The 243,793-nt window shown below is 40.1% G+C and overlaps 11 protein-coding genes and 1 long non-coding RNA gene across 19 annotated transcripts; 4 read left to right on the top strand and 8 right to left on the bottom strand.

Moving 5' to 3' along the window:
* Window positions 1-4,984: 4,984 nt before the first annotated feature.
* On the bottom strand, window positions 4,985-11,132 carry LOC309692734 (uncharacterized protein). Its single transcript, XM_082511517.1, has 7 exons — window positions 10,933-11,132; window positions 10,235-10,298; window positions 9,972-10,134; window positions 9,793-9,894; window positions 8,096-8,221; window positions 5,373-5,414; window positions 4,985-5,263 (listed from the first exon to the last, which is right to left on the bottom strand). Exons 2-7 carry the CDS (start codon window positions 10,261-10,263, stop codon window positions 5,165-5,167), a joined length of 561 nt encoding a protein of 186 aa, XP_082367643.1. The 5' UTR covers window positions 10,264-10,298; window positions 10,933-11,132; the 3' UTR covers window positions 4,985-5,164.
* A 450-nt stretch (window positions 11,133-11,582) lies between these two features.
* LOC309692733 (interferon-induced very large GTPase 1-like) lies at window positions 11,583-29,782 on the bottom strand. Its single transcript, XM_082511516.1, has 10 exons — window positions 29,643-29,782; window positions 27,443-27,601; window positions 25,991-26,022; window positions 25,338-25,443; window positions 24,564-24,604; window positions 24,275-24,386; window positions 23,461-23,495; window positions 21,961-22,066; window positions 17,084-17,121; window positions 11,583-16,993 (listed from the first exon to the last, which is right to left on the bottom strand). Exons 2-10 carry the CDS (start codon window positions 27,558-27,560, stop codon window positions 12,260-12,262), a joined length of 5,322 nt encoding a protein of 1,773 aa, XP_082367642.1. The 5' UTR covers window positions 27,561-27,601; window positions 29,643-29,782; the 3' UTR covers window positions 11,583-12,259.
* Window positions 29,783-32,469: 2,687 nt separating this feature from the next.
* Window positions 32,470-46,730, top strand: LOC309691799 (bestrophin-3-like). Its single transcript, XM_082509745.1, has 15 exons — window positions 32,470-32,756; window positions 33,278-33,419; window positions 33,494-33,722; window positions 35,001-35,095; window positions 37,674-37,761; window positions 38,048-38,193; window positions 38,529-38,683; window positions 40,084-40,161; window positions 40,330-40,482; window positions 41,552-41,632; window positions 43,099-43,250; window positions 43,457-43,547; window positions 45,261-45,379; window positions 45,536-45,793; window positions 45,959-46,730. Exons 3-15 carry the CDS (start codon window positions 33,571-33,573, stop codon window positions 46,332-46,334), a joined length of 1,944 nt encoding a protein of 647 aa, XP_082365871.1. The 5' UTR covers window positions 32,470-32,756; window positions 33,278-33,419; window positions 33,494-33,570; the 3' UTR covers window positions 46,335-46,730.
* A 54-nt stretch (window positions 46,731-46,784) lies between these two features.
* nots (nothepsin) lies at window positions 46,785-52,359 on the bottom strand. Its single transcript, XM_082510447.1, has 9 exons — window positions 51,989-52,359; window positions 51,577-51,757; window positions 50,872-50,989; window positions 50,507-50,625; window positions 50,150-50,349; window positions 49,188-49,313; window positions 48,903-49,047; window positions 48,598-48,696; window positions 46,785-48,129 (listed from the first exon to the last, which is right to left on the bottom strand). The coding sequence occupies exons 1-9, from the start codon at window positions 52,042-52,044 to the stop codon at window positions 47,953-47,955; spliced, it is 1,221 nt and encodes a 406-aa protein (XP_082366573.1). The 5' UTR covers window positions 52,045-52,359; the 3' UTR covers window positions 46,785-47,952.
* A 2,163-nt stretch (window positions 52,360-54,522) lies between these two features.
* cct2 (chaperonin containing TCP1, subunit 2 (beta)) lies at window positions 54,523-64,621 on the bottom strand. Its single transcript, XM_082510440.1, has 16 exons — window positions 64,514-64,621; window positions 63,658-63,732; window positions 63,498-63,563; window positions 63,290-63,401; window positions 60,366-60,442; window positions 60,141-60,253; window positions 59,852-60,054; window positions 59,671-59,771; window positions 59,416-59,543; window positions 58,461-58,564; window positions 58,212-58,331; window positions 58,008-58,136; window positions 57,395-57,498; window positions 56,297-56,396; window positions 54,963-55,104; window positions 54,523-54,883 (listed from the first exon to the last, which is right to left on the bottom strand). Exons 1-16 carry the CDS (start codon window positions 64,514-64,516, stop codon window positions 54,853-54,855), a joined length of 1,608 nt encoding a protein of 535 aa, XP_082366566.1. The 5' UTR covers window positions 64,517-64,621; the 3' UTR covers window positions 54,523-54,852.
* A 695-nt stretch (window positions 64,622-65,316) lies between these two features.
* On the bottom strand, window positions 65,317-74,194 carry LOC309692304 (uncharacterized protein; the record flags this gene model as incomplete). Its single annotated transcript, XM_082510658.1, has 6 exons — window positions 74,172-74,194; window positions 74,018-74,054; window positions 73,838-73,899; window positions 71,979-72,144; window positions 66,674-66,858; window positions 65,317-65,425 (listed from the first exon to the last, which is right to left on the bottom strand). The coding sequence occupies exons 2-6, from the start codon at window positions 74,033-74,035 to the stop codon at window positions 65,317-65,319; spliced, it is 540 nt and encodes a 179-aa protein (XP_082366784.1). The 5' UTR covers window positions 74,036-74,054; window positions 74,172-74,194.
* A 4,508-nt stretch (window positions 74,195-78,702) lies between these two features.
* Window positions 78,703-107,621, bottom strand: myrfl (myelin regulatory factor like). Its single transcript, XM_082511736.1, has 24 exons — window positions 107,392-107,621; window positions 105,646-105,787; window positions 104,515-104,608; window positions 103,863-103,924; window positions 102,872-103,322; window positions 102,077-102,289; window positions 101,795-101,990; window positions 90,724-90,800; window positions 90,208-90,318; window positions 90,035-90,125; window positions 89,731-89,931; window positions 89,292-89,400; window positions 88,686-88,795; window positions 88,157-88,302; window positions 85,621-85,782; window positions 85,467-85,538; window positions 84,497-84,543; window positions 84,124-84,279; window positions 83,981-84,028; window positions 82,522-82,606; window positions 81,353-81,427; window positions 81,007-81,118; window positions 79,227-79,298; window positions 78,703-78,924 (listed from the first exon to the last, which is right to left on the bottom strand). The coding sequence occupies exons 2-24, from the start codon at window positions 105,716-105,718 to the stop codon at window positions 78,832-78,834; spliced, it is 2,856 nt and encodes a 951-aa protein (XP_082367862.1). The 5' UTR covers window positions 105,719-105,787; window positions 107,392-107,621; the 3' UTR covers window positions 78,703-78,831.
* Window positions 107,622-112,823: 5,202 nt separating this feature from the next.
* On the bottom strand, window positions 112,824-166,728 carry LOC309692890 (leucine-rich repeat-containing G-protein coupled receptor 5-like). 3 transcript variants are annotated; one of them, XM_082511739.1, is made up of 21 exons: window positions 165,921-165,995; window positions 165,187-165,326; window positions 151,777-151,848; window positions 149,784-149,855; window positions 147,640-147,711; window positions 140,232-140,447; window positions 138,793-138,864; window positions 133,569-133,637; window positions 133,173-133,244; window positions 132,616-132,687; window positions 130,450-130,518; window positions 127,858-127,929; window positions 127,534-127,599; window positions 125,163-125,234; window positions 124,224-124,295; window positions 123,682-123,807; window positions 123,146-123,288; window positions 121,679-121,762; window positions 118,784-119,027; window positions 118,043-118,197; window positions 112,824-116,920 (listed from the first exon to the last, which is right to left on the bottom strand). In XM_082511739.1, exons 2-21 carry the CDS (start codon window positions 165,288-165,290, stop codon window positions 116,199-116,201), a joined length of 2,646 nt encoding a protein of 881 aa, XP_082367865.1. In that variant the 5' UTR covers window positions 165,291-165,326; window positions 165,921-165,995; the 3' UTR covers window positions 112,824-116,198. The 3 variants fall into 3 exon arrangements, with proteins under 3 accessions (XP_082367865.1, XP_082367863.1, XP_082367864.1); XM_082511737.1 differs by lacking the exon at window positions 165,187-165,326 and having other exon boundaries at window positions 165,921-166,728; XM_082511738.1 differs by lacking the exon at window positions 165,187-165,326 and having other exon boundaries at window positions 121,679-121,759; window positions 165,921-166,728.
* Window positions 166,729-173,164: 6,436 nt separating this feature from the next.
* rab21 (RAB21, member RAS oncogene family) lies at window positions 173,165-188,403 on the top strand. Its single transcript, XM_082511760.1, has 7 exons — window positions 173,165-173,723; window positions 178,982-179,041; window positions 179,124-179,231; window positions 179,871-179,934; window positions 185,010-185,064; window positions 185,246-185,334; window positions 185,827-188,403. Exons 1-7 carry the CDS (start codon window positions 173,589-173,591, stop codon window positions 185,964-185,966), a joined length of 651 nt encoding a protein of 216 aa, XP_082367886.1. The 5' UTR covers window positions 173,165-173,588; the 3' UTR covers window positions 185,967-188,403.
* Window positions 188,404-198,249: 9,846 nt separating this feature from the next.
* LOC309692904 (uncharacterized protein) lies at window positions 198,250-202,260 on the top strand. 2 transcript variants are annotated; one of them, XM_082511783.1, is made up of 6 exons: window positions 198,250-199,673; window positions 199,802-199,836; window positions 199,948-199,980; window positions 201,334-201,542; window positions 201,704-201,864; window positions 202,132-202,260. In XM_082511783.1, the coding sequence occupies exons 2-5, from the start codon at window positions 199,803-199,805 to the stop codon at window positions 201,833-201,835; spliced, it is 408 nt and encodes a 135-aa protein (XP_082367909.1). In that variant the 5' UTR covers window positions 198,250-199,673; window position 199,802; the 3' UTR covers window positions 201,836-201,864; window positions 202,132-202,260. The 2 variants fall into 2 exon arrangements, with proteins under 2 accessions (XP_082367909.1, XP_082367908.1); XM_082511782.1 differs by having other exon boundaries at window positions 198,250-199,836.
* A 2,058-nt stretch (window positions 202,261-204,318) lies between these two features.
* Window positions 204,319-225,290, top strand: LOC309692895 (tetraspanin-6-like). Of its 5 annotated transcripts, none has more exons than XM_082511751.1 (9): window positions 204,319-204,682; window positions 209,922-209,972; window positions 212,296-212,421; window positions 212,529-212,603; window positions 213,154-213,240; window positions 213,581-213,715; window positions 222,936-222,968; window positions 223,058-223,141; window positions 223,627-225,290. In XM_082511751.1, exons 1-9 carry the CDS (start codon window positions 204,623-204,625, stop codon window positions 223,711-223,713), a joined length of 738 nt encoding a protein of 245 aa, XP_082367877.1. In that variant the 5' UTR covers window positions 204,319-204,622; the 3' UTR covers window positions 223,714-225,290. The 5 variants fall into 5 exon arrangements, with proteins under 5 accessions (XP_082367877.1, XP_082367880.1, XP_082367878.1 ...); XM_082511754.1 differs by having other exon boundaries at window positions 209,894-209,972; XM_082511755.1 differs by lacking the exon at window positions 204,319-204,682 and adding an exon at window positions 209,196-209,661.
* Window positions 225,291-225,392: 102 nt separating this feature from the next.
* Window positions 225,393-227,829, bottom strand: LOC309692907. Its single transcript, XR_014272516.1, has 2 exons — window positions 227,153-227,829; window positions 225,393-226,142 (listed from the first exon to the last, which is right to left on the bottom strand). It is a non-coding gene; the product is annotated as an uncharacterized lncRNA (long non-coding RNA).
* Between the last annotated feature and the right edge of the window lie 15,964 nt (window positions 227,830-243,793).

Below are 243,793 nucleotides of genomic sequence, written 5' to 3'. Positions count from 1 at the left end.
CACTCAGCCATACTATATGCATGCACCACTCGCAGAGCGCCACCCTGAGGAGTTTAACACGTCACCACAGACCTCCTCTGAAAGCTAAATCTGGGCGTAAACGATTGACCCGGACAAAAATGTTTTGAAGTGTTCCATGTTTGGGTGAAAAACCCGAATAAATCTCTTTATATGCACTTTCCAATCATTTAACATGGAGACATGTTGGTTTCAGTGTTATAGACAGACGTGCTACCTAAAGTTAAGGGCAGGGAGCGGCAGAAGACATCAGCTGTGATAAACAAACAATAAACAGTTGTTTTGACCAGTGTTAAGGTTCAAATATTGAGGAAGGAGAGTACAAACAGGTGGATCCAAGGCACACCTACAACGGTGTGTTCACAGTAACTGGCAGAAGAAAATCTGAAGTATTTCAAAATCAGAAAACATGAACAGATAAGTTTAAATACTGTTTGTACATTTAAGAGCCAAAAGAAATAATTATGCTCTTGTTTTAGACTTGTATTCTTTGTAATGGCCACCAGGGGGCCACACTTGTGGCTGCAAAAGGTCTTGTGGTCCTATAGAAATGTGCGGTAAAACCTCTCTAAATACCTTCCTGATGAGTTTGTGAGCCCATTCAAAGAAAGGAAAGGACTAATACCAAACAATCAAGATGGTGACGTTGAAAACACTCAAGGCTTCAGAAGAGGACTTCACAAATCAACAGGTGACATCATGTTCATATTGTCCATGTTTTACACTGACTGTGGTGCTTCTTCTTGTTTCTTGGGCCACTAACTTCAGGGGCTGCCTCAGTGTATCATCCCATCCTGAGCATCTGCCGCACTGTCACACCAACCTTCTCCATCCTGACCTTCCCCTTTCCCCCCTGTTGTCCGTGGTTATACTGCAGAACTGTGTGCAGAACTTGTTCTTTATCTTCCAATCACACAGAGAAAAAGTTGCTATTGGTGCGTCACAGTGCCCTTCTAATGCAAAGGGAAGTGATTATACAGAAATTCACGCCAACTTCTGGTTAAATAAAGTTGTATTGTCCGTTAATCTGTGCTAGTCCTTGATGCTCTTTGTGGGTCATTCTTCAGTACCACAAAACTAACTCCAGTTTCCCACTAAAACGTCTTTAATATCGCTTTGAGAAAAGTTTGCAGGCTTGAAGAAAACCTCTTAAACTGCAGGGCCGCAGGCCACTGAGCCTGTTAAAGAACCACAGCGCTCTCTGGTGGACTGCAGCATGTTTGGCTCCAAGGTAAAACTGCACAGAGCAGAAAACAAAACCTTCATTTCCTGTTGTCTAACTAAAGGAAATACACGCAGGTTAAAGGTTGATATGTGATCTGAGTTATAAGGCCTGTGGCAGATTAAAAACCTCCTGAAATTCCTGATTCTTCTTCCTCCTCACCTTTCAGGAGATTTTCCAGCCAAGCTGGATTTAAAGGAAGAAAGAGGAAAAAAATAGTTTCCCACAGAGCTGAATATCTGTGTTTTGGGGATTTACATTTAAATAAGAGGCAGATCGGCTCGCTACCATGGCAACAGCACATGGACGGGAGATTAAGCACCTTGTTAACATGTGCTATACGAGGTGTTTCCAGGTGTACTGCAATTGAGGGTAAAGCTTTAAAGTGAGCACTTAAAAGGTTTTTTCAACTCAGTTTTGATTAAAATAAAATAAAAATGAGCAGCAGCCATAAAACAGTGTCATCTACTGAGGAAGAAACCTACACCATGTATCACAGTGAAATCCACCTTATACTGTTTGGCCATGGTTTCATCATTGGCATCAATGTGAATACTTGGAACTGTTCTTTTTCGATGGTCGAATGACTGTGCAGCATGCATCAATAATGACTATAAAAAACAAGACCTGAGTGCACAAGTTTGAATTTATTTTGAATGATCTCTCATCCACATAGGTTCAAATATATACATACACTCAAAAAAAAATTTCTAAGTGATATTGAGGGTTTTGCAATGTCTTTTAACTTGATGGGTCCAAGGACTATTAACTTCTGATCAGTGATCAGGATTAACTGCAAATGGTAGGTTCTCTTTACAGCATAAAAAGGACTTGTTTGACAGCACTCGGTGGACTGATCAATACTCAGATCAATTAAAAAGTTCAAGGAACTCATCATCTAAAAACAAGAATTCTAGATTTACTTAAGTTGGAAGATCTCTTGGAGCCATTTCTGAACAGCAGCAGATTCTAAGATCATCCGTTCAAACAGCTGAATGCAAGTACAAATTATTAAAATGTATAACTTTACCAAGGTCTAGAAGAAGACCCAAACTCTCACCCTCAGATAAGAGGAAACTGGTTAGGATGTTCAGGAACAACCCAGGAAACACCAAGGATCAAGCCTGTTATAAACTGGAAAGTGCTGGAACACCAGCAGCACGGTCCATAATGAAGCCAGTTTTACACCACCATGGACTGAGATGGTGCGTACCAAGAAAGAAGTCTCTGCTCTACAATCAACACCGTTGAGACTCACTGAAACTTGCACAGTATAGAACACTGTACCAACTGTGGTGGTAGCATCATGCTATGGGCTGGTACATTGCACAAAGTGTGTGGAATAATGGAGGACTAAATTAAATTAAATTAAAATTAAGAACTAGATGCTTGAAACTTGGACACAGTCGGGTGTTCTAGCAGGACAAATACATATCAAAACTGGTTCTGAATTGGATAAAGCTGGCTAACATTAAGCTTCTAGAATGGGCTTCCCAAAACCTTGTTGAAAATATGCTGAATTCAACTTAATTTTATTTATCTAGCATCAAATCACAACTGCCTCACGGTGCATTTTTATTATAAAGTAAAGACCTTACAATAACAAAGACTATAGTCAACTATACTTAAAAGCCAGGAGAATGCGAGGAAACTAGCCAATGTAAATTAACTACCAGTTCTGCCTGGGTGGTCAAATATATAGTCTGAATTATTCCAGAAGCTTGTTGATGTTACCCGAAGTGTCTAGTCAAGGGACATTTAACTAAATATTAATGAGAGCATTTGTATATACAGGGAGTGCAGAATTATTAGGCAAGTTGTATTTTTGAGGAATAATTTTTATTATTGAACAACAACCATGTTCTCAATGAACCCAAAAAACTCATTAATATCAAAGCTGAATGTTTTTGGAAGTAGTTTTTAGTTTGTATATAGTTTTAGCTATTTTAGGGGGATATCTGTGTGTGCAGGTGACTATTACTGTGCATAATTATTAGGCAACTTAACAAAAAACTAATATATACCCATTTCAATCATTTATTTTTATCAGTGAAACCAATATAACATCTCCACATTCACAAATATACATTTCTGACATTCAAAAACAAAACAAAAACAAATCAGCGACCAATATAGCCACCTTTCTTTGCAAGGACACTCAAAAGCCTGCCATCCATGGATCCTGTCAGTGTTTTGATCTGTTCACCATCAACATTGCGTGCAGCAGCAACCACAGCTCCCAGACACTGTTCAGAGAGGTGTACTGTTTTCCCTCCTTGTAAATCTCACATTTGATGATGGACCACAGGTTCTCAATGGGGTTCAAATCAGGTGAACAAGGAGGCCATGTCATTAGTTTTTCTTCTTTTATACCCTTTCTTGCCAGCCACGCTGTGGAGTACTTGGACGCGTGTGATGGAGCATTGTCCTGCATGAAAATCATGTTTTTCTTGAAGGATGCAGACTTCTTCCTGTACCACTGCTTGAAGAAGGTGTCTTCCAGAAACTGGCAGTAGGACTGGGAGTTGAGCTTGACTCCATCCTCAACCCGAAAAGGCCCCACAAGCTCATCTTTGATGATACCAGCCCAAACCAGTACTCCACCTCCACCTTGCTGGCGTCTGAGTCGGACTGGAGCTCTCTGCCCTTTACCAATCCAGCCACGGGCCCATCCATCTGGCCCATCAAGACTCACTCTCATTTCATCAGTCCATAAAACCTTAGAAAAATCAGTCTTGGGATATTTCTTGGCCCAGTCTTGACGTTTCAGCTTGTGTGTCTTGTTCAGTGGTGGTCGTCTTTCAGCCTTTCTTACCTTGGCCATGTCTCTGAGTATTGCACACCTTGTGCTTTTGGGCACTCCAGTGATGTTGCAGCTCTGAAATATGGCCAAACTGGTGGCAAGTGGCATCTTGGCAGCTGCACGCTTGACTTTTCTCAGTTCATGGGCAGTTATTTTGCGCCTTGGTTTTTCCACACGCTTCTTGTGACCCTGTTGACTATGTTGAATGAAACGCTTGATTGTTCGATGATCACACTTCAGAAGCTTTGCAATTTTGAGACTGCTGCATCCCTCTGCAAGATATCTCACTATTTTTGACTTTTCTGAGCCTGTCAAGTCCTTCTTTTGACCCATTTTGCCAAAGGAAAGGAAGTTGCCTAATAATTATGCACACCTGATATAGGGTGTTGATGTCATTAGACCACACCCCTTCTCATTACAGAGATGCACATCACCTAATATGCTTAATTGGTAGTAGGCTTTCGAGCCTATACAGCTTGGAGTAAGACAACATGCATGAAGAGGATGATGTGGACAAAATACTCATTTGCCTAATAATTCTGCACTCCCTGTATTTGAGCCTTTGTGGATTGAAGAAAATCTTGTTTTTAAAGTCATTAAAGATGTATGCTCTACAATCATTCCCCCATAGAAAAAGTTCAAAGAAATCATTAAAAAAAACCAAATTCTCCTGACATTCACACCCATGACTGGATGTAAATTTCTGACCACTCTTGTATATTTTTCTCCAACACAAAAGCCAAATTTGATTATTATATACAGATTTTTTTTTAGCATTTACTTTCCATAATAATCTCAATATACAGAACTATGAGTAACTAAAGCTTTAAGCTAAATGTAAAATGGTAAACAGACTGGTTTGTATATAGCGTTTTTTTGTTGTTGTTTTTTTTTTACTCTGAGCACTTTGTACAATTCACTAGTTCACACCCATTCATACATTAACCAGCTCTGTTTGAACAGGAGCCCATTTATTTAGAAAACAAAAACATAAATCATAGTTTAAAAAAGGATTTCATACAAAAACATTATGAATTTTAATGAATCATTTCACGGAAACTAACAGATCACAGTCTACCACAATCACACCACTGCAGCTGAAACTCAGGTGTGTGTTTGTTTTATATCTCTTTGTGTTCCTTCAGCAGCAGGTCCATGTAAGCTCCGGTCACCAGACTCTCCTTAGAAACTCCAAGCTTCTCCATCAGATCCTCAGCAACCTAAAATTAAATAAATATTTAAATAAAGGGAGACAAAAATGTGTCTTTTCCAAAGACAGTGTGAGACTGTGGGCTGCATCTGTTGGTAGATAAACCGTTTAAACCCCACCTGCTGTCCCTCTGCCACAGTCTGCTCTGGTCGCATCACCACCTGAACAAACACACAACAGATTATTCAGTGGGCAGGTTTTCACTTACAGAGCTCTGGATCCATTTCAGCACAGAACTCACCATCAACTCACTGAGGACTTCCTGTCCTCTCAGAGCCCTTCAGATTGAGATCTGACAGCTATTAAAAAAAATAAAAAATAAATCTAACACGATGTCAGAAATGCTGACGATCATGAACTCTGTCCCCCTGAAGCAAAGATGGGTTTAAAATATGTTCAGACACCGCTGGAAATGGTCTGATCCAGCCAGTGCTCCTCAGTTCTCCTGCCTAACCAAATCTCACCAGCTTAAACTTATCAAACGAACTGTTTGCATCAGTGTTCAGATTTTTGTATAAATTCAACTAAAGCTGGGCGATAGAACGATAAACGATATGTACTGCGAAATAACTTTTTCTCGATAGAAAAGTTAAACTATTGCGATAGACCTCATCTCGCTTGTCCTCTTAAAAAGAAAAAAAAAAAAGAAAAAAGAAAAGAAGAACAGCCAATCCAAATTAACCCTTTAAGACCTACCATAGAACCAAGTTCGCCAGAGCTTATATTATTTTTTTACATGCTGTGGAGCCATTTTTGGGAGCATTTCAAGTTGCTATACATCAATACAACCATTATAGCCCAGATTTTAATAATATGTATTCATTAAGTGCATAGTAATTACATAAATTGCAAAAAAGTGCAATAAACTACAAAAAAATTGAAAATCGTTTTTGCTTTTTTAACATATATTTGTAGTTAGAGAAATTTAAGAGGCTTATCCCTCAAAACTGTAAATACAAAAAAGTTGCACAAAATAGTTTCCCACCACATGAAATTTATTTTGAGTGTCTTCATAGTTTTATTTTTGAAATACACCAATTTTTATACACTGCAGGAAAAACGAAAATAAATATTATACTGCAAATTTGCAAAAAAGCAGCATATGCATCAAAATAAACTATTTCCAGCAGTGCAAATTGAGACCTAAGCATCCCAGAAACGACACAGAAAGTCATAAAGTCAAAGATAACTTTTAAAAAGACGAGTATAGGCCCTGAGGCCCTGATAGTAAAAAAGACTACATTTCCGCGAAAATGACGTCACTTCCGGTTTCGGGCAGGTAATGGCGGAAATGCAAAAGTTCGCGCTGACGTCTATTCCAACGTAGGAAGTGTTATGACCAGCTGATCGGATCGGTAAAGCGTGTTTCTGGAATATTATGTTTTTGTTCCTGCAAGCGCTTTTTATGCAGTTTTTGCAAAGCTTTATGTGGAAGGAAACCGTGACCTAGGACAAGTTGATGGCATAAGATGTAAGTACAACTCCTCCGGTTTCATATGCAAAAAAAATTTTGGCGCTAGCTTACGAGGTTGCAGTGCTACTGGGATTTAAAAATAGTTACGCAAAACAGAGCGTGCCCGCTCCGATCGGCTGTAAAGGGTTAAGTAGCGCAGAGCCGAACCAATCACAGCCGCAGCGTCACGTCACGTGACTTGTTACGTACAGCACAAGTGCCAAGCCGCACATGTGTATTTGTTTGGGAAGCAGCCAGCCGCCGTGCCGCCTGGGTAATGGAGGAAATGAGTGTGCCGACTAGAGAAAAATCAACCGAGAGCGTGACTGAAGGTTACCGAAGAGAAAACCGATGATGGTTCCAATGCCGGAGAGATTGTCGAACGGAAGAGCCATAGAAGTTCCGTAGTGTGAAGGTATTTCGGCTATTTCAAGTCTAACAAAAAACAGAGTAGCGTGCACTGTAAATTGTGCCGAAAGCAAGTCTGGAAATACAATAAACCGGTGCATGCTCAATCTCTGACTGGAAGCGCTAATTCGTCATTCGGCTTTTGTCAGACTAAAGTAACTGTTAAAACTGTTTGAAAAGCTAAGCTATACAACAAGGAGAGATTGAGAATTTCCTTTTAGTTCTCAGTTTATTTGATATTGACAAAAGTTAGTCAGTTTTGTCTGTTCTTCTGTAAAACAAACTAAGATTTATTTTTAGAATTAATATTTTGTTTCTAAGTGGAATTGACAATTTAGTCTGTTTCGTTTGTTCTGTTTTGAAACTTAAACGCTTTAGCGGCTGCCTTTTGTGTAGTTTGCAATATTTGCCTTTATTTATCTGAAAAATTCTCATGTTCCTTAAGTACATCTACCCTGTTGAACTTATTATGGGAAATAAATATTTAAATAAAAACAAGCTGCTGATTATTTCACATTTTACTTGTGAGCAACGGCACATTTAAATCTTACAAATATAGTTATTTGGCTTATATCGTGATAGATATCGTTATCGCCTGAAATGAAAAAATCTTATATCGCCCAGCTCTAAATTCAACCCAAGTCCATGAAAAAAGCGACAGAGTTCTAAGTTTTAGCAGAATTTAGTTTTTGACTTTAATACATATAAAGTGTGCACACTTTACACTACCATCAGGTCTTTATTTCTTTTCATCTTCATTATGTGAGAGGGTAGCTGACGTGTTGACATTAACCAACAGGAACCGCATTTAAAGTCACAGCGTGTCATCTTTAAGCACATTTTGTTGGTGAAATCGAAGCTTTTTAAGCTTTTTGCACAACATTTCACACAGTTTAAGTTTCTGATATTAGCAGATATTCAGCCGGTTTTCTGATTATTCACTGATCAATAGCTCGAGGTAAAGGTGACAGGTTTGCTGACCTCCAGCTCCATGTAGTGACCCAGTCCTTCTACCGTGTCCAGGTGAACTCTGGTCTGACCAATCAGAAACAGCCGCCGCTCCTTCTTTACTTCACCTTTGACCCCGAGGGCTTCTGAAAGGACAACCTGCACAAACATATTTACTGTTATTAAGATTACTGCCACTGAGATATACTTAAAGATCCAAATACACAAGATGCTGAATTTTCAGCTCAGTGTCAAAAATAAATTAAAGATCTGAAAATTAAACTTTTTTTGTTTTTAAACATACTGATTATAAAGCTTCTCATATGCGGTACCTTCAAAGCCCACCAGGGGTTGCTACACACACTCTGTCCAGCTGATTTAAGGGGCTAAATTACCTCCCCAACATGTCTTGAAGAGGCCTGGTACTGAACTAATTGTTTGATTCAGGTGTGTTGACCCAGGGTGAAATCTAAAACCTGCAAGACATCTGCCTGGAGTTCCCACCACTGCTCTAAATAGCCTTCTTAACTACCTCAGTAGCTCTAGCTGTCTTTCAACAGCTTGTTATTGTCCCCGTCCCCAAACTCACTGTAAAACTCCAAACACAAACTTCATCCATGTTAGCTGCTCAAAGTACTCCTTTCATCTAAGCAACTCTTTTTTTAGTGGTTGTCATCTCTATCCTTAATCACTCTAGCCTGCTGCACATCCTTATCACCTTGATTTGTCTGCCTAGCCAATAATAAAAGTCCTTTACTTCTTCCTCAGTCTCAGTATGAGCCTTTGCCATCTCTTTCTTTGCTGTATGCCTAGCTTCATCTGTAGCCCCAACTTTAACCTCCCTCTACAGCTCTACACCCTCTCATTCTACACTTTGGCTGTACTATCAAAAACAATTATTACCGTAAATCCCGGACTACAGAGCGCACCTGATTAAAAGCCGCATGCTGTAATTTTAGAAAGAAAATCAATTTTGCACTTGTTCAGGCCACACTGGATTTTAAGCCGTATGCGTTTCACTCGTAATATGAGATATTTACACAGAAATATTACACGTGAGGATTTTTAACGTTTAATTTCATCCGTAAGGTAACATAAACGTGATGGTAACATACAAAAATACATACTGCAAATGCTTTTTTTCCTCGAACAGCGCCTTAAGTATACGTACGTATCAGTAACACACAAATTACGTTGCTTATGGTTTTTTTACAGAACAGTGCACAAACAACATTATGTCTCTTAACAACCGGTAAAAATATATACCATATATATACACTACTTATCAATTTTATTGGTCTACTGCAGGGGTCGGCAACCCTAGGCACGCGTGAAGGGTTAACTGATGGCACGACCATAGCTGGACTGGCAATCCGGCATACTGGGCATTTGCTCGGTGGCCTGGTGACTTTTTTTCTTCTTTGTAATGGTATAAACAATGAGAGGTGGTGGATTGGCCAGATGCTGGTCGGTGTGTAAAAATAACTCAGTTGTTTGGTGGTGGCTATGGCGGAGCTTCCTCAGATGGTGGTGGAGGCCAGCAGGTGGATGAGAGAAAGGGGAGGAAGGAGGAGGAGAGACCCCAGGCAGCCGCCGGTCCGAGTGTAAATTAAAAAAACAAAACAAAATCCACATTCACAGAGAAATCTTGATTTAAGTTATTTCTCTGGTTTGGGGGCATGGCCTACGCTACCTAATTTCATTAACAGTTACATATGTTGGTGCTTTACCTGGAGGCTCTGTGGGTCACTGGTGGGGGTGATGGAGTAACGAGACAGTTTGGGTCCATCGGTGTCCGGACGCTCGTAGAAGATCAGCTGACCTGACCCGTTCTAAGGAGCAAAAAAAACCAAAAATGTAATTTTTTGTATTTTAAACTTCTCTAAACCTCATCGGTTGTTCTCTGTACCATGAAGTCTCGCAGCTTCAGCCGTCCTTGGCTGCAGCTGAAGAAAGTGTCATGCTGCCTGATGATCGTCCCCTCCGATTGGCTGAGCTCAGCCGCCTTCTGGGCAAACTGTGTCAGGTCGCTCACTTTGGCTTTGATCTCCACATTGGATGGCATGGCTCTACTGAGTACATACAAAACATGCAATGTGTTTGTACCTGATTAAATAACACCAAAATTAACTTTACCTGCACAGAAACTTGTTATGAGTTTTATACTCTAACCTGTAACCTTTTAAAGATGTCCCAACCATCACCAAAGATATTCATGCAAAATTAGACCATAAGTCTGAAAAAGTAACAATAATAACAACAACAACAACAACAATAATAATAATAATAATAATAATAATAATAATAATAAGTAATGTGTTTCTTCAATCATATTTCGGTTCTTTATTTTCGTTATTTATTTATTCCTGAGTTTGGCCCTCCATACTAACAGGCTTCCACAGACTCACAGCATCCTCAGTCCCTCATCTAACCGTTTATTTTGAAATTCTATGCCATGTTTGAACAACTCAAAAAGACATATCCAAACACGTAGCAGCGTTTTTAATCCTCAAATACTCTTCTAACAATACGGGATAAAGTATATTCACAGAGACTATTTTTATTATTTTCACAAAACTACGCCACTGCTTCAGAACCAAAACAAAGATGGCGTCTTGAAAGAGGCGTATTAAAATCCGTACATGTACTTCAGATGCGGGCATATTTTTCTTCGGATGATTAGATGAGCCTGTACGCATGAGGATAACTTCTCCATGGACCTCGTGACAGGTCTTCAGGAGTTTCTAAGGCTTGGCGGTAAAGACACCGATTAGCTATGGAAGCCGGTGTTAATGCAAAGGTAGCAGAAAGTGCAACAGTCAGCTGCAGGAAAAAATAGATTTGCACAAATAAAGCTTTTTAAGTCTCACCTTTTCACGAGTCTCTGCTGCTGTCTAACTGCGTCAACGAGGCTTAATTTTGCCGCGATACCATGCCTCCGGGGAGGAGAGGCGGAGGTAACGGACCAATCTAACCGCAAGTCAGCGCTGACTGACGGGAGGAGCCGCAGCGCCGTCGGCGTCTTTCTTCTTCTTGTGCGTTTTATTGGTGGCTGGCAAACAGGGAAATGGTGGATTATCGCCACCAACTGGTATGGGGTGCTGCTGTTAGCCTCTGTTAGCTCCTTCCTTTGAAGTGGATCTAACCCTGTTGGGCTGTGTAACTTTACACTTAACTTTTTATCAGAGGCAAAATATGAATTTTAGGGTATTTTAGGCATAATATTAGCTGATTATGCAAGTTAGTTATGCTACTTCCTATGTGTAACACATAAACACTTTCACAAATTTTAAAACGTATTTTCATTGTTATCAGTTGGAAAATGTATTTTTTGCATAAACATACTTTATTAAGTACTACTCTTTTAATTAAACTTGGCTTGATAGGAGTTTTGAAATACTCACTTCTGTGCATATAAATTCACAAAGTTCAGACTGTACGTCAGAACAAAAACAAACAAAAAAAGACTTTTAGAAAATTTAGAGTGTTTATTTTTTAAGCATTTTTAGATAATGTACATGTCATTTATTCATATCACATTTAAAAAGTCTAAAACAATTTCAAATAAAAAAAATTATATGTATATGAAAACTGTCAGCATAAAACAAAAGTCTAACTAACTACATACAGTGAGGATATAGTAACTGTTTTATATGATTCTAGCATAAGCTAGACAACACCATCCTAAATCTTATATGGGACAATGTTCTTTAGCATAAACATAGAATCTAAAACTAAAAAATTAAAATAAAACAATGTTGTGGATCTGATATGGTTTTCAGTGGCAGTAGTTTCAAACTATTTGTGTAAAAAGTTTTACATCCTTTAAATGTTACATAATTTGTGACAACATATCTGATAAATCTGTACATATTAATCAAACTAAATGACTTGATTTGACACACACACACACACACACACACACACACACACACACACACACACACACACACACACACACACACACACACACACACACACAAGGTCTGTGTACAGTTATTAAATGCAGGTGATTTTCTTTATGTGGCTGCCAAACGTTTGTTTATGCTGCAAACCCCCTGACCAACTGTCACCGGTTAGTTGTAAGAATCTTGATTAATCCTAAAACAAAATTTTTCAGTGGTTAATTCAGATATTAGGTGGGTTTTTGAGGTGAAAAGAAAAGATAATTTAGCCCAGGGCTTCAGTTTGTTTGAGTTAGCAGTACATTTCATCAAGGCTTTTAATGGCTTCCTCTTTAGAGATTTTTTTCCAGTCATCAGGAATCTCTCCTCTGCCCTGGAATTTTAGATTATAGTGCTCTTCCAGTGTGTTTTGAAATCGGCACACAAACCATTTCCAGTACGATAGTCTCGACCCATCGGGAGTGATTCTCCATGTGGCATACTTTGAGCCAGCAGTTCTGTATTGTTTATAAGGAATGCTTTCCTCTGAATCATGATGAGGGTAAAACCTGCCTTCGCTCGAAACGTTTGTTGTGCAGAAAGTGATGCACAACTCCTCTGTGCCTTTGTAGTGCCATCCTTGGATCCCATTAGGTCGATGGAAAGGGACGCTGTGGTCATCGGGACTGTGATCTTCAATAGTGTTGATACAAACAGCGGAACAGAATGGACACTTTACCCAGCAACGCTTACACAGCTGATCTGTGAGGATTTCATCCGGCTTCAGTCTGGATTCCTTCAAGTTTTCCAGTGACATGGTGCTCATCTGCACAATGATGGCAGCAAATCCTTTCTCTATCTCTCCCTTCAGAAAGTTAAAATCATTTATGTCACTGAAGTTTTGAGAACAAATGGGATCCAGAGTAAGCTTATCATTTAGCGCACTGGAAAACTCCTTCAGCCACCTGTCTGCCTCTCCTCCCTGAGTTTGGACTTTATGTGTTGCAGTAAATAAAGCTTGACTAACAAGTGAGTTGATGTCAAGAACGTTTTTCTCAAGTAAATTCATGGCTTCATCCTTGTGATCTTTGAAGATGTATTTCTCTACTGCTGCTGTGATAAAAGCTTTTGTATGTTTCCTTGGGTTCTTGATGTAGGTGATGAAATCATCAAAGACTTCTTTCTCAGCGAGGGACTTCAGTATATGTTTTTCCAAGTCCAGAGTGTTGCCACTGAATGCTGGGAAATTGCACTTCATCTGGTCAGCCAGATCAATGGCAGTCCTGTTGTAGAGAGCCTCAACAGTGGAAGCTTTCAGCTTTTCACAGATCAGTTCTCCAAGGACAACAGCAGATGAGTTTCCTTTGCAAAAGCTTCTAAAAACTGTGGAAAACTGTGCTTCCTTGCTTTCTAAATATGTGAGTGGATCATTCCTCATTTTGAATTTTTTATGGGACTCGAGAAGCCAAGTCTCTGCTCTGTCGAACACATACAGCAAGAGATCAACTGTAAAATCCTTCTTCAAAGCAAATTTCCTTTCTGACACAAATTTCTCGACTTCATCTTTCACATGTTTGGCAAGTTCATGCAAGTAAGTTGGTGTGTAGCCTCTTGTTACTACAGGTTTACTTTTCAGTGCACCAAGGGACTCGTTTTCAGCTTTTTCAATGAGCGATCTGATTTGTTGTTGTTCTTTAAATGAGAAAGAACTGCTGAAAGCATATTTTTTGTAAAGATCTACCACAGTCCCCAGAAATTTTGGTCCACTTGTCTTCAGGTAGTCTGAATAATCACCAATCTCAGATATTTTCTTGTATCTCCCACGTCTTTTTGATTCATCTACAAAAGCCAGTTCAAAACCGAGTTCTTGAAGAATAGTACAATAATCTTCTTCCAAGTTGACGTCTACAACTGTTTTAGTATCTGCTGTTAATTCAGTAATCCAGCCGCTCCAAACAGAGTTGAACTGTTTGTTAAGCTCTTCTTCATCTCTGACTTTATCCTTCAGTTGCTGAGCGAGCTCTTTGCTCTTCTGTAGCAGCTTGTTCTCAAAGCCTGTCTTATCATCATCCAACTGTTTACATGCTTTCTTCTGGAGGATAACTCCATCAAGTTTTGTTTTTAATCTGCTCACCTGCTCATCATAAAACTCACTGATTTTGATTTCAAATCGTCCTCTCCACTGAGTCAACATTTCTTTATCCTTGTCACTCTCAAAGTATGTTTTTATCGCTTTCCTAATTTCTTTAAATGTTTTGCTTGTTTCCTCCAAAAGATACTTCTTCTCAACCTTGTCAAGATCACCATTTTCAATTCTGTTATGAAGCTGTTCTTCAGTGGTCAACATCTTGCTTCTAAGGGCCCAGGTCCAGTTCCCATACTGAACCTCAAGTTTTCTGTATACTGCGATTTCAAGTGTGTTTTTAAAACTGAAAACAAAGCTTTCATTCAGAAGGGCATTCCACAGGTCCTCAACTTTGGTCTTGAACTGAGAGAGTGTGATTCCAGCAGACTTTGAAGCTTTAGACAGGATGACGTCCTTTAGTTCTTGGATGCTCTCACTGTAACCTGGATTTGGAGGAGCCATGGGTGGACTGCCCTCCCATAGCTGGGCACAGTATTTCACATCTTTTTGCACATCAAATTCAATGACATCACTGAAGCACTCTGCATCGCAAACCTCCTCTTCAGCTGCTAGCTTGGTCATCTGGTCCAGTTTTTCCTGCAGGCGTCTCTTTCCATCCATGTTTTTCTCTGCTGCTGCCACATCTGTAACATTCTGGTGAACAAACACACAACTGGGAGAAAGATGAACTTTCTTCATCCTCATGAAAGCCTGAACAACAATCTGCAGAATGTCCTGCATCTCAGATGGATTCTCTCCAAAGATGTTGATCAATGTCAAGTTTCCCAGACCAACAACAAATGTTGCCAGTTCATTGTCATGGTGAGGAGTGGCATTACCTTCCAACTCAAGAGCACAGAGTCCTTCAGTGTCCACCACTAGAACATAGTCGGTCTGAAAGTCTTTCTGCATCTCCTCTGATACTTTGAGCAGTTGCATAAAGGCACCTTTGGTGCACCTGCCAGCACTTACTGCAAACTGCAAACCAAACATGGTGTTCAGCATTGTTGATTTTCCACTGCTTTGTAGGCCTAAAACTGACAACACAAAAACTCTCTGGTCACCCAGTTTCTTGATGACTTCCTCTAAAAGACTGGAGATCCACGTTAAAGGCACGTGACCTGCATCTCCATCCATCAGCTCCATTGGATATCCTGATATCATCAACTGTGCAGCCAGCTCAGGATATTTAGACCAGTCAGTGTTGTTTCTCTCCTGCTGTATTTCTCTATGGGCTTCATAGAGCTGTCCCATTTCCCTGAAGATGTGCTCCAAGCCAAAAGATGCAGACTGCAGTTTTTTGGAGATGCCTTCGAGCTCAGCCTGTTTTCTCAATAGCAAATCTGATTTGTCATGTTTGCTTTTCAAAACCAAGACCTCAGACCATGTTTTATTGTAACTTCTGAGAATCAAAGAAAGATAATTTGTGGAGAGCGCATCTATTAAGATCTGAGTCCATTTTAGGAAATATTCTTTGTCTATTGGTGGCAATGATGAGAGGCTTCCAATGAACAGCTCCATCAGTTTACTGCAGGAAGCAGCACATTGTTTCTGACGGATTCTCATCAGTTCTTGTTGCTTTTGACTTCTCTCCTTTTCAATTTCTCCTCTAAGATGAAACAGCTGTTTGTGTATTTTGCACCAGTCACACCAGAGCTGCCCTTGAACAGCAAGAAATTCATCTTTGATCTTCGAGACATCCATGTTGTCTTTTGTGAGCAGATTCATTATTTGCAAAGCAGCAGATTTCCCTCTTTGACAGGCTGGGTCACTTTCATCCACTCTGGTTCCAGAGAGCTCAGCCATGGTTTCAAGATGGAAAAATGGCTTCAAGTTGGAACCATCTGGAGAAGATAAAACTTCTCTAATTATCTTTTTCAGCTGTTCAGATACATCCGCTTGGTTTTTATCTTTGAGCCCGATAATGTATTTTCCATTTTTTGTCTTAACATCATAGCAGTCATCAACAGTGACACAAATGAGCGACTTCTTGGACTTAAAAAGAGTTGCTATGAAAGAACTACTTTCTTTGTTTTTCTGCAGAGTTTCAACAAGAAAAATATTGATGGAGGATTTTTCAATCAATATTTCACACTGTTCTTGAAGTGACAGCGCATCACCATGAAGATTACAAAAGGCAATGCAGTCATTGAAGGCATCATTGGGTTTTCCAGCAGGACAGTACCAGGCAATCTCTGCCACACCATCCATCAGATGGCGAGACTTGATGCTTCCTAAGCAGTTTCTGTGGAAGAAGGTGCTGTGACGATCGTTGAGCAAAGTGTTCATCAGCTGAGATTTAGACACTGACAAAGAACCCAGGCGGAAAAATGACACCAAGGGTGTCTGAGCTTTGTAGACTGGGATGTTCTTCATGGTGACAATTTGTGAGTCAGGTTCGATTTGAGTTACCTTCCAGCTTTTTGTTATTTGTCTGAATGTCCACAAAGGACACACAATCTCCTTTGATACTGGGTCAGGAACAAGCAAAGGTAAGGCATACTGACACTGAGCGAGCTTTGCAATTATGATCTGTTTAAGGAAGCTGTCTGAGCAGTGATATACTGCCATCTGAACATCCATTGGATGCAGAGGAGTCTGTTCTTTCTCATGTGTGTCTACGCTTGTTCTCAATAAAGCCTCTAAATCACCGTCATCCGTCTCAGTGATTTCAGACACCGTGGGATTTAAATAGGCCATCTCAAGACTGTCTGTTCTTACAAGAATACATCTGGCCCTGTAGTCTAACATCATCAGTCTGTAGAGAAACATCTGAGCTAGATCTTTCTCAGATGTGATGTGGTGCAGTTTTATAGGTGGGCGTATTTGAAAAAAATCTTCTACTGAAAACTTGAGTTGGAGTTTGTCTTGAAGATGAAGTCTGCTGAGCAGTGTCTCAAATTGTCGATGGCATGACTTCTTCTGTGAGAATGAAATTAAAATATCTTGTCACATTAAAGAACAAACCAAATATTCATTTCGATCATTTGATAGAAATGTTTATTCTCCTACCTCCTCTTCATTTTCACTCGCGTCATTATCTGACGTTCCTGCGGGATATCAATGAAGCAGAACCAAGCAAGTTGGAATCAGCACATTTCTGTATACACACACACACACACACACACACACACACACACATATATATATATATATATATATATATATATATATATATATATATATATATATATATATATATATTAGGGGTGCAACGATACACAAAATTCACGGTTCAGTTCGGTTCGATACTTTGGTGTCACGGTTCGATATTTTTTCGATACAAAAAAAATGTTCATGCCTTCTTAATTTGTCATTTATTAAAATTATAAATATATATTTTAACTCAAAAGTACAGTTTTTAAATTTAACCCTAACCCTTGTACGTGTTTTTTATTTTGACAGCGAATGCGCACCTGCGGACCACTTATGTGCAGCCCTGGTTATTTAGCTCGTCATATTGCAGCCACAGAAATTATTTTGTCCATGAAACCATAAAGCTGCACTTTCTTTTTGCCTTATAGTCTGATTTGTCATAACTTCTCTGTTTTGTGGTAAGCTTTTCTTTGGCTGTCACTTCTTCACCCTGACCTGTCTTATTTGGCTCAGCAGAACTGAAATGCTTTTACACACTCACTCACATAAGCTCAGCGATTCTCTGCGCGATCAACCTCTCACATGTTTAAGCTTGCTGCGGGAGATTTCACTTGTCATGTTTGCATAGTAAGCTAACGATTAATAAGACGATGTCAGAGGAATTGGTGCACAAATTATCATCACTCACAGATCAGTGCTGTCGCTCTCTATACACAGTTCGCACGATTGCAAAGTGAAAGCAAAAAAACAAGCGCAAATTCAAACGCGATTTCAATATGTCACATATTGACAGTGGCTCACCGATGCCAATGACATAATTACCCAGCTACATTTCCGAAAGAATGCAAAAGCATTGACATATATTTTTCTTCCTACAATAGCCCGACTGGAAAAATCGCTAGCTCCGGGACGTCGGGCTAGCGATATTGCAAGCCCTGTATCTGATTGAGGAATCACTCATCTTTGGAAAAGAGAGTTTATTACAGAGAAATGTCTCTTTCCAAAATAAAAGCTATACTATCCGCTTCTTCTGGGCTATATTCTCAGCAGCATAAGGAGAATCATGTGCTAACAGCTGTCTAAATGACTCGGCTAAAGTTAGTAGCATGCTTGTTGTTTTTGTCTTTGCACTAGGATGATGTCGGCGTAAATGTGCAGTCATATTCGTTGTGTTCCCACTAGTGCTTTCAGGTTAATCTCGTTGACGCCACAACATGGCAAATCTCCGTTAACGAGCTACCGCCGATCGCCCCGTGCATGGGGCTAGACGGCCAACACGTTAACGAGCTAACTGCGCTAACACACTAGTTCCCACCCATGTAATTGAGCATTGTGTGGCACATCCAACATACTGTTTTACTTTAGTCCATGACTCGCTTACCTTCAGGGTCATACGCCACATGAAAACCAAAATAATTCCAAACACCACATCTGAATGAGGGTGGGGGAGGTGCCCTGCGCTCTTCCTTCTGACGATGCTGTCTGTGTTGAGCGCTCAGTGGATCTGCGCTCGACAGTGCAGCCTAGGCGGAGTAGTCGAACGCAGATTCACTGAGCGCTCAACACAGACAGCATCGTCAGAAGGAAAGTTGATAAAATAAATTACAAATGTTGTATTGTTCGATACATATGCGTACCGAACCGAAAGCACTGTATCGAACGGTTCAATATCGATACGAATATCGTTGCACCCCTAATATATATATATATATATATAAAACAAAAACACCCAGCACGCCCCTGCGGGCGGTTTATCCTTCAAGCTCGGGTCCTCTACCAGAGGCCTAGGAGCTTGAGGGTCCTGCGCAGTATCTTAGCTGTTCCCAGGACTGCGCTCTTCTGGACAGAGATCTCCGATGTTATTCCCGGGATCTGCTGGAGCCACTCGCCTAGCTTGGGAGTCACCGCACCTAGTGCTCCGATTACCATGGGGACCACCGTTACCTTCACCTTCCACATCCTCTCGAGCTCTTCTCTGAGCCCTTGGTATTTCTCCAGCTTCTCGTGTTCCTTCTTCCTGATATTGCTGTCATTCGGAACCGCTACATCGATCACTACGGCCGTCTTCTTCTGTTTGTCTACCACCACTATGTCCGGTTGGTTAGCCACCACCATTTTGTCCGTCTGTATCTGGAAGTCCCACAGGATCTTAGCTCGGTCATTCTCCACCACCCTTGGGGGCATCTCCCATTTTGACCTCGGGACTTCCAGATTATACTCGGCACAGATGTTCCTGTACACTATGCCGGCCACTTAGTTATGGCGTTCCATGTATGCCTTGCCTGCTAGCATCTTGCACCCTGCTGTTATGTGCTGGATTGTCTCTGGGGCATCTTTACACAGCCTGCACCTGGGGTCTTGCCTGGTGTGATAGACCCCAGCCTCTATGGATCTTGTGCTCAGAGCTTGTTCTTGTGCTGCCATGATTAGTGCCTCTGTGCTGTCTTTCAGTCCAGCTTTGTCCAGCCACTGGTAGGATTTCTGGATATCAGCCACCTCCTCTATCTGCCGGTGGTACATACCGTGCAGGGGCCTGTCCTTCCATGATGGTTCCTCGTCTCCCTCCTCTTTCTTGGGTTTCTGCTGCCTGAGGTATTCACTGAGCACTCGGTCAGTTGGGGCCATCTTCCCAATGTATTCTTGGATGTTCGTTGTCTCATCCTGGACTGTGGTGCTGACACTCACCAGTCCCCGGCCCCCTTCCTTCCGCTTAGCGTACAGCCTCAGGGTGCTGGACTTGGGGTGAAACCCTCCATGCATGGTAAGGAGCTTTCTTGTCTTTATGTCAGTGGCTTCTATCTCCTCCTTTGGCCAGCCTATTACCCCAGCAGGGTACCTGATCACGGGCAGGGCGTACGTGTTGATGGCCCGGATCTTGTTCTTACCATTCAGCTGACTCCTCAGGACTTGCCTGACCCTCTGCAGGTACTTGGTGTTTGCAGCTTTTCTAGCGGCCTCTTCCTGGTTCCCATTCGCCTGTGGGATCCCCAAGTACTTGTAACTGTCCTCTATGTCTGCAATGTTGCCTTCTGGTAGTTCAATCCCCTCAGTTCTGACTACCTTCCCTCTCTTTGTTACCATCCGACTACACTTCTCCAGTCCGAACGACATTCCAATGTCATTGCTGTATAGCCTGGTAGTGTGGATCAGTGAATCAATGTCTCGTTCACTCTTGGCATACAGCTTGATGTCATCCATGTACAGGAGGTGGCTGACAACTGCTCCGTTCCGTAGTCGGTATCCAGTCTTGTTAATGATCTCACTGAGGGGGTTCAGGCCTATGCAGAACAGCAGTGGGGACAGAGCATCTCCTTGGTAGATCCCGCACTTGATGGTGACTTGTGCTATGGGCTTGGAGTTGGCCTCTAGTGTTGTACGCCACATCCCCATTGAGTTCCTGATGAAGGCTCTTAGGGTCCCATTGATCTTGTACAATTCTAGGCATTCCAGTATCCAGCTGTGGGGCATTGAGTCATAGGCCTTCTTGTAATCAATCCAGGCAGTGCACAGGTTGGTCAGTCTGGTCTTGCAGTCTCGGCTGATTGTTCTGTCTACCAGTAGCTGGTGTTTTGCGCCTCTGGTATTCTTGCCAATCCCTTTCTGTGTCCCGCTCATGTATTGACCCATGTGCCTGTTCATCTTAGCCGATATGATGCCTGACAGGAGCTTCCATGTAGTACTGAGGCAGGTTATTGGTCGGTAGTTGGAGGGGACCGGTCCCTTCTTGGGGTCCTTGGGGATCAGGACCGTCCGACCTTCGGTTAGCCATTCCGGGTGTCTCTCGTTAACTAGCAGCTGGTTCATTTGTGCTGCCAGACACTCGTGGAGTGCAGTCAGCTTCTTCAGCCAGTAAGCGTGAACCATGTCGGTGCTGTCCAACTCTTCATACTGGAGACCCTTTCTTGGATATCTGCCACTGTGATGGTTACTGGACCCTGTTCAGGGAGGTCGCTGTGGTCAGCCCTCAGATCCTCTAGCCACTGAGCATTGCCGTTATGGGTTGCATCCTTCTCCCATATGCTCTTCCAGTATTGCTCCGTCTCCAGTGGTGCTGTTCTCTTATTGTTCCCTTGCCACTGAGAGTACACCTTTGCTGGTTCTGTGGAGAACAGCTGGTCGCACCTTTCTGCAACTCCGTTAGTTGGCTAACCTCCCTCCGTGCTACTTTGATCTTGCCCTCTAGCCTCCTTCTCCATGGAGGGTACTGCCCCTTGTGGCTGTTCAACTTGTAGCCAAGCATCTCACTGATCACTGTTGCCGTATTGTAGATCAGCTTGTTAGTGTCGGTAATCGTGGTTGTAGGTATTGCCCGTAGTGCTGCATTAACATCATCTAGCAGACCTTCTGAGGGTTGATCCGGGCGACGTCCGAGCCGGCATGCCTTCATATTTACCTGTCTCGCTCATGTCTGCGGTAGGCTCGCTTAGCATAGGGGGTCTAGCCTTAGGACCCTTACTGGATACAGACGCCCCAGGCAGGAATCGAACTTGCGATCCTCTGTTCCAAAGGCGTGTAGTCTAACCACTACGCTATCCAGCTGCTTTGGTTCCCTGACCGGGAATCGAACCCGGGCCGCGGCGGTGAGAGCGCCGAATCCTAGCCACTAGACCACCAGGGAACACACACATATATATATATATATATATATATATATATATATATATGTGTGTGTGTGTGTGTGTGTGTGTGTGTGTGTGTGTGTGTGTGTGTGTGTGTGTGTGTGTGTGTGTGTGTGTGAGATATGTATATGTTTTGCTATTGTGTATGATCAAAGTTCAAATAGAAAATATTACCCTTCTTATTGGCTTCAGCTGTCGCTTGAATCTTGATTATAGAGTTTTCTGCTGGTGCTGCAGTGTCATTACTCTTTGACTGTATGTCTTCATTCATAGTGTAGCTCTAAAAAACAGATATTTTAACTTAGCGTGCAGGTAGAGCCACCGACCTTTATAACAAAATGATGACAAGCTCTTGATTTTTTGTGAAATCAAGGTCTTTCTCGCTCTCAAATGACAGTGTTAACCACTCGATAACTGAAAACTTAATTTATCTCATCAAATTCTTGTTATTTAACCTCAGCTGTTATGGCTAGAAATTACTTTCTTCACAAATAAAATTTTAAGCATTAGAGAATAAAACATATTGATAAACATCTCACACATGTATCGTAACTTGTTGCTCCCTGTCAGTATTCAACAAAGACTGAACCAAAATGAAGCAGTTTGTGAAAAACTACGTAAGATAAACCAGTCCACCCCAGGATTAAGTAAACTGCAGAACCACTTTTAGCAGCAATAACTTGAAGTGATCACTCTTTCACATCGTTGCTTCAATTCTTTGAGATTTGTGGTCGTTTATTTTTGCACAGCTCTCTTAAACTCCCACCACAGAATATCAGTTGGGTTGAGGTCTGGTATTTCACTGGACAATTTCAACACATTTGTTCTTTTCTTTTTCAGCCTTTCTGTTGTAGATTTGTTGTGTGACATTTAGTTCAAAATATCTTTTGACTTCTTTAGTATACAGACTTCCTGGATGACTCAGCGACTGTAAGGTTTTCTGTGGATGCAAAATCATCACGTCTCAACCACAGTGCAGACAGTTGGCTTGAGGTGTTTGCGGTGATATGCTGAGTTTGGTTTTATGCATTATGGGTACACATCTCCACTCTGTTCTCATCTGTCCGAAGTGCATTGTTCCAGATATATTTTGTGGTTTGTTCATATGAAGCTTTGCAAATCTAAACTTTTTTTTAGAGAGAGAATAGAGACTTTCTCCTGCAGACCTTCCAAAGAACCTGTATTTGTTCAGTCCTTTTCTACTGACATGACGGTTAACATTTAGTATGCTAACTGGGGCATGTAGAGTCAAGAGCTCTCATGCTTTTGCAGTTTCTCTGATCATTTCACGTCCGACATTTATGTCCACTCCTTGGAAGATTGTATTAACACACATTTCTCACACTGCTCCAGATCTGCACATTGCCAAAACTTGGTCACAGTTGATGACGATGGTGTACTTAGTTTTTAACACACTGCTACTGCAGTTTGGCTTTTTTTTCCTGTTAAATAAATGATGACATTGTGTAGTCTGTCATGTTTTGTTGTGCACCTGAGGTTGTGTTTCAGAACCTGGTAAGGAACAGATGATTGTATTATATTTGTAAAACAAAAAAATTGACAGTGTACTTTCTTTTCATCAGAGTAGACTGCTATAAGTAGACTTAGAGGAGCAGTTTGGTGTTCATTTTGCTATGACAGTGAACAGGGACGATACAAAGACTTCATCTTTACCTCTGTTTCAGCTGCGCTCTTCGCTGACTCCTCTCCTGCAGGGTAAGTTAACAACAGGCAGGTTAAAAGATCGAACATTGAAGAAATGCTTTATCAAGTGTCAAAATATGTTATTTTGAAGAAATGAATCTCCTTCAGTTAAATATAAAGAGTCTTAGTTGTATTTATACATTGATGTATTAATCGAGATGCTGCCCCTGTCAAAGGTGACCTCTTTACTTTCAATCCGTCCAACTGAAGGATTGGAGCCAAACGTTTTACACACTGCTAAACAGTAACAGAATGAGCAATAATCCATTAACAGAAGTTACGCTTCACAAACTACACTGTGCCTAAAATAAATAACGATACACATATAAAATAAGGTAATGTAAAATAATATGATGTATCAAAAGACTACTGTTGTTAAGATACAAAATAGCACATAAAGTTAGCAAACAAAATTATAACTGTGTGAACAAACTGATAAATTGCCTGTTTAAATGTCACATGATCTGATTTACATCTTCTGATTGGTGGTGCTGAGGACATGGTCACTTTTCAGGACAAAGGGAAGTGACATTTTTGGGTATTTGCTAATAAACCATGTTTTGGAAGAAGGTCAGTGTCTAGAAGTGAACCAGCTCAGTTATTGTGCACACTGACAGCTTTTACATGATATCGCTCATTTTGAATGACGTTTAGACACTTTTGGATCTGAACTGTTGAATCTGTTGGATTTGTAAGACTGTTTATTTCTTTGCAAATGAGCAAAGCATAAAATAGTTATTTCCCTCAATGCATGTTACTGTAGAAGTAAAGTTTTCATTGTTACCCTTCTCAATGTTTAAAGGTTGTGATGGAGTCCAGGTTTCAGATTCTCCTCCTCCTGTTGCGGTGTCTTCTCTTTTCTCTGACTGATCTTCATTTTCGTCTTGTGGCTCAGTCTGAGTAAAGAAGTCACTTGTATGACTTTATTTGCTGGCTGCGATGTCTGAGATTCAAACTGTACATGTGATTTGGCTCTATATAAATAAAACTGAATCGAATTGAACTTGTCATTATGTTCAGAACACAGACGTTGTCCTTTAATGATGAACAAACATTAAAGGGTAAAACATTACCTTTCCTCTGACTTCACGTGTGATCTCCACTTTTTCTTCTACTGCAAGAGGACATAGAAAAGATGATTGTGCAGTCAAGGCAACTGTTCTTTGTTCATGTTATTTGCATATTGTCCATGGTAAATGGGGTTGTACGCCGTCTTAGTGACTGGACATGGATCAATACTCAGTACTGAGTTTTATATTGGTTCAACAAACCGAGAAGATTTTCTGACCACACTGATAACAATGTGTGGAAGGCAGTAATTAGTATGCTGACTCTGAGGTAAATTATTTTGCTGCTTGCAAAAGATATTTGACTTTGTTGTTGCTGTTGCTTTAGTGTAAAGCATAGTGTAAAAACATCGGATTTCATACAGAAATATAACTTTAATTAATGTTTACACATATGTCTCTGTGCTGAGCTTCATGTCTCTTCATAATCATGACAGAGGAAGACATTTTTTCCATTTTTCTGCTGTATGTACGAGTTGTTTTGGGACATGCATTTTTAGAGATCAGAGCTTGAAATATGTACTGAGAATTGTCCAAGAGCAGCCAACAAAAACACTTAAAAGTACTGAAGGAACAGTAAGTAGAGATTACACATTTGATATCTGTAGAAACACAGATTGGACCAAGCTGGACTCCTGTCCTTCAGAGCTTCTCTCCTTTGCACACTTTTGTGTTTAATAAGATTAATAATTCTTCTTCATGTTTAAACTCCAATGTCCAACAAACAACTCCAAAAAATATATTTTAAAATGCTCGGTCAGGCTGTCGTGATTAGATTACCTCTATTATTGGTGGAAGATGGTACAGATGCATTTTCAGTTTCACTTCCTGTGCTTGTAACGTTCAGCTCTAGGTGCTGAGCTTCACCAGTTTTATTCAATAAAGGCTGAGAAAACAGGTAATAAATAACAGGTTAGATCTGAGATAAAATGTTGAAGTGTTTGACTGTAAGGATGTACACAGAAATGCAATTATTTGCAAATCCCATAAACTGATATTTTATTCCTAATAGACCACACAAAAAATAACTGATGTTTAAACTGAGGCATTTTAGTATTTCACTAAAAATACAGGCTCATTTTGAATTTGATAGCAGCAACATGTTTCAGAAAGTAAGTACTTTAGTAGGTACTAAAGACAAACAGCTGGAAGGACATTTACAGCTAATTTGGTTGACAGGTCAGCAACATGAGCAGAGCATTTTAGGGTTTGTGGCAAGTAAAGATAGGCAGAGGTTAATCAATCTGCAAAGGAACTGGGCATTGTGGGTAACAACTATTGCTTGTCATTGGTTTTTGTAGATTTAAGCAAAATGTATCTTATGGACATGTTTGTATTGTATATCTTGAAATGTAACTCTTAGAAAATGAATATGTGTGACAGCTGTACGATTAAATGTGAGAATTATATATATATATATATATATATATTACCTTTGTTGTCGTTTCACTTTCATCCAACTCATCTATGGAAAAAGAAAAAAAAACACAACTTATACATAATGTCAGGTTTGATTACTACATTTAAGTCCTGAATGTTTCAGTTTGTTACTTTTAAAGTAACAACAGTCGCCTCAAAGCACATTACACTATGCAGTCCCCTATGAGCAGCGCCTAGCGTCAGTGGGAAGGAAGAACACCCTTTTGAAACGAGTAGACCTCTGGCAGAAACAGACGGGCAGCAATCAATGCAACCAGCTAGAAAGGTGAGAAAGAAGAAAAAAGAAGTGCATAGGGAGAAAAGACAAAATGCAAGAGCTCAGACTGAAGTAAATGATCCGCATTGTGAAGAAGTGAACAAGCCCGCTCAACTGTGGGATAACATGGTACTATGAGGTATTTCAGATACGATGAAGTATTGTACATTCAAATCTGGATTTAATAGGAAGTCAGGGAAATAAGCTGATCCAGCAGACATGCCAGTGCAGGCCCACAGTGGGTAGATGTGGGTGTATTGTGGAACTGTAGGTGTGACAAATCCACATTTATCTCATGGAATATGGGGCCCAAGTGGTTGTGCAGACACAGGGTCCACAGCAGTTTTGCCCTGTTGGGTCCTCATGAGGGAAACCCATCATGGGCTCCATCAAGCAGATAAAATAAATGAAGTGAACGACTTTATATAAATGTAGGTCAGATGATTTATCACTTACTTGCGATTTAGTTATCAATGTTCAGTTTCTACGACTGTAAAGAGCAATTAAAACGTTAAGTGTGCTACATTAGCAGTTTGAGTTGTATCTAATAATTCATTAAAACAGATGAATGTTACAGTCAGTATTTAGCAATGCTGGCTCTTCACCATAAAATGTCTTTAACGGTGGCTGCTGGAGTCTCTAGTTTATGTTTGAGTTTTTTTCTCAGTGGGTTTATTCCAAAGTGGGAAAATCAATTTGAGAATAAGAATGAATTATGCTTCCTTATCATGGTCTCCAAGCCGGCATGGGTTCCTCGCTGCTTGGAAAGACTGGCTCAGGCATTGCTAACAAGGAGTAGGCTTCTTCGGCCTGCACTGACTAAAGAGCCCGGTTAGCTGACAGTTTATTTTGAACAATGTGGAACATTAAACCTGCCATCTACAACTACAAAACAGTCACATTTATTATATGCACCACTTAGCAGGGCTGTGGAGTGTTGGTGAAACAGCTGCAGAGCCAGAAGCACATAGTTAGTTTGCTAACGGTTAAGCTAGTTCACCTAAAAAAACACACTCATTACAGAAATGCTACAGGCACAGTCTGCAGTTAGTTATACGGGGTCCCTGCCTAATTTGTGTTTTACAAGCAGAACGAGTGTGCTATTTAAAAGATGAATTAATCAACTACAAAATCAGCTAGCAGCAGAACACCAGTGTGTACAGAGAGATCACAGTAAATGACACAGTACCGTCTGTGGCACAGCAACAGCAACACAAACGGAAGATTTTACACTTTCTTCTTTTTCTACAAAGTCTACGGTTTCTTTTTCCTCCTTTCTTTTCTGCTGTCTGCTCAAGCTCCTCCATCTCGGTGGATTTTCATCCAAGCAGAAGATCAGTAGTGTAATCTATCAGAGATGATTCAAAAAGACAGATTAAAACAGAAAATTACAGAAAACAGAAAATTAAATAACTGCATCTTGGTTTCATTTTGAATCAAGGAAAAAAACCACAACTTTATCATAGCAGCAGATTGCAGAAATGAACTTTAAACAACTAATGTGCTTTTCCCCAAAACAAATACAGAATAAACTGCGACCTTAGCAGGTCAGCAAACAGATTTCAGCGGAGAGCTACTGTTGCCCAGACTAACAAGAAGACATAGTGACACAAACTGAAAACCGGTTCTGAATTTAGTAAAATTAGAAGTACCACACTGTGAAAACACCTGATTATAAGAAAAGCTTCATAATATTAGCATTTCTGAAATCTAACACTTTGTTGTTGTATTAAAAACAACCCCAAAGTGAAACTGACCACACTTGAGTGAACATGCTGCTTTTGGTTTTCTTTTCCATCTACATGTGAACCAACCCCTTCACCCTGCCTGCTATCCTTCATTCACAAATCACCCCTGACACACTTGTTCCATTGAAAACATTAACTTCTATAATTACAAGGCTATACATGTCTTGTGATCCACAATGCTGGCACTGTGTCTGTGCACGTGTGATGTGATCTGTGTGCGTGATGATTTGTGTTTGTGATGTGTAATGAATGATTTTCAACTGCAAAGAATGTCACAAATATTTGCAGACCTTTGACTGCACATGAAGTTTTTGAGCTTTTTGAGATTTGTGAAGTTAAACAAAAAATGATCCGTGGTCAGAAGTCATCATAATGTGTTTTGGTAAATATGAACCATTTTCAGTGTTTCTTTACATCTGGCTTTGACTGCGTCCTCTCTAAGGTCACTAAGAATGAAAAGGTGGCTTTTTCCCTGTTTTTGTTTTTTTAACTTTTGTCTCTGACTTGAAGGTTTTTTTCTTCTTCCTTTATATATTAACTGTCTACTTTGTTACCTTTACAAATGTGCTGATTCCTGCATTGACTGCAGTCCTTCAGTTTGTGGACAGAAACAAATGAGTTCTCAGTCATTTTCCTATCATGTAAAAAAAAAACATCTGCATCTGAACAGGGACTCAGACCAAACTACCTAGTTATCTGTCAGCTGCTCTAACGACTGTCTTTTGCCTTAGAACTGCTCCTGATTATATTGTATGTATAAAAATGTTAAACTAATATTTTTGAAAGCCCACATAAGAATGGAGGAATATGGCAGCAGGGACTTTACCGATGAGCAAAGAGTGGAGAGTACCAAACTTGTCAACTAGACAAAACTGACAGTAAAAGGAAGCTCAACCACATCAAATGTGAAAGCAGCAAATATGAAAGTTCATTCAAAAGTTCAAAGTTTGGTAACAGTTTTTCACAAGAAAACTAAGTAAAAACAATGTGTATAAGATGGATAAATTAAAGGAAAGCCCAACATAAAGCATCTTAGACCACATGCTGGATGATCATGTGCTGCAAGAACAGGTTTAGTGCTTGTTGGCATTTATTCTCCAAGTATTTCTGGAGGGATGAGCACAGTTCTTAAGAAAATAAATTCCCAGATTTGGTGTTTTAACCACAATATGGGAATATGTGCATATCTTTGTGGTCAGACGTTTACATCCACTCATCATGGGCATGAATGTCAGGGCAGTTTTGGGCTTTTCACAGTTTCCTCGAACTGTTCTTGATTACACAGCATACCTCCTTGATGACTTAATCCACACACAGTCCAAAATATACAGACAAGCTCAAATACAGACATACGCTCGCATTAATATAGGGTTTAACTTTTTGCCTTCAACAAATTTCTGGCCTAAATACAGTTGGATATTTGACCAGAATTAGCAGAATGTATTTAAATTCATGCCATGAATCCATGATTAGTGTTTGTAACTCTCTGATCACAGCTGCACGATTCACTGTCATCCTTATTAAACCTTTTAACCCTGGTAGAGCTAACTCGGCTTTGCAGTGAATGAAAGTAACCGACACACACACACACACATGCGTGTACTCACACACAAAAATGTTCCACAGTTAATACGTACTCACCTTTCCTTTGTGTTTCTGAGCTCGGTCCAGTTTGTGTAGATGCAGCTGCGTCTCAGTGAATCTTATCAGCACTGTTTTATAGAGTTCAGCGACCTTTGACTGGAGATCTGCCCCTGACAAAGCCTTCCCACAGGCTTTGAGCCAATGTCATGTAGTGTGAGAGGTGAATGAAAGTAAAAGTAAAAGTATGATATCATTGCTGCATTATAACATTTACCAGAAATGTTGTGGCTTAGAAGAAACTGTGGGCTCTTCATAACTGAGCATCCACATCAACATTTGTCTTTTTCTCTTCATGCAATTGGCTCAAGATCTATCAGATCATTACAGTGTTCAGTTCTTTAGAGACTTTAAAGCTCTTAAAGAGGATACATTTCTCCAGACACTGCAGGTGGTTATTTACACATGCAGTTGATTATTGTGCTGATAGGGTGTGGTCTGTGGTTCAGAACAAAGAAACAATGTGTGCAGGTGCATGTGGGGGATTCCCGTAGTGCCACTATGCTACAGCCACACTGTAATGTTTTACACAAAACCAATAATTAAGATGAATGTACTCTGAATGGTATTTGCAAACTGTGTTAAATAAACCGTTGAACCCCACCAGCTTTTAAACTCACACGACTGGAACATCTTACTTTGACAGTCATCGGTTCATTTCAGTCTCCACTTTTTAAAAGAGTCAAGTGTCTCATCAGATTTAAAATTAAAAGCATTTCCATAATATTATATTAAACCCTCTGGAATAAATGCACGAATAAATCACCACATAAACAGTACATATAACTACATGCAAGGTCTTATACAGGAGCATAACTGCTTCTAAATTTAAAACTTAAAATTCAGTTATGTTAGCTTGTGACAAATGTTAAGAGATATCTTTTTTTAATTTCATATATTGAAAAAAGCTCTTGCTGTGGATAAAAGTTAGCTCATTCCTCTTAAACAAGTATCCACCCATTCACAATGTTTTAAAAAAGATGTTTTTGTTTAGAAAGATGAAGACAGAAAGCTTAAGTACTGTTTCTAATGTCTATCTGAGTGGCAAGCCTACAGCCAGTATTGGTATTATCAGAGTCATTTTATGTTTCTAAGATGTTGAATTAGTTATTTAATTGCATTTCTGAACAGAAAATTTTGTTTCCGTATTTGAATGTTCTGCTTGATTAATTTCTTAGAGAAGTTCGGTGTGATGAAGGAAGATTTGATACATATAGCACTAAACATCATAGAAGACATTTGAGATAGTGGACCATATAGCATAACATCAACATAATGGCTGAAGTGAACATGGTTGTAGAGTATATGACCCAAACAGCATAGAAAATAAAATAAGGCCAAGATTTGACTCCTGGGATATTCCACTATATAGAACAAAACCTCCTGCTGTATCCTTTACAATGATACCATGGTCAACTCAGATCCAAGAGAAAGGTCTTTAGGTCAGTCTAAGCGAATTAACTTTGGTTAGATTTTTGAGTAGAACAAGCAGTGCAGAGGTTTCTACAAGACTGGGATCTGAACTAAATCTAAACAAATATCCCAACATTACACTGAATATAAACTCAAAGCTTACTCTGAAACTAACGAAAACAAAACTAAAAGTAAATATACTAATAAAAAGTTAACTGAATAAAAAAAAAACCCTCGTAAAAATAATAACTAATGAAAAATACTGAAAATACTGTTGATGAGTATCTGTTCAAAACATACAACATGCAAACATGCAAAATTATTTTTTAAATATTGACCTTTTTACTTTATTAAATGGGTGTAGACATCAATCTATGAGTAATTTCTTTCATCAGAGGTCCAAAGGAAAGGCTTAAGGTCTAGGTAGGGTGGCACATACCTCTTCAGTGACAAAAATATGTCAAAATATATGTAAATGGAGTCAACAAAATATCCACAAAAGCACTTTAAAACCATTTATTTATCATTATGTCTTCTAAGAAAACAGACATTTTAGGGACAGTGCGACTGTACAGTTATTGGATAAGGTTTGATAAGGCGTGACCAGCAGCAGTGGCAGAGCCTCACACTGGTAATATTTCTGCTGTAAAATTCCTGCAGTCGAGTTTTTTAATGTCACATGATCTCTGTGATGTTTTTCCTGACATGAACTCATAACACGTTGAACAAACAGTGCTGTTTGTCTCTACCGAAGGCCTTCTCTGTGTCTAAAGATGTGCAACTGCTTTCTGAAATATGTTTTGGAGCAGAGGTGTTTTTTTCAGGAACGGCAGTGCTAAGTTTTATGTGTTTGCCTCCCATCCAAGTAGACTGGGAGGCAGAGCCTTCAGCTTTCAGGCCCCTCGTCTGTGGAACCAGCTCCCAGCTTGGATTCTGAGAAGAAGAGGAACAATATTTGTCTTAAGGAGTAGCTGTCCTGCTGTGCTTTGCTTCATCAGTGATTGTTGATCAACCACTGACCTCCAAGCCCTTTGTTCCTTCAGTGGTGCTAGTTTCAGTCATTATGCAAATGTACTGTTTATAAGATTGGGAAAACCTGCAGTCACCTAGACCGAAGAAGTCACTTGGATGAGTGATGAAACGTTTCTCCCAATAAAAACGTTACGTCCAGAAGAAAAGAAACTTTTTGGGATTTCCTTCCTCGGATGATTGAACATGCACCAAGACATTTGTCTCACATGATATAAACACGAAAAAAATGAAGAGCAGATCAGGCCTGGATCCCGCTGCTGTACTGAACCCCATCAACAAGACTGGCTACAGATACTGACTACGTTTCATGAGTCATCCAACTGACTTCTTCAATCTGAAACTGTGGCTTGACAAACCTGGACTGAAAGCCAGCACAGGGACACTGACCATGACCTCACAGTAACACGCTCTGAGCACAAAAGCAAAAAAGGTTGGGGTTTACCACACCAGGAAAGACCCCAAGGGTAGGCTGTGCAGCGATGCTCCTGAGACAATGTAGGGCATAAGGAGCACAAGAGCTCGAGAAGATGTGGAGGGTGAAGGCAACAGTGGTCCCAGTTGTAATCTGAGTACTCGATGCAGTGGCCCCCAAGCTAGGCGAGTAACTCCAGCAGACCCCGGGAACAACATCTGAGATCTCTGTCCAGAAGAGTGCAGTCCTAGGAATAGGTAAGATACTGCGAAGGACCCTATTTTTTTATTTTTTATTTAATTTGTTATTTTGGCACCATGAGCCCTCCATATTTCTCAACATGAATTAGTTGAGTTGCTCTAGTGTCCACTAGATGCCACTAAACAAATTTCATCTGACTCGAGGCAAATGGAAAACCTCTTTAGAAATATAAAGTTAGTGCTGTTTGGTATTTAAATGTTTTATAATCAAATTTTAAAAAAGATTTAAAATGAATCTTTCTTTATTATTTTATAGTCATATTAAAACATTTATGTTTATTTGATTGTTCACTGTCACTCTGTGTTATGACCTCATGTTGCCTCTTATAGTGTTTCTGTTTATACATGTTTACCTCGAATGTTATGTATGCTGGCCCACACACAGCTGAAACATGACTACATTTAGCCTTCTGGCTCATCAATATAGCTCTGAATAGTGTGTGTGTGTGTGTGTGTGTGTGTGTGTGTGTGTGTGTGTGTGTGTGCGTGCTGCATGACATTACTGGGCAACTGGACAGCTTCATGGTGAAGAGAAAAGAGGGAGAGAGAGAACGGAAGAGATAGAGAAAGAGTGTGTGTTTGGTTGGCATTTGGCAAAAAGAAATCAGGAAAGAAGCCTGATGAAGAGCACTGCTGAGGAGGAAGCAACGGCATTTTTCTGTGAGTAAAATACAGCAATAATGACAAAAGTGATCATTTATGTTCATAATGTTAAGGTGGTGTTAATTATCCAGGCTGTAACCAGAAAACCAGTGGGACTATCCACTAGCTCCCATTGGATGAAGGTCTTAGTCTGCTCCTCAGTCTCAGGATGACGGTTACTTATTCCAGTAAAGTCGCCAACGCCACCTTCTTCGGTTTTCACCAGCTGCTGCTGCGCTGGAAGGGGAGCATCTACAAGCTGCTGTACCGAGAGTTCATCCTGTTTGCTCTGCTGTACACCGTCCTCAGCGTCGTATACAGGTCAAACACACACACACACAGTCACAGGAAGGGAAGCGACAGTGTCGTATTACAGCTGTGCATCATGCAAGTGTTTCTTTTAAATTCTTGTAAATTTCAACATAGTTACTAATAAATATTGCTACACTGTTCAGAGTGGCTGATACAACTCAAAACTCGATGTAATGTCGGATGAGTCCCAAGAAGTGAAGCCAAAATATATCCTCACTCTAGTGGTTATAAGCTCCGCCCCTTTTTGGTTAGCAACATGAGCCAACCAAAAACATTTTTTTCATCTTGTAAATGATTAATGTTCATATTCTGTGTGCAAAAGTTTGATCTTAGAGTGTTTCAGAAGGGGAAGAAGCTAAATGAGCTTTGTTCTGTCTGAATCTTTCAGCTCTTTCTGAAGTTTTTATTTTCCAAAACTTTTATTTTGGTTTTTAGTTTTTAGTTTTAGCTCTCTGTCATAACCTTAGTATCAAGATCCAGTATACAATGAACTGGGATTATTTTAAAGCGTAAATCATACAAAACAAACCACTAAATCAGTTGCCCTAAATTGTTCAACTTTTTTTTTTGACAGATCCATGGGACCACTGCATTTTTCCCCCTGCTATCCAATCAGTGAGAACAAAATATTAGTAGAATCTGATACAACAACAGCTAAGCTCAGACTTGGGTAAAACAGGAGGTGGGACCTAGTAACACAATCTCCTCTTTCTAAAACTATGTCTCAGCGGCTCTTGTTTTTGATACTATCTTCATATATATTTAAGAAAAGATCTATTTCACAGCCCCAAACCTGCCAAATTCCTTTATTGCAGCAGGGAAAACAATGAACACATTATTTAGCAAAATATCTTAAATAAAGTATAACAGCTCACTACAATAAATATAATATGACAGAATAAATTAACTTGATGAGACTGTTGTACAAAACAAACAACATGACTGAGTTATCATTTATATATGCTACAAATGAAAGTTGACTATTTAGCTTTCATCAAGTTGTAACCACATATCTGACTCCAGGCAAACAGGATGTGAGCCTTCTATGCAATTTCATTAAAGGTTTTATATTAAATAACTAATACAGTATATCAGAAAATGTCTGTGTAGAAAAAGATTTATCTGACTTTGTATTTCTGAATAGAAGCACATATTGGGCAACAGACCTGCAGCTTATTGTAGTTCATTCAGAAACTTTCTGATCGGCTGAAGAGTAACTTCAGAAGAATTTCTCATATGTTAAATTCTTAGTTGCTGGCAGTGACGACGGTTTCCTCTGTCCTCTAGGATTGTGCTCTCCGAGGATCAGAAGAGACTGTTTGAGAAACTTTCCATGTACTGTGACAAATATGCTGAACAGATCCCCGTCACCTTCGTCTTGGGTATGTTAGCTGACAAACCATAGCTTTACTTTTATTTCAATAGTCTTCTAGTATTTTTCTTTTAAAAGAAACATACAGGCTAATTCCATTTTTAACCTCACGGTTAGACCTTTCTGTCTGACTTCATAGAACTGTAAAGCCACTGTGAGTGTGTTAGTGCTGTGGTTGTAGTGGATTTTTCGAGTGTACCATGTCCTACAGTCACCATTGTCTGCACAAGGTCCTAACCTTAAAGCTTACTACTATCTGAACTGATGACATGTAAAACACATGAATCATCACATGGACGATTGTTCTGAAAGAAACACTTCCAGACTAAAGTAGACGTCACGGTGGTGAATGGTTGAGTTACATATCTGATATTCATCTTGTCCATTCATGAAAAAGTCTTAATTATACAGTAAGCATATTTAGTTGCTATATTTTACTTAATATATTTATATTTTAAAAACAAGCTTTATGATCATTTAACCAGTGATTCTCAGATACTGGAAGAGATTACATAACATTTTATTATCTTCCTAGATTTCATTCCTAATGCCTTTCAGACTTGAGAGATTCTCAGGGGATTGAAGAACGTAGCCGACCTGTGTTATTATTATACTAAAGTAAAAATTAAGTCTAATAAAAAAAGAGCGACATGAAAACTCAAATATAACTGTAAGTGTGTTTCCTGCTTGAGCGGAGAGCTGAACAGAGGGGGTGTTTGGTTGCCTCATTAGCAGCCTGCTAATGGAATCGGATCATTAAAGAGGAGAAAAGGCTAAAAGCAGGATGAATGTTTGTGTAGCTGATCTCCACCCACCATCACCACCACCATCCCAGGATGCATATTCACTATGTTTGTCAACTGAAAAAAAGATTAAAACCTGACAGTTCCTAAAATGTGGTTTTTCCAGAAAATAAAAGACAAATAGTGTCAGTAACTAAAGTAAATGCCAAAAACAGGAGATGCATGTGCATGAGTTGACAATTTATCAAAGTATCCAGACAAAAATGACCCATGGTCCTAAATGACTGTGATGACATCAACAACACAATGTAAGAAAATAGGTGTCGTGTCCTGCAGCGAGTGCTCTTTAGTTTTGTTTAAATTAAACTCAGATGTGAAAATATTAATCACACTTGGAGCCATATGCAGAGTACAGTTTTGCTCAAAACATTTCCCAGATAAATATGAATTTTAGAATTATCCAAAAAATAGTCCTGTTTTTGTTTCTGTCACTCCCGCTCCGCACACATGGCCAATAAGAGGACTTCACACTACCATGTGGTTTGAGTGACATATTTTAGTTTGTGTGGTGTTTACTTGAATTTTCTACGTGTGAAATCAGACAATAGAGGAAACTAACAAGTTTAAAAACTCATCAACTGATTTGGACCAGAGTAAATGAACTGTAAAAATGCCCTTGCAGTAAGTGAATTGACCTTAGAGTCTCTAATATACAACGTGGACTCACGAGAAAATCAGGTTCAGTAATCAGTAATATTGCACTGAAAACAGTCACTTCACATAGTTTGGGCATCCTGGGCTTTATTCTGGAGGTTTTCCCAGCAGGAAAAATTGTGTGGGAACCCCTGGATAGACCAGGAAACATCATATATCCAACCAGTCCTTAGAGGACACATACACTCTTTAGAAGAGATAATCAAGGTAATGCCATCCATTGATTCTCTGCTTATTTTCAAGTTTCAATAGATTTTCGTTTTTCTGTGTGGGTGCATTACTCACAGATAGCTGATGATTAGTGCTAAGTAGCATCCAGGTAAATCTCACTCACCAAAACTAAACCTCACAGCCAGCCATGTTATTTGTCAGATAATTGTATTAAAAGTGCTCCAAACACAGTCCAGAATTAAAGAATTTCATTTGGCTGAGGTAAAGCCTAGCAGACATTTAGATCATACATCCACCTGTCTGATATCACCTGTTGATAGCTGAGAAGACCTCAGAGGAGGTCTGGATATATCTGGACTATGTTGGACGGAGGTCTGGATATGTGGCAGAAAAAGAAATAAATGCACTTCTGGTATTTTGCAAACTGCAACATGAAGTTTTCAAGCTACAACTGTGAACTGTGTGTGAGACTCAAGTCCACTGACAGTATTTAGTACCACTGTGTGTCCTTTATACACACCTGTAAATGTGTGCACACTGGGTCATTGCCATATATTTCAGGTGGTTAAGATTTAAGATTTTAACAAACACCTGGCTGTCACTTTACAGTTTGTTGGATTTACAGGGGATCAAAGAACCAGAGTGTTATTATAATAATCTCAGGATACGCCAAGCTAATATTACCCACTGAGAACAGGGCTTAGTGCTGACTGACAGACATGTGTTGTGTTTGAATACTAAAGTATATCATAAGAGTTTGATAAGATCTCTATCAAACTCTTAGGGTTAGGGCCTCTCACAATGTGTCCTTCATGTTAAATGTGCTTGCAGCAACATCATTGTAAGTCAGCATGACATGATTATTTATTTACTGCTGTAAAAGAGCTCAATTGTTTGGATAGGTTGCATTATCACAACAGTTACAAATTATTATGTGTTAACTGAATATAAATGTTTTAGGTTTTTATGTGACTCTGGTGGTGAATCGGTGGTGGAATCAGTTTGTTAACCTGCCCTGGCCGGACAGACTCATGTTCCACATCTCCAGGTACAGTCTACATCTCTAATGTGCCCTCTACAGGCCACAAGTACCCACTACAAAAACACTGCCCTCTACAGGCACAGACAGGAACTCACAGACTTTACATCAAAGATAGACAAATGTAGCCACTAAGAATCCATAATTAACTTATTTAGAAGCTACCTTGTCTTGTTTAGTGATTTGGGAACACTTCAGTGCCCCGTGCAAAACGAGCCTGAATACACAAGAAGAATAAGGTGTGGTTAGCTGACGATAATCACGAACTCCATTTTTGTTTTCTATCTTTCTACAGCTGTGTTCAGGGTAAAGACGAATATGGCCGCCTGCTGCGCCGGACATTGGTACGTTACGTTAACCTCACATCGCTCCTCATCTTCCGCTCCGTCAGCACGGCTGTCTGCAAACGATTCCCGACCATGGATCATGTGGTCGAGGCAGGTTAGAGCCTGAGTATTTTAGTGTGTATCAGCTGTATTTCAAAATTAGCACACTGTGATCTTAATGTGTCTTAACTAGAAATATAAAAGTCAGAGTTCGGCTCCTCGCCACTTAAATTTCTTCCTGATATCACTCCAGGGACTACCTTGTTATTGGCCAATTAAAGAAGTACTTTGGGCTGATACTCTGTCAACAAAACCTAAACGTCTGTCTGCATGGAAGCGTTATGTCTGAAACTGCTTTGGAACAATATGATCCATCATTTTATTTAAATAGTCTATCAACATGAATCCAACACTGACTTATTTTAAACAATGTTTTTTCCCCATCTGTAGGTTTCATGACACCTGAGGAGAGGAAGGTGTTTGAGAACGTTCGTTCTCCTCACCTGAAGTACTGGATCCCTGTTGTCTGGTTCTCCAACCTGGCGTCTAAAGCTCGGCAGGAAGGACGCATCCAAGACAGCATCGACCTGCAGAACATTCTCAACGTGACTATAAAAATGCACTTTTATGGCGAGAGAACGCTGCAGGGATAATGTGTCACTGTTGTTGGCCGACAGGGCAGTTAGCGTCGCCGTGGTTCGCTTCATAGAAATTGCTTAGCAACATAATCTCCATAAACTCACAACACTTTTATGATTTTGTAAGCATAAATTCAAACACAAGAAATAAATTGCATAGATGAACGACGCCGCAGTGACTTTACCACCACCACAGGTTCTTGTTTTTGCCATGAAGACGTTTATTATCATTAGTATAATTTAGTCACTTATTAGCAAATCCCTTCCCTGGGGCACACTAAAGCTTAAAGTATTAGCCTGGGTATTTTATTTATTTTATCTTTTTCATGTTTGGAAATGGGCAATATTGACTAAGGGTGGACATAGCTTCTATGACAACATCCTATCTTTGGAAGCCCTATTTTGAAGCCTCGAGACTGACATCAACCAGATTTGGTGAAAGAAAGTTGAGATGTAAGGCGTGTATCTTCATTAATATTTTGGCACTTATTAGCTGTTATGCGTTCAGCGCGTTATCCACAAGCTCAGCTGTGGATAATTTCTCTGCTCCATGATTGCCAAGAAAATTCTGGACATGCTACATGAATGCTTCACGTGGTGATGATCCATTAGGCTTCGGTTTCGTTTTGAACACGTCATCAAACATCAGTTCACGTATTTCACGACCAACAAAAACACCTTCCTTAATGTTGACTTCACTTTTCTGGAAAATAAACATATTTCTTAAATGCTGAAATGCATCGGTGTTTCTGCCCAGTCATTGAAGTTGTCCAATACTTCATAACTAAAAAACACAACAAGCTAAACAAAAACAGTTTTTACATTTGGCATCAGCAAGTAAAATCTGCTACAGCACAGGTGAAAAACTGCCAGTACCAAAATGCTTGTTGACCGGTGTCAGACCCAGAAGCTATGTCCATCTTTTATACTGTTTACAGCTGCAAAAAGATTTTTGTGGCTCAGCCACTTACGTCTCATAATGTATCACTATTAATTTAACTACATGCTTATATCTTACATTATCATGATAACATCATGGTAAAAAACAATACAGTATGGCCATTAAAGATCAGTATAATCAGATAACCTTAATATTTTTTCCAACGCTGCCATTTGATTACAGACATATGCTGTTAGAGAGGAAAAAGCTCTTAAGCACTCAAAGCACACTCATTCATCCTTTGGAGCCAGTTAGATCCTAAAACCCCCGTTAGCCTGTGACCACATAAAGGAGACATGTAGGTAATGTGACACTCAGCTTTCCCAGAACGGCAAATGAGACTCTTTTTCCAACTAGCCTACTGAGTTACAGAAATTCACAGTTTGCTGGAAGCTGGGGAAAGACTGCTGTTTCCTCTCTGTGTTAGGAAATGAATCGCTTCAGGACCTGGTGTGCGACTCTTTTTGGCTACAACTGGGTCGGTGTCCCTCTGGTTTACACACAGGTCTGTGTCCGTCCTCTCTGTTTCGTACTTGCCACAGCAGCATGTTTGATACGGATGTAGCTCATGTAATCACATCATAATCATTACACTAACTGAATCAGAGCTCTGAATCGCCCACAGAGAGAAGAAGGAATCTGAACAACACTCTCACTCTCTCTCTCCTTTTAGGTTGTCACTCTTGCTGTCTACACCTTTTTCTTTGCTTGTCTAATTGGTCGACAGTTTCTTGACCACACCCGTGGTTACCAAGGTCATGACCTTGACCTGTACGTCCCCGTTTTCACCTTGCTGCAGTTCTTCTTCTACTGTGGCTGGCTTAAGGTCAAATAAATTCTTTCCTACAATTTGTGAATATGTAAAACAAACTTGTGAATTTATATTTTTAGTCAGAGACTCCACCAGAGTAGCTTTGCATGACTCATCAAGCCTGGTGTGTCATGTCTCATTAGGTCACACCTCTGTGAAAGCCCACTGTTGTCTGATTGGTTCCTGTCTGGAAGCCTGCAGAGGGGCTTTTGTGCTGTTCTGGCAAAAGTAAAATTTAGTTTTGGACTTCTTTATTCCTCAAGTTTGTTATACAACAAAATATATTTATGCAGATATTTTTCATGGAAGATGTGTCCTACAGTTTCACAGAGACAGGGTAACATATGCTAATGTATGTAATCTACATGACTGCATATTCTAAAATTCAAGTACTTATTTATCTAGTACTAAATGCAGAGATAAGATAGGCAGTAATAAGCCAAAAACACACACAGTTCTTATGCTTCAGTACAAAATTGGAACTCAAATGTAGACAAACACAAACAAAATGTATTTTTAATGGAAGGAGTACAATTAATAAAAGCAGAAGGAGGATGCTGATTGGGAAATAAGACCAAGTTTATATGAGATATTTCAGATTAATTATTTAATAACACATTTAATAACACAAAATGATGTGTCTATCTTGTTTTTCTTCTGCTTGAAACACATCAATACATTTGTGGCTGACCTCTTTCATCTCATGACGTATTTCTGTAATATAAATAACACAAAGTTAATAATAATCTACTTGGTGGAGACGAGCCAGAAATATTGCATGAGCCAGAGTGTCACAAGTAGTGTGGTTATAAATGTTTGGTTCTCAGTGTCATGGTAAAAGAAACTAAAGCTGCTACATCCTCTCAAAAACAATATTTTGTAGAAATTGGAGATACATATGCTGGTATCACTATAATGCAAGCAATGTTGAAAAATCCCTTAAACAGAGACGAGGAAACCTACAGAGCAGTGACAACGGCCATCTCGATTGTCATGAGCAGTAGTAATATTTATTTTTTTTACATATAGGCAGTTTTGTGTTTTTAGTTTGACTGATTTTCAGACATGTTTGTTTGTTTGGCAGGTAGCAGAGCAGCTGATCAACCCGTTTGGCGATGATGACGATGACTTTGAGGCAAACTGGATCATCGACAGGAACCTTCAGGTCAGCAATGACGGAGGCTCAAAGTCTCTTATATTTCCAGGGTCTGTTCTGGTAGAACAAACACTTTTGACTTTATCATGGACAGAAAGGGAACATGAGAAACTGTTGTGGTTTGTCAGGGAGCAGAACGGAATAGATGGAAAGGAGCTGCCTACACGTTTCTCCTGCTGGACAAAAATATACTCTGGAACATTTCCACACTTGGTTTTATTTTTACATCACGCAAGGAAGTCAAGCACATGATGCCACATGAGGCCCAGTTACACACAATTTAAACACAAGCTACTCGAAAGCAAGTTTTAGAGTAAACTTTTTTTTTTTACTCTGTTTCATTTCACTCTAAATGAATTTCCACATCAATCCGCACTAAATAAATCATAATGACAAAGCTTACAACATGGATTTTTGTATTTATAAGAAAATAGAAATCAAAATTAAATAGTTTTTACATTTCCATTGTTTTGTGTAACAGTTAATGTTCTGAATAAATAATTCAAACTTTTATTAGCATGCTAGAACTTGAACTATGACTATATATTTGCAAATATGAAATCACAAAAACATATAAAAGACCAAAACTACCCAATTCAGTCATTCATGAAAAAATTACTAAATTACTCAAATGAAGAATGCGTTACAGACCGCAAAATAATAGAAAAAATATATAAGGACATCAGTTGATTCCTAAAATGTGATATTTGATGTTTCTCATTCAGTGAGCTTCTACATTCATTTTTCTTTGTATTACATCCTGTTGATTTACTGACCATTTAATTTGTCATTTATTTATTGATTTTGGTCAAAGTTGTTGTTTCCATAATCTGTTTTATTTTTCATTCTGGCTAAACATTTAGCCCATATTATACTTTAAATCACACCCTTGTTTACATAAAAAAAAGAGAAAATGCAGAAAAAAATAAGATAATAATAACAAAAAATAAATAAATCAGTAATTCAAAATCTGTGAATTATTGGGGAAATACAATGGGAAAATAAAGAAATAAACAGAAATAAAGAAATAAACTAACATTGAACAAGTTGGTAAATAAGAAGAAAATGAAAGCAGTAAATAAATGAATAAATAAATGTGACAAAATAAATCAGAAACAACAACAAGGTTAGAAAATAAACTAACAAGAAAAGCAAATGTGATATTTAATACAACATATTGTGCCATCTTTTATAAATTCCTTACTTCCTTTAAGTATAAAAAATAATTAAAAATATTGCTGAGCTCTTTTCAGTTGTGATTTAGGCAGTTTTCTTCCTTCTTATAGTTATATAATAATATCCATTCTTCCAAGAAGCACAATCAATCAACCGGATTAGATTTGACTATGAAAGATTCTCCTGTTAAATTATTGGTAGATTTTCTTACCAATTTAATCTTACTTAATAAATTTTTATAAATAATGTCTCTTGAAAACTGAACACGCCTCATTCTTCCTCTTTACCTGTTCCTGCAGGTGTCTCTCCTGGCAGTGGATGAGATGCACATGAACATGCCTCACATGACCAAAGACATTTACTGGAATGACTGCGATGCACGGCCACCATACACGCTGGCTGCTGCAGACTACTGCATCCCCTCATTTCTTGGCTCCACCACCGACATGGGGTCAGGGATCAAGTTTAGCGGCTGATGCACAGTTATAATCCTCTAGAGAACAAACATTTTTCCTGAAGGACGTGTTGGAGTTTATGTTTCACATTGTAGCTCAGTCTGTGTGGGTGAATTGTCACAGACGTGCTAGTTGTTATAGAATTAGTTTTTTTAGAGAAGTTTTATCAGCATGACAAATTCTTTTTCAATGTCTCTTCCAGTCTCTCGGACATCCTGCAGTTTGACGACACTGATGTTAGCCACGACCATCAGCGGCAACAGGACTATACTTTGCCGCGGCGCCAAGAGTCGGTAAAATGTTTATTGCTTTCATTTTTTAATTTAAAATTGATTTCTGGAAAAAAGGAGGTAAGTATAAAAACTGCAGAGAGTAGAAAAATAAGTACTTGTGAAAATGTAAATAAGGGTGTTGACCTTGAGAGATATTATTTGTTAAACAGTTTAATCATGAGGCCTTAACTTAAACCTTATTTTGGATTTGTTATACTTTTCCTTGTTTTTTTGCCATATATGTCCTATTCCAGTGTTGGATTTTCATATTAAACCAACCTTTTAATAGGAAGGCCAATGTACAAGTACCGTATTTTTCGGACCGTAAGGCGCACTGTCGATGAACCTGTCTGTGTTCATTCATAAGGCGCACCGGATTAAAAGGCGCATTAAGCGAAACAAAACAGTCTGATAAGACAAACTTTACTCAACTCATTCTTCTTGCTTGCGCCACTTCCAGCATTGATTCATTAATGTTGAATTCTCTCGCAGGTGCTCTATTCCCATATTGTTGCAGTATATTTATGACAACCTCGTACTGTAGATGGATTATCTCAGTTGTTCTCCTGAGTGAAATTTGGTCCGTTTACAGCATCCTGCCATGCGATTGCCTTTGCCCCTAACCATCGGGTGGTTTTATCGAGTGGAAAAAAGTTAACATTCATCCCCCAGCTTCATTGTGTTTATGTTATGCTAACATAGCTGTGTTGCTAGCGATCACATGGCACATCATTATATACCAGCTAGCCCAACTTCAGTAAACCTACAAAAGTCACTGCTGTTTAGTTTTCTGTCTTGGGTCTGTTGGAAGTGATAGCAGAGCTGTACGTTTTAATTTTTTCAGTAATCTCTCAGTCAGAACATTACATATTCTGTTTTGATGGGTGCCTGGATGTTAAACTTAATTGTTACATCTGGTAAAGCAGCAACGCTGATCATTTTATTAAAGATGAAAGAATTTAGACAGTTTGTAACGCTCAGTGATGCCGCAGTGTTTTGGACCTGAAGCGGACGCGTTTTGGTCCGAGATTACCCCGCGAGACTCCTGACTATGGTAGCCATAATGCTCCGACAATCCATCAAGTGGTGTGGCTTCTTAGCTTACCAAAGTCATACTAAAACATCTTTTGACAGATTTTTTGAGTGCCGTATACCACATAAAATCGGTTCGAGGTCAGTAAGCACAACCAGAAGTCATACATATGGCGCACCGGATTATAAGGCGCACTGTTGATTTTTGAGAAAATTAAAGGATTTTAAGTGCGTCTTATAGTGCAGAAAATACCGTAACCCCTGTGTGGTAAACCCTAAGGCTTTAAATTGTTCTAAATGCTTTGTTGCTGGTGATTTTTTTCTGCACTCGGACCTGTTTGATGTCACAGAGAAGGGATGTTCCTTTTTTGGTCATCAGATTCACAGAAACCCCACCCACGTTGTGTCAAAGCTGTTAATTTATGAGGGGCAGCCAATCAGAAAAATGTTGGCTTATAGGGATGGTGACCTTAAAGGGATGGCTTGTTTGATAAGTAAGATGGACTGAAGGACACCATCAAAGTCCAGTAAATGATACATAAGAATGATTTTTGAACTGTGAATCATACAAAGCTACTCTTGTACAGCAGAAGAATAAAAATATAGAACAATTTGAAACCTGTTAAATTTAAAGCTTTGACATTAGGTACTAATGATAAAGTCTTTAAGTTCAGATTCTGAGTATATTTTTAATGTTTGCAGGTTTTGGGTCGGGTCCGCCGTCTGCTTAGTGTTCAGGAACCTCCTGACCTCCGACCCCCTCGACCCATCTTCAAACGACATAGCAGTGATGCAACTGGCAGTTTCTTCCCAGATGTCAGGTATTAGAATATTTAAAGCATGAATAGATGTGTAACTGGTATCCTACTGATAGTACCAAAGGTTCCTATTTAATAATTTATATATTAAGATCCAGCTGTCCACAGATTACAATGATCTGATCTTTTATGTTTTCTGTTGGTCATTTCTAAATCCAGGGTCAATGCAGGACCAGGGATCAATGTTCCACTGTCCTCGCTGTTCATGTCTCAGCCTTCCATGGACACTTTGTCCACCTTAAGGGAGGTCAACAGCAACCCACCCTCACCGGAAAGCTCCATTTCTGTTTTCCCCCAGCTTGTCATCAGCCCTCCATTATGTGGCGACGTTTGCCAGAATGTGGATTCGTATACCAAACCTCAGAATGGCCTGAATCCTTCCCCCACTGATGAAGCCCCAGGCTCAGAAACCCTAAGGTGATCAGCCAGTGTCCTTTTTAACGATATTCAACTCCATGTTCGGCCATCAAACTTCATTTTGAGATAAAAGGTTTTGAAAATTTAATAATTATACCCCAGTATTTTATAATCTTAGACTTGCCCTTTAGGTGAGAATTAATTTTTTTCTTTTTGTATTTCCAGGACTGCGTCCTCTCTCTGTTGTTCCCCCACTCAACTTGGGCCCAAAGAATTTCGGTGGACAACTGTCAATGGCCATAATCGTCAGCCAACCAAACCACGGGGGCGTCAGTTCTCACTCCAGTTCTCCAGGCAGACTTCAAAGGCATCGGTCCGCAGCCTGCCAAGTCCTAAAGGACTGGGGCGGCGGAGAAAAGGACTGGCTCGATTCCAGTCCAGGAGATCCCCTGGTCCAACCTCAGACACTCTGCAGCTCCCTGACCCCGATTACGACTTCCAGGGAATAACAGGGACTCAGGAGGATGAGAAGGAAGAAACCAACGACAATGAAGAGGTCAAAAACACCAGCTCCCAATCAGAGAGTTTCGAAAAGAAATAAGAACCAGCCACAACTTCAGCTGTTCAGTAAGACCAAACTGAGTAACATGAATACCCACGTTGCCTAAGAAGAAGACTCTTTAATGTTGTTGTTGTTTTTAACCAAAAATACTTGGAAAACAGGATATACATGGCCTCTTAAGGGATGTATTTAAGCTAGGTTTTTGGGTTTATCAGTTGTTGCCACCATGATCTATCAAAAAATAAACCGCAAACAACTATTCTTCAGTTCTAGCATGAACCCCCATTTTAATCCTGTGAGGTTTAACTTATTATTAAAGATAAATACTCCTGACCCCGCTGACAATGTTTAATAGCATGTAGTGTTTTTTTTAAGAAATGTTCTCCCAAGCTTCCTCATTCTAGCAATCAAATCATTTTATAATTAAATCAATCATTGTAGTAACACACATCAAAAACAATGTCCCCCCCCCCCCCCCCCCCCAAAAAGCCCCCCAAAAACAGATCTTCTCATACAGTTACTGAAAAATATTTTTATCCAACAATATATTTATGCCCAATCTTAATTACTTGACTGAAATACCTTGGAAATTGAACAAGTTTAAAACTTGTACCCTTGTAAACCCTTGTACTAAATGGTGAACTTCAAATTTAAAATGGGAAATCATGAATCACTGTGATGAGCCAGACTCTGGATGGTTAAACACTGAAATCCATCACTTAGATCATTCATTTTGCCATCTCAATTCAGGAACTTCATCCAGGGCAACTGCCGATTTAAGCTAATTATCTGCATATTCATCTACAGTCCAAATGCAATTTTTTTTTCCATAAAGATGCATAAAAATTGTGCTGTTTAACTCACCATATGGTGTTTTGTGTGAATTTTCTTTTCCCTGAATTTTTGTATCAGAATGTGCAAATTAAGCATGGCCCAATGAGACGTTAAGTAGCACATTAAAAAGAAATTTGCTGGAATTACTCTTTAATCCTGGTATTCCAAAGATTACAAAACCCCCATAGATGATTCCTTAAAAAATTAGAAATGAGGCAAAATGAGACAAAATAATCAACAATTATTAGAGTTGAAACGTGTGCAAAAAAAACCCAAACAAACAACAACAACAAAAAAAAACAAGCCTATGTATCTTTGTGATTTTTCTAGCTGAAGAATAATTTCCAGCCCACATGAGAACATTTCAAGTTAGCTGTTTATGCTGAAAGAATGGGGGGGAGGGGGAGGGGGGTTTCTCATCCACTTCAATAAACTCTTCTTGGATGCCATCTGGTGGCCATTAGAGGAACTGTAACACTTAATGAAACACTGGTACTCAGGGGATAAGAACAAAATCTTCTTTCTTTCCGTGATTACTGTAAATCACACGTGCTTTTGTAAATGTAGATAAAGTGATGAATGTACAATCCCTGTTGCTGCTGTTAAATCTCCAATAACTGTACCTTTTCAAATAAAATGTTAACTTTGTGGTCATTGGGGCAGAAGTAATGGCTAATGTATTGTCAGCAATATTCAGCAGTTTCTAGACAGTTGTTTGTCCTTGATGTATTTGGAGAATGATGTGAGAACAATAATAGGCCAGAGAATGACAAAATGCTTTTCAATTGTGCAGTATTTATTTACTGTTGAGTTCGCCAATAAGTTATGGTTCAGGAGAGTGTTTGGCACGTGCTAAGCCGACCCGGTCATGTCCTTTATCAAAGATGGAGTAGTACTCTGTCAGAAATACATCTCCCAGAATCCACTGAGGGTCTGTGCTGGAATAAATGTCCATAGCCTGGAAACCGCTGAAACAGAACTCATTCCTGCCAAGTGTCTCCTGATAATGACAAAAAGTGGATTGTGTAGTTGTTTAGTAGCTTCATGTATAAAAGAGACATTCTATTTCTTAAGCAATTTTAATTGTTAGTAAAAATATGAAAGTATATAAAATAAATATAGCTGCCAAATTACTAAATTTGCACTTAAGTCTCAATGTATTAATGATCTATTTATGAATTTTTTTATGTGGTTTCTTTTAGGCGTGAGGTAAAAAAAAAAAAAAAAAGCAAAGAATCTATAAACAGAAGTTTAAATGCTAGCTGCATTTCAAAACAATCTCTGATTTCAGCCATTTGACAGGTGCATCATTAAAATAATAAAATAATACGCATTTTTGAATACGCCAAAACAATTACCCTTCCTACTATTTTATCAAAAAAATAAAGAAAGAAAAAGAAAATAAAAAGAAAGAGAAGACTGGCAGCTGTTCTAACACAAGCTAAAGAAAACAATAAGCCTTCCTTACCTTCCTGATGTACTGTTCACTTGTTAGTGTGTACTCTGTTCCATTCAGGACAAAAGTCACCTGAGGCAAACTGGACAACCTGGCACAGTCGATAACAAACTGAAACACACAAAATGAGGAGTGACATGCTGAAAAAATTCAGTTACGGTAGTCATATAGTATTCTCAAGAAATATCTGATATTGTTTTTGAAGCAGGAATAAGTAGTAGGTCTAAGTGTCCCCTCTGTAGGTTAAACATTTTCTTTGAAAAAGTCATAACTTTCTCTGGTCTTTCAGTAGACTATGAGATGACATATTTTGGTACCTCTCCCAAGTTTGAGGGTGTTGCTCCAATCAGCTGTTGGAGCCTCAGAATGTCATTGGTTGGTCCAGCAATGAGGGAAGTTCCAGTATCAACAATCGCCTGACATCCACTTGGACAAAACAAGTTCACACCTTGTACTGCTACACTGAAATATTAAGCATTTTTATGTTTCTATTAATGAATGTCTTCACAAGAAAGGGTAAAGGTCTTGTGCCATTTCCCCTACTGTAAGTGGTTCATAGTACACTGCCAAAGTGCTGTGCTGTTGGGATATGAAAAATGTACCTGTCCATCTTGATCTGCCAATACCCCTTGGCAGTGACAGGATGCCAGTTGATTGGTCCAATATACAGCGCTTCGTTTGTTCCACCTAACAACAGTTCCCCTGCTGGATTGGTACGGCCGGTTTTTCTGCGGGCACAAAACTCACATTTACGTAAACAAAAGATAAGAACTCTCATATTAAAAACAACAAACACATTTATATCCCTCAAGAAGTACAGCATCTCTGTCGAGTGCCTAACCAGATACTCTTGGACTGGACCCCTGAAACACTGGAGGAATGCTTAAATAATTACAACCATGTGGATCTTCCTGGTTCACCTGGTGATTGTTCTTCTTTATCCTAACACGTCTATGATCGAAATTGTAGAATTACCCTGTCGTACTTAAGCATACTTAGAAGCCATAAGACCTCCCTAAACATCAAGTATCTCTGAAACACTGCTCACCAGATGCTCTTGTCAGTGAAGCCAAGCGGATTTGTTCTGATATCACTGTAGATGGTAGGAAGTCTATAAGTCTTGGACCTAGACACAGACTAGGCAGACCCTATTTAAAAAACTGAAACCTTGGGAAAAACTCATCTCCACAGCTCACAGTAAAACCCCTTTGAACTTCCTGGTTACCCTTGACCTTTCCATTTCTCTGTGGCTATCTCTTGCTCTGCCTTTCCCTCTTGACCAACCAAAACTCTATCAAAACTTAAGAACTAGTTGTGAAACTTCTGCCTGTTTCAAAGCATGATTTTTAAAGCTGCTTACCCAGAAATTCTAAAAATAAACCCTCTTAACATCTACAATGTAAGAGTAAACCCATCCATATTTTCAGCAGGGCTGCCAACAACCAGGTGGGTAGTAAGAGGTTAATAGACAGGAAGAAGTAATTATCCTCTCTCTCATGCTCCTCTGAGCATGACAATGAGCATCTAATTGAGGTGAAATGGTGAGCTCCTGATATGAATGCACCTGCTCAGGTAAAAGGAGAACACTGGCTGGTCCACAAGCTTCTGTGCAATCATGTTGTCAAAAACATTGGTGCCCAGAATCTCTGCAAGGGATTGGTAACTCATTCCCAGAACACCGTCAAACTTCGCCGTCAGGAATGATTCACTAGGTTCGAAAACGGACTCCCCAAACTCTTGGTTCAGGATGGTTAGACCACCAATCTGGAACAAGTTGATTAAGATAAAACAGTACTCCTTTAGTTGTGCCTGAATGTCAAACTGAGTTTGATGGATGAAAATATTTTTGAAATTAATCGTGGCAGCTGTTAGTTAATTTTAATACTGAAGTTTAGCTTTTTAATTTTGAGAGCTTTTGGACCTTCAGTGTGTCTCTGGCCATAGTTCCAAGCAGGTGACCTGATCCGTAGTAAATCCCAAATCTCCGACCATCATGCCTGAACGAAGCTGATTTAAATGCCTTGAAACGCTTGTGGAGCGCTGTGAATGCAAACACACACATAGACATTATCTTTTCTTATATTCATTACATGTTATTTACTTTATGTGGACTTGCCTTTGTCAGATTTATGTGCCTACAACATCTTTATACAAGTACACACAGACACACACAGACTTTGAACTTCTTATCAGACTGGAACAAAATAAACCAAAGTCAGGCTGCCCTGACCTGCAAATGCAACACTGGTGTTGTGTGGTATTGTGTGGTGCTATGTAAGGTGTTACCGCAGGCCTCGCTGATGCAGTAGGATGATGGCACCCAGAGGTCAGCTGATCCAGTGTCAAAAATCACAGAAAAGTTCTGCTCTGGAGTCCCCAAACTGATCTCACCATAAAACTGAGCCTGAAACGCAGCAGGGGCACAAAGTGTGGCTGAGATTTTAATTTGAAAAATTCTGAGATAAATAAAAAGGTAGCTGGTTGTGACATGCTCATGCTAATGTTAGCATGTATGCTAACATATTTTGGCCAGCTTGGCACTCCCTTTGTTTTCATAGTATAAATTAGTTAAGTTAGTTTCTATTCAGTAAACTGGGCTGTGTTGTTTTCATTTTAAAGCTTCTATATGTAGGAAATAACTACGTCTTACTTTGGGAACATATATCTTGTGAGGACATAAAGAATGGAAATGCAGTACAAATGATAACTTTTTATTTATTATTTCTTTTATTTCTGCTTCTGTAATAATACTTAATACTGCTTCTGTCCAGCTTGAGTTGCATACTTAGGACATACTGATATTTCGGAACTGAGCAACTTTCCCTTAAATCTGATAATCATTCTTAACAAATCAGCATATTTATGAACAACACTGACCCCTAGAGGAATATTTAAATCACTGTAACAAGGTTAAAACTTCTCACTGGATATTTTGATAATAGCTGAAGGCTTTGAACCAGCAACCCTAACTCTCAGTGTTGTTCTTCTTACATCCATGAAGTTGTAGATCCTCTCGCTGGTGCGTCCGAGCCTCAGTGACGGCATGCTGGACGGGAAGCACTGAGCGTAACGGCGATTAATCATGTCAGGGGCGTGATCCTTCAGGAACTCATTCAGCAGGCCATCAGCTCGCAATCGAGTACGAATTGAGCGCGTCCGTCTAAGAGGTATGCTGACGATGGAACATTTTAGTATCTCTGTAAACTTTTTATATCAAATTGTCTTTTTTGATTTGAAAACAGTTGGCCTAGTTTTGGCTCAACAGAGGAAGGTCCACTAAACAGCACCTCGATAAATGTACAACAAAGAAGAAAATCAGACTTTATATTGTTAAATCCCTGGTGGATGGACAGCTGTTAATATAAAGAGAACAACCATATTAACAAAGGTGTAATTGTCCTACCTGACCAGCGCTGAGGTCATCCATGTTAAAAACAGCAGGAGCAGCAGCCTGAACATGTCTGTATCTGCCAGTCTGAGAGACTGCTGTTTGGCACCCGATGGGGACGTTTATCAGACTGAACTGTAAGTCTGATTGGATCTGAGTCTGTGAATAAACTGTGAGAAGGTCCACCCCCAAAAGCTTAAACAGACAGAAGAGGTCTTTATTATTCAGTTATTTGATCACAGAAGATTTTAGATTACGTGGATCAACAAGTATTTAAGTCATCCATGGCTCTCTCAGCTACCAATACAGCATATGTCCAAATCTGGGAGGTCAAGGCTTTTTTTAATGTATTATTTTTTATTATTAAACTAGCAACCTGACTTGAGCCCCTTAGACTCCCATGTTAAAACTTTCCAGCAGAAAAAAAGACGTTTGATTTCCCCTTTATATGTAAACCTGTTTAAATTATTTAAACAGGTTTACAAATTAAATTGTATAAAGGTTTAAACTTTGCATTATTAGAGGCGTGACCTCTTTGACTGACAGGTGGATGGTGACACGGCTGAAGCTGCTGACTGTCTGCTAGATTTAACTTCAGCTAGCTGGAGTCCCTGAACTGGACCTCTGTTATGGCCACCAGAGGGCACCAAACATTTTTCTGGATGTTACTAATAAAGCCCGCTAAATTTTATACCCGCCCTGCAGTGGCTTGTTAACTGCGATGTACGATAAAGTTGGCATCAAATTGACATCATATGCATAGCAACCATTTCTACAAGTTAAACAACTCTTGCTTTTTGTAACATGGCGCGTTGTGCTTTTACTGCTGCTGCTGGGTTGAAGGCACGAGTGTAAGATAGTGTTGATTTTAATGATTTATCAGTACAGTATGCTCAGAGACTCATAGAGATTCAAAGATGAAAAAAGCTTTGCTCCAGTTATTAAATCTTCCCCTGTTTCTTTTAACCAATGTTAATGTGGTGCTACCATCTGGTGCTGACACCTACTGTTCAGGAGACTCAGCGGCCAGAACAGCGAGCAGAAATCAATGTGTAATGATGTCACAGACGGCATGCGAGTAACATGGTGGGTATACTGGCACCTTTAGCTGGTAACTTAGCACCATGCCATCAAGATATGGTCAAATGGATGACACCATCTTGCCAGGATGTTATTAGACTAATATTATATTAAATTAGTATTTTTAAACTGTTGGGCTGAGTGTTGTCCATTATTAACACCCATCTTCTGACTGGGAATGTTCCAGCTGACTTTAAACATGCCATACTGCTTTTAATGATCTCCAAACTCCTTTTCTCTGTTGTTTGTCACCAGCTTCAGCTCCAGGACCGGGTACTTGCTACTTTCAGATCCAAGTGCTGCATTACACACAGTGGATTATTGCATGCTTGTCTGTAGACTGGAGAGTTGTGAAAGCATTACAGGAACTGCTCTTTAGCAGTTTAAATCTTATTTTAACCAGCAGACATTTTTTCTGTGGGTGGCTTTTCAGCATCACCTACTCCCCTCACACTGTTATTCAGATGACTCACAAACCTACCCTCCTCCCAAGAACAACCTTGCTGAGATACAATCCCAGATACCTCTAAACATCTTCAATCTGAATGAGCAAAAAACAGAAGTGACCCTCACTCCTCGTGTAAATGGGAACTTTCTAAAATTACAGAACCCCCTTTACAAAAAAGAAAAAAAAAAACCCTGGGTGTGCTTTATGACAACAACAATAGCATTTTATGTGTTTTCTGGCACCGAATGAGCGATTTTTTTTCTAGTTTTAAAGGTTTAAACATTTTTCTATGAAAAGCCATCTGTGTGGTTAAGTCTGATTGAGTAACTGTTGACACTCTGAGGTCTTAGTCACTTTGACCTTAGTAAGTTACTGCAGATCAATCAATAATCAGCACTCCTGATCTTCTGCTTGCTCATTTCCAGGTTATGAAATGTAATTTCTGGAGTATCTCACCACAACAGCTGATCATAAATAAATCTGTATATATTTTACATCTTTATATATAAAAGTACTGATTACGTGCACATGCTCAACGACATGTTACTACAACTGTCACATCAGCCAGTCATAGATGATGTCACAGTCACCAGATGGCCATCCAACAGAGGAGCTTTGGGATGTTGCAGAATGAGAGAATTGCATCATGAATGTGAAATGTACTGATGCATGACTGCAGCTGTGCGATGGAATCATGTTAACATGGGCCAAAATATCTGAGGCAGTTCTGAAGGCAAAGGTAAAGCCAGGTAACAGCAAAATGTAACTAATAAAGTAACCAATAAATGCATTACCTTGAAAATGAGTGATAGACTTTCAGTTTCCAAGCTGCTGATCTCAGTAGAACAACTCGATCAGAAACCTGCACCAACCTAATGTACAGTCTGACTAATTATACAAGATTAAATCTGCTTCAGATTTTTTCATTTGCAGTGATTACTTCTATTATTTGGAAAATGTTAAATATAAATGCCAAAGAATGAAAAACTAAATAAATAACAACAACAACAAAAGAATCAGGTAATGGTGTCCGGTTCATTTATTCAGTAAACAAAACAACGTTCAAACTTCTTTCCTAAGCGTAGCTGGCACCAACCAGCCTCGGCCAACAGCTCAGCTAATGTTAGCATAAAAAACAAAACAGTGTGAAGACTTCTCATCTTCACTTTATGCTGAAACTGCACAGCATAAGCTAGCATTAGCAGAGCCACTGATGTTAGCTGTGTCTGGTGGTTAGCATCAGCCAATTCAACAGAGAAAAAAATTTGACAATTTGATGTAATTTGAACTACACAGAAGTGATAAATAACTAAAGTGATCCCCGTTTGTTTTTTCTCATCCTCCTCTTCCTCTAGCAGGGGTGATGGTCGGGAACTCTCTTCCTACAGAACAGAGATGAAGAGTAAATTTCTGTAACCTGGTACGAACAAACGCAGATGATCTGAAAAGGACTGAACTGACCTGGGTGCAGCTTTGATGATGTTGTCCACTCTTAGGATCATCTCGGCGGCCTCAGACGCGCTCAGCAACATCTGGCGCTTCACTTGGAACGACTCTGTGATGCAGAGATCTACCATGTTTCCCACCGTGCCATCAGACATGTCTGCGGGGAAACACAGACGCTGTTAGAATCTAACAGCTGCTTAACCACCAAATCACAAGAATAAAACAGGAGAAACAGGCATGCTAAGCTAGTCAGCAGTTTAAATTATTCACAATAAAATGTGATTTAAGCTAGGTAGTTAGCCTTCTTTGTAAGATGTTAGCTACCTTTTTATGGTGCAAGTGGTAGTTGTTTGTCTTTTTGTGGCTTTAGCTCAGTTGCTATCCTTTTATGATATTAGCTTTTTGTCTATAACACCAGCGTTAGTTAACTTTTTTTGCAATTTAGCCAAACAGTCATTTTTATTTCACACAGCCTTAGTTAGCATTTTCACCTGTGACTTTAGCTACATAGTTAATCTTTCTAGATTAGGTGTCTCTGCAACATTATCCTGTGACTTTAGCTAAGCATTCGAGCAAGATAACAAGATATTGCACGTCTGTACAACAGTCTTTCGTCAGCTTTCTATGCGTAAGTGTACTTAGGTAGTTAACCATGTTTATGATACTAGCTGTCTATGACATTAACTTTAGTCTGACATTTTTAGGTTTAGCGAAACAGTTAAGTGTCTTTAGCTGTACAACCTTAGCTGTAGTTACTAATTTTTCTGTGTTTAGCTACATAATTGCTCTTTCAATTCCTCTTCAATGTTTGCCATCTTTCTATGCCCTTTTCTATAGTTGACCATCTTTGTAGGATGTTAATTGTTTATGACTTCAGTTAAGTAGTCATGCTGTTTTGATTTTAGCTTTAATTGGCTTTCTATATGTGACTTTAGCTACAATTAGCCAACCTTCTGGGACTTTGGCTTAATAAATAAGCAATTAAAAATTTTTTTTAGATATTTATATGTTAGCTTAGTTATTTGGCCATCCTTCACTTTAGCCACATAGTTAACCATCTTTCTAAGATGTTCACCCTCTTTATATGATATTAGTTCTAGTCTTTCTAGGATGCATATTTTCTCTCTAGCATTAGCTGCACTTACCCATCTTCATAGGAAGTTAGATTCAGTTGGTATGCAGCTAGCTGTGGTCCTGACTGTGTTAGTAGAGCAGCACAGGTTCAAGGATAAACCTTGATATATATATATTTTTTAAATAAGGCAAACATGTGTTTGTTAATAATTATAGTTATTATTCCTCTAGTTCTGAGATGAGGTGATGTGTGCTTGTCTGTGAGCATCACTCACTCAGTCCAAACGTGGTCTTGTTCTCCTGATGTGCAGCTCTGAGCTGAGCCACCAGGTCGGCGCTGTCGTATCCGGCGTTGTCTGCAATGATGGTTGGCAGCTGGAAGAGGAAGCGGATGATGACACATGAGATCAAAGTCACATGTGGTTGTAATTAGGGCTGCTCGATTATGGCAAAAATGATAATCACGATTATTTTCACTGAAATTGAGATCTCGATTATTTGACAATATTTATTTAACAATAACAATGTATTGAATAATGACTTTAAAGATTGTCAAAAAATAATATAAAATAGTGTGCAAATACTGATAACAGTGCAAATGTTTGCAATATAAAAAATAAATGAAAAATGTAAACATCTATGTTTAGTGAACTTTGCAGTGTTGCTCTGTGGTGCAGCTACGACACTATGTCTACTTGATCCACGTCTGACTCTGCGAACCCATGTTTCCAACCACTGAAGCTTTTTTTTAACCTCTCTTTTCAACCAACGGCAGTCACTCTCCTCTCCAAATAACTCAGCTTTCCGAGCTTCCCTCGGGTCCTCTTAATCAGCGGTCCCCAACCCCCAAACGACTCACGGACCGGTACCGGTTTGGTACCGGTCCGTGAGAGTTGAGGCTCAGGTGTGAAATGGTTTCAGGGTTTTTATCGGTTTTCAGCGTTATTTTGTTAACGTTTTTATCGTTTACTTGGTTTTCCTTGGTCTTTTCACGTGTGTTATGAATAAATTTTCTTTTTTTCGGTACCGGTACTAGTTTTATTTTGTTGTATTTATCCGCGACACCTTAAAGGCCGGTCTATGAAAATATTGTCGGGCATAAACCGGTCCGAGGTGCAAAAAAGGTTGGGGACCGCTGCTCTTAATTGTTGTGACACGTGTTCGAAATGCAGAGAGGTGCGCTCGATTTGCCACACGGAGCAGCGCGAGAGTAAAGCACGAGGGAGGGGCTAATAATCGGCTCAGTCATTTTTAATGATCGTTGAAAGCCCAGATCGTAATCATGATTAAAATTCGATTAATTGAGCAGCCCTAGTTGTAATCAAAGAAATTCCTATAATTTACAATTGTAGAATCGGAGTTTTAGTATTTACCATCCTCAGAGCCTTGGCAAATGACTCCATGGCAACTGACTCCTTTCCTGGCGTCCTGTTGGCCAGATCACTCACAACCTTAGCCATCAGCATCTCAGAGCAGCCTGATGAGAAGGAGAACACGCAGGTGTGAGATGTATTAGTTCATCATTAGGGATGGGAATCAAGAACCGGCTCCCAGTAGTTCAGTTCCCCGGAATTGTAAGTCTGCCTGCTGATCGATCCCACCTATGCTACAATCAGCTGATTTCAGTTCGTGTGCCGGAGGAGGAAAACAGCAGCGCTTTCTGCAGCGTGGATTTAAACATTAATTCTATTTTCATTGCACTAAAGACAGTAAGCACAATGGTAAAGTGGAGACTGCATCCAGGACAGAAACAGCTTTATTATGCTGCTAACACAAATTCCCATCCTTAACTCATTCACTGCCATTGACGTCTATAGCCGTCAATTGCAGTGAATAAGTCAATGGGTTTAACTCATTCACTCATTGGCAGTGAATGAGTTAAGAACCTTAATGTTCCACATGTGCCGCATTTTTTGTGCTCTGCTGTAAGGTGGGCGAAGAATGAGGACAGTGCTGTAGTTTTAGATCAGCTGTATGTGCGCCTACCTCCTCCATAGACCGTGCGTGGCTCCTTCACTGTCTGTGCGAGCACACACAGAGCATCGTGCAGTGAGCGCTCCGCTTCATCCAGGATCTGCTGGGTCGCTCCCCGCAGGACAACGGTGCATGCCTCACCTGAGGAAGAGGAGGAGCTAAAGATGAGTATGTCATTATGAAAAATGAGTTCAAGTCCCCAGTGTGTGTTCGTACCCATGGCAACTCCAGAGAAGTGGATAAGCGTGTCCTCGCCGATCATCACCTCCTCGATCAGCTTGCAGTGCCCAAGCTTCACCAGCTCTGGGTGGTCAAAGGTGGAGGTGATCTCCCCACCTGATCAGATTACATCAGTAATCAGTGAAGGTCACATTTTTTCAAGTATTTAACACATGAAAAAGATTGTAAAACACGCCTTTCGTTAAAGAACAGTTTATTTTTGTGTGTTTGTATATGCATACACACCGGTGACGAGAGCGAGGCGCTCAATGCCAGCGAAGTCGGCGTGCTCGATGGCCATGACGCCAGCCTGAGCAAAGAGCTGCTCTGGGTAGTTATAGATGAGCTGCCTGTACGAAGGGAAAACAAAACAAACACTGGGGTGAGTGACACTGAGATAAAGTGAGCAACTGTCCCATTGACCACTGCCTCAAACAAACATGGAGGTCATCATGCTGAAGCTGACGAACATGGCTCACTATTTTACACACTGTTAATATTGGATTCTGTATTCTCAGGTTTATTTACACAAAACTAACGCCTTAACCATCTTTGAAATTCGTCTGCATTTTGCTAATTGTGTGTAGGAGATCAGTGAGTAGTAGCCTCATATCCACCAAACAGATTTAGCTGCTGCTGTTTTAAACCCTGTGGGACCGCTTTGTGTTTCATGGGAACACATCAAAATCCAACATGTTGCCAAGAAAAAACATTTAATACATTTTTTTTTAACAAAGAGCACCTTCGACTTTTTAAAACATCCCTGACCAAATTTTAGGCAGCTGTGTTAATCCAGCTATGAAGTGCACAACAAGATGGTGCTATGACAGCCCCTGAATTCTGGCATGCAGGCGTGTCAAATCAAATCAAATCACTTTTATTGTCACATCACATGTGCAGGTACACTGGTACAGCACATGCAAGTGAAATTCTTGTGTGCAAGCTTCACAAGCAACAGGTGTGCAAAATACAATAACAGAAGTGTTTGCATCAACCTCTGATTACACGTGTGAAGTTTGGGCCAGACTGGGCAATAATGCAGCTGCCACGGGCTTTATGAAAAAGTAAAAGAAGCTTCACAGTTCAGCATCACTAAGACTTTCAGGTTAGACTGACAAAAACAATGTGATTAAACCTCGGGGAGGACAGAAGCAGAACACCTGACAGGTTAAAGAAACGTGCAATGGCGGTTCAGTCGTACCTGTTGATGAAGCAGTTGATGCCGTGTTTCAGGATTCTGTCGACCTTCTCCTTCATCTTCTCTTTCTCTGCGAGTTCGATCTCTGCGACCTTTGCCGTCGAGTCAACGCGAACCCTGGAGCCGAAGATCTGACAGACGCAGAAACACAAACAATCACGATATCGATCACACAGGAACAGGAAGCATCCGATTTAGATCCTCTCGCTTTCTTTCAGAAACTTGCAACGTCTCCTGACAGTGACCTGGTGTTTTTACCTTGATCTTGTCAGTGTCCATGCCGGTGTTGGCGATCAGGATGTTGACGTTCTCCAGCCTCTTTGGCTGGTTCACTCCGATCTTCTTGTCCAATAGGAAACCTAGACATGCACAACAGACATTAAAGTCCTGCAACCAATCAGGAATGAGACAGGAGATCCGTGACGTTTCATGACCTCACCTTCATCCAGGTAGGAGTCGGTGAGGCTGCCTCCCAGCTTCTTGATGATGTGGATGGCCTCCAAGTTTCCAGAGCCTTTCAGCCTCATGACGGCGTTGACGGCGAGCTTGGCAAAGTGATCTTTGTGGTGAGTGAGCAGCTTGGAGGACAGTGTGGTGCGGGCGATGTTCAGCAGGTCCTCCTGGAAACGAGCTGGGTCGTTGCTATGGAGACCAGAGAGAATGATGAGGCAGGGAAAGCGGAAGGTGAAAGCAAGGAGACAAACACGGACATCTTAATTTTGCCTCACCTGTGGTCGACAGCGGCGTCCCTCAGAGCCTCTCTGGCCGCCTGAGTCGCTTTCCTCCAGCCAGAGATGATAGTCTGTGGGTGGATCTTCCTGGCGATCAGAAGCTCCGCCTCCTGAAATGGCAACACTGACAGCTGAGACTGCAAGCAAGACCCACATGGCCACCACAGCAGGGAACCAGGGTGGCTTTACTTTGAAATCTGAGTCTGACAAATAGGTATTTACCCGCAGCAGCTCTGCAGCGAGCACGGTAACGGAGGTCGTCCCATCTCCGACTTCATCGTCCTGAACTTTGGACATGTCTGCAAACACAATTGTTCTCCCATCAAAACCTCAGATAAAAGGTCTCAGTGTGATATCATTTGATTACAAAGGATCTCTAAATTACACTTAACCCTTTAAAGCCGGTCAGAGCGGGCACGCTCTGTTTTGCGTAACTATTTTTAAATCCCGGTAGCACTGTAACCACTAGGGGTGCAACGATACACAAAATTCACGGTTCGGTTCGGTTCGATACTTTGGTGTCACGGTTCGATATTTTTTCGATACAAAAAATGTTCATGCATTTTTAATTTGTCATTTATTAAAATTATAAATATATATTTTAACTCAAAAGTACAGTTTTTAAATTTAACCCTAACCCTTGTGCGTGTTTTTTATTTTGACAGCGAATGCGCACCTGCGGACCACTTATGTGCAGCCCTGGTTATTTAGCTTGTCATATTGCAGCCACAGAGATTCTTTTGTCCATGAAACCATAAAGCTGCACTTTCTTTTTGCCTTATAGTCTGATTTGTCATAACTTTTCCGTTTTGTGGTAAGCTTTTCTTTGGCTGTCACTTCTTCACCCTGACCTGTCTTATTTGGCTCAGCAGAACTAAAATATATATCCTGCTGCTTTTACACACGCACTCACATAAGCTCAGCGATTCTCTGCGCGATCAACCTCTCATATGTTTAAGCTGCGGGAGATTTCACTTGTCATGTTTGCATAGTAAGCTAACGATTAATAAGACGATGTCAGAGGAATTGGTGCACAAATTATCATCACTCACAGATCAGTGCTGTCGCTCTCTATACACAGTTCACACGATTGCAAAGTGAAAGCAAAAAACAAGCGCAAATTCAAACGCGACTTCAATATGTCACATATTGACAGTGGCTCACCGATGCCAATGACATAATTACCCAGCTACATTTCCGAAAGAATGCAAAAGCATTGACATATATTTTTCCTACAATAGCCCGACGGGCAGGGAAGAGATAGATTTTGGTAGCCCGACTGAAAAAATCGCTAGCTCCGGGACGTCGGGCTAGCGATATTGCAAGCCCTGTATCTGATTGAGGAATCACTCATCTTTGGAAAAGAGAGTTTATTACAGAGAAATGGCTCTTTCCAAAATAAAAGCTATACTATCGCTTCTTCTGGGCTATATTCTCAGCAGCATAAGGAGAATCATGTGCTAACAGCTGTCTAAATGACTCGGCTAAAGTTAGTAGCATGCTTGTTGTTTTTGTCTTTGCACTAGGATGATGTCGGTGTAAATGTGCAGTCATATTCGTTGTGTTCCCACTAGTGCTTTCAGGTTAATCTCGTTGAAATGACCTTAACGCCACAACACGGCAAATCTCCGTTAACGAGCTACCGCGGATGGGGCTAGACGGCCAACACCTTAACGAGCTAACTGCGCTAACACACTAGTTCACACCAATGTAATTGAGCATTGCATGGCACATCCAACATACTGTTTTACTTTAGTCCATGACTCGCTTACCTTCAGGGTCATACGTCACATGAAAACCAAAATAATTCCAAACGCCAGATCTGAATGAGGTTCAATTTGCTTGTTGCAAGGAGAGCTTAACTTCTGTCTCGCTAGCTTGCCCTGCGCTCTTCCTCCTGACTATGCTGTCTGTGTTGAGCGCTCAGTGGATCTGCGCTCGACAGTGCAGCCTAGGCGGAGTAGTCGAACGCAGATTCACTGAGCGCTCCACACAGACAGCATCGTCAGAAGGAAAATTGATAAAATAAATTACAAATGTTGTATTGTTCGATACATATGCGTACCGAACCGAAAGCACTGTATCGAACGGTTCAATATCGATACGAATATCGTTGCACCCCTAGTAACCACGTAAGCTAGCACAATATTTTTTTTTTGCATATGAAACCGGAGGAGTTGTACTTACACCTTATGCCATCAGCTTGTCCTAGGTCACAGTTTCCTTCCACATATAGCTTTGCAAAAACTGCATAAAAGCACTTGCAGCAACAAAAACACAATATTCCAGAAACACGCTTTGCCGATCTGATCAGCTGTTTGTAACACTTCCATCAGCGCGAACTATCGCATGTCCGCCATGCCCTGCCCGGAACCGGAAGTAACGTCATTTTGCGGAAATGTAGTTTTTTTACCATCAGGGCCTTATGAGCCTATACTGGTGTTTTTAAAAGTTATGTTTGACTTTATGACTTTCTGTGTCGTTTCTGGGATGCTTAGGACTCATATTGCACTGCTGGAAATAGTTTATTTTGATGCATATGCTGTTTTTTTTGCAAATTTGCACTATAATATTTATTTTCGTTTTTCCTGCAGTATATAAAAATTGGTGTATTTCACAAATAAAACTATGAAGACACTTAAAATAAATTTCCTGTGGTGGGAAACTATTTTGTGCAACTTTTTTGTATTTAGTTTTGAGGGATAAGCCTCTTAAATTTCTCTAACTAAAAATATATGTTAAAAAAACAAAAACGATTTTAAATTGTTTTGTAGTTTATTGCACTTTTTTGCAATTTATGTAATTACTATACACTTAATGCAGACATATTATTAAAATTTGGGTTATAATGGTTGTATTGATGTATATCAACTTGAAATGCTCCCAAAAATGGCTCTAAAGCATGTAAAAATATAATATAAGCTCTGGCGCACTTGGTTCTATGGTAGGTCTTAAAGGGTTAATTAGTATTTTTTACTGTGTCTTAACCAATAAGCATGAACACTCTACTTTAAATCAGCTTTTTTATTCGTTAGCCTACTTTTAGTGAGGTAGTGCAAATTCAGCACCAAGAAACCTTCATTAATGTTTATTTTTTCTTTTAAACCTTTAACCTGGCTCTTAAAGTGTCAAGCGTCTCCACTCACCAACCAGAACTTTGGCAGCTGGGTTGTCGACACCGATAGCTTTCAGGATGGTTGCACCATCATTGGTCACAGTCACTGTGCCACTCTTCCCGCCACCGAGCAGGATCTTATCCTGAAGAGAAAGAGAAACCCTCTGATTACAACTTATTCTTGTGTTTCCTTAGACTAAAATTCTACAGTAGCACTCTTGAGGTTTGAATCAACCTACCATCCCCTTTGGGCCAAGAGTGCTCTTCACCAGATCACCAATAGCGATGGCACCAATAAAAGATGACTAGAGGGAGAAAAATTCAAAGATTTAACTGAACTTGAAACAGAATAAACACATTTTTTTATGGCGAGTATGTATCTCATACAAAGCAACTCACCAGTCGAGCAGTCTCTGCTTTTTCTTCATCTGCTCCATGTTTGAAGATGTTGACCGGGGCCATCGATAAGGACGCCTACAAAGAAAGGCAACAATCAAACAGTCAGTCACTGATTACTGATCATTACAGTAACTTTTGTACAGTTCACAAAAAAGCCACAAAATGTTACACTTTAACAAACTTGAATTAAATGTATATCTATATGTTGCTGCTAGGCGTGCACAGGGTATTTTTTTCCTGCGGCCGTGAAAGCAGCAGCGACAGTCGAGACCCGCCCCTAATACACTAGAAACCGCTAGAAGCTTTTAGACAAATTAATAAGAAAATGAGCACAACGTAAAAATTTAAACATCTCTGTCTCATGTTAGCTGTTTAAACATTTACTTGTCGGTCACGTTCCCTTTTTTCCGCCTATAGCGCAATTAACCATTTATTACCGTCTAGAATTGCTGAGTTGTTCCTCAAACAGTCACAAAGCACAAATGACAACCAACCCTCCGTTAGCATGCTAACGGGTTAAACGAGAGGAACAAGAGCAGCCAGAGGGGCACCAAAGCAACCACACAGATTAGTTTTCTCCGTTCGCTGCCATAAATCTGCCAGCTTCATCACAACCTATGTAATGACACACAGGTCCACATTTAAGCTGTTAGCTTAGCTGCTAGCGCATTCACAACGTCCATGTGCTTGCTTGCCGGTTAGCACCGCCAGCTAATGGGGAGCCAAACTGCCTCTGAAACTGACTAATGACTTAGAAGCTGCTGAACTGAATCTGTAAGCGCTTGTAGACAAATAGGAGCGAATCTGTTTATTTAGACCTGTCCAAAATATTAAAGAAACAACGGTAAAAGCTCACCATAATGTCTAGTATTCAGCGGAGAAGCTGTGCACGCACACTCAAGAAGGGAGGGACGACGCTGTGACGCTGTGACGTACAAACGTAGTGCTGCATTCAGAGTCGGTCACGGAAAACACTCCGTTCCAACATCTGTTCAATTTTACACCCATATACGGTATGTATCATACAGAAGAACAAATATATGATTTTAAACCATAGTCTTCATCAAAGGATGCTTAATGTGGTTTAATTACCTTCGTTTGGGATTTTTAAATTCTAACTTATCCTTGTGTCTACTGTGTTAGTGAGATTAATACACTTGCCCTTTTCAAATGCAGTATATGAAAGGCTCATTTTCTCACACTGAAAGGTGAGGTCTGGTATGACCATAGTATATGATCATATCCAGATCATATTTGAAATATGAAGTATAATATATGTTTTCCCGTGAGCAAAAGCTAGCAAAACTAATCAATAGGTCGTTCACAAAGCAGAGACATCTTTTGACTTCAAAATTAGAAGCACTTAGAAGTATTTTGTGTTAATGAAAGCAAACACTAGGGGGTATCATCAGTCCCTAAAGTTGCGGATAAAAGACACTGCAGTGGACAATAAACACTTTTAATCTCCCCAGTTCTTTATTATTATCATTACATGATGTTATCTAGATGATCAACACACCTGACACAATGATCAGCATCTAAACTAAACTAAAAACAATAAATCAGAAAGTTTTGCCAAGAATGAGGAAATGACATTTATTTGTATGATAAAAAACATAAATAAACGCATATTTTTCCAACAAATTTACAAAGTGTAAGTCATCTCCTCTTCTTCAGTCCCCACCTCCTGCCTTTGCGACTGGGGCCCTGGACTGGCAGACAGTAGATGTGCATGGGAAACGTCTTGAAGTAGCTGCTGACCCAGGGTCTATACAGGGAAACGATTACACTCAAAAAAGTTAATCATCAGTTAATTATCCCTGACACTGTAAATGCAGCTGTTTTAATTTATCTACTCTTAGACTCATTTATACTTTTTAATTCAGAGCCCAGCCATGTTTCAGGTTAGAAAAAAAATGTTCAGAATTTCTAAATTACCAACAATAAAACCGTTTAAAATTTCATCATCCACCATATCAACTTTCTAGGGCTAGGGGTGGGTGAGATTTAGCCACATTTTTCTAGAGACTAGAAGACATTAGATTTCAAATGAAGTCTTTTTCTGTTAAAAGCCCTTCCATTATGATGGTTCGGTAACAAAGCTGTAAGTACAAGGTGATGTTATAATAAAAGATCAGACGGCTTGGCTGAAAGAGAAATTTTCTGTAAACTATTTGCTGGTATATAATGATGTGCTACGTGATCGCTGGCGACACAACTATGTTAGCATAACATAAACAGTGAAGCTGGAAGATGAACGCTAACTTTTTTCCATTCAATAAAAGTTAGCGTGAGGGTTCCCGATGGTTAGAGACAAATGCAATCGCATGGCAGGATGCTGTAAACAGACCAAACTTCAGTCAGGAGAACAACTGAGATAATCCATCCACAATATGAGGTTAGTCATTAATTTACTGCTGCATGGGCTGGGCTGTGGTGACACTGTAAGGTTTTAAAAACCGAACTTTATAATGAAAAGAAAAACCGAGAGAGACAGAAAGTGAACACTGCCTGTTTTTACTGGTTTGTTCAATTTAAATAGAACAAGACACAAAACATTAAAGCATGTTAAAAACACAACAGCCTTAATAAACGCAGAGTAATTTGGACCCGCAATCAGGGTTCATACGTCATCACTTAAAGATCGGACGGTGAAGCTGACAAAGGTTTTTTTTTTCTTTTCTTAAATTTGTGGTTAATGAAGCTGAATGGAAGAGAAATGCAGGGTTAAATAGAGGAGCAACAACAAAAGGAAAACATAAAACATTCAACAGGCTTTTCTGATACATTTTAGAAAGAGGAATTTTAGCAAAATTCCTCAAATCTTTATTTTTACTTGAATATTTCTGAGTCAACCAGCTCAGCTTGAATGAGTTTTATCAGAAATGACTGTTTCTTACAATATTTTAAAGGATTTTAAAGGATCTCTTTTTAACCAGAGTACTCACAGAAAGCAGAGGGTTTTTGTGGAGAGGTTATTTTGTATGTTTTAAAGCAAACAGGCTAAAAATACTACATAACTTTAACTCCTCGGGTGTGTTTGCGTATTTTTGCGTACTTGGTGATCCGCTGGCTGAGACTCAGGTAACAGAGGTTTTGCCACAGCAGCTTGTTTTGCTGTTGACGGAGGAATTCAGCTTCCCGCTGTCGCTCCTCATCCAGCTGCTGAGACTCTCGAAGCTCTTTCTCGATATGAGCTAACTGAAAAAAAAAAGAAAAACCCACTCTAATCACCCAGCACGAGGATGTACATCAAGCTTTAGACACAGAAACATTGATTGATTGATTGATTGATTGATTGATTGATTGATTGGTAATTTATTTCAACATGTGAACAATATACAAGTACATTTAGAAAAGAAATAAGAGAGAAAAAAAATACTATACAAAAAAACATTCTGATTAATTTACATGTTGAAAAGGAGTGGGAAGAAGTATACACTTATTTAATCCCACCCCTTTGCCATAAATTATCAGTGAATATTTAGTCAGCTTCCTTACTGATATAATTTGTAATAAAAATAGTGAACAGATTTCTGATATACTATACTATAATATCACATCATGAATTTTTTGTTTGTTTGTTTGTTTTTAAATAGAGACATTCACTTAATTTAAATATTTTCCTTTTCTTTATAGATCGAGAAGATCATATTTTTATAACTCTTTTTGAACAGTTTTATGTTTGGACATTGCTTTAATTCCATATTCAGTTTGTTCCATAGTTTCACTCCATGAACAGAAACACAAAAGCCTTTTCTTGTAGTACGTACCTTCATTGTTTTGAAGTTACAAAAACCCCTTAAATTATAACTTCCTTCTTTCAAAAAAACCATACTCTGAATATTACCTGGCAGTTCTTTATTTTTTGCTTTGAATAGAATTTGTGCTGTTTGGAATTTCACTATATCGTCAATTTTCAATATTTCAGACTGCAAAAATAGTGCGTTTGTATGTTCCCTATAACCTGCATTGTGGATGATTCGAATTGCTTTTTTTTGAAGAGTAAAAAGTGAATGTAATGTGGTTTTATAGTTATTGCCCCAGACCTCTGCACAATAGCTTAAGTATGGTGAAACCAGTGAACAGTAGAGAATATGAAGTGATGTTCTGTCGAATACCTGTTTTGCCTTGTTTAGTACTGCAATGCTTCGTGATACTTTGGAATGAATATATCTTACGTGAGCTCTCCAGTTAAGTTTTTCATCTATTATTACCCCCAGAAATTTATTTTCACTGACTCTTTCAATATCAACACCATTTATTTGAATCTTTGCATTTGTATTTAAACTACTATTTCCAAATAACATCAGTTTAGATTTATTCAAATTTAATGATAATTTGTTTTTATCAAGCCAGAACTTCACTTTACTTATTTCATTAGTCATATCAAATTCAAATTCAATTCAAATTCAAATTTTATTTGTCACACACACACAACCATACACAGTATGACATGGGGGTGAAATGCTTGTAGCTGTACAATGCCCGACCATTAAATGACAGAAGAAAAGTTTTACAATATTTACAATTTACTACAAAAATTTACAAATTAACTTAGGAATTTACAGTAAAGAATGTGCAAATAGCAGAAGAGATTATAAAGATAAGGATTATAAATTATAGGAATTATAGGATTATAGGAAATGTGTGGTGGTGCGTGTGGTGACGTGTGTGAGAGTCCAGTCTTATAGTGACGTGTTGGGAGAGTCCAGTCCTACACCTGGTTCAGGCCCCGAATAGCCTGGGGGAAGAAGCTCCTCTTCATTCTCTCTGTTTTGGCCTTAAGGGAGCGGAAGCGCTTCCCAGACCTCAACAGTGAGAAGAGTCCATTGTTGGGATGGGAGAGGTCCATCATAATCTTCCTAGCTTTGGACTTGCACCGCTTGGTGTAGATGGACAGCAGGTCAGGGAGCTCTGATTGAATTATCCTCCAATAAATTCTGCAGATCATCACCAGAGCAAAAAATGTTTGTATCGTCAGCAAAGAGAACCATTTTTAATACTTTGGACACTTTACAGATGTCGTTAATGGAGGATGCCATCCTGTACCTCCTACACAGAGCCCACTCACACCTGGATGGGGGAAAAGGCACGGTCAGGATCCTGTTTCTTGACTTTTCCAGTGCCTTTAATACCATCCGGCCCTGTATGCTTCAAGAAAAACTGAACAGGATGGAGGTGGACCCCTGCCTGGTGGCTTGGATCTCCGACTACCTCACCGACAGACCACAGTACGTCAGGCTGAAGGACATCACGTCTGACACAGTGGTCAGCAGCACAGGAGCACCACAGGGAACTGTGCTGTCCCCTCTTCTCTTCACCCTGTACACCTCTGACTTCTGCTACAACTCTGAATTATGCCATATTCAGAAGTTTGCAGATGACACAGCCATCATGGGGTGTATCTGGGATGATCAAGAAGAGGAGTACAGAAGTCTGGTGAGGAACTTTGTCGCATGGAGTCACACAAACCACCTGCAACTCAACACCTCAAAGACTAAGGAACTGGTTGTGGACTTCGGGAGGTCCAGAGAAGGTCCACTGCCAGTTCAGATAGAGGGGGAGGAGGTGGAGGTGGTCAACAAGTACAAGTACCTCGGGCTGTGGGTGGACAATAAACTGGACTGGTCATGCAACACAGAGCACCTGTATAAAAAAGCCCAAAGCCGACTGTACTTCCTCAGGAGGCTGAGGTCTTTTAACATCTGCAGGAAGCTCCTGAGGATGTTTTACCAGTCGGTGGTTGCTGGAGTACTTTTCTATGCTGTGGTGTGCTGGGGGAGCAGCACAGCAAAGAAGGACTCATCCAGGCTGGAGAAACTGATCAGGAGGGCTAGCTCTGTGGTCGGCATGAAGCTGGACACTCTGGTGACAGTGGCAGAGAAAAGGACATTAAAGAAACTGATGGACATTATGGACAATGCTGGGCATCCTCTGCACACGGCCATAAACAATCAGAAGAGTCTGTTCAGTGACAGGTTGCTTCTCCCCAAGACAAGAACTAACAGACTTAAAAACTCCTTTGTCCCACACGCCATCAAACTGTTTAACTCCTCTCTGGAGGGGAGAGGGAGGGGAAACAGGAGGACAAAGGAGGGGGGAACAACTAAGCTGTAGTGCCTCTTCACCTCACTGTACAATACCTTGTGCAATACTTTTTGTAAATAGTCAACAGTGCAATAGACTCAATACTTGAAATGTGCAATTCACTTGTATTTTTATTTTTTATTCCTATTTATTCTATTTATCCCCTTTGTATATTTTATTTATATTTGTCTCTGTATTTATATATGTGTGTGTGTGTGTGTGTGTGTGTATATATATATATATAACAGTTCTGTAACTGTAACTTTGGTCGTTGCTGTGCTTTTTTTGGAAGTCGAATTTCCCAGAGGAACCCACCCGAGGGATTAATAAAGTTCTATCTTATCTTATCTTAATGTACAAGTTGAAGAATTTTGGACCCAAAACTGACCCTTGGGGTACACCACAAGCAATGTCCATACATAAGGAGCAACCACCATTTATTTTCACAAACTGCTTTCTGTCACTTAAATAACTCCGGACCCAATCTAAAACTACCCCTCTGACACCATAACGTTCCAGTTTTCTTATTAATATATCATGATCTATAGTGTTAAATGCCTTTCTCAAGTCTATGAATAACTCAGCCACATATTGCTTTTTGTCTATGGAATTTGTGATGTATTCTATTGAATCTAATAGTGCCGATGATGTTGATCTGCTTGATCTGAATCCGTACTGACTCTCAGTGAGTAGTTTATGTTTATCTATAAAATTTTCCAGTCTGTTTTTAAACAGTTTTTCAAGAACTTTTGAGAATTGAGGTAGTAAAGAGACAGGCCTGTAGTTTGTGAAATGGTGTTTGTTTCCAGATTTGTATAGAGGTATAACTTTTGCTATTTTCATTCTGTCTGGAAATCGACCAGTTTGAAATGATAAATTACAGATGTATGTAAATGGTTTTATAATAGCCTCAATGACTCTTTTAACCACTATCATATCAATATCATTACAAGCCAAAGATTTGTGATTTTTACATTTTTTGACAATTTCAAGAACTTCATTTTCATCAACGGCTGTGAGAAACATAGAATATGGATTTCTGTCAATCAGTGTATCGGGTTTTTCCTGTGCTTTCCCAGGATGAGTGATTGTTCTTGCTAAATTTGGTCCAGCAGTTACAAAGAATTCATTGAGACTATTTGCCACAACATCCATATTGTATTCTTCATGGTCATTACAAATGAAATACTTGGGATAGTTCTTTTGTCCAGTCCCACATTTTATAACACTGTTCAGGATTTCCCATAATCTTTTATTATTATTTCTATTTATATCTAATTGCTTCTTATAGTATTCCTTTTTACTAAATCTAAGTATATTAGTTAACCTATTTTTATATCTTTTGTATCTGATTTCAGCATCTTTAGTTCTCGTTCTTAAGAACTCTCTGTATAGAGCATTTTTCTTTATACATGCATTTTGCAGACCTTTTGTTATCCATGGACAGTCCATATATTTCTGTTTCCTACTATATTGCTTTATTGGACAGTTGGTATTGTACAGTAATGTAAATATTCTAAGGAATTTATTATAAGCACTATTAACGTCCTGTTCCTGATATACTTCACCCCAGTTTTCCTTCAATAAATCTTTTTTAAATGCATTCATTCTTTCTTCTGTTCTTACTCGTCTGTACTCTTTTTTACTGTCCATTTTATTGATCTTGTAATTCCTATCATAGATTGTAAAAATTCCTAGCAAGGTTTAGCTTATCAGTTAATTCCATTTTCTGGGCAAAGTTCCAAGAAAGTATTTTATTTTGGTATTCATACATTAATTTAGCTGATAAAAATGATTTATAAATACTAATAAATTAATTAATTCACATCTCTCTTCAAATGTAAACACTGTGTATAAGTCACAGTTCACAGTTTGTCCGCTTTCTTGTGATTGGCCGTTTTAATTTGAAGAACATAGACTATCGAATTTTATGAAGTAAGAGTAACAAAGTAACAAAAAGAAAAAAAAATTATAAGGTTTAAAACTGACTGTCTTTAAATATACTCATACCCAAATGTTACAGGCACAGCTAGCTAGATCGTTTTGTCTTGTCTTTTTTAAAACATATTTTTTACATTGTGCAGTATTAAGTCTTAAAATCAGTATTTATCTGGTATTTATATATTAAATATACCTCAGAAATTGTAGTGGGTGAGCTGCTTCATCTTGATCTTCTTCTAACAATCAACCACAGCTGTGATGTGAATTTGTAATATCTTTGTAAACATTACCTCCTCCAGCAGACTCCTGTTGTCCTCCAGCTTCTCCTGTTGGCTGCCCAGAGGCAGCGAGGATGGATCATCAGACGGACTCCTCTCTTCCTGTCTCTCCACCACACGTGCTTTCCTTCTTTCGCCTTTCTGCTGCTGCTGGATGATTGGCGGCAGGAAACAGGAACTGACAGAGCAGGAGGGAGAGTGATGAGTTCATATTTCAGCCCATCATGTCTTAATCTTGTCAAGCTGACAGTGCGTGCTGATTGGCATAGCAATTAACACACAGACACACACAGAAATTTGCCATCCTATCTTTGTGTGGACCCATGTTAATATCATGTTCTCAGGACCAAAACTGATTTTAAACATGAACCCTAAAAACCAAGTCGGAACTCTCAAAGAGCCCTTTGAAGATTAAATCTTTATAAAAGAGCTAAGCCTCACAAAGACATATAGTCACACGTACGCACGCACGCACACACACACACACACGCACGCACGCACGCACGCACGCACGCACGCACACACACACACACACACACACTGTGACACACAAACTCCTCCATGTAAACCAGTTTCCATTCAGATTTGTTTACACAGTGGGTCTGATCACAGTAAAGTATCCCTCTGCCAAGGTTGTGCTTCAGTGCAGATTATCTCTCTCTTACACACACACACACACACACACACACACACACACACACACACACACACACACACACACACACACACACACACACGGTTATCAGATTGAACTGCCCTGACTGAGTTTCCAGGTCCTCTATTGCCAGCAGCAATGTTTCCATCCAAGTTTAGTTTGGATGACTTTGCTTTATAGTTCTTATTTTTAATTTTTTTAACCACTTTACTAACCACCAAAATCTAAGTTGTGCTTTTATTCTCTTTTGGAAATTTGAACCTTCTATTCCTATTATTTAATCAATTTAAGTCAATAGTTAAGGCTAATCGATTGTTCATTTTGTGTTTTTAACGAGCTATTTTATTAAATACATGCAGTATAAATGCTAACCCTAAACCTTCCCCAGTGTTCTCTTACTGCGTTGTTTCATGCAGATCATAAAAACAACAACCTGATTTCTGAATGAAATAAATTATAAATCATCAGCATTATAATGTTTCCTGCTAGAGAGATGTTGGACTCTAACTCCAATCCTCCTCCTTGTTTAGGATTTTATATGACTATTACTTATGCAATTAAGAGGCCATTGTGGGGACATAACTAATGGAAGCTTATTTACAGGGAAACTTAAGTATAATTAATATTGCTTATAATCTTGATTTAGAGAGCTTATATAAATCTCTGTTGCAGATTTTATTTGATGCTCAGAGTTCAGCTGTGGGTTTAATGGTCTGTTATTAAAAATTGAAAACATATCAAATTATGTTATGAAATGGACACATATACTCAACATTTACATGATATGCACTACTTTGCTTTGCTTACTGCTTTCATTAATCGTCAGGTGGTGCGTCGCTATGAATAGATAGATGGCACTGTCTGCTTCAAAAGATGCTCCAATGTATCCTCTGCTAAAGGAGGTAACAAAGGAAGCACACATGCGCCTTTCCTTAGCATCTAGAGAAATCAAACAGCTCTTAATACAGATACTCCCAGGTCAATTTGCTCAGTTAGGAGCCTTCCTATGTGAAATGATGACAACAATGATGTGCACGAACGCACTATCAAGACTGTCCCCCTCCCCTTTTAGCCTCTCTTCCTGCTTGTGTAATCCTACCTTTGCCTGGTAGCTTCTTAATCAGACTCGTTTGTTTCAGATCAATTTGTCATTTCCTGTTTTTTCTTTCTTTCTTTTCTTTCTATCGGTGGTGTATCTCTTCACCTGACCGGTTACCTGTGCCCTCTGCTGTCCGACTCCTCCTGAATCTGAGAGAGATGTCGAGCTCCGATCCGGCCCTGCAACACACACACACACACACACACACACGCATGCACGCACACAGAGGGTAGAGTGTCAGTTAATTACATGTTGTCAAAGGACAGACGGAAGCCTGGAAAAGAAGGAGACAGTTACCGTGGTGACAGGAGACATCTGTCCATCAGTCTCCGGGCTGACAGACGACACCAGACACACACACACACACACACACAGAGTAGAGATTAGGTGGTTATATCGGCTCAGGAACGCTACACCTGGTTTTTGTCTTTTTTGTTTTGTGTAGATTTACCTCACTGGTCCAACCAAATTAACCCAGAGAGGTCACTCCAGTCCTGAATGACCTCACAAGCTCTCAGCTGATGCTTTTGTTTGTTACCCAAGGCCTTTGAGTACCAGTCTGTATGAACTCACCATCAGTGTAATATACATTACAAAGTGGTAGTGTTAAATATATATCACAATGTCACCAGGAGACCGAGGCCCTGTACAGGCTCTTGGTAAATGCATTGAGGAAATCAATGACTGGTTGTGCCACAATTTTCTCCAGCTAAACAAAAACAAAACTGAGGTAATAGTCTTTGGCGCCAAAGAAAAACGATTACAGGTCACCAGAGAACTTCAATCTATACATCTAAAAACCACAAACCAGGCGAGAAATTTGGGTGTAGTGATGGATGCAGACCTAAACTTAGAAAAACACATTAAGACAATAACAAAATCAGCTTACTATCACCTCAAGAATATTTCAAGGATAAAAGATCTGATGTCTCAACAGGACCTGGAAAAACTAGTCCATGCATTCATCTTTAGTAGGCTTGATTACTGTAACAGCATCTTTACAGGTCTACCTAAAAAATCAGTCAGACAACTACAGCTCATTCAGAACTCTGCTGCTCGAGTCCTCACTAAGACCAAAAAAGTGGACCACATCAGTCCAGCTCTGAGGTCCTTACACTGGCTGCCTGTCCGTCAGAGGATAGACTTTAAAGTTCTGATGCTGGCCTATAAAGCTCTGAATGGTTTAGGACCAAAATACATCAATGACCTCCTGACCCAGTATGAACCATCCAGATCCCTCAGGTCATCTGGATCCGGTCTTTTATCAGTTCCCAGAGTCAGAACCAGACACGGAGAAGCTGCATTCAGCTTTTATGCTCCTTATATCTGGAACAAACTCCCAGAAAGCCTCAGATCAGCTGAAACACTCAGTTTATTTAAATCCAGGTTGAAGACTCACCTGTTCTCAGCTGCATTTGAATAAAGCACCAAATCCACACTTTAAGCTTAAATTTCAAAACTTACATTTAACTACTGATTTTATCTACTGTTCTGATTTTATCTGTTTTGATTTTATATACTGTTGTTTGTTTGTTAATTAGTTAGTTAGTTTATTTGCTTGTTTTAATCAATTTTAAATCATGCTTTTTATTTGTTCTTGTTTCTAATGTCTCTGTAAAGCACTTTGAATCACCTTGTTGTTGAATTGTGCTATACAAATAAACTTGCCTTGCCTTGCCTTGCCTTGCCTTAAATATGCAAAATGTAGATTTAAATTTTAACAGGTTGGGCCATCCTTGCAGCAACAACTGCAATCAAGCATTTTTGACAACAGTCAATAAGTCTTTGAGATCTCTGTGGAGGAATTTTGGCCCAATCTTTTTTGCAGAATTCTACAATTACAACAAGTCATACAGGTCCTCAAGTAGCAAAGCAGCCTCAGACCAGGATACTACTACCACCATGTTTGACTGTGATGTTCTTTTTATGAATTGCTGTGTTAGTTTTGCTCCAGATTTAATGTAACCCAAACTTTCCAAAAAGTTTAGCTTTTGTGTCATCAGTCCACAGAATATTTCCCCCCAAAACTTGGGGGTTCATCAAGATGCTTTTTGGTAATGTCAGACAAGCCTTTGTGCTCTTTTTAGTCAGCAGGGGTTTTCTCCATGGAAGTCTCCCATGGATGCCAGTTTTGCCCAGTCTCTTTTATTATTGAGGCAATGATCCACTCAGACTACTTCTGGTAGGCTGGTCACTCCTGGGTAGGTTCACAGATGTTCCATGTTTTCTCCATTTGTGAATAACGGTCTTTGTAACCCTTTCCAGACTGATAGATATCAAACACTTTGTTTCTCAGCTGTTTGTTTCTTTAGATTGTAACAGGATCTGTTGATTTTTGAGATCTTGAAACCTACTTCACTTTGTCACGCAGGTTCTACTTAAGTAATCTAATCTAAGTGTGACTAATGAAATTGTACTCAGCTATCCAAACAAATATGGTTGATCACACTTAACTCGTGATTTTTAACTCAGGACCAGATAGGCTTGGATTATTTTTTTCCTTTATTAATAGAGGGAATCATCATTTTAACTAACTGTTATGATATGAAACTCACGTAATTCAATCTGCATTCAGTGTCAAAATCAAAAGTCAACGGACCCATGCAGCAGCTGAGAGCTTAGGCTTTCTGTTTTCCTTATAATTTTTAAAAATAATGTTCAATACAGCATTTTTTTTAGTAACCACAAATAATGTATTTAAATAAAGAAAAACAACTCAGCAGATACTTACAATGTGCTGAGAGTCCATCTTGGTCCTTTGCTTTGTCTCTGTCCTGCAACTTTAGCTTCCTCTGTGCAGCTGAGCTGGTTCACTCAGATGCCTAATTAGCTTGGTGTTTCTGCTGCACCTCCTCCACCTGAATTAGTCATCAGTGTGTGTGTGTGTGTGTGTGTGTGTGTGTGTGTGTGTGTGTGTGTGTGTGTGTGTGCTTTCTGCTGAACAAACTCACATGGTCAAGAAACCAGATTCTCTTAAAAAATTATGTTCATACATACAGCACTTTGAATCATTCAGTGACTTTTAAAGGTGGCCTCTACATATTTTTGATGAAATACAGCAGTCGAGCCTAGAAATAATAAATACGCAAGCAAGCATGAGCATTACTTTGAGATAGGATGTTTCTAATTTGTATTAATTTAATTTTGAATGCATCTCCTTGATGTTTGTGTTAGCATGTTTCATCTTTCAAGTAGGAAACTTTCAGTTTTGCATTTTTTACCTCTGAGCTCGTAGAATTCAAGAGGAAAACACTTTTCCCAACAAAATGTGACCAGTCTGTTTTAGAGTAAATACACACTGCACGCTGGATTTATGATGGAGGAGCCCATTTGTGAAGCTAAAACTGGCCGTAAACATAAAGTTAAATTTTTTACCCAATAGTGGTGCAATATAGAAAGTCAGTAATTACAAGGTTTGATTACAGGTTGAAGTCAGGACCACGTTTACACTATGGTAATGCATAGAAAGTGGCACATCCCCATAAACTTGAATGTTGAATATAAAACTTACGAATTCTAAAAACACTTAACATTATATTTAAATGATTCAATAATCATTTTGTAACTAAGTGTTACAATCCCTGATAAAACATTGCTTCAAATGGTGAAAGTCTTGAGGAATGGCACCCGGAAACTTTACCAACAGGACACATCGTCGTGTGCCTCAACTTCAAAGGGTGTTTCGGTCTTTTATCACAAGCTATTCTGCCATTTCCTTGGTTAGGTTTATAGATAATATTTAAATATTTAAAATGAACTTTTATTATTTTAGGAAATGATGATTACAGTTATAAACCAAGACAAGTTAACCCTATGGCCATATTTGCATTTTGTATGCGTAAACTAGGAGGATAGGAGTGTTTGGCATTTGCCAGAGAACACCAAGATTGGCATCTTCGCCACTGGTGACCTGTGCTCTTCACAGATGAAAGTAGGTTCACACTGAGCACATGTGACAGATGTGACAGAGTCTGGAGACACCGTGGAGAATGTTCTGCTGCCTGCTTGTGTCAGCAGTTCCTGCAAGACAAAGCATTGATGCTATGGACTGGCCCGCCCGTTCCCCCAGACCTGAATCCAAGTGGACATATCTGGGACATCATGTCCCGCCTGATCCAGGAGTTGGCAGATGCTTTAGTCCAGGACTTGGGAGAAGATCCCTCAACAGATAATCCATCATCTCATCAGGAGCATACCCAAGCATTGTAAGGAGGTCATACAGGCACGTGGAGGCCACGCACACTACTGAGCCTCATTTTGGCATGTTTTAAGGGCATTACATCAAAGTTGGATCAGCCTGCAGTGTGGTTTTTTTTTTTTCAATTTTAATTTTGAGCGTGACTCACAATATGGACCTCCATGGGTTGCTAAATTTGATTTCCATTGATAAATTTTGTGTGATTTTTTTGTCAGCACATTCAACTATCTGAAGAAACAAAGTATTTAATATAAATTATTCATTCATTCTCATCTGGGATGTCGTGTGTATATAAGGATTTTTATATCTATCTACATTTTAACAGTTTCACAGACACAAGGAGGTAAAATTGCTCATATCAAAGAAAAACAAAAACAAATATTTGAGAAAAGGCAGAAAAATAGACAATTTAAAAATGCATATAAAAAATAAATTTTCACATGGCAGAAATATACTTTTTTTAAAATCTCGATGATCCCCGCATGTGTGCCTACACTTATCCTGTCTGAACTGCAGTCACAGTAAATCCCATCTCTGACTCCCCCTCTCTGATTGGAAGATGGGTCGTTGTAATGTTTTTTATTTTTGGCATTTCCATGTTTGCCAGTCTGTGTAAAAGTTAGCACAAAACAAAGATATGAGTAAAATACATTAAATAATACAACGTCAAAGTTAATGTTTTCAACTTGTCGTTTTTTTGTTTTTTTTTTAATTAACCAGCCATTTTTCTAGAATAACAAACCTGCCCCCCATCCCCCACCCCACCCCGCGAAACCCCCCAAAACAAAACAGCCAAACATAAAAACTTGCAGAAGTGATTGGAGCATACTTGGATTTCTCTAATTGTCATCTTTGCAGAAATAAAGCAAATTTTCCATAAACATGTTTTTGTAATTTGTCTGTAATTATGTTTCTAAAATTCCGTGCAGTGTCTGTAGAAGTAGAAGTGGTAGTCTGTGAAGAGCGCCCCTGCGTATTGATAGTTGGTACTGCAGTCTGCTTGACCCTGAAGAAAGATATTGATAAGCATATACATTATTATAGCCCAACAGTCTGTAGGATCCATGTTTCTGTGAAAATATTTATATAAATAACATCAATAATGAAAATTTCTATGACAGGCAACATAAAATAAAATGTTTTTATAACACTAATGTTTCCATCAATGTTCTTAGTAAAAGTGAGGATTGTTTAAATAGTGTTTTCATGTTCATGCAGCAAGAAGAGGACTGTGTGTCTTTAAGGTTTCATAACCAGTGAAATGTAGGTCTTTTATAGAAGAAAAATTAATAATTTTTGGTTTCTTACAGCCACTGTTGAGCGGAAGTGATACCAGCTTTGATAAAGGCGAGCCACATGAAGAGGCCATTCATGTTCCCCCTGCCGAAAAAAGGCCAAAAAAGGTCAGTTACTATTTATTCAGCAAAACCTCTAATTTTCAATGGAAACAGTAAAAAAATGTCACATTAAGGTCAGAAAAACAATTATTTGAAGCTAATTCTGAATGAATGTTATCATGATCACTTCTTTGCTCATTTGGGGAATTAGCCCATAAAAGTGAAAAATGGCCATACCTACTCAGATAGCAATTAAGAGCCTGGTTGCTGCAACTCATCTGCCAGTTCTCCTCCTTGACAAGTGTAGCATGGGCCACAGATGCCCACACTACACTTGTCATGAACCATAAGAAGTCTGGCTTGTGACATTTGGGCCAATTGATACCGAAGTGCTAAAAGTACCCCAGATTTTATATGTTTGTAAGATTGGAAGGAATATTAGTAAAATTCTCATTTTGTCTTAAGAAGATAAGCCAAACTCATCACTTCATATTAGAAGAAAGAAAAAGGCTTCAAACTTCCCCAAATGAACTAAATTCATTCCCAAAGTTAGAAGTTCGAAATTATTCTGAATTATTGATGAAGCTTTACTTAATTTTTGAGAATAATTAAATGGTTTTTGATAAATATAATATAGTTTTTAAGAGACATAGGAATTAACCTTAAAACAAGGGCAAAATCAAACGATTTCTACAGCTGGGTTGATTTTCATCAGCGCTGCCCTTGATAATTACTTTGACAAGGCTGAAAATTCACTCAAAGTAAGTTTCACAGATCCAGATAAGTTTATTTCTTCTTTTTTATTCCAGAATCAGGACTGATTCATTTCATGCCTCAAAACTCACTTAGTAGAAAGAAAACCTCGACATAAATGTAAACGTATGACAAAGTATTCGTATGTTTGGTCTTCTGGACAGTCCTCTGTATATCAAGGTTTAAGTGTTACTGTGATTAGCATGTTGTCATCCCACTGTGAAGAAAACCTGCCACACATTCATTATTCATCAGTGATTGGCCCACACTTCCTGCATTATTAACTGCCACAGTGACTGAGTTAGTGAACTGGAACCTCAGCGACCCTCAAAACAAATTTCTGCATAACTGCCGAACAACCCAGGCCTGATAAATGGAAGAAAACTGATGAATGGGTGGATTGATTTTGACCAGCAATGTAACAAAAAAAACGATGAAAAATGATCCATTAATTTGCATCTTCACACAGGCTTTTGTGTTTTAATACACAGCGTCACAGTAAACAATTAGATATTAAACACATTTCTGTATTGTCTCATATTTATAACATAGACATAGTAAACAATAATTTATATACATATATATATATATATATATATATATATATATATATATATATATATATATATATATATATTAATTTTCATGAATTAGAGCACACCATTCTACTTTTTTATTTTTTTTTAAGTTCCAAAGTCTGGATGAATTTAATCTATTAAAACATTTTTTTTCAAATTTCATGTAAATGATAAGAAGTTATACTTAATATTGACTTATATTCTTAAAGATGAAAAAGCCTTAAATTAATGAAAAACAACGAGGAGATTCCCTTATTTTAAAAATGGCATTTATGTTCTAAAGAAGATAAAAGCTCAGATTACAAATAAAGAAAAACCCTGTTAATTATCCTATTGTTTTGTGTGAAGCTTTTACATTTACATTTATACTTGCATGCTGTATATAAGTGACGTTTAGGGAAACAGATTATTGATTCTGACCTGTGTATTTGATGGGTATCTGCTGTCAGACACAGCGCTGATATCCAGCTGAGCAGAACAGACTGTGGACTCATCAAAATTGCACAGATGGACTACCAACTCCTCTGTAGAGCTACATAAACCAGACACAGATTTATATACACAAACAGAAAATAACATTTATGTCAATTTATTTCAATGTCGCATGTAAATTGGCATTTGAAAATCTAAAGTTTCATTCCAACATTAGCAGATAAAAAGGGAATAGATTAAGCTTAAATATAAATAATAATAATAAGAATAACAAGAATAATAATATTAATAATACATGTTTTAATAGCATGTGTGAGTATATTAGGATACTTACTTCATGAGCAGGGTTACTTTCATGTTGACAGGAACAAACTCACTGACAGGAACTCTGAAGATGTATCGACTGGGGCTTAAAGGAAACAACAGAAGTATAACATTATTTATTTTTACTACATATTTAATTAATAGCACGAGGTAGCATGTATCATTACTGAGGACCTGCCAAAATTTAATTGAGATTTTACTGGCATTTAAGATTAAAGGTCTTTTTGACTTTGACATCGACATCCACTCCACATGCACAGTCAAGCATTACTGCAGCCTGTTTTCTTAAAATATCATTTAAGTTTACCTTTTCACAGTCTTCTCACTCTTTTTACAAAAGTGTCTCCTTGCTAAAGATCTAAGAAGGACGTCCAGTAGATGGAGACAGTTACATCACAAAGGTGTGAAAACTTTCACTGTGGAACTATTTTGCAATAATTGAGTCTATATAAAGACATTTAACGTAGTGCTTTAGAAGAGAGTGACATGACTCTCAAAGAATCCTATAGTGAACTTTATGGGAGAACTCTGCAACAGCAAAGGTAATAATAAGAGCATTTTATTTGTGCATGCTTTTTAAGGCACTCAGGGACACCTTACAAGCAATTATATACCAAAATCACAAGCATTACAGATAAAATAACAGTTGGCAAGCGCCATAGAAATAAAATGTTGACATAGGATAACCTCAGCAGATTTTTTACAACTTGCTGGTGATAGAAGTATAACAAGGAACTCCTTAAAATTAAAATTTACGAGATTTGAAATTAAATTTTGCTAGTGGTTCTCTACATGTTCATATTCATATTCCGTGACCACTGAAAATAAAGGCAATAGTTAAAATGACAGCTCAAAGGTGTAGAGTGGCCAAAGAAGATTTTGGGAGTGCATTCTTTCTTTGTTACGCCCACGATCCACACAAAGAATAAACAAGGGCCACCAATTTGCCCACGAGCTGCACTTGGAGAGCCATGGGCTTAGGATGAGATTTAACCCATAAATGTTTGATATTGGGACAAAGTCCACTTTATTTGGCTCTCATGGTGAATCTGGTTATTTAACAAGCTCGCAAAAGCTGAAACACCCTTTTTACAGCAGTGTTATCAAATGAAGAATATACTAAACAGTCTATAACCTGCATACAATCACAGTGTGTTTATGTTCGCTTTCTCTACTTACCCACATTCGTCTCTTAGGCAGTATTTTCTGTCAATCACCAGCTGGCTTTCTTTGATCGTGATAGAGTGGATAGTGGTGTTCGTCCCTGATAGAAATAGAAAAACAGATGTATAATTTATTTTTTTTTTTTTAAAGAAAAAGAACAAAGAAAATCATAGGAGCATTACTGGTGTCACTCAGACTGCAGTTCTCATGCAAGTAAATGATGATAAATGAAAAATTATGAAATTTATGACCAGAAACAGCATCAAAAATCCAAGTCCAGGAATTCAAGGTTCAAGTTTAACATGTAATAAACATCCTTTATTTTAGTGGACTAGAAACATTAGGCAATGCATCATCTTCCCTGTGACCCAGTATATACTGCTGCTACATGCACTTATGAAACCTCACGCCAATCAGGTTCAGATCAGGCAGGGCACTCACACTCCAAGTCTCACTGTTATTGCCCAAAAGACTGTTCCCCAACCCAAAACCACAAGGAATGTCATGGACATCAAGAAAGGGGAGGAGAGAGAGGAGGCTACATGTGGGCAAATAATGTAAAAAATGGCTCCTAGGAACATTTGGTGTTGTTCTTACTCTAGTTCTTACATTAAGTTACATATTGCAGCAATAGATGGCAGAAGAGCAACCACCGCCCAAACACTGTGGACCCACGAATTGGTTTTATATTGGTTTTCTGGGTATATTTTTTGGCTTTTTCTCTGCTCATTTTTGCTGTGTAAGATTATAACTTTCAAGGATTTGGCTTCCTTCCTATTCTAGTACATCTACATGGAAGAGAGATAAACGCATTGTGGCCAGCCTCTCTCCTCTCAAGATTAGCATAAAAAAGCATAAAAAATCCAGTTATTTACTAAATGCATGGATTAGAGGCGAGCTGCTGATAACATTGGGACTGAAGGAGGAGGGCTTGACGGCTAGGCCACGCAACCAAGCAGGCCTTCAGAGGGAACACGATCGGCATCAGCGGGACTGAAAAGCAGCTGGAGCTGGGAGGGTCTCCTCCCTGACTCCATCCAAGCTCTGTTTGCCTTCTAAGTAATACTGATAGGATCAGAAACCCGAACTATTTAAACAGATGTCCCTATAGCCAGTTTTGGCAACTGAAGATTGATCCACCAAGGCATCTGCTTACAATCAGTCCACAAAGTATTAAACCCCTATGGCTCCTCCTGTGGGACCAGAGGAGGATTGAGCCATTTGGTGCATTCATGCTGAACCCAGAGGAGTTGCATGCATTAAGACCCGGTGTGCTCTGAAACCGAGCTCTCGCCCACTGCCAGGCCCAGGCCTAGGCTGGGGTACTAGTATCTCTGGTCGAGGTGAGGTTTCATGAATCCTTGTTGAAGGATCTTTTGAATAACACTTTGTTTTTCCCTTCTAAGTTAAAATCAGTCAAAGATCTCTCAATAACTTTAATATATGAATTGAAACTATATAAAATTTTACTCACAGTCTCCAGCACTTTTCAGTTGTCCATAAAAATCTTCAATGTTTTTTTCTGAGGAGCAGAAATATCAAATGGTGAACCAAAAATCAGTTATGATGAAATTTTCTTTTAACGTAAGCAAGAACTAGAGAGTGAAATAACTTTACCTTTCATAACAGGTATTTCTGTTGATTTGGAGATGTTGATGTTTGAGTTAGTGGTTCCCTCTGTTGATGAAGGGCAGCAGTACACCTTATCACAGTATAGCAGATCACAGAAGTCCACAGCAGGGGGCCAGAGGCCAGGACTACCAGTTGGCAGGACTGGAAGAGATTTATCGTATTATTACTTTGTTTTCTCTGTTGCCACTGCTATTGGAATTCAGAAGCACTGAAAAAGCTCTGAAATAATTTAATCCGAGTATTTAGGTGAGTGTATTTAGGTCTCTATCTGATCTCTAAATGCTTATAATACTATTTACACCATTATTTGTCTTTGTCCTTTTGGCTTTAGACTCAGTGTTAAAAGGCATAACATTACCTGTGCTGGTCCATGATGAGGTTTGCAGAGGAGTCTCAGTAGTATTACTAACACACAAAAACATAAAACTTGTTGGTTAACATAACAATAATAATGGAGACAAGCTAACAAGTACTACATTTCAGAACTTTTTAGCACCCTTCATTTTCATTTGTCATTTCAAGGGGTAAATAATGCTGGAGCTTGCCAAACAAACAAACTTTGACACTTAAAAATAGTCCAAGTCCAATAAAATGATCAGTGTGGCTGTCTCCCCTGGTGCTATAATAAAGTCTGGATATTTAGGATTTTTTTTTGCTTTACAAAGTGAAGTAGAGTTATCAGGAAGCTAGCCAACTAATAGAAATTTGAAGATGATATATTACGTTCTGACCAAAATATGTATAAAATAACTAAACTGTACAGCATTTCTGTGACGATGGACATAAATGAAGACAAAAAACAAAATACCAGTTATGTTTGGAGGGTTAGTTAAGGGCCATTTCACACATGAGGCTACCTGGTGGCTACGGAACAATGGCAAGGCTAACGTAAGAGAAGAGGGTAGACTTCTTCTCAATAAATGTCCATATTGAGACAAATGTCATCATATAGCATAAATGCATCAAAAACAATCAGAACAGCCAAGAGAATCTCACGCGAATCTCTGAGATGACCTATCTACAACAAGAGGATAGTTATTGATCTGTTATGGTGTGGTTTCCATTACTTTCTCTGTGAAAGTTCTAAAATCCACTGGAAGTTTAACCAGCCTGAGAATGATTCTTTTGGAAGTATTCAAATAAATGCACAGTAGGTTTCAAACAAACAAAAACAAAAATGCCCTGCACATGACGTGACCAGGGGGAGGGGGCTAGCAAAAAATGTTTGGGAACCACTGCCTTAGTGTATCTGAAACAACATATGTAATGATGGTGATCTGGAACTGTTTCAGTGACGAGGAATCACTATGAAAGCTGTTATTGTTTACCTGTTTCCAGGAATGGTTCCAAAATCTTCCTCCTTCACGTTAACTAGGTATAGAGTGGTGATGGAGATGACACTGCACACACAAACACATTACAAAATAGAATTTCTTTCTTTCTTAATTTAACATATCATTTCTAAGTGACATCATATCTCACCAGAAAGCCATAGTGGCCAGCAGAGCGAAGACGCTTATCTGGAAGACTTTATGCCGCAGGCACCGACTGTATTTGTGACTTTTCTCCTCCCTTTGCACTTTTTCAGTCTTACATGCATCAGGTATTGATATTGTCGACATGCTGCTGTGTTTCTGAGGTCTCCTGTTAGAAATAACATAAACACTGCTTCATTTTCAAATCACAGAATAAATTTTCCCAAAAAAAGGAAGAAAATTAAAACTCTACTCCTGCTCCTGAAATCCATCCCTCCACATGCTTCTTGAAGGATGGAAGATAGAGCTCCTTCAAGATTATAACAATAAACTATATTTATTTGAATAGTGATGAGTCTATCCATGACATTTAGCAAAGTTAAGAGGTTATTTTGTACAGAGGTGAACGACAGTCCTTCAACTTTCTACAGGGATATCAGCTTAAGGTACTATATACATTTCTTAAGATGCGTTTCAACTAGCCCAAGATAAGACCTAAAGCTATAGTAACTGATCCCTTGGATGTTATATCATCTGTTACCTGTGGTGATTTCTTGTCTATTAATGCCTTTCAGTGTTACCCACAGTAGCCTTCAGAATCTCAGTTGTCCTTGACCTGTGCTTTGCACTGATATAGTACAGTAATGTTGCAATAAAGACTTCATGAGTCATTTTCCATGGTGCTATATACTTTGTAGTAGGACTCTGCCTTTAGACATAACCATAATGGAGTTATTTTAAGAGAAATTATGAAATGCATCCTTTTAAATATTAGATTTCCTTTAAAGGATGCATTTTATGATATTGTAATATTCTGTTTTGATCCATTTTAGCATTCAACAACTTGTGAAATTGAACTCATAAATGTAACAGTTAAGAAGGTTTGCTAAGACAAACCCTTTCACTTAGTTGAATGGAAAAGGTTTGCTTGACATTTTTGCAAATGTGTTAAAAATAAAGAATACAATTATTAAAAGTACATACATAACACTCAAAATTGAGCTCAAGTGCATCATGTTTCCTCTGATAATCTGTCAGATGTTTCTGTAAGTCATTTGGAGTCCACCTGTGGTCCAAGAAATTGTTTGTAGACCTCTGAGATAGGATTGTAACTAGGCACAGATATGGGAATTGGTACAGAGAAAGGTCTGCAACACTGAAATCTCCAGTGAACACAGCGGCCTCCATCATTCAAAAACAGAAGAAGTTTGGAACCAACAGGATTCTTCCTAGAGCTGACCACCAGCCAGTCTAAGTAATTGGCTTAGAAGGACCTTAGTCAGGGAGGTGACCAAGAACTCAAGGGTCACTCTGACAGAGAGCCTTTGTTGCTCTGTGGAGAGAGGAAAACCTTCCAGAAGGACAATCATTTCTGCAGCTCCCACCAATGATGATGAGTGGCCAGACAGAATCCACTCCTCAGTAAATGGCACCTGAAGGATGTTCAGACCATGAAAAACAAAATTCTCTTTGACTTGAATGCCAAGTGTTTTCTGGAATAAACCAGGCACTGCTTATTACCTGGCCAAAACCATCTCTACTGTAGTGGTGGCAGCGTAATGCTGCAGAGATGTTTTTCAGCAGCAGGAAGCGGGACACTAGAAAGGAGTAATGAAAAGATGAATGCACTGTATAGAGAATTGGTGAAAACCTGCTCTAGATCACTCTGGACCTTGGACTGGGGTGAAGGGTCATCTTCCAACTGGACAGCGACCCTAAGCACAGAGCCAAGATAACAAAGGAGCGGCCTCAGGACCACTCTGTGAAAGTCCTGGCCGAGCCAGCGCCCAACTTGAACCTCATTAAACATTTCTGAAGAAATCAGAAAATGTGCACCAACACTCCCCATCCAACCTGATGAAACTTGAGAGGTTCTACAAAGAAGAATGGCAGAACTGCCTAAATATAGGCGTGCAAAGATTGTCCCATCATACTCAAAAATACTTGTCAGCCATTTTACGCTACTCTTTCAAGAATTCTTGAAATAGAAAGACGACTTCAATTTAAGACTGAAGAATTCACTTGGATGAGTGACAAAACATTTCTCCCACTGAAAACGCAACATCCAGATGAACAAAATGAAATTTCAGGCATTTCCTTACCTGGATGATTGGGCATGCATCAAAAAATTTCTTGGGTTAACTCTGCCTAATATTAGATTTTGTTTGATCATCTGAAACATCTGTGAACAAGTGTGGCAAATATGCTGAAACTAAGAAATCAGGAAGGGGTCAAATGCTTTCTCATACCACTGGAAGTGGTTCTTCCATGGCTAGGGCTGTTCTCCCTGATAGACACAGCATTTGGTGATGTGCATGGCTTCAAGACTTCAGACTGTCATCAACTGCAAAATATCTTTATCGAAGCAGAACAATCCTTATCGGTTTGAGCCTCACAAAATGAAAACTGTGTATGAAAGCAGCTTAACACAGTTTTGTTGAATCTCCCAAACCTGAATTCTTCACACAAGAAGTGTGTGAAAAAGTGTCATTCTCTGAATACATATGGATGTAACTAAGTGATAGATGGATGAAGGTAAATACCCAGTGGATCGTAGACTACCCGTCAGACTCTTCAGCTTTGCCAGTCGACGGTTCCAGACCTCAAGTTCGTTGATACGAGTTTCCAGGTTGTCAGTGAGCTTTGACAGCTGCTGCACTGCGCCCACATTTTCCATGAAGATCTGCTCCTGGAAGAGGAGAGGGAGGGCATTAGTGCTGGTTGCTAAGATCACTGCAGGATGTAGTTGTCAGGCAACCATTATACTTTCAAAATGTTATCTTAAATGTTTCTTCTAATGACAACCATTTTTTTCCTTGTGTTGTGTGTGCATGCAACCAATGTAAGATTTGAAAATCACTAAAGTAACCTAAATTTGGTTGTATTTGAAGAGTAGCATAAATGTAGAGTATCAGTAAAAAAACAAAACACACACACACACACACACACACACACACACACACACACACACACATATATATATATATATATATATATATATATATATATATATATATATATATATATTAGGGGTGCAACAATACACAAAATTCATATGTAAGCACTTCTTACCTTGTCCACCATGAGGAAGTTATTAATTTTCTCTCCGTCAGAACAGATGACATCTCCAACATCTTTCACTGCAGAAGGCAGCAGCTCTTTCACCTCCTGAGCTATAATACCTTAATATCAGAAGACACATGGATAAATATAGTATATATATTTTATATATATATATTGATATATTTTTCATATTATTTTGTTATAGTATTAAAATCCATATTTTTGGGGGTAAATTTACTGGTGTATAGAGCTTGACCCAAGACTAGACGACTGGCTACCCAAAGGGTTGCTTCATAAAGTGTCTCATGACATGAAGATGGTCACCCAAATGTTGTGTTCTTATCACCACATTGTTGTCATCTTGTCACCAAATGTGTGCATGGTGAATGCAGTTGTAAGGTCCCAATTTGGTGCTCAATTGATTTGCCAAATATATAAATATATATAAATATTGTGGGATTTGTACAAAATATTTATAGACACCATATTGATGTTGGCACTCGCAATGCCCTAGGCAATGTTTATGCAACGTTTCATCAAGATTGGGCCACTCGTCTCAGAGGAGAATAGAAAGATTCAAACATATGGTATGATCAGCATGATGAATTGCAGCACCTGTCTGGTGGGTGTGGTCTATTCCCATTTTGGAAGCAAACTCTGGTTTATAATCAAACTCGACTATCTTCATCTGATTAATTCTCTTCAGCTGCTGCTCAGAGTCGACCTAATAAGCAAAAAGAGGAACACATTTTTGGTCATTTTTAATGTGTAAAGTCAGAGGGACAATAGGACAAACAGAATTCAGCTGAACCACTGAATAAATGCCAAAGATATCAGTGGTGGTCTTTAAGACATTGCCTTTTTTAATTATACTAAAACTACTTAACTGTCGATTCAGATTCTACAGATTTCTGTGCTGATGTAGATACTACTACAGAAGACTAGAGAGTCGAACATCAACCACAAATGAAAAAGCTACCTGCTACAAATGGACAAAACTCATCATTTAGATATTCAGATAATGTAGATATTCAGATAATGAAATTTTTTTCACCTGCTGTATGTTCTCCTTAGCGCGACAGTCAGATGGCTGCATGATGGTGCCCATCACTTTGGCATTACCGCAGACAACCAGTGCCTCATCAGGGGAGTCGGTGTTGATGCCCACCCGACCCTGACACACCAAATCTTCTTGCACCACTCCGCGCTGCCACATTGTGTCCCCATCCGTCTCAAACTGACCAGGGTTAGACGCCTGTGGCAAAGATTTATTTATTTTTAATGGAATCTTAAACTTTTTAATACAGTCATTGAGTTATTGGTTTATCAATTTTTGGTTCATAGATGTATTTTTTTACCCTGACAATAATCTTCTCCGACACCAAAGCTGTCAGGGGAAAACTCTCATCTTTGACTACAGCATACAGACCAACCACCATCTGAAAATACCTGAATAAGCACAAACAATTATTATTGTTATCTACTGCTGTTATGCCTTCATTAATTTTTTTATATTTATACATTTACAAACCTCTGGTCAGGGTTTGGTTTGCCTTTTTTTCGCATGTTGTTGGCCGTCGTCTCGCTGAAGTGCAGTCGGCCAAGTGTTACTCTGGTTATTTTGCCACCGGGTAGACTGACCCTGGAAGTTTTGATAGCATTATGTTTAAAATGCTGTATTTGCCACATTTTTAACTCTATCATCTGCCATTTGGTAGTCTAGATAGCTTGCCAGAGGCTAAATAATTTGACAACAAAGGCCTAAATCAAATCAATCCATACAAGGTCTTCTGCTTATCGAATTCAGGATAAGACAGTTTTGGTCTTGAAAAATGGAGTGTTGGAAAAAAAATGGAATGCTCTAAAATGCTTTTCTCCTTCAACACCCAGCTGCTTTCTTAAACATTGAACTGCTGTACATCATACTGTACTGTCTTCCATGAAGACAATAAGGCTCAAACATTATTCAGGCAAAAGAAAAGCTTTTCTACAGTAGTTAAGTCATATGTATCTGGTCAAAAATATGGACTTTAATACTGTTACATACCTGACTGGATGAAAGGGTTTTTTGCTGCGGTCAGGTTGAGATTGTTCAATGGTCACAAGGTGACTTGGAGTTTCCAGCTTTGATAAGAAGGAGACAAACAAACATTACACAGATGAGTAATGTCGGAAAGCATACTAAGTATTTGCATGTATGAATTGGGTGGACAAGACCAAAGTGCTGTCAAAGAATGGTAGGAACAAGATTTTAGACCTGAACACGGCAGAAATGAGCTACAAGAGCTTTGGGGTCCTTAGGGACTAGTAAAGCGCTATATAAATACAGGCCATTTACCATTTACCAAGAGCATCAGTAAGAAGCTTGATGAGAAGGTGGCAAGTGTTATTGTGATTATTTGGAAATCAAATAAATAGAAGATGACCATCAAATGTCCAGTCTGGAGCTCCATGCAAGAGGTTGCCTCATGGATCATAAGAAAGGTGGTGGTTTAGTCCAAAACTACAGGTGAGCAGTGTTGGTCAAGTTACTTGAAAAAAGTAATCAGTAACTAATTACTGATTACTTCCCCCAAAAAGTAATCCTGTTACTTTACTGATTACTTTTTCAAAAGTAATTAATTACTTAGTTACTTAGTTACTTTTTAAAAACACGATTTACAACCTGAAGAGGTGATAAAGCGATAGGTCTTTCAGCCCAATTCTACTTTTTCTACATAATCCATCATACAAAATGTAATCAAATGGAAAGGTCTCTTTTTAAAACTTGTTTTATTAGTTTTAATCTTTTAACTTTATGCATCAAGCAAAAATGTAATTATATGCAACATTCTCTGACTGGAAGAAATTTGTTTAATATTTAAACCTAATTTCTGCACATTCCAGCACAAAAAATAGTTTTTTTGTGTGTGTGTTTACACTCACTCTTTCAAACAGATGCAAGTAAAACACAGCAGAAAATGAATAAAATCAAAGACTAGTGGTCCTTTTGCTCTATTTTCACCTGTAAAGCGGGAGTAGGGTAGGCGGAGGTTTACCCTGGTGCAGGTGTGCCGCAGTTATCAGTGGAAGAATCCGCGAGTTTCTCTGTGAGTTTCCCATTACGTCGTAGTGCACTCGGTGCTTGCTTGGAAGTTTAGGGGGTTTTTTTTCGCTGAAAAAGAAGTTTTCTTCCCACGCACAGCGGACACTAATGTTTTTGTCACTTTTTATGGAATCAAACTCAAAATAAGGTCAGTATTTCCACGCTTTAAACGCTGCACGCTCATACTCTCTCCCGTACTCGATATGTTATCCATTGTTGATCTGCACACAGCTGTTGTCACAAACGTGGCACTCGCTTACGTCACTGTCATGAAACATTCTGTTCTGTTTTACCAGGAATGTATTAGTCAAACCAAATCTGCTTATTACTCTGCTATTGTCTGCTCAAGTGAGAACTCTACCAAGACCCTTTTCTCACTATTCAACTCTTTTAACAGGCCACCTGATTCTCTCCCTGCTCATCTCTATTCATCTAACTTCTGTGATGCTCTAATGCTATTCTTTATTGATAAAATTCATAAAATACACTTAGACCTGGACCCTAATGCTCAATGTAGCTTCTCTGTCCTAACTTCTCCCCCTTCTCACTTCCTCTCTGTTTTTCAACTTCCATCCTTAGCTGATATTGCTGATCTCATCCATAAATCAAAGCCTTCTACCTGCCAGCTCGATCCTATCCCCACTGTCCTCGTCAAAGCCTGCTTACTCCCTCTCCTTCCCCTCATATCTGCTATTATTCACTCTTCACTCACCACTGGAACTGTTCCTGCTTCCTTCAAAGTTGCTGCTATTACCCCAATTCTGAAAAAAACTGGTCTAGATCCCAACAACTTTAATAATTTTCGTCCTATCTCCAATCTACCATTTCTCTCAAAAATCCTTGAAAAAATAGTTGCTTCACAAGTCCATCTTCACCTAACTGATAATAACCTTTACGAACAGTTCCAGTCTGGCTTTCGTCCTCTACATAGCACTGAAACTGCTCTTATAAAAATAACAAACGACCTTCTTATAGCAGCTGATTCTGGTCTCCTCTCCATCCTTATCCTTCTTGATCTGAGTGCAGCTTTTGACACCATCTCTCATCCCATTCTCCTTAGCAGATTAGCTTCTATTGGTCTCTCTCACACTCCACTAGCCTGGTTTAAATCATACCTATCTGACCGCACTCAGTTCATTCAATTAAAATCCTTCACTTCTCAGCTTTCTCCTTTATCCACTGGGGTGCCCCAGGGATCTGTCCTCGGGCCCCTTCTTTTCATCATCTACCTTCTTCCACTCTGACATATTTTTCGTAAATATAATATTCAGTTCCACTGCTACGCCGATGACACCCAGCTCTATCTCTCTACCAAACCTGACTCTACTCTTCCTCCACCCTCCCTCATCCTCTGTCTAGCTGAACTTAATTCTTGGTTCTCCTCCAACTTTCTTAAACTCAACAGCAATAAATCGGAACTTCTTCTGGTTGGCACTAAACGACTGCTATCCAGAATTAACAATTTCTCTCTCACCATCAATAACTCGCTGGTCCCTATCTCTCCCTCTGTGAAAAGCTTGGGTGTCATTCTCGATAGCACATTATCCTTTAACTCACATATCAATAATATTACACGTGCAGCATATTTCCAACTCCGTAACATTAATCGCCTCCGCCCCTTCCTCACACCTCACGCCACTGCCATTCTCATCCATAATCTTGTTATCTCTAGAATTGACTACTGCAACTCATTATTATTTGGCCTTACACAAAAATCTATCAACAAGCTCCAACGTGTCCAGAACTCTGCTGCCCGTATTATTACTAGGACTTCTTCTACCCACCACATCTCCCCAATCCTGAAGCAACTTCACTGGCTCCCGGTCAAATTTCGCATCCATTTTAAAATAATTCTGTATACATTCAAGGCTATTCATTCTCTCTCTCCACCGTACCTCTCTGACTTATTACAGATGAAGCTCCCATCCCGCTGCCTCAGATCTTCATCTTCTCTTTCTCTCTCTGTTCCCTCTGCTCGTCTGATCACAATGGGAGGGAGGGCCTTTAGCTGCTCTGCCCCTCGACTTTGGAATTCCCTACCCCCGGACCTCAGAAATATTAGTTCATTCTCTCTTTTTAAGTCCACCCTCAAAACTCATCTGTTTAAAATTGCCTATTCTTAAATTTCTGTATGTTTTAACTTTTATCTTCTATTTTTATCATTGTGTATATTTCCAGTTTTTATCTGTTGTACAGTGTCCTTGGGTGCTTTGAAAGGCACTATTTAAATAAAATGTATTATTATTATTATTATTATTATTATTCTCGCGGAAAAAAAAACGGTTTTAGTAATGCAGTAACGCAGCATTCCTATGAGAAAGTAATGGTAATCTAATTACCGTTTTTGCAATAGTAATCCCTTACTTTACTCGTTACTTGGAAAAAGTAATCGGATTACAGTAACGCATTACAAGTAACGCGTTACTGCCCATCTCTGCAGGTGAGGAGTTTATTAATGATCTAAAAGCAAAACACCATAATGGACTGAAATCTTGCAGCGCCTGCAAGGTCTTTGGCACTCACTGTGTTTGGCAGAATGGAGGAGGGAACATAATACTTTGAGGCTGTGTTTCTCCTACGGGCACAGGATGACTTCACCCCACTGAAGTTATCTTGTACCCTTAGCCATGTAATGTTCATTGGCCCTGTGGGAGCCAAGTTAAGATAGTTCATATGTTTTAGTATTTATATTTCGCTGTTGTTAAGCTTGTTTGTGTAATTAATAATTTTAGGAAATAGATGCATGTTTATGGTGGAACTAGGTTACGTAGTACCATGAATACATGTGCCTTAAAGACTCGTGTTTATAGTAAAATCCGGGCATCACGGATGTATGCAAATTAGTGCATGCGGTGCGGGAGGGGGGAGAGAGAGAGAAAAGGAGTTAACACAGCATAAGCTATACGGGGCAGCAGGGTAGAACAGAGCCACACGGTTTTCCTACCGTAGTAGGTTATTTTGTTGAGGACAAGTTAAACCTGACCACTCCTGTAAGATGCAAAAACTGTGGAATAAATTTTTTGTTACATCTTTTCACATCGGAGTCCCGTGGAGTTCTTTTTCCTCTTCAAACTGACGTACGCGAGTGAATCACGGGAAAACTGGTCTCACGGCTTAAACATTTTGTAGGAAAACCTGCTCGTTGTGGAGTAATTGACGCGACTAAAGAAGGAAAAAACCCGAGCTGCTGCAGCGACAACAAACGTGAGTAAGTGGAGCTAATTCACGAGGAAAAATTGCTGAGTCATGGTGGATGCTGAACTGTGTGGTAGCCAACCTGCATGATTTTTGGATGATAAAATAAGGATTTTGGTGTTGCTATTCGGGAAATTAATAGCATGAACAACGAAGAAGAAGACACAGTAGCAGAATTGGAAGCTAGGGCGGTGAAAATCACACCTAAAGCTATGGAGGAAAGGCTGCAACGTATTATCAATTTACGGAAGGCCAAGCTAGCCAAATTAACAGGCACAGTGAAACAAGTGCGCCAGCTGATGGAAAATGAATGTGATACCAGCCTAACAGAAGTAACACAGTTAATGAAGGATTTTAATGAGCGGTTTGGAGAGTTTTGTGGTTTGAACACAAATGTTAAAGAGGTGCTCCAGCAAATGCCGGAGGAGGATTTAACTAAAGACCAGGAAAATTGGTTTGAACCTAAGGCTGATTCCTTTAAGGCTTTTGCTGAGACAGCTTCGGCTTGGATTGACAAGATGGCCATGCGCGCTGTGGAGGCTGAAAAATGCAATGAAGATGTGGATCCATCTGACAGCATATCTAATGCATCTGTCTCAAAACGCAGTGATAAGGCATTGTCAGAACGCGGCTCCTGCGCTTCGTCATCGGTGTCGTCCACACGCATGAAGGCAGAGGTGGAGCGAGCTACCTTATTGATTAAGGCATCGTCTTTAAGACAGAAACGCTTGCTGGAGGAAAGGGAGGCTAAGCTCCAAGCTGAAAAGGAGGAGCTAGAAATACAAACAGCTCTTGCAGCAAATGAGGCAAAGATCAAGATCTTATCGGAATACGAAAGTCGTGCATCCAAGGCATCCAGTCGCGTATCCACTCGGGATGGAATGAACTCCTACGTGGCATCGCATAAGGTTGAAGATTTATTTACTTCACAGCAGTCAAATAGCCCATTCCCCACGCGAGAAAGACAAGCGCAGAAGAAGAACATTCTCCAAAACGCACAGCAAACACACACTGTTACCTCCCAGCCATCGCAGACACCAAGTGCTCTACAGGATGTGGTCGAAGCGCTAACTAAGCAACAGAAGTTAGCTACGTTGCCCCCGCAGAACATATCTGTGTTTAAAGGGGACCCATTAGAGTATCGGCTGTTCATGCGAGCTTTTGAACATGGTGTGGAGGACAGAACAGAGAGCGACAAGGATCGATTGTACTACATGGAACAATACACAAGTGGGCAACCACGAGAATTGATACGGAGTTGTCTTCATATGGAACCTACACATGGATATCAAACGGCTAAGAGACTGTTGGAAGAGCACTTTGGAAATGCCTACAAGATATCAGTGGCATACATTCACAAGGCTCTTAACTGGCCAACCATCAAGTCAGATGATGGAGAGGCTCTGCATGCTTTCGGCCTCTATCTTACTGGATGTCGTAATGCAATGATGGATGTGGAGTACATGGAGGAGTTGGATAACACGGCCAACATGCGTGCTATCGTTTCCAAGCTTCCGTACAAGCTGAGAGAAAGGTGGAGAACATATGCTTGTGGGGTCTTAGACAAGGCAAAACGCAGAGTCACATTTGCAGAGCTGGTGGAGTTTGTCAATAAGCAGGCCAAAGAAGTTTTGCATCCATTGTTCGGTGATATAAAGGACAGCACATTAAAGGTCCAAGTTAGAGGGCAAGTGGATGAGAGGTTGCAAAGGAGAAGTGGAAACAGAAAAGGATTCACTGCAGCTGCAACTATCACCACTACACAGGACATACCCTCTAAAGAAAGGAACAAGGTCAGCGGGAAGCAGGTGTGTGCATTTTCCAAACCCTGTCTTTTCTGTCGTGGTGAAGAGCACACCATGGAACAGTGCAAGAGGATGAAGAAGTCACTTCATAAGGAAAAGATTGACTTCATGCGAACTAAAGGACTATGCTTCAGCTGTCTTAAGCAGGGACACATGAGTGGTTCGTGCCAAGAAAAGGCAAGTTGTCAGGTTTGTGCACAACTGCACCCCACAGTGTTACACATGAAGACTAAGCCCAGTGCTACAAGCAAAAGGGTAGCTTCTGAAGTGGAATCATTAGAAAGAGAAGACCAAACAGAGTCAATCGTGAATGGATTTGTTGAAATGGAAGCACCTGCTCACGCTGCAGAGAAAACAGAGCACATTTTGGCAATAGTTCCAGTACAAGTGAAACCTAAAAGAGGACAAAAGGTGACACACACTTATGCTTTTCTGGACCCTGGCAGTACTGCCTGCTTTTGTACTGAAGAGTTAATGCATGAGCTTAACTTGTCTGGCAGAAAGACAAAGATTTTGCTGAAAACAATGGGAGAGGAAAAGGTCGTCAGTAGCCACATTGTGTCTGGGTTGGAAATAAGCAGCTTAGACAGCAATGACTTCTTTGAGTTGCCAGAAATGTACAGTCACAGTGACATTCCTGCTTCTGCCGACAATGCTCCTTCTCAAGACTACGTGAACAGGTGGACCTACCTTCAGCAGGTGTCTATACCTAGGATTGAAGCAAAGATTGGACTGCTAATCGGGGCTAATGCACCTAAAGCTGTTGAACCTTGGCAAGTTATAGCCAGCGAGAATGGCGGTCCATATGCTGTGAAGACAAGGCTCGGTTGGACCATCAGCGAACCCCTCCAAGGAAGCAGTTCACAAAAGGCACCATGCGGACTGATTCAGGTTGCAGCAAACCGAATATCAGTTAGCAAACTGGATGAACTCTGGGACCAGCAGTTTAAAAGTGACTTCCCTGAGCGTGAAAGAAACGAGAAACAGGAAATGTCAAGAGAGGATTTGCAGTTTCTGGAGATAGCGACAGAGTCAGCTACTATTGTGGACGGACACTACAGCATCGCTCTGCCATTGCGGAACAAGCGCATTAAGATGCCCAACAACCGCAAAGTGGCTGAGCAACGTGCGTTACACCTAAAGCGGAAGTTGGAGAGGAATACTTCATTCCACGCAGAGTACTCGGCTTTCATGAGTAACGTCATAACCAACGGTTACGCAGTGAAAGTGCCAGAACAGGACCTTGATCGTGACGATGGAAAGGTTTGGTACCTACCGCACCACGGAGTTTACCATCCCAAGAAACACAAGCTTCGAGTGGTCTTTGACTGTGGAGCATCGTACAAAGGCACCACCTTAAATGATCAGCTGTTACAAGGACCAAATCTTACCAGTACCCTTCTTGGGGTAATTATCCGGTTCAGACAAGAGGAAGTGGTCATCATGGCAGATGTGGAAGCAATGTTCCACCAAGTAAAGGTGCCTGATGAGGATTCTGACCTTCTTCGGTTCCTGTGGTGGACATCTGGTGACATTACTCAGAATATGGTGGAGTACAAGATGGTGGTTCACATTTTTGGTGCAACTTCGTCACCAAGCTGCGCCAGCTTTGCTCTGCGCAAATGTGCTGAAGACAACCGAGATCCAGCCAACAGCCAAGCGGTTGACACAGTCCTGCACAACTTCTATGTGGACGACTGTTTGAAGGCTGTGAGCTCAGAAGAGGAAGCCATACAGTTATACCACACTCTTAGAGCTGTATGTCAGAGGGGTGGATTCAGGCTTACAAAATGGATAAGCAATAGCAGAGCAGTTCTGTCTGCTATTCCAGAAGAAGAAAGGGCATCGGAGGTTAAAGATCTCGATCTGGATCAGGACACACTCCCCATTGAGAGAGCGCTGGGAGTCCAATGGTGTATTCAATCTGACAGCTTCAGGTTCAAGATTGTAATGCCAGACAAGGCACCCACTCGGAGGAACCTTCTGTCCACTGTGAGTTCTGTCTACGACCCACTGGGTATCTTGTCACCAGTCACGCTTCAAGCAAAGAAGATTCTGCAAGAGCTTTGCAGGAGAAAGATTGGCTGGGATGTCATCATACCTGCAGACCTAGCTCACAAGTGGCACAAGTGGAAGACCCAGCTCCGCCAGCTAGGGAACATAAGCGTTCCAAGATGTTTTAAACCTGTGGGCTTTGGAGAGTCAGTATACAATCAGCTGCAACACTTTGCTGATGCCAGTGAAGAGGGCTACGGTACAGTAAGCTACTTGCTACAGAGGAACAGCCGTAACGAAGTCCACTGCGCATTCATGTTGGGAAAGGCAAGAGTGGCCCCACTTAAGCCCATTACAGTTCCCCGCATGGAACTTACCGCAGCAACCATGGCAGCACGCATAGACAGGGTTCTGACATCTGAATTGCAGCTTCCGCTCCAACCATCTGTATTTTGGTCAGATAGTACCACGGTACTCAAGTATATCAGCAATCAAACAAGTAGATTCCGTACCTTTGTTGCTAACCGTGTGGATGCAATCTTGAAATGCTCCAGTCCAGAGCAATGGAGGTATATCAACACCTCACTGAATCCTGCCGACTTTGCATCAAGGGGGCTCCGAGCAGAGAGCTTCATGCAATCCCACACATGGTTACAGGGGCCGGATTTTCTCACCAAACCCATGGAAGAGTGGCCAGAAGAGGTGCACCCAGTTGAAGGCCTGACTACAGATGACCCAGAGGTAAAGGGTAACCTGGTGTGTGCTAGTACAATCAAGGAATGTGAAGATGTAGTGCTGGAGTTCCTGCACTACTTCTCATCCTGGTTTAAACTTAAAAGGGCAGTGGCATGGATGCTTAAAGTCAAGAGCATTCTGCTGCAATTGTGTCGCAAAAGGAAGGAGTTGTGTGCTGTTAAAACACAACCTGAAGTCGAGAGGGATATGGAAGGTTTCAAGGACAGCCTGTTTCAAGGGGACACCAACAAGCTAACGGTAGAGAACCTTGCGAAGGCTGAAGAAGCAATCATTCGCTACTGTCAGAGAAAGACATTTCCTAAGGAGATCAGCGCACTTTCTAAAGGTCAGGGGGTGAAGAGGACTAGTAGTCTTTACAAACTGAGTCCAGTACTTGAACAAGGCATCCTTAGGGTCGGAGGGCGACTCAGCAGAGCAGCACTACCCGAGGAGGCTAAGCGGCCAGCAATCCTGAGCAAGGATCTTCACGTCACGAAGCTTATCCTCAGAGAAATACATGAGAACTTGGCTCATAGTGGTCGCAATCATGTTATCTCCAAGTTGAGAACAAAGTTTTGGGTACCCGGTGCCAACTCTGCAGTACGAAAAATACTCGCTACGTGTATTGCCTGTCGGCGTGAGCATGGAGTGGCAGGACAGCAGCAAATGGCCGACCTACCCCGAGACAGAGTTCTGCCAGATGACCCTCCATTTACTAACTGCGGAGTGGACTACTTTGGTCCATTCGAGATCAAACGTGGTCGAAGTACGGTGAAGAGGTATGGAGTCATTTTCACCTGCCTAACCACTCGTGCAATACACTTGGAGATGGCAGCCTCGCTGGACACAGATTCCTTCATCCATGCTCTCCGTCGCTTCATAGCCAGACGAGGCCAGATAAAGACCCTTCGTTCTGACAATGGAACTAACTTCATTGGTGCAGAGCGTGAACTTAAAAGAGCCATTGCTGAATGGAATGTGTCCAAAATTGAAGACCACCTAAAACAACAAGGCATTCAGTGGATGTTCAACCCTCCCTCAGGACCCCATCATGGAGGGGTCTGGGAGAGATTGATCAAGTCAGTGAAGAAAATCCTAAACGTTACCTTGAGGCTGCAGACACTGGATGAAGAGAGCCTGCATACACTTCTGTGTGAGGCGGAGGCCATTATTAACAGTCGGCCAATAACCAAAGCGTCCAGTGATCCAAATGATCTGGAAGTACTCACTCCCAATCACCTGTTGCTGCTCAGGAACAAACCATCTCTTCCTCCCGGACTGTTCGACAGGCAAGATCTCTACGCAAGAAGAAGATGGAGGCAAGTGCAATACATGTCGGAAATATTCTGGAAACGATGGGCAAGGGAATATTTACCACAACTTCAAGAGAGGCTAAGGTGGACCAGTCCATCTCGCAACTTTTTGGTTGGAGACATTGTGCTTATTGTTGACGATACAGCCCCACGCAACTCTTGGATTACAGGGAAAGTAATCCATGCTATCTCAGACAAGGCAGGAATGGTGCGGCAGGTTAGGATCAAAACCAAGACGAGTGTACTGGACAGGCCCATTACGAAGATTTGCCTTCTGCAGGAATCGGACTGAAGTAATCAACTGCAGAGACTGAAGTTTGTGTACCTTGGCTCCACAAGTGTAATTTGGTAATTGTGTAATAGGGTCACAATTAGGGGCCGGTATGTGGGAGCCAAGTTAAGATAGTTCATATGTTTTAGTATTTATATTTCGCTGTTGTTAAGCTTGTTTGTGTAATTAATAATTTTAGGAAATAGATGCATGTTTATGGTGGAACTAGGTTACGTAGTACCATGAATACATGTGCCTTAAAGACTCGTGTTTATAGTAAAATCCGGGCATCACGGATGTATGCAAATTAGTGCATGCGGTGCGGGAGGGGGGAGAGAGAGAGAAAAGGAGTTAACACAGCATAAGCTATACGGGGCAGCAGGGTAGAACAGAGCCACACGGTTTTCCTACCGTAGTAGGTTATTTTGTTGAGGACAAGTTAAACCTGACCACTCCTGTAAGATGCAAAAACTGTGGAATAAATTTTTTGTTACATCTTTTCACATCGGAGTCCCGTGGAGTTCTTTTTCCTCTTCAAACTGACGTACGCGAGTGAATCACGGGAAAACTGGTCTCACGGCTTAAACAGGCCCCTCAATGGAGTTTCACCATTTTCATAGAGTATTATTATGCATGTAAACCTCCTTTGATTTAAAACTAATGTTTAATGTCTGCATGATTATTTTTCCTTCTCTAACTGAAAGTAAATCTATACACACCTTTACCCCGAACACTTTTATCTGGAAAAAGTCGATTTCCTGTGGCCCACTGGCCGTTTTGATGTACTGTGGCTCTGCATCCACACCAATGTGAACAGTGACCTGAAAGTGGTTCTTCTTTTGGCAAACAAAGGACTCGTCAGCTGTGGAGTAGTTGAAGCCTTTATCTGTATCAACGTGGTAGGCAGGAGGAGACCTAAAACACAGTGATGCTGGTAAACCATGTTGTAGGTCAAGAAAGGCTATCTTTGCAGTAAGAGACTGGGTTGATCCTTGACTCACAGTGTCTGGTAGTTGCTGTCGTGCAAAGTGCTCCACTGTTCTGGCCTGTACTGTTCCCAAGATAGTAGTTGATAGGATCCCACACCCATTCCACCAACACTTGCAGTGCTCCCCACACCACCATGAGTTCCTTCACCATCAGAGCTGGAGGTGCCAACTCCTGCAGATGGTTCCTCAGACTCTGATCTCCTCCTTTTTTTCCTCTCTAAGGTGCTGAAACAGGAGAAGACAGATTCAAAGCTCCAATGGAGTGCCACAGGGCTTAATCTTAGGTCCACTGCTATTTCCTTTTTACATGCTTCATCTTCGTGGCATTTTTATGCCAATAATATGTACACACACATTTTTATATCAATAACAGTCTTCTGTGTATACCAATAGCAACTGTAGCATACTATATCATGTGACTTAATGGGATTAAATTCTAAATGTCAAAAACTTTCCGCATTTCAACAATAATTTAATATTTATTTTAACTGATTAAACTCCATTCACTTGTTCTGGCTGTCAATCAGTCTAAATTCAAGAATATTTTCTCAGCCTTCTTTTGCAGACTCACTCTGTCATTGCAGAACTGATTTAAAATGTAAGTAATTCAGGACTGTCTCTAAAACACATGCCATGCCTTCTTTATCTTTATGGTTTGGATTGTATCCCATGGTTTCTGTTACCTTGCTGTCAACTTTTAGGACTATTTATTCAGACTGTCATTTACATGATAACAATTCCACCTATTGTAAAATAAAATTACCACATTGTGACATCATAGCGTCATAAAGCTGAATATCTGCTTACCAGGTTTGTAGTGTGGAGGCAGAGCCCAGCATATGGGTTGGAGAGGGTGTGGTTAGATTTGGGAGCAAGCCTGGTCCAGTGCATGCTGTGGTATAGATGTTTGAAGGTGGTAAAGGTGGAGAAGGAGGTGTGGGTGGGGTGTAAGATTGCGAGTATTTCTCTGAACTTAGATAGCGTGATTGTCCAGGTGAGTTATGTGTGTGGTGCTGCTGCAGAGGAGCAGGTGGTCCAGGTGGAGCAGGAGGGGCAGGTGGACTCCCAGACTTGATATAAGTGTTTGTGAGTCCCAAAATACAAAGCTGATCATGAGTCAGCTCGCTGGGGTTGGAGGGGGCAGGCCGTCGACCCTTAAAGTGACAGGAGGAGGAAGCAGCAGATGCATTTGTGGGTTGAAATGCCTCCTGCGTGGTTGGCTGGTTGGACCAATAGGATGACATGTAGCGGAGGTTCCCTGATTAGAGAAGAAAATGTCTTACAAAAGCTTTTTTGTTTCATAAATTATTTGCGATAAAACATGATTATTATGAGCCTCAAGTCATTGTTATTTTTATATCTTGAACAATTAGCACAGATGTGCATATGCCTGATGTTTGGGAGGTCTCTTTGCTGGCACAATCATCACAACAAGAGCAACCAGTCACTCACTCCCAAGGTAACAGGTTTGTAGTTTTTTCACACATAACGAGGAAGATTACACTTGTTGGAATTAATAATTTGTACTAGATTATTAGATTACAAGTGAAGAACGCTTCTGCAGACTCAAGGGGCTGTTAAAGTTGTGCGGTGTTGTAATTATTATTTCAGTTATGAATAGCTATAAAGGGGTCACCATGTGTGCTTGATCAGGTTTGCTTTTCAAATGTTAATAAAACCAGTGCTCTTGTCAGCGTGCGGTCTATGGGAGAAAGGAATGTGAAAAAACTAAATTTGTTGTCTCTTAAAATGCAAATATTGCATATAAAAATGCATGTCTGATGTCTGTAAATGGTACCTGGAATCTGTGCAGGTGACCAGGCCTCTGAGCCCGAATCAGGAGGAGACTCAGGCAGCATGCTGGGAGGAAAAAAACAACATGAAGAGCAATTCTTATTCATATTTAATATAAGTGTTTAATTGTGTTATGCATTTACAGCCTTCCCTTTGGTGATAACAACCAGCTGAACACTGACTTAATGTTTGTTGTCTAACAGAATCTCCTCCAGGGAGAAATGATGATATTCATATTTAGTTCTGCAGCTTCAGGATGAGCTGTTTCATGCAGCAAAATACGAGGAAACCTTCTGCACCTGATAGTGAACTTTGTAACTGAGATATATTCAAATGATTATCAGGCAATTAAAATATTGAAATACAGTCAGGACTTCATTTTATAGACCCTACATCATAACTGTAGGGTCATGACCCTAACAGGAGGAGAACTGAGTTCATGCTGTCAGACAGAAATAAAATCGGATAATTGTACCTCAAAGCCACTCTCAGAAAAATACGCAAAAAAGTACAAAATTAGAGAGGTATTAAAAAAAGGTTCCTATCCACATTAAAGGACATTTCAAATGTTTAAACCTCCCTTTTCACCTCCAAAAGAGCAACAGATGAAAAACATGATCTCAAAGTGTCGATGTGTCTTTGAGGGTGACTCTTACAAGCTGATGGGGTCCACATCGTTGCTGAGGTACTGCTCCAGGATGCTCGTGTCAACCGCGACAGAGCTGTCCAACACACCGCTCACATCCTGACCTGAACACACACACACACACACACACACACACACACACACACACAGAGGAAATTACAACGACATTTTCACAGTCGTCACAAACACAAACCAAATGTTAAAGAGTTCAGATTTTCACCTCCAGATTTTAATCCTTCCATTACAGTAGTTTTGCATGATCCACAGTTCACAATAAAAGCCATCCTTCCAGCCAGCCTTACAGTTTAAGCCATCTTTCTCTGATTGACAGCCCCTCATAAACAAGCAGAGCTGCGTGGCTGAAATAACCGCATTAGGAATATCTGCTCTCTATGACATCAAACAGATCCAATAGTATTTGAAACTCTGGTGATGTTTATCACAAGTATATGAGCTACATGACAGAAAATAAAGAAAAGCAGAGCAGAGGCATCGTAATAATTTGTTCCATTATTTATCAAAAGTCCCTCTGATATAATCAGTGGTGTTGAATAACATCCAGTTTCACACGTGATAAAGTTCACCTACACACACACTGATCAATAATTTTTGATCTTATCAGCTTTGTGACAATATGGAACTAGATAAGGTACTGTACATGTGGCCAGTTAACCTACTGACAGTTGGTGGGTTTCTATTTTTAGGGTCAGACTAAAAGTGAAGGCTAAAATGAAATGAAACTCACAGACAACAATGAACTGCTCAGATTTTCAGGACTCTTTTAGATCATGGGAATGTTTCTGTAGAAATCCTTAAGAATTTCTGAACTGTCCTTATTGAGGATCTTAACTTCCCAGTAACTCATCCAAACCTTCTTCCAAGCTCATCTTTAGAAGTCCATACAACCCTCTTAATAACAGGTTTATCAAGCGTTCCTGGAACTGTCACATTACCAACCTTAAAGTCACCTCACAAGAGAATTTTATCCTGCTTAAAGACATCAGCACTTTCACCGGAAAATCCTCAACCATCCTTACGGATTCTTACAGCACGACCCACCCCTTAAATCCAAACCTCAGGCTTTCACTCATTCTGTGATATTCGCAGGTGACGTGCTGCTAATGTTAGGAGGATATCCCACCATTGAAGAACTGCTGCAGCGCCTCGTTCTCTCCCAGGACCTGGGCTGGCAGCCGGCTGGCTTCAGGATCCATTCAGCACAGTAGGGGGCGCTGCAGTGGCAGAGCACGGGATGAGGAGAAAGTCCAGCAGAGCTCTTCACACTGAGAATAAACAAAAAGGTAAATTTTTATTGAATTATTATTTTTTTTACCAGCACACACAACAACAGGGCGATGATGTTAATAACCGCTGCATGTTGACGATGTTTGTGCAAAGCTTTTTTGGCCCACCGTCCAAGAAGGAGGAAGGGTGCATACAGACTTACATATATGCATGCATCATTATAGTGAGATTAAAGAGACAAAATGTGATCACAACATAAAATACTTGAGGCTGAGCTCAAACTAAAAAGCAGCAAAACTTGAAGCACAGACTGTAAATAACCTGCTTTTTGGAGCGTTTTGGTTGTCGCCATGTTGGTGTTTGGAGCTAGAAATGACTTGACTTGGAAGAGAGGATGCAATGCCACACTAGGAGCTACTGGTGGACTGCTTGGTTAGTGAGCTGCATACATGAATGTTGTGATTGCCATCAAAGACTGAAGAAAAGGCAGATTGTTTACTTGTTTACCACACACATAGATCCTGCCACACAGATTAACCACACAGCAAGGGATTTTAGTTAACTGCACCATTCAGTGTGAAAAGGCAGCTGTGGCTCAGGAGGTAAAGCAAATGACCTGCCAGCAGAAGGTCAGATCCTGAACACCAAATTGCTCTTGATGCTTGTCTGTGTGTGTTTGAGAGACCATTAGGTATAACTGTGTGTCAGTGGGTGAATGTAGTTAAATGTGCTTTAACTGCTTGGGGTAGAAACTCATTTCTTTACATTTAACAAAACACACCATCGTTCCTGACTTTAACCTTTATCTGTATTTGTTGTCTGAATCACAGAAAGCAGTCACGCCACCATCCACGCTATGTTTGCAGATGAACCACAGTCAGGTGGACATGTCAGTATCTTAGAAAGAACTACTGACTTCTCTTCATTGGCTCCCTGTTATTGAATATGTTACCAAACAGACAGACACCTTCTCTACTTTTAAGATTAAACTTAAAACTTTCCTTTTTGATAAAGCGTTTAGTTAGCGCTGTATCAGGCGATCCTGAATCTGATCTGCATTTAATCATTACTTGTTAGTAATCTCTGGCTCTCTTCCACAGCACGTCTTTGTCCTGTCACCCCCAAATGGTCACGGAAGACCACTGCCCGTACCTGAGCCTGGTTCTGCTTGATGTTATTTCCTGTAAAAAGGGAGTTTTTCCTTCCCACTGTTGCCAAGTGCTCATAGTTTTCTCTGCATTATTGTATAGTCTTTTATAAAAAGCACTGTCAGGTGACTGTTGCTGTGATTAAGTACTGTATAACTGAAATTGAATTGAATTAAAGCTGCCTGCTTTAACCTGTTTTTTGTTTTGAAGATGGACAGCTGCTCCGTCTAATCACCTGCAGGGAAAAGGCCTTCTTAGAGAAAGCCTATACACAAATACAGCATACATCCATTTATGATTGCTTTAATTATGTATTTATAATTTCAGTTCATTCATCAACTTACTCTGAAAATGGTTAAAAGCAGAAAAGTGAGAACACACTTGATTTGTTTTTATTGGTAATGCGTGTCTGACGACACCTGCAGTCAATAAATCACCTGAAGTGTCCTGTTTAAACAGCTCAGATCTGCTGGGACATGTTTGTTCAAACACACCTGTCTGCAAGATGGCCGCCAGTCAGTGGTGATTTCAGACTTTATCCAAGCTGCTGTCTTCAGGTACAATCCATGTGTAAGGACGGATTCAGTGTTCCATGTTTCAGATCCTCAAAGACTCCCCAAAGTGTCCACTGTTCCTCGTCTTTCTCTGTGTGTGCAGCCGAGGGAAATCCCTCCTTTAAAGAATAAAAATGTTTTCTTGTGGTTGTATGCGGTGCTGTGTGGATTGTCTCTGTCTGTCAGATGGACTTTGAGCTTTGAACAGGAAGAGGCATTCGCACACCTGACAGAGGCGGACATCCATAAACCAGCCAGTCATATTCTGGAAGCACACGCATGCCGAGCCTCTCTGTAAATGTTGCTGTACTTTCTTTCTCCTCATCACCTCGTGATGTTTCACAAAGCTGAATGAAAGCATCCACACATCAGAGGCTGCTGTTTCTGTCTTTGCTATGCAGAAATTCAAGTTCGCATTTATACATCTGCGAAGCTGAGGGTGTAATGTGTGATTAAGTGGTTCGGTGTGAGTTTCAAACAATTACATTTCTGTACTCTGATGAATATTCCCTCCGACACACCACACGTGATCTGTTTATTGGCTGTTTGGCTTCAAACGTCAGATTCAGACCGCAAAGAGTCGATAATTCAGGGGTTTGTGGGGCGTGGTGGTGGTGTGACTGTACCTGCAGGCAGAAATGTGCCACATATGTAGTTCAGACAAATTTGTCTGAGTTACATAATCTGTAACCTATAGCCTATAACAAAAAGGTATTTTACATGCTTCTCTTTTAAATTTCTCCTGAATAGCCCAGTATCTATTTCCTCATGAGTCATGACACTTTCTCTACTGTCAGTCTGCTACGTTAACTACAGCCCTCTGACTACAGCCACACGTCAGTTGATGACTCTTAAACACTGTTTACCTGTTGTACACATAATGTCAAAGCTGTGATTTCTTCTCATTTTCCTGATAGATTTAGTTCATTTTAGGAATTTTAAAACTATTTAAAAACACAGAGATTTGCAGTAAATTCCCTAAAGAAAGCTGGTTTAAAACATCAAGATCACCATTCAGATTAAATTTCTTTCAGGGAAGATCCAAAACCTCTTCGGTGGTCACCAGCAGGATTTATTTAAAGAAAAACAAAACCGTAAATCTCTGAAATATCATCCTGCTTCTTTTTGTGGAAATAACCTCAAATTTGCAGGAAAATCCTGCAGCTGTGGCTTGGGCTGCCTGCTGATGCTAATACTTAAGCAGTGAGTCCTTGGTCCAGTGTCTGGCTGACCCTCCTTTACTGAATGTTAAAGAATTGAATGTTAAAGAACAGGGAAACCTTCAACCACGCAGTACTTTTGAGCTCATGCTGTGTCATTGTTTGACCAGCAGGTGGCAGCAGAGACTGAACTGTCATCAGTCTGATAATGAAAAAATGGCGTAATGACGTTTTTAACCTAATAAATAATTACATATATAGCAAATGGTTCACATCAGTTGATCAGTGCCTCTCCATCTGGCCAGCAGGTGGTGCTGCAGGACTACAAATTGCTCAGTCAAACTGTGGCTTCACAGGCTGACAAGTCAACCATAAGGAGTCAAACACAAAAAAGTGAACACATGAAGACAATAAAAGAGCAGTTTTGATGCTGCCCTGTAACTGGAAAAGTTTTTCCTAAAGAATTATGATATATGTCACACACAGCCACAACAAAAATATATTCACAGTAGGAAAGTGCTTCACAATTTAAAGGAAAGTGACACATTAAAGATATTATAGACGTGTACACACATACGAGTTGTGAAGCAGCCAGTAGTAAAAGACACATTCCCAGAATAAACTAAAATGAGTACGGTGTTTAAGAACAGGCAGGCCTATGAAAACAAGCTTTCACATGATTAAAGCAAACCACAGATTAAACTGAACTGACGTGCTGAGGAATTTAAAACTGCATTATTTCTAATGACCAGCGGGGGGCAACTGCTCTGAGTGCAAAGAGAAAATGGCCCTCGGCTCTTTGGATTTCTGACCTCAGCATTCAGTTTCCTCATGAGCGCGTTAGCTCACTTGCTCGTGTATGCAACATGATTTTTGTTTAGTAAAATACAAAAATATCAAAGTGTTAGTCAATCAGTGTGAAGTATGAGATTCATGCCATCAAGTCCAGTTTTAAAATGTTAAAATACTAAAAAGGTGATGCCATCTTTTATATACAGTCTGTCCTTTACTTTAAACTTTGGAGCTGTGGAGGTCTCAGTAACAAAAAAGAAGTATTAGTGTTATTATGTCAATTACTTCTACTTAATTATGTGACCTTTAAGCCTTAAATGTGGAGATTGAACTGTAATCAGTAGAAATCCATCAGAGAAGCAGCAGACACACCTATTTTTGCTAGAGGCAAATGATCTACTCGGGTTTGTTTGTAAGCCATCGACTGGGATCGTTAAACAAATTCACCTCAGCCACAGTTCACGATGAGTCAGTGCTCCGGTACTTTGTGGTTTGTTCTGGGTAATTGTGCGATTGTTTTAAGAAATAATCAGTGTGACTCACGTCACTCTGGTTTTCTTCACCCGATGGGTTTGAGTTCCACAGCAGATAGGAAAAAAAAGAAAGTTTCTAACAGCTGACTCACACAGAAAACTTTAATGAAACACAAAATGCTCTCATTGGTGAGCTTGTAGGAACACAAAGTGCGTCACCAGCACAGATTCAGAACTTCTGCATCAAAAGACTTAATTTCAATAAATCAGATCACCATGAAAACTGACAACATTCTGACACATTTTTAGTTTTTTTGAAATTTTGACTTTAAATCTGCAAATGAGGCTTCGTTTATTTAAATGTTCACACATCTGCAGAGTTTTCCAGAGCAGAAATCCCAACACTGGACAAATGCAGTCTTAAAATTATTGATCTCTTTTCATAATCTGGTGGACCCAAAAATGCATACATACACAGAGTTTAGTATCTATCTTATGACAAACCCATAGGGCCAACTCCATCTCCACCCTACCCAGCTGAGTCACAATTAAGACAGTTAAAGTGTGTGTTAATTAAGAGGTAGTCAAAGCAGGAACTTCCAATCAGAATCTCTATGTACCTGATCCATCATCCTGTTCCAACATGGCTCTGCACCAGTGCAGAAAGCAAGGTCCATAAAGACATGGATGAGAAACTTTGGTGTGAGGCCTGAGTCCTGACCTCTGTAAGTACTGCAGGTGATTTGTATGGAGTAGCAGGTGTGGGAGCTATTGGGGATCCAACAGGAATCAGTGAGTAGACAAACCTCTCAGAAAACTGTACATGTACACGTGATAATGACTAGAAGAAAGAGAGAATCCAGAGGCGAGATGTATGTATATATATATATATATATATATATATATATATATTGTAGGGCAAATGTGATTGTGCTCAAATTTGCAACATCCCATAATCACTGTCCATTAGATCAGAAGCAACATAGACTAACTAAAACCACCAAACAATGAGAAATTATGAACAAATGATACAAAACGATACAAAATGACCAAAACATGATAAGATTATCTCAAATGAAATAAAAACAATCACCAAGAAAAGTGTGGAGGTTTACTTGTCCACATGTAGCTATCAGTCAGTTTTTGGGCCTCAGGTATGATTAAAAGAAACCCAACAGTGAGCAGAGAAGGAGACGTTTGGGTTACCTGAGTCTGTTTGAGGCACAGCTTTAGTGTGGTGGCTAACAAACTGCTCACTGATGAACGTATGGTGCAGCTCTGGATTGTTTGTAAGGTCAGTGAAGAAGTTACAGAGGCTAAAAGGTGAGTCGTGAGCATTTTTATCAATGCCGATCCCCCGAGAGAAACTTCAGAAGTGCACAATCCGTGTGTTATGATTTATCCTCCTCATCATCGTCATAATCCTCCATCAGTCAGTGATCTGAATGTCAAACAGGCTGCAGTGACTCATTCTCGCAAAAATAGGGTTTAAGTTTAGACAATTACACAGAGGTTCGCGGCGGAGCACAGCGTGCTCTGCGTTTGTCGGCAGACTCGTAGAGTCATCGTTCCACATCGGTGGAGAAGATTTAAAAATGAGCGAGGGAATCCTGACCTTTTCACGCGTCAGCAGCTTCTGCTCCAATGTCTTCAGTCAGCTGTGAAGGTTCGTCATCAGTCTCTCTGAAAGCGACAGCGGTGGAGTCATTCATTAAACATCAAGAATGTCACCAAGTGCTCAAGTGTGACAGACATCACTCCAGCTATCCTGTAAAGTGCTGATTTATTCTTAACTCCAGAGAGAATGTTTTGCTTTTTACTCCAAATTTCAGTTTTCTGCTTTGTTTTACAGACGTCAGTAAATAAACTAAAGAACTGGATTTAGTATCTGTCAGCACAAGATGATACTGATGCGAGACGTGCTTGGTGCGTGTAATTTGATAACACAAAGTAGGAAGCACAAATAAGTCTTCATAACAGCTTAGTTTGCTAGTCTTAAAAAAACATTCTGATTGGGTTTCTCACGCTGAGTTGGTTCAACACATCGTCCCTTGATTGAGTAAATCTGAGAAGATTTATTATCTATTTATCTAGGATTGTGTGGAATTTCGTGTCTTAACATCATTTTCCATAGCTGAATGCCAAAAACAGTTTTTCCTGTATTGACCACTGGAGGCTCCAGCAGTGAGTCAGCCCCTATAGACTGCAATGTAAAATATTCTACTTTAGATCCTGATACAAACACCGTTTTGGTCTATGTATTTAAGGTAATGTAACAGCTGTGCACAGGTCATCTTTTTCAATTTAGGGGCGTGGCCTCTTTGACAGAAAGCTAAGTGGTGACAGCTGTAGCTGCTAGCTGTATGCTATACTACACCTAAGCTAATTGGAGTTCCTGAACTTGACCTCTGGACTGTGTTTGTGCTGTTAGAGCCTTTTGGAGCATTTTTAATTACATAATTTGACCAATATAATGGCTGATGTGAAATTATTGTACTAACAGACTGTTCAAGAAGTCCATGTTCTGGTTCTCTGGTGAGTGAGTGGGATTTTATTCTGATGTTAATGATTACCATTTGGTAGGTATCTTTGTCTGTGCAATATAATCACTTTTGGTTCTAAAGAATCTCACTTGGCAGTGGCCAAAACACTAAAGCTTCACTGAAGCTTCAACAAGCCATCTCATGGGTGACACAGTGGCTTCTGTCTTTTATATATAGTTTGTGGCACCTTTACTTGCAGGCTCTTACTCCACCACTGGGTCTGCATCTGACTGCTGTGGCTCCCATGAGGTTCTGACTGAGTGGCTGTTGGTGAGACTCAGAGGATAAGTTCCCATAGGTTTCTATGTTGGTTATGTTTCAAAATAATACACATATATACAAGACAGTTTGACTGTCATTTATTTGTTCTGTTCTTTCTGGAAAAAAATAGAGAGACAGCTCAGTGCAGTTTAGGCCACACACCTTTATTCATGTCACAAAACTAAAACTTCATTCTCAGTTTTACAAATTAAAACAAAAGACACTCAAATATTTTACAGTCGTTTACAAGATAACCAGAAATCAGGTGAAAGGATGAAGTTTGAACCATTCAGGTTTTAACAAAGCTTATGAACTTCTTTATTTTTATTTATTTTAAGTGCTGGTCATAGAAAAGTGCAGCAGTCAAACTGCCACAGAGCACACATACAAACAGTCATGCTTTTTTGTTAAATTTGCTCTGGTGCTATATCTGAACAAAGTGGGCGGAGCCAGAGACACCACCCATATCTTTTTTTTTTTTTTTTTTTTTTTACACAAACAGCACATTGATTATTTGTTTTTTTTTATCTTGTTTTTCACCCTCAAGCTCACATTAAATTTGGGTGGAAGCTCATGCAGATCATGCAGGATGTGGACAATGACCATGCAGCACACTTACTTTAAATATCATTATCTGAAACCCAGTTTACACACAGTCCTTTCATTTGTTTGAAAGTTAAAACCAAGTAGCAGCTTCTTAAGCTCAAAGGTGAAGCTAAAATCTGCAGTTCCTCTAATGTCCACTAGAGGCTCTAGCAGTGAGTAAACCCCATAAGCTCCCACATTAACACGTCCAGCTTTACAGCAGAAACAAACATGTTTTTGTTGGTCTCTATAGATAATTTCCCCCTTCATAATAACTGTAAGTGGGGAGAATGTTTTTGTAACTCACCTGTTCAAATTTTATTAAGGCTTACTAAGTTTCTGCTGCTATGGGTGTGGCCTCTTTGGCAGGTGGATACACATATAGATGGTTGTAGCTGCCAGGCTTCACCTCAGCTAACTGGGGTCGGTGAGGAGCATTTTTAAAGGCTTGCTTAGAAACATGTGATGAAAAAAAATAAATTACAAAAATTGTAAGGCCAAAATGTTACAGACTTTACTTGAAATGGAAACACCAAACACGGAAAATGAACCAAATAAACCGCTCAGTGGATACTGAATGGTGTAAATGTCAAAGTACAAACGAGATCTTTTTGATTGATTCAGTTGATTTGGGACAGCTAGCAGTGGACAGTTGTTGCCTCAGTGGAAGTAGTTTCCCTGGATCTTCACAATGAGGGTAAAATGAAGTGTGAGGTTGACAGGAGGCAGAGTACAGAGGACTAATGCAGAGGACTGTTGTGGTTCAGAGGAATCTGAGCCTAAAGGCAACATTTCTGATTTACCAGACCACTTTCTAGACCTGGGAATGACCATCTGGACTGTAGTGCTTAACTTGTTGTGAACAGTCTACTATTTAGGGTTAAGTTCAGATTCACATCTACACTTTTATTTGGAATTTTCACCTCTGCAGAAGTCGTAGAAACAGAAGTGAACGAAGGTAAAACATTTAATTTGAAAGGCAGCATCTTGTTTCTTTAAGTGAGCTTGTTTAGCATTTGGCTAAACTACAACCGAACCCTAGCGCCAGCAGTAAGCGTTTCACCAGTGACCTGGTGGATGTTTAGAGGTCAATCTGTCGCCACCGCAAACCTGACTTCAAATTACTTACAAGAAAAGAAAAAAAGAATGGATGAATTCACGGATTGAAATCTATGACAGCTTAATAATGCTCATTGAGGTGCACATGTATGACAGTATAAATTAAACTGAAGAGAAAATCAAATGTTGACATTGGGCCAAAATGAACAAACATTAAAAAATGAAAGATTTCTCACAGTCTACACAGAAAGAAAAAGATTGTCACAGTAGCTTGTATTTACAACAATATGTACACACATTTACTGTACATACACACACACACACACACATGCAGCATCCTTTTGCTCAAGTAAATTACTTATGTACATCTGGGTAAAATTATGCTTCCTTAGTCCAAAACAAGAAGTGTAAATGCTCCTGATTACTGAAGGTACATGAGATCGGATCTTTCTAATGTAAACCCATTTGGAGAGTTAAAAGTGTCAAATGGAGACAGTAGACAAGGCTTAAATCGAGAGAGAAAGCATGTTTTACAGATTTAGCCTGTTTAAGGTGGATTAAGGGCTCAAAGGTACATTCCTCCATGCTGAATCATTTGCCACAGGACACTTGGTTCAATATGAACCTTCTGTTTCTTATTCCTATGATCCCAAGTCTTTTAATCTTTAAGTACTTACCACCTGGAACACAATCTAGAGCGAGTTGCACCTGAAACACCAGGTGTCCCCCTTTCATTTACTAGCATCATTAACCTTTAAAGCTGCAGTGACTGTGCGAATATTATGAATCATGCATGAGCTGTTAACTCACACTAGATGTTTTGATGACCCTTACTGCAGCCCGAAGCTCATCTTGTGTCCTGCTCGCACTCTTACATTCAGTATTCTGACATCATAATGCGACCATGTTTAATTTGAACACTCATGATTGGGAGAGGAGATGGTTTACTCCGTTTGGAGGACCAGTTGTGATGTTTTTCCCAGGTGTTGAACACGAGCTTCAGCTCTCCGTCTCCTGACGCCTGTTTTCAGGATGGACTGTGACGACACTCACAAGGACGCTGCACTTTTCACACACACCCGCGAAAACATGAGCTGTTACCAGAAGCATGCGGGGCAACATTTGGTAACACTGCGCTGTAAATTGTGTCATATTTCAAAATAAAAGCTGCTGAATTTATACCCTTGATAATGCGTGTGTTTCTGTGTGTGGGTGTCTGTCCTCGTCAATAAGATTAACGGACCAAACATAGGTCCCATCTTCTCCTGCTTTTCCTAATTTGTACTTCTTCAGAGTTTTGCCTTTGCCTTGGACAGTTTGCTGCAGGAGAAAAAAAAAGATGGTGGAGAAGGTAGACAACAACAGAAACTGGTGGGGAGTTCATGGTGAGCACCCTTCATTTCCTTTCACCATCCTTTGCTACATTTGCTGCCTCACAGTCCTGTCAGTCAGTCTGCTGTGGATTATACATACGGTACATGTTTGTGTTGGTTTTGTCTCACTTGACAAAGCCTTGATGTGCCTTCTGCAGCCATCAGTTTTCATTATTCTCATGGTTGTGTGTCTGAAAATAATTTGTGACTGTATTAAATGTTGGTCACTGCTTTAAACCCATTAGGACAGGACAGATAAAGTAAAACAGGACCTGGGACACACTTTTTTTCACAGAAAATTACACTAAATCAGCTGATTTCCCTACATGAAGAAATCCCATCCAAACAGGGCTTGGTCATCTGTTACACTTAATAATACTTTACTTTATAGTTAGTTACAGCTAATCAGGGGCTCTTTGATTGCAGTGACCAGCTGGCACAACGTTTTCTTATTTACCTTTTGTCAAGTGAGACTTGAAACCTTTTGTGTTTGTGTTCAGTTTATTGAAGTGTCGCTAAATGTTGTGCGTCACTCTTTGCTTTTCCTTGTCCCACTTCCTCGTCTTCTTCTTTGACACCTCCGACAAGTACCAGCACCTGCGTCGAGTCACATGACTGTTTCTCTGCATCCTCGTCGTACGCTAAATCCAGTGTGCATGGCCTCAGACCTCCAGCTCCGCCGCCTCCTCTTCTCGGCCTGCGTAGCTTCAGTAGTGCCACGCCCTTGCAGGTGCATTTGGCCAGTGCGGCCAGTTCCTCCCTGGCGAGCGGGTTGAAGAGGAGGTAGAGCAGAGGGTTGACACAGGCTGGCAGTGGGGCAACAAGCAGCAGAACCCCCTTCGCTGCCTCTGGTCCAGCGGCTGGTAGGCGCAGGAGGGAGGAGAACGTAAGGAAGGCAACAGGGAGGTAGAGGAGGCAGTCAGAGAAGAGCAGCCAAGCCACATGTCGCGTCAATGCTGCTTCCTCCTCTGAGCTGGGTGGAGTCTTGTGGGCGCGACAGTAGAGATGAGTGTAGGAGAACGTCATGAGAAGGAAGCAGAGGGAGTCGAAGAGCACCAGAGACACGGAGAAGGCTAAGGACGACGATGATGATGAGGAAGGTAGCGGTAAACAGAGAGAGGTGCTGCTGTGTCCGGCCACCAGGGAGGGCATTGTGACAGTGAAGCCCAACAGGAAACACAGACAGATGGAAACACGGAAGGATAACGGCGATGAAGAGTGACCTGGATTTTTTTTAAAAAGAAAAAAAAAAGAGTGAAATCAGAAATCAACTTTTAAGAGTGTCTGAATGTTGGCAGACGAAAATAATAATATGTGCTGGATATCAATGACAAAAAAAATTTTGCTTTGAAAACTGTATGTAGACAGTAAACATGTAGACATGTTAAAGTCAATATCCAAATTAAAGTACTGATGAGCTGTTAAAGATGAGTTTAAGCAAATAATGTCTTTTAGGCTATTTTTATTAATCATGAAGCCAAAAGTCATCTGGACAGAAAAGTTGATTCTGTTTATCTGGACGTAGCGTTTTCAGTGGGAGAAGCGTTTCATCACACATACAAGTGACTTCTTCAGTCTCAGCTGACTGCAGGTTTCCACAACCTTATAAACAGTACCTTTGAATAATGATGGAAACTAACCCACTGAATGAACAATGATAAGGACGCACACATCCTGGACAGGGAGGAACGTTGGTGTGAGCGGGGAGTCAAGGAGAAGCCATTTATGTAAAAAGGGAAAGACCTAAGTCGAGGAGGGGGCCTAAGGGCACCTCTTTCACCATCTTACAATGCTGTGATTGCAGCCAACTCTCTCTGAGGTACTCATGGCCACTGATCAATGGTCACTGGTCTCCATCTGAAAGCGCTACATCCAGATGAACAGAATCAGCTTTTTGGGATTTACTTACCTGCAGCATGCATCAAAACACAAAATGTCATCACTTTGGTGAAATTAGTTCCCCAAAATCATACAAGTTCACTTTCTTTAAAATTCAATTAGGGTTTGGTGGCTTTAATTTTTATCTCTGAGTTTGGTGATGCCTGATGTTTTTGGATATAAGAACAGTGTCATCTGCATAAAAATAAGCTTTGCAGATTTTGAATATATAACATGATGAAATGTACAGTTTTGGCATATAGAACTGTGTCATCTATGTAAAAAAATTACATAATTTTTTCACATGAAATTATGTAATGTGCATAAAAAATATGTTATATCTGTGGCATATAAAATAGTTGTGTTGCTTTGTAAAAATCGACTTGGACACATTTGGGTGGTAGAGACAATAATGTTGGTGTAGAGGGTAAATAAAAGCTGCTGGATCTACATATATGTTTCCTCACCACTGTTGCTAGCAGTTTTGCTGTGTCCTACAGTGGTGGCCACGCATCGCTCTAGAGCTGCAACGGTAAGGAGGAAGAGGCTGGTCTGTGACGCAAACACACAAAGGAACCCACTGAGTCGACACAGGAAGCTGCTCTCCCACTTTGCCCCGTACCTGGAACATACAATGTCAAAACACATCTGTCTCCACTCATAAAATCTTCGATTGTTTTGTTTTTGTTCACCACTATACACTCAGGTTTAGTACTCATCACTACATCTTATATACAACAGATGGGTAGTCTCTCTGACAGATGTGATACATGTATTTTATTGTTTATCTATAAGGTTCCTATTGGCAAGCTTCTCATGCCAATAGGAATGACAAGCTTGTCCTAAGACTCCAGAGTGCTCTCACTGTATCTATCACTACCCTGCCTGTTTTTGAGAATCTCAGAAATCAACTGTTCCCTGCTTCCAGAATAAATCCACAATGTCTCACGAGTCCCCAAAAATTACGTCATTGTCTGGATTCCTGTGTGCCCAAGGTCCCTGTAATCCACAGTGCTTTCAAAGCATTCTAATCCGACTGATTTTAAGGTAATTAAAAACACTCTTTGGAAAAGTAGTGCCAAATTCCTCTAATAATCAATCCCTAATTTCCTTAATACATACAGTATATCCCCCCTTCTCCTTGATCTCCTCCTAAATCCCTCGAGTGATACCCAGAGTCCCCAGTCTGTTCTGGTTTGGTGTCCTACCTCCAGAAGCTCCCGAATGTCCAAGCGTCCACTGCCGCCAACCAGCCGCTCCACACTCCCATCAGGCCATTCACCAGGGCAAGTAAGCCAATCAGTAGTTTGGGGGGAGTGAGAGAAGTGGCTGGAGAAAAGAAGACTGAAAGGACGACAAGACTGTTGCTGACCAATGAGATTGCTGCGATAAGCCAAACCCCACCACGGATCATCCAGCTGCCGAGCAGGTGGAGGCAGGGACGGAAAGGTCCTGCAGGAAACATAAACCATTAACACGATCTTTTAAATGTTTTTGTACACACAACTAGTATTTATGCTTCTGTAATGATAAAAGTCCCTTCCTGCAGCGCCCTCTGGTGTTTTACATTTAAAACAAGTATTTATTTTTAATTAAAACAAAGATATAAGATATGGATATACAGAAATGATTGTAAGCCAAAGAAGTGTGCCTCTAAGCTCTTATGTGCAACTGAGTTGTTTTTAAAATGTAGAAATGTAGAGCTGAGATTTTTCTCACAGATAAAGATTTAAGTAATTAATCCTCATAGGTAATGTAGCACTGATGATAAAGACTCAGCTATCATACACAGCAAATTCAAAAGTGTTAAATGTTTTGGTGTTAATAGTCTTCTTGCAAAAGTAGAGTTAATTTTACTCTAAGTAGAGTCACATTCTTTTAATGTAACTCTGAGGTGTAAAATGATAGTAGTTAAAATCGAGTGTTAAAAATGAGTGTTTCTCTGTCAAATCTGGAGGTGTTACAATGGAAACATTAACTCTTGACCTCTTAACTCTGAACTCCTAGAGGGGCTATGACACCAACAGAGTAAATTCACAGACTCCGCCCCCAGCACGGCTCCAATCGAAGCTGAAGTGAAGCCGTTTCAGAACATTTTGCTCTACATATTTGAGTTGTTTGCCATGCTTGGTAAGTCATTCTTTCAAAGATTGTTTCAATTGTTATTATTAGCTTTTACTTCTGTGGCTCTTTGGAGTTGAGACAAAGCTGTGTGAAAGGCATTAGCCATGTTGCTCGCTGATAGCATAATATTCTGTTTTAGCTAGCTGAAAGGTATTGTTTGCGGGCAAATACCACAGCCTTGAAAAAATGCTTGCATATGAATTTTCAGTCAAACTTTTGGTCAAATACACCTAAAACAATGTGCAGAATGTGAAATGTTGGTATAATGGTGCTACTTGAAGCCTGAAAACGATTGCCCATAAAAAAAACGAGCAAACAGCAGTAGCAGTTTGCTCGTTAATTGGAGGTGAGCTTCCCTCCCTCCAAGACATCTACAGGAAGCGCTGCCTGAGGAAAGCGGGGAGGATCATCAAGGACTCCAGTCACCCCAGCCATAAACTGTTCAGACTGCTTCCATCAGGAAGGAGGTTCTGCAGCATCCGGTCCCGTACCAGCAGACTGAGAGACAGCTTTTTCCATCAGGCCATCAGACTGCTGAACACGTCATAGACACCTCAGCTTCACTACTGGAACTTCAACATTATGCACTCCACACTGTATATAAATGCCACTTGTTTTGCACATATTCAACTCTGTATATTTTATATATTTTATTATTATTATTATTATTATTATTATTATTATTATTGTTATTATTATTATTATTATTATTATTATTATTATTTTTACTATTTAATTTGTAAAAATGTGTATACACACACACACACACACACACACACACACACGTAGGAAAATATTTAGTATACACATCCAGAAATGCATACACTATTATATATTGTACATATATTTATTAGTTTCAGGTTGGCCATTCTTGTATTTTGCTCGTTTGTGTTGTTGTGTTTGCACATCTCTGTTGCTTGTGGGGCTCGCACACAAGAATTTCACTCGCATGTGCTGTGCCAGTGTGCCTGCACATGTGATGTGACAATAAAAGTGATTTGATTTGAAAAAAAAAAAGCAGACGTCCTGACTGGATTCTACGTTAGCATAGATCCCTCCAGAGTTTTGTGCGCACGGTTTAGGTAAAAATGAAAAAGGTTGAGGTTTTACATTTAGTTCAGTATTACCTGTTGCCTGTGTCTTTGTCTTTTGGGAAAATACTTTACACAAGTAATGGCTCAAAGAGGATTCCTTTTTTTTTTACTGTGCTGCAATTGTTTACTGGATTATTTGTGCCATTAATTAGTGTCAACTAATTTTTATTCGATCTCCGCACAGGATATGCTTGTGAAGATGGAATATGGGGGAGAGCAGAAGTGCGTTGAAGTTCCACAAAGGGATGAATGAAGGACATGCATATTGTATTGAAGAAATAAGTGATGAGATGCTCTTATTTGCATTTACCATGTCAGACCTTTTGATAAACAAAATTCTAATGAAAGTGAGAACATGTATACTGTTACATCTTTCAGAAAATGTTTTGAAATTGTGGTGCACAGTTCAGAATAAATGTTTTTCAAAAACCATTGCATCTTTTTAGTAAATGTTTATTTCCAAAAGAAATTTCTAGAAGTTCAGAACAGTAAAATTCCCGCTTTTTAGAATGAATTAGAAGATAACTCTTACGTAGTTAAACTAAAATACTCTTTGAGAGTTAATATATAAACTCTTAACACCAAGTGTTAAATTATCAACTCCAGACAGATTTGGTGTTTAACACTAAATCAGAGTTAACGTACCAACTCTCCAAAAAGAGTTAAATTAACACTCTCTGGTGTGGACCCATATAGACACTTTAATAGTGTTGAAATCAAATCTGACAGTGTTAATTTGGACATGCTGGATTTGCTGTGTAGAGGTGCTGTTGATTTGATTCTCTAAAACTAATAAAATCTGTTTCAGAGTTGTGTTTCCTTAATTTTCATATAACAGATGTGTGTTTATTGTGTTTTAATTTGACAGACAGGGGTTTTTGGTACCTGGTGCCGGGCTGCAGTGGACTGAGTGTTGGGGTTTGGGCTCATCTTCCAACTCCATCAGGAAATCTTCCCAATCTTGATCTACTGCAGAGACACAGTGAGGACAGCAGTACGTTGGTTTTATTTCTACTTTTAGTGGAAAAACAAGCATCCCTAAGTCAAAGCTGAATGAAAAAACAACTTTGAACTGGTGATCAGCCAAATTTGAAACTGGAAACTTTATATTTTTATTTTTATGGGAAATTTTGATTACACCTCATATTAAATCTTACATAAAGCTCATGGAACTTTCCACTTTCCACCCATTCATTACCTGCTTTCCACTCTGACCAAGCTTCTTTTTAAAAAAAAACAGTTTTGTATCTAATGAAGAAAAATGATGACCTGAATAAAATTTTAGGGCTGACCTGTGTAGAGGAGTGCCTCAAATCTCTGCTGGATTCTTCCCCTTTTTTTCTATAAATGCTTAACAAGCTCCATGTTGTAGTTTTGATTGACAAAAAAATAGAAACAAACTAACACTGTCCAGTGTTCTAAGTCCCATCTTAAAGGGGGTACCCCGAGGAAGGGTTTTCTGAGGAGTTAAATAAGGTGCAACCTCTGCCACTGAAACATGAAGCGGAAAACTGCAGTTCCTCTAGTGGCCACTTGAGGCGGTTCCAAAAGCGTGTCAGTTCCCATAGTCTCCCATGCTAAAATATCCAACTTTACAGCAGTAATAAACACATTTAAAGCGTGCTACTAAACAGTTGTGGCATCTATAGAAAAATTTCCAGTCCGGGGGAAATTGAGACTTAAAATTTAGTGACATGCTAGCTCTCTGCTAGGTCCATTAACTGGATTCCATGAACTGGCAGTCTGGACTGTATTTGTGCTCATGGAGCCTTTTGGAGAATTTCTAATGGAATTAACCAACAAATAATATGTTTGCTGTACAGTTAATTATCCAAATAGACTATCCAAAAAGAGTGTGCTCTGGTTTTGGTCTTTTACTTGAAATGAATGCAGCTTCCGAAGCAAAACAGTTAGTGTTGTCTGAATTCACCCTCTTGCTCACCTCTTGATCACCTCTGGCTCAAGATAAAGAGGCGGACAGCTGTCTCCATGAAGTTAAAGCTAAAGCAGAGGCTTAAAATGTGAAGCCCACAAACCAGCAAGTAGTTATGTCTACCTCTTATTAATACACTGATCAGGCATAACATAACATCTGTCCCCCTAGTGCTGTCAAAACCACCCTGACCCAACCTGGAAGATGTGCTGAGGTATCTGGCACCAAGATTTTAGCAGCATCCTTTAACACCTGTAAGTTGTGAGGTCACATAAAATTTGAAGACGGCATGTTCACTTGCCATGATTAAGCGATATCAGTATAATTCATGTCACCTGTCAGTGGTTATGATGTTATGCCTGGTGTATGTAATCATTTGGTTCCTCAGGTGAAAACTTCCATTGTGTGTTGGGGTTCACCTTGGCTGGAAAGGATAGCTGCATCTCTTCCAGCTGAGTCTCTTGCTTCCTCTCTCTCCCAGGACAAACCTCCTGCACCTCCACCTCTCCGCTCACAGGAGATGAAGGCACAGCACTGGAAGGCGTAGGGAAGCTCCATCACCCTGAGCACACACAGACGCACACAGTGATAAACACCTCTATCTGTCCAAACATGGCTCAAATAAATTCATTTTATTGCACCTGCTGTTCAGTGGAATGTCCCTTTAGATGCTTTCCATCAGAGATGGAGGAGACAGATTACACTGTGTGTGTGAGTGAGTGTGTGAATCTGCGTGTGTGTGACATCTAAACACTACAGGAGTTAATCAGCAGCAAAGTGGCTGTTAATTCAAACCTTTTCCTAAATCACATCAGCAGTGTTTGCATTGCAGGACAGATTTGTGGATAAGTCTGCTTCCTGATAACCATGTTGGAGGTCCTGCATCACAGTCTGGTGGTACGTGGACGTCTCTTAATACAAATATGTCTTCCTTTGTTTATGAGTGAATGCCCACCTGACTCGAGGCAGATCCTCTTGGGCTATTAGTTCCATCAGCTGCTGGTTTCCAGCCAGACGCAGGTGAGTCAAACTCTGCAGGCCACTCAGAGGCAGAGAGGAAAGCTGATTGGATGACAAGTCACTGCAAAAACAGAGGAAACCAGTGTGGAAACCAGTTAATTATATTCTATAACTAATTCAGATAAATTTAAGGAAAACAGGCCATTTTCCCGTCTCCTGGACATCTATAGGTTACAATCTCACACAAACCACAAATCTTCAACTTAAAATGACATATTTAAGGGCAGTTGAACATATTTGCTGAAAATTTAGCAGCTGTTTTAACGTGCTTCCTCAACTTTTCAATCAAAAATGGTTTTCCAGGCACCCATTCAGCTCACGAGTTTGTGAACGACCTGTGCTGAGCTTCTTTGTCTACTTCCTCTCCCTGCTTTCCTGTCCACTCTCCACTACTACGCTATCTAATTTTTATAAAAGGAATTTTTAAAAAATGGTTTCAAAACTACTAACCAATGTTCAGACAGATAAAGAACTCACAGTTTGGTGAGAGCAGGGAGAGCAGAGAACGAGTTTGGCTTCACTGATGACAGTCGATTCCAGGACAAATCACTGCAGGATAGAAAAACATGAAGTCAGAAAACAAACCAGCAGTCATGTGATCAGAAATACTGATTTATGATAATAAAAAATATGTCAGTTAAATCTACAAGAAGTTAGTTCTGCTAAATACTAGCCGTGGTGCCTGAGATTTAGTTGCTTTTTCCTTAACAGAAAGAACTCTGATGTTCTTCTGGTTGTCAACCCAGTCTGCAGGGTTTGTGGAAATATGTAAAAAATCAATGCGTTTCATCTTCTTTTGAATTTTTCATGATTGTATTTTAGCCTATGAATACCTTGTGTGCAGACACATAACCTTCTCTGTATTTTTTGTCCAGTTTTGTTTACTCCACTTTAATCTGTTGGTAAACTTTGTACGCTGACCTGATCTCTGCTGTTGCGTAGGCTGTTAGTTCGGATTAAAGCGAAAGCACCGCAGGCCTACGAAACAGCAGGTCTTTGTTTCTAATCCCAGAATAAAAGAAACTGTGCACATAATACTCTTACGTCTGTAATACCATAATAAAATTAGCAGTAATGTTAAGAGAGGCATGTCTCGTTTCTCAGTTTGAGATGCTGTAATACTGGAGGCTGCAAATAGTCCTAACCCTAACCCTAACCCTCCTAAGTGTAGTGTTAGTATGAGCTGTAGTATCAGGTGTAGTGCTGTACAGATTCTTGTCTTTGTTCCAAACCATAGCATCAAACCTGTCCCATCCACAAGCGGACCACCTGGATGACTAAGTGAGTTTCCATTTGGAAATACTTACAGAGGGATCTCTGCTCAGGATCTGCTGGCCAATTAAATTGGCGATGTGTGTCTGTGTGTGTGTGTGTGTGTGTGTGTGTGTGTGTGTGCGTGTGTGTTTGCATGCTTACAGTGAGCGTAGTGATAGCAGACCAGCGAATGTGTTTTCCTCCAGTTTTTCTACCACATTGTGATGCAGATCACTGAAAAACACACACATGTTTGTATTTCTATCTTTGAGAGGACCATCGCTCATATGATGCATTCACATGCCGCTCCATCAACCTGAGTTCTCGGGCTGTAAATGAAACATGGTTTATGGAGAAGGTTTGGATGAAAGGCTGGAGTGTGTGGAGAAATGCCAGCTAGTCTGGTTGGTTTAATGAAGGTAACTCCAGGTCCCTCTATTCATTGTTCAGTAAAATTACAAAACCTCCAGACACATTCTCCTCCCACATGTATTCTGTTGATTTTTGCAACTCTCTTGTGCTCTTTTTTCTCTTTTTTCACTTGTAAAATCTCAGACATTCACCGTCAACTTAACTCTTTAGGAGCTCCTGACTCTGAAGTAGACTTCCTGGTTCCCCTACTGTCTTCCTGTGAGTTATTTTCAAGCTTTACTCTTCCCTCCATAACTGACGTATCTAATCTCATTAAAAAATCTAAGTCATCCACCTGTCAACTTGACCCTCTCCCTACTGTGTTAGTTAAAGCCTGTCTTCCCTTGTTAGCACCTCTCATAACCAATATTATTCATTCCTCCCTGAACACTGGGATTGTTCCTGAAGCACTGAAAAAGGCTTCTGTTATCCCAATTCTCAAAAAGCCTGGTGCAGACCCCAATAACTTTGATAATCTTCACCCTATATCAAATCTCCCCTTTATTTCAAAAATTCTTGAAAAAGTTGTCGCTGTCCAGCTTCATTTACATCTCAATGACCATAATCTCTATGAACAATTTCAATCTGGTTTCCGCCCCAATCATAGCACAGAAACTGCTCTGTTAAGAATTACCAATGACCTTCTGATGGCAGCTGATTCTGGTCTCCTATCCATTCTCATCCTTCTTGATCTTAGTGCGGCGTTTGATACCATTTCTCTCCTGAACCGGTTAGCATCCATTGGTATTAGTCACACCCCCCTTGCCTGGTTTACCTGCTATCTCTCAGACCGCACTCAGTTTATCCTTAAATATCCTTTAATTTAAATCCCATTCCTCAACTCTCCATCCTGTTTCTGCTGGTGTGTCCCAGGGTTCAGTATTAGGGCCTCTTTTATTCATTATTCATATGCTTTCTCTTGGTTATATATTCCGAAAATATAATATCAATTTTCACTGTTATGCCGATGACACCCAGCTCTACCTTTCTTCTAAACCCAATTCATCTCTCCCACCTACCTCCCTCTCAAACTGTCTTATTGAGATTAGATCCTGGTTCTCCTCCAATTTTCTCAAACTTAACAGTAATAAAACTGAAGTTTTACTTGTTGGTACACCATCTATCTTAACCACATCCCACAGTTTTTCCATTAACACTGAAAATGCTCCTACCCTTCCCTCCCCTCAGGTTAAGAGTTTGGGTGTCATACTTGATAATACTCTTTCATTCCAGTCTCACATTAATTACATAACCCGGTCTGCTTTACGTAATATTAACTGACTCTGTCCCTTCCTTACTCCTCATGCTGCTGCCATCCTTGTCCATAGTCTTATTACGTCCCGTATTGATTACTGTAATTCCCTCCTATTTGGTCTCCCTAAAAGGTCCTTTCATAAACTCCAACTTCTTCAAAATTCTGTAGCTCGGGTCATAACTTGCACTCCGTTAAGTGCTCATATTACCCCAGTTCTCTGTTTTGTAATTTTAACTTATTTTATGTATTTTATGACTACTGTTCATTTTATTAATTGTGTTTTTTGTAAGGTGACCTTGGGTTTCTGAAAGGCGCCCTCAAATAAAATGTATTATTATCATTATTATTATTATTATTGATTAGTTGTATCCATAAGCTGTATGGGTGCTTCACACGGGCACACATACTGTACCTGCTAAATAATAGATAAAATGGGGGGTGCCACTTGATCTAACTCATATCCCCCGAAAACTAAATCTGAAGCCCTGAACTGTACAAACTCTCAACTCTCACTGTGCAAAATGTCCTCACAAGGCCCAGAACTCACTGCGGTCCTCACAAAAACAGACATACATGTACACACACATATTAGCCATCGTTGTTTCCATTACATCACTAAAGAATCTGTTTTACAGCAAGTGTTTCCTGAATGACCTGATTGGTCAGAAATAGACTATGAGGGTGATAATTATTCCCACAATGCACAGCTGTCTGTACTTTATTGATTGTTATGGTAACTTCAGATTTAATAACTGTGTCTTAAAAGCTTCACGGGCAAAAAATAAGCTATATCCGACCCTCCCAAAAAAGGCAATAAAACATTAAGAAGAACAGTTTAATTAAATGTAAAATGAACATTAAACTCACATTTTTCGAATGCTCTCACAGCCGGAAAAGCTGGGAAGAGTCTGGATTTGATTATAGGAGAGATCGCTGCAGAGGGAGAGAGTGAGTTGAAGCTGTCAGCACCGTAATTTCCTATACACACTGAACACATCACAGCAGCTCCCAGCATACAAGCCAAGACTTAAAAAAATATCTGAAATAAATGAAGCAACAGCAGATATGATTTGATGGACAGACATGAATAGTCCCTGATGATATACAGGGCCTTCAGGGACCACCTTCAGCCTGAGTTCAGTGTTCAGAGACATGCAGAGATGTGGATGTAATTGTTGTGTTTGGACTCACAGCAGCTGCAGCTTTGGAAGCTGCTCACAAACCGAACTGGGCAATGAGGTGATTTGAGCTCCGGTGATAGTCCTACACACAGAGAGATAAAACAGAACTAGTTTTCCACGGGAGCAATTTAGAAGTACATTAAAAATGTGTTATGTATTCACAGCCCTGTTTCTAATAAGAAGAAACAGGGCTGTGAATCTTGTGAAAATGAAACAACCTAAAAGATAAAATGCTAAAACTTGGAATTTTTAAGTTTTTTCCCCTTACAGATATTACATTCATATTACAAATTTATCATCAGCAACATGTTTAAAAAGAATGTGCCAGGGAATATTTCACAGTGTGATGCCTTCGACCTTCTTTAAAAAGAGTTCTTGCTTGTTGCAAGTTAGCTAGCTGCTCCATAGATCTGGACTGCCTTTGTCATATATTTAGTTTCATATTGTTCCAGATGTTTTTAAAGGGCTGGGATACATGCAGAATGTGGTTTGGTATTGCTATCCTGAAATATGCACGTCTTTCTCGTACAGAGACGCTGGGAATCTGGGTGGTGACATATGTTTCTTCAAAGTCTGTAGAAACCGTTGAACATCAATGCTGCTGTCACGGATGAACAAGATACTCCCCCCACAGGCACTAATGCCTCTGCAATACCATCATGGAGGATGGCATGGTCTTGCGTAAATAAGCAAGGTCTTCATCTGGATGCATTTGTTTTTTAAGTAGGATTATACAACTTTCTCAGCCTGATCGTGACGTTTAAAAAAAATAAATAGGAAAACTGTTAGATTTTTTAATTTTTAACATTAAATAAGGTACAAGAAGTAAGGGAATTTGTGTTTGGTTGATTATTTCTTTATTGTGACAGTGCTTCTTGGCAGTAAATGTTATACTGTTGAAAAACTTGTTTATTTCCCCTTAAATGGTGCCACACTTGTAAGGAAATGAATTTGTTGGTTGAGCAGCAGAGTTGAGTATGTGGTTTGCACCCATGAAAAAATTGACAAATCTTCTCTGCCAATGACAAACAGCTTATTCTGCTTTTGGCTTTTGTTTTGAGTTTATTGTACTCCAGGTGTTGGAGGCAATCTTAAAGCAGAAAGACATTGAGATAAGGTTCTGCAACTTGTAGCAATCCCATATCTCCACAGTCTGGGACCAAACTCTATACTCCAAGATGACAGTATTTGCCCCCACAGAGCGGAGTTTATCAGAGACCACATCCAGAATTTGGGAGTGGAGAGGACGTAACGACCTGCCTGCAGTCTTGACCTCAACCCCACTGAACTCTTGTGAGATCAGCCTGGCTGTGCTGCTCCTGTCAGAGTGACAAACACACCCACACTGACCGACTTGCGGCAAATGCTAGTTGAAGAATGGGATGTCATCTCTCAGCAGTGCGTGTCCAAGCTCGTGACAAGCATGACGAGGAGGTGCCAGGCTGTCGTAGCAGCACATGGTACTTCCACATGCTACCTGTTTGTTTAATGAACAAATTGTTTCTTCAGACTTCACTCATCCAATCCAGTAAACGACACCAGACAAGAGTCGGTAGCAGAATAAGATGTTTGGCACTGGCAAAGAAGATCTGAGTTTTTCATGGGGGCAACCCACAGATGCATTTTCCTTGAAAATGTGGCTCCACATCAGAGGAAAAGGGGAAATAAACAGGCTTCCTAGTGCTATAAGATTTATTGCTAGAAAGTTTGTTACAACAAAAAAAACAATCTGCCAAACACAGATTCTTTTGGCCTGTAAAGCCTTTAAGAAAGTGATTAAATCTGAAATTAAGTTATTGTTGTCTTTGAACCATTTTCAATTTATTGTAGTCTTGTTTTTTTTGGAAACAGGTTAGTACACAACATGTTTGGGTATATTGTATTGTAAATTGTGTAAAATAAACTGTATATGCTTGTTAAATAGCATGTAGAAACATTGTGATGTGTCCAGGGGCGTCCACAGTGCATTACACTTTACAGCCATGTGTTGAGGTGCTTTGAAGTTGCATTAAGGTTGGAATGACTCCCATATCCACATGACTGAAATGAAGCCAGTACAGTAATGAGTAATACGGTGAGCGGTCCAAGCTCATTATATGAAAAATAAATCATCAATATGGAAAAGTCTGATTAAAGAAAAGCAGCTACGTGCAGAATTTGGATTCACAGGATGAAACAGGATGTTGGAGAGGGGGGTTAACACTGGAGGGGGTCAAATGGAAGAATGTGGGACGGTTTGTTTGGTTGGACTTTTTATTTCCACCTACTGGTTCAGCGTGAGGTTACTGTTAAATACACACTGCTTTCAGAAATGAGCTTAAATGGAAAAAGACAAGAAAATAAACACAGCCAAGGTGTTTATTGTGACACGGAAAAGTGGGTCACAACAAGGAGAAAGAAGGGTTTTAATTTCACGCCGAGCTGCAGAAAAATAAAGTTACAGTCTGTCAGATAGAATAATAATTGCTGTGTATTAATAACAGCAGTGTGATTTGGGGTGTTCAGCTCTCAGAAACACACTCGGATATGAAACATTCCTGTGTGTGTGTGTGTGTGTGTGTGTGTGTGTGTGTGTGTGTGTGTGTGTGTGCGTGTCACTTACAGGCTCTCCAGGCTTTTGGTTCCCGTCAGATCTGGAAACTCAGTGAGATCTGCAGCTCCATTCAGAGATCTGAGAGTTGGACACGGAAAGAGCGTTTAAGCTAAGAGAAGCAGAAAATGATTTACTGCGTTTCATTATTTGCGTAATTAACATCTGCACTGAACAAAAGGGCAACAGGGAGGTTGAGTCTGCATGTCATATATGCTCAGCGATTACTTGATATTTCTCATCTAAAGCTGTCAACACTTGGATCTGTCATGGGGCGGATCTGTGAGGTTCAAAGACAGAAGCTTCAACTTCAGTTTATCAGTGCTGCTTCTTCTTCTTTCAGCTGCTCCCTTCAGGGGTCACCACAGGGAATCACTTAACCCACTCTCACCCAAACCCCCCATCCTCCTCAGCCACACCACCCTCTGCATGTCCTCCTTCACTTCAATAGTTCTGTCACCACCAGCTTGGCCTCCTGTCTTTTTTTCCAGTGCCACCGTCTCCAAACCAAACATCACAGCAGGTCTCACTACCATCTTGTAAACCTTGCCTTTCAGTCTTGGTGCTCTCCTTCTGCTACAGTCGGCCATTGCTTTGGATGGTATTTAAACTCAGTTTATGGATATGTTCATTGGAAACCACTGAATCTGTCTTTAGTGGCTGAAGGAAAGGGCAGATGGACATCTCTTTGACTCCACAGCTACTGCTTTATGCCATCCATACATCCAGATGTAAGACATTTTGGTCCAGCATCTTATGTTGTCATTCCATTTTGCTTTGATGCAGAGCTGAAACTTCTGAGGCAATGGAAGATACCTCTACCATACTAAGGGCCTGTGAAAGGCCAGCAGGCATTTTGATCATCCTTGATGGTCCTACAAGAGGTGGCTAACTTTGTAATAGCTGCTGCCATGCTCTACCTTCAGAGTATATCTCTGTGGCACTACTGAAACTGGTCTTGGAGCGTGAATGGAGTGCATTTACAGCTTGGTTTTGAAAGATTTTACTAATGATATATTCCTAAAACAAAATCAGAAAAATGTAATTTGTTTTCCTGAAATAAAGATAACTTAAGGACTTGTGATGCTGCATGAAGGGTCCAGCAAAATGTCTTCAGGTGCCGTGTTGAAAGAAATAAAAAAGAAACAACTATCTCACATCCTTAACGTGTTGACCGGAAATCCAGAGCAGAAATTATGTAATACTGATAATATACATATCTGTGACAAGATTGTTAGACAGAAATTTGGGTCATGGGCATTATTGCCTCATCTTATTTGGAACTTTATTCATGTTTAATGAACATCCATCAATCGAACAGAAGATGTACAGTGATTAATAAATTTATTAGCGCACCACCCAATGGAAGGATATGCCATAGCTATCCTAAATGCACAGTATTGGTAATTACTGAAATCACGTTTTATGTTTCTGTAATCGGTTAATCAGCCTGTATGAACAAGCTTGGTAATTCTTAAATACTTGCTTAAATATTTAAATACTTTACTTGCATTCCTGAACAGAAAAAATATATATTTTAATTTGTTGAATGTTATGCTTTCAAGTGCAGTGTGTTGGCTTAAATTTGGAATGCAGTTTGTTTTTGCCTAATAAGTAACAATATAAATGTAGTTTTGCAGATGTTTTGGACAGATGTCTAAAATACCTGTTGTTTTCTTGTTTTTTTGGGGGGGTAAAATTCCCTGCTCCTTTTATTGACTTCTAATAATGGAAGAAAGTTCCCATATTTATGTAGACATGTTTAAAAAATTGCTCCTTGATATCAGTTTCACTTTTAGTTTAAGCCTGTTTGTCTAGAAATGATCATTTGGACCTTTATGAATATTATCGGCTCATAAAGTTCGAGGAGTTTATGTTATGCCAGCCTCCTCTTTGAATGGCTGGAAGGAGTTTCTGGTGTGAAGGTGAAGGTCCTTACAGTTCAATCTAAATTCAGATTCAAGAATATTTAGAAAAGATTCAGTAGTTTTAACTGACTCATTGCTTTGAGACTTATTTATGTCTCTGATCTTGATTAGGCAGAAGTAAAAATGTCTCTATTCTATTGTTTGTCAGGCAGAAAAGTCCCAAAACATACTGAAGCACTTAACAGGTTTAGTTAAATCTATAAAAGTGCTGTGCTGTGTTATTTGTGTGTTGAATTTGAGTGTTTCTCACAGCATGCGAAGCTCTGGTAGGTTCTGGAAGGCCGAGCGTCCGACAGAGTGAATTGGGTTGTCATAAAAAAATCTGCAAAACATCCACAAAAACACGTTTTTCATCTCAGGCTGCAGTGAGAAGCTAACAAGTGTTAAACAGAGGTTAGCAAAATTACTTAAGATGCTGGATATAAACATGGAGACAGCCACCATGCTATTGTAGCTTTTTGATTTCTCATACGACAGGGGATCGAACTGAGAAACCGAGGGGCTCTGCATGCCCCACCCTAAAACATAATAAAACATGTTTCATGATCTTTTTAAAAAAAATTATTATCACTAATAATTATCACCGAGCATAAACATCATGTTTAGTTCAACAAAACTCATCAGCAAAGTTTTTATCAAGGTGACAACGGAGTAAGAAGAAGGATCATCATTCATGACTGTCACTATCTTAAGGATATAAAAAATAACAGATGAATTTAGCAGATTATTGATTTTATCCTCATTAATTTTGGAACCAGGAAGTAAAAAATATTGCAATCTGTTGAATCTGTTATTAGTTGTACCTACATGGTGTTCAGTAAAGGGTTCCCAGTGAAGGCGTGCTCCGGGATAGACTGGATGTTGTTGCTATGGAATCCGCTAAACGGGAAGATAAAGGAAATTAGTTTCCACCATGTGTTATTATAAAAGTTCCTTCCTTCATTTCATCATTATTACTGGGAAGCTTCCCTCGCCCTTCTCGTTATTTTGATGACAGTCGTGATTGATTGAACTAACTTTCAGGGAAATTTTTTTATTGATTTTGTCCTTTTTTCTTTTTCATCAAATATGTAAACAGTCAAGCATAAGATGCTGTCCACATCTTGCCTCATATGCTAAAATTTGCTAAACCGGAGAACCTGAGCTAGCCATGTCTGCTGTGGATAAACAGATGCCTTTTTCAATCAGTCGGTTGAGACTCACAGCTCCTTGAGGTGGCTGAGTGATCGTATGGCTGTGGGAAACTCCACCAGGCTGTTGAAGTTCAGATCTCTGAGGAAGAAAAAGAGAGATTTCCTTATGTAGCGTCTTCTGCAGCGCCCCTTGGTGTGTAAATGCCAAGGTGCTAAAAAGTTCTGCTGAACTTTGTTGAATTAATTACCTTTCACATCAGTAAAGAAGAAAACTAATATTTCTGTAATATTTCTGACAATAAAATGTTTATAAATTAGAATAATGTTTGTTTCAAAAAAAAAAAAATTGGATTTGTCACCAGTAGCAGGAAGCACCAGTTATACTGGCAATGGCAAAGTCTAGGCTAGAAATACAATCTCTGTACTGAGAATTGTGGACTCTCAATTTGAACATAAATCCCATATTAGTATTGATAAATCTCAAATTGAGAGTATAGTGTAAAGTAGAGATGGCACGATACCACTTTTTCATGTCCGATACCGATAATGATATCATAAATTTGGATATCTGCTGATACCGATATGTATCCGATATAGTGTTTTTTAATCAATAAAACTGTTTTTTTTAATATCTTGCTGCTTTTTGTATAAGTTCATACTCAAGTTAAAAAAAAAACACTAAAGCTATTCTGTCATACCTGTATGCAAAAAATACACTGCACCCAAAATATTTCATAGTTCAGCAAAACTGATCAATCTAATAAACTTAAACCTGCACCATCCTCCCTATTCTGGTATTTTAAAGAGTACTTAGCAGAAATATTAAGCAACCTAACTAATAGGGTTCTAAAACTCCCAGCAAAAACCACGAATAAATTCTTTACAAATCCTACCATGTGGATTCATGGATTTTTTTTTCACATTCTGTCTCTCACAGTTGAAGTGTACCTCTGGTGCAAATTACTGACCTCTGTCATCATTTTAAGTGGGGGAACTTGCACAATCGGTGGCTGACTAAATACTTTTTTGCCCCACTGTATGTAGAAAAGGATCCTGGTGTGCAAAGTAATATTAAATCAATTCTAACAACAGATTATCAAGCTTAAAGGTGCTGCTGTTGTTCAGCCGCTGGTTTCCTCTTTCTGGAGCGAAGTGGGCGATAGACAAGCAAGAGAGACGGACTCGTGACAGAAAAGCCGATCAGCTGATCATTGATCAGTTTCATGATTGAAGTAGCAGCAGGAGAGGGAGGGAGAGAGAGGAAGTCATTCCATATATCGGTTGTTAAGCTTAACTCGGCAATGGTTTACAAACATTCAGAGACGAACTTACACATTTGCTTTACTTCTCTCTGGGATCACTTCCTCGGAAATGAAATGCCGGATTGGTAGCGAGGCTACAAATACACACAGCCGCTCTATCACGTGAGGCATACTGCTGCCACGTGCTACGGTTATTTTGTGAGGTGCTTTTTTGTTATTTAATGGATCGGATTACATTTTTTTATTTCTCTCCAATATCCGATCCAGTAATTTACGTCAGTATCAGACAGATACCGATACGTAATATCGGATTGGTCCATCTGTAGTGTAAAGTATATAGAAGTATATACACTTTATATATAACTCTGTACTCTTAATGATAACCTTTAGATTGGGAATATAGCATGGTAAACACCTGCCCTTGGGGAATAATATACTTTAAACAAGGAATGTTGGGAAGCAAATAGCACCAAAGTCACACCAATAATCTAAACTGGAAATTTCATCTCCAGACTGGTAACTGCTTCACATTTAGAAAACCAGCTCTACACTGGGAATTATGTTAGTTCTATTACAAAAAAGCAGTTTTTAAGAAGCTGTGGGAATGTCAGCTTTATATTAGAAAAGTGTTTCACGTAAATGTTTGGGTTTCAAGTTTGATGTTTAGCTTAATCTTTTTTTCCCCGTCTTTTGAGTTTATTAAAGAAACATTTAACTGTGCCTCCCTCTTTTGCTCTTTTCTTTCATCACCAGCAGAGACTAGAGCATTCTTCAAGTCCACACATGGCTTCAATTAGGTTCTCTCATCCATCTCTGGGATGCAGGTGGCTATTATACACACTGTGTGTGGAATGAAGCTGCCACATTGTGAAAAATACCATTAAATTGAAATTGCTTCCGTCTGGTTCTGAGTGTGTGAGTACATGTGTGTGTCCGGGGGACGATCAGGAACAACAATAACTGGTATGCTTTCTGTTTTCCAAGGTTATTATTGATGGAGCTTGGACGTTTGGGATTGGATGAGAGATTTTTCAGACATCTACAATCAGGTTAGGATTTTTGGATTTGTGGCTGGGTTTGTATCAAGCCTTCTTGTTTCTGTCTCTCATAGATTACTTTAGTTTTGATGTAATGATTCGGTTTTTTGTAATGAATGTATTTACAGAGATAGGAAAATTAATAAACCTTTGCCTTGAAGTTAAGCAAATAATTTGTTACATTAAATAGTAAATAGTAATCAAATATCATTTTAGCTTAAATTCTGCCTCCGAATAATTGTGTCTTCCATGTCCATGTAACAAGTGTTTTCTTTTATTACTTTGTACTTTGATTTATAGCGTTATAGATGCACATCAGTTAGCATGATTAGCCCCAGCCTTGCTAATGCTTGCTACACTTAGTAAGCTAATCTATTTATCCTCTAAACAGGAAATATTGAGTCAAATTTGTAATGTTAACTCTCAATGTTTTGAAGCGTAACATCAGGGGCAAGAACGATTACGTTGGAAATATTAATCTGGGATATGATCGGTCAAAACTTGGACTAAAGGCTGTGCTAAAAATCCTGTGAGAGGTTATGAGTCATCATAGGCATTAAGGCTAACTCTAATTTAGGACAATTTTGTTAATGAAAGTCAGCTCAAGATTTGGACATCTGCTGCCCTATGACAACTGGGATAAGCTCCAACCCAATGAATAAATGGGAAAAAAATGGATGGATGGATGGATGGATGGACGACCATTATCAAATCTGGATTAGGAACATCAGCCATGCTCGACACAAGCTTTGGATATTATCATTTTTAGATAGTCTGTACTGGAATGGTTGGCTCTTGGATAAACACCTTTACAGTGGGAATGGTGAGCTCTGCACACAGAGTGATAAACCTTAGCCAGTGAACTTGAAGAGTTCAAAGACAGACCCAATGAATGGGAAATACAGCAGGTGGAAATAAACCCAACTGATCCCTTAAGACTTGGTTTTCATTGACATATATTACTTTCTCTACTGAAAATAATTAAGAACATGCTATGGCTCATTATCTTGACTGTCAGGTGTCAGTCAGCATGGTGGTTTTTATTTTTGTGGGTTGGGTCATGTTACCCACAAACAGTCTCAAAGGTTTGTGTGGAGATGTTTTGAGAGCTGGATTTTGGTCTTCTGTTCACCGCTGTTTCCGTCACTTACTGGAACCAGAAAATCTTAATTTGGCCAAAAGGGAGGAGGCCTACATGAAACATGAAAGAATGTTCTTCCACAAGTCGGATGTGTTTTCCTTTAGGTCTGATCAGAGCTTGGTTGCATTAATTTTTTTTCTGCTCTCATATCCGTTTTCCTGGTCCCTCTCTGTCTGTGTTTGTAGCTTCAGATGAACACGAGTCTCTGCTCTGGTTTATTATTGCTCATCATACAGGTACACAGCCTCCCAACACGCATACACACACAAACACATGCTGCCCATGAATGTGTGTGTGCATGAATAGTAATTATGATTAGCATACAGCCCAGGCCACACACAGAGCCAGCTAAGCGCACACAGAAGTATTTCCAAATGAAGTCCGTGTATGTTTGTGTGTTTAAACCTGCTTCTCTGGTTGACTGAGAAAACAGAAACATTTCTATCCACACACACATTCCTCAGATTATACGCACACACACAACATAAACACACACACACACACAGGTTAATCTGCTCTGTCTCCATTTAATATTTCCATGTAAAATGCTTACTGGTGACGGCAGAAACAACTGGTATCTCGCCATAAAGCGTGTACTGGCTTGGATTGCAAATGGTTAAAATAAGATTGATGATCATTTTAAGAGCGAGCATTTCTCAGAAAATTCCCACATGTGTTTCTGTTCAAGCACGCGCCATTTTTTAGATCTTTTAAAATCAGCTGTATGTGGAGCTCATGATGCTGCTAGCCATCAGTAAACTGTACTGTATTTTAATAATATACCTACAAATGACACAAATAGATGTTTTGATCTTGGACAAGTTGGTTGTAAAAAATATGTTTATGACAAAATAGAATATAAATCTAAAAAAAGCGTCTAACTTCTGTGATAAAGGTGAGGTTTTTACAGCCTATTTTTAGTCTTCCTCCCTGTATTAGTTAATTTCTGCCTTTATTTTGAAAGTCAGCAGCCTTTCATGTTTTTACTTCCTTCCTTTGTTCTTTTCCCACCCTGCTCACGGTCTTTATTGAGTTTCTCCCTCAATCTTTGTCTTCATCATCAATTCTTGCTCTCGAGTTTCTTGAGCCCTCCAATGACCCTGAGTTGGATAAAGGAAAGAAAATTGATGTTTTTCCATTGTGTGGATCTTATTGTTTATCTGAAAGCTCCAGATTCTTTATTTTTTCCATCAGCCTGACTGACCTGTCTACTTGGTGTCTATAATTTGGATTGTTTACTAAGTTGAACAAAATAAATATGACGGCTCATCAAACAGACTGCAACTTAAGAAATCAAGAACAAACATGAAGAAACGTCAACACGTTGTGTTTTACGTGTTTTTGCAGCCTTTTTCTATTTGCTGGTGTTGCATTGCAGTTGATCTCACAGGGCCACTGTAAAGTGCCATTATATACATTGAGCCTGAATATACATATATGACAGAAAACAACATTAAAAAAATAAATGTATCAGATTTATCAATTGTTTTTTTTCTTCGTTTAACGTTTATTTATTACTTACTGCCTTACCACATCAAAATAAAATATGTACGCTAAAGAGCAGTGCTAACATTGCTCTTTAAGGCTTTCTCTGGAGCTTTGCTGGTACTTTCTCTTTGTTTCCTTATATCTTTGTGCTAAGGTAGGCTAAAGATGAAACTCTTGAAAAGAAAGAAAAAAGATTCCTCCAAATCAGTGCAGGTTCTTTGAACATAAATCCCATTAAGGATCCTCTACAAATGTAAAAATTAAGGCTCTCTCATCTCCTAACCCTTCACCCTGACCCCAACTCAACCCTGACTGCTCCAACTCCTGCTCACACGCACTCACACGAGCGCACACACAGAAACTCACAGCGTCTCCAAACTGTGGAGTCCGTGGAAGCAGTTCGGTCCCATGGAAACGATCCTATTGTTGTTGAGATGCCTGGGGAGAGAGAGAGCGAGAGACTGATGGACTAATGAAGCAGACAAAGACTGTGTGTGTGTGCGTGTGTGTGTGCGTTCTTTCAAAGGGGCCCAGGAGTCTCTCAAGAAGGTTTTTTTCTTTTGGTAATTTCATGCAAATTAGCTTCAAACCGATTGGACAAAAGGAATGACAGCAGACTTCAATGCTGCCGCGCTGAATGCCATCACACAAACAGAGAGCTTGCATGTTATTAAGGAGCTAATACAGACGGACGGGGACAGTCGCTTCCACGGTTGAACTTAATGCTCCTAACAAAAACACACACAGATAAAAACAAAAACACTACCCAAAAAGTGGAAAAGAGTTTCTGTAAGCCTGCATATGAAGAATAGATCTGATTTAAATCCTGATGTTTTAAGGTCAGTAAACTTAAGTTAAGCTTTTTGAAATGAGTTTAAATTAAATTACACCACACACAACTATTTTTCTGAATCTGAAGCAGATATATGGGCAAAGAATGAATTTTTATTTATCATTTAACTCATTTACAAAATTTTCAACTTTAAAATATATAGATACATTTTTAAAAAGATAAAACAAATTTAAGCTAAACTGTTGTAAGATGGTAGTCGGTGGTTATACCGCACCATCATTTTGGTAAACGAGATTCTCCTTTTGATCTCCTCACAGAGTGTTTGCCTGACTTAAACTTGATTGGTAAATGAAAATCATACTACAAGCAGGAAATAAATGAAATCCATTTGACCATGAAAAATCTTTTTCTCCCTTTTGCTACAGATTCTTTATGTTTATATACAAATCTCAGAAATCAGTTTCTGAGATTACAGCTACTGGATCTATGCTAAAAAATGTCTCAATTATAACAGAATAACAAAGTAAGATAGCCTACTAATAAACTATCTACCTAAATCTAATGTATGGTATGTTTGCTATGGACAACCACTGTTGGATTTACTCATAAATAAACCAAATTTAGCCAGCTCCTTTCATTGGTAACCAGCCTAGTTTAACAGCAAATCTACTACCAACACCATTAGTTAACTGGTCCTCCAAGACGGTCCTGTAAACATTCCAACCATTGTAGATAGTTGGAATGTACAGGCTATCCTGTATATATTGTACATACTATTGTTTGAGTACTTACGATTGTTTTTTTGTACTTTTTATATTTTACATTTATATTTATTATTGAAACTTGCACCAAGGGAGTGGCACTCCAATTTCGTTGTACTCTGTACAATGACAATAAAGGCTATTCTATTCTATTTCTATTCTATTCAATGGAACCCTAGTGTCACATAAGGTGTTCTACTCTATTCTACTCTATTTGTTTGCTCTGGATAACCCAAGTTGTGTATACATACAGCACCACCAGGCGGCCCAGCTTGCTGAAGGCATGGTCGGGGATGTGGCTGATGTGGTTGAGGGCAAGTGTCATGGCCTGCAGGGCAGGGAGCTCGCCCAGCGCCTCCACTGGGACCTCCCTCAGAGAGTTATCATCCAGCCAGAGGTGACGGAGTGAACGCAGGCCAGAGAAACAGCCAGCGGGAACACTAGAGATATGATTGGCGTCCAGTCGGCTATGAAGAGATATACACACTGAATTTAAATGTACATTCAAGCAAACAGTTATGTGTACATATATATGTAAATGCATTTATGAAGTTTCACAGTTTCACACACACAATCTACACCCATTTTAGCTCCTACCTCAAAAACACTGTGCGCTGTCGATCCTACGTGCTGCACAATAATATTCAATATTTACTGTTATATTCACATAGATCATCACGATGATGTTGTTTATTATATTGCTCTTTTTTTTTGCTTGCTCTCTCTTTTTTCTTTCTCAACAGTTGATCCAGGTGATTGATATGTGTATTTTTTGTCTGTTTGTTTTGTTGGTTTTTGTTTTTTGCCCTTCATCACCGTTCCTCTTGCCTGCTGTTTTTCTTTCCCTCTTTCTTTCTCCCTTTTCTTTCCCCCAGTCAAGTCTGTCCCATGTTTAGCAAAGTGAAAATAAAATAAAATAAACAATAAAAGCAAAGGTGAATCAAAAAGACCAATACAGCAAGGCCGGGATGATCCATTTGGTAAAATAAATCTGTTGGGCATCTTTCTTTGCCTTTAGACAATAATTCTGATGGCAAAAGAACCAAACGGGACAGGCGGGAAAAAAAAAGTTTCACTGAGCAATTCTGTATACATATTGCCAATGAGTCAGGTTGGTGCAAACACATAACTGTATATAATATGCAGAATGTAAGATTTTTGGTACTAAAAGTTTTTTGCTCTTTGCCAGTAAACGAGAGGTAATTTCAAAACCCGATGATCCTATAATATTTGCACATAGGAAAGGATGGCTAGCTAGCTCCAGATATCAGATAGAAACATCAGAAATCTTAAACTATTGGCCATTATCCCCAGAGACTGGGACGATTCCCAGATTGGTTTAATCAATAAATTAGGGACAAGATTTAGGGTTGGCTCCAAAATTAAATTTTCTGTTTGGAGGTATTTAGAAATCTAGCAACGTTTCTGATTCAACTGTAGAAACATAAAAATTAATAAACAGCCTTTTAAATTGAAGAGTTTTCTTTTTCTTTAAACTAACAACATACAGTACAAAAAAGTGCAGTTACTAAAAAAAATGGTAAAAAAAAACAAAACCCCAAAACAAAACAACAACAACAACAAAACAAAAACAAAGACTAAATTTAGTGATGGAACCTTCGATTTCTGGGCCCTATTTCAGGAAGCCGGTTTAGTGCAAACTCTAAGTATACCCTGGGTTAACGAAAACTCTGGGTTTTCGGTTTCACAAAGCGAGTTTAGATTAATTCTGAGTGAGTTACTATGACGACACACTCCGTGAAGCTAACCTGCCCCCTAGCAGGTTTACTTCAACTAACCCTGACGTTCTCCGCCTCTTTGTCAGAAACCTGACTGTAGGAAGTGTCAGACATGGCGTGTCCCTTCCTTGAAGAGCCAGTAGATGTTGAAGCCCAAATTCTCCGCAGAGCTCTCCGCCGGGAGAGAGTGATTAGAGCGCGTTTGGACATTTTATCATTTCCTGATGATTTCCTGTGTGGACGTTACCGTTTTTCAGCACAATCTATAATTTATTTGAATAACATCCTCAGGCCTAATATTGCTCATGTGACACATCACGGACATCCTCTCAGTTCTGTACATATTATTTGTATCGCACTTCGGTTTTTTGCAAACGGGAGCTTTCTGTATAATATTGGTGACGCTGAGCACGTTTCCAAGGCTACCGTCTGTCGGGCAGTCAGGAATGTTACAGTTGCACTGAAACGTCTCCTGCACTCGTCTGTGGTGTTCCCCGGTCATAGACCCACAAGATTTATCAAAGAGGGATTCCACAAAATTGCAGGTATCAGGATGAACAAAACTTAATTCATGATGTGGTGATACTTGAACTACTACTTACATTTTACATTTATTCTCACAGTTCCCAGGCGTGATTGGCTGTACAGATGGCACTCACATTCCAATCATTGCTCCTTCAGTAAATGAAGGAGACTATGTGAACAGGAAGTCTTTCCACAGCATTAATGTACAGGTACATAGTACCCTGTAGCATTTCAAACTAACAAATTATTTCATTATAGTAATGGATGCTAATTTGTGTTCTCTGCACTGTGAAGATCATATGTGATGCTGCCAACATTATCACAAATATGGAAGCCAACTGCTCAGCCTCTGTGAGTGGTGGTGGTGGAGGACCTCCACCTGTTTTTCGGGCCTCCGCTTTTTTTTCTGTTGGCTATAACGGGCCACATTTGAGCATACAGAGTAAGCAAATATGTACTTGTAATGTGCTCAGATAATTTCAATTAGTGCTTACAGAAAGAAAATTAATGTAGCCTCTAACTGCAATTGATTTACATCGGACAAACAGACCAAGCACTATGGCTCATAATACAATTACACCTTACCTGTTTGGACTATATTTTTATATTTCATTTTTACTTGCTGCCAGGAACGTTTGGGGCCTGTTGGGTTGCACCTGCGCTCACGTCACATCACAAAATAAAATGTATAAAATATAAAATAAAATAACATATGATAAACTAACGTGTTAAATGGGTGGAAATCCCTAGATCAATGTTTAGATTAACACTCACGCATTGACTCTGTCGGCTATGTTTTGCCATGCATGCTCCCTTTCTTTTGCAGCTGAGGCTGTGTTACTTTTTTTCCGCAAAATTTGCATGTTATCGGCATATGCTGCCATCAGAATTTCGGCCTCAAGTGCTGTAAAATACATTGACCGCGCCTTCTTTCCCTCCGTCTCCATGGTGACTCGCTTAATCTGTGCTCCACTAATCAGGGCTTTATGTATCCTCGTGCTTTAACTTGGGGTTAAAGCAACTCCGCGTTGACTGAACTAATTGTTATCAGCCTTTCTGAATCCGAATATTCCGAGTTGGACAGTTCGGGGTTACTCAACCCTGAGTATCGTTTTTCACTCTGAGTTTTCTAAACCGGCTTCCTGAAATAGGGCCCTGCTCTGCAGATAACATACTAATTTCTCATTTTTAATAAAAAGTACAAAAAACCCAGCCATCCTTTCTGCAATTTTTAACTTAATGCGGCATTATAGTTACATAATTAAGACACTTTAGAACTAATAACTCTCTTTACTGATTAAATTATTATTAAATTATTCACATAATAACAGAAAACATCTACTTTTTGAGATGCACAATAAAAGCTCTATGTTTAGAGACTCAAAATGCAAAACTGAAGGCTTCACTTCACTGTCTGTTCAAGAGGAACATTAGAAATCAAGTGTTTGACCAGCAGCAAAGGAATGATCGGCAGGCTGCTCAAGCACCACTCAACCAGCCTCTCGGCTCTCAGGTCAAATGAAGGTATTTTAATGACCACACTTATTACTCATGTGATTGTGTGGATTTTGTGAGTCGGACAAAGGCATAGCTCTCAAAAAGCAGGAAAATTAAAACAATAAGCCTTAATAAGTGAGTGACTGAACATTTGTTAGGCAGTGGTATTAAACAATGCAAAGACGCAAAAATAATTGCTTAATTATTTGAACTGAAGCATTTAAAGGTCCATTTTAATTTGTTTGTGTCTTGTTTATGTGTTAATTAACTTCTATACACATGTTACAGCATCAAAACATTTTTTTCAGTCTTACCACCCTGTTTGATTTTTAACTGTGTTGCTCAAAGAGAGGTTGTTAGGTAGAGCTGGATCAGGTGACCCTGAACCCTCTCTTAGTTACGCTGCAATAGACACTGACCACTTCTTCTTCACTCATCTGTTTTCACTCTTCATGAGTTTATACACCACTGTTTAATCATTACCTAATTCATTTTAAATTCTGGCTCTCTTTCACAGTGTGTCTTTTGTTCTGTTTCCTTCCCCTCACCCCAGCTGGTTGCAGATGGCTGCTCCTTCTTAAGCATTGTTCTGTAAGAGATTTCTTCCTGTTAAAAGGGAGTTTTGCCTTCTCACTGTTGCCAAGTGCTTGCTCATAAACTGAGTCATCTGATTGTTGGGGTTTCCTCTTTACACAACAATTTAGGGGCTGAGGCAACATTTGTTGTGTTTAGCACTATATAAATACAACTTATTTGAATATTATAATACATAAATACTTGGTATAGCTTTTCCTGTTTTTTATAATATGAATAAAATCTGATAGACAGTGTTTTAATATTTCCCAATATGGAACATTTTACCTTTAACACCTGTTTATTTGTGCTCTGAATCAGGGAAGTTTGATTCAGATATAGATGTTGCATATAGGATAAATGATAATTCTGCTAATGCTACATGCTCAGATTAAACTCAGTGATTGACTGATTGGGTGTGGGGATATTTGAGATATTGGCACAGAGATGTCTAAGGGTCTGGTCTTAATTTACTAATTGACCAGTTTAATATTAATTTTAAAAAGTTACTGAATATCATTCAGTTCCCTTTTACTGACTTTTGCTGTCTTGAGTTCAGGCAGAAAACTCACAGCTCTTTTGCAGGCTGTGCAACATAAACATGCAAGATCTGTAGATATAAAGAGAGAGCTGACTGTATGTTCATCCTAACAGTAGTTCCTCTGTTCACATGGAGAGAGAAGAGAAGGATGGGACTTCACATAATTGTCCATTAGATAAATGAGAGAGACCTTAGACCAAAAGAAAGACTCAGACGTCTCCATTCTTATACCCTTATCTCCCCCCCCCCCCCCCCCCCCGAACACACACACACACACACACACACACACACACACACACACACACACACACACACACAGCGAGAGAGAGGTACAGTTTCAGTATAATTACTGTGTGTTATCAGGCTCAGAGAACACACTCGCTGCACTACATACATTAATATACTGAGCCGTGTGTGTGAGACAGATTCCTTTCCACCAAAGAGTAAAATGAAACGAAGGGATTAGTGCAGTGCTCCCTTTTTTGCGCTACAGACCGGTTTATACCTTTAAGCTGTCGCGGATAAATACAACAAAATGAAACCAGTACTGGTAGCAAAAAAAGGAAGATTTATTCATCACCAGTGTTGGTCAAGTTAATTGAAAAAGGTTATCAGTAACTAATCACTGATTACTTCCCCCAAAAAGTAATCCTGTTACTTTACTGATTACTTATTTTCAAAAGTAATTAATTGTTAGTTACTTAGTTACTTTTTAAAAACACGATTTACAACCTGAATAGGTAATAAAGAAATCATTCAGCCCAATTCTACTTTTACTGCATAATCCATCATATAAAATGTAATCAAATGGAAAGGTCCCTTTTTAAAACTTGTTTTATTAGTTTTAATCTTTTAACTTTATGCATCAAGCAAAAATTCAATTATATGCAACATTCTCTGACTGGAAGAAATTTGTTTAACATTTAAACCTATTTTCTGCACATCCCAGCACATAAAATAAAATATTTTTTTGTGTTTACACTCAGTCTTTCAAATAGATGCAAGTAAAACACAGCAGAAAATATCAAAGACTCAGTGGTCCTGTTGCTCTATTTTCACCTGTATAGCAGGCAGAGGATTACCCTGGTGCAGATGTGCCGCAGCAGTCAGTGGAAGAATCTGCGAGTTTGTCTATGAATTTCACATTCCGTCGTAGCGCACTCGGTGCTTGCTTGGAAGTTAAGGGTTTTTTCGCTGTAAAAATAAGCTTTCTTCCCACGCAGTGAACAGCGGACGCTAATGTTTTTGTCACTTTTTACGGAATCAAACTCAAAGTAAGGTCAGTACTTCCACGCTTTAAACACTGCACGCTCATACTCTCTCCCGCACTCGATATATGATCCATTGTTTATCTGCACACAGCTGTTTCCACGAATGTCGTACTCGCTTACGTCATTGTCACTCTTGCAAAAAAAATCACAGTTTTAGTAATGCAGTAACGCGGCGTGCTTACGGGAAAGTAACAGTAATCTAATTACCTTTTTTTGCAATAGTAATCCCTTACATTACTTGAAAAAAGTAATCGGATTACAGTAACACGTTACGCGTTACTGCCCATCTCTTTTCATAACACATTCAAAGACCCAGGGAAACCGAGTTAACCCTTCAAACCCTGACCTAATTTACCCTTTAAACCAGGGGAAGACAACTCCAGGCCTTATGAGCAGATGTCCTGCAGGTTTTAGATGTGTCCTTGATCTAACACAGCTGATTCAAATGGCTAAATTACCTCCGCAACATGTCTTGAAGTTCCCCAGAGGCCTGGTAATGAACTACTCATTTGATTCAGGTGTGTTGACCCAGGGTGAGATCTAAAACCAGCAGGACACCGGCCCTCGGGGCCTGGAGTTGCCCATCCTTGCTGAAAATGCTAACCGTCACCCGTGATGGGTTAGGGTTTAAAGGGTTAACAACAAAAACGATAAAAAAATAACAATTAAAACAGATAAAAACTCTGAAAACTCAACTCTCGCGGCCCGGTACCAAACGACTTGGGTTGAGGACCGCTGGATTAGTGTGTCTATATGTGTATTATTCATTTTTTGTAGGAAAATTAAGCCATTTTAATATCGCATGGACTTATTATTGGTTATTGGTAACTTTATTGTCCCTAACGGGAAATTGATTTGCAGTATGTCCGTACAAACAAACAAACAAACAGACAACCAACACATCACATACACACTCCAAAATAATATAATATAATATAATATAATATAATATAATATAAGCCTGAGAAAACAACCTAGATTTTTCATCAAAAAAGTACAATGTGCAATGGCAACAACACTTATGGTTTAGTGTTATTAACTATGATAATAGCAGTAGGTACAAAAGACAATCTATGTCTCTTTGTCTTCACTGCAGGCACTTTATAACGACGACCTGATGGAAGCAGTTGAAAATCATTAAAGAGAGGATGATCTGAGCACAACAGGACAGAGGTTGCCTTCCTCAGCACATGTGCTGAGGAATATGTTAAAAACATGTTTTAACAAATGTTCCCATAAGATACATCAATAGCACAAAGACAGAGGGTGTAGTTTAACTTGGGGTTAAAGTTAGGTTAAAGGTATAGTTATATTAAGCATAGATTCAAAATTAGGTTTACATAAGACAAATGATTATAGCACACAAAGGAATTTAAGAGAAACTAAAATAATACACAGTATTAATAAAAGCTAAAATGTGTGGTCAGTAAAATGGCACGGTATATTTATAAAGTAAGAATTAACATAATATAATACACGAAACTAAAAAAAAACAAAGTGAAATGTGACTCACAGTGACTGCAGGTTGTGCAGGTTGTTGAAGGCTTCAGCAGGAACAGATCTCAACTGGTTGTTTTGAAGCATCCTGTAAAAACGCAATCAAAACTTTAACAAAAAGTGTTAAACGCAACAAAACAACACAAAGATGGTTTACAAGGACCACATTTTGGGAAATACTAGAGTCGCATGTATATCTACAGGATAATCAGAAGCCAGTAATCTTAGCATAAAGTCTGGAAATTAAGGAAATAGATTAAAAGTGGTGAATAACTATTTTTATACTTGTCTGTGTTGTGTTGTGATTTTTAAAAAAATATTTTAGTTTATAATATTGGTTTGTTAAAGGATATATCCTCCTTTTCTTCAAGACATGTTTGTATATTAAGTAATAAATCAGACTTCATAGATAAACATACCTGGGTGTCATCTGCATAGCAAACAAACATGTATTCTGTGTTATCTAAAATATTGTCTATGCCTTTCAAAACTGCAGCTTTCACTGCCAATGCTCCTGGTTGCAGAGTGACTAAAAATAGACTGCTTACTCTGTTTTGGCCTGTATATGCTTGCATATTTTTTTTTATGTTGATAGGTTATGTTCTTTTAGATCAAAACCCATTAAGTGCAACAATAAACATGATGTTAATGAAATGAAAAAGTATTTAAAGTATACTATATACTAAGTAAAGTATTAAAAAAGTTTAATACCAGATAAATATCTGTAAAGTACCAAATAATTCTATGAATACAAAGATGTTTATACTTAATAGTAATATTGACATGTTGTGTTGGCTTCAATACAAGACTCAAATATATTTTGAGGCTCCCTACAGATTTTGGGGACAAAATAATTAGCTCAAAATGGCTCTTTAGATTGTAGAAGTTACTGGCCCATGAAAATATAATAGGCCCTAGTGCACAACCCTGTGGAACTCCATTTATTACAGAATTTGTTTTGTAAATCTTTTAGAAGTTTCTGTGTTACCTGGAAACTTATTTTCTTGCTTTCTTTCTGTGTTGGTCAATCCCAATTATTTTATGAAGTCTAACAATAAAACAAAAAATGTGAAACGTCCATTCATAAAACACAGCCAGCTGTGGCTCAGGAGGAAGAGCGGGTCTCTCTCAATCAGAAGGTGAGATGTTTAATCTCTAGTTACTTCAGCCAGCATGTCAAAGTCTTTTTGGGTGAATGATATTGGGTGAATGAGGCTTGTAATTAAAAAGCCCTTTGTGTGTTCAGTTTGAGTAGAAAAATGCTTTACTAAATACCAAGTTTCAAGACTAATAATGTGTATGATTGTAGCTTTTAGAAATATTATAAAGACAGTACTATAAAGTGCTGCAATAACAGGAGTTCAACAGTCCCAATGTTTACAGATCAATAAAATAGAAAATTAACTGACCCAGAAATGAACAGAGAGAAGAATGAAAGACAACAGAATAATGTGTTGGTACGAGCGAATGTGTAAAATGTAAACAGGGAACAGAAGTGTTGTTCCAAACTGCAGAAACTGTGCACTAAACCGAGACACACATGAAATCTTCAAAGTGTCTCTGTGAATGATTAGCACCAGTAAACATACCACACAATATTCCAGTGTTTGTGTGCGTGCTTGTGTGTGTGTGTGTCCGGGGGGTAGGAGGTGGGTGAGGGTTGTGGAGAGGGTGGGGTTGAGTTGCTATCTTTCTGAGGACCCTTATCAGTTTTAAACAATCGTAATCTGTTAGATCGCACCTTTATCACTGATGCTTTATGCACCCCGATGTAAACCGTATACAGCTCTTATCTTACTCCAGTCCCATTTATCTTTGAACATGTGTGAAGTCTCCAGTGAAGTTTCACTGCTTGCACAATGACAATAAAGCTCTCTGATGCATCTTGGCCAATCTTTACAAATTCAAAGGACGTTTAAAGGTCAAGATCAAGTTTGAAGGAACAGATCTTAATACAGGTAGAGAATAGCCCAGTAAAAATAGCCCAGCAGAGACAGTATAATGGGATTAAACAGTCTAGGTTAAACACCAAAAACCAATAAATGTTTTTTTTTTAGTGTTTAACCAGGATGTTCTTTTAGGAACATATTCACATAACAATCATAAAATGTGTATGTTTGCTGAGGCATCATGCCAGTGAGGAAATATGTGTGAACTTACAGCACTTTGAGGTTGTAGAGGCCAGTGAACGCTCCTCTGGGGATGAAGGTCAGATCATTTCCCGCCAAACGCCTGAGACACAGAGAGAGAGAGATTATAAGCATTACTGACTTCAGATCATTTTTGGCCAAATTAGCATAAAAATGAACTAAATGAGGGATGTGTTTACAAATGGAAAATATTTTTTAATGTTTCTATGAGGAGTCCAAAGTGAATGTTTTTTGTGTACAGCCATGAATATCTTTTACACAGGGTGACCCCAAAGCACCATGTCAGCCTATAAACAGCCTCCAAATATGAAAATGAAACATGTACCGGTATGAGAAAAGGTGTCCTCTTCAGTGTTCCAAGTAAACGTCAGATGAAGTGCCACCATCACCTTTCAGCGTGTCCACCCCCATCAGAGATGGGCCAACCAATCAAAGCTGCTGCATTCATGCTAACAAAGTGTCTCAAAAAGAGGGCTTTTACTATTCTTTTACACTTTGGCAGTGGGTCCTTAGTGCTTTTGGTGCTTGCTGTTGTAGGTGGAGGCATTTACAAAGGAGTATTAGACATTAAGAACATTGTTTTAAGATAAATTATTATTGTTCATGTTGAGAATAAAGTGGGAATACGGAGGTTAAAATTGTTTCAAGTCAAACAGCTGCCACGGCTGCTATACTCTCTACAAAATACCATTTCAACTTTAATCTCAAAATTTTGGATTTATTCTCAAAATGAATAATAATAATGAAAAAAAAAATCCTTTTCATTCCTAATGTAGAACTCATACTCCGCTGTGGGTATTTCCTCAATTATGAGCCTGTTGTTTGTTGTTTTACTTCTTCAGACGGGACGTCAGAACACAGTCCAGGTGAGGATGTTAACAGCAAATCCTTGAGCTTGCAGGGTTTACTGCAACCAACATTTATCTTAATATTTTGAAACGTTTCCGAGTTTAATGCAAAAATATGACATCTTATATGCTGAATATGACAGCATCTTATCTCATCTTTAGAAGATGCCATTCCTAAGCAATTAAAATTTAGAGCTGCTTGGATACAGTCTGCAAGATGAACTGATGAATTTGTTTCCAAAAACTCACAAGTTTAGCTTTAAGACTCGCACTGAGCATCATCTTTTAGACAAGTTGACAGTCAGACATCAGGTGTGTTTGGGGATCCGTGTTTCCAGCACACACGGTGCTTTCATTTCAAACCAACAGCAAAACACTGACCCACAGTGGGTCCTGTAGGTCTGTATGTTTTTCAGGGGCCACACAAAGTTCAGCCAGTCTGCCTACACCCAGCATGCATCTGTGCGGTGTCCTATCGCCGCAGTGACGTTTCTCACACTGCGGTGACAAATATCACACACACACACAGACACATACAGCTGGCAGCAGAGCATAACAGCAGTCAGAGTCATGTTCAGGTCCCTGTGAGGTCAGCCTCGCTGTCTCTCGGCTCCCCAGCTTTAAGGAAATGTTCGTACAGGACGTGGCGGCTGCTAGGTGAGGAGAGATGGGATTACATATCATCTCCTCACAGATACATGAGCTCAACGCCCGCTCAGACACCCTCACTTTCATCCATCTCAGTCCATCGCCCACCAACAAGAGTTCATAAGATATCTGATCATGTGTGGAGACTTGAAGGATGATAAAGAAGAAAACATATACAAGGTGTGGAGAGGAGATTCTGAGAACAGGTTCTTAAAAGCTACAAGCCTGGTTTAAGTTAGCCTGATTGTTGGTTCAAGGTCATCTTTTCGTGCACCTCTGGACCATTTTTAGAGAGGCTTCTACTTTTAGAGCAGCTATTAGCGGTGTCATCGTGTCACCTTGCACTTGTACCTCTGTGATATATGCTGAATCTTCTCCATTGTTTCGAAATGGCAAGACTTCTTCTGAGTCTACACTGACTTCAAGTAAGTCTTCAGGAAATAAGTACAGGTTGTGTAAAGGCCCTCTGAAATGATGAAAACATGACCATGTGTTTGTGTGACTCACAGCTCCTCCAGGAAGTGCAGGTTGGACAGAGCTCCGCTGGATAACACAGTCAGATTATTCATACTGAGATCACTGCAGAGACACAGAGAGAGAGAGAGAGACTGTTAGTGTCGCTCTATCTTTAGCTTTAGTCAGTCACATCTGACCTTTTGGCTCAGACGTGACTGACACACCTGGATTTGTAAGTACAGAAACAAAACAGAGCATAAACTAATAAAAAGTCATCCAATACATATTAATGAATCAGTGTTGACTGTAAAAATAATGACACACATTGAAAATAAACAGAATTATTTAGACTTATGAATTATTAAAGAACCACAGAGACCTGTTTATGCTCAGACACAGGAACCATTCAACAGCCTTCGCACGTAAAAACATTTAGTCTGACAACCTCTGGGAGCCCCGTTACGCATATATTTCCACATTTGTGAAGACCCCTCATGCTGAACCCAAACTAATGTCCCGCTGTTAATGTAGGGGAGCCAATCAGAAAAATGATGGCTTTAATAGGAAGCACTAAAACAAATCGCTTCAGACAGAAGATCTGAACTGAAGGGCTGCACGAAGGCCCAGTATAAGATTAAAAAGGATTATTTTGCAATTTCAATCACACAAATCCAGTCTAGCAGAGTTCAGGGTAAAAACGAGGTGGACATGAGTGTAGCGGTTTCCTATGCACAGAGTTAGACATACAAGCACATAAACACACCCATGCAGGACTTCCCGCCTCTTTTAAGGCCGGTGAAAGGAATGAGTCAACACACACCTGAGTGAGAAACAAGACAGGAGTAGAAATTACTGGAAACACTGAAAGCAGGAGAGCCGGAGGAAAGAAAGGAGCAGGTTTCCCTCCTTCACGCTTGCTCACAGTGACCTCAGCCAAACTCAAACACTTTTATCTTCCCTGTTCCTTCACGTTATCTTAGCTCAAGAACTTTGAATCACTAGTGACAGCTCTGATTTGTACACAGATCTGTGTTGTTTCCCACTAAAAAAGACTCACAGAAATCTACAGTAATGGTCTCTGTATTCTGATCTTCAGATTTATGCGCTGCAGTTAAATAAACACTCTCAGACAAAGCTTTAGTCCAACCGCTTGCTAGCTGCTTTAACTCGTGTTTGCTAAAGCTATTTTGTTAAGTTAATATCAATAACTTTTAATCTCTTGATGCGTGATGAATAACCCAGGTAAGGAAATCCAAGGAGGTTGATTCAGTTCACCTGAACACAAATTTCAGTGGGAGAAACACTTCATCCCTCATCCAAGCAACTTTCAGCCTGAGCCTGGAGAAGTGACTTCAGACTTTAATGAAGATGTAGTTTTAGACTTTAATTAAATTTAAATTGGCGAGTCAAAATATTTCACCCACACACAGATGTTATGAAGTCTTAATTAAAGTTTTTGTCCAAACACCAATACCATAAAACAAGCCTCCAGTAAAAGTATTTTCTTTGAGTGAAATGGACCTGAAAATAAAATAAATGAATAAATAAACAAACACAAAGGCTGATAAAAAAAAACATTTGGGGCATTCTGAAAGAGAAAAGCTACCGCATAAAGTGGAAAATCATCCATTAAGTTACAAAATAATTGTAAACAGATGAAAACTGAACACAGAAAAATAAATTACAATTAAATTAAAGATTTTTTACAAAGAGAAGCAAATGACTACAAGTGAAACAATCTGATTATAAGGACACAGCGCATTCACAGAATTACCGAAAAGAAACAAACAAACAACCAAAAAAAAAACCCACACACTACATCACTATCATAACCCACGCATACACACCTGTGCATCCACACACCTCAACACTATGTCAGGAATGTGATCTCATCTGTTTACTAGCAAGGCTGCAGAAACAGAAAAAAAATCATCAGCATGTTGGTTAATTTTTTATTTATTAATTTTTTTGCTCGACAATTCACGTTTGGGGCGCTGTCGTGAATATTTTTGGAACTTTTATGGCTCCACGGCTCAAAAGCAAAGTCAAAACAAGCCGACATCGGTGCTTGTGATTGGCTGCAGGGACACCGTTTGTTGTATGTTGTGTTTGTGTGCAGCCATGACGTTCTTCCTCCTTTCTTTTCTTCTCTTATCTGAACCGTCTATTTTCTGCTCTCTGATAACTATCGGCAGGTAGCGTCTTTCCAGGAGGGCTCGGGTCTGAAAGGAAGCCGAGACAGACTGTCTCTGTCTTTAACACACACACACACAGAGAGAGAGAGAGGGTGTGTCTGCAGGTTGAATACACCGGTTGTTAAGGAACTTTCTCAACACTCCATAAAACCTGTTAATGTGTGTCCACAGGTAGTCTGGTCGCACAGACAGACACACACAGAGCGCCTCTGTTTAGCTTTATTTTAGCAGAATGCTCCTTTACTCTTGAGCAGACTAACGCCGTTATGGCTGATTGGCTTTTACTGCCGCTCACAAAAACACCAGCACATTTCATTCACTCATTCATTCATAAAGATAAATATGTAGTCGTGTAGGCTGCGTGTGAGCGTGCTTCAACACACCGGGCTGTTCATTAGTCAGGCGGAGGCCTCTGCATGTGCCCACATACAGAACATTAACATAAACAGAAATCGCTGTATGTGTTTCTTTATGATTGCAAATGTGATTTTACTTAAAGCTGCTTATTTCCAGCTTTAAATGTTTTTAATACTTGGGCTCTATTAGAGCAGCTTTGTATGATTCATATTTCAAAATAATCCTTTTTCATCTTATAATGAGCCTTGATTTTAGTCCCTCAGCTCATCCACTGTCTGAAAGAAGCAGTTTTACTGCCATTTGTTCACTTGTTAGGACAACTTATTCTGATTGGCTCCTTCTCACAAACAAGAGGTTTGAACAGCAGCTGGGTGTGGCTTCTGTGCTTCGATAGCTAGAGGTGTGTGTAGAGCTAGAAGTGGGTGTGCAAGTGACTCACTTTTGGAGCCTCAAGTGGACATTAGAGGAACTGCGAGTTTTGGGACTTCCACATTTGGCTGTATTTTTTGGTCTCGGAGGTTCCTGATCATTAGAGTATTCGGAAGCCTTTTGGTTCACAGGGTTACATTTAAAGAGATGCTTAATAGGAACATCTACTGCAACAAACAAGTTAAAGCAGATTGGAATCTGAAGATATGAATGAGTTAAAAAGGTTTTTACTTAATACAAAAGTTCAACTTTAAGAATAGTACATTTTTAGAACAGTTTTTTACTTTCATGAATCTCCATATTATCAAACAGTAAGGTCTCTCCCCTGTAACATTAGCTGCTGGATCACCATTAGCTCTTGGCACAGACATGGAGCACCATATGCTGTCGTATTATGTTATCACATCAGCACCATCCTAAGGATCTCTGGAGGGTCACTACATGTTTAGCGCAACATGACACTGACCGTCAGTGGAGATCAAGTCTGGAGCATGAAAAAGAAAAAGCTGTTAATGAAAATTACTTGATAAGTTTATTAGTTTGGTAACTTTTGGTTTGTTTTTTCTTGTTTAAAGAAAATTGCAACAAAACACAAAACCATCAGTTCATAACAATCATTGTCACCTTTACATATCTTTCCTCGAACACCTGCTCTCCTCGGCTCGGTTTTTAGGGTTTTCCATTACGTGGTAGTACCTGGTACCAGGTACTTTTTTTGGGCAGGCTTCCAAGCAAGCTGAGTCAAGCCAAAACTGTGACATCAACACAACACATGACAAAAATTTGCCAGGGAGTAACATCACTAGATGAGTCATGAGAGCTACACGCAAACCAACAGTGCAGTCTAATGTCGAGAAACAGACGCTTACCACCAGTTTAGCAGTCAGTGTACAATCGCCCTGATCTCCTCGATTGTTGTGTTTGTGTTTATGTTGCACAAAAATGATGTAACGGGACTTTTGCGTTGCTATAGCACCAGCTCGTACAGCTCATACATTGAGTTGGTACTCAATTGTGATGGCAAACTTGAACTAAACCGAGTAGTCTTGTAGACGCTCGAGGAAAAGAGGAATTACTGCTGTGTTGTTGCTGTGCGTGCCGTCACTGATGTTGTCGTTGTTGTTGTGACTGTACTGTACATGAATGAATCTGCATGTGTGTAAGATTCCTATTGAAAGTGAAGAAGGTTTTCAGATGAAGAGATAGTTGCACAATGATATAGTTTTAGTCTTGCTTGTTTGTTCCAGAGGGTGTGCTGACACTGCACCTCAGCCTACAGACTCACACAGCAAACATTATGTTTTCTTTTTAATTGACTCTTTCCTCTCCACACTGAGAGAAAACCCACGGAACAGCACCCACCGCCTCACCAGTTCAATCATTTCTACCCTTTATTATTGTAATTATCTAATACACCATCAAAGAAAAATGTTCCACTCAGAGTAACAGCAAGAAAAGCAGCATATTTACAGGTGGAATCATTTATTTAGAAAGCACTGATGACCGAGGTCCAGAGGCTGTTTTCACTGCCACACAGATTCGAAATCGAAAGAAAGTTGACTGAAAGCAGCAGACAGACAACAGTGTGTCCTATGTTTTGATTTCCTTCACGGAATACACACCCAACCACACACACACACACACACACACACACGCACGCACGCGCGCGCGCGCGCGCACGCACGCACGCACGCACGCACGCACACACATACACGACTTTGCAATGAAGATGAGATGATGATGACAATGGGAGTAGGTATTGTTGTGCTTTAACAATAAGTAAACATCCAGCACTGATTAGCATGCTGACAGTATAAACATACACAGGAACTACAAACTGTGTTTGTTGTCTGACTGAAGGCCAGAGCTTTTATTTTGAAATTGCCAAGTTTCCTGTGCACTCTGACTCAATGTTTCTGTCAAATACCGGAAACAAAGTTATTATGGAATTTATAACAAAAACAACAATGATATTATTATCATCATTGTTGTTTTATACTACTACTACTACTACTACTACTACTACTACTAATATTAATAATAATAATAATAATAATAATTACATTTAAAATAGTTAAAAAGGGTGAAATATTTTACAAATAAATTCAAAATTAAGTATATCTAGAAATTAGACTTAAGAAATTAAATACTGTTTTTTATATCTGTATATATTTTTATATGTTTTATTGCAAAATATATACAAAATTATGTTTATTTCATGGATAATAGAACAAAAAGAAACAAATTTAAAGAGATTTATGAAAAGTTTGAATGTTTTTGCTGCAAAAAAAAAAGATTTATGTTCTGATTGAAGATATTTTGCATATACAATGTAAAATTATGCCAATCTGCCTTTAAACCTGCTCGTTTTTACAAAAATAAAGTTACATCTTGTACATTTCTATAACAATAAGTTCCTAAAAAAAAAAATTTTATTTTATGTTTTTTAAAGCACATCTTATTTTTCTAAATAGGGGAGGGGTTTTCTAAATGTTTGAGATGAAAGTATTTTTAATATAAACAAAAAACATGTTTTACCGTTATTTTTTTCCTTTTTGTTTAAATATTTTATTTAATTTGTATTTCATTGCTGTCTTATAACTGGAGAGCACTTTAGCACTGTGGTGTTTGCTCTGCTCTATAAATAGAGTTGAATTGGATTTGATTGGATTGATTAACCCTTTAAGACCTACCATAGAACCAAGTCCGCCAGAGCTTATATTATATTTTTACATGCTGTGGAGCCATTTTTGGGAGCATTTCAAGTTGCTATACATCAATACAACCATTATAGCCCAGATTTTAATAATATGTATCCATTAAGTGCATAGTAATTACATAAATTGCAAAAAAGTGCAATAAACTACAAAAAAATTGAAAATCGTTTTTGATTTTTTAACATATATTTGTAGTTAGAGAAATTTAAGAGGCTTATCCCTCAAAACTGTAAATACAAAAAAGTTGCACAAAATAGTTTCCCACCACAGGAAATTTATTTTGAGTGTCTTCATAGTTTTATTTTTGAAATACACCAATTTTTATACACTGCAGGAAAAACGAAAATAAATATTATAGTGCAAATTTGCAAAAAAGCAGCACATGCATCAAAATAAACTATTTCCAGCAGTGCAATATGAGTCCTAAGCATCCCAGAAACGACACAGAAAGTCATAAAGTCAAAGATAAGTTTTAAAAAGACCAGTATAGGCTCATGAGGCCCTGATGGTAAAAAACTACATTTCCGCGAAAATGACGTCACTTCCGGTTTCGGGCAGGTAATGGCGGAAATGCAAAAGTTCACGCTGACGTCTATTCCAACGTAGGAAGTGTTATGAACAGCTGATCGGATCGGTAAAGCGTGTTTCTGGAATATTATGTTTTTGTTCCTGCAAGCGGTTTTTATGCAGTTTTTGCAAAGCTTTATGTGGAAGGAAACCGTGACCTAGGACAAGCTGATGGCATAAGATGTAAGTACAACTCCTCCGGTTTCATATGCAAATAAAATTTTTGCGCTAGCTTACGTGGTTGCAGTGCTACTGGGATTTAAAAATAGTTACGCAAAACAGAGCGTGTCCGCTCCGATCGGCTCTAAAAGTTTAATAAAGATTTAATAACTGCAGGGTTTTTGGGGCAATAAAGTGCATGAAGTCAAGAATTTAAGGAAAATGTTGAATTACTCTGAAATATTTTGAAGATAAATTGTAATACTTTATGAACTTCCCAGAAACTCTTTCAGGATCTTTGACTTTTTCTGGACCTTGAAGTACAGCAAACTGTTGATACTGTAAATTTAAAGTACCGGATCAAAACTTTTCCAAAAGATCTTTAAGGCAGACGCTTGAATATTTTCTGAGTTGTTTTTTTTCTGGAGGAGAAAGAGAGGCACATATGAAGAACAAGGCGAACAGAAGGATGAAAGAAAAGACGAATACATTATCCATGTTGTGTGTTTTTCCCTCTTGATGTTGTGGTGGACGAAGCTTTGTGTGTGTGTTGTCTATTTTCCGTCTCCTCAGGCTCAAACTGATGGATATCAGACGATTATTCAAATGTCGGCGGGCTGCAGAAAGACAAACTCTGGAGAAAAAAAAGAAAAGGGAACTGTGTAGTTTGGAGGCGTAGTGTGACAGCGAGGCCTCTCTCAGTTTTTGTCTTTTTTTGCTCTTTCTTTTTGCCTTTCTTTCAGTCTTTCGGGGGTGGGTCAGCGGGGGGCCCCCCGAGGCGAGAGAACATCAGGAGGTTTATTCCCCGGTCGGTTCAATCAGTCTGTGTCGTCTCCTCCAAAAGGAAAAGATACCTCAAGATAAACAGCAGCTCTGTCAGATCTGTGTTTGTGTGTCCACGAAGGTAACCTGAGGCGCAGATGATCGCCTAAAACGAGCTGCTCAGTCAGTGAAATAAGAACAAATGTTTATGAATCTAGACATCAAGAGTTTATCTGTCTAAGACATTAGTTCTGGTCCCCTGTGTAGCAAAAATGCTCAGAGCTTTAGAAACAGTACAAAAGTCTGAAGGTGTGACGATCCGTGTTTTTAACGTAGTAGCAGAGATAAGAGAGAGCAACAACGTGAAGCTGCAGCAATGAGGAAAGCTGCAATCACAGCTTCAAGAATGTGTTTGCTTCTTCTTACCAAAGATGCAAACAGCAGTCAGGACCAGGCTGTACCTGTAATCAAATCTCTCACCACGGGATAAAAACAGGATGTTTTCCAAATCATTTGAAGCTATAAGCATTTAAAAATAGTAAATGTTCGTAATAACAAAGATTCAGACAAGTTCCTGTGCAAATAGACAAAGCTGCAAGTTAAATGTTGGTGGTCCTTGGGTCCTCAGGCAGCGCTGCATTAAAAACAGACCTGATTCTGTGGTGGGTACTCCTGCATGGGCTCAGGAACACTTCTGAAAACCATCATCATCATCGAACACAGTTCATCTCTGCATCCCAAATTAAACATGAAAAGGTACTACAAGCCTCATTCATCCAACACGTTACTCCATCCCTTAAGCTTTTCCTATCATGCACACAGTAACACTCAGATTCATACATCAGAAGCAGTTGCTTAAGGACAATTCAACATGTGGACTGAATGTGCCAAATATCAAGCAACCAACCTTCCAGTTACGACATAATCCAATCTACCTCCTGAGCCACAGCCTCCTACAAGTTTAAAATAGGATACAGAAATGTCACCAACCGCCTTTCCTGGGAAAAAAACTGATTTAAGATGGCAAAGTGGAAAACCGTCCTGTAGTCTGGCCAAAAAACCGGAGATTCTTTTAGGACATCTAAGAAAAGCGCAACAATCACACCACAGTTCAAATCCAGCATTCATGTTGGTAATACCACTAATGCTGAGTGATCTACAGTTTCTTGGACCAACATATGCTGTCATCCATTTTATTTTTTTATTATTTCAGCAACATAATCCCATCAGATAGTTCAACACAAGTTACAGGGAGGCATTTAGTCCAGGTGGGATGCTCAGTCTGTGAAGGCACCATTAATAGTGAAAGATGTGCAAAGTTTGGTGGAACATAAACCGCTAAATAAACCTTTGTCTTCTCCGAAAAGCAAGACTGTAAAAATATATTCTACTTGTTTTAGACAACGGGTAAAGAACCAGCTGCCTGCAGTCCAGACATGTCACCCACTGAAAACATTTAGAAGATTAAAGAGCCGAAAAATCTGACAATCAGGTCCTGAGCTGTCAAGCAGTTAACACTAAGTTTTCAGGACTACAGGAATCAAAATGAGCTCACATTTTCAATATACAGTGTAATCTCATCCTTTCATTACCATTTTTTTAGTGTCCAAAGTTTTTCTAAAAGCGAGATAAAGGAACCACATTCATTGTGCCTGCATTTAGCAATTTAACGCAGCCTTTTAAAACAGCTTCAGTAATATCAGTGTAGCTTACTTGCTGGGATGTTTTGACCTCAGATTTTAAGATCTAGGAGTAGAAATGTCCAAGCACTGATGAACATTTTTATTGTGGCCTCACGGTTGTGGAGTTTAAATCAATTATCTCTGATAGCTTAAGGCTATTTCAGTATCACTTTCTATTGTCTGCCTGACCTCTCCCATACCCCCACAGGAAGACAGGTAGTCCATTTACCTGTCTGTCACGTCCTCTTTTAACTAACTGTGTGAGTGTGCAGTGGACCGTGGCATCCACAAGGACCATCTGATGACAGCTGAGCTCAAACCAATGGAGCTCCCTCACACTAAGACTCCACTAGTGCAGACGTGCAAACACTCAGGACTGTAAACGGGCTACCTACCTTCCTGTGATGTCACGTGAAAGGTCAGGAAGTTCACTCTTGCTAAACATCTGCATTACCTGGAAATTCATTTAATTTTAGAGCTGTTAGTGTAGGAAAGTGCAGACATGATTTATATGCTCAGGGCTCGGGATGTCCAATATGGCTGCCAGAAGGGGCGTGGCTACAGAAACCTTCATATATACATCAGTCCATTCATCACATTGAGGCTAAATGCATTCCTGTGTTGCTGCTGTCAGTCACACGTAGAATAGAGACTTCCAGGCCCATTCAGACTTCAGGCAGCTCTGCTTAGGCATGCAGCAAGTGTATGCACACACACACACACACACACACACACACACACAAAGGCATTGACAGATGGCAGTATTCAGACTGACGGCGGTCAAACAGACAGACAGACTGAAGGAGATTGTAAAGCGACTCTGAGATCAGTTGCTTTCCTCAGAAGGTCCCTTAAAGTTCTCACAACAAACCAGGAGGCACAAAATCACAACAGGACATTCGAGCTGATATTTTAATTGATTGTTTCTGGTTTCAAAAAAGTGACATAACAAGTCCTGATCATAGACAACAACAAACTCATCAACTGTTTGTCATCAACAGTTTTCATCTGTTTGAATCAAAACTTTTGCTTTCAAGATCTGTTGCATCAAATTGATAACAAAAAGCTGAGTATAGTTGTTTCTCTTTGATGGTGTTCTACGGCTTCTTGTATACCAGGGGTGCCCAATCCCAGTCCTCGAGATCTACTATCCTGCAGCTTTTAGATGCATCCCTACTCCAACACAGCTGAATCAAATGGTGTGATTACCTCTTCAGCATGCCATCAAGTTTGGCAAAGGCCTGATAACAAGGCATTCAGTTGATTCAGGTGTGTCAGAAGAAGGATGCGTCTAAAAGCTGCAGGACGGTAGCTCTCGAGGACTGGGATTGGGCACCCCTGTTGTATACTATAAGCACGTGCTCAGGAGGACTGAATTTAAGACAAACCCAACTTATGAGAAGCGCTTCAATTCACCCAGAGGACACTAAGGAGAGAGCAGCTTCTCAAAAAAGGTTTTCGTAAATAAAAATGAATTTTTAAAACCTTTTTTGGAAATAAATGCAATTGGTCAACCTATTATTCTTTAATTTGTCTTAAAGTGAAGCTGATTTTGTCCTTATATTGCTAACATTCTGCTGACATATGCTAATTGGCCATTGAATTGGCCAAGTATTTAAATTGGGGCATGTTCTCTTCATACCAGTTACTATTAATAAACTGAGCGTAGCGTTAGTTCAGGTCAAGTCAAGCCACAAACACCATCAGTCTTAAGCCTTTTACATATTCACATCTTCATATCCAGTCGGTGAATCTTATACCGTGGGCATATTTAGGCTGCTTTAGACCACCTACAGTTGCGGCACATCTGCAAGCCACTTTGCAAACCACTTCCATCTGGCTCCTCCTTTTCATGCTGTTCCGAATTAATCAATGTCATTGATGTGGTTGCACTGCTGCTCTCCCCACGGCTGACTTTCAGACAGAAGGTATTTTCTGTTGATCCTTGTTTGATATGTGGAAAAAAATTTAAAGTGGCCTAATGTCCCCAATTTTCTAGGTTACAAATATCAAAAACAGAATAGAAATGGACACATTTGTTTAACGCCAGAAAAAAGGACTATATCGCAAATGTATTATAATTTGAAGGTTTCATTTGAAGATATTACATTAATGCATATTCTTTTCAAAGAACCATAGTAAGTGAGCAGCTGACTTTAAACTGTTTGGACAGGTGTGGACTATTCCTTTGTAATTTCTTCATCAATTAAGCAGTTTTGATTTCCAGCATTTACATTTAGTAATAATAAAAATAATGACTCATGTTTAGTTTTAGGTTTTTAGAGCAGGTCCCTTCTGTGGATGCAGGGTTTTGTTGGGTTTTTTTTGCACCAAAACAAAAATGTAAAAATTTATCTGGTTAGTCTCCAAAACAAAGAAAGACACAGGAACTCCTTGATGTTTTGTTGGATTCGATTCCTGATTGGAGCTTTAATAAAGACACAAAGACTCTTTGATTGGCAGTCGCTGTGTGAGTGGGTTTGTGTGTGTCCATCTGCCTGTCGTGGACGAACTGTAAGGAAAGTGCTTTCACTGTGAAGCACACACACACACACACACACACACACACACACACACACACACACACACACACACGGCTGTTCTGAATAGGGGAAGGTTTTCTTTAATGAGAGTGAAATTTAAATCCTGGACATTGTGCTGCTTTGCAGCTACAGCCAAGACGAGCAGGTTTTCCTTCCACACACACACAAAGTACAATGACGTAATGCTTTTGCAGAAGCTGAAACAAGTCTTGTATCGAGGCCGATGACCTGCTGTGAGGTGAAATGGATTTGAATTCATTTAAGTGTCTTGCTTTAACAGTAGTTTACACTCAAGTAGAAACACTAAAACTTCGCAAATACTGTTGTTACATGGCCACAGAAATCTGTAGAACTTCTTTAAGCAGCCATAAAACGTCTTCCCGGAGGACACCAGAAGCCTCAAAAAAACCTGTGGAACCTCTTTCAAAAGTCCAGAATAACTTTCTAAGACTCACTGAAGCTGAAAAGAAGTCCTCAAGGATCAAACATCAAACTTTTTGTATACATTCACTTTTGGGGTGTATTCTTCAAAGACTTTCCCAGTCGTCTACATTTAAAATTCCACTGAGTCCATTTTTCGGGCTGTTTAGCTTTTATTATGATGCGATCCAATAAGCTGTCATAGCACCCAAGCTTCCATTAATCTTTAAGGACCCCTTTCAGGTGTTCCTGAAAGTTTAGCGTTTCTGTAAAACTAAATGAAATGTCTCTAAGCACACCTGAAAACTCCCTCCTCAAAAACAATGAAACAGCTTGAATTGTTCCAGGAGCCTCTTTAGAGATCACTGAATGTGACGAAACGTCCTTAAACATCAAACCTCTTTATTTACCTTCATGTGCACCCTAGGATCCACAACCAAAACTTCCTGAAGAACGCCTGGAGCTTCTGCAAAACTCTTTCACCAGCTGCACCTCTTGAGAAATCCCTCTAACCTTCTCAAAACCTCCAGGAAACTCTACATTTGTGGGCTAAACTCAAGGATCTGTTAATCCTCTATCAGAAGACACCAAATTGTCTTCTGATGTTTCAACACCCTTGAAACATTGTCAGTCCACACATTCCTGTTTGCCTGTAGAGGAATAAATTAAAAGTCCTTTAAAGAATCTTCAATGTCTCTAAATGTATGTTAGAATTCTACAATCCTAAAGCTTCAGAGAAACTATCAAAACATCTACAAGAATTCCCTGATATCCCTGATGTACTTGAGAAGTCTCTTTTAAGGATCACAGAAGCAAAGAAAAAACTCCAATACATTCCTAGGTATTGCCAAGGGATAACTTCCTGATAAACGAGGTAATCTTCTTCAAAGGTCTTGAAACCTTATTAAAACTGTTCTTATACTCTTCAAAGTTGATAATCTGTCGATCATCCAATTATTTTTTCCAGTCAGCACAACCATTTAGAAAACTTTAAGAACTCCTTCAACAGGTTCCTGAAACAATTAAAAATCTCTTAAATGCCTTTAAAGAATGAAACCTGAAATATCAGAGCTCCTTTAAAACTGCTGAAACCTCTCCAAATTTGTCTAAACGTAGAAAGAATAGAATCACTTGAAAAACTCCAGGAGCTTCTTCAATGAGTCTTGGCTGAAAACGGTTTCCGAAATAACACCTGTCCTGATGTTGGCACTCTTACCCTGCAGTCTGTGCAATGTACCTGTTTATAGATTCAGCTAAGACATGAACTTTTAAGTGTTAAGGCCGGACTCATAAAATCCGTGTAATATTTCAAGCATAAAAAATATTTTTTGGACTCACCTATTCTTAACACTTAGAGTCCCCCGAGAGCAGCCATTTGGCAGCTGTTCACAACACCGCCGTAATTTTGATGGACGAATTTGCGGCATTTATTATTTTTTGAACCTCAGACATACACATAGACACTGCTCAGGTCAGTAGGCTCTCTGAAATGATTTCTATGCCTTCTCTTACGTGGTCCGAACCCTGCTAACGAGAGTTCATACTGCCCCACCAACATCCTGAAATGTGCACAAAAGCAGCTGTGCAACACAGATTCAACTCCTGGGTCAAACCATGAAACTGACCCTACCTCTGCCTTCTCCTGAGAATTAGATGAACCCAGAATCTCAGTTTCTTCCTTTTCTTGTTTAGAAACATCAGGACCAGCTCTTCATCGCTTGGTGTCCACTTCATTTTTTTCACAGTGTGTGTTTTTTGAGGGTGAATTTTCTGTAAAAAATGCAACAAGTTCAGATCTGAAAAATTCTGAATGTCGTGTCCCTGTTTGTCCTCGGTGTGTAATGGCTTTTACTCAAATTTTAATTCTTTAAGTTATATAAAAAATAATCCTACTGCAGCAGTTAGTGAAGAGAGCAAAGGTGTTTTTGTATCAGGCTGTGAACGTGTTTTCTCTCCTCTAACGTTGGACATTGTAATATGGGAATCTATGGGGACTGACCCACTGTTGGAGACTGCCTCAAGTGGGCATTCGGGGAACTGCAGCTTCATTTGTGCTGTGGTTGAATTTGGGAACTTATTTTTGTCTCCAGGTGTAAATTCAGTGATGCACTCTGGGTCTCTGCAGATTAAATGTTTTTCCTTAAACATCATGAACCACAGCACCTGACATGCACCCGAAAAACAGGCACAGAGGACAGGTGTTCCGTTTCTCACCACTACATAACATCACCCGTGCGCGCGCAGGCACGCTCACACACACACACACACACACACACACACACACACACACACACACTTACTTTGTGCAGACTTTGGATCAACAGGTTACCTTAAAGAAAACGAAAACCTTCGCTGCTGACTTACAGGTAAGATGTGAAGACGCTCAGGTTGCTCGGTATTTCCCGGAGGCCCAGGTCCGAACAGTCCACCCAGTGCAGCAGCCCGTCCACCTCACACCGGCAGCGGCCAGGGCAGCTGGTCCGCCCCGCTCCCCCGACCTCGTCCCCGGAGCTGTTCAACCCAGCTGCAGCTCTCTGCACCGCGGGCACGGCGGAGCTCCGCATCTCCAGCTCAGCCCCCGCGCTCCTGAAGCCCACCGAGAGCAGCGCAAAGGCGGCTAGGACAGGCACAAACCCTAGCATGTCCTGCGTGGTCTGTCTCCGCAGGGTGAAAGTTTCAGTCAGAAGTGATGTGGAAATATAAAGTTGCAGCCTGGGATCCGGATCACGTTGTGGTGGTTTTTGGTCCCTACTCACCAGAAGCAAACTGGAAACCGCTCAGTTTTAACTTCCTCTGATCCGGATGTAAAGTGGAGCACAAAGAGGATTTGAAGAGTGGAATAAAAGTGCAGGTTGTCTGAAGTTTGGTCGCTTTCCAGGCTGAACGCGTGGAGCTGCACAGCAAGAGTGTGCGTGTGTGTGTCCCTCCACTCACTCTACAGGAGTGTGTAAACCGTGGTTCACTTTATATAGGCGGTGTGTCTCTGCTTCTGCGTGTGCCGTGATTTTTAATAGCAGCAGTGAAAAAACAAGTAAATATTAAAATCCACAGAGCATGTCCCTCATTATTTATGTCACATGCATGTCCCCCCCCCAATAAAAACGTACAGGAGAGGATTAACTTCAGTTTCCTTCACATAAAAAAGTAATTTCCACCACAAATTGATATAGGACATTTATTATCTACTTTTTATTTACTTTAGTATTTATTCTTATTATTTCTACTGTTTTAACTATTGTTTAGTAGCATGCTTCTTATAACAAGACCTAGGAAACTTCCTCACACCCACAGTCGGTCGCTGAGCCCGTTAAAAGTAAGTTTTTCCTTCCCTCTGTCAGCAAAGTGCTTGCTCATCGAGCTCTTCATTTTGTTGTTGGGGATTTCTCTCTGTTATTGTAGGGTCTTTACAATATAAAGCAATTCGATGCAACTGATGTTATGATTTGGTGCTATATAAATAAAACTCAATTAAACCGAATCCTTTCAAATGGTTTAATGAAGCTGAGTCTGTTAAAAATTAGAGTCTGAGGTTTAAATTTTCCTCAGAAAGGACCCCAAAATCCATCTGATTAGTGCATCCTTCCAAGTGCTCAAAGGAAACCTGCACTCACATTTGAAACTCACTTCTTATAAGCTGTGGAAACATGAAAGACATTTAAAGAATTTCATGCATTTTATGCATAAACTTGCAGGTTTTTTTTTTTTAAATGATGTTGATAATGAGCTGAACCATCTTCTCCATCTCTTTGCTCTTGGCCTGCAGTGCCACCAACGAGCCTAGCTTGTTTGCTCTGCAACAGAGTTGCACCCCCCCCTAACAGCTATTTGTCTCATAGCTGATGTTGATATGCTTATTTATTGTAGCTATTTTTTCTCTTTTACATTCCATTGAAACAAAACATAACTATAACAAATAACTTAACAGTGCTAATGTTTTTCAGCTGTTAATCACAGTATTTTTTTAACCTGTCTGCAAAAAATTTGGGTTGCACAAAACAGTCTCAGCAAGTAATCTTGTTATTCATATTCCAGAGCCCTGTGCTACAAAGCAAGCTCATCATAGTCAGCATAGCTTTCATTACCTTCACTTAACCTGATATCAGCAATCAGGCTCAGAGGTCACATGTCAACTCTGTAAGTCAGCCCAGGTTTCAATAGTCAAGCTACAAGAAAGGGGTGGTGCTGGCAGCACCTGACCAATCACAAAGAGGGATAAATGTGCTGGCAGCAGAGCAAGGAAGAGAAAAGTACAGTATTAGAATAATATGAAGCGATTATAAACGCAATACAGACGGAAAGTAACACAGCTGCTGGCAAATAAGCTGTATGAGTATTAGTAACAGGAAAAGCACCAAATGGCAGTTTAGTACTTAAAATGCTGTATGAACATGTGCACACTAAAACTGGAAAAATATTAGTATTTGAAGCCAAAGAAAGCTGACAGTACATGTTAACATGTAGCAGCCCTGTTATTACAAATCATAAAATCTGATATGTTATAATTATTACCTCATTAAATTATTATTTAGATGTGCATATGGTAGTTTGTATTCTTTGAACTGTGGCTTTTAATGATCTGAGAGTAAAGATTAAATAGATTAAACATAAAAACTGAATTCAAATGTTGTGCAAATTTGATATAAGGTGAATAAAGTATAACGACATGTCCTGTTTTAGGATTAAAGATTAATCACATATTAAAGATTTCAGATAACATTATTATAAAAAAGAAATTGTAGTCAACAAGAAAAAACAAAAAAGTGAATAAAGTCACATCTGAGAATCTGTATTTCCTACTGATGCTCCTCTGGGAAAGACAGAGACTTAACATTAAAAAATGGCTTGACTTTAACTAATTCAATCACATGTAAAAGTTTCCATTTAATTTCATTCTATAAATACAATGTAAACATTTAATGGAATGTTTAGTATGTTTAGTATGCATTCACCTTATACTGAGCTCATTTAGTCTAAGTCATTGAATAATATATATATCATCCTGCTATTTGTGCACAGAGGTCTGAAGGATCTTCCGGGAATGGTGACACTATTTTCTGGAGTATCGATTAGCTTGTAGCCAGTGATTTCATACCTGTTGGTCTTTAAACTTGAATATATTATCTCTGGGCCCTTCATAATAAAGAGCCACGGTTAAATTTCATGAACTGATTGTCAACTGATTCATATACACCAATGGAAGATTTTTGACTTTTAAAGGATGGAAAATAGTAGTTTTGGAGCTTTTGGTGAATTATTGAATCCCACATCAGGACAGGAGATTTTTTTAAATAAATAAAACTGTTCAGCTGTGATTAGAAAAGATTATGTTTGAATACTGGAATACACCATAATGAGGGTTTCAGGTATTTTGTATTTGGAGGTTTTTGGGGCACTTCACCCAGAACACGAGGGGCTAGAAAAAAACCTTTTTTCTGCATGGAGAGGCTCAGTGAGGTCACAGCATTGTAATTAAAGTAATTAAACTCAGCCATAACAGACTGATTTCCTTTCTGATTTGCTGTCAGATTCTTTTCAGGTTGTTTTGCTTTTCATTTGTCTAATTTGTGTATTTTTCATCTTCTTAGTCTCTTTCTTTTATTTTATATTTATTGGAGGGTGTTTGCTTTGATTTGTGTCTCTTTGTGGTCAATGCATCAACAATCCAGCTTTTTGAGTAAAAATTTCACATGTAATAAATTGGTTGAATGTTGTGATTTATTTCTTGTTTATATTCTTCTTATATATACTCAACCATCTACATTATTAGGTAGACCTTTTCAGCTGCTTGTAAACAGAAATATATGATTTACCATCACATCACAGCAGCTCAAAGCTTTTAGGCATAAAGACATGGTCAAGACGACCCACTGAAGCAGGCTACAGCAGCAGAAGGCCACACCAGGTGGTGCTTCTGTCAGCTAAGAACATGAAACTGAGACTACAGTTTTCACAGGTTGACTAAAACTGGAGACTAGAAGATGGAAAAATGTTGTCTGGTCTAGTAAGTCTCCAGTTCTTCTGCGACATTCAGGACATAGGATTAGAATTTGGGGCAAGCAAGAAAGCATCCATCCTACCTTCTGTCAAAGGTCAAGCTGCTTTTAGTTTCCATCCCCTGAAGACCAAAACAGTCCATCTAATGATGCTGCTTCTAGCAGAATAACGCACCATAGCACGAAGGTCAAATCATCTATAACTGGTTTCTTGAACAATGAGTTCACTGTACTCAAATATCCTCCACATCAGCAGATCTCAGTCAAACAGAGCACCTTTTGAGATTGGAGTTGGAACGGGAGATTCACTCATGGATGTGGAGCTGACAAATCTGCAGCAACTGTGTGATGCTGTCACATTTACAAGAACCAAAATCTCTGAGAAATGTTTCCAACATGAAGAATTAAAGCAGCTCTGAAGGCAAAAAAACAATCAAATCCAGCACTAGCAAGGTGTACCTAACAAATTGGTCAGTAATCTGATGATATACTTGTTCAGTATATCGAGGCAGAGTAATGCTAGCCTGACTTTTAGGGATTCCTGGTAATTCAGCCTTCCATGAACCCTGAAATCAGAAAAGTCTGATCTCTCACATCTCCCCACAAGGCCTGAAAACAACTTAAGTCCTCACAAAGTCAGGTAAACCTGTACACTAATTTGGTGTTAATGGTTAGCAGTTCTGAGATCCTGCTGCAAGTTTCAAGGAAATAAGACACAAAGGGGTGGGGGTGAGGTAAAGCTGACATATAATAGTTGTCACCACACACACACACACACACACACACACACACACACACACACACACACACACACACACACACACACACAACATGATGCAACAGTATGAAGAAACCTGTGTGAAAGCAGGAAAGATTTCTGTCTTTCTGATTAGTTAAATGACAAAAAAAAACAGAACTCATGGGAAAAATTCAGAAATGTAAATTTGCAAGAAAAAAATGAAATATTTATGAAGGAAACTATTTATTTTGTGACCAGGTTGCTTCACTTTGTCTGGACCACAGTGATAAATCACCTAGTTTAAAAGAAAGACTCCCTGACATACAAACTTATGTTAATCTTTCAGTTTCTATGTTGTTTATTTTATTTCTGTGATGACATGTTCGATAATTTTGCACCTTGTGTCTACGTTGTATCTCTTTTCTGTCTGTTTCCTTGTGGTTTGGCTGCATTCATTTTTCTTTCAAGTTCTTTTTTTGTAATTGCTTTGCATATTTTTTGCAGCTTTTTGTTTCTCTTTAGCATCGCTTTGTGTCTTTGCTGTCATTTTCAGTATATTTCTGAACATTCTGCATCTCTTTTTTTGTCATTTGTGCTTCTTTTGTGTTTGTTTTTCAGGTTTTTGTTGATATTTTTGTCTTGTCTGTTCTGTTTGTGTGATGTTTCAGTTTTTGGTTTTTTTTGTTTTATTTCCATATTTTATTGAAACCTTTTTTTGGTCATTTGTTTTTTTCTGTGTCATTTTGCATGTATCCCTCTTTTGTTTGTTGTGTTTGATGCTTTGTTTCCTCTCTGTGGTCACTCTGGGCCTGTCTCTGGTCTTTTTAAGCTTCTTTGTACTTGAGGTTGTTTTGCAGCTTTTGTTCTTTTCTTCCACCCTCCTAAACATGAATCTGTTCCTGTTTTCAATGGGACTCTGCCCTCTAGTGGCTAAGCAGCTTCACTGCAGTCAGAGACGGAAAAACAAGTTGTTTTTTTTGTTTCCATGCGTCCTTGAAGGCGTCCAACAGGAAAACCAGGCTCGTGTCAGGGCTGTAAAACTCCACATGACAGCTCTTTATATTTCATCATCTGAGGTTTATATGAAAAATAAAAGAAGCAAAGCATGCTGGATGTTGGAGTTATTAGATGTTTGATTTTTTTTAATTTCATATACAGATAAACATGTAACCTTATTATCTGACTTTGATCTTTGAACTTTCTCGTCGATTTTATTCAACATGAGTTTTTTCCAAGACAAAAATGCTTAATATTTTTCTTATAATTTCACTTAGCAGATCAACATTTTCATTTTTATCTCATAATTTGTACTAAGTACAACTGTTGACTTTTTCCATCTAAAAATTAGTTTGAGTTCATTACTAACCAAATCACACAAATTTTGTTTTACATTTTTTAACCATTTTTATTTTCAAGTCGTCAATAATGGTTTTCATGTCATATTTAAAGACTATTTTATAGCTTTGATTGGAGCAGTAGAAACTGACAATTACTTTGCAAAAATTTCAGCTATTTATATTGCTTTTTATGTGAAATTATCACTTTTTAAATAATTTATCTCATTTTTTATTTAAAAAAGGCAAAACATTAAAACACTTATTATTCTCATAATTTTAAGACACTGAATACAATTCTGTAGTTTTTGTCTCATGTTTTTGACTTGTTCTGTAAAAAGCTCTCTTTTTTCCCTTTTAGCTCAGGAGTTGCATGTTGAACCACAGACTGGATATAAATATTAAACATAAATATGCTTTACAGTCTGTGATGAGCCAACAGCGCTGACGGAGCTCATCATGTGACTCTGCAGCGAGGAGCTCTCACTCTGCTGCTGCTTCAGAGGCCCAGGCAGTGCCGATCGACCAGCAAAGAAGGAATTTCACAAATCCAGAGACAAATACGGCAAGAAAGGTTCAGAAATAAAACATATGAAATAAAGAAGTAAAATGTTAAAATTATTCACAAATCAAAAATGTATATTTTATGTAATTTTTACATCGTCTTCTTCCTTTTCTGTATTTTTTTAACATTAAAGGTTCAAGGCTACTTTATTTGTACCTGTAGGTAAATTTAGTTTACAAAAAAAAGATAGCATTTGCCATCCCCACAAAACACACACACGTATTGAATACTCTTACTGTTTTGATATCTTATGTAATTATTTTGGCGTCTTTAATTATTTTTTATTTTTAATTAATTTTTCCCCCTGAATGTTTGAGGATTATCAGACCGTTTAGACTCCTAGAGATGATTCTTCTTCTTTCAGCTGCTCCTTTAGGATCATTTTCCTGTATACCATCCAAGCCTTTGTTTTTTTTTTTTTTTTTTTAAATTTTGAGTTCTTTCTGTGGTTATTTTGACACAACACAGTCATGTTTGACTTTATTTCTGTCATTACATTTCACGTTTTCATGTTCATATCAATTTTACTTTTATTTTTCCTCTGATATTTAGACTTTCTACTTTTTGTTTTAAAAAGTGCAACATCACAACAGTCATCTTGAGGTGCGTTATGCTATGAGATCAAGAGCTTACAATAACACAGAGAAGTGGCGACAGCAGGAAAGAAAAACTCCCTTTTAACAGGAATAAACCTCCAAAACAACCAGGCTTAGGAAGGGGCAGCAGCCTGCTGCGACATTTTAAAATGAGTTTCCACCTGCTTCTCTCATGTTAAATTCTCTGAAGTTTTAATTCTACTGTTTTTATTTTTCCATTTACGTTTTTTTTATCCATTTGTCATCGTTATTTGTAATTTTAACTTTTTCGATTAAAGCTTTTCTATTTTCAAAGTTTCAATGTCTTCTATTTTAAGACATTTAAGTTGAACGTTCTATTTTCCTCAAACTTTGGTATCTATCTTTCTTTTGATTCCTTAAATGTAGTATTTCCATCGCTCTCCCTGCGTTGTGTCTTTACAGACAACAGGACGAAAACAAAGGTGCTCAGTGAGTCCTCCTCCGAGCAGACACGATCTTTGGTTGAGCTAGCCGGCTAACTGTTAGCTGAGAGAGACGCCATTAGTTGGGTGAAAATCAGGCTTTGGCCACAGGGTGAAACGCGATCTGTCTCTGGGTTTGGACTCGCTTCCCTCCGAGCTGCGAGTAGATTCCGGTAGAAGTCGGGTCCGTGTGTGCTGTCGAGCTGTCCCTCTCATGATTTTAGCTCCTTTTTTGAAGTCGGAAGCTGATGTGAGCTGCGCAGGACTTCATTTCCGACTGGGTTAGCATTAGCAGCGCTAGCCTTAAAACGCCCGTTTTGCGGATAAAAGCGGAGGATTTGTGCGAGTTTTAACTGCCAGCCATGGCGGCGGCGAACAGCGGCAAGACCTATTCGTTCAAGGTGGTGCTGCTCGGGGAGGGCTGCGTGGGGAAGACGTCGCTGGTGCTCAGATACTGCGAGAACAAATTCAACGACAAACACATCACAACTCTACAGGTAAGAGGGGCGGAGGAGCCGGGCTCGTGCTTGTCATCGCGTTGCAGGTGGCAGGTGGAGGGGAGTCTTGTGTTTCCTGACCCGGGCCTGCCGGGGGAGCGGAGTTATTGCGAAATATCGGCGGTGTTGTGGCTGTAACCGGATCCGATGACGGAGGGGAAAGTCAGGTGTTTTTCCGGGAGATTTACGGTCATAAACAGCCAGAAATACATCTGATACACCTGACTTCACTCACTGTTTTCACCACGGGTGCTTTAATCTCCAAGGGAGGCCAGGGGCAAAAGAGAGTAGCTGTGGCCCCACAGGAACCCCCAACAGAGCATTTTAAAGCTTTTAGTGGTGTAGCAAAGACAGGAAGCATGAGGGAAGAGAGGTGAGGAGATGAAGAGACACGGGTGAAACAAGTGAAGGTGACCTGCACAATCTGTTTGATTATAAAAACGAAAGCTTGTACAGGTGAAGGATTTGGGGGGGGGGAGTGTGAGGAAGCTTACTTGACTTGAAGCTGAAGTGCCTCTCACCTGCATTCTTTCTAGTGACCAGCAGGTGGAGCCTCCTGGTGATTATGTAGAAGTCTATCAGAAAACAGTCCTTCCTCTAGCGTCCTCTTTGAGCTCTGCAAACACGTTTCTGATGACTATATAATGTCAGTCTGTAGATTAACGTTCTACTGAATTCAACTTGATATTCGTTTAGTAAATAAAGGCCACATTAGAGTCCAAAAGGACCAATAAGATGGGACTGATTTAGGGTACGGGTGACCTTGTGATTGACCAGTTTAGTCAATGATACAGTATGATCACGTGATGTCTCGGATTCTCAATACAGCTGTGTGAAACTGCAAATTTCAGTATTGATCTGATATCAAGTAAATACAGACCCAGTTTTGCTGATACAATACCAATACGTAAAAGCAGGTTATATATGGGAGACCGGTGTGTCATGATTCATGAGATGAAATGTTGTCAATATGCAAACTCTGAACACTAAATCCTTGTGATTTGACTTTCCACAATAATTAATTAGTTTCTGTGTATTTAGAATCTGAGGCTTTTGGAAACCTGGGATAAAATGTTTCTGCCTCTAAAGGACTTCAAACCAACAGAAGCAGAAGACCGCAATTTCTTTCCCTCATTTCTTGTTGCATACGATGATGATTTGAGAGTCAAATGAAACTGAAACTTCGCTGCTTTTCTTTCACCGTCAGCGTGTAACTGACTCCTGCAGTGCAGATGTGTCTGGGCATGTGGGACTGCTTCGCTCACCTGTGGAATGATTTCTGTCTGCTCTGCTGTCAGGTGTAAATGCGCTGCTCAGCTTCCAGCAACATCTCACCGAGGAGCAGAAGCTCAAAGGAAACAGCAGGAAAACCCTGCAGGTTTCCGTGTGGCTGCTACTGTTTTACAAGCAGTCCTCTGGCCGCCGTCTGCTGATACCTGTCCCAGCTCTTTGAGTCAGGATTAGACCATTGATAAGGATTCACCACACTTTATTTATTAATTTACCTTTGAACATTATAGATTTATTGAACATCGAGGTGGATGGGTGAGAGTTTTCCTGGTGTGTAGTTGTGCTCTGACCGGCAAGTGCGAAAAAGCAGCAAAGGTGAGACCCTGTGAGGCAAAGGCAGAAACCTTTACCTCCTTTATCTCCACGCTGCTGAGTGGACACTCTTTCCTTCATCTTTGAGTCACTTTGAGCTTTCCCCACTGCAAATTGAAGTTGGGGGGGTGGATAATTAGAATAATAGGACCTTTTTCTTTCTCTTTTTTTTTCAAGAGGAAAAAAAAAAACAACACTTCCAAGTGCAGATGTGTTTTTAAATAAAACATTTGGGAGATTTATTTGAGTTCACACCTTGTGGAAAATTAATCAATTAAAAATAGGCCAGTTTCATATAAATAACACGTAGCAGTGGCTGAATAACTTACAAATATAAATAATAATCATGAAAACTATTTGTATGGAATTATGCCTTCATTTCACTGCGCTGTGATCTTGTGTCCTTTCATTAAGACGCAGGCAGCAATCAACCGTCCAGCTCAGGGTCCACAATATATAGATATTTATTTCAAAATAAAAGCATATTAGATGATACCTTTCTCACTGTTTAGTGTGATTTCTGTTTCTGAACATCACTGCAGAGCTTCTCCATATCAGGGCTGTAAGAAGTCACTTTAATATTCACACAGGACTGCAGAGTGTCATCAGTGAGGACACGGTGCTGTTTGGACTTCATGCAGTTTATGCTGAGAAAACCTGCTTGCTTAAGTATGTTGCTCCAAAGATGAACACGACTGCGAAATATAGAGTGAAATTACATAGAGCGAAGTGTTGCAATATTGTACAATGTGAGCCACAAGCATAGGCGTAAGTTTTATAAATGTGTGCAACGATTTGTGTAACTTTCGAGGACTTACGCACGCACTCGCGCTCAATCCCCAAAGAAATGCAGAGCAATCTGCCCTCAACTAAAACAATTTCACAAATGTGTTCATCCAAACCTGAATAATTACTGATCATTTACGCACAATTTATTAATTTCAGCTTCACAAACCAGATAAGCTTTTTGCTGTCAAAAACCTTTCTGTACAATTGTTAAAACTACACATAACATTTCACTAGCTCGCTCACAAAACCTTAAATACGTGCGGAAGAATCACCTGATACGCAAAGATCATGTCACACACCCACTTGGGGTTTGATGCTTAGTGCTCAACTTATAGCAAAGTGCAGAGATGGAGAGAGGCGTCAGACCAGCAGAACTTTATTCACCTGGAGGCGGTGAACACAGTGACCACCTCAGTACTAACATTTCACTCACAGCTGAGCCCGTTAGGCTCTCTTTGCAGGCAGTAGTTAATACTTTTCTTTTTCTCCCTCTGTGAACTTTATACTGTAGATGTTACTCTGACTCTTACTTAAACTCTGCTTAATGAGGATGTGTGGAGTTGCTGAAAGGCATTGTGGGGGATGTAGGCTGGGGAAGGATGTGGGTTCGCCACAAACTCCGTTCACCGCAGAGTAAAAATGCAGTCTTTGTGTTTGCTTCGTGGCCTCGGCTGTTTGGAGGATCCTTGTTGAGGACGAGGATCAGCAAGCCCTCCAGGTTTTCCGTGGACAGCGTCGCAGTCACATGGTCATGTGAATGAACCTCAGCATCACACTTGCAAGGCTCATGTCTACGCTCACTCTCATGTGACGCACAAAGGGGCATCCCAGCTGATTGCAGAGTCTGCTGGCCGTGGATGAAGGATCATCTCACTGAAGCTTAAAGTGTGAGCACAGCATGAGTGTCAAACGAAGCATCTCAGTGTTCTTTAGATGAGAGGATTAGGAGAAACTTCCAGAGGCTGTTGATGGTTTGTTTTCGCCAGCACGAGCTCTGCATTATCGAACTGTTATGATTTGTCATGGGACTGTGAAGAAAAGTGTCTGTGTGTATGCATTTTCCAGTCATCCTCTCAGTTCAGAAGGATTTAAAGATGTTTATTAGCAGTGCCGCTGATGGACATCGCTGAGTTTAGGGAGTTTAAACCAGTTCCTGCTGTTTGTTTCACCTGCTGTAGGTTTACCCAGAACCAGTACTTTATATTAAAATGATAAAACTGGCTCAACTTGTGGTCATTTTCAACTAACTGGTCTGATAATTGTCTGAATCATTATCCAACTCTGGATTTAGCATTTCAGTCATGTAGCAGACAGTTTTTGGAAGTAAACAGAAAAAGCACATAAAAGGAAAACTGGTTTAAAATTGAAGTAAACAGTTGGGGGAATTCGAATCACTTACTGATTTCATTTTTGGCACGTTTGGGCCTCCGTAGGTTTGGTTTAAACCTCAGAGGTCAGAGCACTCGTGGAGCAGTGCAGTCAGCTGACCGACGTCACATTTACACACTAATTCCAACCTTAATCACATACTGTCACAGCCCCACTCTCAGCCTTCCTCTCACCTCTCCACCATAAATCTCTCCCCTCTGCTCCGTCCAGCCGTCACGTAAATTCTACTGCTGATGTTGAAATCTTAATCTCGGGTTTGACTTTCCCAGAGAACGCTTCAATAAATCATACGTGACTGGGACGGAGGGGAAAAGCCACAGCCTGCTGCTCGGCAGGACTTTGGTCTTTGGTTTATTGCTGCGCAGACTGTCGACAGAAATCAGTTGACAGGTTAACATAAAACTTGCAGATGTTTTTGTGGTAAAATGTGAGAAGTTACAAAAGTTGTTGCAGAAGGCTGATTTTAGCAGAGATGCTCGTAAATTATTGGTTTAACTTCTGGTCAAAGGGCACGTGCACAGAGCTGAAGCGGTTTCAGAATATGTTTGGGGATTTATCTGCTAAAATAATCTCAGACTTTATTTTTTTTTTCACCATCCACCAGTTTATTGTGCATATTTTCTACTGTTTAGTTTCTATTTTATTTTCTAGCGCTTGTGTTTTACTATCTCCAGTCCAAAAAAAAGTGTGAGAGTGTAAAATGTAAATTAGAAATGGAAAAAAACCCAGAATGCAATGATTTGAAAATGTCATGAACCCATGTTTTATTCACAACAGAAAACAGGACACGTATAAAAGTTTAAAATGAGAAAATGAACCATTCAGCTGCATCAATGCTGAAAGGTACACACAGATAACAGAGCATCTGCTCCCGTCCAGGCAGGGAAGGCCTTCATATTTCAGCAGACCTGCCTGCAATTAGGACCTTACACCAGCTGAAAACAGCATCAGCATCGCGAATTGAAAAATATGGCAAAGCAGCAACAACAGCAGCCCAGATGTTTTACAGACTGTAGTTAAAAGAAGAGAGGATGCTGCAGTGTGGGCAACATGCCAGTTTTATTGAGACATGTTGCTGGTATCAAATTCAAAATGATTTCATATTTTTTATTAAAATGTTTCATTTTCTCAGTTTAAACGTTTCTCTCTTTTATTGTAAATCAAGATTCATGGATTTACAAATCATTACATTCTGTTTTTATTTACATTTACATGACAAACTGTTTGTCTTGTGTTTTTGATATTTTAGTATTTTTAATTGGTGAGATGCTTTATTTTATTTAGTTTAATGGAAATTCATTGAGCTTTTTTTCTGCTGCTTTATTTTGTTTAGTATCTTATTTAACATTTTATCCAATTTTTATTTTGTGTTTTTTAGTTGTTGAGCTACCTTTCAATATTACTTTGCTCAGTTGAATCTTATTCAAATTGAGTTTGTGACATTATTAAAATAATCATGTTGTCCTCTTCCTACGCAGGCGTCCTTCCTCACAAAGAAGCTGAACATCACAGGAAAAAGAGTAAACCTCGCCATATGGGTAAGGCTGCGTTCAAAGTAGTTTTTATTCTCCTGATCTTCTGAATAAAGGTTTTGGGTGTTAACGTTGTCTGGTTGTGCAGGACACAGCGGGTCAGGAGCGCTTCCACGCCTTAGGTCCCATCTACTACAGAGACTCCAATGGAGCCATACTAGTGTACGACATAACAGATGAAGACTCCTTTCAGAAGGTACTTTTGAAAACGAAAGTTTGATGATCCAACATCGTAAAAGCAGACTTTCGACAGCATGTCATTATGGAAATGACAAAACAGCAGTGGAAACTAAACTCGTAACAAACAAATAACCAGTTTTGTGTCCTTTTATCCACAACCTTGGAGCAGCTATATAGAAGCTTTACAGTTCATCCAGGAAGTAAAATTTCTTTTTAAATAATTTACAAAAAGTAAAAGACAGTTTACATGGCTGCTGGTGATCACTTGACCCTCTGGATTGAAAAAGGTCGATCCAAAACAATCAGTGTTTTGTTATGGACAAATGCTGAAAAGTTCATTAAAGAAATGGTATTTAATTTAAACTTTTAGGACCTACTCTGAATTGCCCGGCTATAGTTTAGTAATCAGAACTGAAAAGTGCAGTCAGAGTATTTCCAGTCTTAAGATGAGTAAACATTAAGATTGAAACATCTTACAAATAAAAAGTTTAGTCTGTCTGTGGGTCTTTGGATGTTAAACCCTTTGTTTCTCAGAATGTTAATTATGATCATAATGTTGCTCTTTCAGTTCCTGTCTGCATTATAATTACTTCATTATTTGTATCTTGGTTTTATGAAGGGTTTATTTGACCTGAGTGCTTTGTTGTCGTTGCAGGTGAAGAACTGGGTGAAAGAGTTGAGGAAAATGTTGGGGAACGAGATTTGTTTATGTATAGTAGGTAAGTTATCAGAAAGTGGTGGAGACCCAAAAGGGAGCTAAAAGAGATGAACACAAAGATTACTGAAAATTAGAACTGGTTTAATTTTTTTTTTAATGGAAGTAAAGAATAAGTTAATGAAAACCAAGTGGGCAAAAATATTGATTATTAAAAGTGCAAAGGAGATTTGGTTCATTTTAAATAGGTGTTGTGTCTCTGTAGGGTTGTGATTACTGCCTGCATTCTGCCCATCTTCCATCTACAATGGAAACACGGTCCAGGCGTCCAGTTCAGGGACTCCAGTTAGCTAAGGTGAAGCCTAGCAGACAGCTAGCAGCTAGAACAGCTGTAGCTGTCAGTCAAAGAGGCCACGCCCCCTAATAATACATACTTTAAGCCTTTAAAAAATACAAATTAAGGAGTTATAAAGATATGAAAAGAAATGACCTTTAGAGTCCAGTTTGTGTGTTGGGCTGTAAACATATTTATCTCTGCTGTAAAGCTGGAAATTGTAACATGGGAGCCTCTAGTGGACATTTGAGGAACTGCATGGTTTGGTACCTACTCAATGGTTTTCATTTTCACCCTGTAGACCAGGCCTCGAGGGCCCGTGTCCTGCTGGTTTTGGATCTCACCCTGGGTCAACACACCTGAATCAAATGATTAGTTCATTACCAGGCCTCTGGAGAACTTAAAGACATGTTGAGGAGGTAATTTAGCATCTAAATCAGCTGTGTTGGATCAAGGACACATCTAAAACCGGCAGGACACTGGCCTTCGAGGCCTTGAGTTTCCCCACCCCTGCTGTAGACAGACACCTTAAAACAAGGGAGCCTGGGGGCCGGAATCGCCCCAGCAGGAAAGTGTGAAGGAGGACATACATTTTGGACTTTAAACTGTATTTCATAAATTTTACAGCTTTTCCCACTGATGCCCAACATCACTCCCACACCCGATCATATCACAGTAATAAAGTAACTGATAAATTATCATATCATAGATCACATCTACTATTGAAATGTTTTCTGGTTATTTTTTATTATAAAACAAACCCACTACATAAACGGAGTTTGACATCCCTGTATTAAAAGGAAGCTGGCTGAAATTAAGTGAAATGATCCTTTAAGGTGTCACCAGCAGCACACTGACTTAAATATCAGCGATGACTCGTCTCTCTCGCATCAACACTGTTTTTTTGTTTTTTTTTTCTGATGTGGTTATATAGATAAATAGAAGTAGATTTAAGGGTTGGCTGGGAGTTTGGTAAATTGTGTGGTTCATGTGAACACATGAGCTGAGGAGGAAAACAGAGAAAATAAACCTCATGAGCAGCGTTTGTTTTTAAGATTTCATGTCACGCACACTGGACGTTTGGGCCTCCTCTGTTGCTCCTGTTGCCATAGCTGCTAAATATATGATGTTGTTAGTCCGTGTGTGGCTTCATGGGGGCAATTTGTACAGTTATAACTGGATTATGTTGGTGATGTTGCGTTTGTCATGTGTTTGTACCCTATCGTACAGTTATCAAATCTGTTGTTTGGAAATTTTGATTTTGCTTTTAATTAGACTCCACATCACATGAGCACTTCAAAGTGCTCCCTCTGAGCTGAGCGCTGCATCGTTAACGTACCTGTTACATCCAGTTCACAGTTCAGATGCCTGCACAGAAATATTCAAATCATTACTGTGGGTGTTTGCATCTATAAATAGATATCACATTCAGCTCGGGTGGATTTGCATGCAGCTATCAGTAGCTGAGAAAATAACTTCTCAGCTTTAACACTCAGCGTTATAAATATTTTTCAGTGTTGTACTTTTATAAAAACCTCTGTGTACTTCAGAAGGTGCATGTTTTCGTCAGTGGCTGGTGGAGACTAGTGATGGGAATTCCGGCTCTCTTTAGAAAACCGTCTGTTTTGGCTCGGCTCACTAAAAGCAGCCAGCTCTTTCGGCTCCTAACTGGCTCTTCAGTTGTTTTGTTGCTTTAATTAATTTATTATCAACTCGTATATGTGTGTGTGTGTGTGTATATATGTGTGTGTGTGTATATATATATATGTGTATATGTATATGTGTATATATATATATGTATATATATATATGTGTATATGTATATGTGTGTGTATATATATATGTATATGTGTGTATTAGGGGTGCAACGATACACAAAATTCACGGTTCGGTTCGATACTTTGGTGTCACGGTTCGATATTTTTTCGATACAAAAAAATGTTCATGCCTTCTTAATTTGTCATTTATTAAAATTATAAATATATATTTTAACTCAAAAGTACAGTTTTTAAATTTAACCCTAACCCTTGTGCGTGTTTTTTATTTTGACAGTGAATGCGCACCTGCGGACCACTTATGTGCAGCCCTGGTTATTTAGCTCGTCATATTGCAGCCACAGAAATTCTTTTGTCCATGAAACCATAAAGCTGCACTTTCTTTTTGCCTTATAGTCTGATTTGTCATAACTTTTCCGTTTTGTGGTAAGCTTTTCTTTGGCTGTCACTTCTTCACCCTGACCTGTCTTATTTGGCTCAGCAGAACTAAAATATATATCCTGCTGCTTTTACACACGCACTCACATAAGCTCAGCGATTCTCTGCGCGATCAACCTCTCACATGTTTAAGCTGCGGGAGATTTCACTTGTCATGTTTGCGTAGTAAGCTAACGATTAATAAGACGATGTCAGAGGAATTGGTGCACAAATTATCATCACTCACAGATCAGTGCTGTCATTGCAAAGTGAAAGCAAAAAAACAAGCGCAAATTCAAACGCGATTTCAATATGTCACATATTGACAGTGGCTCACCGATGCCAATGACATAATTACCCAGCTACATTTCTGAAAGAATGCAAAAGCATTGACATATATTTTTACTTCCTACAATAGCCCGACGGGCAGGGCAGAGATAGATTTTGGTAGCCCGACTGAAAAAAATCGCTAGCGATATTGCAAGCCCTGTATCTGATTGAGGAATCACTCATCTTTGGAAAAGAGAGTTTATTACAGAGAAATGTCTCTTTCCAAAATAAAAGCTATACTATCCGCTTCTTCTGGGCTATATTCTCAGCAGCATATTAAACATATAAGGAGAATCATGTGCTAACAGCTGTCTAAATGACTCGGCTAAAGTTAGTAGCATGCTTGTTGTTTTTGTCTTTGCACTAGGATGATGTCGGCGTAAATGTGCAGTCATATTCGTTGTGTTCCCACTAGTGCTTTCAGGTTAATCTCGTTGAAATGACTTTAACGCCACAACACGGCAAATCTCCGTTAACGAGCTACCCCTGATCGCCCCGTGCATGGGGCTAGACGGCCAACACGTTAACGAGCTAACTGCGCTAACACACTAGTTCCCACCCATGTAATTGAGCATTGCATGGCACATCCAACATACTGTTTTACTTTAGTCCATGACGCGCTTACCTTCAGGGTCATACGTCACATGAAAACCAAAATAATTCCAAACGCCAGATCTGAATGAGGGTGGGGGAGGTCCATGTTGCAAGGAGAGCTTAACTTCTGTCTCGCTAGCTTGCCCTGCGCTCTTCCTTCTGACTATGCTGTCTGTGTTGAGCGCTCAGTGGATCTGCGCTCGACAGTGCAGCCTAGGCGGAGTAGTCGAACGCAGATTCACTGAGCGCTCAACACAGACAGCATCGTCAGAAGGAAAGTTGATAAAATAAATTACAAATGTTGTATTGTTCGATACATATGCGTACCGAACCGAAAGCACTGTATCGAACGGTTCAATATCGATACGAATATCGTTGCACCCCTAGTATATATATGTATGTGTGTGTGTGTGTGTGTGTGTGTGTGTGTGTGTGTGTGTGTGTGTATATATGTGTGTGTGTATACGGTGGCACCTAGACCGAATCAGAGCTAAAAGTGAACCTAAGCACTAAATATTAACTTTTGTGAGGAAGCTGGAGAGCTTTTAGAGAGCAATGATCAGTGCTTATATCAGTGGAATAAATGACTGTCAGAGTGAAAGTGCTCGCTGTAGCTTTGGTTTCAAGAATTTGAATGAATGTCTGATCACATCAGACTTATGAGGAACAATGTGGTTTCTGTCTCTGTTGTGGAACACTGCGAAAGCTCTTCATCCTCATGAGGATATATGAGGATCTGTGGGAGTTCACAATCATTCTGTAATTTCTGGACTCACAAACCTCCTACTGGGAGTGTTCAGGAGTGTGTGGTATATTCCTTGTACAGCTGTAGTGAGAGCGCAGTTGGCATCATGCTCGTTCTCAGTAGGTATTGCTCTCTGACAGAGCTGCTCTCTGTATGTAGCTATTGTTTGTTTTTCGTTGGTAGTTTTTCTGGACAGAATTTCTCATCTGTTCACAGACGATGTAGTTCTTTAACTTTATTGAGCGGCAACTTCCACCTGACTCTGGGGCGAGGTCAGATGTGAAGTGGGAGGGAAAAGCGTGAGCACCTCCACATCTGAGGTTGTGGTTCTTGGTTGCTGCTCTAAGTGGAGTTCAGTATCTCAGGATATTTTTGAATGTGTGAGCAAAGGAGGGAGCGAGAGCTGTACCAATTTGTTGTTATGAAGAGAGCTGAGTGTGAAAGTGAAGCTGGTGATTTACCGGTCGATCCACATTCCCAGCTCAGCTCTGGGTAGTGACTGAAACAATGAGATGACAGATACAAGTGCCAGAAAACATTTTTGTGACAGCTCTCTTTTAGAGACAAGGTGAGGTGGGGCTCAGAGTAGAGCCGCACCTCCTCCAGATTAAAAGGAGTCAGCTCAGGTGGTTTTGGGCACCTCAACTAGAAGGAGAGCCTGGGGCGGACCCAGGAGCAGGTTTGGGAATGCCTTAGTGCTCCACCGGGAGAGCTGGTGGAAGTGGCTGTGTGCAGGCAAGTCTGAGCATTTCTGCATAGACTGATGGAGACCCGTCCATCATTCGGACATGTGATTGACTACTTTTGCATGCAACTCTCTGACTGTGTAATGATTATCTTTGGTTGACTACAACTGCTAATCACAGATTATAAAGTATAATGTGATGTGACCTTAAAATGATTCTTAAATTGGGCATTTTACTGAAGGTTTGTTTTCTTTGCAGGTAATAAAATAGATTTGGACAAAGACAGACATGTTTCAGTGGAAGAGGCTGAGAGGTAACAACTGCTGCTTATTAGTCAATAATAATACTTTTATTATTAGTAGAAAATATAATGAAGAAAAATTAAAGTGAGCATCATTATTTTATATTTCCCACGCCGAGCTGCTCAGCTGTGAGCAGCGACGATGTCCTGAGTCTGAGCAAAGTTTAATGGCCACTCTCATGTTCGTGTGCAGTTATGCCGAGTCGGTGGGAGCCAAACACTACCACACATCAGCCAAGCTAAATAAAGGCATCGAGGAACTCTTTCTGGATCTGTGTAAAAGTAAGACCGACAGCATCTTTAATTTTTTTTCACAATACAAAAAGATCAAAGAGCAGCAAACTTTATATTTTTTGGAGGCTTAAGGAACAACTTTTACAACATATTTTTGTTTAAGGCGGACATGATTTATTCTTTAATTATAAAACACATTTTGTTAAATCGCTTGATTTCCTGGCAGCTTGTCCAAATCACATTAGTTAATCACATTAACCATATCCCTAGACATTTTGTCATAGACAGGTGCAGTTCTGTCCAGGATTGGCTGATTAGATGTTTGTGATCACACTAAACAGGTTAACTGAACAAATAGGCCAATGAGTGAATTCTGTTCATTTGACACAAAGTTTCTGTCAATAATTCTAAGGTTGAAATCAGTGGTGTGCAAATATGTGTGCAGAATTCAAATCCGTAGGAAACAGGGCGTAAAAAAAACCTTTCTTTGAAACTCGGGATCTGACCTTTGACCTCTGAACTGGTCTACTGTGTTTTCAGGGATGATGGAAACTGCTCAGGCTGAGGAGAGGTTGAAGGGCAACGGAGCCAGCCAATCAGCATCAAGTAGGCGGGGTGTACAGATTGTTGATGATGAACCACAGGCCACGCCCGCTGGAGGCTGCTGCTCCTCTGGCTAACACACACACACACAAGCACACACACACCTTCTCTCTGTGCTTGCAGACATAATATCCACACACACATTTTCCAGTGTCTGTCGGTCCGCTCTACTGTAATCTGCTGTGTCCATTCAGCGCCGCCTCTGCTGCTAAGGAGCATGGGAAATCATATTTAAATTTGTTTAATCTGTGTTCCCTTCAAAATAAAAGTACCTGGAGTCCTTATGATTAAAAGGAGTGTGTGTTCAGTGATTAAATCACTTTCTTTAATGATAATAACTCCCCATGTTAGTTTGTCGTTGATAAACGTCCATCTGCAGCTGTTTGTGTGTTTGTACTAAACATTATTAATAAAAGACATGAAATCATTCTGAGGACAGAAAGTTGAGTCTCAGGCTTTTAACACAGATTTTTGTTTTTGTGTATTGGGGGAAATAGGGGTTTAACGCACACACACCCAAGCGCACACACATACATATAATACTACCCCCATTAATCTTCATGTTTATCTGAAGCATGTTTTCAAACTAAGAGGAACACAGGACTGGCTGTTTGTGGTGCAGCGGCTCCACCTGCTGGTCAAAAGTTAAACTGCAGTGAATTGGTAAAACATCAAAAATGAGTTTAAATGTTTACTTTCGGATGTTAAAACACTGAAAGAATACAGGGTGTTGCTTTTCATAACACGGCTGTCCAATCCACATTTTCTTTTTTAGAGGAAGACTCACACAAGCGGCTGTAAGACGATGAATATAGAAACTCAGCAGAGTCGGGCCACATAATTGTTAAATGGTGCTGTGCAGAGTGACATCACTTAGGCTACGTTCACACTGCAGGCGAAAGCGCATCAAATACGATTTTTTTGACCCTATGCGACCCATATCCGATCATGGTATGACAGTGTGAACGGCACAAATCCGATATTTTCAAATCCGATCTGGGTCACTTTCGTATGTGGTACTGAATCCGATACATATCCGATGTTTCAGAAAGCGACTGCTGTTTGAACGTTCAAGTCGCATTAAATCCGTCTTTTACGTCACTGACACAAGACGGACGCCAATTATCAGCTCCGGAGAAGCGCCCGAGAAGACATCGCGAACGCTTCCTGGCCATCCGGTGAAACTGCTGGGAAGACAACGCTGGAGAAACGTGAACATTTTATTTGTACTGTATAATCTGCAGATTCTGACAGAAATCTGCAACTATCCTTTGAAGCACCGCTCCTCTAAAACAGCAATAATGATAATTATTAGGTTATTTACATTATTATGTAAATAACAAAATAACTTAAAGCAAAAATTGGGAAACGTGAAGTCCGAAGTCTTTATATTAAGGGCCATCTATCAAACAATATTGTTTGCTCTGGGTCTAAACAGAGCGCGTTGTGTGTGACGTCTTCTTTTGCGCATGCGGGCCGCTTTGAGCGTTCACACTAGAGCGCGTTTGCTGTCACATTTTATTTGTAGTGTGAACGAGCAGACAAAAAAATCGGATTTGATCAAAAAATCTGAATTGAGCATTAAGACCTGCAGTGTGAACGTAGCCTTAGTCTGTGGACAAGGACTCTACGGAGCATGCTCTGTGGGTGCAGAACAAGCCCTCCGAGACCTTGAGCCACATTTTAATAGTGAATTTTGTAATCTGATTTAAAGAGGGAAGAAAATGTGTGAAGTCAGATTTTGATCGAAGCAGGAAGCTGTTAAACACATTGCTAAGAAGCAGAACTGCAGTTATAGATTCCCAAAATAAAAATAATATGAAAACCGATGTGTCTAAACTGAATAATAGAAAAGAAACGTGGGAAATGGAAAATTTATTGCTGAAACAGATTCTTGTTTTATAAAGGAAGTAAAACAATCTTTTGTATTAAAAGTGCTGAAAAATCGAAATGTATTAAAAAAAGGCTATTCCTCACATTTAGTCAGTTATTACATTTGATCGGTAATATAGCCAGTAAAATCTCAGAAAAGTGATTAGTGACGTGTTTAAATGACTTACATGTGAAAGTGTAATGATATTTAGAGGTCCTATTGACAGGGAAGAAGGTCTTTATGGTGTAAAGTAACAGTAAATGGCACTTTTGATGATCAAATGATTAGAAATGGGAAATTAAAACATTTTTGTTAAATGAGGGAGCACTGCCTCAGTGTCTCAACTGATTGTGCTTACGTCGCCCCCCAGTGGCAATTCTGAGACAGAAAAAAGGTATTTAATTTAAAATTACTGAAAACTGAAACTCAGTTGAATGTTCACATTAGAGAAACTGGAGTACATGATTCTTTCTCTTATTTTTTGAAGAAAAAAAAAGAAAACCCCATGTTTTAATGGGTTTTACACACACACACACAGACACACACACTTATTGAATTGATACTGTGCATGTCTGATTTCTGTAACCAAGTTTGTCTGACTTTTCGAAAAAATAAAAAGCACTGACAATGCTGAAAATTTATTCATATTCTCATAGCAGTGATGAAATCTGCCCAAGTTTTCTCTCTTTTGTCTCAGCTGTGAAATACTGTTTTTTTTCCCCACTGCATTTGTCGCTCCAGTCATCTCTGCTCCATGAAAAACATTGTACACAAAAATACATAAAACACAGTGAGTGAATTGGTTCTTGCAGAAGAAGAAGAAAACAAAAATGATATTCCTCCCAAAAAAATAACAGATTGTTTTGGAAGTGTCACTTTTTTCAAACTGCTTGTTTTTTCATCATTTTTTTTTAAGATGAATGATTTGTACCCAAAAGCAATGCTCAGACTTTTGTCTTCAAAGGGTAACCTTTTCCAGTGTTGCACACACTGATATGGAGTCCCAAAGAGCTAAAAATTAACAAATCACAAACTGAACAATATGGCCAGAAAAATGTTGCTACCTATATCACTTTGGTTTATCTTTCAGCTAAAGTTATGAACTCTGCAGGTTGATGTTGGTCTCGGAAAATGAGCTCATTACAAAAAACCCTCCAGGAAACAAACGCAGTCAAAGTGAGAGGAAAATACACCCTCAACACCTTTCAGTTCAAAGGTTTTGCATATCAGGAAATACAAGAACTTCTATAAAAGCAGACAGTTGCTGTTCTGGAGCATTCGGGTGTGTGTTAACAAAATACCTACAAGCATCAACATCAGTCTTTGAAGGGTGAAAAGGTCATCGCCAAACAATTTGACACCCATCTTTGTACACCGAGAAAGACTGTTGCCAGCCAGGTAATAAGTGAAAGTCCCAGTAAATTCAGAACGTGGAGTGTTCAGCGAAACTGAAAAAAAAAAAACAAGTGCTCCATCTACAGGCCTCAGTTAGCATGTTAAAGGTTATATGACATTACAAATAGAAAAGAAAGAAACAAGCATGTCTTGTTTGGAAGGGTTGCCAGGAGAAAGTCTCTTTTGTCTAAAAGAAATACGACAGCTGCTCAGGTTTGCAAAGTTGCATCTGAGCAAACCTGAAGAGTTCTGGAACAATGTCTTTTGGACAGACGAGACTTAAGCGTTTGGCCATAATGCCCAGAGCCTTGTTTGGTGAAGGCCAGATACAGCATATCAGTGCAAATGACTTATTTCTACTTAAAGCTTAAAGGTAGTGGTGGAGAAGAGTGGACTGAAATTCCTCCAAAACAATGTGAGAACTGATAAAGTCATGCAGAAAACCATTATTTCTTAGTTTATTGTTGCCAAAGCGCATGCTACTGAATCATGGGTGAAGTTATTTCTCACACTGCTTCTACATTTTTGCTTGTTTTTTGTTTTGTTTTAAAAAAAAAACCTCTGTAATATGACATGTTGTTCTTCATCTCGTGATTTTAAAACCTAGAAGACTAGATTTTATTTTTTAAATTAAATACTCATGCATAAAACCTGAGACAGTAAAACATCCTGGATTTACACCAACACCATCTTTAGCTCCTTAGATTTCTCCTTTAACTCCTAATGGACATCCTGATTTTTATGCTGGTGTGTGTGAAAGATAGATGTCATTCATTGGACCCACTTTTTTGTGAAAACAGACTAAATTTAGGAAAAGAAAATAGAAACAACAGAAATCATGACATTCTTTTCTAAGTAAATATGATTCTAAAGGTGCCATTGACATGAACCTTTCACCAGATGTAGGTAACAACCCATCCAATCCACACATGCCAAAAAAAAAAATCAAACCTTAGATGTTCATAAATTATGTGAAATGGCGTAGTGAAAAAGCACTGAACGCATAAAGAAAGGGAAGTGTAAAAATGCATCGAGTGTCTTGACTCCAGCTGAAATCAGCTGGTTCAGTCCCAACTGATGACCTAAAAAAACTGTCTCATTACCAAGGTGTCACACAAGAAACATCTCATAATGGGTAAAACCAACAAGCTCTCTCAAGATCTTCACAACCTTATTGTTGCAAAACTTTTAAACCAGTGAATGTTCCAGTGAGCGCTGTTGGGGCCATAATCCCACCACAACCACGTGCTCCTCGCAAAACTTCAGACAGAAGTGAAAATAATTATCAGAAGAGTTATCCAGGAGCCAAGGAGCGTTTGTGGAGAGCTAGACATGAAGGTCAGCAGGTACAATTCCAGCGACATGGCCTGTATGCACGCTCAACGCGCAAGACTCCATTGAGGTGTGTTTAAGGTTTACTGAAGAACATTTAACCAGCCTGTGAAATACTAGGAGAATATAGTCTCATCAGATGAGACCAAAATTAGTCTTTGGATGTCATAATACACAAACCATGTTAGGTCAGAAGGCACTGTATGTTGCCTTAGGAACATCAAAACACCGCACCAACTGTGAAGTCTGGAGATGGGAACATCACAGTGTGGGGCTGTTTTTCAACATACCTCAGAGCAGAAACAAACTAAAAATGTTTTTATAGACAACAGTGTTCCCATCACTCCTTCTACTTGTAACATATTCAAACTATATTAGTGGGTGATATTTCAGCTCCGTGTTATCAAGCCAGTTGGAAGCATAATATCAATTTTAATACCATTAATGAAGTTGTTAATAATACAAGTATTAGTTGCTATAGATACAGCATTAAATTCTTAAATAGAGCTTTTAGCCTCCTTGTATGTTTTGAATCAATGAAATTTTAATTGGCATGAGTTAATTTGTCTTTCAAATATGACAAACACTGGGTGTGAGCATTTAAGAAGTGTAATCTTAAATTACAGGGGGTGATGGTGGCATTAAGGGTTTAATGTACGCTTGTGCACACTGGGTCTTTGAGGTTTCAAGGTGAGAATGACTCAGACTCCTGTTTTTCACGTGTGACCTAATCGACTTCAGAGCACACATCTCCACCTGCAAGTGATAAAGTCCCACCTCAGTATCTGGTAATTTCTTAATCTGGGAAGCCCCTTCTAATATGTCTTTAGTGGATTCTTTTACAACTGTGTCGTTTTATGTAGTGTCTGTTCTCCAGTGTTTTTTTATATCGAATCAAAGACGTTTAAAATATAAACATCGATTAGTCTTTCTTTAAATATCTTATATAAATATAAAAAAAACTTACTGCACTCTGTAAGTTTATATTCAAGTAATTTTTATATTAACACCACACATTTAGAAAACCAGCAGAGAGTGGGAGTTCTGTAAACGCTATGACCTATTTCTAAGTAACCACTTACAAAAACACAAAAAGATTTAAAAGAATTCTTACCGACCTGCTTTCAACTTCCTCTCGTCTAGGTGCACCTCTTTGTGGTTCAGAAACTGTGATGTGAAAATGATGTCTCCCAGAAATGTTCCTTACCAAAACCTCAACTGCTTGAAGTTAAAGGCCATGACATCTGCTAACCTTCCTGCAGTCACGAAATGGCAACATGCTTCAAAGAAAAAATCAGATTCATATAGATATACATTTATTTATGTATTACATTTATAAATGATGTAAACTGTACTTAAAAGGTGTACGTGACATTGTTCTAAGATATTTTAGTGCAACAGTATTTGCTATCAAACTACATAACATTTGTTCTTTTTAGACTTCTGATAAAGAAATTAAAGGTAAACAATATCTAGTGTCATATATATCAGTCATCTATAAAGTAACTGAGCACTTTATCAGGAACACTGTATTAAAAACTCTTTAAAAACTCTGACTTTGGAGGTTGTGATCCTTTTCCACATTACAGGTGACGGCTGCACATCCAAAAAATCAATCACTGCTCAGCCACACTTCAGTTCTGTTTACTGGATTATGATTTGCTAAATGAGTTGATTAAGCCTGACAAACTCAGCGCCATAACTCCCAAACAAATTTGAGATACATTTTTCTTTTTTGAATGATGCTTTTATCATTATTGTGGAAACGGCTGTTAGACTGCAGTAATGTTTGTGTGGCATTTTATTTCAGTGTGAGATGCTCCAGTGTGGTGATGTGTGAGTGTTGCTCATTGCGGCGTTTTGAGAGGTGTGCTGTTCTTCAAGATATGGCATTCAAACCACTAAGATGATATTAGATCAACCAAAGAAAACTTCACCACCACAGACTGATTCTCTCATACATGCAGATCCAGTTTCCTTTTTTAGTTGACAGCAGCGGCATGCGGTGTGGTCTGCTGCATCATTTTCAATGCTGGACATTTTTGTGCATTCAGTGGTGGTTATTTGAGGACACTGCTGTGTTCAGCTTAGAGACGGCACGATACCACCTTTTTATGTCCGATACCGATATCATAAATTTGGATATCTGCCGATACCGACATGAATCCGATATAGTGTTTTTTAATCAATAAAAATGTTTTTTTTTTATATCTTGCTGCATTTTGTATAAGTTCATACTCAAGTTTAAAAAAACAACAACAACAATAAAGCTATTCTGTTATACCTGTATGTAAAAAAAATAGTTCATAGTTTCACAATACTAATCAATCTAATAAACTTAAACCTACACCATCCTCCCTATTCTGGTATTTTAAAGAGTACTTAGTGGAAATATTAAACAACCTAACTAATAGGGTTCCAACTCCCAGCAACAAAAAAATAAATTAATTAATTAAAAAAAGGGAACCACTTAATCGACATAATAATTTTATCCCACAACTTAGACATTCACATTATTCACACTCTCATTACACATACATATAGGATCTTGGGGGTGGGCACAATCACGGAGTCCAAATCACCATCAGGGTGTACACCTCACCCCTGGCGTCGTTGCCCACCTCTCAATTTTAAATACACTTAGACATTGAGGGCTATCAGGAGGGACTATGCGCTTACCTGCTGCTCCTTGGCAGGTAGCTCCATGCCCTCCTGGGTTTTAATTACACCTTAGAACACATATGCATCAACACTACAATGAGCGGGTGGAGGGAGGTTTGGAGTCTTCTCCCACCCCCGTTCTCTGCGGCCTGCTGGAGAGAACGGGGGTGGGGAGCGACTGCGGTCTGGGGTGTGGGGCCTCCCTGCTGCTACGGAGTCGGGGTGGTCTGCCTCTCCCCACCGCAGGGAAAAGGGTAACACCACCTGGGTCTGGGTGCAGTTCCCCCCTCCAGGGGCAAGGGTACCTAGACCCGGTTTGTAGAGTACGCTTGGGGAGTGTGATCGTGTGTACAGCGTCTCTTTATGTCTGTCTCCACGTTGGTTGAGTGTGGAGTAAGTGTATATGAGAGCATGAGGGTGGGAATGGATGTTTGTGTCTGTGTGTGCCTGTATGTCTGTGTCTATATGTCAGGTTGGGTACCAGACGCCACCTCTCTGGGGACACCTCAGGCCCTCCAAGGTTTGGAGGCCTATCTCCACCTACCACCACTTCCCCTGCCGGTGGCGGACTCCCTCAGGTGTCGGTGCGTTGGTGGTTCTTTGTGTCTGGGGGTGGGCGTCCAGGTACACACCGGCTCACTCCTTGGCGGCCGCTTATCGGGGCCTGGAGCCTGGGGCTCGCTCGGGCCCCTTCGGGGGTGGGGTGCCCCCGGCCTCTCGGCCTGGGGCTCGGTCACTCAGGCACAGCTGGCGGCCGGCGGAGCTCACGGGCGCGTCACTGCAACTCCCCCTGGCTTCTGCTCCGCGGCTGCTGAGTGAACCCTCATCTGGGACTCTCCTCAGCTCTTACTGGAACAGTGGCGCGGCTGCCCCTCTGTTGGTCTTCCATGGTCTCTTGTGTTCTGGGGGCCTCTGGATGTCTGGAGTTTTGATCTCCTCCATACCTGCTTCACGCCCTGGAGGACGGGGCTGTGGCCCCCCCACACTCCCTAGCAGATCGTTACATGGAGAAACCTTTGGAATACAAGCGCGCTGATCCACACAGGTATGCACACGGGTGTTCACTGCTCGTAGACCCAAATTACACCTTTCTTGGCTGCTACTTCGAAGCACATCTGTCCTGCGTGCTGCACAACAACATTGAATATTTAGTATTTACTGCTGTTTACACTTAGCTAGATTAATGCGATGGTGTTGTGTTTAGTATGTTGCTTTGTTTTTGGTTTTTTTGTCTTTTTTTTTGCTTGTTTTCTATTCTTCTCTCAACAGGTGATCCAGGAGATTTTTATTTTTTTTTCTCCCCCCCTTTCTCACTGTCCCTCTCCCCTTCTGTTTTTCCTTTCCTTCCTCTTTCTTTCTCCCTTTCCTATCTCTCACTCATGTCTGTCCCGTCGGTAACATCTGAAAATAAAATATAATAAATAATAAAAACAAAGATCGACCAAATGGACCAATACGGCAATGCCACGATGATCCATTTGGCAAAGTAAATCCATTGGGCATCCTTGTTGGTCTTCAGACAACAATTCCGATGGCTAAAGAACCAAATGGGACAGGCGAAAAAAAAAAAATAATAATAATAATAATCGACATAATCAACCTTAATTGGATGCAGTGTGGAAAAAATTGCACAGAAACCAATTATTTTTCAAAAATAATTAAATAGATTCAACATCTTTCTTCAACAGAATTGCAGACTGCACAGCCTTCCCAAAGTACTATAGCTTACTAGGGCAGCGGTCCCCAACACCCGGGCCTCGGACCGGTACCGGTCCGTGAGCCGTTTGGTACCGGGCCGCGAGAGTTGAGGCTCAGGTGTGAAATGTATAGTTTTCAGGGTTTTAATCGGTTTTCAGCGTTATTTTGTTATCGTTTTTATCGTTTACTCGGTTTTCCTTGGTCTTTTCACGTGTGTTATGAATAAATCTTTTTTTCGGTACCGGTACTAGTTTTATTTTTTTGTATTTATCCGCGACACCTTAAAGGCCGGTCCATGAAAATATTGTTGGGTATAAACCGGTCCGTGGCGCAAAAAAGGTTGGGGACCACTGTACTAGGGTATATTAGACTTAATAGTTACTATATACAGTAATGGACTCCTATTCATTTTACTTCAAATTAAAACTTCAAAAGTGCAACGATGTTTTCGATGATGCTGCTAGCTCTGCTAACAGTCAGCTGACAGTGTACCGAGCTCACAGTCTCGGTGTTCCAGGCTAACTGTTTTTTTTTTTACATTAACCAGTTAGATATGTTTACATATTCCACTCTCCGTGTTCCAGATGCTTAGACAAATGCATAGATGCATCAATATTATCTTCAGACAACAATGAAGGAATAATGATTTTAATTAAAATTTTGCCTTGTCTTGTGTCTCCATGTTTCTGTAAATAACAAGCCGACATTTTCCTCACGGCACCACTAACCAGCTTGATATTCCCTCAGTTTACATGCATACAGTACTTCCTGCTCACCTGTCAGCTGTTAAACACCTGCTGCTGAATCTGGAAACACATCACCTGGTGATAGTTGCAGTTTAACGTGGGCAACTGCTCAATATAACGCAAATTTGTGCACAAATTAAGTAGACCTAAATGTAGTTTGTTTTCTGAGCGCAAAAGTGCTGGAGCTTGTGTTTCTCTTAGAGTGACTGATGTGGGTTAAAGATGACAAACAGGATTTAAAAGGAGGAGATGGACACTACAGAGCACTTTATCAGCGGCTGATATCCGGTTACCAGCACACAGCTTCTCTGAGTTTTAGCAGTCAGTGTCAAGTCAAAATGTATTTCTATAGCAATTAAAATTATATTACAAGGTGTAGTGCAGGCCAAATGAAAGTCAAACTAATTTGCTTCAGTAGATGTTAAACACTGGACATAATTCATTCAGGTTCTGTTGGGTAACGTTTAGTTCACTTTTTTATTTACAACTGAGAAAATCGGTTTGGCTCAGATTAAAGTTAAGTTTCATTACTGCATAATTTTACTGAAGTTTAATGTCTGACTGGAGCACATTTTGGACCATTCACTTTTCTTTATCTGGTGTTCATTTTTGTTATTTGTTGGATTTTTTAATCGTTTATAATGAGTTGAAAGTGTGATAAGTTCTATCTTCCTTTAGCTTTAACTTTTTGTGCGATGGTTTGCATCTTCCCCCGCCTGTTGGGTGCTACCGCAGGTTCCTTTAACGGTAAAAAACATTTCGTCGACATTGTTGTGTTCGTTGGGGAAAAAACTTACAAACATACAGTACAGCACTTCAGAGTCACACTGCCAGCAATCAAAGATTTATGTAAATTTGACAAGCTGAATGCATTTTTTACAGGACCGAAGACACAGAACGGAGGAGATTGATTGACAGTGGTCTACAGCCGATCAGGACGCAGAACACAATGCAAACAAACAAACAAAAAAGCATGCAAAATTGCACAAAAAAATCCACGAAACAGCGAGGCCGCAAAAGGTGAACCAGGTTATAGCGAGGGACCACTGTAATTGACTTTTGTCTTTGGTTTTCTATTTGTATTTTTTGCTTGTCTTGATATTACATGTTATATTTTTTTCTACTCTTTTGTCCGTTTTCATAACTTTTTATTGCTCCTGTGACAAGTGAATTTCCCCAAGAGGAATCAATGGAGTTCTTATTTTATCTTATCTGTGTCATGTCTGCGGTGGCAGAGGAATTATAGAAGAATGAGGACCCAAGCTGACTGGAGGATGTTTTGAATGGAAAGTGAGCCTCTGGTCTGGTAAAATGGAGGGCCAGGAGTGACAAAATAAATAAATTAAATACGCCATTAAATAAATAATACATCTTTTATTAATTAATAACATTTGAATGAATGAATTAAATCAATATTTAAATAATTTATTAAATGCCTATTCATTCAATTTAAAACATTTAATCAATTATTTCTTTATTTCAATTTTTATTTAATTAATGACACATTTAATTATTTAATTATGTATTTATTTATTTCATTTTGGCCGTCCTGACCCTGTGGCTTTGTTCTTGAATTAATATTATCTGTCAGCCTCACCCATCAAAGTCAGGAGGCGAGGTTAATGCTGATTGAGTCAAAACCATTGCTTTGGCCTGGTGGCGTTTCTCAACAACAACTATGAACATGTTGAAAATAACTGAACCGTGCTTTGAAATACCCTATTACCCCTTTAAAATTGTTTTAGCTGAAAATGTAGCGGTTTAATCTTCAGATATCTGGTTGGTTTGTCCTATTTCCAAAAGTGCTTCAATGATTTTGGAGATGTCTGCCCAGCCCAGTCACATGGCAAAGCATGTGATAGACCCACTCGCCTATTAAACCGCAGACAACTGCCATACACAACTGGTAGACAACTGTCCTAAAACTCTGCTGACTGTCACCTTGTCATGATCTGCGTGGCAGATCGTCTGGAGGAGGAGGATTTGAACCCAAACGCAAGCATGGACAATAGCGTAGTTGTGAGAAAATTTATTAACAATGAAAGGCAAAATAAAAACCAAAGCAGAGCATTGCAGGGAACTATGCAAACAAAAACCTAAACTGGGAACAGCTACAAAATAACAATGAAAAGAACAAAAACCTGCAATGAGAAACTTGAAACATGAAAACCTGAGGTGTGAAACCTTGGAACATGGAGAAACACACGGCAGAAATACAGGGGTAGACACACAGACGAACCCGCGACTACAACAACTGGGAGCCTCGACCCAGTGACGAACCTCAAAGTGGTAATCTTGCAATGTCTCCAACCACCGGGCTAGCTGTCCCTCCGGTTCTTTAAAGCTGAGCAGCCAAGTGAGGGACGCATGGTGTGTGCGCAGGAGGAACTTCTTCCCGTAGAGCTGGCGATCGTGGCTCAAGAGTTCAGTTATTTTTAACATGTTCGTCTTGTAATCGGAAGGTTGCCAGTTCGAGCCCCGGCTCAGACAGCCTCGGTCGTTGTGTCCTTGGGCAAGACACTTGCCACCTGTTGCCTACTGGTGGTGGTCAGAGGGCCCGGTGGCGCCAGTGTCCGGCAGCCTCGCCTCTGTCAGTGCGCCCCAGGGCAGCTGTGGCTACAATGTAGCTTACCATCACCAGTGTGTGAATGGGTGGATGACTGGATGTGTAAAGCGCTTTGGGGTCCTTAGGGACTAGTAATGCGCTATACAAATACAGGCCATTTACCATTTACTAATTTAAAGTAACTTACCCAACACTGATGGTTACATGCATTCATTGCTAAGAACTTCGCCACACACTAAGCGTGGGGTCATCTTCTATGCCACTCCAAAAAGAATCCAAACTTGATATAATTCAAATCATATTTCCTCACTGTTTTGTAGTGGTGCAACGGATCAAAACTCTCACGGCTCGGATCGGATCACGGTTTTAAGTCATGGATCAGATCAATTTTCGGATCAGTAAAAAAAGAAAAAGACAAAAATTGAACATTTACTTTTTTACTTATTGAAGTATGTTTTGCCTGTTAAAAACATTAAACTCTAGGCTCAGTCCACGCAATTATTAAAAAAAAAAATATGGTACAATATAGGTCAGTATAGGGCTTTGTATCTACCACTCAATTCAATTCAATTTTATTTATAAACCGCCAAATCACAACAACAGTCGCCTCAAGGTGCTTTATATTGTAAGGTAGACCCTACAATAATACCGCTCATTATATCGCACTCCGGTGTGATATAATGAGCTGTCACGGTCACGTAGCTTTCCGTTGACCTGGAGGTCCACCCATTTGTATGGGTTAGGGCAATAGAAGATGCCTGGGACAGTTCAGCCATAACTTAAATCTTTTCCTGCTCATACATGCCTGGAATGATCTTGCCATTAAAGTGGATGCGCAACGGGATATCATGGCATGGCTCAAGCACCTTCATCATAGTTTAAACCCCTTGTTTTGGACAATGGAATACAGCCTCTCATCTGCAGCTAAACACCCCAGTAGCTTTTGTAATAGCTTTAGCCTGGTCGGACTGGGCAGGAAAGGGCTGCTTAAATACCTTAAATCTGTTTATATGGGCTTCCCCAGATAGCAAGACGACATTGAATTGATGTTGATTTTTCATCCGATCCGTCGTTACGGTCAGGGTTGAAATGCCAATCTTATAACAACATTGAAATACTGTGGTAAACCGACGGTCTTACTATAGGGACATTGTAATGATGTTGATTTACCGTTGTTTTTTTGTCATTGATATTTGATCTATTTGTAGTCGACCAGGTGGCAACAACAACATCGAGAAAATGTCTATTTATAGTTGACCATCATTCCGCGCCGGTCACCATCAAAAAGCCATTGATTTGTAGTTGAGCGTTAAATTGCATTGCAACTGAGCGGGTATAAAGTACCGGAGAAAGTAGATTTATTGTTCTTTTGTTATCAATGATTTCTGGTCTAGTTCACCAGCTTTAAAAAATCATGTCGACGTGCAATTTATGTATAGTTGACTGGGAAATTACAGCAGGGATCACTTGGACTATTCCACAGCACCCCTCTCACAGTGGTACATCCCTCCAGGTAACCAAAACTTTAGACTCAGTTCGAATGCTCACGCGGCATGCCCACGTGACTGTACGTTGCATGCTCACCTAACTTTACGTTGCATGCGTACATGACTTTCCGACACAGCTTTGCAATCTCCCCAGCATGCAGTCTGATGTCGATGTCTTCCCTATAGATGGTATGCTTTTAAAATAGTTTTAAAGCTGCATCACAATGTCATTGTACTCTTATCTTCAAAACACCAATTTATACTCCTGAATGTCATCTTGTTGTGATTTTTTTTCTGTAGATTCCAGAGACTCTGTGAGGCCACTATTACAAGGCAAGTTTGAAAATCTTGGAATTTCACAGTTTACATGGTATAAATGGTAAATGGCCTATATTTGTATAGCGCTTTTACTAGTCTCTAAGGACCCCAAAGCGCTTTACACATTCAGTCATCCACCCAATCACACACACATTCACACACTGGTGATGGCAAGCTACATATACAAATATCAAATATATGTGACAGGCAAAAACTAGTAAACACTTTTAACAGTTACAACTACCGTAATTGTCGGGCTATAAGCCGCTACTTTTTGCACAAGCTTTGAACCCTGCGGCTTTTAGTCAGTTGCAGCTTTTTTATGGATTGTCCAAGATTTTTGTGATATCGTAAGAGGATTTATTTTGTTTGTTCCGCTGTTGTACGGCACTACGTTGACTGGCAGGAGGGCATGTGATCAGACACACAGTATCGGGGTTCAAGAGTGGTATGTTGGTCACGTGTCCATTCGCCAGGCAACATAGTGCTGTACAAGTAGCGCGAAAAACAAACTTCAAATTAACGCTACGCGTTCAGCGGGAGTCGTGGATGACGAGCGGCGATAAACTTGCGAAAAGCAAGTTATGCTCAACTCCACCGGTGGAACCTGACAGCGTGGAAAAGTGTGAAAACATCCATGATCACCAACGGATTTCAAAGGGCTGGACTGCTGCATTCAGAGGGGGTTCGACTCTGACACTGACAACGAGGATTTCTTTGGTTTTGTAAGTGACAACGAATGAAAGAAGCTGAGAGTGGATGACGTAGCCATCCTGAGCCTGTTCGTATCCGACACTGGAGGAGAGGACTTTGGTGGTTTTAGTGCGCAGGAAGATGGTGGTGAATGACTGACTTTTCTTCTTGTTAAAGCCATGTCACTGCACCTGAGCCTAAAAGGTAGTCTGAATCTATTTTTCTGGTGTGCTGCAGGTTATTGTTATGTACTACATTTGTTACTCATTTATGAAGCACAGTACATGTTTCGTACTTGTAATTACCGCTACTTGTACATATACCTAAAAAGTTATGCAAATATGTACCCATAACTTGTTTTTCAAAATATTAATAAAAGTGATGTCTCCAAACAGCCATCTCTTTCCTGACAATTCCCTTTGTGCATATTCTCTTACATATGATAAGTCAACATTGAAACACCTGCGGCTTTTGGTCAGGTGCGGCTAATGTATGTACAAAACAGGATTTTCCACTGATTTTAGCTTGTGCGGCTAATATTCAGGTGTGCTTTGTAGTCCGGGAAATACGGTAATATTTGAATGCAGAATGTTACACCATCACTTATGGATATATTCGTTTTTCGCCTCCCACTGCTTAAGCCATTAATCTTTCTAGAATTGTTCTTTGAAACAGATGCGACCTCACAAAAGATGTTAACGATGCTGTCAGACCTGACCAGAGCAGTTAACGAACTCCGTGAGGAGGTCAGAGCCAACCGCCATCCCTGCTGCAATGAATCTGTAGATGCTGGGGTATTGCCTCTGGATTTGCCTTTGCACAACATTGAGGAGCTAAACAATGCAGGGGCAGCTCTTCAATCACCGGAGGCAAATAAGGCAATGGTAAGTATATAAAGGTTATGTACACTTTGTAACTATAAAGTGTAATAGCTATCAGATTTGATTAAAATACATAACATGCCTGTTGATTAAACACACAAGCACTTGCGTACACATTTAAGACATGAGACACGCTAATTCCATCTCTTAAAATGTGTCTATAGGTGAGGCGCTTTGCCTTGATTGGAGGGACCACACTGGAGGTGCGAGTCTGCCGCACCGCCAAACGAGCTGGCCTCGGTACTCAATTGGGCAGGGAAAAAAACAAGGACCAGACAGCAAAAAATGGCATTTAAAGAGACAGCGCAGTGCAGATGCATATTTGGTAAGTTTTATCATTTATTGTAGTTTTATGAGCCTACAGTAAACAATAAAGGGATCAATTGATGTGCTGGGTGTGTTTCACATTTCCTATGTCCGGTTTTTGCTATATTACTTTGTCTTTCTTAATAACAAGACTTTCATGTCCGGTTAATCTGGAGATGGAGTCTTTGGTCTTCGGCTTGTTTTGTCAATTAACAAGAGCTTATTCATGTGCTCTAATTCACTTTTTTTGTCTTTTTTTTTCTGTGTGTGTCTATTTTTGTCCTAGATGGCCTGACGCAGCAGGTAGGGGCAAACTCTATGTCTGAGTTTGTCTTTGCTCAAGCAGTCCAGAAATGGCTCAGATATGCTCCGGATTGTAAAAATTAAAAAGTGACGTGAAACATAGAAATCTTAATAGGAAACTTTGTCTTTTAATAAAATATTTTGCAAACGATACATGTCTATTGACCTTTTTTTTTCTTTTCTGTTCTCTGTTACATGATGTGTGATGCTTTCTGTTTTTAGATCAGAATCAGAATCAGAATCAGAATACTTTATTGATCCCTGGGGGAAATTATTTTTTGTTACAGTGCTCCATTTTAAACCAACATTAAGACAAGACAGACAATACGCTAACTAAGAATAGTACAATATATACATATATATACATACATACATACATAAGTCACTTATAAATAAATAGTTGGAAAAGAAACATGTGTAGCTGTAGCAGCAAACAGTGTGTTAAGTGGATGCGTTGTACAGGGAGATGGCCACAGGCAGGAATGATTTCCTGTGTCGTTCAGTGGTGCTTTTCGGTAATCTCAGTCTCTCACTGAACGAGCTCCTGTGACTGACCAACATGTCATGGAGTGGGTGGGAGGTGTTATCCAACATTGTCTTTATCTTGGACAGCATCCGCCTCTCCGACACCACCTTGAGGGAGTCCAGCTCCATCCCCACAACATTGCTGGCCTTACGGATCAGTTTATTAAGTCTGTTGGCATCTGCGACCCTCAGCCTGCTCCCCCAGCATGCAACAGCATAGAGGATCGCACTGGCCACCACAGACTCATAGAAAATCCTCAGCATTTTCTGACAGATGTTGAAGGACCTCAGTCGCCTCAAAAAATAGAGACGACTCTGGCCCTTCCTGTAAAGTGCTGTGGTGTTTTTAGCCCAGTCCAGTTTATTGTCAATGTGTACTCCAAGGTATTTATAGTCCTCCACAATGTCAACACTGACCCCCTGGATTGAAACAGGGGTCAAGTGTTTCCTGGTCTTCCTGAAGTCCACGATCAGTTCCTTGGTCTTTGCCACGTTGAGCTGCAGATGATTCTGCTCACACCACGTGACAAAGGAGTCGACCACAGCCCGGTACTCTGTCTCATCATCCCTGCTGATGCATCCAACCACCGCAGAGTCATCAGAAAACTTCTGAAGATGGCAGGTCTCTGTGCAGTGGCTGAAGTCTGTGGTGTAGAGGGTGAAGAGGAAGGGGGAGAGGACAGTCCCCTGTGGTGCCCCTGTGTTGCTAATCACCTTGTCAGACACACACTGTGGGAGACGTACATATTGTGGTCTTCCTGTCAGGTAATCAACAATCCAGGACACCAGGACTATTGACATGATACATTGTGAGACATTTTTTAACATATAAAGGGTGTCCAATTTGAGGAATAAGTACAATTATGTGTTTAGGTGGTTTAAATATGATGGAAACATGCAGTAGTTTAGTATTGATTAAAATACCTATAAAGAATGGTAGATTTCCAGTCATGATTTCCAGTAACTGTTGTTTCAATAAAAAGCAACTGTGCGAAAGAAGTGGAAAATCAACATCATAGTTCAACAGTGTTTCAATATTAGAATCTGACATTGTTTCGATGTCAACATTATTAGAAAATATAGCGTCGAATCAATGTCAGCTTTCAACATTGATTCAATATCAAAAACTGACGTTTCAATAACAATAAAGGGTGCAAGTGTAACGTTAGGTCAACGTCACACCTCAACGTTGATTCAGTGTTTCCTTGCTATCTGGATCCCTTCTAGTGCACACCCGTGACATATACAATTATTTAATCCTAACAAAAAAATATTGGAGACTTCCCACGTACCACCAGACATAGGTGGTACACGTATTACAATTTGAGAACGACTGCTATAGTAAATGTTGTGTGCTTTAACCTCTCTAGGCCAAGTGTTAAACTGATGCAAAGTAAACTGAGCAGCCACAGTGAATCAAGCGAAAAGTCCTTGCCATTTTAGATGAAGTGAAGGAGACTCAGCTGGTTCATAGCAAGATGTTAAATGCCTTGCTGAAGTAGAAAAATTGATTTAGTTGCATAATTCCTTGAAGGGGTGGTTTTACCTCTCAAAACCCAAGACGATGTTGAGGCTCTTAATGGAAGACTGGAGGACTGCAGTCTTATCTCTGCTGTATTACGTTTACTCCCCCCCCCCCCCATTCTGTTTGCCAGTGTTCTTTATACAGTAGTCAGAAATAATTCTTTGATATGTTTTTTTCTTTCAGTTTTTGTTTTGCTTCCTGTTATTAAGTTCATGAGAACTAAAGCATGTTTTTTTTTCTAACTGCATGTGTTTTATGAGGTCTTACTATAGATGTGAGGGTTTGTCCTCAGAGAAGCCTTTTGTGTTTCACTTCTGCGTCTTCCTGAATTCACATTCACTCTGTGTGTTCACAAACGGCAGAAAAGCTGCACATTCTTACACTCTGGGTTACAACCTCACTGCATCACCTCTAAAAATTGAAGATGGGGAAAATTAATGGATGTCTCAAGTGCATTTTTGTCTTCTTCAATGTGCTTTTTGCAGTAAGTGGAATCTTTATTTTTTTGTTTTTAGGATTTCATTTTGATGATTGATTTATTGATTTTTGTTATTATTTATGTTGAAGGAAAGAGAGAAACTAAAAGGATTTATTTTTCACAAGTTTATTTTAAAAAAAAGAAAATTGTTCACTTCAGTTTTATTTATGTAGCACCAAATCACAAGAACAGTTGCCTCGTGGCACTTTACATTGTAAGGTAAAGACCCAACAATAAGACATACATGCAGAAATGGAAAAACTATTTTCAGCATTCTCATATTTTAATCTAACTATGAACCACTGAAGCCTTTTTGTCTTTTACCATGGTGAAGCAGTGCTGCAAGATATAATGATTAAAAGACTGGGCAGTTAGAAGAAGCTGTTTTTCCATAATTTAGAACAAATAAATAAGGATTTATTTTTAATGCTTAGCACACATATTTCCTACTATGTTTTATTAAAATTACATTTACATTGCTTCTAGCAATGAGCACTCTGAGTGCAAAAGTATACATATATACATAAATGTATATACATACACACACACACACACACACACACACACACACACACACACACATATATATATATATATATATATATATATATATAGTATATATATATATATATGCATATGTGTATATATACGTATATATATGTACACACACACACACACACACACACACACACACACACACACACATATATATATACATATATATACACATACATATATACATATATATACACATACATACATACATATACATACACATACATACATACATATATATATATATATATATATATATATACAGTGGGGCAAAAAAGTATTTAGTCAGCCACCGATTGTGCAAGTTCCCCCACTTAAAATGATGACAGAGGTCAGTAATTTGCACCAGAGGTACACTTCAACTGTGAGAGACAGAATGTGAAAGAAAAATCCATGAATTCACATGGTAGGATTTGTAAAGAATTTATTCGTAAATTAGGGTGGAAAATAAGTATTTGGTCACCTCAAACATGGAAAATCTCTGGCTCTCACAGACCTGTAACGTCTTCTGTAAGACGCTTTTCTGTCCCCCACTCGTTACCTGTATGAATGGCACCTGTTTGAATCCATCATCTGTATAAAAGACAGCCTCAAACAGTCAGACTCCAAACTCCGCCATGGCCAAGACCAAAGAGCTTTCGAAGGACACCAGGAAAAGTATTGTAGACCTGCACCAGACTGGGAAGAGTGAATCTACAATAGGCAAGCAGCTTGGTGTGAAAAAAATCAACTGTGGGAGCAATCATCAGAAAATGGAAGACATACAAGACCACTGATAATCTCCCTCGATCTGGGGCTCCACGCAAGATCTCATCCCGTGGGGTCAAAATGATCATGAGAACGGTGAGCAAAAATCCCAGAACCACACGGGGGGACCTGGTGAATGACCTGCAGAGAGCTGGGACCAAAGTAACAAAGGTCACCATCAGTAACACACTACAACGGCAGGGAATCAAATCCCGCAGTGCCAGACGTGTTCCGCTGCTGAAGCCAGTGCATGTCCGGGCCCGTCTGAAGTTTGCCAGAGAGCACATGGATGATACAGCAGAGGATTGGGAGAATGTCATGCGGTCAGATGAAACCAAAGTAGAACTTTTTGGTATAAACTCAACTCGTCGTGTTTGGAGGAAGAAGAATACTGAGTTGCATCCCAAGAACACCATACCTACTGTGAAGCATGGGGGTGGAAACATCATGCTATGGGGCTGTTTTTCTGCCAAGGGGACGGGACGACTGATCCGTGTTAAGGACAGAATGAATGGGGCCATGTATCGTGAGATTTTGAGCCAAAACCTCCTTCCATCAGTGAGAACTTTGAAGATGAAACGAGGCTGGGTCTTCCAACATGACAATGATCCAAAACACACCGTCCGGGCAACAAAGGAGTGGCTCCGTAAGAAGCATTTGAAAGTCCTGGAGTGGCCTAGCCAGTCTCCAGACCTCAACCCCATAGAAAATCTGTGGCGGGAGTTGAAAGTCCGTGTTGCTCGGCGACAGCCCCAAAACATCACTGCTCTCGAGAAGATCTGCATGGAGGAATGGGCCAAAATACCAGCTACTGTGTGTGCAAACCTGGTAAAGACCTATAGTAAACGTTTGACCTCTGTTATTGCCAACAAAGGTTATGTTACAAAGTATTGAGTTGTATTTTTGTTATTGACCAAATACTTATTTTCCACCCTGATTTACGAATAAATTCTTTACAAATCCTACCATGTGGATTCATGGATTTTTTTTTTCACATTCTGTCTCTCACAGTTGAAGTGTACCTCTGGTGCAAATTACCGACCTCTGTCATCATTTTAGGTGGGGGAACTTGCGCAATCGGTGGCTGACTAAATACTTTTTTGCCCCACTGTATATATATATATATATATATATATATATATATATATATATATATAGACAAGAAAGCTCCTTACCATGCATGGAGGGTTTCACCCCAAGTCCAGCACCCTGAGGCTGTACGCTAAGCGGAAGGAAGGGGGCCGGGGACTGGTGAGTGTCAGCACCACAGTCCAGGATGAGACAACGAACATCCAAGAATACATTGGGAAGACGGCCCCAACTGACCGAGTGCTCAGTGAATACCTCAGGCAGCAGAAACCCAAGAAAGAGGAGGGAGATGAGAAACCATCATGGAAGGACAGGCCCCTGCACGGTATGTACCACCGGCAGATGGAGGAGGTGGCTGATATCCAGAAATCCTACCAGTGGCTGGACAAAGCTGGACTGAAAGACAGCACAGAGGCTCTAATCATGGCAGCACAAGAACAAGCTCTGAGCACAAGATCCATAGAGGCTGGGGTCTATCACACCAGGCAAGACCCCAGGTGCAGGCTGTGTAAAGATGCCCCAGAGACAATCCAGCACATAACAGCAGGGTGCAAGATGCTAGCAGGCAAGGCATACATGGAACGCCATAACCAAGTGGCCGGCATAGTGTATAGGAACATCTCTGCCGAGTATAACCTGGAAGTCCCGAGGTCAAAATGGGAGATGCCCCCAAGGGTGGTGGAGAATGACCGAGCTAAGATCCTGTGGGACTTCCAGATACAGACGGACAAAATGGTGGTGGCTAAACAACCGGACATAGTGGTGGTAGACAAACAGAAGAAGACGGCCGTAGTGATCGATGTAGCGGTTCCGAATGACAGCAATATCAGGAAGAAGGAACACGAGAAGCTGGAGAAATACCAAGGGCTCAGAGAAGAGCTCGAGAGGATGTGGAAGGTGAAGGTAACGGTGGTCCCCGTGGTAATCAGAGCACTAGGTGCGGTGACTCCCAAGCTAGGCGAGTGGCTCCAGCAGATCCCGGGAATAACATCGGAGATCTCTGTCCAGAAGAGCGCAGTCCTGGGAACAGCTAAGATACTGCGCAGGACCCTCAAGCTCCCAGGCCTCTGGTAGAGGACCCGAGCTTGAAGGATAAACCGCCCGCAGGGGCGTGCTGGGTGTGTTTATTTTGGTTTTTATATATATATATATATATATATATATATATATATATATATATATATATATATATACCATCCGACTACACTTCTCCAGTCGTTCGGACTGGAGAAGTGTAGTCGGATGGTAACAAAGAGAGGGAAGGTAGTCAGAACGGAGGGGATTGAACTACCAGAAGGCAACATTGCAGACATAGAGGACAGTTACAAGTACCTGGGGATCCCGCAGGCAAATGGGAACCATGAAGAGGCCGCTAGAAAGGCTGCAACCACCAAGTACCTGCAGAGGGTCAGGCAAGTCCTGAGGAGTCAGCTGAATGGTAAGAACAAGATCCGGGCCATCAACACATACGCCCTGCCCGTGATCAGGTACCCTGCTGGGGTAATAGGCTGGCCAAAGGAGGAGATAGAAGCCACTGACATAAAGACAAGAAAGCTCCTGACCATGCATGGAGGGTTTCACCCCAAGTCCAGCACCCTGAGGCTGTACGCTAAGCGGAAGGAAGGGGGCCGGGGACTGGTGAGTGTCAGCACCACAGTCCAGGATGAGACAAGGAACATCCAAGAATACATTGGGAAGATGGCCCCAACTGACCGAGTGCTCAATGAATACCTCAGGCAGCAGAAACCCAAGAAAGAGGAGGGAGACGAGGAACCATCATGGAAGGACAGGCCCCTGCACGGTATGTACCACCGGCAGATAGAGGAGGTGGCTGATATCCAGAAATCCTACCAGTGGCTGGACAAAGCTGGACTGAAAGACAGCACAGAGGCACTAATCATGGCAGCACAAGAACAAGCTCTGAGTACAAGATCCATAGAGGCTGGGGTCTATCACACCAGGCAAGACCCCAGGTGCAGGCTGTGTAAAGATGCCCCAGAGACAATCCAGCACATAACAGCAGGGTGCAAGATGCTAGCAGGCAAGGCATACATGGAACGCCATAACCAAGTGGCCGGCATAGTGTACAGGAACATCTGTGCCGAGTATAACCTAGAAGTCCCGAGGTCAAAATGGGAGATGCCCCCAAGGGTGGTGGAGAATGACCGAGCTAAGATCCTGTGGGACTTCCAGATACAGACGGACAAAATGGTGGTGGCTAACCAACCGGACATAGTGGTGGTAGACAAACATCAGAAGACGGCCGTAGTGATCGATGTAGCGGTTCCGAATGACAGCAATATCAGGAAGAAGGAACACGAGAAGCTGGAGAAATACCAAGGGCTCAGAGAAGAGCTCGAGAGGATGTGGAGGGTGAAGGTAACGGTGGTCCCCGTGGTAATCGGAGCACTAGGTGCGGTGACTCCCAAGCTAGGCGAGTGGCTCCAGCAGATCCCGGGAATAACATCGGAGATCTCTGTCCAGAAGAGCGCAGTCCTGGGAACAGCTAAGATACTGCGCAGGACCCTCAAGCTCCCAGGCCTCTGGTAGAGGACCCGAGCTTGAAGGATAAACCGCCCGCAGGGGCGTGCTGGGTGTTTTATATATATATATATATATATATATATTCTGTATTGGTCAAACCTAACCAATGGGCAGATCGACCAAAGTTTAAACTTGAAATTCTCTGTGGTACTGTTTATCTTTTGTTTCTTTTGTTTTGAAACATTTTTAAAACAAGTCCCTGATGAATTTATCTTTTAAAGAATAAATGTTTCCTTGGTACATTTAGGCAACCATACAGGAACTCTGGTTTTGCTATTGCAGATGACATGATCTGAGTCTCTTTCCTCAGATAGTTGGATTTGGGCTGATTTACGGATTGCTACAGACCTCTACCCATAAGGTAAACAGTCTCATTAATTTTTCAGTTTTTAATTAGAACAAAGCAGATTGCTGATTTTTTTAAGTGTCACTTTCTTTTAGAATGTTTCCTTTTAACATGTTTAATATATCCACATTTTATTCCCCAGCATGCTACCGACCTGTTGTTAGTTAACAAAATATGTTTCAAAATGTTCCTCCAGTTGTTCCTTTTTTCCATACTATTTTTCGAACTATTTGTCAAGCCTTTTGTTACCTGACCCCAACTGTTTTGCAATGTGTTGCCATTTTTAGTACAGAAGTACAAGAACATGACATGCAGTAGTGTCATATAAACCATTAACAGAAAAAGGTAGTACACAAGCCTTGAGACGACTGTTGTGATTTGGCGCCAGTGTTGGGAAGGTTACTTTTAAAATGTATTCCACTACAGATTACAGAATACATACGCCAAAATGTATTCTATAACGTATTCCGTTACGTTACTCAATGAGACTAACGTATTCTGAATACTTTGGATTACTTAATATATTATCATGCTTTTTACAACTACGTGAATGTACTATTGCTGTGTGATTTATTACTGTTACTGAAGGTCCGCGACTCCGAACTGTAGTAAACGGACCTCTGACTAATACGTCGGTTCCGTGTTGGGCTTGTAGCTGAAAAATAGCTTTACTTTGTTGTCTGGGTCACCTTTGCTTGTGAGAGACAGAGAGAGGCGTTGAAAGGCTGCTCCAATGGAACTTATTGTTTCGTAGGAAAACATGAACACAGTGTACAGTCGAGTCTTAATAGCTTACTTACAACTGGGCTCGCCAGGCACTCTTCTTGGCTGCAGTGGTTATTATTATATTTACATGCTTCCAGCTCCCGTTTTTGTTTGATGACAACTCGTACTTTTCCACTCTCCTTTTTCTCCCTCCTCGCGCTCACAGACACATAATGGGTATGGCGATCCATTCTCCCTGCAGCACGGACTACACTGCCTATGATGCTACATTCTTTAGGGCTATACCTGTAGCATTCTGCCTATTAGCTTTTTTTTTTTTTTTTTTTTCTAAATGACATCAGAAACAGCAGTATGCGACATTACGTGATGGCAGAGCTTCAGTTCATCCTTTGTCTTTTTTTTTTTTTTTTAAATAAATAGGACAGGGGGAATGAATGAGAGAAAGAGGGGGAGAGAAAGAAAGAAAACCAAAGGGGAGAAGAGACGGTGAGAAGGGGGGGAAGAGAGAGAAAAAAAAAAGAACTCCTGGGTCACCTGTATGGAGAAAAAAAAACAAAAAACAAAAAAAACAAACAGAGGAGACAGCAAACAACAAAGAGCAACATAATAATAGAGAAAACAAAGCACCATCACAATAAACTAGCTAGTCATAGATATCAATATTTACTAAATAATAAACGATATTGTGCAGCACGCAAGATAGACAGCGCACAGTGTGCTTTGAGGCAGCAGCCAAGAAAGCTTTAGTCCGCGTCTGTGAATACCCATGTGTGCATACCTGTGTGGATCAGCATGCTTGCATTCCAAAGGTTTCTCCATGTAATGATCTGCTAGGGAGTGTGGGGGGGCCACAGCCCCGTCCTCCAGGGTGTGAAGCGGGTATGGAGGAGATCAAAACTCCAGACATCCAGAGGCCCCCAGAACACAAGAGACCATGGAAGACCAACAGATGGGCAGCCGCGCCACTGTTCCAGTAAGAGCTGAGGAGAGTCCCTGCCTATTAGCTTTACACAACAACAACAACAAAAAGGCGCTTTCTCACCCAGGAAACACACAGTCGCCATGGCAACCATAATGCTGCCGCCTGGAACAACAGAACATAGTTGTCAAGCAAAACCGAAACAGTCCTGACCCGCGACAAAATGAAACAGGAAAATACCGCCATGTAATCCATTTATTTTAACAAAGTAACTGTATTCTAAATACCACCTTTTTAAATGGTAACTGTAATGGAATACAGTTACTCATATTTTGTATTTTAAATACGTAACGGCGGTACATGTATTCCGTTACTCCCCAACACTGTTTGGCGCTATATAAATAAAATGAAATTGAATTGAATGAGCTGGCCTCTTCACTCAGGAATGCTACTTGCTGGGTGGTGAGTTGCAGGTTGGTCCTCGTATGGCCTGGTTCAGGTTTTGAAATGCTTCTTGTGTGACCTATGGTAGCATGGGGGGGGGGGGGGGGTTGGGATAGTCAGTCTAACATGGACCGGACAGTCATGTCTAAAATGTTATTTTGGATGATTGTTTTTGATTTGTTTTTTCATTTGAAGAACTAAATAATTTTCCAGATTAATCCATTGTTGGTGTCCTTTCCTATCATTCAGGAGGAGTTCTCATCACTTGATTTGCCAGACATGATTTGGGGTTGGTTGTTTGCCATCGGCGTCCTCGGTATTTCCTCTCTGGGAATCTTTGCTACGTGCTGTGAGTCAATCATCGGCCTCAAACTAGTATGTACAACTCCACATCAAACAAGATAACAAGCTGATGCTGTGTTAATTTTATAGTTATTAGAACAATAACTGTGGATGCTCTTTGTATTGTTTTGTTTGTACAGTTTGCAAGCTTCATGGGGATTGGAATGATCATCATGTTTTATGGTGGCATCAATGTAGCGACAGGAAGAAATGAGGTCATCTTGTCTTTTCTTTCTTAATTCTGCTGTGTTCTCCATTGCTGTCTGATCAGCTACATTTAGTATTTCCATCTGTTATCTTGCCGCTAGACTTAATTTTTATGTTTTGGAGATAAATTACCTTCATTGTCTTTCTGCAGTATGCTTTTTATATCTCAGTCTTAATAACTCACAATAACCAACACACTACCAAGTGATCAGTTTACTCAACCGTCCTAGTTGGCCATGACCATGGGACTTAAGAGGTACTTTAAAAAGAAAGCAAGTAGCATTTCAGAGAATGAGGATTCAGTCAAAATATTTCAGGAAGATACAAATAAAATCAGAAAGTGTAACTGCTGTAAGAGGAACCATTGAAGGGCCTCTTGGTTATGAGTGGACATATTATTGCTTAAGCGTCTGCTGTCTCATAATCCATAACATTATTATTGCTTCATCTTTCCCTCTGCTTTCTCTGTGCTTTTTGGCCTGCTGTGTCTGTCTGTCTTGAGGAGAATATATTCTTCATTTCTCTACCATTATACTAAAATGTTATTTTCTTTTCCAGATAGAGACTGCCCTCCAGAATGAACTACAAAAGGCCAACATAAGAGAAGAAGTCATTAGAAGTATGGTTGAGAAGATACAGTCAAATGTAATGTTTTTTGCACTATTTACCCCAATAATAGTAGTCTTTCTACTGGCCCTAGTGGATTTTGTTGCAACTGTGCTTTTACAAGTAGTCAACACAGAACTTGTAAGTTACCTAAACATAACAGTAGCACTGGAAGGGCCCAGAGGTGAACAAGGACCAACCTTAAAGGGGAGATCAGCCAAGATTGGAGTCAAAAAACATTTTGATTGCACCATATATTGACTGAATTGTTTTGCAATGATATTTACATTACAGTCACTATATTGATAAAAAACAGAATAGTGGAGAATTTTGTTGAGTATTTCCTGTTGTTTAAAGTCAATCTCTTGTTTGTTAACAGTTTCATTGCTGTGGAATTAGGAACGCCACAGACTGGGGTAATAATATCCCTGACTCCTGTGAATGCATTTCTTCAAATACTGGATCAGCAATGAATGGAAGATCCAACTCACTTAGATGCAAATCCAAGCCTCAGGTTGGTTTTACAGAATAGAACTATAATGTCAAGCTGAAAAGCAAATTGTTCATAAAACAATTTCATGACTAAATGTGTTGTGATTTTGGGTGTTTTTATATGTCAAATGATCATTAAAGCTATCATTGTCGCTGCTAATTTATTTTACCTTTTTTTCTTTCTTTCCTCCTTCCCTCTTTCTTGCTCACATTCCATTCATATTTTTTTCTCTCCCCCCACAGTAATTGATAAAATCCAAAAAGAACAGTTAACCTAGTTGTCTCTGAACTCATGTGTCATTAGGCTCTTAACATTGTGTACGCAATGCCTTTATGTGTTTCAGTGTTAACATTTTTTTTGTTTATTTCTTTATCTGTGCGTTTTGTTTAATTTTCTTTCCTTCCTCCTACCATTGTCACATCTGTTTTATTTGGGAAGATTGCACACAACAGCAATATTAAGCAGTTCCAAATTATACAGTGGGGCAAAAAAGTATTTAGTCAGCCACCGATTGTGCAAGTTCCCCCACCTAAAATGATGACAGAGGTCAGTAATTTGCACCAGAGGTACACTTCAACTGTGAGAGACAGAATGTGAAAAAAAAATCCATGAATCCACATGGTAGGATTTGTAAAGAATTTATTCGTAAATTAGGGTGGAAAATAAGTATTTGGTCAATAACAAAAATACAACTCAATACTTTGTAACATAACCTTTGTTGGCAATAACAGAGGTCAAACGTTTACTATAGGTCTTTACCAGGTTTGCACACACAGTAGCTGGTATTTTGGCCCATTCCTCCATGCAGATCTTCTCGAGAGCAGTGATGTTTTGGGGCTGTCGCCGAGCAACACAGACTTTCAACTCCCGCCACAGATTTCCTATGGGGTTGAGGTCTGGAGACTGGCTAGGCCACTCCAGGACTTTCAAATGCTTCTTACGGAGCCACTCCTTTGTTGCCCGGGCGGTGTGTTTTGGATCATTGTCATGTTGGAAGACCCAGCCTCATTTCATCTTCAAAGTTCTCACTGATGGAAGGAGGTTTTGGCTCAAAATCTCACGATACATGGCCCCATTCATTCTGTCCTTAACACGGATCAGTCGTCCTGTCCCCTTGGCAGAAAAACAGCCCCATAGCATGATGTTTCCACCCCCATGCTTCACAGTAGGTATGGTGTTCTTGGGATGCAACTCAGTATTCTTCTTCCTCCAAACACGACGAGTTGAGTTTATACCAAAAAGTTCTACTTTGGTTTCATCTGACCACATGACATTCTCCCAATCCTCTGCTGTATCATCCATGTGCTCTCTGGCAAACTTCAGACGGGCCCGGACATGCACTGGCTTCAGCAGAGGAACACGTCTGGCACTGCGGGATTTGATTCCCTGCCGTTGTAGTGTGTTACTGATGGTGACCTTTGTTACTTTGGTCCCAGCTCTCTGCAGGTCATTCACCAGGTCCCCCCGTGTGGTTCTGGGATTTTTGCTCACCGTTCTCATGATCATTTTGACCCCACGGGATGAGATCTTGCGTGGAGCCCCAGATCGAGGGAGATTATCAGTGGTCCTGTATGTCTTCCATTTTCTGATGATTGCTCCCACAGTTGATTTTTTCACACCAAGCTGCTTGCCTATTGTAGATTCACTCTTCCCAGTCTGGTGCAGGTCTACAATACTTTTCCTGGTGTCCTTCGAAAGCTCTTTGGTCTTGGCCATGGCGGAGTTTGGAGTCTGACTGTTTGAGGCTGTGGACAGGTGTCTTTTATACAGATGATGAGTTCAAACAAGTGCCATTCATACAGGTAACGAGTAGGGGACAGAAAAGCTTCTTACAGAAGACGTTACAGGTCTGTGAGAGCCAGAGATTTTCCTTGTTTGAGGTGACCAAATACTTATTTTCCACCCTAATTTACGAATAAATTCTTTACAAATCCTACCATGTGAATTCATGGATTTTTCTTTCACATTCTGTCTCTCACAGTTGAAGTGTACCTCTGGTGCAAATTACTGACCTCTGTCATCATTTTAAGTGGGGGAACTTGCACAATCGGTGGCTGACTAAATACTTTTTTGCCCCACTGTATCTACTCTATAAACCAATCCAGTGACCACATTCAAATTCATCAGCAGTTTTCAAGACTCCTATCAAAAACAATAAAAGATTACTTAAATTAATGGTTGACAATACAGCTATCAGTTATAGGACGTATTAACACCATAAAGTTGATGATATTACCTAAACTCAACTATTTATTCACAATGATCCCTATTTAACCCGCAGAAGCTTTTTTTTCACTATTCTGGACACAATAATAACTTCATTCTACTGGAAAAACAAAAACTCCAGAATAAAACTAAAAATATTACAAAAGTCAAAAGTCCAAGGAGTCCTAGAAGCACCAAATTTCAACTACTACTTCTTAGATAACCAACTACAATACCTTATCAAATGGATGCATTCAACCCATCACCTTCATCCAGGTCTAGACAATCTGATTATAAAGATCGATTAATCAAAGATTTACCATTTATCAGGAATACAATCACACATCACAACGGCTTAAAACCACTGCAACAGCAAACACTGTCAGCTTGCTGGAAGATTAATAAAATAAAAAACACTATATTCTCACCTACAACTCAAACACCCATATGGAATAGCCCTTACATCACTGCAAATAAATTACCCTGATAGGCATTAAATGGAAAGAAAAAGGCATCACACACCTCCGCCACATATTTTATCAGAATAACTTCTTAACATTTCAACAGTTCATTGACATATACAGGATTGACAGAAAATTATTTCGTCAACATAACCAACAAAAACACTCCATCAAAGCAAAATAAGTATCAATAACACTAACGTAGGACAACCATCACTAATAAACAGCATCAATAAAATTGCAAAGTCACAAAAACCACCCTTAAAACCAAATAAACTACTATCCTCTAATGATAATGCACCTCACGCTCAAATTAACAAATGGGAAAAAGACTCCATCATCCAGACAGATAATCAGTTTTGGAGTAGAGTCTGCAATAACATTTTCAGCATGTCTAACAACACCAACATACAAGTAATACAATATAAAATCATACTTCACTAGCTAGGCCCACGTCTTTATTTTAGATTTGACAGCGTTTTAGTAGATACAGGGAGTGCAGAATCATTAGGCAAGTTGTATTTTTGAGGAATAATTTTATTATTGAACAACAAACATGTTCTCAATGAACCCAAAAAACTCATTAATATCAAAGCTGAATGTTTTTGGAAGTAGTTTTTAGTTTGTTTTTAGTTTTAGCTATTTTAGGGGGATATCTGTGTGTGCAGGTGACTATTACTGTGCATAATTATTAGGCAACTTAACAAAAAACAAATATATACCCATTTCAATTATTTATTTTTACCAGTGACACCAATATAACATCTCCACATTCACAAATATACATTTCTGACATTCAAAAACAAAACAAAAACAAATCAGCAAGCAATATAGCCACCTTTCTTTGCAAGGACACTCAAAAGCCTGCCATCCATGGATTCTGTCAGTGTTTTGATCTGTTGACCATCAACATTGCGTGCAGCAGCAACCACAGCCTCCCAGACACTGTTCAGAGAGGTGTACTGTTTTCCCTCCTTGTAAATCTCACATTTGATGATGGACCACAGGTTGTCAATGGGGTTCAGATCAGGTGAACAAGGTGGCCATGTCATTAGTTTTTCTTCTTTTATACCCTTTCTTGCCAGCCACGCTGTGGAGTACTTGGACGCGTGTGATGGAGCATTGTCCTGCATGAAAATCATGTTTTTCTTGAAGGATGCAGACTTCTTCCTGTACCACTGCTTGAAGAAGGTGTCTTCCAGAAACTGGCAGTAGGACTGGGAGTTGAGCTTGACTCCATCCTCAACCCGAAAAGGCCCCACAAGCTCATCTTTGATGATACCAGCCAAAACCAGTACTCCACCTCCACCTTGCTGGCATCTGAGTCAGACTGGAGCTCTCTGCCCTTTACCAATCCAGCCACGGGCCCATCCATCTGGCCCATCAAGACTCACTCTCATTTCATCAGTCCATAAAACCTTGGAAAAATCAGTCTTGAGATATTTCTTGGCCCAGTCTTGACGTTTCAGCTTGTGTGTCTTGTTCAGTGGTGCATCCCTCTGCAAGATATCTCACTATTTTTGACTTTTCTGTGCCTGTCAAGTCCTTCTTTTGACCCATTTTGCCAAAGGAAAGGAAGTTGCCTAATAATTATGCACACCTGATATAAGGTGTTGATGTCATTAGACCACACCCCTTCTCATTACAGAGATGCACATCACCTAATATGATTAATTGGTAGTAGGCTTTCGAGCCTATACAGCTTGGAGTAAGACAACATGCATGAAGAGGATGATGTGGACAAAATACTCATTTGCATAATAATTCTGCACTCCCTGTATAGGTAAATGGCTTGGATGTGAATTCAGCTGCGGTTTGGGGAATTCCTCGAACGGGACTGGTCGTGGTTCCCGGGCCTAGCAGATCCCCATGTACTAAACAGAAGTGAAGGAGTTAAAGAAGAGGGAGGGTAGGGCACGTAAACGAGAATGAACAGCTTGTAGAACTGGGGGAACATATATAGATGAGAACCGGAAGGAGTGCGTTTTGGAGGCATGGTACCTCTCCTGAAATTCCGATACTTTATCTCCAATAGGACTTAGTGAATAAGACATTTGCACAAACTGCACACTCAACACCACTGATGAACACCTTCAAGCATTCTGGCTCTGTCCACCAATACAAAACGTCTGGAAAGAAATAACTACTAAAATATCCCAAATCCTTGACCACCTCTCCCTCTGTTTACTTGGCGATATGGAAGAACTAAACAAACTCCAAATATATCAAAACACCTCTGCTTGTGGTCCTGATTATTGCCAAGATACTGCTCAACTGGAAAAACTTCTCTTTAGGCTCTCGGAGGAGGCGGACGCACTTTTTCTCCTCTCCTCTCCCTTATCTTCCGTGCTTATGTCCTTGTCTAGTCTCGTGTTTTTTGTATTACTTTCCCTGGAACACACTCTCACAGTCTGTTTCTAAAACCTAAAGAGAATTATGGATTTGATCAACTGGTCTCTGAATGCTATTGACACCCTTTTCTCAATGAGAAGTCTGGGCTCGGGAGAGCCCGAGTGCCCTGGAGGTACTTTCCCTGCCGGATACACGATGGACGGATTGAGAGACCAGTGTCGGAGTGTTAAAGAACAGCTTTGAAATTCTCATGAGTTGTTGCAAAAGAAAAATTACCATCATAATCCGGCAACCCCTTCGGCGCCAGCTGTGGGCTCAAGGCTGGAGCCGAACAAAAACTCCCTGATAACGACTGTGTTGAGTCTGTTCCTTCCCATTCCATGCAAGGCCACCTGGGTTGGCTGAAAGACTATTTACTTAGCCTGGCAGGGTGAAGGACACTGTCTCAGCTGAACTATGGACACGCAAACACATACATATACTGATACTGATAACCACTCACTGACGCATCACCCTCCCTGCCCCGGATCCAACACCACCTCCAACGCTTACCTCCCCTCTGATGTGGACATCGGGTCAGCTGGAGGCGCAGTCGAAGATTGCAGCGGTCCCAGATCAGATGTACACACTGGAACACTTTCCCATGCTGCTTGTCTGTGTTTATTGTCCTATGGTGTGTTGATATCTGTGCATTCCTGTATTATCCTTTTGTGTTACACATTTTATTTCTTTTGTTTTTTTCTTCGCTACCTAGCCTGACCTGTCTCCCTAATGTGATGTTTGTGTATTGTATGTACGGTCGGCAAGGTCTGTCATCTCGGTTGTGGGCAAAAGACCTGCAACTGACAAATAAAGGCTATCTCTCAAAAAGATCACCACATTACAATGGGTAGGCCTCCTCACACAAGTAGGGTAAACAGAGAGGCCCAGACCTCCCTCTAAGGGAGATCTCTAAGGGAGAGGCCAGCCACCCTTCGAATTAAGCTCATTTCCGCAATGTCGTTCTTTTGTTCACTACCAAAAGTGCCCAAAAGAACTCGTGACCCTGAGGGTACGGACAAAGATCGACCGATTAATTGAGAGCTTCACTTTTATAATTTTTTATTTATAAAGTTTTGCACATGTAATTTAACATATCAGGCCCAATACAGCAAGTATCAACCGATATAAAGACATATATCAAAACAGGTTGGGCCATTGAGATTCGGATGATAACAATAAAACAGAAAAAAAATAAAATAAAAAATAATAATAATAATAATAATGAGCTTCACTCATTAGCTTCACACGAGCTTCACTTTTATGCTCAGCTCTCTCTTCATCATGACGGGCCGGTACCACTGCAGCCACACCACCAATCCGTCTGTCGATCTCTGTCTCCATTCTCCCATCAACTCTTCCACTTGGGGCAGAAACTTGTCCCCGACCCGGAGTGGGCACTCCACTCTTTTCCGGCTGAGAACTATGGCCTCAGATTTGGAGATGCTAATCCTCATTCCTGCTGCTTCACACTCGGCTGCGAACTGTTCCAGTGTGAGCTGGAGGCCATCACCCGATGAAGCCAACAAAACCACATCATCCGTGAAAAGCAGGAATGAGATTCTGAGGCCACCTAAGTGAAAGCCCTCCAGCACTTGGCTGCGCCTATAAATCCTGTCCATAAAAGTTATGAACAGAATCGGTGACAAAGGGCAGCCTTGGCGGAGCCCATCACCCACGAGGAACGAGTCCCCCTTATTGCCGGCTATGCGAACCAAGCTCTTGCAATGGTTGTATAGGGATCGAATGGGCAATGGGCCAGACACCCCATACTCCTGCAGCACCTCCATAGGACACCCTGAAGGACATGGTCGAATGCCTTCTCCAAGTCCACAAAACACGTGTAGACTGGTTGTGCAAATTCTCATGCGCTGTCAAGTATCATTGAGAGGATAAAGAGCTGATCCAGTGTCCCGCGACCAGGACGAAAACCACATTGTTCATCCTGTATCCGAGGATCGACTAACAGACGGAGTGTCCTTTCCAGCACCCTGTCATAGACTTTCCCAGGGAGGCTGAGGAGTGTGATCCCCCTGTAGTTGGAACACACCCTCCGGTCCCCCTTCTTAAAAATGGGGACCACTACCCTAGTCTGCCAGTCCACGGGTACTGCCCCTGATCTCCATGCAATATTGCAGAGGCGTGTCAGCCAGGACAGCCCTACAACATTCAGAACCGTCAGGAACTCAGGGCGGACCTCATCCACGTCAGGGGCTCTGCCACCAAGGAGTTGTTTAACTGCCTCAGTGACCTCACCCCCGGAAATTTGCGGGTCATCCCCCTCAGCCCCAGACTCTGCTTCCTTCATGGAAGACGTGCCAGTGCGATTAAGGAGGTCCTTGAAGTATTCCTTCCACCGCCCAACAATTTTCTCAGTCGAAGTCAGCAGCGCTCCACCGGCACTATACACAGTACAGGTAGAGCACCGCGTTCCCCTCCTGCCAGAATCTCTTTGAGGCAATTCGAAGGTCTTTTTCCATGGCCTCTCCAAACTCCTCCCACACCCGAGTTTTTGCTTCAGCCACTGCCCGAGCAGCATTCTGCTTTGCCTGTTGGTACCTGTCAGCTGCCTCCGAAGTCCCACAGGCTAACCAAGCCCAATAGTACTCCTTCTTCAGCCTGGTGGCTCCCTTCAACTCTGGGTACTACCATTTGGTTTGGGGGTTACTACCACGATAGGCACCAACCATCTTGCAGCCACAGCTCAGTGCAGCAGCTTCTGCAATGGAGGTGCTGAACATGGTCCATTCGGACCCATTGTCCCCAGTCTCCCTTGGAATGCTATCGAAGCTCTGCCGAAGAAGATCTCATGGACTGGGGCTCTGCTAGGTGTTCCCAGCACACCCTCACTATATGTTTAGGCACGCCAGGTCTGTCCAGTGTCCTCCCCCGCCACCTGATCCAATTCACCACCAGGTGGTGATCAGCTGACAGCTCAGCCCCTCTCTTTACCCGAGTGTCCAGAACATGGCTGCAGGTTTGGTGCTACGACTACAAAATCGATCATTGACCTGCGGCCTAGAGCGTCCTGGTGCCACGTGCACTTTTGGACACTCTTATGTTCAAACATAGTGTTCGTTATGGCCAAACTTTGGTTTGCAAGAAGTCCAATAACAAAACACCACTCGGGTTCAGATCAGGGAGGCCGGTCCTCCCAATCACGCCCCTCCAGGTCACACTGTCGTTACCCATGTGAGCATTGAAGTCTGCCAGTAGGGCACCTTCCAGCATCCCACAGGGACTCTAAAAAGGCTGGATACTCTGAGCTGCCACTTGGCGCATAAGCGCAAATGACAGTCAGGACCCGTTCCCTGACCCAAAGGTGCAGGGAACAAAACCCTCTCACCCACTGGCAAGAACCCCAACGTACAGGCAGCAAGCCGAGGAGATATTAGAATACCCGCCCCAGCCCACTGCCTCTCACCAGGGGCAACTCCAGACTAAGACAGAGTCCAGCGCCTCTCCAGGAGATTGGTTCCAGAGCCTGAGCCATGCGTTGAGGTGAGCCCGACTATATCTAGCTAGTACCTCTCAGCCTGACGCACTAACTCAGGCTCCTTCCCCAGAGAGGTGACATTCCATGTCCCAATTGCCAGTCTTGGTTGCCGGGGATCAGTCAGCCAGGACCTCTGCTCCTGGCCGCCGCACAGCGCACAATGCACCTGACCTCTATGCCGCTTCCTGAGGGTGGTTGGCCTGCAGGAGGATGGGCCCATGTCCCCTTTTCGGGCTGTGCCCTGCCGGGCCGCTCACCCTCAGGCACCCTCCCCGGGCCTGGCTCCAGGGCGGGGCCCCAGTAACCTTATCCTGGGCAGGGTAAACTGTTCCCTCGGTGATATTCTCATAAGGGTCTTCTGAATCACTCTTTGCCTGGTCCCTCACCCAGGACCAACTTGCCATGGGAGACCCTACCAGGGGGTAAAAGCCCCCAAGCAACATAGGCCCTGGCATCTCTGGGACACACAAACCCCTCCACCATGATAAGGTAGTGATTCGCGGAGGGGTATATTATATTATATTACATGAACAAGAATCGGAATTGAAGGAGATTTGCATTGATGGGGGGTTGAACATGAGTATCTAACAAAGAGGCTGGTGAGTGTAATCTCACCAGAATAAAACAACCTAAAACATTAACAGACTGTTTCTATTTACATCCACATTTTGCTCTTGTGTTCTTGCAGGGAACCAGTGGCCCACATGAAATCTATGAACAGGTATTCAATCATCTGACCTACCAGCCAATCAAAACACTGTACACTGTACTGCTGGTCAGATAATTACCATTTTCTCTTCTCTTCTGCAGCCCTGCTATGACATTATCCTTGAACTTTTGAACCTTTTCTTTAACATCCTGTTTGGCTTCTTCTTTGGATTTGCTGTTATAGCAGTAAGCTCTATCGTTTTTTTATTTTATTGCCATGGTTACCTCTGTGTGTCACTGACTCTGTTGTTCTTTAAGATTTTGTCAAAATCACCTTTGACTCCTTTAACCTGTACATTCAATAACTGTTCAACAGTGAAAAATCATTTTAACATAGTACTTGACTCTGGTCAATGGACTGCTAATCAAACAAAATATGGAATTTGAAGATGTTATTCTGATCTATGCGTTACAGTCTTTATTGTCCACTTTTTTGGCCACTTTGTTGCAAACTTGATAAGCCAAAACGTTTACATTTCACATGTTTTTTTCTTTTTAATTTAATCTATAATATTCATTTATCTTATGTAGCTTATTAGCCTCCTGATTTCAACTTTAACTAGCATGAAGCTGGAAACTCTTCAGCTTTAGACTAAAAGCCAGTCATTACAGTGTTGGAGCAGTACATACAAACAATACATTTTGATCATTCTTCTTCTCTGTCTTTATAGCTGCTGGGCCTGCTCATTACCATCTGCATGATTAATCAGGTCAAAAGTGACGACAGTAGAGGATCCATGTACTTGAGGAAATATTAAAGGGAGCCACCACACCACATGTCCTCTGGCCTTTGGGTTATAGTGCATCAACAGGAGTCGTGATCAGGATGTCACCTCGTTTTTATTTCACTGTGTTTTACTCACAAAAAAAAGAGAGAGTGAGAAAAGAAAAAAATAGTAATATGTGCTTTGTAAGTAATGTCTTTCTTTTCCTTCCAGTTTTTTAACATACCAAGCATAGCTTTAAAAGCAAAAATTTATTTTCTGAAAAGCTTTGTAACTTTTTTGTTATTTGATGATTTTCAGTGTTTAGTCATCTTAAATAGAGACCAATTATAGTAAAGAAATTAGATCTCAAAATCGGACTCTCTGTCTCTCGATTTCTTATAAGTACCAGTGAAAAGTTTGGACACATCTTCTCATTTAATGGCTTTTCTTTTTTTTTCATAACTATTTACATTGTAGATTCTCACTGAAGGCATCTGAACTATGAATGAACACATATGGAATTATGTAGTAAACAAAAAGGTGTAAAATAACTCAAAACATGTTTTATATTTTAGATTCTTCAAAGTAGCCACCCTTTGCTGTGATTACTGCTTTGCATTCTCTCAATGAGCTTCATGAGGTCGTCACCCGAAATGGTTTTCCAACAGTTTTGAAGGATTTCCCAGAGATGATGAGCACTTGTTGGCCCTTTTGCCTTCAGTCTGTGGTCCATCTCATCCCAAGCCATCTTGACTGGGTATAGGTCAGGTGACTGAAGGCCAGGCAATCTGGCACAGCACTTCATCACTGTCCTTCTTGGTAGTTAGTTTAACATTCTCTATTCCCAGCACCTCATCCTTCAAGAAAAAGGTCGCTAAAATATGTCCATTCCACGGTAGTCATTGTCCTGTTAAAAAATAAATGATGGTCCAACTAAACACAAACCAGATGGGGTGGCATGACGCTGCAGGATGCTGTGGTAGCCTTGCTGGTTCAGCGTGCCTTCAGTTTTGAATAAATCCCCAACAGTGTCACCAGCACAGCACCCCCACACTGTCACACCTTCTCCTCCACTACACAACTGATTGTCCAAACAGCATTAAAGGGTTAAACAGGGCAGATTTATTCATCATATTAGTTATTAGTCAAATCGACATGGCACAGCCAAGAGGGAGATCACAACAAAGATTTTATGAACCAGGAGCTAGAAATAACAAACTCAGATACACAAAAAAATTGCAAAACTGAAGATTAAATCATACAAAAAACTAGTATGAAAATCTCTTAAATCGAAAAAAAAAAAAAGAATCACAATCCCATAAGAAACTCAAAAACTGGGTCAAAGACCAAGGCCATGACAGAAGGTTGGAACTGGGTTGGAACTGGGAAGGACATTACTCCAAAGGTAGCGCCCTCCATTAAAGTTGGAAAAGGGAGAAAAAACAGAATAAGTTTTGGTTCTTATCAAGGGCGAGCCATTCAGGTATCACTGGGACATGCCATCCCAAGTCGGAACAATTAATTTAAAAAAATTGTTTTTTGTTGAAACTTGTAATTCTAACAGAGCTTGAAGTTTTACTGGAGTTTCCATGTTAATTGATAATTTTCTTTCTAGAAGCACCTTTGAATTAGTTCCTAGAATGATTTTGCATGTTCTCCCATGAGTTATTAGTTTCCTGGACACATTTAAAAAGGAAAAGCTGGTTTTCTAAACAAACAAACAAACAAACAAACAAACAAACAAACAAACAAACAAACAAACAAACAAAAAAACCCTCTTAGCTTAAAATTATGATTTCTGGAAAAATCTTTTTTTGTTTTTTCCCCCAGTGCTGTTGAGAATCTAAGAGAATTTGGGGGATTTCTGTTTTTCTTCTTAGAGATTTTTGAGACTTTAACCTGAGAGATTTAGCTTCTCTTAGGTTTTTGTAAGAATGTGCACATTTTTGATGACTTGATTACCTTTGGACTCTGTTATTTTGTCTTATCAGAATTAAAGCTTCCTTTTATGTTCCACTCCTATGTTCTGCATGCTGAGTTTGTTATCAGTAACTGATACAAAAAAATATCAGTACAATCTTCAGACAACCACTGATTTTTCTTTAGTTTCTACAAACTTGTTGTCATATTTTCACTCCATTGTGACTTGTTGTACTAGACAGACAAACAGTGTTGAAACTACAATTTTTGACTACAACAGAGGGAAATACCAACCATACCAACCAGCAGCTGTTTTGCTTCCATGTGTCTAACCTCCTGAAGTGCATTTTTATCTTTCTTTGTAAAATCAGCTGCTCTGCTGCTAGTGCGCTTTTCCATAATTGGGATTGGTCAGATAATGCAAATGCCATCCTGGGTTATCTCAGAGAGTTGATGAGCCTCAAGGTGGCAGTAATGGTGTACAATCCTGCAGCAGATGAGCATGTGGGTTGTGTGTGGTGTGAAATTAAATTCTCCAGTCTGAGTTTGTTTCTTCTGATCTTGAGTCATTAAAAACATGAAAGGAAAACCAAAGGAAACAAAAAGAGAGATCAGCATATTAGAGCTAAACTGCCATTTGGACTCATGCCAGAAATTCATAGGAGAAATGAGGGGTGGCGAGCTGATTACAGGAAGACAAAATGTTTTGACTTTATCTACTGTGATGTTGGAGACAACATGAAAGTAAACAATGTTCCCACGCCCAAAATCAGCTACAGAAGCTGTTCAGATTTCATGCTTTGCAGTGTTCTTATGAATCTCAGGAGTTTTTACCGTTTTTTCTGATGGCTTAAGCATATTTTTTGTAACTATTGGCTATTTTTGCAAAACTCTACACACAAATCAGAAAACCCTTCACCAAATCAGCAAAACATTGTAGTTTTCTTGCAAAAGCTAATAAACCTTGCTTAACTGTCCAAACCTTCGTAAAAATGGTATTTTTGTATCAAACAGTTAACACAAGCCATCACATTAATAAGCACACAATGCACCAACCTAACACTGATGGTATGAATAAAAAACACATCTGGCTTTTGCTGGTGTTTATTCACACACATCAAAACAAACACAAGTGCTTATTTCCAATTCAAAACAAAATAGTAATTACACTGAGTTTTTACGTGCTTCTGAGTGTTTACGTGTTTTGGAGTTGGTACGTGCTTCAGAGTTCGTATGTGTTTTGAAGTTTGTACATGCTTTGTCTCTAGGGGCCACCGTAAATATAATTTTATTTTTTCACTCCACATAAATTGAAATAAATAAATCATATAATACAAAACCCAACTATTCACAGTTCAACTTTTAACTATTTAAATTTTCAGCTTTTTCCTTTTAAACATATTTAAAGTGTAACACCACAAAACACTGCAAACCACAACACAATTAAATATAAATTAAAATATGAAAACAAAAAGAAGATGCATATTCTCTGTCATATAGGCCTGCATGAATAAACTTTCTGAATCCTTTATCATCCGCAACTGAAAATAGTTGTGGGTCATTACTGTACCTTTCTAATGTGATGTTGTTGTCCCTGGCTCTCTTTCTCAGTCTCTCCCTCCTGCTCTGTTCCTGTGCTACTGCGTAGTGATGTTCGATTCGTGAACAAATACTCGAGAATCACTTTACTGACTCGTGAATCATGATTCACAAGCGCAACTGACTCACTGACTCATCCCTGTTTCTGTTAGCAAACTAATCCCATTATTAGAAATATATCTAGCTTATAATTAAAATTGTGGGTAAAAAAACAACAGCCAGTTTCTTAACAAAAACATTCCTGCTCTGAACTGGAAGAAAAAACCCTGAGTAGAAGCTCACATCACACATCAAGACAACAGCTCCTCGGTTCACTGTAGCATCGCTCAGCTAGCATGCTAACAGCACATTTGAGTTACTCACACCCTCATAGTAGAAGCGAATCACTCAGGACTCACTAACCTCCTCCCTCCTGGCTCACAGCTCAAACGAGTTGAATGAATCACTGGCTGTGTCCGAATTCAGGGGAAGGATGCTCATAAGGACACTACCTACCTACGTCACAAGGTAGTGTCCTTAGACGGACGGGTAGTCAGGAAGTGAGTGGCTGTGGACAGCCCCCTTTTTTTTCTCTATAGAAACTTTATTGAACAAACAATGAGTATCCAACATAACAGACGGGCTGTGGACAGCCTCCTAGCCTTCAACTCTGCCCTTACTTATGTGTTTTTCCGTCGCTAACGCCACAGCGCGAAAAATTTAAAATGGACCCACAAATGTTGCTCCGTTGTGTGGACAATTTTATTTCTTGAGGAGCTAGAAAAACCTTATCGTTGTCACCCGCACGTTTTGTACCTTAGGCTCATCAGAGACAATCATATCTAGGTAAAATAATTTCCTTTAATCTACACGTATTTAGGAATTACTCAGCTAATTACACGTATGAATTATTGCCAGCGTTGTGCCAAAAAGTGTTCGCCTGCCAAAACTGATTTCCAATGTTTCCGTGTGTAATATCTTTATGTATGTTGGTAAATAGACTTCGGTGAACATGGTTTACAAAGGGGTTTTATATATACAATAATTACCTGTTGTTCAAGTATCTTCATAACTCTGGTTGTAATGTAGGTACACTTGATATATTTGTTGCGCTGTCTGCTGTCCTCTTGGCCAGATTACTCTTTTTTTTTTTTCATCATTGTTTTTATTGCAGATTTTCCTTTAACAAGACAGTGTCTCGACATTAGACACAGAACAACAAAACAGTACAAACACAAAACGTACACAACAGCTCTTAAATAAGGCATAATACAAGATACAAAATACAAAATATAACATACAAGAGGTGGTGAGTCAGTCTTACAGCGCCCGGGTGGTGATCACGTGCGTAGTAGTCCTTTGAATAAGATAGCGGAAAGGTCCGGTCCAATATAGTCCAAAAAGGGGTGCCACATCCCATAGAACTGACCCACACTGTGGTGTATAACGTGTGTGAGATATTCCAGAGGAATCAGTTCAAAAATTATTTTGCACCAGCCACAGACAGTGGGAGTCCTATCGTTGATCCATTGTAAGAGGATATTTTTCCTGGCTGCAAATGTTAGAGTGTTATACAATCTTTTGTTGGCCGCCGCTTTTAGGCGGTCACTTGGAAGACCTAGAATCAGAGATAAAGGGTCCATCTCTATATCAACGTGGAAGATTTTCCCCAGTTCACCTGTAATGTCAGCCCAGTATTCTTGAAGCTTGTAACAGGACCAAAAACAGTGAGTTAAAGCCCTTACATCAGTTTTGCACTTAAGACACACAGGGGAAAGAGAGCGGTTGAAGAGGTGTCTGCGGTGAGGGGATACGTGTAATCTGTGTAAAATCTTAAGTTGGATTGCTCTTGTCCGAGTACAAATTGAAATCCTTTTTGCGAGAGACCAAACGGTATCCCACTTATCTTCATCTATGGTTACCGACAGTTCCCTCTCCCACACACCTCTAATCCCCTGCGCATCAGTGGTAGTCAAAGCATTAAGCACATGATAAAATGAACTCAGCGACACCTTCAGCTGTTGCCTAAACAAAACCTTCTCAACATCAGATACTTCAGGGTGCTCAGCAAGGGTTGTACTGTGAGTGATATAGTGTCGTATTTGCAGAAAACGAAAGAAATCCTGTCTAGGCAAGCCGTAACTGTTGGTAAGTCGTTCAAACGACATGAGTTCACCACCCGAGAAAAGGTCACCAAGAGACTTAATATTCTTATCAGACCATCATTGAAAGCCGGGGTCCAAGGAACCCGGAGGGAAAGCAGGGTTATTCATTATAGGGGTAAAGGTTGATGTTATTCTCGATCTTCCCTCAAGACGGCGGACAATTCGCCACGCTTTTAGGGTGTTGATTGTTACAGGATTTGTACAAAGGGCCTTAATTCCGTTAAAATCATTACAAAATAATAGATCGCTCAGTTTGCATTGTGACAGAGCTGTCTCAATATCCGACCAGATTGAGGTTTTACCCCTAACCCAGTCGCTCACAAATCTTAAATGGGCAGAAAGCTGATACAATCTAATATTAGGTAGATCCAAGCCGCCCCTAGAGCTTGGCAGATGCAACACTGCCATCTTGAGTCTGGGTCTGCGCTTGTTCCAGATGAAAGAGGTAAGCCAACCATTTATGTCCTTCAGTACTCTCTTAGAGAACAAGACAGGGATCATTTGGATAGGATACAATAGCCTGGGCAGCACATTCATTTTGATCAGGGCAATGCGTCCTAGCCAGGAGACAGGAAGTGACGCCCACCGCTCTAGGTCCTGTTTGAGTTTGCCAAATAAGGGTGTGAAGTTGGCTTTGTACAATTGGTCGAGAGACGGGGTAATAAAGATCCCCAAATACACAAATCCATTAGGAGACCATTTAAAAGGAAAAGAAGGAACAGTAGCCGGCATTGTGAAAAGAGTACCGAGAGGCATGGCCTCTGACTTAGCCAAATTGATTCTATAGCCAGAGAAACGGCTAAACCTGTCAGTCACCTCAATGAGACTGGGTACGGATGTTACAGGGTTAGTCAAAAGAATCAAGATGTCGTCCGCGTATAAGGTTATTTTATGACACAGCTGTCCAATCTCTAAACTACGTATTGTGGGCGTCGCCCTTATGGCCTCAGCAAGAGGCTCTATGGCCAGAGCGAATAGAAGGGGCGATAAGGGGCAGCCCTGCATAACTCCCCTATGAGTGTTGAAGTAATCAGACCTAAGTCCATTAGTCAGGACTGCTGCCTGTGGATTATTGTAGATAACTTTGACCCATTTTATAAAATTCTCCCCTAAGCCGAATTTGCCCAGAGTATACAACAAATAAGACCACTCAATTCTGTCAAATGCTTTCTCCGCATCGAGAGAAAGCACCAGGCCGTCAATAGATTTTTGCTTGAAAGCCACAATAGCGTTCAGTAAGCGTCTAACATTGGTGGCTGAGTTTCGACCCTTTATAAAGCCTGTCTGGTCCTTCCTTATCAGCACAGGTAAAACATTTTCTAAGCGGGAGGCCAGAATTTTAGAAAGCAGTTTCCTATCCACATTCAAGAGGGCTATAGGTCTATAGGATCCGCACAAATCAGGACACTTCCCTTTCTTTAGAATTAGGGAAATGTTGGCTTCCTTCAGTGTCTGCGGGAATTTACCCGTAATGAAGGAGTGGTTGAACATATCAAGAAGCGGTTCCACAATAATATCCCGAAACTGTTTATAAAATTCACAACAGAAGCCATCAGGCCCTGGTGACTTTTCACTTCGTAGTGATTTAATAGCCTTAAACACTTCGGTCTTAGTTATAGGGCTGTTAAGGGCAGTCTTCTGTTCCTCTGACAAATTTGGTAAGTCGAATTGGGTAAAGAAATTATGCATCAGCTGCTCCCCCTCCGGGACTTGTTGAGAAGAGTACAAGGCTTCGTAGAACTTCTTAACACAGTCATTTATCAGTTTGTTTTCATATATCTTGTGGCCACCTTCATCAGATATCGCTGCAATGGTATTAGATTCTGCGCGCTTCTTAACATAGTACGCCAGACATTTACCGGCCTTATCTCCATGCTCGTAGAACCTCTGTCTGGTGTATTTAAGTTTCTTCTCTGCATCTCTGGTAAGAAGGCAATTCAGCGCTGACCTGAGTGCGGTTATTTCTTGCCATAATGGTGGTGATGGGGAGGCAATATATGTTTTCTCCTTATCCATCAATTCGCTCTCTAAAGATTTTTGTTCCTCCATCCGTTGTCGCTTCTTTGTCGCAGAATATGAAATAATTAGGCCCCTCGCATAAGCTTTGCATGTTTCCCACAAAACAGAGGCAGTACTAGCTGAGGGGGTGTTGATATCCAAAAACGCTTTAAATTCTGCAGAGAAGTGAGAGGTAAATTCCTCATCCTTAAGAATAATGGTATTGTCACGGTTTGCGGGGCAAGCCGTGTGGATTTGTAGTAAGGACCCAAAAGGCGGCAGCTCTGGTGCAGGTGAGTGTTTATTTACAGCAGTGGGTACAAACAGCAACGGGGTGTGAACATGAAACCGAAACCTAAACTGGGTAAACTAACAACACAAACCAGGAATGACGGTGCAGGGAGGTCCGGGGAAATACATACAGGGAGACCGAGGGGAAACAACACAGACGAACCAGCAACTACTATGACAGAAGACACAACTTAAATACACTCAGAGAACACAGGGGGATTACATACAGGTGGGAACACAGCTGGGAGTAATTAACATGACGAGACTAGGGAGGCAAACTGAAAACACTCACATAAGACACAGACCTTCACAATAAAACAGGAACTTACACATGAAAGGACACAAACTAAGAAACGCGGACTAGATACAGGAACACACGGGCAGAACAGAGTAAACACTAACCAGAGGAAGAACAGAACCAAAATCGCGAAGAGAAAACACAAAACGCTGGGTCAAAAGGACCCAGGATCATGACAGTACCCCCCCCCCCCCCTCAAAGGCTGGCTCCAGACAGCCCAACAAGAAACAAAACAGCCAGAAAAAACAGAAAACAACCCGACCAGGGCGGGCGGCGGGGACCCAGGAAGGAGGGCTCAAAGCAAAACAAAACCGGAGCACCAGAAGGCCAAAAGACAAAAACAAAAAACGAGCCCAAAACCAAAAGAAACGAAGCACACCAGAACACAGGAAAAAACAGAGTCCAAAACAGAAGAGTTCAGGGGGCCGACAGCACAGGAGTCCAAACAGTTCAGGGAGCCGACCGTGCGGACGGCAACGGCGGCGACGTGGACACAGTTCGGGGGGGCGGCCGTGCGGAAGGCAACGGCGGCCACTCAGGCGATGGCGGTCCGGGGGCCGGCCATGCAGAAGGCAACGGCGGCCACTCAGGCGATGGTGATCCGGACCAGGCGAGGCTGCAGAGGCTGGACCAGGCGAGGATGAAGACTCGGATGAGGCTGGACCAGGCGAGGATGAAGACTCGGATGAGGCCGGACCAGACGAGGCTGAAGGCTCTGAGGCCGGACCAGACGAGGCTGAAGGCTCTGAGGCTGGACCAGACGAGGCTGAAGGCTCTGAGGCTGGACCAGACGAGGCTGATGATGATGCTGCAGCTGGCGAGGATGATGATGCTGCTGCAGCCGGTGAGGATGATGATGATGCTGCAGCCGGCGAGGATGATGATGAAGCTGCAGCAGGTGGCTGGACGGGCTCCTCGGGCCCTCCAGCTGAGACAGGTGGCTGAACAGGCTCCTCGTGCCCCCCAGCGGAGACTGGAGACAACGGCCGGAGCGGTCCCTCGGACCCTCCAGCGGAAACAGGAAACAAAGGCCGGAGCGGTCCCTCGGACCCTCCAGCGGAGACACGGGACGAAGGCTGGACGGGCCCCTTGGACCCTCCAGCAGAAGCCAACACAAAGCCAGCAGGCATGGAGTCCTCTGGCGGTTCTCTAAATCATCCATGTGGTCTGCCATGTCAGTTACTTGTTTTTTGAGTCGAGCCACTTTCGCCTGCAATACACCTGCCGTGTCTTCCACGCCTGAAATCCGTATCTCGGCGTCTCCCACCCGTGTCGCCAGAGCCTGGATCCGAGACGTCTGTTCACGGATTGCGGCCAGCACAGTATCAACTTTAACATCCAACAAAGTTGTAATGCTGTCAGTTATCTTACTCAGAGCCGCAAGGATATTCGGGTCGATATCACTCCCAGTTTCCTCAGCGTCAGCGGAGATTTCTGTGTCGCTGGCGTTAGCTTCTTCAGGCTCAGCCGCCATAGGACCCACAATGTCGCTAGCTTGCACAACCGGAGCTGTCTTTTTCTTAGACCTGACGTTAGGCATTTTAGAAAAATAGTCGTCCAGACTCATTATAGAGTTACTCCCACGCACATTTGTAACATTTCACCAGGTGAACACGTATTTTAGACGGATAATTGGGGGACCTCACCGGAGCACAGCGAGACGGGTGTTCACGCTACGACGCCATCTTGCCGTCCTCGGCCAGATTACTCTTAAAAAATAAATTTCTAATGTCAACAAGATTGTTTTTGAACTGGATAAATAAAAGATATATAAAAGTCACTGCCAAAAACTGATTGCAGCTTCTACCTTGTTACAGGAATGTTGCTGGTGGCTCAGAGTGACTTGATATCATTAATGAGGGAAACATTTGACACGTTTCACGTATAGAACAACAACTTATTTATAGCAGGTTACATACGAGCAATCAGTTTAGGGCAAAAACCGGAAAGTTTTTGGCAGACGATCATTTTTTGGCACGACATCGGTCATTCTTACACGTGTACTGTATCATATAAAATATATAAACTAAATATCTTTGAAACGTATAGAATCTAATCTTTTGTTTGTTTGTTTTTTTACATAGCACTTAATCAAACTGTTGTCTGCTACAGAGTTACAAGTATTATACTAATACAGTTTTTTCTGATTGCTTAAGCACATTTTTTGTAACTATTGGCTATTTTTGCAAAACTCTACACACAAATAAGAAAACCTGCCACCCAATTATCAAAACATTGTAGTTCTCTTGCAAAAGCGAACACAGCTAGATTAACTCTTCACACCTTCGTAAAAATGGTGTTTTCGTATCAAACAGTACACACAAGCACACAATGCGCCAACTGCACACTGATGGTATGAATACCAAACACATCTGTTTTTTGCTTTTTCTGTGTATAGATGTCAATTTGAGGTCACACTTTTGTCATAGTGTCATGTAAACATACAAGGATCCAAACTTCAAGTATTGGTGTTTATTCACACTCATCAAAACCAAGACAAAGTCAGAACACAAAATAGGAATTTCACAAAAAAAAAGGAGAAAAAAAAGACAATCAGCCTACATCATGTCGTCTTTCTGGGTCCAGCCACAAAATTTCGTCCACATCGCATGCGATATCCTCCAGTCCAAGGCACCGGGGAAAATATCTCCTTGAATGCCATATCCAGGCCTGACATGATGCCTGGTCAATATCTCCACATGCCTCCTCCATTGCCTGTAAAAGGGCTACCTGTTGATGAGGATGACGGTCGTACACTTTCCAGCGCCAGGCAGAGAAGAACTCCTCGATGGGATTTACAGTTTTTTCTGATTGCTTAAGCACATTTTTTGTAACTATTGGCTAATTTTTGCAAAACTCTTCACACAAATAAGAAAACCTGTCACCCAATAATCAAAACATTGTAGTTCTCTTGCAAAAGCAAACACAGCTAGATTAACTCTTCACACCTTCGTAAAAATGGTGTTTCCGTATCAAACAGTACACACAAGCCATCATCTACTAAGCACACAATGCGCCAACTGCACACTGATGGTATGAATACAAAACACATTTGGCTTTTGCTTTCTCTGTGCACAAGGTAGGCTATGTTAGTTTGAGCTGATACTTCTGTCATAGATCCATAAGCATAGAGGGATCCAAACTTCAATCCACTATTTTGACACCAGAAATGTCTTGGTTGGTAACTGTATGTCCACATGTACAGTAATGTTCACATTCAAAAGCATTCCAGTAAAAAGCAAACAAGTTTTTGTTTCTTTACTGTTTACTACAGGAGGTACAGTAGAAACATGGTATGATAGGACAGAGAAAGTTTTACAGTATTGCTTACAGTGAACAAAATATCCATGAAACACACAAGAGCATTCTGAACAAAAAAACAACAGCAAAAAGCTAAGATAAAAAGGGGGGGAGGGGGGCTAAAAAAAGGCAAAAAATTTGCATCTAATCTCTGCGATCTTCAGGGTTAGGCCACATGTTTTCATCAACATCACATCTGATGTTATCCAAGTCAATGCACCTGGGATAAAACCGCCTGGTATGTCGGATCCACCCTTGGCAATCGTCAACTGTGATGTCCCTGGAGCCAGCATCCATGGCTTCAAGGAGGGACATCTGGTCATGTGGCTGATGGTCATAAACCTTCCACCTCCATGCAGAAAAGAACTCCTCTATGGGGTTGAGGAAAGGTGAATAGGGTGGAAGGAAGAGACTTACCAGTCTTGGGTGGACTTCAAACCATGTTGTTATTGCTTGCGAGTGATGGAAAGCCACATTGTCCCAGGTAATTACAAAGGTCCTCATGTTTTCACCCTCCTGACCCTGCTCTGGAACCAGGCGCTGCACACATGGTAATGTTTGCCCCTCTCTGTCCTGGCACATCAACTGTGGCCCTTTTTCCAATTACATTTCGTCCACGTCGACGCCTTTTGGCCAGATTGAATCCTGCCTCATCGATGTATATGAATTCATGAGGGGCCTGGTTGGCCTCCAATTCCATAACTCTCTGAAACAAAGTTCATGTAAGTCATGTTATTACTGTATACCATACTGTACTGTAACCTAGTATTGTGTAGGTTACCTACTTGCAAAGTGCAAAGCTTATAGAACTGGACATTGGATTGAATATACACTATACCTGGACATATTGTCGTCGTAGCTCCTTGACCCTCTCACTGTTCCTCTCAAAGGGAACAGTGTAGAGCTGCTTCATCCGCACTCTGTGTTTGGACAATGTCCGCGTAATGGTTGTGAGGCTGATTCTATCGATATTGTCAAATATCTCATGGTCCGCCACAATTCTAGTTTGAATTTCACGCAGTTTTATTGCATTATTTGCAGTAACCATTTCTACAATGGCAAGCTCCTGATCATTACTGAGGAGCTTTCCTCTTCCCCCAGAGGGTGGAAGACGTTGCATTCTTTAGAAAGACAAAAAATTCAACATATGCATTACTGTATGACCATATTGACATGTCAAGTGAGAATAGAAACAATCCATGTAAAATGCAATACTTACCTGTTGGTTTGTTGAAAGATGCGTATAATGGAGGCAACCGTTGACCGCCTCAAATTGGGCTGCATTCTTTCACCAGCCTCTCTTAGTGAAAGACCATGGTTGATTACATGGTCAATGATAGTGGCACGAATTTCATCACTGACTACTGTTCTTGCAGCCCTTGGAATGCCACCACCACGCATTCTTACACCTCTACCTTGCCCTCTCCTTGGGCCTGCTCTTCTCCCTGGGCCCCTTGCTCTTACTCTTCCTCGACCAGACATTACAGTGTTTGTCTTTTTTTTGTTTCCAAAAACATCACTCCTCAAGGTCTTGCCTTATAAACCCCACTGAGTCTAAGCCAGAATGGAAGAAGCTGTGGTTGGCCCAATTTACCAAACATAAATCAGCTGTGTGTCAATTATTCAATTGTTTGTTTATTATCAGCTGAGATATATTTTTGATATTGATATTGTTTTTGTACTGATATCATTGCAGAAGCAGAGGTTTTTATACTGTATCTAAGGTTTGGAATATTGTTTTTGCTATTGTGGGATGTTGTGTGTTAACATTCGTAGATACTACAAAAACAGTCCATAATTTTGTTGGGAGGTATAGCTTGTCTGTTAAGAAAATGTAAGCATTGTGGAAATGTGTTCACTGACTGCATATTGGGTGAACACGACATGAAATGTGTGAATGGTATGGCCACAACAGACCGATTCTGTGCTAATTGTGTTTAGAGTTTTGCAAATGTGACAACTGTTTGGACAAACGCTTGTTCGCGACTGAAAAAATCTGTAATGATAGCCATACATGTGTATACTTTTGCTAGGAGTGTGTTGGAAATTTGGTAATTGAGTGTTGTGCAGTGAATTGTGCTTACAGTTTTGCAAAGTGTGTGTTACAAAATTGCAAACTGAGTGCAAAGCAGTTTTTGTGCTTTTAGTTTTGCAAACTCAGTGAGTGGTTTTGCTATAAGTCTGAATAGTTTTAGAGATTGTGCTACAGGAATCACAGTTAGGGTTTAAGCATTCAGAAAAAACTGTAAGAATGGAGAGCATGGAGGGAGGTTGAGTGCCATGAAGGATGGGTGGTCTGTAAACCAGTTGCGGACCAAAGCAGCCCTATGGAAGCTAATATTGTCCCATATGATGACATATCGGGTCTACCCTGGTCTCTGAACAGTGAGCATGTCATGTAAGGTGTCCAGGAATGCAATAATGTGTGCAGTGTTGTATGGGCCTATGGTTGCATAATGGTGAACAACACCATTTTGGCTTATAGCTGCAGACATGGTTATGTTACTACCATGTTGTCCTGGGACATTGATGATGGCACGGTGTCCAATAATGTTCCTGCCACATCTCCTGGTTTTACTGAGGTTAAAACCGGCCTCATCTACAAAAAGTAGCTCATGTCCCATTGCATCTGCTTCTAGTTCCATCACTCTCTGGACAAGACAAAACAAATGCAACACATCAGGCCCATGCACAGCACTACAGTATGCACTTCCAAATTCAGAACCAATGACACTAGCTTACCTGCACGTAGTCATATCGCAGTTGCTTTACACGTTCTATGTTTCTCTCGAAAGGAACTCTGTAAATTTGCTTCATTCTTATTCTGTTGCGCGCAAGTACACGACTTAGTGCAGAAATGCTTGCACTGTGTATATTTTGAAAGATGGTGTCATTATCAATTATGCGCTGCTGTATTTCGTGCAGTCTTATTGCATTATTGGCAATCACCATGTTCACTATATGGGTCTCTTGCTCTGGAGTGAACATTCTGCCTCTGCCCCCAACATCTGGACGTCTAGCAATTCTGTAAAGTAACAATTTCAGTATTTTTGCATGTATGGTACTGTTGTGTTTCTCATTAGAGTATGGCAGTGCTACAAAGTACTTACCGATTCTCATTTTGAAATGTCCTAATGATGCTTGCCACAGTGTAGCGGCTCAGTTTAGGCTGAACCCGTTGGCCAGCTTCCCTCAGGGTCATCCCATGGTTGATGACATGGTCCACTATTGTAGCTCTGATGTCATCAGTTATTCTGTTTCTTACTCTTCTTACCCTTCCTCTTTCCCCTCCTCGTCCTCTTCTTGCTCCTCCTTGTCCTCTTCCTCTAACTTCCTCTAACCCTCTTGCTTGTTCACCTCCACGTCCTCTTCCTCCAACTTCTTCACCTCCACGTTCTCTCCCTCGGCCTCCTCTGATTCTCACTCTTCTCACTCTTACTGCTCCTTCCATTGTACTCCACATAGACAGCTTACCTGTGGCCTGTTTATAGTGCTTAGGCTGATTGCAAAGTGGACTAATTATCTAAAACAGTTTTCACATGTGGCAGTGTGCCAGACAGTTGGCAAAATAGTGTTAATGATAGCCATACATGTGTATAATTTTGCTTGGAGTGTGTTGGAAATTTGGTAATTGAGTGTAAGCAGTGAGTTGTGTTTAAAGTTCTGCAAAAAGAGTGCTGTGCAGTGAATTGTGCCTACAGTTTTGCAAGTGTGTGTTACAAAATTGCAAACTGAGTGCAAAGCAGTGTTTGTGCTTTTAGTTTTGCAAACTCAGTGAGTGGTTTTGCTATAAGTATTAACAGTTTTAGGAATTGTGCTATAAGAATCACAGTTAGGGTTAAAGCCTTCAGAAAAAACTGTAATATAGCATCCACCATCTCCTGCTTGCATATTTCTGAAAACATCTTAGTGGTGTGGCAGCCACGAGTGAGCCAGCCCTGCAAACCCTGTGGATGGACGATGCAGTGGACAGTGGGAGGAAGCATCCTAAAGCTCTCTTTGCAGACCACCCTGTGTGATTCTCCACTCGCTGACCAGAAAAGACAAACCGCAGGTCTCAGTTGCAGCACCCCCTCCATGTCTGATCTTCAGCAACACTGCCAGAGACTTCCTGTAATCTATTACAGTTGTTCAAGAAACGGTCCAGGAACAGGTCACTCGGGTTAATCCTGTGTGAACAACTGAAAATATTGTTTTTCCATCTTTACATACTGTGTATTTGAAATATTCATGTTTAATTGTTATTGTTATTTATTTATTGCTATCAAATAAATATCCATGTAATATTGTTCAAAGTTAGCATTATGTTCATACATGTTAAAAATGCCTGTAAATCAAATTGAGTTCAGTGACAATTACTGTTTGTTTGAATCAATTTATTAATAACATAAAACCTTTAAACTAATGCAACACATATAACAATGTAACAAATATATTCAAATAAATAAATGTCTCAATACATAACTCATTTGGGAACTAATCTTTCTAGAAGTGAACACAGTCTGTCCATCCTCTCCCTGCTCCCCTCTCCTCAGCCCCTCTTTGCTGCCTCATGTCCTCTCTGATGAGGTCTAGCAGCTCATCATTCCTGTCTCTTTTCCTCCTTCTCCCTGTCGTAGGTGGCTGAGCCGCTTCGTCATTGCTGTCGTTTTGGTCACCCACTGCTGTGCTTGGCCCTGGGGTGTCCTCAGGGAGAGAGGACATTAGGACAGGAGGCTTAATGGAAGGCATCTGTCCTATCACCTCATCCATGAGGGCAAACTAGGGCCAAGTAGCAGCAGTGGGCTTCCCACTGACTCCCTCTCCTGAGCCTGGATACTTGCAATCCTAAAGGCAGAGGAAATCAAAAATGATAGCAGGCAAATAAAAACACCACAGTAACTCTTAGTAATTGCACATTTATTAACTTGTGTTCTTAAGAATTATCTTCTTGATAACACACATATGTACTTTGTATTTTGAGTTATCTCATGTCTTCTGGCCTGCAAGGGGGTGACTTTCCCCTGCAGGCCCATCTTCTCCAGAATTGTCCTGACCACAGACAACAAATAAGAGAAGAAAGGAAACCGTGGCAACTATGTTAATCCCTAAATCAAAAGTTTTCACAGCAGAACACCAGAGGAACACCGTCTGGACATCACAGGTTCTGTACAGCAGCGGTCTGTGAGTCGTTTGGTACCGGGCCACGAGAGTTGAGGCTCCGCTGTGAAATTTATGGTTTTCAGGGTTATTATCTTTAACTCGGTTTCCCTGGGTCTTTCCCTTGTTGTAGCTGTGTGTCTTATTTTGAAAGAAATATTTACACGTTACCATAGCGACCAGAGAGTATTAAGCGGCAGAGAGGAGGATGTTACTCTCAATGTTGAGGCATTTTCAGGATGACGCTGCTAATAAAGTTACACAATTAGACAGTACATTCACGTTTATTATATTTACAAAATACCACAGTTTTTGTCTTGGTCGGATCATTTTATGTGGTTGTATTCATCCGCGATACCTTAAAGGCCGCTCTGTGTCTGACATAAACAGGTCTGTGGTGCAAAAAAGGTTGGGGACCGCTGCTGTACAGCGTGAAGGTTAATAGGACCGTACTCATATGAATATGATGTGTTAATTTATTTATTCTTGTACATCCAAGCCGTAGTGGCCCAATTCTTCACCCCAGTGAAGAGGTGATTGTTTTCTCCTCGTTTTAATAAATTAAGCCGTTTGGTCTTTGTTCCCCACAACATGTCACCAATTCGAAAAAATCTAAATTAGCTGTATGTAAGTGGCAATACATGAAAAATTGCGGGACCCGCGATACAAGCTGGTTTACGGTTATTTTAAATAAAAGAAACATGTCTATGCAGATGCCCAAAGCTTAACAACACAACAGCTATAACAATTTAAGTTTTGTACAACCAGATGTTCATATACTTACATTTGAAAGTGTTTTCCTCTCCTGCTTCGACCACCATCGTTATCAGAAACAAATCTCCTCTATGACCCGCAATGAATCCTGGGATATAGTAGGACATGAAGGATACATCGGACCCATCCTTAGAATTCAGGGCAAATTTATGCTGCTCACCCCTGTCCTTGGTTTCTTTCTTTATTCCTTTCACTGCCTCGATCACCTGCTTCGACACTCATCCGCAAACATCCTTTATTTCAACACATACGCACCATGCGCTCAACGGCAGCACATTTACATCAGTCAGACAGCGCACACAGTCATATAAGATACACACACACTTAAGCCAAGCCTACTCATATTAGTAACTATGCATACACAAAGTCAGACTCAGGGAGCATCTCGCCACACATTTTTTCTCTCTCTCCTTCTCCTTATTTATGAACAAGTGACATATTCTCTCCACCTGTCTAAGCGACGCACACAGCATACATCCCTAGTTATACACAAACATCTATGGGTACACTGAGGTTCATTACATGGAATATAAATGGAGCTGGCTCCAGAGAAAAGAGGTTAAAAATATTTAACCAACTCAAAAAACTACAGACAGATGTTGTCCTTTTACAAGAGACCCACAGACCTCTTAGGGGTTCGAATGAACTTAAAACACCTGAGTTTCCCAATGTGTTCTCAGCTTGTTATAATTCTAGACAAAGGGGAGTAGCAATTTTAATACATAAAAATATTAATTTCACAGTACTCGATACAGTTATAGATCCAGAGGGCAGATTCTTAATCATTAAACTATCTATACTTGATACAAAGCTATGTATTGCAAGTGTATATGGTCCAAATGTTGATGATCCCTCATTCTTTCACGGTTTTTTCAGTGCACTCTCTGAACACTTAGATGGCACACTTGTTCTTGGAGGCGATCTCAACCTTGGACTAAATGAAGACATGGATAGGCTCAATACAGCGGGAACTCAGCGTAATTGGCAGTCCACAAATATAATCAAACAGTATATGAGTGACTTTGGTCTTTGCGATGCATGGCGCTCCCTTCACCCCACCAGTAAGGAATATACTTTTTTCTCACATGTCCACCACTCCTACTCTCGTCTGGATTATTTTTTGGTCAGCAGCTCACTGCTGAACGACATTTCAGACACTGAGATTCACCCTATAGCTGTCAGCGATCATGGTCCTGTATCTTTAACACTAATGCACAAGAATAATACTACGCCAAGAAAAAACTGGAGATTTAATATATCACTACTTAAAGATGAAGACTTTATTAAATATTTTAAAAAAGAGTGGACTTCATATTTAGACTTTAATGACACTCCCGAAACATCAGCTTCTGTTCTATGGGAAGCAGGGAAAGCTGTGATGAGAGGTAAAATAATTTCTTTCTCATCACATAAAAAGAAAAAAGAAAACAAAAATATTCAGGAATTAGAAAAAAAACATCAAATCACTAGAAGAAGCCTACGCGTCCCACCAAGATCAGGAAACATTGAACAAAATACGCAAAACAAAACTAGAATTAAATGAGATAATTGATAAAAAAAAAAAAAAATTCTTAGTACAAAGACTACGCCTACAAAATTATGAACATGGTAATAAATCCGGTCAATTTCTAGCAAACCAGCTAAAAATAAATAAAGAAAAAACAACTATATGTGCTGTTCAAGATTCATCTGGGAACACAATATATGATCCGATACAAATAAACAACATTTTCAAGGATTTCTATAAAACGTTGTATTCACCACAAATAAACCCATCTAAAAAAGAAATTGATCAGTTTTTGGACAACATAACTCTTCCAAAATTATTAGACACTCAAGCAATGGCACTGGATTCACCACTGACACCAGGTGAACTCCAGGAAGCCCTGATAAGTATGCACAATAATAAGGCTCCAGGTCCAGATGGCTTTCCTGCAGAATTCTACAAAGAATTCTGGTTGATTCTAGCACCAGTTTTCTACAGAACGTTGTTGGAAATTAAAGAAAAGGGCAGACTTCCATCAAATATGAATTCTGCAAACATTAATCTCCTGCTAAAACCAGGCAAAGACCCTGTATATCCCTCAAGCTATCGTCCAATATCCCTTATAAATGTAGACCTTAAAATAATCTGTAAAGCTCTCTCAAAGAGACTGGAGAAAATAACCCCCCTCTTAATTCATCCTGACCAAACTGGTTTCATAAAAGGTAGGCACTCATCAACAAATACACGTAGATTACTTAATTTGATAGACTACTCATACAGTAAAAACCTAGAAACTACAATATTCTCTTTAGACGCAGAAAAAGCATTTGACAGAGTTTACTGGAAATTTCTATTTGCAACTTTACACAAATTTGGTTTTGGATCCTCTTTCATCAACTGGTTAAAAATATTATATAATTCCCCAACAGCTTGTGTTAGAACAAATGACCAGACATCCTCCAGCTTCTGTCTCTTGAGGGGCACCAGGCAGGGATGCCCACTCTCCCCTTCACTGTTTGCAATTTTTATTGAAACACTAGCAGCAGCAATTAGACAGAATTCAGTAATTAAGGGCATAAAATGCAAGAACGTGGAACATAAAATCAGCCTTTATGCGGATGATGTGTTACTCTTTCTCCAAAATTCACAAACCAATATCTCTGGGGTGATTGAATTGATAAA

This window comes from Aulonocara stuartgranti, assembly GCF_965226115.1.
Source record: "Aulonocara stuartgranti genome assembly, chromosome: 17".
In the NCBI taxonomy this organism is placed as follows: domain Eukaryota; kingdom Metazoa; phylum Chordata; class Actinopteri; order Cichliformes; family Cichlidae; genus Aulonocara; species Aulonocara stuartgranti.
The sequence above is the reverse complement of the archived record's forward strand: the minus strand, read 5'-3'. Positions and strand labels throughout refer to the sequence as shown.

Excerpts from the sequence above, each read along its gene's own strand:
- LOC309692895 (XM_082511751.1), top strand. The coding sequence starts at position 204,623 with ATGGGGAAAATTAATGGATGTCTCAAGTGCATTTTTGTCTTCTTCAAT. Across the intron at positions 209,973-212,295 it reads TACAGACCTCTACCCATAAG|GAGGAGTTCTCATCACTTGA; the intron begins GTAAACAGTCTC and ends CCTATCATTCAG. Across the intron at positions 223,142-223,626 it reads TTGGATTTGCTGTTATAGCA|CTGCTGGGCCTGCTCATTAC; the intron begins GTAAGCTCTATC and ends CTGTCTTTATAG.
- LOC309691799 (XM_082509745.1), top strand. The coding sequence starts at position 33,571 with ATGACGGTTACTTATTCCAGTAAAGTCGCCAACGCCACCTTCTTCGGT. Across the intron at positions 33,723-35,000 it reads GTCCTCAGCGTCGTATACAG|GATTGTGCTCTCCGAGGATC; the intron begins GTCAAACACACA and ends TCTGTCCTCTAG. Across the intron at positions 41,633-43,098 it reads TCATCGACAGGAACCTTCAG|GTGTCTCTCCTGGCAGTGGA; the intron begins GTCAGCAATGAC and ends CTGTTCCTGCAG.
- cct2 (XM_082510440.1), bottom strand. Across the intron at positions 60,055-60,140 it reads GACGCCGCTGTCGACCACAG|CAACGACCCAGCTCGTTTCC; the intron begins GTGAGGCAAAAT and ends TGGTCTCCATAG. Across the intron at positions 59,772-59,851 it reads CGACTCCTACCTGGATGAAG|GTTTCCTATTGGACAAGAAG; the intron begins GTGAGGTCATGA and ends GTGCATGTCTAG.
- rab21 (XM_082511760.1), top strand. The coding sequence starts at position 173,589 with ATGGCGGCGGCGAACAGCGGCAAGACCTATTCGTTCAAGGTGGTGCTG. Across the intron at positions 179,042-179,123 it reads GAGTAAACCTCGCCATATGG|GACACAGCGGGTCAGGAGCG; the intron begins GTAAGGCTGCGT and ends CTGGTTGTGCAG. Across the intron at positions 185,065-185,245 it reads TCAGTGGAAGAGGCTGAGAG|TTATGCCGAGTCGGTGGGAG; the intron begins GTAACAACTGCT and ends GTTCGTGTGCAG.
- LOC309692733 (XM_082511516.1), bottom strand. The coding sequence starts at position 27,560 with ATGGAGGAGCTTGAGCAGACAGCAGAAAAGAAAGGAGGAAAAAGAAAC. Across the intron at positions 26,023-27,442 it reads CTGTTGCTGTGCCACAGACG|ATGAGTTGGATGAAAGTGAA; the intron begins GTACTGTGTCAT and ends CTTTTTCCATAG. Across the intron at positions 16,994-17,083 it reads CGAGTGAAAATGAAGAGGAG|AAGAAGTCATGCCATCGACA; the intron begins GTAGGAGAATAA and ends TCATTCTCACAG.
- LOC309692904 (XM_082511783.1), top strand. The coding sequence starts at position 199,803 with ATGCAGTCTGATGTCGATGTCTTCCCTATAGATG. Across the intron at positions 199,837-199,947 it reads CGATGTCTTCCCTATAGATG|ATTCCAGAGACTCTGTGAGG; the intron begins GTATGCTTTTAA and ends TTTTTTCTGTAG. Across the intron at positions 199,981-201,333 it reads TGTGAGGCCACTATTACAAG|ATGCGACCTCACAAAAGATG; the intron begins GCAAGTTTGAAA and ends TCTTTGAAACAG.
- myrfl (XM_082511736.1), bottom strand. The coding sequence starts at position 105,718 with ATGGATCCTGAAGCCAGCCGGCTGCCAGCCCAGGTCCTGGGAGAGAAC. Across the intron at positions 90,126-90,207 it reads AAACCAAACCCTGACCAGAG|GTATTTTCAGATGGTGGTTG; the intron begins GTTTGTAAATGT and ends GTGCTTATTCAG. Across the intron at positions 78,925-79,226 it reads ACTTCCGCTCAACAGTGGCT|GGTCAAGCAGACTGCAGTAC; the intron begins GTAAGAAACCAA and ends ATCTTTCTTCAG.
- nots (XM_082510447.1), bottom strand. The coding sequence starts at position 52,044 with ATGTTCAGGCTGCTGCTCCTGCTGTTTTTAACATGGATGACCTCAGCG. Across the intron at positions 50,626-50,871 it reads CTGCATCAGCGAGGCCTGCG|CGCTCCACAAGCGTTTCAAG; the intron begins GTAACACCTTAC and ends TTGCATTCACAG. Across the intron at positions 50,350-50,506 it reads TGGCCAGAGACACACTGAAG|ATTGGTGGTCTAACCATCCT; the intron begins GTCCAAAAGCTC and ends AACTTGTTCCAG.
- LOC309692734 (XM_082511517.1), bottom strand. The coding sequence starts at position 10,263 with ATGGTTGGGACATCTTTAAAAGGTTACAG. Across the intron at positions 9,895-9,971 it reads TGAAGCTGCGAGACTTCATG|AACGGGTCAGGTCAGCTGAT; the intron begins GTACAGAGAACA and ends TTTGCTCCTTAG. Across the intron at positions 8,222-9,792 it reads GTGACCCACAGAGCCTCCAG|GTTGTCCTTTCAGAAGCCCT; the intron begins GTAAAGCACCAA and ends ATGTTTGTGCAG.
- LOC309692890 (XM_082511737.1), bottom strand. The coding sequence starts at position 166,198 with ATGCTAGGGTTTGTGCCTGTCCTAGCCGCCTTTGCGCTGCTCTCGGTG. Across the intron at positions 140,448-147,639 it reads CTGCACAACCTGCAGTCACT|CCGACTGGACGCCAATCATA; the intron begins GTGAGTCACATT and ends ATCTCTTCATAG. Across the intron at positions 125,235-127,533 it reads TGTGAGAGCATTCGAAAAAT|TGATCTGCATCACAATGTGG; the intron begins GTGAGTTTAATG and ends TGTGTTTTTCAG.